The sequence below is a fragment of the Phodopus roborovskii genome, unplaced genomic scaffold (genome assembly GCF_943737965.1).
Source record: "Phodopus roborovskii unplaced genomic scaffold, PHOROB, whole genome shotgun sequence".
In the NCBI taxonomy this organism is placed as follows: domain Eukaryota; kingdom Metazoa; phylum Chordata; class Mammalia; order Rodentia; family Cricetidae; genus Phodopus; species Phodopus roborovskii.
The window spans coordinates 19762489-20050448 of record NW_026126459.1 but is presented as its reverse complement, the minus strand read 5'-3'; the positions used below and the strand labels follow the sequence as shown (position 1 = coordinate 20050448).

Here is a 287960-nt window from a genome sequence, read left to right as displayed (position 1 = left end):
TTTGTGGGAACTGAACCTCAGGTCCTGTTTGCTTGTATACTAGGGACATTAATATGTTCTACTTTGTCTGGGCCTTTAAAAAATAAATCTCTGGTTACTGTAAAATTTTAGACTAATTCAAGTAGAATTATCTGCTCTACTTTGCTGGACTTAACACAATATCAAAATGACCAAATTATGAATTCCTCTTAAAGTTACAACAGTAAAATCAAATTGGTATTGGCATAAAAATAATTGGCACAGCACAAATGGTACCAGAAAGGTGGCCTTTAGAGCCTATGGAGAAGATTAAGGTTACTCAGAAAATACTGGGGAGGGGGGTGCTTAAGGAACATAAACCTAGATCACTATTACCTCATATCTAAAGAGAACTCAACGTGAAGACCTTAACACACATACACACAAAGCACAAGTGAGCGGCCTGTATACTTGAGACATGACTTAAAATCGTGTCTTATTTAGCTAGCTTACATTCATTTATTTAAGACACAGTCTGCATAGCCCAAGCTGGCCTGTAATTCACTGTGTGGACAAGGCTGACCTCAGACTAATGGCAATCCTTTTGCGCCAGCTTCCTGAGTGCTGGGATTAGGGCCATGAGCCACCATACCCAACTTTAGCTCATTTAATAAGTAAGGGACAAGATGTTTAGAAATGATTTACATTGTCAGGCATGGTAGTACACTCAAGAAAATGAGGTTGAAGAAGGGCAGTCTAGACTACATGGAGCATTTGAGCCTGGCCTGGAACGATGTAATAAGAACTTGATGAATTAAAAGAAATATTTGCAAGGCTCTGGGTTCAATATTTTAGCAGAAAGCCTAGGTGGGAGGTTCAAAGAATTCAAGATCAGACATGGAACTAATTCATGTAAAACTGCCCTTCTCAAGGAGTGCAAGCCTATTAATATCTCAACCAGAATTCATTTTTGTCTTTGGACAATAAAAGTTTCTGTCTGTTATCAGTTTGCTACAATTTGCAGGATTATAAAGTAGCTCAAAGACAAAAAGAAAAAAGTTAGAAGTGGGGCACAAAAACAATTTGTAGGATACACGGAATACCCCAACCCAGAAGGACACATACTTCTTTACCAGAGGTTTGCCCAATCACCTTTTTTACCTCTTTCTGACTTCCCTTTTGGTCACACTAAAAGTCCCGCAGATTATTCTTGGTAATAAAATGGCTGTTCTCAGTAGGATTGGCCTGTTCATCAATGTAGATGTGGCTAGGTGTTAAGTGACCATTAAGGCTTCCTTTGCAATCTAGAACAGCAGTATTGTCTGGTAGAACACACCTTAAAAGGTTTATTGTTTCCTAGCTCAAAGTTAGGAAAGGCAAGCTAAGGAACTGAGTGCATTCACCTGCACTGTCTATATGCCTGGGAGAATTCCTTTCTACTTGAATTTGCCTCTGGATGAGGTTCCTCGTCTATGAGGAAGTGCCCTTTGTTAGCCTATACAAGATTAGTACCCTACCTTTGGAACTAGAGCACAGGTTACAGGCCTAGAAGATTGGTTCTAGGCCAGGTTTTTAGGGGGAGGGCTTTGCAGACATTCACTCCTTGACATATCTGTCAAATGACTAGCATCCTCCAGCATGGTCTTCCAGGGCAGGCCAGGGTTACACAATCAGTTTTTCAGATTATACAAAAAAGAAGAGCTTCCTCATGAACCAACACACATGAATACATTGCTTGACAAAATAAAGGGACTTGGTCACAGAGGTTAATAGGTTCAGTGAAGTTTAACTTGGTTTTGTTGAACGGATTCTACTGCACTGTTATAGACTAAAGACAGCTCCAGAAGGAAGAGCTATGGCTTCCTTATATAGACATGAAATGGAGCGTTAAAACCCCATCAGCTTGAAGAAGCTTTTCTCCTTGGGTCATCCCGCCCTTTGGGATTCTGTTTTGTTCAACCTTGGGTTGGCACTTGGCGTACATAATGTTGTTGATTCTGGATTGAAAACAGTCCTGAACACTCACCCTCGGTCTACTGATGCAGCCTGAAATAAGTCTGGGGAATGTCAACGCAAAAGTATGTGGCCAAGTGTCTCCTCTTGGAGGAGATGTGGGTAGTTTAAGGTCCTTGACACAGTCTCTCTCTATGAGACTCTAGGGAAGGAAGGCCTTGCTGGAGATCCCGGTGTTAGCCTGTAGTTTGTGACAGCCTTGGGCAAGCTTCAGGAACAGAAGTCTGTTTGATAAAGAGAAATGACATGGATGGCTAAAGTTGATACACTGTAATAGCTCATAGCTGTCATTTTATCCACCACCATGGGTCTTCTTAAAATAAACTTGCAAGGCTATGTAGTGTTCCACTGAAAGGTCACCCAGGAACTACCAGTGTCCCTCATTTCTATGTCTTCAAGACTTTGCTGTCTATCCCTTCCTTCCTTCCTTCCTTCCTTCCTTCCTTCCTTCCTTCCTTCCTTCCTTCCTTTCTCCTCCTCCTTCTCGAGACAGGCTCTTTGTGTAGCCTGGCTGTCCTGGAATTTGTTCTGCAGACCAGATGGCCTTGAACTCACAGATCCTGCCTCCAACACCCAGAGTGCTAGAACTAAAGGCATGTGTCAGCATGCTCAGCCTTCTTCAAGGCTTTTCTACAAAGTGTATATCTCCATCTCATATCATATAGTAAGGAATGTTCTCTTGATCCAAAATATAGAAGCCACACATACACACACAAAACCTGATGATAGACTCAGAAAACCAAAGAAGCAGAAAAAATACCCAAAGTCAAAATAAAGAGAAGACATAGGCCAGGATGTGCTTTTTACTATGGAATAATATGTCATTTGTCAACATAAACATTCTTTCCTTGGTAGAAATGAAAGTACCTTCTACTCAGTAGAAAAAGAACCTCAAAGCTTATGTATATAAGTAGCCATCTTAGTCTCTCATTCCTTTAAAAATACACAATAAGTTAGAGATAAAACACAACAACATACAAAAAGTGCATTAGGGAAGAAAAAGGAGAAATAGGGTGAAAATGAAAGAAGGGGGATGGGAGCCAGGAGTGGTGCACACCTGTGATCCTAGCACTTGACAGTAGAAGCTGGAAGTTCAGAAGTTCAAGGTCATCCTCCACTGCACAGTGAGCATGAGCATGTGTGCCAACCAGACCTGGAGACTCTGCCTCCAAAAACCAAAAGTAAACATGTTACAACAGTTTTCAGCATAGGTGGACACGCCTGTGAATAGGCCAGGCTCCAGAGTGCCGGCTGGTAATTTTTGACTTAAACTTGACTTGAAGGAAAGCTTAGCCCTTGCCAATGGGCACGAGAGCAGTTGTCCCATTGCTGGAAACGATGGCTCTTCTGAGAGGCTAAGAAGCAGACTTCTGCCTCTGGTGAGGGACAGTTGGAGCATTATAGGTAGATTGGGAAAGCAAAATCAGCCTCCTAAGTCATAGCTTTTGTTCCCAGCAGACAATTCCAGGAGAGACAGTGGAAAGGCACAGTGGCTGCTACCTAGACAAGACCAAAACTGGAAAGGGGGAGGACACAAGGGCCCCATAAATACCCAACCCAGACCCACAGCCCTGGGGACTCCCATGCCGAATGGAGCTGTTTGCTGTATCAGTGAAGCAGTTACTCTTACTGTCTCCACATTTGGCCCCATTGTGTCTCTCCCTGATGTTGGATTCTGTGTCCCATGGACAAGCTCATCAATCCACTGGAGGACCACCAGCATCACCATTACACTTCTTAGGGACTTTCATCTGGACTTGGAGAAGAATCCTACTCAAGATTGGGATACCTGACTGAAAATCTCAAAGGACTCAGAAGTGAAAGTGAAACACCTTTCTGGTTTTCTGAGGATGTCTTTCAAGTGAGCCCCTCTCCAACCACAACTGGCACTTCCTCCACCGGGAGTAGGGAGAGTAAGCTATTGGAATTTGATAGAACCTTGCACTTAATCTCATATGGCTAAACAGGAGCACCTTTCTTGAACGTGTTCAATGCAGATCCAGGGAAATTGCATGGTCACTTCTAACCAAAACTAAACCCCCAAGGAACCAATCCTCTTCTTGAAGGGAAAAGGTAGAAGAGGGCAGATTCTCCACTTGCCATTCTTGGCTGTTCTTTTTTTTTTTTTTTTTTTTTAATCTGCTGGGAAAGATCTTTCCTCTTCCCATGCCTGGACCCCTTTAATTGTCCATCCTATACTTCCATGGGATTGACCCTTCAACTGAGGTTGTGAAAGACTAGCTACTTGTGCCATGTTTCTAAGAACAGCAGCTTCTAAAATTGGATCGTGAGGAAGTCCTTCATGGTCCTGAGGTACACTTCTCTAGCCACCCTCTTGTCTGGTCTGTGTCTACACCTATGTGAAGATAGGGAGTAAAGGGACTCTGAGCAGAAAGGAACAAACTTCAGTCCTTTTAGAGTTAGCTAACTCATTTAGCAGGCAGTATATTCCGCGGAATCGAGTTCAGTGTTTCTCCACTACCTGTTATTTAAAAGCTGTACAAAAAAGGAGTGGGACTATTTCCCAATCATTTTCTGATGCTTCTTTCCCACCTCAGACATTACCCCTTTAGCTGCCCCTGGCCTAGTCACAGGACAGAGATCTCCGGAAGTCAGTGGATGTCACCATGCTAGTGCCCAATAATGCCCTTGCAGACACCCACTACTTGTGCCATGGACTCTTCTAACGGTCCTTGGGACTATGGCTGCTTTCCCTGTCCCCCAATTACAAATCCCTGCTCTACCCATGATGGCTTTGGGCTTTCCTCATTGAGGATTCACGCTGCCTGTGACCAATAGGCTTTTCTAAATCTCGTCTTGCAAGAAATCACATGGCAAAGCAAGTGAGTTTGTGTCAAAAAAGATCTTGACACAAATGGAGTTATAGTGGGAAAAGGGCGACATGGCCCTAACAAAGACTACTACACTACAGGGCTTGAGCCAAGGGTGGGTGTGGACTAGAGAATGGGGCGACACTTCTCTGTCCTTCCCTCTTCCATCTTGTTGCTGAAATTGCCACTCACCTGCCTTCTCAAAACACCGGGAACACAGACCTTCAGGTACCCAAACAAAAAACTTGATTTGTTTTTGTCAGGAAAAAAAAAAAAAAAAAAAAAAAAAAAGGCTGCCTCCAGGGAAGACCCAATGTAATACTACCCTTGGGCTGGGCCAGTTCTACAAAATAGAGGCAATGGTCTGAGATTCCCTGTGTCTGACTTTTCTTCATCATCAAGACCACCTAGAATTGGTCCATAACTGTTAGCCAGATCCTGCTCCTCTGAAGGTTGTCTGTGGTTTGGCTCCCCAGCCTCGGTGATCAGGGGGCCCCCTACCTAACTCTATAACCACATTGCCTGAATCTACTTTCCCAAACCTAGCTTCTCCAAGACCCATATATCCTAACCTGGTTCCCTTACTCCCCAGGACCTTGTCTACCCTCATAGAAGGACCTCAGATAGTTCTGGGGTGTCTTAACCACCTACAGAGGCCACTGAGATGTTTCCCTCTCAGGAGATTGCAGACCTTCCTCCTTTTTTTTTTTTTTTTCCTGTACTTTATTATTTCTTCATGGTAAAACACTCAAATCTCATCTCGGTTTTTAAAAATTCTTCACTCATACATTACACCCTCATTACCATTTCCCCTCCCACTTCCCCTGTCACCCAGATCCACCCTCCCTCTGTCTCCCCCCAGAAAAGAGCAGGCCTCCCAGGCACATCAACCAAACAGAGCATAATAATACGCTACTACAAAACCATGGCTGGATGAGGCAACCTAGTAGGAGGAAAAGGTCCCATAAGAAGGCAAAAGAGTCTGCCACTGTCCAGCTGTCACTGTTAGGAAATCCACAAGAACACCAAGCTACTCAGCCATAACATATGTAGGGGAACCTAGCCCAGACCCCTACAGGCTCCCAGATCACTTCACGCTCTGGTCAGTTGATTCTGTTGGCTGTGTTCTCATGATGTCCCTGTCCCCTTTGGCTCCCCTGATCCTTCCTCCCCCTTCTCCATAGGATTTCCTGAGTTCTGCCCAATGATTGGCTATGGGACACTGTGTCTGCTGACATCAGTTGCTGGATTTAGTCTAGCTGGTCAGACCCATCTCCTATTAGTAGAGATTAAAGTTATCAAAAAGGAATTCAGTAGATTCACTGGGAATCCTGATTAATGTGTATAGGCCTCCCAGCATCTGATCAGCCTCTATGACATGGCCTGGAGGAATGTCAGCTGAGATCAGACCTTGACTTCAGTGAAAAGAGAGGGTAATGGAGAGTTGAGAACTGTGGCTAGTGACTACTGCACAGCCTAGAGCTGAGAATCACAGTCCTAAGATTCCATGGGAGTAATCCACCCTGGAATGTCATTGGGAGAGAAAGTACTTTATCTTTTTTGTATTTATGAGAGTGAAAGTAAAGCAAAGTTCAAACCTCTCAATGACTCTCAGCTGGTGGCCATTTGCCTGGGAGAGGAGGAACCTTATAGTGTCTTTCTCCAGAGACCCAATGAGGCTAACAGCAGACCCCTTAGACAAAGTTGCTACACTGAGCCCTGACATGTTAAATGAGTACCCAGAGCAATTGGGATTGTCCCCCTTTGAAGTAATGCATGGCAGACCTTTTCTTCCAAGGGACTTGTCACGTGATCTGGAAACCAACCAGCTGGTAACATATGTCACCCATCTAGCCAAGTTCATACAGTCCTTTAAGAGCTTAAACAAAGAGGTCTATTTAAATAAGGGCCCCAGAGTCTTTCCCATTCTGTCCTGGGGATGTAGTTCCTGTCGAGACAACCAATGATATGCCTTGTCTAAGTGCCAATAAAGAGGGCCCCAGCTTGTCATTTTATCTACTCATCTAGTCATTAAGGTGGCTAGTGTGGACTCCTGGATCCATCAAACCAGGATCAAGAAGTGGTACTTCACACAGACCCACCTGAAGAGAATCCAGCAAGCATGTCTCCAGAACATGCTCCAGTGAGACAACAGAAGACTCCAGACTGCTCTCCAGGAAATAGCCACCTAAGCCCTAAACAAGCAGCACCCTTTGGCCTCCATACTACCCTTCAGAAGGACATCATTCAACTGCTACTATGTGGGACTTTTCTGGAAATGTCATCCTGTTCTGGGCTATAGCCTTTTTCCTATAAGTGTTCTCTCTGCTACTAAACTCACAATGAAAATCTATATTGAAGACTGGGAAGAAAAATTAGTGACCCCAACCCCTGGGCTAAAGACACCTTCTGTCAACTAGGAAACAGCTCCAACAACAGTATTCTGGCTATAAGCAACTGGCAGATAAGGTCAGTGTGTCAGAATGACCAGACTACAGATGGTCTTGCAGATGGAGCTTCAGGTGCAATGCTGGCTTGAGTTTTTCCACAGTCACCTAAACCAGCCCTAAGAACCTGCCCCATAGAAGTCACCTATCCTGGATAAACACCTCCTAAACACCAGCATCCCTCATCTCAAAGAAGCTAGAGAGCTCAATGCCCCATCTCCAACAGGAATTGGTATTGATCTCTGAGATGTAGGATAGGGGGACGTTTGAACATAGGTAGAAAGAGAAAGTGAGACAGACAGACAGATGGACAGACAGGAAAAGCTTCCTAAAATGGTGACAGCCTCTTTCCAGGAGATATTGTTAGGTGTCCTGGTTGGTTTTGTTGTTGCTGTTTTGTTTTTGTTTTGTTTTTTGTCAATTTGAGCCAAACTAGAGTTGTGTGGGAAGAGGAACCTCGAACCTTGGCTGAGAAAACCTTCATCATACTGCCTGTACCATAGTCCATAGGTTAATGATTGATGTGACAAGTCCCTGCCCACTGTGAGTGTTGCCATCCCCTAACCAGGTGGTCCTGTGATGCCTAAGAAAGCAAACTGAGCAAGCCATAGGGAGAAAGCCAAGGAACAGCACCCCTCCATGGCCTCTGCTTCAGTTCTTGCCTCCAGGACCCTTCCTTGAGTTCACACCCTGAATTCCTTTCCTGGGAACTTCTGATAGGTTAGAAAGGCATGAGGGAAAGATCTACTCTCCATTCAAAGCTTTCAAAGATGCCTTTGGTGGTCAACTAATGTCCTTATGCCTGGATTTTTCCTTAGGGTTTTTTTTTGTTTGTTTGTTTGTTTGTTTTATTTTAAATGGAGTCTATGCCTGCCTGATGGTTAGCATATTCCTGATTACTATGACATGTGTGAACACACTCTATCTGCCTGAGTCTGGTATTGCTGAGCCAGGAGATGACTCCAAGCAGTAAGTGGTCTTACAGTGCCACTAGCCTGCAGTGGCTTCCGATCCCACGCAGATGCCAAGAGAGTTTTCCATGAACTTTCTTACCTGAAACTGGCTTTCTCGTTCCTTAGCTGTGCCAAACGTGCCCTGACCTCAGGTCTTTGACTTGCACTTGCGTCTGAGGCCAGACTCTTCCTATAGTCACTAACACGGCTTATCCATGACAGTTGTCCTGACTGCTGCCCTCAAGCATCTTCTCAAATATCACCTTATCATTAAGTCCATCCTGTAGACAGCAACCCCTCTATCCCAGTCACATCACACTCCCCACATCCCTTACCTGGCTTTATTTTTTCCCTTGACAGCCATTGCTTCCCCCGGAAACACTTCCATTTGTGTATTAGTTGTGTGTGATCTTTCTGTCTCTATTTGGAATACAGCCCCCTGGAAGTCTGGGTTCGCATCCACTTGGACCCCTGCTATATTTCAGTACCAGAGAGGGAGCTGATGAATCTTTGTTGAATGAACAGGTGGTAGTAACTCATGGTAAGTCCCTATTCCTCCCCAAGGTGAAAAAAGCTGACATAGACATTCAGCACTGTGACACCACACTGGTTTCCCTTCACTAACTCTTTTTAAAAATATTGTTTCTTTACAAGCATTTAAAAAAAATTATAGGTTTCTCCTGGCAACAAGTTGAACATTACCAAGGTGTGTTAAGAAATGGCTAGTGGGGCTAGCAAGATGGCTTAGATGGTAAAGGTACTTGTACTAAACCTGATGACCTGAGTAGGATGGATCCCCAGGACCCACATGGTAGAGAATTGACTCCTGCAAGTTGTCTGTCCCCTGACTCCACAAAGTGTGGGCGTGCACACATACACACACACACACACACACACACACACATCCCACATATAAGATGCAATTTTAAATAAATGGTCAATATTTTCGGTTTTATAGTGCCATTTCCTAAAATTAGCACCATTTGCCAGTACTTCTGTATAGCTACACACAACGTGGACTTTGTCTTTGAATGCTGAGCTGATGATAAATGCCAGAGCTGTAAGTTTGGATTCACATATGGACTCTGAAGTCCCACTTGGACTCACATCTTCTTGGCCTGGCAACCTCAGGTCTGTCCCTTAGTATCATGACGCCTTTGTAAAGTTTTGCCTGTGTAAAGCATGAATAATGTTAGCTATTTTCCATGGAATTGCCATGAGGATTGAGTAACATAATCTAGACAGTAGTGACTTGCATTAATTCACACCAGCACACAAGACTGAATCTGTTTTTTCCTATTTGGAAATCCTTCTGAAACAGTCCTTCAGATTCAACTCTAGCAATTCTATTAATCTAGCACTAATAGCCAAGGATATAAATTTTCAATTTCTTTTTATCCATAGGTATTTGTATAGATTTTACAAGATTTCACTACAAGAAATATCCCTGACCATGTGTCTTTGTAAATTGATACATCATAGGTGTGACTAGAAAATACATTGGTCTTTTATTTACAAGGAATAGATACTTGCATCATTATTATCTTCCCACCCAAGCCACGACAAGACTCCTAATTTACATAGCTTTTATTTTTTATATCTTTCATAAAGGTGCACTACTTGGGTCCTTCATTTTACAGCATATTTTTAGGAATTATATAGTTTAGTCATAATTACAAACTGAGTATTCTCTGCATCCCTACTTTTGATAACCAGCAGGCTTCAGATTATTTTATTACACCAGGTAGAAGCAGCCTATTCCAGGCATTCCCTTCACTCCCAAGACCATGCTATTCTTCTTTCCCTTAAAGTGTACCATTAGGGCCACTAAGATAGTCAGTCAGTGAGCACCTGCCCCTGAATCAACAACCTACGATCAATCCCAAGAACCCACGTGGAAGAAGAAAAGAACCAACTTCTGCAAGTTCCTTTGACTTATGCATGTGTGCTCTTGAAAACACACACACACACACACACACACACACACACACACACACACACACACACACAATGAATGGGTTTTAAAAATTACCATTAGTTTAGCTCTGAAAAGCTACTGTGAGTCTGGAAAGTGACTTTTGCTTCATATCTGATGTTTTCTATAAAACTCGTATGATTTTTTTCCCTCTCCAGAAAGTATAACAGAGTACCAGAGGTCCACCTCAGAACCAAAAGGTATTTGCAGGGTTTAAGGGGCAGCCTTGGTTGTAAGGAGCTTTCCATTGGACAAGGGCTCCTCTACATGATTACAGCAAAATCGGAAAGACTGTGGTGTGGTGCACACTGCTGTTTACGGTGTCAGCCTCTCAGTTCTTCCTCCAGTGGCATTGTCATAGCTCATCTTAGATTCAAAGTGCAATAGGGTTCACCCCGATGCCCAGGCTGACTCTGAGGCTGTGGGGAGGTGGAGGCCAGGGGACAGACATCATACCAGTTTCTGTGCCCATCCACTCTGCCGCCACTATAGACGCCAATGTGAAGACGCCAGGCTCCTCCTAGTGGTCACATTCTAACATAGACTGTCAGGGTGATTCCTAGATCTCAATGGCTGTAACCACCAGCTGGGAAACTTTAGAGGCCACAGTGGCCCTCCACAGCATCAGAGCTCTGAGCTTGACAGGTAGGCTGAGGCAGAAAACAGGACAGTTTAGGCAGCTAGCAGATACCAGGGTCAGGGGTCAGTAAGTGGTAGCTGGTCTTCTAGGTTAGTCCTGGACCTCCCCTTCTTTCATGACTGTCCCCTGTACCCCAGCCACTCTCCCACACTGAAATATCTAGACCTGTCATCACCAGCAGCTGCAACTCCTTACTCTCAACTCCATTCATCTCATTCCTTTGTTTGGTGGTGGTGTAAGAGGGTGGTGTGTGTGTGGGGGGGGGTGTTCTGTTTGTCTATTTGCTTGCTTGCTTGCTTGCTTGCTTGTTGACAGTCTCATTACATAGCCTAAGTGGGACTCAAACTGGTAAGGTTTGACTGTTAAAGTTAAAACCCTCCTTTTTATTTAGATAGAATAGAGGAGATGATGAGGGATGTCTATGTGTGTGTGTGTGTGTGTGTGTGTGTGTGTGTGTGTGTGTTTCTCTGTGTGTGTTTCTCTTATTGGTTAATGAATAAAACACTGTTTGGTGAATGAGGCAGGAAGATAGGCAGTATGAGGAGACAAGAATTCTGGAAAGGTAGGCAGAGGAAGACCGCAAGACAGATGCCATGTAGACTGCAAAGGAGTAAGAGGTCCAGACCCTTCTCTGGTAAGATAAGATCACATGGATATACTTAGAGTAATAGAAATGGGTTAATAAGACAGAGCTAGCTAATAAGAAGCCCTAGTCATCAGCCAACAGTTTGATAATTAATTATAGTCTCTGTGTGCTAATTTGGGGCCAAATGGCTGTGGGAAGGTCCAGCAACAGTAAGGTAATTATCCTGTCTCAGCCTCCTGAATGCTGAGCTTATAATCATGTTTCACCTCTTCCAACCAAGCATTCCTTTCTTGATCCCGTCCCCTCTCCCTTCTCCTTGTCCTCCCCTCCATTTCTATACTGTTGCCTTTTCTTTTTATCCCTTCATAGTCCTGGATAAACCTGAGCCTTGCACATGCTAGCAAACTAGCAAACTCCATCACTGAGTTATATTCCAAACCTTCTTTTGACTTTTTTTTAAATTTTGAGACCTGGTCTTGCTAAGTTGCCCAAAATGCACTTGAACTCATTCTGGATCCCAGGTTGGCTCTGAAGTTGTGATCCTCCTGCCTCAACCTTCTGAGTAGCTGAGATACAAGCCTGCAACCCAATCTTGGGTCATGCATTCCATTTCTGACACCCACTCTACACCTGTGCAGTTTGCTCTCTCTGTTCTCCAAATGCCGATCATATTTTTCCCACCATGCTGTGGTTCTCTAGAATTCTGGATGTCTCTCATGTCCATCTTCAATCTGAGGACCACTCAAACCTCTCCTGTACATTATCATTTAGGTCCCCTGCTTCCTTTCATTTCACTGTGCTGATTTAGCACAAGCACCCCAGCCAATTTAGATATCCTTTCCAGTCTGCTGCCTCTAGTTTCTTCTATTCTCTGCTCTGGCAATAGGGGGCTTTAGAAATGCCTCCCTGGAGCTCTTGAAGCCAGCTAGCTGCCAGCTGTGTTCAATCAGTGGTGGATGCTGCAGCAGAGGGTTGGAGGAGGTGAGTGAGGTCCTCTTCTCCCTCCTAGTCAGGCTGCAGTTAGGCAGTGGCTGTCTTTAAAGTTGCAGGTATGAATGGACATTCCATCTCCTATAACTCTCCTGTCTCAGGGTTCTCATGGCCACTTGCCTCTTATCCTTCCAGCCTGGAGTTCTCTTCCCAACCCTGATGGCTTCACCATCCTCACTGTTTCCTTTATCACTGCACACACCTTGGGCAACTGTTCATCAGTCCCTCTTTAGAGTGTCTTCCCTGGATCAAACCCACTCCTTAGCAACACTGTGCCTTCAGCACCAGATCTCCATAGATCTTCAGGGAACTTCAACTTCCTGAGCAGAACCCCAGCTGTACCCCATCACCCACAGACACGAATCCACAGGCTTCACATTCATACCTTCATTCATTCATACTATCCTCTTAAACTGCTATTGAACCTTTTCTCTCTTCTTGAACCCCAAAGCTTCTCACCCATTTTAACTCTCACATATGTGATTTTGTTTCCCTATGTCACTGAGACAGTTGAAGCAATCAGAAGAGAACCCCAGGAACCCACCAGCTGCACCATCATCCACAGAGTTACTCTCCTGTTTCCATAAATTTCCTATTCCCTATGGAAAGTTGTAGAGCCCCAGTACTTGAGCCCCGTTACAACGACATTCGAACAAATGACTGCTCGGCATTTGAGTGCCTCTATATGTGAGCCACTGCTCTGGTTACTTGGGATGCACAAATGAACAAAACAGAAAGGTCCTACCCCATATAGAAATTACACAGATTCCAGCAAGGGTGAGGAAGAGCAAACAGTAAACACAAACAATCAAAAAGTACATTTCCCGTTGTCTCCACACAGGCTCAGCTTCTCCTTGTGGTGTTGCATCGTCTGTCATAAAAATATGTTTGTGATTCTTTTCTCCTTCCCTCCTTATTCAAGGCAGAGATCAATGCAGAGAAAGAACACTCCATGCCTTTCACAAGAAACAGCTAGTGGCTTCTCTTAAACTTTATTAGCTGCCATGTTGTTTCCTTTCCTGTTCATCTGCAGCCATAATCCTAAAAAGAACTGTCCATTTTTTATTTCTTTGGCTGCCCTCCTTCTCTTCGACGTAGCCCACGTCAGCCAGGTTTCACTCCAATCACTCTACTGAAATTGCTTTTGTCACGGTCATAAATGATAGCTCTTGCAGTCAAGCCTTCAATCCTAACCTGACCTGTGATGCTCCCCCTCTTCCATGATGCTTTCCCAGCATCCCACATGCTCTCAGTTTTCACCCCACCTCTCCAGTCACTTCTCACTTACCTTTCTGTTTAACTTATCCCCTTAGATGGTGCCAGCTCAGTCAGAACTTCCTCCTGCTGGCCTTGCTTGTTTATTTGTTTGTTTGTTTTGTTTTGTTTTTTTAAGACAAGGTCTCATGTAGGCTAGCCAGGCTGGCTTCAAACTCACTATGTACCTGATGATGGCTTTGAACCTCTGATCTTCCTGCCCCTCCCCGCCTGGGTGCTGTAATTACAAGGATGTGCCACCACACTGGGCTAGAATCTCTTCTTTATCAACATTCTGGTGATCTCAAATTGTCCCTGGTCTTTGCATAAGAGATATGAGCAGATGGCACCCAGATTTCTCTCTCTCTTGAACTGGAAGTCCCCAAGTGCCAGTTCTACAATTTCCCTTAGCTGACACTTCAAAAACAACCCTCCTCATTCCCTAAACTCGCTACACATCCTCACCACCGCCCACTTAGTTATAACTTAGACAAAACAAAAGCTGGAATTATTCTTGCCTCATTTGCTATTACTTTTTATTTATCTCCCTTTAGTGTCTTTCTTACTCAGTTGTTTCCAGCTTCCTTGGCTCCCTGGGTGTTCTTGAAAATGGAGGCACAACTCCACTATGGAATCTTTACTCCAGTGTGTCCCTTGAACCAGAATGTCTTCCCACAAATGTCCTCTGTCCACTCATTCTCATCTTTAGATCCTTGCACACATTTAGGAACTCACTAGAATTTCAGGATAAAGTATCTCTTCCAAATAGTGACTAAGTCAACACCAGATTGCACCATGAAGATCACCTTCAGTAACATCAACCATTATTTAAACAAAGCATTATTGTTTAGTTAAACATCATTTAAACAAGGCAGGTCTGAACAGTATCCATGTCAAGGATCCCAGTGCCTTGGGCCCATGGGAGTAGCAAAGCCTTCCTTGGGTGAGTCTCAGGGGGGGTGGCAAAGCCCTCCTCTGGTCTGAATGCAAATGCTGACATTGTGTGCAGAAAATGTCCATGTAGCATTCCCTCCCTGGCTGTTTACAGGCTAGCAACTGTTCTCTGTACAGAGACTGCTCCTATGGGCACTAGTGAAGCCTGTCTCCTTGTTCAGCTGTGGTACCGTAACTCCATCTCCCTGATCAACCATGTATACAATAAGCATGCTGAGCTTTCAGAGTGCTTCAGCTTCCCAACCTGAGAATCTAGAACACCCCATATCCCAGCTTCTCTATAAGTATGGCTGCCATTCCTGGCCCTAGTCAGGGATCTGGGAACAAGTTTTGCAACACTCATCTAAAGAGAGCCAAGAGAACCCTGAGATCATTACAGCACCCTCATCCCCCCCCCCCCTCTGTGTTAGGTTACCTTGCTTTCCAAATGACATCCTGGTCATCAGATGGAATTCCAAGGTCATTTAGGAGAGCAGTAAACTTTAAACACGGGCTTCAGCTGTAAAAGGGGAGGACTTGCTGTCATTTGAGAAAGGCATGGTGGTTGGGCTCACAACTAAAAACATAAGAGAAAGGCATGGTGGAATGCTGTCACTTGAGAATTACTGCCTATCTTTATTAATTTTTAGTGTATGTTCTCAAAATATTCTGTGGAACTCCTTTTCCTACATTGGGGTGGGGGAGATGGTTTTCACATTAAATCTAAGCTAGTTCTCATCTCTATTTACTACAGTGTCAGGAAGGAAGATCCATCTCAAATGGCAAATAAGAAGATGACCAGGGGAACTAGCTGACAGCCGCAGGCTCTTTCCCACAAGCCCTGTGCTGCGCCACAGAAAAGAGAATAAGGCAGAATGCAGCTCGCCGCCAAAGAGAAACCAAGTGTTCTGTACCTGGCAATGACTTGGCCTGGGCCTCCCTTTCGGAGAGAGGCCCCGAGGTAGTGGGGTGGAGGCAGAGCTTGGGTCTTAGATTAAAGGAACAGCCAGACCACAGTGTGTATCTGGACCACCAGCATCTGGTGAGGCTTCTGGAGCCATCTTCAGAATCTTTTCTTTCAGAGACTCAGGGAGCCCTCCCCAGACAGCAATGTGTGCTTCAGTCTCCTGAGTGCTGGAGAAGAAAGGGTGTGTGTGCAAGCGTGTATATGTGAAATTCTCCACAAGACTGTGTTTAGGAGCCAGTGTAGGACATGCATATCTGGAATTTTCCACAAAACTGTGTTTAGGAGACAGTGGAGGACATGATGTGTAAAATTAATTCTCTATAAGACTTTGCCTAGGAGTGTAGGTCATGGGTGTGTGAAATTCCCCACAAGACTGTGTCTAGGAGCCAATGTAGGACGTGTGTGTGTGTGTGTGTGTGTGTGTGTGTGTGTGTAAAATTCTCTACAAGACTTTGCCTAGAAGGCAGTGTGGGACATACATGTGTGAAATTCCCCACAAGACTGTGTCTAGGAGCCAGTGTAGGAGTGGGGAACCTGGTTCAGACTTGACTCATTCTGACTAGAAAGCCTTTTTTGCTTTAAAAGCAGCATAAGTTTGGGCACATTTCCTCAGTTTTCTGTCTCAACTTCCTCAACTACAAATACAAAATAAGAGCGGAAGTCTCCGTATTGGGCAAGTGAAAGGAATAAACTGGACCAGCCCGTCCACTCTAAGTTCCTTAGCATAGTGTGTGTCTTTCACACAGTAAGTCCGCAGCAAAATCACCCTATTGCCGTCACAATGACCTCAGGTGGGCAGAGCCCATCCTTGTCTCCTTCAAGCTGATATTCTGCCCATTAGCTTGGAGGAAAGCAATGAAAGAATTAGCTACACAGCAAATACTGAATCACTGTTTAGAACAGAAAGCTAGGGTAAAAGCCCAGATCCCATTGTCCTTAGAGTTCAAAGGCAGTCCAAGTTTTGTACGCTCCTGTCTAGGGGGCCAAGGCAGAGCTGCCCCAGAGAATCTGTGACTAAACCATTGTATGAAAGGCAAGAACACTGCATGTTTTCAAGAAGAGCTACTTTCACACAGGCAACTGCTGGAGACTGACGCCAGCAAGAGTCAAAGCTAGGTTCTCATGGGTGAAGCGTGCCCACAGCAAAGACTCTTGGCAGAGGACAGGCAGCATTACACCATGGCATCAGCTGTTCTGTGAGTGCCGGGAGCAAAAACCCACCAGTGAAAATTGGTGCTGTTTGAAGTTGGCCAGGCGTAAGAAGTGTGGGGAAAGAAGTCTCATGTGTGAGGGCATAGCTGGTTCCCCCAACACCAGGGCCAGATCTAATCTTCTTTCCATAGTAATATATTTATTGCCTGCATGAATTTGCAGATTTTGGGGGCAATAGGAGAGTTACTAGGTGCCTCATGAGTGACCCCTTATCTAAAAGGAGAAATTATGTATATTGTAATTGGTTTGCTATGATGTAAACTCCAGGCCCCAGCACGTCAGTTGTGTTCTGGCAGGCGCTGGATGCTTGAGCAGTTTTATTTTATTGCCTTATTTTATTTTTTTAATTGTTTTTGGCATCTGGCTGGTAGTACTTATCGAGAAGCAGTCTCCTGCCCCCAGTTCCCCTGCTCTGCACCCATTTAGCCTGTTAAACAAGCTTGTTGAGCAATTAGGGCAGGAACATGGAAACCTTACTCACCTTCCTGCAACCTTTATCTAGTTGGACACTTAATTTGTGTACTTCCAGTCCTGACAAGAAAGGTACTCGGTCTTGGCTTTCCAGGAGCATTGGATAAAGATGGCAGTTCATTTATGAGTTCCAGCTTCTTTGTCACATACCTGTAACACCAAAGAGGCTGTCACACTCTTCCTCATCCCTTACCTTTCTTGAATCTTCAGCAAGTAAAGGTGTAAAACCATCAGCTCAAATTAAAAATTTAGTTACAGTTGCAAAAGTCTTTTGAAAAAGATGTTTTTTAATTTAAAATATTTTTATTTTATTTTAAATTTTGTATATATTGGGGAGTATGTGTGTTTGAGCAAAGGTGCTCACAGAGGCCAGAGGCATCAGTCAGACACACCTGGAGCTGGAGTTACAGGCAGCTGTGAGGTCCCCAGACACTGAATTCAGGTCATCAGCAAAAGCAGCAAGAGCTCTGCCAACCCATCTCTCCAGCCCTTAATCTTTACTTGAAAGAACAGTGAACCCATGTAACACATTTCTGATGAAGTGTTGGGACAAATTTTTGTGTACTTCAAAAATGTCTGTTTAACCTCACTGTCTATGGCATCTTCTGATTGGTTTATTAAAGATCTGATTGGCCAACAGATAGACAAGAGAAGATATGTGGGACTTCCAGGCAGACATAAGAACTCTGTAAAAGAAGCTGAGGTGGGAGATTCCTGTCCCCGTGCCTACCACTTGCAGCCATCATGGACTTTAATCCTTCTGAAACTGTAAGTCCCAAATAAATGTTGTCTTCTATAGGTTACCATGATCATGGTAGGGTAGTTTGAATGTAAGTGGCTCCCATAAGGTCATAGGGAGGGGCACAATCAGGAGGCATGCCTTTGTTGGAGTAAGTATGGTCTTATTGGAGGACTCTGAGGTCTCATATATGCTCAAGCCATGTCTAGTGTCTCAGTTCACTTCCTGTTGCCTACAGGATCAAGAAGTAGTAGCTCCTTCTCCCCTCTCAGCTCCTTTCCAGCACCATGTCTTCCTGCATGTTGTCATGTCCCACCATGATAATGACTAAACCTCTTAAACTGTAAGCCACCCAATTAAATATTTTTCTTCATGAGAGTTGCTGTGGTCATAGTTTCTTTTCACAGCAATAGAAACCCTAACTAAGACCCAGTGTTTTATCACAGTGATATCACAGCACCTAACCAACATGGCAGGTACCCTATAAACATCCAAAATGGATTTATAGATCAAATAACTAGACTATAAACTAGAAACTGATTTTTTTTCTTACTTTCTCTAGAATTTGTTTTGGTTTGTATGGTTGTTTGCTGATTTGTCCTCTACCTCTGCCCCTCCTATGTGTTTTGGTTATGGGCATAATCTACCATACTCAACCGGAGCTATGCTTCACAAACATCTGTGTGTGTCTGGTGCAGATCAGGGATCTAATTTTCATCACATTGGCCAAGGAAAAATGAGAACTGTAAAGTCATGGAATGGGCTTTTTTATGTATTTAAATTTATTCCATTCAAAGACCTGTTTGTTCTAAGAATTTTCAACCTTCTATTTTCTCCTTTTATTTCAGTCATTTATTTATTTGTGGTGCTGAGGGCTAACCCACAGCCTGTGCAGGCCCTCTTCTACTGAGTTACACCCTCGGCCCTTCTTTTAATTTTAATTACATTTCTCCATGAAATCTGAATTTTGGGAACCACTGCGGGGATGACTGGAGTATGAGGCTTGTCAGCTGACATTTGCTGAGCTCACTGTGGTCACATTGTGTAGGCCACAGGCAAGCTGGCCACTTTCAGTCAACAGCAATCTGGCTCATCTTGATGAAGACAGCCCCAGGGTGTACAGCATCTCTGCTGCTAACCTTCAGCTAATTAAGTCCACTCCTTCCCAAATCCTAACCACCACATTCTACTTCCATCTTAAAGTATAGGAAAGGCCCAAACAAATCCCCTGTTTTTGAACCCTAGTGTGGGTAGCTACTGGGTAAACCATGTTGAATTCTATGTCATGGAATCATCCCTGAACCATGGAAGTGAGGAGAAGCAAATATTCTCATCTCTCTAGCAAACACACACAGAAGAAAGCCAGGTGTGATGTTTTGGTTAAGCCAGATGGCATCATACTAGTGAGGAAAATCTGTTGACAGAGAATTGTTATAACCAGGTAGGAAAATACAAAATTCTGATCTTATGTTGGACTACTTGCGGTGCCTTCGGTGAATGTATCAGGAGGGCCCCTTGTTGACTCTACCCTTACAGATTACCATTGGATGTCTTAACTTAGTGACCTAACATGATCACTTCAGGCTGGCGAAGCTGGGATGATTCAAGACTCCTCTAAGGAGAGTCATTAGAGGTTAAGCATTGTTAAATTCTGTGCAGAAGGTTCACAACGGGCCGTTAGTGCAAGTGCACTTCAGGGTCAATGTCTCTCATGGAAGCTAAACCCATGGAAGGCAGGTTGATTGGAGCCTTAAACTGACAGCTATCAGATCTTGCCTTGTTCCTGGATGCTGTAAGTAAGATGTCTGCTGGAAGCCCTCTTTGGAAATCCACTAGACCAGTGGTTCTCAGCCTGTGGCTCGCAATGTACACAAGGGTCACACATCAGATATTTACCTTATGATTCGTAAGAGTAGCAAAATTACAGTTCTGAAGTAGCAACAAAATAATTTTATCGTTGGGGGTCACCACAAAATGAGGAGCTGTATTAAAGGGTCATGGCATTAGGAATGGTGAGAACCATTGCACTAGACTCTCATGATAACATTCCTATTAGGTAACTCCTTCCAGCTTCAAAGGTTGGGGAATCATACCACTGATGAAGCCATAACTTCTGCATCAGGAGACCTACTCCAGTCATGACAATTGCTCTAAACAATTGCTAGCAGCTTTAGCAAGCTCCACTCTGGGTAACACACTCTCCAGTGGGCCCCAGACGACCTTGCTTACTCGACAACTTGTCAACAGGCTCTGATGCCCAAAGCTCAGAAGTCAACTGAGTTCTAAAGAGCTACCAAGATCTAAAGGCCCCAACACCCAAAGCTTGCTATGAGGCAGTCAAAGGCTAGGCACAACACAGAATCTGAGACTGTAGAAGGCAGGTGCTGAAGAGAGCATAAAGATTGCCAAATCCTGATTGAAGACTATAAATCTTTGTCCTGAGCACTGCTTTGTCTTAGCAGTAAATCTCTAGCTTTGAACTTTTGGAGCGGGATGGAAGTGCCTATTACAGCCCCAATTGAGATGCCATGTGATTGTCTCCATAGCCAAATTTAATCCCTTTTGCCACCTCAGAAGGACACATTGACCCAGAGAGCAGTCAATTTCCACCTACCTTTTTCTCTTTCAGACTTTAGCAGTTACTACCAGCATAGCTTTCTGTCTCTCCAAGCTGGCCTATTCTGGACATGTTGTATAAATGGTACCATATAGTCTGTGGTCTTTTGACTGTCTCCTTCCACTTAGCATGAGTGAAGCCCACGATGGTTTCAAGGTTCAGCCATAATATAGGGTCAATATTACCTTTCTTTTGTGGACAAATAACATCCCATTGGACGAACATTTAGTGTGTTTCCACTTGGGTGTTGTGAATAGTGCTGCTGTAGACACTCATGTACACAATTTTTGTGAGGGCCTGTGTTTTCATTTCTCTTACAGAGATATGGCACTGTCTAGTCACTGGGGGATTTCATGCTGAGTCACCTGCAAGTGTTTCTAGATTTGCTGCACTCCCGTCAGCAATGTCTGTGCCTGGTGCCCACAGAGGCCAGAAGAGGGCGTAAGAACACCTGGACCAGAGTTACAGATGGTTGTGAGCTGCCATGTGTGTCCTGAGAACTGCACCTCTAGAAGAGCATTCACTGGTTCTTAACTGTTGAGCCATCTCTCAATCCCCTAGGGTTTTCTTTTTGTCTGTCTGTTTGTTTGTTTGCTTGCTTGCTTGCTTTGTTCTTTTGAGACAGGGTCTCTTTAAGTGACCTACTCCTGGCTGGCCTCAAACTCATTCTGTAGACCAGGCTGGCCTCAAACTCGGAGATTCACCTGCTTCTGCCTCTGAGTGCTGGGATTAAAGGCATGTGCTACCATACCCAACTCTCTGGTTTTCTTTTTTGTTTTTTGTTTTTTTAAGACAGAATCTCAGCCTGTTGCCTAGGCTGGGTTGACCTGAAGTTTGCTTTATAGCCCAAGCTAGCCTCAATCTCATAGCAATCCTCTTTGTTTGTACCTTAGTCTTTCAAGTTCTGTGTTTATAGGTGTGAGCTACCACTCCTGGCTTAGTGCAGTTTTTGAATTGTCTTCTCTAATGACTAATAATGATCCCCAATGCCAATTATTTTATCTTCTTTGGAGAAATACTAAATAAAATTCTTTAGATGTTTTATTTTTTATTATATTATATCTTTATGATATTATACAATTATCTTAGGAGATATGTAATTTGCAAGTACTTTCTCCCACTCACTGCTATTCTGATGTCCTCCAAAGCACAAACACTTTTAATCTTGCTTCATCACCCTCTTCTTCATCCTACGACTGACTCGAGGTCATGAGGATTTACTACAGCTTCCTTGTGAGGATTCCAGAGCTCTTGCTCTTACATCTAGTCTCCAGATCTGAGAGATTAGACTTGAATTCCCAGACAGCTTCAGGATCAGAGTGAGGTCACTTAAGTTTTGGTGGGGTGCTGTCTGATTACAGCCTGTTTGCCTTCATCCAGTTGTAATTCAATTTGGAAATTATGAAGGATATAGATGTAGTTGCTGTGGAATATTCTTCCCTATTGAGGTTCTTTAAAACAGTATCTTGATGGGAAATGTCATTCTGTAAATATGTTTCTCTTATTGGTTAATGAATAAAGCACTATTGCCCAATAGGAAAGCAAGATAGGTGGGACTAGTAGAAAAGGAGGAGAGAGGAAGTGGTAGGGAGGAGATCCAAGATGGTGGACTTTTCAGAACGCCGGCCCCTCTCTCTGGTAAGATGAGACCATGTGGAAATACTTAGATTAATAGAAATGGGTTAATAGTTAAGACAGAGCTAGCCGACAAGAAACTAGTAACTGGCCATCAGCATAATATCAAATACAGAGTCTGTGTATATTAGTTGGGGCTGGCATGGTGGTGGGACCAGACCAGCGGGGGAAAACCTTACTCATAACAGTATCTCACCACAGAAATTAGACTATTTTAGCATTTGTGGGGAGAAGTTCATATTATCCCCAAAGTGAACATTTTATAGATTCTTTGTTGGACATCAGTGGGTCTCCTAACTGATCAAAATTCCTTCTAAAAAGTATTTCTCTTCAAAGCAAGTGAGTTTCCCCCCTTTGTAAGCATCTCATGCCATGCAGGCAATACTCTGCCTTCCAGAGAAGAACTTTGCCTAGACTCCAGGACTTAAGTGATGTTTAGCATCTTCTTTCTCTGTGACATTCTGTTTCAGACCCTTGTACACTATTGCTGACACTGCCCTCTCAGCATGAGATGGCTGTTCTTATCGTAAAATCAGAGCTACTGAGATCACCCACCAGAAGACCTCACAGGATAGGACCTTGTGACATTCCTTCATGAGTGGGAAAGGGTCATGACACTCTTATCTGAGATTAGAGCCACCCTTCTCTCCACTCTCCAGAAACATACTGGGTATGATATAAACAGAAATAATCATGTATGAGGGGTAGGGTTATACAGATATACTAGAATACATACTGTGTGGAAGGTTATGTGGAGGGGGAATTCTGTCTCTGCAGCTGCGAGGAAGTAGTCATCCATGCTGGGATGGGATTTTATGATGATGCAACTGTATTGAGACCTCTCACATTTCCTGCAAGAAACACCATCCCTTCCTACCCCCCACTCCCCACCCCTGCCCCCACCCAATCTGTGCTCCTGCAAGTAAGCCCAGTAAAGTCTTTGGCACAACAATCTGAATTTGGAGGAATTTGTTGCTTTGGTCTGAGGTTGGTGCCCAATCTGGGGTGAGTAGACATTTGATCCCATCTTCCCAGGAAAATGCATACCATGCCTGCTCTTCCACTGAGCTCAGTAATTCTAGATGTGTTCTCTGGTATTCCACTCCAATCATGTGGCCTTGAGAGGACCATAGAGGAGCAGTTTGACACTTTCTGCAAAACTCAAGCTTGAGTACTCCTGCACCATTAAACATTTTTTTGGCATGTTGTTGGATTCTTTTCTCTGACCTTTTAAAATCTGGTTTTTTTGTTTTTTGTTTTTTTAAACCTCCTGTGCTGTGCACACTTAGCAGTTCCTTACTATTTGGTAAGATTCTGAGATGACACAACATCTTTTTCCCAGGATTCCTGTAGCACCCTGACAAGCAGGTGTTTTTTCTTTTTGTTGTTTTTGGCAGAACATGGTTCAAAATGACCTTCATATCCTCCCAAGAGATATAACCAGTTAGTAGTTGGAGTAAAAGGATCCTGGCCTCTTCATTATTTCTGTAACATCAATCTTCATTTTAGTTTTTGTAACTGCATCAGAAAGAAAACCAAACCAAACAAAACAAAACTATTTTATGTTTGACCTTTCGTTACAACAATTTTCCTTATTTGTGTTTTCCTTACTGCTTGCTAACCATTTTTCATTATTCTGCAGCCTTTAGTGTTTAATGTTAGTCAACATGTGTTTACAGAGAGTCTCCCGTGTGCAAAGCAGTGTTTTGTAAAACACCCCTGCTAGTCTACACACAAACAGTAACACACACTGCCACCACCCCCTCCCCACCCCCAGCAGCCTTTCTACTGTTTTCCACCTTCTTCTCTCCTCCTTTCCTGTAGGAATGGATAGCTGACTCATGAACACTTCAGATAATTGTTGATTATTGATGTCTCTTCTGAGCTCAGAGTGTTAGAAACCATGCAGCACACTTCTGACCCTAGCTAGTGGGAATGTTGAAACAAAATAAGCAATCTTTAGCAAGTACTGCATGCTGTAAATTAAAAACGGTGAGAGAGATGCTGTATGACAGACCTCCCATGGATGGTTTTATGGGGGGATAGGAAAGGGGGGACAAGAACACTGGAGGAGAGGAAGTGAGAGACAGAGAGCAGGCAGGTGAGGCTCACCTTTTATGAGTAGATGTAGCACATGTACTGTAACGATCTAGTTGATGACATTGTCAGGACCTGAACAGGTCAGAGTACTCATATGTACCCTGACCACCCTACCCTCCCATCCCCCAACCCCAATTCCACATGTAGGGCAATGCCATTCAGGAGGGGTCATCTAAATCTGTCTAGTCATTCTCTCCTGTCTCTAGGTTAAGGCGGTGTCCCTCCATGGGGTATGTGTCCGCAAGGTCCTTTTGTACACCAGGAATACATCCTGATTCCACTGTCTGAGGTCCCTTAGACTGCTCAGTCCTTCTGGCTGAGACCCATATTCAGGGGGGCCTGAGTCAGTCCCATGCTGGATTCCCAGCTATCTAAGTCTGGGAGCCCGTTAGCGCCTCCTTGTTCAGGTCAGTTTTCTCTATGTGTTTCTGCAACCTGGTCTTGTCTTCTCCTTCTGCATCTAGGTATCTCTTATATTTTTGGTTGTAAGCCTAGCCTTTAACAGCTGAGCCATCTCTCTAGCCCAAGCTGAGTTCTCTCTAGAGTGTAAGCAAGGGATACAGTAATGAAACTAAAATGGAGCTGGAAAAATGACTCAGTGGTTAAGAGCACAGGCTGCTCTTCCAGAGGTCCTGAGTTCAATTCCCAGTACCCACATGATGACTCACAACCATCTGTAATGAGATCTAGTGCCTTCTTCTGGCCATGGCTGGTCCGTGTATAAGAAAGGGAAAATTTTACACTTTTATTCCAAACTTCCCAAGGCTGTCTCCTCCATTGGGGGAGGAGACTGGGGAGTGGTCTAGAATGTTATGAAGAGAATGGGTATCTGAGAAGGAAGGGAGCCTGTGAGCTGGAGGGGGGTATGTGTGTGAAAAGGCCCAGGATGCTAGCAGGATGGCTTTGAAATGCATAACGGGCACTTGTGAATAGGGATTCAGGAACCTGGAGGCTAGCTTGGACTTTCATATGCTGATAACTGCCACAGCTGTATGACTACTGGGGAGCCCTATGTCCTTTCTGTTAGAGATAAAAGAAATAACTCCTTTCTGTGAGAGAAAAAAAATCACAAGTTCCTGAGGAATGCTGGCTTTTATCTAACCACCAGAAATCTTCCTACAGTCCAGCTTGAGCCCATTTCTAGACATATGGACTACCCAGGACCTAGATATGTACTGCCTGAGATCTGGCACAGAGGGGGGCTTTTGATGGCCTGACAGGGACATGCTTTGTGTCAGCAGGGTTGGAGCATAAGCTCTGCAGACAAAGACTTTACATGCTATTAAAAGAATCCACAGAATAGAAAAGCTCCTTTTGTTATACTTGATATGGTCATGACTATATGTGACATCTAGAATGGCAGCAGTTGTCATTAGCCACAAGACTAGTTGTCATGCAGACCAAGGATAAAATCCAAATACTGTGGTTTGTGGCTTGAATGAGAATGGCCCCATCAACTCCAGTGTTGGATACTTGGTCCAGTTGGTGGAACTGTCTGGGAAGGATTAAGCGATGTGGCCTCCTTGGAGGAGCTGAGTCATTGGATGTGAGCTATGAGGTTTCAAAAGATGTGCACTGTGCTCTCTGCCTCCTACCTGTAGATCACGATACGAATTCTCAGCTGATCCCGCTGCCATGCTCCTTGCCATGGTGACCATGAACTCTAACCCTCTGGGACTGTGAGTCCCAAATTAGATGCTTTCTTTTATAAGTTGCCTTGGCTATGGTGTTTTGTCACAGCAATAGAATAGTAACTCAGACAAATAGTAAAGATGACAGAGCAGAAGATAAACATGGAATCTCTGATAATGTCATTGGGGCTGCTAAGATAAAGAACCCTACAACCACACTGCCCCTGTCAGTTACTCAAGATGGTACATGTGGCTTGATGGTTCAAAACACAAATGTATTACTATGTATATGTAAATACATATACATCCTTATTAATCTCACTTATTTAAAATTATAGTTCTGTATTTGGATGTGTTGGAGGTCATCTGTGTTCCCATCTAACTCTTCCATTTTTTATGAAGCAGAGCTGAGTCAAGTAAAACAATTTGCTCAAGGTCAAAGTGAGTGGTTTGGTTCTGGAATCCCTGTCTTTGGATTCCATTTTGAGTTCACAATACTGTCTACTCTACTAAGAAACAAAAAATAGTTCAAAAAATGTTCTGGACATTTTGATTGAGGGTGAGTGTCATGGATCTGATCTTTTGGTAAGGAGTGAGCAATTCACTCAATATTTTTTATGGTATAAGGAATACTAGGGAAAAACATTCATGTTAGAGACAGCTCCTTATATTCATAGAAACCTCTTTGGATCTGGTAGAAGAAACATTTCATGTAATTTAAATAAGTACCTATTAAATCCTTCCCCTTAAGAGCCGGGTGTTGGTGGTGCATGCCTTTAATCCCAGCACCTGGGAGGCAGAGGCAGAAGGGTCTACAGAACTAGTGCTAGTTCCAGGACAGGCTCCAAAGCAATACAGAGAAACCCTTCTTGAAAAACAAAAAACAAAACAAAACAAAACAAAAAAAACCCTCCCGTTAAGTATCCACAGGTATCACGGGAGTCAATAGTGGTACTTGAATATTACTAATTTTTTGGCGTTTTTTTTTTTGTTTGTTTTTGTAGTAATTGGTGTTTTGCTTTTGTATAAAATACATATATCAAAAGTGATTCTTTTTGTATAATGTGTTCTAACATTGTTTTCCCTCCCCCAACTCTTCCCAGATTCTCTCCAACTCCCCCCCAACTTCACATCCCTTCTTTTTCTCTCTCCCCTTAGGAAACAAACAGGAAAAGAGCCAGAATGAAAAATTTTAAAAAGGAAAAAAAGCACAAGAAATACACGCATATACAAAACTCATAAAAACACAAAATCAGAAACCATAATGGCAAAGACCATTAAGACAAAAGAAAAAAAAAAAAAGCCAAACAAAACTACATGAAGCAAATTCTACAAAAATCCATTGAGTTTATTTTGTTAAAGTTTATTATTATTATTAACATTAATATTTATTATCATTTTGGTTTTTCAAGAAAGGATTTCTCTGTGTAGCCCTGGCTATCCTGGAACTCACTGGGCTGGCCTCGGACTCACAGAGATCTATCTGCCTGCCCCTGGTTCCTGAGGGTTGGGATTTAAAAGCATGTGCCACCACCGCCCTGCAAAGATTATTTTCAAAATAACTTCTTATGTTTATTTATTCATTGTTTTAATTTTGAGACAGTCTCACCCTATAGTACCCCTGGCTTGCCTCAAACTCTGGACAATTGCCCTTCGTCACCCTCCAGAGCACTTGGGTTGCTGGTATGAGCCACCATTCCACACATAAGAGGAAATTCCATAAAAAGAGAAATTTCTCTCCTTTAAGGAGTTGCTTCTGAGAATAAAACCGTGTAAGCATTTACTTTTTCTGCTTATGACTTTCACACCCCAGAGACTAAGCAGAGACCCGTAGCAGCAGTGATGCTGTTTAAGATAACCTTGTAGGTGGTAGGTGCTTATCCTGCAGCTTAACACTCTACTTTCCCATGGAATCAAAAGTTTTTCCATTTTAAACACCTTAGTAGTTGCTATTGTTCTGCAGGTCTATAAGTCTTAGGCGGCATCTCTGGCTCTTTGTTCAGATACAAAGAATAGCACCTACATTTTCCTATCACTACCCACCATCATAACCACACCACACTGTCTTTCTTCTGTTTACATTGCCAGCCGCCAGTCAGTGGAGGTTAAAATAATCACACATTTAAAAAGCAGCAGTTGAAAAGAAGGCAACAAATGGGCATTTGTATTATTTTGTTGTTTAACATCTTAATTTACACATAAAAAGTAATGACAGTTGTAGACTGCTCTCCTCCGGGAGAACAGCGCCACCATCTGGAATCCTAGGGTTTGCTCAGTGAACAAATTTAGGAGGTTTGAATGGCCTGGCAGGTAGAAAACCTGGGGGTTTGTTTTTGTTTTAATTAGCACTAATTATTTATTTCAAGTTTTGGAGAATGAGTTTATTTAAATTTTTTTTCATTTATGATTTTTTTTTTTGGAAGGGGGTTAGGCTAAAAATAACAGCTGCCCTCTCCCCACAACAGATCTATGAACTTTGACTATTTTAGAAATCAACTGTAATGGTACCAAATACTCACATGATTTCTTTTACAGCTCATATTATTATAAAATATTATACAATTAATATTTTAGTAGGAATTAATTTTGTATTTATTTCCTGACTGTGTTTTCTTCAAAACTACTTGTCTTTCAACTGGATGTGTAATAAGTTTGAAGTTTGGGTTTTTTTTTTTTTCTAGTACAGTGATTAAGTAATGCACATAATGGGAAAAAAAATAAAATCAGTCCCTTGAAACAAAATTTTGCCAAAAAAATTTAAGCACTACAAAAATTTAAGCACATAAAATTATTATCATTATTATTATACTTAAGTTCATTGGATCACCAAAATATGGCACATATAAATGCATACATATGGATTTACTATGGCTCCATACAATAGTAAAATTGCCCATCAGTATGCAAAATTATACAAATCCTAAGCCCTTCTGAAACCAAAAGCATTATATAATATTTGCCAAAATCCTTGTTAGTCCCATGAATGAACAAAACAACTTATTTGAAAAAAAATTTTTAAATGCCATTCAGTGCTGAACAGTTGCTTTTCTTATATTGTATTAGGATGCTTTAATCAATGGCCTTCTTGCCATTGTTTTTCATAATCACTCTGAACACTCCAATGTTCCATTCAGTTGCCAATATCAGTCTCATCTACACTGAGCCATGTGCTTCCTCTCAAGTAGAGCCAAGAACAACTGTTTCCTAGAAAACAAAGAGCCAAGCCTCTCCACTGTGTCAAAGGAAAGAGGCAGATAGGCACCCTTCCCCATCTAGTCCTCTTATTACATTGTTTCAGTCTTCAATCTTCGACTTGAATGTTATCAGATCCACTCGGTAACATTTTCCCCCTCACTATCACTCTTAGTAAACCTCGTGGGCAACCTTAAGCACTTAACAAGGCTCCCTGTTTAACTTGGTTCCTATCTATTCATCCATTTCATTAGAACATAATGAAGTAGGCACAATTGTTTTTCCATTTTACAGACTGATGAACAAAGACACTAAATAGATTTTCTTTAAACCACAGTTATTAATTTATTGTTGTGGTGCTTTTCCTGTGATGTGAACGACAGGTCACTGTGGTCTTTGAAGTTGGGTACTACTTTGCATCATCTTCTAAATAATAACCAGATCAATTGTGTAAGCCACCCCCCCACTAGTTTGGTTTTGCATACTCATGGGTAAATTGCTCTTCCTTTAAAAGTCATCCAGTTTCTTAAAACTACTTATTGAAAATCAACTATGTAATTTACAAACTATTACCTAATTTTTATACTCTATGGCCCAGTTTCAGCATTATCAAAATGTATGTCATGTACATGTTTTGAACTAGCAACTCCACTCATCATTTTTTGGTAATCTTTTCTCTCTTATCATTATCACTCCAATGGTGCTTAACCTGGTGGACCTGATGCTGTTCATTTCATCACTATTTACAAAAACAAAATGCAAAAAAAAAATTAATGGTCACAGGGGACTCCTTATAAGAAATTACAGCTTACAAGAGGATAAACTGTTACACCACTATTAAAAAGAACAAGTTGGACCTATATGTATTCACACTATCTAAGCTCATTATTAAATAAGAAGGGCAAGGTGCTTGAGAGATACTAAAATGTTTCCATTTATGTGAAACCTAAACTATACATGAATACCTACACATAATCAACACTTACTTGTGAGAGCATCTCTGGAGGATGGAGGGGCACAGACCAATTTCAGTGTTTACTCTTGGGCTGTGTAATTGTTTATAGCCTTGTTATCTTATTTGTCAAGTGATAGAACCTAATGACAAGGGAAGGAAGACCACATCCTTGTACAAGACAAGCTTTGACCAGAAACAAATATACGTGAGCTAGTTTCCCTTTCACTGTCATCAAGGAAACTGGCTTTGGTGTAGCAGGTGAGCTAGGTAGCCATGCCAGCTCCCTGCCAAGCCAGAATTTAAAAGTTGTGAGCAGGATGATTTCAAATAAAAGGAGGAAAACATGTCTCTTCAAGGTGGGCCATTGGACAGTGAGGTATCTGCCTGGAGGCAGGGCATGGCAGTTAGGGAACTGGATTCTCAGCCTGAACTGGGGATAATACTATTTCACAGAGTAGTGAATGGTAAGATCTAAATGAATTCGCATCCATCCAGCATATGAACCCCTAATACTTGCTGTTATGCTTCAATTGAACAGGGGAAAAGTAAATTATTTTACAAAAGAATGATAACACAGGAGGCACTCTGAGTTTGAGTTTGAGTTCCAGGACAGCCAGAGCTGTTATACAGAGAAGCCCTTTCTCAAAAAAAAAAAAAAAAAAAAAAAAAGTAAAATAACAACTACAAGGAGAAAGCACAGGACATTACATGATCTAAGGGGGAAACATAAGAAGACTCATCTATAATTCTAAGTACCTTTCTAAACATGACCTCATGTACCAATATCTTCAAGGTAACCCATCAAATACATTAAAAAACCCTTAACTCACACCCTTCTCCCACCACCAAAATTCAAAACAATTAATGAGGATATAATTGATCACACACCTAATGAAAGAAAGGCAAATGACCATGAACACTAGCACACAATTCTTAGGCAAGTGTGGAGGGCAGGGACAGCTCCACAGCCTCAGGGCACTGGCATGGATCTATAGTGCTAAGGGCCATTGCAATTGGGGAATATTTCCTGGAGGATTTGGCAGTGTGTTTTCAAACCTTTAAAATATATATATATATATATGTGTGTGTGTGTGTGTGTGTGTGTGTGCGCGCGCCTTTTGGCCTAGCAATTCCATCAAGATAGCAAATATCTGTTAAGTACAGAATCCAAGAAAGCAATCCCCAGGTGTGTTTTCATGGAAGAGGAAGTAGAAATAAGTGAAACACTAGCGGGAAGTTGAGCAATTTTGGGACATTCAGAGAAGACCTGCCAGGAAAAGTCCTGGTGCAGCTGTTTCATCATACAGAAAGTGACAAAGTTTATTTTAAATGGGAAAAAATCAGGTGGCAAAATACTGTGATTAATATGACTTTGTGCTATTACAATATTTGGTGAGTGTGGGCACAGAAAAAGGACTAAAAGAATAGATAGTAGTGAATGGAAAAAAAAAAAAGAAATAAACAGAGGAAACATTGATTACTCTTAGGTAGGCATGGTGGAGGGGAAGGGTTATTGTAGATATGAGGGAGAACATAGCCTCAGGCAGAGACATCTGTGAGAGTTCCGAGAGGACATGACCAGCAGACTGAGCCGGGCCACGTGAGAAGGGAGAGGCAAGAGGGGAGAGCCAGGAGACCAAGAGGCCAGGTAAAAAGGACCTGCATAGCCATGGATTATATAAGAACGAGCCTCTGGGGGAAGGGCAGTCCAGCCCCTGGACTGGAGAGTTCAGGGCAGAAGTTGGATATGCCAGCCATACCCTGTAACAGGTAGGGACTGAGGGATGCTGGGAGAACCTGGAGGCCAGGTCCTATTTGATATGTTAAATAGGTGCCTCAGTCATGTGTCCTGGGTTTGAGACCTAACAGTAAATGTTTTCTTTAACAGTTTCCTTTAGCACGAGTTCTAGTAGGTCTTAATAATAAAACCCCAGAGTCAGATATTGAGATAAATGCTGAAAGGTCAGAGAAGTAAAGAAGCCAGCCACTAGAGAGACCTCTTACCTCTACTGAATCATCAGACCAAATGGGCTATTCTGTCTCTACAAAACCTGTCTGAGTTCCTGTCTCTTCTCACTTTATAGTCCTCTCTCTGCCCAGCCATATCACTCCTGTCTCCACCTCCCTAGTGCTGGGATTAAAGGCGTGGGATCCCAAGTGCTGGGATCACCTTTTTGTGAGCTGTTTCTTTTAGACAGATTCGATCTAAGAGTGCTGGGAGGAAAGGTGCCTGCCTGGCCTCCATGACTAACTAGTGTGGCTAGCTTTGCACTCTGATCTTCAGGCAAGCTTTATTTGTTAGAGCATAAACAAAACATCACCACAGTTTCCTGGCGATTTTCACTTTGTTTTTAATGAATTTCCACATGTCCCATATTTTACAGTGGTTGTGGAATCCTCTCATAGCTTTAAGAGGTTTCCTTTGAAGAAACGAAGAAAGATGACCAGGGGAGACCAGTGTGGTGTGTCTCCCTCACCTCTGACAGCATTTAGATCTATTGGCTCCTTGAACACATTTGGTGGACAGGAAAGGGAGTGCAGAATGGTTGAGAAAAGCTATTTATATTACAAATGTAAACACTTGATACTCGTGTTTAACCTCTCAAGGCTAATTTAAATATAACTGTCCTGGCTATTTTTCCTTTTCTGCTGAGATGTGGTAGAAAACTGTTTATAATTTCCTTAATCATCAAGGTTTCTTTTGTTTTATTTTGTTTTGTTTTGTTTTATTTTTAAGGCTGCTGACTGGGGCAATGGTATTTTTGAACGCTCCATAAATAGGTGCATGAACTACGCCATATGCGGTAAGGCTCTCGTCTTCACCGGCGTTCCTCCACTAGAAGTCATTTTTTACGCACCTACTCTGTGCCAGGCAGAGAGAAGACTAAATGCCTGAAACACGATCTCTACCCTTACAAGGTTTACTGTCATGTGAAGGGAGGGCGGACAAGTAAGCACACGGCTCAGTTAATGCCAGTGTGCTAAAGTAATGGGTATAAATCATGGGGCATGAAGAAAGCTGTCTGTGCAGCCCGGCACAGGGTTCTGAGGTCATTCAACGTGAGCACTGTTGATACACACTCTACAAGAACAAAGCATTTTGCCCTCCCACCACCCCACGGCTTGTTATCCTGTACGCATTGAAGTAACTTGGATGAGATCAGGAAGTTGGAAACGTGGGATCTAAACCCCAGATCTTCAGTTTTAAAAGCTCCTGTACTTAAACCCACTGCATCTGCATTTAGTTCTCTGCAGTTTTTAGAACAGCCTTTGCTATCCTTATGGACTGGGGGGGTTTGGTTTGCTTTGGTTTTCTTCTTGGTTTTATTTATTTATTTATTTATTTATTTATTTATTTATTTATTTATTTAGTACTGATCCTCATATAATTCTTGGGCTTCCTGTTCATATGAGCACAGGTATGTGTCTGGAAGAGCATGCCCTCTGGGGAGGGAACTGTGTTACAATTTCACAGAACTAAATTTTCTTCAGTGTACATCAAAAGATTTATTTACTCTTAAAAAAAAATAATCTTCAGCCTTTAATCCCAGTGCTTGGGAGGCAGAGGCAGGTAGATATCTGAGTTCAAGGCCAGTTTGGTCTATAGAGCGAGTTCCAGGACTGCCAGAGCTGTTACACAGAGAAACCTCTGTCTCAAAAAACCAAATCATCATCATCATCTTCAGGATTTTAGCAGAACATGGGGGTGCATTAGCTTTTTTTTTTTCTCTTTTTAAAATTTAAATAAGAAACGACCTTATTTTACACATCAATTCCAGTTCCCTCTTTCTCTCTTTCTCCCATTCTCCCATCTTCCCACCCCCCCCCAACCAGCCTCCACATCCCATCCCCCTTCTGCTCCCAGAGAAGGTGAGGCCTTCCATTGGGGGATCATCAAAGTCTGTCATATCATTTGGAGCAGGACCTAGGCCCTCCCCCATGTGTCTAGGCTGAAAGAATATCCCTCTATGTGGAATGGACTCCCAAAGTTCATTCGTATACTAGAGATAAATACTGATCCACTGATCCCAGACAGTCCCAAAGACTGTCCAGTCCTCCTAACTGACACCCATGTTGGGGGGGTCTGGGTCGGTCCCATGCTGGTTTCCCAGCTATCAGTCTGGGGTCCATGAGCTAGGGGTGCATTACTTTAATCTCAGCACTTGGGAGGCAGAGGCAAGAGGATTCAAGGACAGCAAAGACTGTATAGTGAAACTCTTGTCACAAACAAACTTTAGTGTCTTGATTTAGCTTGTTTTCTTGGATGTTCCTGTTATTTTCTAGACTGCCCTCAGGCACCCTGGAAAGATAACTAGTGTGACTGAGATAGGGATGCTTCATAAGCAAGGAACTTCTTATTTAAACCTCAAAGGATAAATAGATGGTTTTTGACCCAAGAGGCATGTAGGAGAGTCCAGAGTTGGGGATGGGTTTATGTGAGGGGATTGGAGATGCGTATAGAAATCATTTGTGAGCAGCAGAATCCTAGGTGCTGGAGATAGCAGTAAAAAGGATAATCCGTGACCCTAAAAGAAACTGTGCAGTCTTGGGACAGTTGACAAATTACAATGGAATGGAAAGCAGGCTCATCCCACATCACCCAGGGGCTTTCAGATTGGGAAAAGTCAGAACCAAAGGTTGTCAAAACAAGGTTCCATTGTTATCTCCAAAGACGAGGGCTGTGCTGATCCCATTCAGCACCCTGTTCAAAACCACATGCTACAGTGTTTGCTGAGTGAATGACTGAACTGTATATCCAGAAAGGCAACTGTTTTGACTAAGAAATGAAACTGCGTAACAGTGATGAGTTAAAAATAAGCCAATGGTAGTCCAGCTAATGAGAAAGCATCATGAAGCAGTCTCTGGAGACAGGATCTATCGATAAACACAATGAATGCTGGCTAAGTCAACAAATGCATACCAAATGGGTAGATTAGCCAGAAAAGCAAAACTGAGGGACTGTAGACACAGTCAGAGATGAAAATCTGGCCAGACAGACATGAGTGGAACAGCTGTTAATGCCCTACTACTGGCTCTGCTAGACTGTAGGTGACAGAACATGGGTGACTGGATGCCTGTGCTTGCTCTTGCTTATTCCCCTTTGATATACTATTGAGTTCCCAGACAGCTCCGGTCTTCTGTGATCCTAAGTCCTGAGGAAAATGGTCCACTGTTTGCAAGCTCATGTTTGGCTGCCACTTACCAGTTCTGGCAGACAGGTTAGTCGACAAGTACTGGTAAGGCAGTGTGCCTGGCAATGGGAAACTACTGAAATACAGCCTCTGCTTTCAAAGACAGTACAGTTAATAGGAGCTGGGGAACCAAATGAGCCTACGTACTAAAATGCAAGGCAGAGTTCGGCAGGCATTGTGGAAACAGCAACAAAATGTTACTGAGCATCGCAAGCCTATAGAGTAAGCCTCCCACACCAGCATGAATAAGGAAAAGGACTTGGGGCTTTGTTTACCATCCTGTTGGTGCTATGTTCACTTCAGGTGCAGACCTCATTGGCCTACAGAGCTGAATGTACCTACAATGCTGCAGTTTCCAGCCATGAGTTAGGTCTTGGGTACTCTGAACCCATGCATGATGGTCTCCTTGTGGTGAGATGCTCAGACTAGCCAATCCACACCCATTGTAGCCACAAGATAACTGAACTGTGTACAGTTGTGACATCAGTTACTGCCAAACATTTAATATTATACAAAATGCAATTCTGAATCACAAGAGAGAAGCTTCAGAGAACATAGACTTCTCCAAAAATGGTTCTAACAAAATTAATCTAGTCACTTGTTGCAATGTACCAATCACCTCCAAGTTATGGTGTAGCTCAAAACAACGTATTTTGCTATCTCTCATAATTTTGTAGATCAAGTTTAAACAGGTTTTAAAAGTAAAATCTCTCTCCAGTTGAAGTTGAAACTTGGAAATTTTAAATTAAGAACTATCTTTTTAAATGATATGCACTAACTACATATTAAAATTCAAGGCAGAGTGCGGCAGACACTGTGGAAACAGCAACAAAATGTCACTGAGCATCGGAAGCCTGTAGAGTAAGCCTCCCACACCAGCTCGAAGCAGGAAGAGGACTTGGGGCTCTGTTTACCATCCTGTCTGGCCTGCTTTTACTTCAGGTGCAGACAGTGATTGAGATGGAATGGTAAACAATGTTTTTGTGGGTTTTGGGGTCATCTGTTCCTCATGATGTTGATGAGGGTCCCTCAGTGGACAGCTTCTAGGCAGAAGCAGGAGAAGAACCCAAGATAGTTCATTCTTGTGTCTGGTGACTTAGCAGGGAAGTCTAGAACCTGGGACTATCCACTAAAGAAAACACATACATGTTGCTTCTCCAACATGGTGGTCACAAGGTCGTAGATTTCTTATGCGGCCACTCAAACCTCCAAGAGACAAGGATGCTGGATAGCAATTGTGACTGTCCCAGAAGCCACACTGCACTGTGTAATCATAGCTCTCCCCCAAGCCAGGGGAACGCAGATGCCATTTTACTAGAAGATGAGTCTAAGGTTAAAATTACCAAAGGGGTGGAACCCATTAAATAAGAGAGGCACAGATACCAAAGGGCAAGGGCTGACTCATCTGTGCTGGATTGTAGGAAGAGACGAAGTAACACTAAGCAGGAATAACTCCAACTCCCATGTCCCTGTTTGCCCATATGTGATGTGGCTGGTGAAATGAATGGAGAAGGTGTTTGTCTTTAGATTTTTTTTTCCCTTAAATAATACATCTACATTGAAATGTATGGTACCACACTTCCTTAAGTGCCCTTGCAGTTTGAAAGCAATATTGTCTGACTTTCAAATAAGAAGTAACTAGGTACCAATGTGACAGACTTAACTATTTTGCAATTTGCATTTCTCAAGCTGATGCATCTACACTTTCTTTGCCTTTGGTATTATCCAGAAAAAGAAGATACATAGACTGTCATTGCAGAGAAAAGAGCTTTATTTATTTATTTATTTATTTATTTATTTATTTATTTATTTATTAGTTTTTAAAGATTGGTTTATTATGTATAGTGTTCTGCCTGCATGTATGCCTGCAGGCCAAAAGAGGGCACCAGATCTCATTATAGATGTTGTGAGCCACCATGTGACTGCTGGTGTGGGAATTGAACTCAGGCCCTTTGGATGTGCAGACAGTACTCTTCACCTCTGAACCACGTCTCTAGACTGAGAAAGAAAGTTTTAAACTTGGGGTCCTGCTTCTTTTTCTCTCTTTACTTTGCTCCCATGGGTCAGAGTGATGGAACTTTAAATTCACCACTGGGCCAGACCCTAATGCACTCTTTTTGGAATAGAGAGGATTGAACTTCTCTAACATGGAATAGATAAGCAAAGAGAAAGGACTGCATTTTATACACCCAAAGGAATGTTGCCATCACAGTCAAGGTAATGCAAAGGATAGCCACTTTAAAAGCATCACTGTTATCATCCCCCTCACTCTCTACAGGCAATGATTCCTGAATATCAGCATGAAGTATCCTTGGCTGAGAATCAACTCAGGTTCGTATGACAGAGAGGGAGGACCATGAGCAATGCGTGAGTCCTGTATGAGGGTTAATTTTGATTGACTTGCCAAGTGCAGTGTGAGCACTGCACACTCATGAGTGTATACTCACCCTGAATGGAGGTAGCACCATTCCATTGGCTGGGTGGTATAGAAATTTTCCAAAAAGGAAAATGGAGAAAGCTCTGTGCAGGTACTCTCTCTCTCTCTCTCTCTCTCTCTCTCTCTGCTTCCTGACCACTGTAGTTGGGTAGCCTCTGCTATGTGCTCCTGTTGATACATTTCTCCTCACCAGAGTCAGTGGCTCCAAGGACTATGGACTGAAACCACTAAACACAAAAGTCCAAATAAGCAATCCCTCCTCGAGTCATTTCTGTCGGATATTTGGTCACAGCATTGAAGAGTGATTAATGCACACATATCTGGACTGGACCTGAGAAGTAGAGGCTGCAAAAATGAGTACTGGACTCAGGCCAGACACTCTCTCTAGACTGAAATTGCTGCCTTCCTTAACAGTTGTATCAAAACATGACTATTCTGTGTCCACATGAGCTTAAAAAGGAACTCAGGAGCTAGTTCACTGGTAGAACGAAGCTTTTAGCATTTGTTAAGTGTTTGATTCTAGCCTCCACCTTCCCAAAAGTGAAGTCAGAATTCCTAGGCACATTCTTTATACCATCTTTGGAATTAGTGTGAGCCACTATTTTTACTGGTGTCTGTGAAGGTTTTTTGTCGTTGTTGTTGTTTTGTTTTTTGGATTTTTTGTTTTTTTTTTTAACGGTGTTTTTAAGGAATCCTAGACAATGTACAAGACTGGAGGGCTACCATAAAGAAGGTGCTTTGGTGGTTCACACCTTCAACTCTGCACTCAGGAGGCAGAGGCAGGTGGATCTTTGTGAATTTGAGGCCAGCCTGATCTATGTAGAGAGCTCCGGGACTAATGGGGAGACTGTCTCAGAAAAGGAAGAAAGAAAGAAAGAAAGAAAGAAAGAAAGAAAGAAAGAAAGAAAGAAAGGAAGGAAGGAAGAAAGAAAGGAGGAAGAGGCACTCTTGCTGCCTCTTAGTAACTGAAGTCATGCACACCACTGGCACCTGTCACTCAAGCTCTACATGGTCCCTCCTGAGATTCAGATCACTGCTTCCTGTCAGGTCAGTGTCTCAAACCACTTCCTGTTGCCTGTGAGTCAAGATGTAGGACTCTGAGGTCTTCTTCAGCCGCCATGTTGCACCATGATAATGGACTAAACCTTTGAAAATGTAAGCCATCCCAATTAAATGTTTTTTCTTTATAAGAGTTGCCATAGTCATGGTGTCAAGTCATAGCAATAAAAACCCTAAGACAATAGCCTCCCACCATTCTCTAAAGAAACAACTTCTCTCCATTTTTAAATACTTTTGCTAAACTTGGTTTATCATATAGAATTCCTCCATCCTGTAATCCGTCTTCTATCATTTCCCCTAAAACACTTGCTGTGATGTGCATACTTGCTGTGATGTGTAGAGGTCGGCAGACAACTTTCAGGAATCTGTTCTCTTCTCCCTGTGGGTCTCAGAGACTGAGCACAGCTCGTCACAGGCTGGTCACAACCACACTTCCCTGCTGCGCCATCTCATGGATGCCCCTACCATACTTCAAGTGTAACATAAACACACCAGACATATTTACAAATACACATATAAATAAACACAGTTTTAAACACACTTAGCACTTCTCTGCTATTCTTTTGCATGAATTGAGATTTTTGAGGAGAGAAAGATGCAACCATGCCTCAACTTCAGGCCATCTACAATGGCTCCTCTGTCCCCTGGATCATACTTTTCATTTGGCATTACACCTCCTTTCTGCTGGTCTCTCTACACATTAAAACTGTGAACTACTCTTAGAGATGAAGCCAAGCCCAGTCTCTTAATGGCCAGTAAGGAGGCATATTATATTCCCAAGATTCAGCACAGTCTCCAACACGTGGCTGGTATCCATAAAATATTTATTGGATTCAAGACAAAGAATTCAAAATGATGTTACAAGCCCATAAAATAAGGATGTCTCAAATGTTTAGAAAACTGCCAAGAGTCTGTTTTCAATAATAATAGCCATTGAAGTTCTTCATAAAACATTAGTGTATCTTTCTAAATAAGCACGGAGAACATAAAGACCATGAGATCAGTTAGATCTACAAGTGTAATCTCAAAACATGGCTCTTGGACAAGTTGGAATATGGTTTTCCCACATCTAAACTCATGCTGAAATTTAATTCCCACTGCAAGACACTAAGAGCAGAGGTCAAGTAGAACATTCAGGAGGGTTGGAATCTTCCTGATGACTGGAGTAGTCTGTTCATGTGACTAACAGAAGGATGGGCTAATGAGTTTCCATGAGAGTGTCTGCTCTACAAGCCAGCTTGGCTTGTTTGCTTGTTTTGAGACAGGGTCTCACTACATAGCCTTGGCTGACCTGGAACTTGCTGTGTAGACTAGAATGGCCTTGAATTCATAGAGATCCTCCTGCCTCTGCCTCCCAGGTGATGAGATCAAGGGTATGTACCATCATGCCCAATAGGATGTTCATTCTTGACAGTCAAATCTGGCTGAGTTAAGAAGTATTTACAGATTAGAAAAGCTCACCTCTGATGTTCTGAGGGAGCTTTTCCAGAGAGAAGTTAAAGGGACAGTTCTTAAATGTGGGTTGTCCTGCTCCATTGGCTGGGGGGAGTGTGGGAATAAAGTTGAATTAAGGAGAGGCGAGGAGCACCACATTTTCTTTCCCTGTCTTAGTCACCATGATTTGAGCTGCTGTGCTCTGCATGACCCCCCCCCCCCAGTGATGGAGTGAAGCCTCTGAACCCAGGACTGGGTCCATCATACTGATGCACTGAGAATTCTGAACCCATGACCCTTCACATGGTGATGGAGTGAGATCTCTGAACCCATGACACGCCCCCACACACACACACAGTGATGGAGTAAGACCTCTGAACCCAGGCCCTCCCCATAGTGATGGAGTGAGACCTCTGCATGACCCCTCACAGTGATGGAATAAAGTCTCTGAGCCCATGACCCACTGCAATGATAGAGTGAGACCTTTGAACCCATGCCCTCCCCATGGTGATGGAGTGAGACCTCTGAACCCATGACACCCCCACCCCTACAGTGATGGAGTGAGATCTCTGAGCCAAGGGCAAAACACATCCCTCTTCCCTTAAGATGTTTTCTTATTTTGTTTTTTGTTTTTGATTGTGTTTGTTTGTTTTGGGTTTTTTTTTGGTCACAGCAATGAAAACATCTGGTTAATACACCATGTAAGACTCTGGCTGAAGGGTCCTGTCAGCAATGAGGCCCTCACCAGATCTGGCTCCTCAACCTTGGGCCAGAGAGCTAAGTAGCAACAAAAAAGACTGAGACTGTCTAGTCAGGTTACGTCTATGAAATGTCAGCATTTTACACGTCTAACCAGACCCTTTCCTCATATGATTTTTTTTTTAAGTGGAGAAGACAGACAACTAAAGGAGAATGAAGGTTAAAAGGAAAGGGTTTCTAAAGGTCTGGGTGGGAAGGGGCACTGAATGTGAGGAGGCATCCAGCAACTGTTTAGAAAAGAATGGTGGAAACACAACACACAAGCTACAGAAATCAGAGTCTGGTATTCCCAGGAACAAACATGTTCTATTGCTTTCTACATTACAACTATCATATCAAACTAATATTAACCACAACCTCTGTCAGAATTAACCACAATCTGCCAGAATTATGGTTCACATGACATTTTTGTTTTCAATGGGACTTGGGGGAAATGAGACATTCTCTGAAATGAAATCCACCCAATAAATAACACAAAATGTGTTGATTTCCTAAGTGATTTGTGCACTGGTGTCTATAGCAGGGCAGGCAGTTCACACCAGAGCTGAGGTGCCCTGGTACTGTGCCTCTGAAGGCTGCATTTGCAGGACAACAAGCCCTCTCACAATGGTGTGACACAGAGCAGGGAGTACACTGATGACTCTCTGTGACTCACAGTGCCCAGCCTCCTGCAGGGTCTGCTAACAATGGTGTCACTTTGTACCAGCTGTGGGCCCCACAGTGCTGAGAAGGGACACCTCATTTCCGTAGATTAGGAAACTGTCTGCAGATGCCAAGTCATCAGCAACCTGGACTGGGTCTACGTGATGGGTAAAGACCCCTTCAGTCAGCCTGTGAAACAATGGCATTGCTTAGACAACAGTCACTCATCAAAGAACATATTTTTGTGGCAATTCCAGTAGAGATTTTCCACTGGCCTGAATATACATTGCAGAAACCCTGGAAATACAAAAATGCCTGAATCATCTTAGCCCTCACATAACATAGTGCCCAGTAGAGGGATAATATATCATACTTACAATTACAAAATGGATTGTGCATTCTTCTAACCATTTGCAGATGAAATTGGAGATGTAGATAAAAATTCATTACGCTGCAGCTTGAGGAAGAGGGAGGCTGCCTGTCTCTGCAGGGCTCGGGGTTAACCCCACCACACTGATGTCAATTCTTGTAAGTGCTAGCCAACTCAGTGGAACAGAAAGTCATTTAAATCAAATGCCTATCTATTTCTCTATGAATTAACTAGTTGCCTGTTGAAAATTCTCAGAAGGGTTCTGATAATATAACACTGGTAGATACAAGTCAGTCAGATCCTCTCTGGTTTTTTTTTTTTTTTTTTTTTTTTTTTTTTTTAAATAAAAAAAGAAGCCCAAACTGCCTAGTGTAACTTATAGCTGGTACTTCAGATAAAATGGACCCAATGGCCTCGGCTGCTTCCTTACACAGAGCAATGAAGACCATTTCACCATTACCCCAGCAATAGAACAGAACTAAACAACTGGTCTGAACAAAGATCACCCACTAGAAAGAAATTAGAGTAGAGCATTATGGTTGACTCACTGTACAGTCAATTCAAGCTCCGTCCTTAGCCCATAAAATAGCAGCTTTTGCCTAGTGCAGATGCCAGGAAAAGGGCCTCTCCCCATCCTTATTCCTCTCTCTCTCCCTCCTTCTCTCCCTCCCTTCCTCCCTCCCTTCTTCCTACCCATCTCTCTGTCTTTTTGAAACAGGGTCCCTCTGTGTCTGTCTAGTTGTCCTAGAACTCTCTCTGTAGACTAGGCTGGCTTTGAACTCACAGAGATCCACTTGCCCCTGCCTGCCAAGTGCTAAATTAAAGATGTATGCCACTACTGTCCAGCTGAAAAGGGCCTTTCTTCCTCATCCTTATCTTCTTCACCAGGAGACTGCTCAGCTTGAACCCCAAAGTAGGAAGAAAACATGCATCACTGTCTGTTTTGGTCTCCCTGTCACTCAGAATAGCTTGACTTTAGGACAAACACATTCTCTACTCCAACATGCAGAAACAGGCATGCGTGAAGGAGACTTGGAACCTGTTACAGTCCTGTGCAGTCCATGATCACATGGGCTTTTCCTGCTTAGTAGCAAGGAGTGAGGATATCCATTTAGCCGGGTTCCATGTTGCAACTGCTAATTGGGTTTATTGGTAATTAAGTTGAGATATTGATTTTCTATCTTCCATTTTGTTACCAACCCAGGAAGGGAAGAAAAGAGTGTTATTTATTGTTCTTTGCAGGAATTGGGTCCATTTAAGATTTAAACGGTTTATTCTATTTCCCTGTAATATCGATGAATTGGTGAACACCCAGCAACCAGCTTTCTGAGAAACGAAGGCCTTAGCTATAGTGCTTACTCACTTCTGCACTGTGAATGTGTCTGCCATAACTGGTTGCACACTGTCCTTGTGAAGACTCCAAAGTGGGTGAGCAAAAGGCACAAAACTATAGCTTGCACCTGTCTTCAAAGAATACTGAATATCTGCAGGTTCCCAAAAATTAATTCCCATTTCATTCTTCTGTAACAAATAACGAAGCCTGAGAATTCATAAAAACTGTACATTTATCTTCCCTGAAGACAGGGGAGACTAACATGGAGCCAGCAGTATCAGATAAGGGTCTTCTTGCCCCTCTCCCCCACCCAGAAAGGGTAAGATAAGACAGGAACACAAACAAGAAAGACCACATTCTTCTCATCCTTACAACACCAATTGTCCTTTCGTGGAGCACAAGGGTCTGGGTCATAGCTCAGTGATAGAGCATTTCCTACCAAGCCCAAGGCCCAGGGTTTGATCCCAAGTGCCATAAACAAATAATGAAAGGCCTTTTCACCATTAACTAGGGGAACAGCCCACAACCAAAATACCTCCTGATTGGCCCATTTTCCATCTCTGCTATACTGGGGAACATTTGAACACATGAATTTTGGTGACTATATTTCAGTTATGCCACATTTGTAAACAAGCTACCATATTATTATCTGTTGAAACTGTCGTATGCACATACTACCCACTCAGCTTCCTGTGGAAGACCCACCCATGTCAGCATCCAGTCCAAAACCACATTACTAGTTGGATGCTCTTTGCCTTCCTTCCCTACAAACGTCCTTCCTGTTGTCTTACTTTTTTCTAAAATTCAGGACTTGGGGCTGACACAGCATCAGGACATTGGCGAGGACTGTTCACAGTATCTGGAGAGATATCGCTCACTAACAATATTGGATAACAGCAGGACGTGGAAAAAGAGCCTCTGCTCAACTCTCCAGCTTTGAGAGAGTGTGGTGTCTCTGGAAGAGTCCACTACCAAGTGAGGCAGAAGTGCTCTTGAGTCCTAGCCCTGACCCATGCCAGCTGTGCTAGCCTGCAGCCTGCAGCTGAGGTGGCCTGTCACTCATCCCCTGCCTCTTCCTGATGAAATCCTGGGAAGGAAGAAAGGAGAGTAACCCACTCAAGCCACACCTTGAAGGCAGGGAATGGCGGCTCTCCAGGCAAACACACTAACAGAGGTTCAGTGAGCAGTCCTTATCTAAGGAATGCTGCCAGCAGGGGGAACTTGATTAATGGGCTAGTGAAAACTGGGCTGCACTGGAATTGTCTCCCTAAACAATGTCATATAGCCCACGTACGTGGGATGTGCCATGAAAGAAACAGCTCTCCCTGTGTAAGCGTTGAGACAGTACCCATCATTAAGAGAGCAAGAAGTAATCAGAACCCTGGAAAAAATCAGCTGGGGATCTATACTGGATGACAATGACCTCCTCCTCTCCCTCCTCTTCTAGACAGGATCTTGCTATGAAGCTCAGGCTAACCTCAGACCAGAAGTCCCACTGCCTTGGCCTTCCTAATGCTGAGACTGTAGTCGTGGACTGCCAAGCCGAGCAGTCGGGTGTTTAGCCTTGAAACCATCAGTAGAACTTGCTACCACTTGAGGCAACTGGGGACAAGTAAGTCTTACTTGGTAACCAGATCCTCTTTACTATCTCGTGCCCTCAGAAGATTAGATGCTTCATCACAGAAGTTTCCCTTATTTTTAAAATGGAAATAATAACAACAATAGTGATATCTACCTTTCACAACCGGAAGAACAAAGCAGAGGAGGCAGGAGAATCCCCTAACATGTAGCTGTATAGCAGATACTAAGCGCAGCTTTTACATTTGACTTCACTGATGTGATGATGTGACTGTGTGATGTGCAAAGCCTCCAGGACCCACTCACTTCATTCCTTAAAATACTCCCAGAGAATTCAGTTATACAAGTGGGTGTTGTTTGGGTTTTCTCTTTTGTATGTTTTGAAACAGTCTCACAATGTAGCCCTGGCTGGCCTTGAACTCACAGAGTTTGTCTGTCTCTACCTCTGGAATACTGGAATCAAAGGCATGTGCTACCACACTTGGTCTAAGCTGTTTGTGCTAACGATCTTGCACACACCCTATCCCCCAAAGTTATTAATGCACTTAGCAGAGTGCCAGTTATAGGCATTTTTCCTTCTCTAAAGAAAGAATCCTAAAAACATACCTCAAAGTTAAATGAATTTTGTTCTCAATGAATGTGGCCAGAACCCAGAATTCCAACACTTGGGACGTTATGACAGGAAGATCAGGAAGGCTACAAGAGAGACCCTACCTCAAGAAGGAATTATTTTTCTTTTACTTGTTATGTATACAGTGTTCTGCCTGCATGTATGCCTGCAGGCCAGAAGAGGGCACTAGATCTCATTACAGATGCTTGTATGCTACCATGTGGTTGCTGGGAATTGAATCCAGGACCTCTGGAAGAACAGCCAGTGTTCTTAACCTCTGAGCTGTCTCTCCAGACCCGAATTTTTTCTAAGCATTTGTTTAGTAGGCATTTATTGAGTGCCACGTGCAAGGCCGTGGGAGTACAGACGTGAACCAAATAGCATCTCTGACTTTTCACATGGAGGTTACAGGTTAGTGGAGAACAGCCTTTAGACAAGAATCACACAAATAAACATGCCACCATAAAGCCTATGTGGTGCCGGGGTGGGTGGTGTGGTGTGGAGTGGGTGAGGAGGGGAAGAGCTTGAGAGAAGGGGTAGTATTAGTGTGTGTTTTGTTTTTTGTTCTGTTTTTGTTTTTAAGGCTCCTAGTTAATTTTGACACAGGGCAGGAGTGGGGGTGTGGCACGAATAATAAAAAACAAGAGACAGATATTGGGGTTCAAGCTCAAGATAAGAACAATAAAGCAGCCAAACACTAATTCTCAGACCTCAGACTGAAAGGGCGATCCCGACTCCACAAATCCTCAGCATGACTGGAAACTAAATACAACATGAGACCCTATTCCTGTCTTATATTCCTCTCTAGTGCTGGGATTAAAGGCGCCCCCCCCCCCACTGCCTGGCCTCTGTGGCTGTGGCTGGCTTTGCATTCTGCTCTTCAGACAAGCTTTATTAGATCATAGACAATGTTAGGGATCACCTATACCTCTTTCTCCTCCATGTGCCGCGTCCTCGCCGTGTCTCTTCCATGCCATTCTTCAAGTGCTGTTCGCATCAGCCTCCCTTCAGTTCTTTCTGCTAACAACTTCATATACCCACGGCCTCCCATCCCATCCATATGCTGGGCACTCTGACTGCCTTGCAAGCTACAGAGTGTCAGCCCCGTGTGTCAGCTTCTACTTGGGTACAGGCATAAACATGACAGGTATTAGGGCAGTGTGGGGCTCTCTGTATCCATATGTCTCTTTCTCCAATTTGCTCTCTCGCCATAGCTCCTGTGGCTTGACAAGTGGTCACCCATCACCTGTTTCCCATGCCAGAGACCTGTGAATGTATCGTGCCCCTCTCTCTCACACTTCTCTGGACTCCACTTTCACAAATACCTTTCTGTCTCTATCCCTAAGGCTACCACCCTCATTTAAGACTTGCAAAATATCAGTGTGTGTTTGTGTGTGCCTCTGCATATGTATGTGCCCATGAACATAGGTGCCCTCCGAGGCCAGAACATGGTATTGGATTCCCTGGAGCTGGAGCTACAGGCTGTCACCAGTTCCCTGACGTAGATGTTGGGAACTGGAACTTGGGTCCTCTACAAGAGAGGTGTTCACTCTTAACCACTACCCATACTAGTTTAAGTTGGTCACTTATCAAATTATGATATCACCCTATAAAATCATGGTGTCCTTGACATTATGCTTGTAAGGAAGTTCCACCCAAGACCAATGCAAGCATATTCTGTAAAATTTCACCAAAATTCAGCATTGTTTCATTGCCACTTTATTATTGTTGTTGGTGGTGTTGTTGGTGTGTGTGTGTGTGTGTGTGTGTGTGTGTGTGTACGTGCGCATGTGTTTGAAACAGGGTCTCATTATGTGTCCCTGGCTGTTCTGGAACTCACTCTGTAGACCAGGCTTGAACACACAGATCTGCCTGTCTTTACCTCCTAAGTGCTGGCATGCATCACCATGCCAGGTAGGTCAAAATTGTCAATTGAATGTTGAAAGGTCTTGCTTTGTCTTGGTGAAGGTGGATGGGATTGGGCTGAAGAGTATGAAGGAGAAGTAGGGAAATGATAACCAAATAGGAATATAACTAACCTCAAAACTTAGCTGTTGGTAACAGAGAGATGGATTTGGGTTTTAGCTACTAATACATGAAATAGGATTTGCACCCTTCTATTCACTGACCTTGTTTTCTCTAACTGTAAGACTGTGGAAAGTCAGCCAGTCCCCTCAGGAGGAGGACAGTGCTTGGGGAAGGGCCTGGATAGCACATTTGTTAGTATCACAGGTTTGATGATCATATAGGGGAAGAACTGTGTTCTCTGAGTTCTTCCCTGGTCCTCTAGTGCCCTCGTGTGGCTTCCCAGGTAGCCTAGAACCCACCATCTTTTGCAGGGTATTTTTGTCATTTCTAGAGCCTCTGTTCCCTCACTGAAATTCTGTCTCTTGCTCTTCTCTTCACCCTCCAATCTGGTGACTGGAGCTAGGTAAACTAATGTAAAAAACTGAGGCATTGCCAGACGTAATGGTGCAAGCATGTGTTTCTAGAGCTCAGGAGGCAGAGGCAGGAGGATCGCCTTGAGCTTGAGGCCACCATGAGCCACATAGTGAGACCCTGTCTCAAACAAACAAATGAAAACCCCAAACTCAAATCATGTCAGAACCCTGGTTAATACAAGTGCTTGACTAGTAGAGTATTTTAGACTTAGTATAAGAGTTGACTAAGGTAGGCAATTTGAACCCAAGGAGGCAGAGGGGATGATTCATTACTCTTATAATTACATGCAGTTAATCCCGCCTTTGATTTCCTGACTCAGTCTCTTCCTATACTAGGTTTAATCACTGTTCACTATGCTGTGACACAGTGGCAAACAAACCACATCACCTTGTCTCAGACATTTTAGATGCTTTTTTCTGCTCCCCACCCTACCCTCCTTCAGGTGCTGATGGCCCCAGCCAAAGTCTGGGGAAGAATTCTCTGGGGAGAATATGTAGCCATCTCTCCATATTTACATTACATTGTATTAGCTATGATAAATAACCTATAAATGATTTAAAATATAATAGAGAGATTGCATGGGTTGCATGTCAAGCATGTGCTATTTTGTAGCAGGGACTTAATTAGCCTGGGATTCTTGACATCCATGAGTGGTCCTTGGGCTGATCCCTTTGCACTCCAAGGAAACACCGTCTCCTTACACTTTCTCCTCCTTCCTCTGAGACCAGAGGATAATCTTCCACCCAAAAATATGAAGAGCTCAAGATCAGAGAAGGGTTTTTTTTGGAAGCTGAGTGGTCATGAAGAGAGTTGATACAAACTTTATTTTAATGCTGTTTTATAGTTTTCTTTTTTGAGACTTGCCCTATTTCCTGGGCTGGCTTCCTGCTCACTCCGATGCCTGGTGATCCTCCTGCCTCTGCCTGCCTTCCCAGGAAGGCTTTGATTGAAGACACAAGGGAGAGTACAACCAGAAACATCTGAAAGAGTCCAGAGCAGGGAGAGAAAGTAGACTAAGCATGACCAGGAGACTGAAAAACCTGAGCCATATGGGGGCAGGGGGACAGCAGAGGGAGAGAAGGGAGTGTGGGCAAAGGAGACCGAGGGGGGGGGCAAGAGAGGGGGCCAAGAAAGAGCACAGTTGAAATGGCAGGGTTATACAGGAATGAGGAGCTGGGGGAAGGGAAGTCCATGCGCTGGAGTAGTTTGGGGTAGGGGGTGGGGTGACATAAGCTGAGGGAAGCCACCGGTACTGAGTGAGCCTGAGTGCTTTGGTGTGCTAACGGGCACCACTGTGAACCATTTGCCTCGGATTTCTTTTGGGCCTGACGATGTATCCACCACCACAGTCAAGAGGAAAAAAAAGTGTTTATATCTTGTTATAACTACATTCACCTCCTCATTCATTCCATACCCCCAAGACCCAGCGATCACTAATTTGGCCTCTTATGAAATTTTGCCCTTTTATAATGTTATATAAAGGGATCATAAGCACATGAGCTTTTGGATAGGCTCTCCCACTCTCAGCTTCCTGTGTGTCTAATTCCCTAGAGATTCACCCAAGTTGTTGAATATATGAACAGATTTTTATTTGTTTGTTTGTTTGTTTATTCTTTGGTTTTTTGAGACAGGGTTTCTCTGTATTGCTTTGGAGGTTGTCCTGGAAATCTCTCCGTAGACTAGGCTGGCCTCGAAATCACAGAGATCCACCTGCCTTTGCCTCCTGAGTGCTGGGATTAAAGGCGTGAGCCACCAACACCTGGCATGAACAGATATTTTAAATTTGTGCTTAATCTATTATTCACTTAAGGATGTCTGGGCATGCTGGCAGATACCTGGGGTCATTGAGCAGGAAAGCAATCGAAATACAAAAGGGCCAAGTGTGGGACTACCGGTCAGCTTGAACAGGATTTCAGCTAACACCCACAGTCCAGTGTCCTCCTTGACAGAAGAGCCTGGCTCTTACTGGTTTGCTAGGGTGTGTTAGCAGGAGCTCATCTCATCTGAAGGACTAGACTCTGCAGGCAGGACTCAGAATGCTGCAAGAACTAGGCTAGAAGAGCAACAAAAACAGCCTTGGAGACCTGAAAAGTAACCTAGGCAACTACCATGGTAACCCATAATGCCACCTACCTCTATAGAAAGCCAAATGCAAACATAATGACTGCCTAGCCTTGTGGCCTAGTGGGTGAAGTTAGAGGGTTTATTTGCATTTCCCCTGGTAACAAGTTGATCCCTTCCCCTCTACTTCAACAAATAAAGGTATTACAGACATTTGAATACAGATTTTTTTTTTCTTTTCTGTTCTCTAGGGTAAATATACATGGGCACAATTGCTGGGTCAAATGGTAACTACATGTTTGGGTTTTAAAGAAAGTGCCAATCTGCTTCCCAGACCAAACCCACTGACACTCCCACCAGCCATGTATTAACGGCCCACACATTTAGCTTTCAGTCTCCTTTTACTTCTTGCCCAGTCAGTACACACTGTCAGGTGTGTAACCCTCAATGTGTGTCATTCATAAGGACTGCTGTTCTAAGACTATGAACAGAGGATTGAACAAAAGGAGACAGTTACTGTTTGGGGTAACAGTGATCATTAACTATATGCTTGCCCTATATTTGTATTTATTGTATTATCTATAACAGCCCTAAAGGTTGGCCCTGTTACCACCTTCAGCACTACAGGTCAGATACCCCAGTCTTTAAAGAGCAGTATCTTGCCCATCATGGCAGCTGTAAGTGACAGAGCTGGGACTTCAGTCTCGGGCAGTTGTGATCCCAGCTACTTGACTATTCTGTCTCCTGTCTCATAATGAACACACAAGTGAACAAAGGAAACTCGTCTGTGCTGTGCAGGCTATGTTATAGCAAGGGCACTCTCTTTCCAAATATCAATATTAACTTTCATTTTTTATCTCTGGGAATTGAGGTATAATGTTTGCAATGTGTGTGTGTGTGAGTGAGTGAATGAGAGAGAGAGAGAGAAGAGAAAGAGATCCAGTAGGTATGTAATGATCTTCCCTCCAAAGTTATGAATAGCTCCAGCTGATGCATTTCAACCCAGGATTAATCTATCACTTGGGGATGATGGCATAGCCTAAACAGTATAGATAAAGAAAAAAGAAGAAATTACCCAGAGTACAACACACTAAGTAGACTATCTTGGCAAACATTTCCTCTAAGAAGAAGAAAAAGAAAATAAATAATGTGATGGTTATGCAAAGGATCAAACACACACATACACACACATAAACACACGTGCACACACACACACACACACACACACACACACACACATATATATATATATATATGAACAAGTGTATAGAAGGAACTGTAATTCAGATTAAGAAAACTTCAGTGCCAATGTTTAAAAATATAAAAAAATTTACCAAGATCTAAAGGGCAAAGAAATAAAAAAAGAGGTAACATGGGAAACAGATGACTTAAGACCACAAATCAGAAACCAAAACAAGCTGGGCGGTGGTGGCACATTCCTTTAGTCCCAGCACTCAGGAGACAGAGGCAGAAGGATCTTTGTGAGTTCGAGGTCAGCCTGGTCTACAAGAGCTAGTTCCAGGACAGGCTCCAACGCTATACAGGGAAACCCTGTGTCCAAAAACAAACAAAAACCCCCCAAACAACAACAATAAAACCAGTAACCAAAACAACACCCAAGATCTATTTGGTGAAGTGGAGGCCAGGAGTGACAGAGAGGGACATCTGTTAAATGTCACACATTCAGACAAGTAGAGAAAGGTTTAACAGGAAAGAGGGCTTGTAAGTTAGACACAATCCTGTGTGAGAATAGCCAGTTTCTCTTAAGGACAGAATCATAACATAAAACTGAAAAAGGGATTAAAAAAGGAAATTTCCTCTTACGATAACTGAAGAACCCATTAAATAGTAAAAATCTATTTGAGTCCCAGAAAGTAACTGATACAGGATAATTAAAACAGATGTGTGACCTGGTGGGATGGGTGATTTGGGGACTCAAAAGGAGTTAGAAGAGTCAGCATGGTAGGGCAAGTCACCTACGTGGCCATGCCAAAGTGATCTAGACTTCTCTACAATGCTCAGTGTCATTGTGAATGGCGGTTCTGGTACCAGCATGGTACCAAGAACTTTACATGGTTCATCCTGCCCCCCACCCATGGGGTCAGTCGACGGGGACCCTGAGGGAGGGAGTGAGAATGAGGGGACAAGAGACATGAGAGATGGAGACAAGACAGTGTTCTGATCAAGTTTGTTTACTGAATATAACCACAGGGTTTAAGTAGTGGAGACATGAGGGAATGGGCCAAAGGGGGGACGTGAGGGATGCAGAATGTCCTTCCAAGCAGAATGCAGCTGTTCTGCTACAAGATAAGCTGCTATACGATAAGCCTGCAACTGGGAGTCTTTCAGGGTCAGGCTGCATCATATGCTTAACAGGAGAACAGTCATAGGGGAATGGAAATTTGCCAGTATGTTAGTATCTAAGAGAGTAGTAGGAAAGATGGCTGTTAAGATGCTAACTTTGCTCTGGGGTTCCCCACGTCATCCCATTGGATTTCATACAAATGATCCATCTTGGTGTTATCAGTAAGAGAACAAGCCAGGCTAAAAGGAGGATGGGCAGAACTGAAATTCAAATTCAGTGGGTCTAATTCTCCAGCTGCCCATGACATGCACTGCTGTGTCAGCATCGAACATGCAACATCTTAGCATGTTTTATCTTAGCATGTCTCATTTCTTGTGTAGCTCAACTGCATCTCCAGTGGGCTGCCCCAGAAGGCCCACACTTGCTAAGGCCGTTCATATTTATGAATGTGCTTATTGAGCTTATCCTCAAACAACGGTGATGGGGGATGTCCTTCTGCAAATATGTTTCTCTTATTGGTTGATGAACAAAACACTGATTGGCCAATAGAGGCAGGAAGATAGGTGGGGCTAGGAGATGAGGAGAATGCTAGGGAGAGAAGAGAGAGGCAGTGAAGGGAAACCATGTAGAGCCTGGGAAGATGGGATGTATCAGGTATTCTCTGGTGAGATAAGGCCATGTAGAAATACACAGATTAGTAATTATGGGTTAATATTTAAGAGAACACTAGCCAGTAAGAACCCTAGCCATTGGCCAACAGTTTAATAATTAATATGCCTCTGTGTGCTTATTTGGGCTGAAAGGCAGCGGGCCTGGCAGGACAGAAACCTCCATCTTCACAGTGGGACTGGCTGAGTACTTTTATTTTTTAATTTTATGTTGTGGTGCTCGCGGGTCATCCCATGATTCTTTCCCCTCCATAAGATACCTCTACTCATAGTGACTTTTAAAAAAGTTCTAAATTTTAAGAATTTGTATGAAATTTTCTCTTAATCTTTGGAACCAGTGATTAATGATAAAAAAAAAATTAAAGGACTTTCTGGAGAGGTGGACTTTCTCGTCATAGTAGTGTCACTGTGCCCACCGGGAAGCAGCCAGCAGCAGGGAGATTTTCACCAGGGAGCCGCCTTTGCAGCTTGTTCCACACGAATGCACTTTTACACTTTGATTTTCCAGGATTTCTCCATCTTTATCACAGTTTTGTTATGGTTCCGCAGTAGAGGACATGCCCTGGTCTTGGGTTTAATTTCCCCATACATAAACCACTACCACTATGTTAAAAGTTTAAAATTCAACGATAATAAAATTCAATGTTTTAGTATAAAATTAGCACAAAATAAGGTTCAGTTTTAGCAAAATCATCCCTGTTAGCCAGAAATCTGAAGTGAAAGGTGATATTAAATATGATTGTTTCTAAATGAAATTTGGGATATGTTTAATATTTTTTACTATTGTTTCTTATGAAGGTTAATTTCGTTTTGTTGTTTTTCAAGACAGGTTTTCTCTGTGTAACACTCCTGGCTGGCTGGAATTTGCTTTGTAGACCAGGCTGGCCTTGAACTCACAGAGATCCACTTGCCTCTGCCTCCTGAGTGCTGGGACTAAAGATGCCACCACTGCTGGGCTTGATGGTTAATTGTCCACTTGACCTGAGCTCAAATTACCTGGGCAGGGAATCTCAACTCAGACTCATCTAGATCTGACTGGCATTTGGACATGCTTATGAGGAATTTTCCTAACGTAGTATATTAAGTGGGAAGACCCATCCTGCAGCATCATTTCATAGGTGGGCCTTGTGGGCGGGGCCTTGAAGTACATGAAGAAGAACCAATTGACCACTGCTATATAGGTCATTCATCCTCTCTGTTCCTGATATAAGTGCGATACGACCAACTCTCTCAGTCCTGAGCTGTGACTTCCTTACTAAAAAAGAACTGAAATAAGCACTTTCTCCCTTAAGGATAACTACAAAACATGAAGGCAGGGTTTGAGCTCCATCATTCATGGAAAAAAAAGTCGCTATAGCCACAGTGCTTGACAGAAACAAGTCCAACCTGATCAGTAAGTCCCAGGTCCTGGGAAAGCTCTATCTCAGTAAACGAGGTGAAGGGCCAGAGAGACAGAGCAGTGAGAAAAGGCACCTGCCTCTCAATAACCTGAGTTCAACTTCTGGGACCAGTGTGGTGGGAGGAGAGATCTGCCTCTGGGAGACTATCCTCTAACCTCCAAATGCAACACACACACACACACACACACACACACACACACACCACACACACACACCACACACACACACACACACACACACACCACAAACACATACACCACACAAACACACACACCACATATATAGAGACACATATACACACCACACACACACACAACATATAGACACACCACATACAGACTGCACACCACATACATACCACATGGACACACACACCACATGCATACACACCACACACACACACCACACATACCACACACACACACACAGACACATCACACACACACACACACCACATACACACACACCACACACACACTTTTGGAGACCTGTAATTTAAGACAAATGAATTTCCTTGAAGAATAAATATTTTCCCTCTTGACAAACATGAGGTCCAATTGGCTAAGTGATTTTCCTTTCTGTTCCTTGCTGAAGTGGTGATCCTGTCTTGAAAGTTAACACAGGAAAGAGGTTCTCCTTAGTTTTCCAACTCCAGATGTTTGATATGGCTCAGAGGCAGCTTTCCAAAATAAACCCACACTCCTCGGGGTTCCCAGCTCTTAAACTGTAGCTCAAAAACAAACAAACAAAATCCACAATGGCACACAGTGATATTGTGAGTTGAATATAAAATAAGGGCATCACAAATATAAAATAGTGCCCAGAATTAGAAGGATATTCCTGTGGCAATTCGGATTTTCCATGGAAAGGCTGTGTCTTTGTTTAATTAAAGTTGGCATGCCCAAACAGGATGATTACCCAACCCTGTCTCCAGTAAGCCGGGAGTAACATTCTGCCACCTACTGACAACCGAGATAAAGTGCAGCTCAGGACACTGCAGTTTTGAAAACCTCAGGCGGCACTTACATGATGTAGACATTTTGCACCTGAACAATTCTTCCTTGGAAGTAGCATCATCAAAAATGTTGTTGTAGTTGAAAAAGATCCTGCTGGCCATAGTGACCCACACTTGTGATCTCAGCACCAGAGAGGCTGAGGCACAGGAATTTAACTGCAGGCTTCAGCTAAGGACCAAATCAATTCAGCAAGATGAACCAGAGACAAAAGGGCAGGAGCATCCAAGTGGAGGAAGCAAGAGAGCCAGTCAGCACTACTGTCTATGGATGAGGGATATGGTTTGCAGGGGCCTCCTCCCAGGAATAGAGAAACCTGTTCTCTAGCTCTGTCTGCCTGTGGTATAGTGAAGGGATGGGACTTTGTTGAGAGCCCTGCTGCAGTCCTAGGGAGCAGAGCTCCACCATCACCACTCGAGCAGCCTAGTGGGGGGGGGGGGGAGCAGGGTCTTGACGTTTAGTATTCTCCATTATCTCTTGCCTATGTACTGTCCCCAACACACAGCAGGTGTAACAAACATCACCTGACTGAAGACATATCAGTGTCGTTTGTGTCTTTCCTGTTTTCTCAGCTTGAGCTCCAAGGAGTACACAGGACTCCCAGCATCTCAAGATCGTGTATGACTCTGTGGTTCTTGAGTTGGTGATTTGTTTGGACTATTGACATGAAGGACTAGTTTATTCCTGAATCTGTCAGCTAGCCTCTGAGAGTTCTAGCTCAGTCGGTTTCATTTATCAATTAAAGTTCTACTATAAGTTAGAGGGTAAACTTGGCACAGTGCTGAAGGTTAACTTTTCAAGAGCCAACATCCAGGGGAAAGTTGGAGAAAAGTCTACACCTAGTTAGATTAAAAAGGGCTGTGAAAGCAGCTGGCTTAGATTGCTTTAAAAGGAGAAGGAGAAGAAGGAGGAGAAGGAGAAGGAGGAGAAGGAGAAGGAGAAGGAGGAGGAGGAGGAGGAGGAGAAGGAGAAGGAGAAGGAGAAGGAGAAGGAGAAGAAGAAGAAGAAGAAGAAGAAGAAGAAGAAGAAGAAGAAGAAGAAGAAGAAGAAATTTCGCTTGGAAAGGCACCTTCCCCCTTTTTTTTTCATCCATAAAAATGGTATTTACATAGTCAAGAAATAGGAGTGTACATGATATTCCCCAGTAATCTCCCATTTACACTGTTAGAGATCCAAAGAAATTACAGCCTGGATGGCCTATGTGTGTGTGCTCTACTTGGGGTCTTCAGGCAAGGTATTCAGAAGTGGAGACTGACAGGTACAGCCACAATAGTTTTTCTGGTGACTTTGTACCCAGCCATCCAATCAAGTGCACTTCACAGTGTGCATGCAAGAAAGCTCCTGCCTCAAAAAGCAAGCAACATGTAGGGGTGTCCTGGCCAGCACTCTGGACCCCAAAGGTCCCTAAGATTAAAATGCTGTTGGTTTGGAGGGATCATGGCCAAGTTTACTTGAGTGAGGGAATTTGAATGGGTCTACAGAGATAGTTTTATACTGGGAGTAGAAAAGTATGAAGAGGAGTAGAAGGAGTAGAGGATGAGGGGTCAGAGAGTTAATCAGAACTAAGGATATATGAAAAAAGCCTATGGGAACTCCCTACTTGGTAAAGCAATTAAAATATAATTTTAAAAAGAGTTTGAGGAGCTGGAGAGATGACTCAATAGTTAAGAGAGATTACTGCTCTTATAGAGGACCAATGTTCCTAGTAACTACGCAGGTTGGCTCACAACTACCCCTACCATCCCCAGAGGATATGATGCCTTTAGCCTCCCCTGGTACCAGAACACATGTGCACATGCATGTGTGTATGTGAATAGTAAAAGAAATAGTTTTTAAAAAGTTTGAATGGAGGCATCCTGCATGGATAATAGTGATCTCAGAAGCCATAGGTTATTAAATGGAAATCTCAGTGCCAGGCATGGAACATCTCCTCTCTATGAATTATTAGTCACGAACAGTCTCAGAGCCCCCCCCCCAACAATACAAGCCATTCTGCCTTTGCTCTTGGTTCCTCACTATAAATAGATGGTATGATGACACCACACACTTTAGTAGCAGGGCATAGAGACCCTACACAGAGATGGCTACGTTTATAATGCTGCACAGTGCTGCACAGGCCCCTGGAGGAAAAAAAGTCATCATTGGTTTAATTTACCAGTGGATCATGTGTGCTACAATGGACCTGCCAGGGAAGACATGCCCTGCTGTGTTACGAGAAGTTTTCCCACCAGCCTGGTCCCACAGTCACATCAGCCCCAAATAACATACAGAGACTCTGTATTAGATATAAAGCTGTTGGCCTGTTACTAGTGTTTCTTACTGGCTAGCTCTGTCTTAAATATTAACCCATTTCTATTACTCTAAGTGTTTCCACATGGTCTTATCTTACCAGAGAGAGGGTCTGGGCCTCTTTTCTCAAGCCCCTATATCTTGACCCTCCTCTACTAACATCTCCCAGAATCCTCTTTGTCTCCTAGTGCTGTCTATTTTGCTTTCCCATTGGCCAACAGAGCTTTATTCACTAACCAATAAGAGAAACATATTTACAGAATGACATCTCCCATCACTGCTGCAATAACAGCATGACTGCTATGGGGATAGCCAACCACATTGTGTTTGGGAATGAAGCCTCTTCCACAGGAAGGAATTCATGCCTGGTGCTGGAAATCTCGTCGAAAGTTCATGGCTGGGGAGGTCATAGGCCATATGATGGAACCCACTATCAAATGAGCCTTCTAAATGTTTATGATTTTGTTTGTTTTTTTTTGAGACAGTGTTTCTCTGTAGCTTTGGAGCCTGTCCCAGAACTCATACTGTAGGCCAGGCTGGCCTTGAACTCACAGATATCCACCTAACTCTGCCTCCCAAGTGCTGGGATTAAAGGTGTGTGCCATCACTGCCTGGTTTTACCTTTATATACATAGATCAGTGTTGCTCACAGCCTTGGACAGAGAAGATTCTTTCTACAGTGGACAAACTGGTCAAACTGCTGAGAATTAGTTACTGTTACATAAACAGAACATCTACAGCATGGAGGTTCGGGAAGCATCCCAAGAGGGCATGGGAAGACGGTAAGAGACAATGACAGGGAGAAGCACTGTGATGATGATGACAGGGTGTGGGGGAAAGAGAGCTGGAAGTGTTCTCTGGACATGACATGGACTTTGTACGTATGAGCTCATAGCATCTGTGGTTATCTGCTCAAGACTGGGCTCTTCAACCTTCTAGTAGGATGGGAGAGGGGCTCACAAGGCACCCCTCAGGAGGACTGGCTGGAGGGCGGTGGTTGAAGGAAAAGGCAGAGGGTCATTCTTCACATTGGGAGATTCAAATAGTGTGTTTTCTGATCAGAATTCCCATAGCTATAACAGAATACCTGACGAAACAGCTTAAGAGGGGAAAGATTTGTTTTGCTCACAGTGTCAGAGGCCTCAAGTAAGGCAGGGGTTTGTGACAGGGAGGGTTTAAAAAAACCAAAGTTTGTCACTTTATAGCAGCGAAGAAGCAGAGAGAGGGGTGGAGAGCAAGGAGAGAAGGAGAGGTCTAAGAGAAAAGATAGACCAAGAAATAATATACATGCCCCTGCTCCCAGCTGTTTCTTTCTCTAGATAGGTCCAACCTCTGAAATCCTTGGGTACCTCTCAAAATAGCACCAACCATCTGGAAGACCAAGCTTCAACACAGAATCTGGAGTGGGGGGTCATCTCCTAAGCAAGCCATAACCAAGGTGTGTGTGTGTGTGTGTGTGTGTGTTTGGAAGATACTGACTGATTGTGGACAGGACACTTGTAACTTAGCCATAATAAAACATACCAGAGAAGAAGAGTTAGGTTATCTTGAACATGTGGAGAGATTTTGTATAGCCCTTGCTAGCCCCACCTTGGGATCCTCCTTCCTTACAGGTGTGTGCCACCATGCTCAGCTAAACATTATTCTTTAACTCCCTCATGAATTCTCTCCTTTTGCAGTTTGTCTTTCATAAAAATTCTCATCCTTAAGAAACATCTAATCTCAATGTATTAGTCCCAGCTACATAAACCACACCCTAAATACGTTTAGCATTCCTTATACCCCAACACACGCTGCAGAGTCAGGTGGGCTGTTGGGCTAGTCTCCCTCTCCTCTCCTCTACAATGTACTCTCAGCAAGGGGGTTTTCAATCCATTTAATTTCACATGATTGACCCCACAACCTCTGCAAATCATATGATTTCTACTTTAAGACAGCTTGATAGGTACCTCCAAGCTTCCTATGAACTGCTCTACATTCGGGCGACTGTCAGTTTCCAGGAAAACCAGAATGCTCCTTCTGTACTCTTCCAGCATAGACCTATCATTTAAGGGTCTTTTGAAGCCTGTACTTTGGTTTTACTGCCCATTCATTAGCCTGACAAATGCTAGTTACCACCTGAAGTGTTTACATTACAGGACTACCATCAGTTTCCATTGAGCATCTCATCATCTTCTGGAAACCCTCTGGGTCCTCCTAATGGGTTTTTCTAGAAAAAGAACACTAGAGTACATCTAGTCCAGTGAAGCTCCAGGTTCTCACTGCAGACTTCCACAACAGTACTGACGGTAGCCTTGGCAATATCCGGCACCATACAGTAGGCGATATGGCTATCACAGGTTTCCAGGATGTACCCCATGCTACAGATTCTTGTGAGAGATTCAGAAGTAGAAATAAAATACTGTCTAGGGCTGGAGAGATGGCTCAGCCATTAAAGGCTAGGCTCACAACCAAAACTATAAGACTGTTTGTTGTTTTTTTGAGACAAGGTTTCATTCTGGAGCTCAGGCTGTTCTAAAAGTCACTACACAGACTGGGCAGGCCTCAAACTCACAGAGATCCACCTGGCTATGCCGCCAGAGTGCTGAGGTTACAGGTGTGCTCCATTACACCTACGGGCCATCTGTTTTGAACATGACTATATGCAGCACCTAGGTCTATGATCTGGCATATAGGAAAGCATAAAAATCAATAGAGACTATGGACTAAGCAAACCGAGCTCTGAGAAATCAAACACAGGAGAGGCTGCATGGAGTGACTCAAATTGGTTTATAATTAAGGGCATCCTTTGATGGGGGTGCACCCCAAAGAGGCTCTGGGCTTGCTCCTGCACTCTCATGGCCACATATCTCTCTACTTCTCAACACTAATCCTTTGAACTTGCCTCTCTCAGACCTTCCAAGCCCTGGTCAAATTCCTCAGGCTGTTATAGCTTCTAATTAACCTAAGAGAATGAGAGAGCAACACAGGTTGAGGTTACTGTGGATGACCCAGTGGGTTGCATTAAATATTGTTCTAGTGCTGTGATAATACACCATGACCAAGGCAATTTATAGACGAGATTGAGTTTATGGTTAAGAGGGGAAGAGTCCATCGTGTCGGGGAAGCAATGGCAGTAAGTGTCAGGCATGGTGGCCACAGCAGGAAGCTGGGAGCTCATGTCTTCAACCTCAAGCAGGAAATTGAGAGAGCAAGCTAGAATTAGGTGAAGGTTTTTACTCTCAAAGCCCCCCCTATGACATATGTCCTACAGCAAGGCCACTCTACTTAAACATCCAAAGCTGGTGACCAAATGATCAGATGCCCAAGACTATGGGAGACACTTCTCACTCAAACCATCACGTGGGTGTACATGTGTAATCCCAGAGCCCAGATGCTCAAGCACCACGATTGTGATGGTTGTATAGCAAGGTGCTTCCTCAAAAACAAGCAAGGAGACGGAAGGCATAATTGCCTTTCCAAGAGTGTGCTTCTAGGGGAGACACTGCAGGAGGCAGAGTGGAGAATCTGGTGCAGAAGAATAGAAGTGAAGGCAGAAGGGCAGGGCATGAAGAAATCAGCTCATTGGAAGCAGGGAATCAAAGTAGAGTAAGAACTGAGGCTGGGTAATAAAGCACATCAAAAGTACAGGCAATCGACAATGGGTTATATGCCAAAAACTGTTTCTTACATGGTTCAGAGTGCAGACTGGTTCAGACAGAATGTGGCTCTGCATTAACAGGAGTAGAGCACTGCCTATCATGGGCCAAGTCCTGTATTTGATTCCCAGCATCACTCAAACACACAAAAATCTCAGAGTATTTATCCTTTAAATATTTTAAAAAAATAATTCATTTTTATCTTATGTGCCTTGGTGTTTCACCTGAATATATGTCAGTATGAGGGTGTTGGATCCCCTGGAGCTGGAGTTACAGAGAGTTGTGAGCTGCCATGTGGATGCTGGGAATCAAGCCTGGGTCCCCTAGAAGAACAGGCAGTGCTCTTAACTGCTGAGCCATCTCTCCAGCCCCTGGAATAGTTTTTATTATATGAAACAAATTATGACCCAATTACTGTATGTCCATCATGTATAGAATGTATATTTTCCCTCTCGTTATGAGGTGACTGTATGTGTATCTACGATCATATAATTACCTAGCAGAAGCATGTCTTTCCTTGTTGGAGAATTTTGGATTGTGCCAATCTCTCGGAAGAACATTAGAATCAATCCATCTAAGTCCTGGGCACAAATCAGCAATCCATAGAGGAATGTTTAGTATTGATGTAAAAGCACACAACACAACTGTCTCCTCAAAGGGAGAAAGAGATAGTGTATTGTGGAGCCAGGTATGAGAGAACAGATTCCAGTTCCTACCCAGTAACACTTAAGTGATGTTTCATGAAATAACAAATGAGGCAAAAATTTGAAATCAAAGAGTTTGTTTTCAAATGTATTAATGAAAATACCAAAAAAAAAAAAAAAAAAAAAAAAAAAAAGAGACAAAGAAAAGAAAGTATCAGGTTGACAGGTTACGGCAAATCGTGGAAGTCTCTGTTAGCAGCCTCAGATGCTACCCAATGACAGTCTTAGCCTTTTGTCTAGGGGAAGCAACGGGTATGTGTACACCTTCAAAAGGAATTTTACTCTATATTCATATTTATGCCACCAAATGTGTGGATCTTCTCCACAACAAGACATTTCCCAATTCTCTGAACCCTAAATTAAATTTGAACCTGGTTTACCTGGAGTTAGCATCAAAGCCTACAAATGGAAGGCTCAGCGTAACACAACTCTCTCTACTTCAGAAGGCAAATGCAAGCTCACACCGTCTATGCTTCTCAACAGCTGGCCACAAAACCATTTCCCATGATGCCATCCTTAGATTTGATAACTCGGTAGAATTGCTCACATAATTCCATGGCCATTTACTTATTTTTTGTGAATAGCAGAAAATGTTCCCTTCGTGCTCATCATGTGGGACATTCCAAAAGCTTTAAGACTTCTTGAAGACAAAAACCAAAATACATTTCATATTGTATCACAATCTTCCCACCAGGGAAGGTTCCTAATGTGTCCTAGTGGAAAGGGGGTAGAAGGGAATTAAAGGCAGATTTGGCTTGGTAATGGGAACACAATGTCACTGGCTTTGAAGATGGGAGACAGACAAGTGACAGGGAAGGTGAAAGACCTCACACCTTCTACTTTCTACAAAGGTAGAAAAGGCAAGAAACTGGATTTCTCCTGGAATTTCCAAAAATGAACATGGCCCTGAATGGACCTTGATTCTAACCAAGCATGTCCTGTGTAGATATCTGATAGAACTGTAAGATCACACACAAGTATTTGTAGGTACTTTTCTATAGCTGTGGTAAAACACCATGACCAAGGTAACTTGTAGAAGAAAGTTTATTTGGGCATACCATTCCAGAGAGAGAAGAGTCCACCACGGACAAGGCAGAGAATCATGGCAGCAGGTGGCAGGTGTGGCAGCTGAACAGCCCAGAGCTCACATCTCTCATCACAGAAGAGAGTGAATGGAGTGTGGATCTTTGAAACCAGTGACACACCTCCTCTAGCAAGGCCACTCTTCCTAAACCTACCCAAATAGTGCCACCAACTGGGGACCACAAAGTCAAAAATCTGAGCCTATGGGAGATGCTCTCATTCAAACCACCACAATATTGAGTTGACAGAAGCTGCTAAGTTTCTATAGTAACATTAGAGAATCCATATGCACTCCTTATACCCAGATTGCTACACTTTTTTTTTTTTTAAAGAGGGGGTTGTGTTGTTGACTTTCCATGTTAATGTTTTCCTCTCAGGAGTTTTTAGCATGCTCATGTATTCATAAATCTCCAAGCAGAATATTTTTATATTATCAAATGCCAAATTGTAACACTGAAAAATGTTATCCTTAAATTAAAGGAGAGAAATCCAGGCAGGTGTCACATGCCTATGAGCCTAGCACTTAAGAAGACTGGGCTAATCATAAGGTCAAGGCCAGTATAGACTGATGTCTTAACAAAAAAGGGAGAAAGGAAGGAAGGAAAGGAAGGAAGGAAGGAAGGAAGGAAGGAAGGAAGGAAGGAAGGAAGGAAGGAAGGAAAGATGAAGCGAGATGACTCAGAGCTTTAGAGCACTGCCTGCTCTTACAGAGTTCAATTCCCAACAACCACATGGTGGCTCACAACCATCTGTAAAGAGGTCTGGTGCCCTCTTCTGGCCTGCAGGGACACATGCAGACAGAACACTGTATACTAAATAAATAAATAAATAAATAAAGCCTTTTTAGAAAATATGAAGGAAGAGACTTGATGGTACTCTAAAGCACTCCAAAGTTACGCCTTTTCGTGTCTTCCTTCTCTATAACATTACTGACATGTCTTACCATTTTATTTATATTTTAGACAGTCTTATGTAGCCAGGTTCTACTGCCTAAGTGCTAAAATTACAGGGGTGTGCCACCATGATCTATGAGTGTCTGTTTTTACTTACTTAAAAACAGTAATTACAACAGCAGCCTTTGCTGATAGATTTAGAACATTTTGCTTTTCCCAGTGTTGTAAAGGATATTACACAAAATTGAAATATTTAGTAAGATGCTAAGTTAATGTTTGTCTGAAACACCTCACTTCTCACTCCTTGTTATTACATGTGCATGTGTACGTGTGTGTGTGTGTGTGTGTGTGTGTGTACCATGGTACAAGTGTGGAGGTCATAGGACAGCCTGCAGAATTCAGTTGTCTCGTTCCTTCATGTGGGTTATCAGGCTTGGTGGCAAGCGCCCTTCTTACTCACTAGCTCATTTATAAGTGCACTCTTCTCTTTCTTAGGTAGTTTGTGTTTCATTGCATGAAGAACTACTTCTTTGCTTTAGTAGTAACTGTTCATTCATTTTCTTCATCTTTGCATGTTTAACTTTCATTTACCAGTATTTTAGAGGCAAATAAAGACAGCAGGCCAAGAAACAATAATATCCCCTTCTCTAGACATGTGAAAAACAAAACAAGTAAGCATCTGAGAATGAGAGTGAAGGGTGAAGGGTCAGGGTAAGAATTCCAGGTGCAGTAATGAATCAGGAACTGAGCAGTAAGTCAGTAATCCCAGAGTTTTTCCGAGGGAGCAGTTACCAGTCTCCATAGCTACCTGGGGTTAATTCCTAGTGTCTCTAGGTGGAAATGCCCTTAGAAAGACGGGAAGTAGGGAGGAAGTCTTTAATTGGGTGGTGAAGACATGCCACTGAACTCAAAACCCTGATTCTATGTCTGCTTGGACTGAACACAACTCTCACAGCCCAAGAATTCCCAAAACGGGACCATGGCAAGTGCTTCCCTGTTTACTGAGCCCACAAGACCACTGTAGACAGACTATCACAGCACATGTTGCATCCCATTGATGACCTAAGAACAAGTAAATCCAGGCAGCGCTCAACACACAGACAGGCTCCCACCCAAGGGCTCAACAGGTAAAAGTGCTTGTAATATAAGCCTGGTGACTGAGTTTGATTCTCTGACCCCATGGAAACGTAGAAGAGGAGAATAAAGTTACCTTCTGACCTCCACATGTGTTGTGGACCATGCCTCCCTCCACATACATCATGCACACACATACATCATATAATACATCATATACAATGATAATAACAAGTAATAACAATAAAACAACTAAGAAAATGGACCAATTTTGGTAGGCATCAAAAACAAAGAAAATAGGCTGGATCTCTATTGATTTGAGACGAAAGACTCAAGAGAAAATGATGGACTCAGTTGTGTTGAAGACACAGAAATGGTTGTATTTGGACTCAGCTCCTGCATTTGCCCAAACACACCAAAATGTGTATCACACCTGAGGGATCAGATTAGAAGGAGCAAAACTAAATTTCTCAATAGGCCAGTTTCACTCCTATTATACTGAAGTTTCTCTCTGCTTTAATCCCCACCTCAAAGAAATAACAACTTGATGTCAGTCCCCTGTTTTCATGCTAGTCTCTGTCCCTGCAAAGAAAATGACTTTCTGGTTTTCTTTTTTTCTTTTTCTTTGTTTTTTGTTTTTTGTTTTTTTTTTTTTTTTTTTTTTTTTTTTTTTTGAAACAGGGTTTGTCTGTGTGTCCCTGGCTGCCTTGGAACTCATTCTGTAGACCAGGCTGGCCTTGAACTCACAGCGATCCACCTGCCTCTGCCTCCCAAACGCTGGGATTAAAGGTGTGTGCCACCACTGCCCAGCTCACTTTCTGTTTCTTGTCTCTGCTTTCTCAATACCTTTTCTGTTTGTAAAGCCAACCTATACAACCTGGTTTCTCAGAACATTTATCCCATCTTATGCAACCAAGTATTGTCCAATTCTAATATTGAGAATAAACCTAAAAAACAACAAATAAAGAAACCTTTTAAACCCTTTAAACTAACTGGACATGGTGGTATATGACTATAACCTCAGCATTCAGGAGGTTGAGGTAGGAGGTAGGAGAACCACTGCGTTCAAGGGTAGCCTGGGCTACACAGTAAAACCCTAGCTTTAAAAAAAAGGAAAACACTTAAAATGTTTTAGAATTCCATAATTTACTCAAATACCATAAAAATACGGCAGGATGAAAAAATTCTAGACTTTACAAAATCTAATCTAAATAGAACCTCTAGAAAGGAAAAAAAAGTATAATAAATTTGAGGTTGTGGTAAAACATGAACAATTAACCAACTATATTGACTTCTGAAACTCCACCAAAATGAAAGCAAAGAGTTAGCAAATTAAGTATCCAAGGCTAAGACAAAAGGAAAGAAGTCAATAAATATCAACAAGTTTTCACAAGTTGGAACTTGGCTCCACACTTGATATGGTGAATTGTAGAAAATGAAAATCCAAGCCTTTGATTGGCAATGAGTGTTGAATAAGAGAAGCTAAAAAGAACTTAGTTATTGCTGTGATTTGAATAAGCAATGTCTCCAGAGGCTCACGTGTTGAAGGTTGGCCTCTGGCTACTAGAGCATTTGGGAGTGGTGGGGGCGTGGCCTGGTTGGAGTCATGGTCTTGTTGGAGGCATGACCTGGCTGGAAGTGGGCCTTTGTGTAGTATTTTGCCCTGTGCTCAGGCTTCCCTCACAGCAGCTCAGAATGAGATATATTTCCTCTACCGTGCTGTTTCTATCTTGCCACAGACCTAAAAGCAACAAAGCCAGTCAACCATGAGCAGAAAACTCCAAAACCAAGAGCCCAAAACGGCTTTTTGTCTTTAAGCTGATTTGCTCAGATATGCTGTCGCAATGGCAAAAAATGACCAACAGTAATTCATGTCATTCAACGACAAGAATTCTAAGAAGAAAAAGCATCAGGTTGTCAGAAGACAAGGGCAGCAGTCAGGGATAAAAAAAAAAAGGAACTTAGCTGGGAGGAAAGTAAATCCCAGAAACATGTTTCTATCAATAAGAGCCAATAGGCACCCCTATTCCTCAAGAAAGAGTAATACGTAAACCCAGATGGTACCAAAACGAAGAGAATCCAAGGAAATTTTAGATTTTAAACATTAAACATCTCTTTCTTTCAGTTCCCCTCCCCTCAGCTTACTTTCCAGCAGGCTGGCAATCAATGCTGTGTATATAAAAAAGAAAGAGAGAAACAGTTTTCCTGTAGCACAGGCTGGTTTTGAGTACACTGTTTAGCGGAGAATAACCTTGAATTCCTAATCATCTGGCCTCCATCTCTCAAGTGCTGGGATTTCAAGCATGCATATTATCCCCATATCATCTCCTCCAGTTCAAAGAGAAACTCAACAGTAAAAATCAGACTATTTACGCAATCTGCTGAACTCAGAAACTACAGAGGCAAAAAGAAGTCTTTGTAATTGTGGAAGGAAAGCTAGGTTCAGATAGCCCAAGATCAATGTTCAAGCGAAATCAGAAAAGCTGGGCCACTGAATGCTAAGCAGCAAGCAGTAGGGACCACACAAATCAAGAATGTATACACACACACCAAAAACACCCTTGAAATAAGCGTCTTATGACCGCTTGATTATCATCTTGAGCCTCTGGACATGAAGTAATTGTCCTGTTGCTTGAGCAGTTCCAGCTGCCAGTCTTCAAAGCAGAGGTGGCCAGAGTCCACACATTCCTAGGTAGCAGCTGGAGTTGTTATAAGCTCTGCCCCCTTTGTGGCCTCCAGACCCCGTTTTGAAAAACATTCAATGCTGCTTGCATCATCATTTCTTTATTTTTATACTTACAAAAAAAAAATAAGTACATGTTAGATTGATCTACAGGAACATTCATGGTGAGAGACTAAGGAACTTCCAGGGACCCTGATCCTTTTGGGAGCAGCAGCAAGTAACACCTTTACAAACCAGGATGGGCTGGTTACTCTGGCCCAAAGCCAGAAGACAGGGAAAGTGACTTACGAGAGTCAGCAGAAAAGGATGGTTGAAAATTAATGGAGCCCTCTGTTCACAGACTTTGCTGAAGAGCTAGCATATGATATACTGTAGAAAGCAGGGATTTGAACTCAAAAGGATGGGGTAGAAAGCAAGGCACAATTATGAACAAATTGTTAAGCATATAGATAAACAATACAGCCACTGGCTGTGTACAATAATAACCCGAGAGACATGAGCATGGTGAAAATAAGTAAAAACCAGAGTGAAGTAATGAGAATCGTTTTATCTCTCCAGGAGTTGAATAAACATGCAATTAAAGCAGACACTAAGACAGCATGCTAAAATTTTAGAAGTGATAAACAAAACACTAGACACAGAGTATAAAACTTCCTCATCAATGTGGGGTGTTGGGATGGAGGCAGGGCAAATACCAAAACTCAGGCCAATGGAATGATGAAGGAATAGAGAAAAGCAAAATTAAATAAATAAATACCACTCATAGGTGGTGAAATTAAGGTAGAGGAAGTAAATCTGTATTTTTCATAGTCAGACACAAATAGAGAACAATTTCAATCAAAATATGTGTTATAGTACTCGATTATAAAAATATATAGCTATTTGGGGGTAAGAGGATAGAACCAGTTAAAGAGAAGACTGGGAAAGAATGACAGAGCCGGGCAATAGCTCAGCAGGCACAGTGCTTGCCTTGCAAGTGTGAAGACATGTAAGTACTGGTTGGGCATGGCAGTCACATGCGAGACAGAGACAAGGAGTGCCACAGCAGGCTGACCAGCCAGATGAGCTGAAAGAGGGAACTCTGGGTTCAGAGAGAAATCCTGCCTCAGTATGTCAGGAAGACAGAAATCAAGAAAGATACCGACCTCGGGCCTACACACACGCCTGTGTGCCCATGCACATACACATGTATGTGGAGAAGAGAGAATAATACACAACCCAATTAAAATGGATTACAGACTTTAAAATCTGAAGTGCTGAAAGGGAAAGCACTTCAAGGTACAGAGACAAGTCACAAAGTTCTCAATAGGACTCTTAAACACAGGGAAATGCCCACAGCTTAACAGTGAGGTTGCATGACGTTAAAAAGCTAAGCAGAAAAAGAATAAGCAGAATGAGCAGGCAACCCACAGAAGGAGAGAAACCTTTGCCTTCTGTACTTCAGACAGGCGTTCATAGCTAGAATACAGGGCCAGCTGGATTGCTCAGCAGGTGAAGGGGCCTGTTGGCAAGTTTGAGGACCCCGCCACCTGAGTTCAATCCCTGGGACCAACGTGTTAGGAGAGAACCAACTCCTGCAGGTTGTCCTGTGACCTCATCCTTTTCCCTCTTCTTTCATTTATTTGAACTTGTTTTGGGGGGGGGGGGCGGAGAGATCCTCAGTGGTTAAGTATGGCGATACATGGTTTGTGATCTACTAAAGGCACTGGGGATCAAAACCCAAAGCTAGCCACAGCCATAGAGCCAGGCAATGGTGGCACACACCTTTACTCCCAGGACTCGGGAGACAGAGGCAGATGGATCTCTGAGTTCAAGACCAGCCAGGGCTACATGAGATTGAATCAGTCTAAAAAGAATAACAGAGCTCACACCTTTAATCCCAGCACTAGGGAGGTGTATAAGGAAGAAGCAAAGGGTCTCATGCCAGATTCGGTTTCCAGCCACAGGGAGAGCATTTGCCTCTGAGGATTCATGGGGCTGGGATCAGCCTTTCAGTCTGAGGTAGAGGTAAGAGCTAGTGGCTGGCTGCTTTGCTCTGATCTTCAGCTTGAACCCTAATATCTGTCTCTGGGTTTATATTGTTCGTGTTACAGTTAAGAGCACACACTGCTCTGTGGAGGACCTGAGTTCAGGTCTCGGTTCCCACATGGCAGCTCACAACCACCTGTACCTCCAGCTCTAGGGGAGCGGATGCCTCTGACCTCCAAAGGCAACTGCGCTCATGTGCATACACCTCTACACTGTTTTATGTGTGGCTAAATGACATGTATTTGGTACCAAGTCTTCAAAGTTTTATGGGTATCTTGTATCTGGAGCCCTCAATGACTAGCCATACTTCAGAGGCTCCAAAGTCACATGCAACTGATGCTTCCAGATCGTGAAGAGGAGTCCTGGAGAAAGTCTGACACCTGTATCACAGGAGAGGCATGTACAAGGGATTTGCTGAAACTTTTTTCTAATAAAGAGAAAGTGTGGTGGTGCACACCTTTAATCCCAGCCCTCGGGAGGCAGAGATAGGCAGATCATTGTGAGTTCGAGGCCAGCCTGGTCTACAGAGTGAGTTCCAGGACAAGCTCCAAAGCTACAGAGAAATCCTGTTTCAGAGAGAGAGAGAGAGAGAGAGAGAGAGAGAGAGAGAGAGAGAGAGAGAGACTGATGTTTAAAGGAATAGATAAGCAATGGCTTATTTGTAAATACTACTACTACCCAATCATCAAAATGAAAGAACCATAGCCATGTGTACAGATATGAGTAAGTATGTTCACTGTGAGCTGCCAATTGTCATATGTACAGCTTTAAAACCTAGGAAACTCTAACCTGTGTCATCCACTCAGTGAGAACTTATCAACAATAAAGCCTAAAAGGAAAATCCTTGTTGAGCAACAGAACAAGAATGAACGTGTGCTTGTAACCTTGCTCCTGGTAATCGGCAGAGCTTCCCTATCCTTCTGTACCTCTATACAGGTTAACAAATTTCCCTCAAGACCATTGCCTGTGGCAGATGAGAGAAGGAAAATGGCAGAGGGACCTCACAGGGTTCACAAGCTTGCTTCCAGCCAGTGCGCCAGGCATGAACAACAGACAGACATCCTTCGATCCTGAAGAGGGGATAGAATTTAGACATACCGAATTACAGATGTGCAAAGTTGTGCTTTTCATTCTCTTTACCTTCCTTCCTTCCTCCCTTCCCTTCCTGTTTCTTCACTTTTTAATATTCATTTAGTTGTTTGCCTGTGTGTGGAGGGAAATCAGGGGACAACTTGCAGGAGTGAGTTCTTTCTTACAATGTCGGTTCTGGGGATTTACATCAGCCTGTCTGGCTTGGCAGCAAGTGCTTTTACCCACTGAGCCACTTTGTCCACATAGGAATTGTGCTTTTCATAACAGAAATTTGAAATTGAGTTTCAAGCTCAGGGCCAGTTATCTAGAAAAACTCAAATCCAAACACTATAAAAAAAAATCTACAAATAATTCCACTGGAAGGTAATTGCTCATTAGCCAATGCCAAGGAGACCCACACCCTTCCCCAAAGACTCAAGCAGCTGCTTATTAACTTGAGAAAGGGAGGGGACCAAGGAGCTGACATGTGTGTGCCATTTTGTAGAAACACTACCTAGCACAACCATTCTGGCCCCAAATAAAAATTTCATGGAGAACAAAGGGGAGGGCCATTTGCTTTGCAGGATTCCTCCCCTCTCACCAGCTTCACTCCTGTTTGCCTTCTGGGCTCAGAAGAGTGCCATCTCAGCCATCGCCCTGCTCATGAGAGGAAAAGTCAGTTTTCCAGTTGCTCAATTATTTATGAGCTCAGCTGCTGTTTGGATATTTTATGTAATATTTTCTAAATAAATATTTTACGAGCAGCCAGAGGCTATTGGTATTTGACTACTTTCAGAAAATTACAGAATAGAATTTAAACTGCACCCTATTTCAAAGACAAAAAGGAGCACACATCCTTGTTGATGGAACATGCACGACACACCCGGGATAATTTAGACATTGTTTAAACAAGCTGCTTATCGAGCCATGGATTCTGAATTTAGATAAATCCCCTTTAATGGAGAGATAAAATGACACCATTTCCCACTCTGCTATTCAACCCTGAGTTAGATTATGGTGAGCTCATGCTTTCAGAGTCTGATGTAGGTCCTGAGTTTTAATCTGCATCTGTGTTTTTGTTGGTTTGTATTTTTAAAAGATTTGTTTATCTTTATTTAGTGTATATAGGTGTTTCGCCTACACGTATGTGAGTGCCCCACATGTATGCAGTGCCTGGGGAGGCCAGAAGAAGGTTCAGATCCCCTGGAATTGGTGGTGTAGATGGTTGTGATCCATGTGGGTACTGGGAATGGAACTGTGGTCCTTTGCTATAACAGCCAGTGCTTTTAACCACTGAGCCATCACCCCAGCCCCTAGTTTACATTGTTTCAAAATCATCAGTGTAATAGTGATTTTTTTTAGCAACAATTAATTGAATATTACTTTCCAAATCCCCACTACATTAGTCCAAACTAAAAGTTTCAATTATTTTCTCGATATGATTGCAGTTTTCTCTCCAAAAAGATGGATATTCCGTAATTAAGCACCTTTGAAAAATATGACCAAAAAGAGGAAGAGAGTGTCAAAGCCTAAAGTCCCCAGCTCTGTGCCTGGGAGAGAGCTGATGTCATGGCATAGACGGGGTACCAGGACAGAGACGAAATAGAGCAAGGGCAGCTGGAACTCGTGCCATGTCTACATGTCCTGATTCTCCTGTTGCTACCCAGGGTTTGAGGTCCCTGTGATGACCTCTGAGTTTCCAAGATGGCCCAAGTTAATCTTCCCTGAACCCTGACCAGAGAGCCCAGGTTCACAGGACTGTGCTATGCATACATCCTGATGTTCCTACTTCTGTTAATTTATTACCATGACCTTTGGCCTAGTGCCTGATGTACACTTAGACACCAGTTTCCATGTTCTGGCTTGTTTCCTTTCTGTAGATCACAGGAAGACCAACTCCAAGACAAACAGTGAGGCCACCGTAAATACGGAATAAAATCACTTTATTTCTAAGATGAGGCCCAAGCTGATCTCAGATTATTGGGCTCAAGAAGTTCTCTTCATAATTTGACATTATCATTAGCATTTTAGCCAAGGGCTTGTTTTTCTGAAACTGCCAAAATTATAGGAAATTAGATGGAGTGGTCCAAAACGAAGTCATACACACAATCTCCAGAGCAGAAGATTGCCACATCTTGATCATAAATCTCTTCACTGAGGATGAGTTGGGGACTCGAATGAAAAAAAATCAAGTGTATGTACCACACCGTTGCTATGCACTTGTAAGTAAACGAAGGCAGAAGAGCTGAACTGGAAACAGCGTTCACTGAATTCTCTTAATTAACTCACTCCAGGGCCTCCCAAGGTATCAGAAGTCTATGTATTTTTATTCCATGAATTCCTTTACCAGTGGCCACAGTATGAAGTCTTGGTGTTTAGTAAGCCTGCATTAATGCATCTATTTATTTGGAAGTCAAGAAGAGGATGACTCTGCCTGGACAGGTTGTAACGGACCCAGCTTAAACTTTTTCTTGCCACTGAACACTTGTTAACAATCTGAAGGAAGTTAGAGCCTCTAGAGGACATTGCTCTGTATTTCACATCCAGCTGCAGGCTTTATTTTATACTTAGCTCCCTGTTGCTACACGTTCGTAACAAGTTAGCCTAGGAAAAGCAGACGTTCCCCACAGGACTCCTAAAGACCTTCAGGGTGGGCCAAAATTCAAAAGGAACTAGATTGAAAAAGTCAGAGGATGTATTGAGGAAAAAAATGGTTAGGTAGGAATAAAAATAATGTTTTGTGAGCCAGCAAGATGGCTCAGCAGTAAACGTATTTGATGCCAAGCCTGAGGAGTTGAGTTCAATCCTCAAGACCTACATAGTGGAAGGAAAGTATCAGCTCTCACAAGTTGTTCTCTGACCTCCACATTCATACTGTGGCACACATGTGTCCAACCCACCCCCAGTCAATGAATAAATGTAATAAAAATATTTTGCCTGGGAAGAGACACATTGAGCAAATGGAAAATAAAATAAGTTGGGGGGGAAATATATGCAGCATTTATCACATGAAAAAGTTGATACATAAAGGGCTCCTAACAACAGGAAATAAATGTTTTGTTAGCTATCCAGAGGGGGAAACAAAGGTTTAAAGTAAAAACCTAAACAAAGGTTTAGAGTAAAAACACCATCCATATACCACATCTCACCCTTGGGGAAGCAACTGTGCCAACAGCTGCCAAAGGAAGACAAAAGAAAGAGGAAGAAATGGCAGGTTTTAGTAAAATTATAGATGAATTGTTTTTGCACTCTGTATGACCACTACCAGAGATGAACCCTTAAGGAACCCACTGGAAAAAGAGAAACATATACAAGGATTCTTCATGATGCTGTTTGGGGTGAAGAAAGAATGAACCCAGCCTGGTGCTCCTCTGTGAAGCATGGAATAAGCCACAGTCGGTGGGTTTCAAACATTCATTCCTTGTTAACACAGGCAGTGGCATCTCACTGCAGCCTGGATGGCCTCCTGCCTGCCTCAGTTTCTCGAACGATAGGATTGCAGGTGCAGAACCAGTTTGCACCTTATTTTCTAGATTTTAAATTTGGAGAAACACAAACCATAAAGGAAAAAAAATCCCTAAAAATGGCGTGAAGCAGCTCAATGGCACTCCAGGTTACCTTCAAGCACATTTGACTGTGGAGTCCCAGTGAGGAAGATCTCACAAAAAATGAGTTGAGGAATGAAGTCGAACCACCCTCAAGCTCTTTCACCAATCTTGCTGTTGGCCATAGTGGGGCTGTGATTCTGAGAGAATCCTATGAGATGAAGCAAGTGAGTGGCTACCGGATAATTTAATAATTTTCCTTCCATCATTTTCACTATTGTTGGCAAATGAGAGTCTTGGCATGGGAAAAAGAGGGGAGAGAAAAAAGTTTATGTACAAATACTGTAACCTTGCATTTGAAATATTAGGATGAATTCGTCATTTATTTTGTCTTTTTCGGTTTGTTTTTGGAACATGGTCTAATGCAGGCCAGGCTATCCTCAAACTTGCTATGTAGCCAAGCATGACATTGCACTTTTGATCCTCTTGCCTCTACCTTCCAAGTGCTGGAATTCTTTGTGTTATTTGTGTGCACGGATATGCCAAGCTTACTGTATCTTCTAAAAAAAAAAAAAAAAAAAAAAAAAAAACTAACAAAACAAAAAAAAAACCAGCTTAAAACAAAAACACTGTCTTCTAAAAAGGCCACCCTTATTTCCTTAATCCTATTCCAGGAGAGCCTCTGAAAACAAAACAACAAAAAACAAAACCCAAAAAACCTCTGAAAACAAAAACAAAAACAAAAACAAAAAAACTCTATGTTTTATATTAAACAGCAGCTGAGTTTAAACAGCAAGATGTTCCAACAGGAAAAGGTGCTTGCTACCAAGCCTGATGATCTGAGTTGAATGGATGGGCCCCTACTGGTGGAAGGAAAGATCGGAATCCTTCAAGTTGTCCTCAGACATCTATTCAAACTTTTAATGGGAATATTTATTGAGTATTTTAACTACCACCACTCCCTACACTAGACATTTTGTAGGCATTATCTGACAGTCTTTGCAACAACACTGGACAACAGATCTGTTACTATCCCGGTTTTACAGGTTAGGAAACAGGACAAGTGAACAGAACTGGTTAAAATCACCCCATCAGAAACAGCACAGGCAGGAACTGAACCCTAGCACTCAGCTGCAGACTGTGGCCACTGTGACAGACTGGAATGAGTGAGCCCTGAAGGGGAGGTGGTCCTTCTTCCAAACACCTGTGCCACTCTGGGCTAGTCACGAATCTGCAGTCTCAGGTTGCTGTCAAGAAAATGTAGGCCTCAAGTTTTTCTATTTTAAATTTTTAACTGATAATGACTTTGAGGGGTGATGATCTACTTCACAGCTTTATTCCGTTTCCAGGCTACCTACAGATTTATCAACTTTGTCTGATGTTTACAGGACCAGATACCTCAGAAGACACCTGGGACCTGGAGGCACCTTGAGTAAGCCTGAAGCTGTTGGCTGGAACACTTTGCCCCAGAGTTGTTACTGGTACTCTTTCTGTTTTGCTAACACACATCTGCTGGGGAGGAGCTAAGCCTGAAAACTGGTAACTCTTGACCCTGTTGTTTTCCACCGTGCTGTGAGTCAGTATATAAGCCCACTCTCCTTCCCCTCAATAGACAAAATTTGGCATTCCAGCATTGCTGCTGAACGAATGGCCTGCTGTCTGATCTCTTATTTCAATCTTTAGGCCTTTGCCCACAGATCATAGCTGGGGCGCTACACCTCAAACCCTGCATTCCTTACACTTTTCTTCCCTGCTGTTTATCCCTAAAAATGTTCTTTCTCAACCCCCTATCTTTCATAATTCATTTTCAGATTTCAATCACAATAAATATTTGGAGGCAGGAGATGGTTCTGCAGGGAAGAGTGCTTTCTGCTCTTTCCCCAGCACCTATGTAAAAGGGGATGTGGCCTCCTGCACGATTGTGACCCCAGCACTGAGAGGCAGAGAGAGGGGCATTGTTAGGGCTGGCTAACTGCCAGCCTAGCTCCAGGTTCTGTGACTTCTCTTGAGACCAAGATGAGAGTGACAACAGAACTGGAGCATGGGTCCACTGCTGGGGCCACATGGCTGAAGGAAACTGATTCTCCCTCCCCAGTAGCAACCAGATGGGATGGAACTTCACAAGGGTGCCCCCTATCTAAGCTGGGGTTTTATCTGGTTTGATTTTGTGCAGGTTTCATGCATGCTGCTATGTGGTCATGTGTTTAATGGCCTTGCCCTGTCCAGAAAACACTATTTGCTGCAGTCAACCACCTCCTCTGGCTGTTACAAGCTTTCTGCCCAGGAAGAGGCTCTAGACAATCCCTGAGCTTTGGCAGGGAGGGTACTGTTGTTATGGACATGACCTTGTCAAGCACATGCTGCCTCAGACCCATGGGACCTCACAAAGCCTTTCCTATATTGGCCAGGCTTGGAATGGCAAAGCTCTCCTCTGGTTCAAGGGTGAATGCTGGCAGTGTGTGCACACTAACATCCAGTTTCCTCCTCCAGGATGTTTACAGCCTGAGACTGCACCCCTACAGACATGCCTACCAAGACTAGCTAAGTCCTCCCCTCTGTGTTGAACATATTAACTCACCAAGGCTTTGGGTAATTGCATAGTTGATGTGTCTCTATCAGAGTATGCATTGCCCACTTCTAGTCAGGTCAAGTCCCACCCATGCTGGAAGCAGGATGCATTAATCACCATCTATTGCAAAAAGAATCTTCTCTGGTGGGGTTGAGGCATGCACCTATCTGTGTGCAGACTGAGAAGCCAATAGGAGTTGGTTTAATACTATGTACATCTAGCTGAATAGTGATTGTAGTAGATTCTCACCTAGGGCATATGAGATAGCCAGCCATAGATTTTTGGCTAGTAATCCAGGCATCATTTCCATCTTGTAAATCCTACCAGAAAGTGGTTGGTTAGCCCCATAACATCCCTGCCATCATTGTACCCATGGGAATACCTTGATAAGATAGTTATTCTGTAGTTTTCAAGATTCATAGTTGGATAAAGCTGTTGATTACTTTTAGTCCCTGGTAGCATTATGAAAGCTAGCCAGTAGAGATGAAACTTCTGCTTGATTCTCCAAATGTGATGACTTAAGTATATGCAGTCTTCAGTAATATGACCATACCATCCATTGATTTCTGGAGGAGAATCATGAAAAAGATGTACTATATGACCTAGCTATACCACTCAAGAGTATATTTGCAATAGACTAATATTTTACTACAGAGAGGTATATGCTGATCCATGTTTATTACTGCTCTATTCACCACAATAGCCAAGAAATGGAATAGCCATTATTCACCATGAATAATGGTGAAAATGTGGTTTATTTCTGCAAAGGAATATTATTCTGCTTTGAAAAATCAAAATTGTGAAACTCACAGGTACAGAGCTGTACAGAGCTGATCATAATCATTCTGAGGTGACCCAGACCCAGGAATGTGACACAGTCTCACACGTGGGTATCAGCTTTGAATCCTTAGGTGCATATGTTTTAATTAGAGTTTCCAGTGTGCTGGCTGGTGTTATGTCAACTTCACACAAGCTAGAATCATCAGAGAGGAAAGAGCCTTAATTGAGAAAAATGCCTCCATAAGACTGGGCAATAGGAAAGCCTGTAGAGCATTTTCTTAATTAGTGATTTATGTGAGAAGGACCAGCCCATTGTGGATCATGCCTTCCCTGGGCTGGTAATCCTGGGTTCTATAAGGAAGCAGGTTGAACAAGCCATGAGAAGCAAATCAGTAAGCAGCACCCTCCATGACCTCTACATCAGCTCCTGCCTCCAGGTTCCTGCCCTGTGTGAGTTCCTGTCCTGATTCCCTTTGATGATGAACAGTAATATGGTAGTGTAAATAGAATAACCCTTTCTTCCCCAAGTTTTCTTTGATCATGCTGTTTCATCACAGCAATAGTAACCCTGACTAAGATACAAAAGAACACCAGGGAGGCTCCACAGGGGAAGGTCTGAGGGAAGGGGCAAAGAACACAAGGGGGGAGAGGCAGGAATAATGGAACAGGAAAGGTTAAATGGGATGGGGGTGGGAAGGCAGAGTAGAGGAGTGAGTGTGGAGAGACACAACTAGCATTTCAGACATTTGAAAAATAGAGTGGAACAAAGCACAGGGGTCCATGCCTTTAATCCCAACTTGGGAGGCAGAGGCAGGTAGATCTGTGAGTTTGAGGACAGCCTGATCTAAATAGTGAGTTCTAGGATAGCCAGGGGTACACAGAGAGACATGTCTCAAAAGGAGAAGAAAGGGAGGGAGGGAGGAAGGAAGGAAGGAAGGAAAGTGAGACATAAAAAGAAAATTAGCTGAATGGAAACCCTCTATATAGAAGTTACACACACACACACACACACACACACACACACACACACACACACACGGTTTAAATGGAATCTCCCTATAATGAGGGGACAATGCCTCTCTTAGATACTATAGACCATCAAGAAAAAACCCCAAGGCCAGGTACAGGATAGCTCTTTCTGAGTTGTTGATCAGAGGGTACCATCACACATTGTTATTTTAATGGGGTTTCTGAGCATGGAGCTGTGTGTGATCAGCAGGGCCTCCCTAGGCCCTCAGCCAGTTTCCACTGAGTTCTTCTGTAGTTGCTGATATTTAAGACCAATCTGAATTATTTAAAATTGCATGAGAAATCTGCAAATGATTTGATCATGTTCAGATCTAACTCCCATCTCACAAGGGAGTTATTTCACAATTCTATCAAAAGTGCAATTAGTTATGTCAGAAGTGATTTGTTTATAGACACATTGCTTATTTCAGATTACAATTCCCTTAGCCTTTTTGTTATTGTTGTTGTTAAAGAATTATTTTATTATGTATACAGTGTTCTTCCTGCATGCCAGAGAGGGCACCAGATCTCATATAGATGGTTGTGAGCTACCATGTGGTGGCAGGTCCTCTGGAAGCCCAGCCAGTGCTCTTAACCTCTGAGCCATCTCTCCAACCCTCCCTTAGCCTTTTGATATTTGCATTCCTCTTCATGTTTCTGACACTGTGGTGGCACTGAGGTTAGATGACTGAGTTGTGGCTGGTTATCACTTTTTTGTTCGGTGACACCCTGCTTCATGTGTGAGAAGAGCTGAATGACTAAAGGTGCCTTCGGTGTCCACCTGAATATTACATTTGGAGGGTGTTAGCTAAACATGTCTTAACAGCCACTGGCATTTGGATGTATGGGTTTTCTCCAGAAACTGCATGGAATTGATGCCAGGTTTGAGCCTTGTCTCCACCTGTAGAAGCTCAACAGAGCCTGCTTCTTTGGCTCCCAGTAATAATCCACCAGGCTTTGTAGTTCACATTGCCATGGTTCCTGGGATTCTTGACCTCATTGTTGTAACCGTGGGTACCTCCTGTCACCTGACCTCTCTGTTGCTGTTGCTGTTCTATTTTCACCATCGTCACCACCAGGCAAGGCACACGATAGCTACATAGTCTCTTATTTTTATCCTGGTGTTAAGAGGCCCAATCCTGTGTGACAATAAAGATGCCAAACTCTTTTACTTAGCTTCTCCTTTCCTCCCTTCTGACCTCTTCACTTACCTACCACCTTCAGGAACAGGGCTCGAGAATGGCTCCCCAGTACTGCAGGCTGTGGATTACTGGGTCTGACACTCTGGTTGGCTTTCTCCTGAGGAGCAGTTTTATGGGTTCCCAGAGACAGCTGCAGCAGACAGGTGCAGCTCTCCACTGGTCCTTTCCTCTGTGCCCACAGCCCTGTGTTCCAGTAGGGTACATGAACAGGAGCCTACATCTCTACGGGATACTCTTAGAGAACAGACTTGTTTTTTTAGGTTTCAGGCCAGCTCCCTTGTCGCAACCCCACATAAGACGGTTCACATTGGGTTCATAAGAAGCTTACACAAGCTGGATGGTGGTGGTGCAAGCCTTTAATCCCAGCAGTCAGGAGGCAGAGGTGGGTGGATCTCTGAGTTCAAGGCCAGCCTGGTCTACAAAGCTACACAGAGAAACTCTGTCTTGAAAAAACAAAAAACAAAACAAAGAAGAAGCAGACACATCAGGACTGGAGATGGCTCAGGGATTAAGGGCACTGGCTGCTTTTCCAGAGGTCCTGAGTTCAATTCCTAGCACCCACATGGTGGCTCACAAAACATCTATACCTATAGTTTCATGGGATCCAATGCCCTCTTCTGATGTGTGATAATCATGCAGACAAAATATCCATTAACATAAAATGTATAAATAAACCTTAAGTAGCATATACATTGCCTCACTGCCATGTACCAACCACCCACCATAGCTTATTCTCTAAACCCCTCTCATGGCTTGGCTGCTTTAAGCTAATCTGGCCAAGGCTTCACATAGCACATAGTCTCCCATGATTCTAGAGATGCCAGTCAAACTCTGTACATAAAGACCCTCTCTGCCTGTAAGCAGTGAAAGAGGCCACTATTGGGAGGGAATCAGGATTCACTAGACTCAGTACAGGTTAAGTGAAATTTATTTGGGGAGAATGCACTTTCACAAGAAGCAGGTGACCGAAGCAAGTTCCAGCTCCAAAGATTCACCCAGGCTGCCCTTTGTGACCAGACTGAAAATAAGAAAGCGAGCTGTGGTTGGGAACCCAGGACCTAGTCCTACCCTCTCCCACGTCCGCTCCTGTGACCAGGTCAGTGCTACAGGTGTGTGTGTGTGGGGGGAAGGGCATATCTCACTACAATTCCCCTTTTCATCTAAAAAAAAAAAAAAAAAAAGAGGATTTAGGCTCAATACAAAACTATATACAAATACAAAGATAGCAAATATCAAGTATGCTCTAGGAGAAGGAAAACGTAAGAACAAACACACTTAAGACCTATCGCCAGTGAGGCAACAAGAGCAAGTGGCAAGAACGATATATCTAGTCCTAGGGTGAAGGCATAACAGAGATTCCAGTCTTGTGCCTAATATTTCTATCTAGGAAGAGAGAACAATAATTGTGACAGTCTAATCTTCAACCTCATCAAAGACCTGAGAAGGAGGGTAACAATACCAGGGTAAGCAGGATGTGCAGGCCAGCAACTTCCAAATGGTGCAGTGAAGACAGAAACAGCAGGCTACCTGGACAGCCACCCATAGCAGTCTCATAGCAGTGTAGGGGCAACCAGCTTTGGCTAAAGCCTAGAGTATCTGACAGACCAACACAGAAGCAGGGAGGTAGAAAGGCTGTCTTACCCTGACTTGGCAAGGTTCAGCAGTCTTCTGTTTGTCTCCTGTAAGCACAGAAGGTCAGCAGGTCCAAAGTCAGCGGTTGAAGTGGGGGCAGTTCTTTGCCCAAGAAGCAATGAACTGAGGAGAGGATGGACTCCAGAAGGAGTGTCGTCAGTGCCCAACATGTACTTGAAAATAGCTCGGTGCTGTCAGGAGCAATTATGTCTCAAGTCAACAGAGTATTAATATTAAAACATTTAAATGCCATATTCTGCAGGTCTATGAAGTGTTTGAAGATCAAAAACAATCTATGTCTGATCAGTCTCATAGGTAAGAAACATGGGTGGTAATAGTCTGTAATTCTCAGAAACATGCAATGGCTGAAGCTTCCCAAAATAATTTAGCAAGGACAATGACTTCAAATAAATGTAACTATATAAATATATATAATTCTCAATAACAGAGATAGAACTGAAATGTCTTTACTAGAGGTAGAATTGTAAAGTGCGATATGACAAAAAAATCCTAAGTTGTATCAATATACAAAATGTATATACATCAAGCTAGTTTTATATTTGTGTGCAAAACATTGTTAACAGAAAGACCCAAGACAGTCAACATATAAGAATCTAACAATTTAAGTTATCTATAGCTAACAGTTGTTAAAGTTAGTTCACTAGAAAATATGTTAATCTATGTATATCCCATTCTAACCTTCCTCATCCATACCCTTAACCTTATCTAAAAGAGATACCCGAGTCTGAGCATCACCTTCCACACCCAACACTAAACATCTAAAAACCAAGCCTATGCAGGTGAACACTATCCCTTAATGCCAACATCAGGGAAAGAGGGCGTTGCTTTCTTAGGATTACTTCCTGCTGAAAAGAGGCGAAGCTAACTCCATGGTATCTTGTAGAAAAAAAAAAATTAGAGCAACAAAAGTCTAGAGAGGACTAGCTGTAACATTGTAGCTAGTCTCCACACCCACAAGAGAAGCTTGACTGAAGTTCTTATGTGAAGCTCTGGCCAGGGTGAAATAAGAAGGTACACTATTTCAGCTAGCTAGTCTGGGATTGTCTAGAGCAGTATAGTCCCAAACCCATTTCAGGGTGATGTTTGTTAGTTCAGAGGCATTAAGTGGAATCAAGTGGAATCGATGAAGTGGGGCCCCATATTTTTTCCAGAGAGTTCAAAGATTGCTGTTAGGAAATCTTTTGTTTGCTGTGGAGGACTTAAACATTAATATCAGCATAGAAAGTTCAACTTCCATAGGTAAACATACAGGGAAAGATAACAATAAGAATGAAATTAAGTATGAGGAAAATTAGAATTTTTAGAGAAGACAGAGTTAAGACAATAGTGGTCCTAGATTTTGTTTTCTTCTGTCTTACGCCAAAATAGCCTTTTGACATGAGACAGAAACTTTGAATTTTATTTTAACAACATGAGTACACATTGCATTGAACTTAGCATTTAGGCCCCGGTCAAACTGAAAAAGGCCTGTTCAGCACCCCATTGGATCTACATGCCCACCCCGCCTCATCCCCTCAGCAATTTTGGTCTCGCCTCCCTAGCTCCAGGTCATGTGCTCTTCTTGATGTATCTCTTACAGTCATTTGGCTTTTTTTTAACATAATGCTAAGCATCTGTATTTTAATAAATTACATTTAACTCATTTATCATAGCACTGACTTGCTTCTGACCCTTTAGTCTCTGTTCTCATTTCTCACTATTTATTCCCTCTCTTACTCTCTCCTTTCTTACCCTCTTGCCTTGGATGAATTATTTGACTTTGAATATTGTGTACCTTATCTTTCTTTGTAATAGTTCCTATTATTATCTTAACATTCATTAAAAAATATAAAAGGATATTGCTATATAGCCCTGGCTGTTCTGGAACTCACTAAGTAGATCAAATGGGCCTCAGAATCCCAGAGATGCTATTTGGGATTTGTCAGCCTCATGCTCTGGTCCCCTCTAGTGGCTGTTTTCGGGAGTGCACTGTCAGCATTGAGTTCTTCACCCTGACCTTGAAAATCATCACTTTCTCCTGGTAACAAATCAACCTCAAGAGCAAAAATGGGAGCCTAGAACTGAATGCACCCTGCTGGTGACTTCTACCCACACACAGGTGGACCAGCTCACCAAAATGTTCAGAGGCAACTATGTAGACATAAGGTAAGATCTGGGGGACTCCCTAGGGACTGAATTAGAGGAAGCAACTTATGTTGCCAGTAGCACAGTCCCTAAAAGATCTAACCTAGCATTCAGACACAAGCAGGGCTGCTAGGGGCCCTTCCTTCTGCACAGGTAATTGTAGACTCACATTTGTCCAGCAGGAGGTGAGTCTGCATCTCATCTGAAACTCTGATGAATGGTAAAAACAGGTAGTGGAGGAAGATACCACCACCTCCACCACTGTCCACCTCCCCCCTTCTTAGCACACCTCTTGAAGACACTCTTACACAGCTTGGAGACACTGTTTCCTTTCCATTACTGTAACAAGGTACCTGGGACATTCACTTACAAAGAGCAAAACTGATTAGCTGACCCATTGCTTTAAGCCTGGGGTGATACAGCATGGCATGGCCGAAGCAAAACACTCTGGACCCTTTAGTCCTCAAGTGGTGGTGACTTCCCAACTGCAAAATTCTTTCATTACTACTCACAACTGCAATTATGTCATTGTTATGAATCATAATGAGAATACCTATGTTTTCTGATGGTTTTAGATGACCCCTGTGAGAGGAGCACTCAACTCCCCAAAAGGGGACCTATAGGTTGAGAAGCACTGGCTGAGAGAGAGACAGAGAAGATTCCACAAGCCCCTTGGAGAATGTCCATAAATGACCCCAGACTTCACCACTTCACAATAGTGCCACACTGGGGACCCAGCTGTTGATGCATAGGTCTTTGGGGGCCTTCTAGTTCCAGTCTACAATACTGATCATGAGCACACTCCCCTACTGTCATCTCTAACATTGTTTCCCCATCTGAAGCATGCTTCCTGAATAATTAACAGAGTTTTAACTGCTCAGAGACACTCCAGTCTTTCTGTTTCAGATGCATTCACTTCTGGAATTTAGAGGGTTGAGCTTATGGATTTGGAAATCCAAGGTTTTGCTGCTGCTGCTGCTAAATCCTTCCCTTTGACAAAGGACAATGAGAATGTTTTCAAGGTGTTTGTTTAGACATTGTCAGGAAACCAATTGGTCACCCATAATCACACATAGGTCAACCACCTTACCTAAAAGTTCAGAGGCAACTACTGGAGCGGGGGGGGGGGGGGGGCACGGACGACAGGTCGATAGTATCCAGGACTCTCCTTCCCTCAAGGATCTAGCCTAGCTGTGTTCTGACACATGCAGCAGGGCTCAGGATCCTTCCTTCTGCCCAAGTAATTACAGACTCAGTAACATCAAACAGGGTAGGTCTGACCCTTGTCGGAAACATGGATGAATGATAACAATGGGTAGCAGAGATTGTCATAATGGTGGCTTGAAGGTGGGCATTCCTTGGCCTTACTAGACTGAATCTATGACCAGTGATCACCCACAGAAGATGGTGTTGTGTGGCCTATGGGTCACATCTGATTTGCCAACAATTCTTCCATAGCCCACAAATGGGGTGATTTCTTAACAATTTTAAGAGGTTTATCTGTGGAATTATCCTCCTGTACCCTGTGAATATATATACTCTTATTGTTAATAAAAAGCTGACAGGCCATAGCCAGGCAGGAAGTACAGGTGAGACAGCCAGACACAGAGGATTCTGGGAGGAGGAAGGGCAGAGTTGCCAAAGAGGCAGGATATATAGAAAATGAGGTAACAAGCCATGGACCATGTGGAGAGACACAGATAAGAAATATGGGTTAGTATTAGTGTATAAGTTAGCCAGTAACAAGCCTGAGTGACTGAGCATTTACAAATAATATTAAGCCTCTGTGTCAGTTATTTGGGAGCAGGTGGTTGGAACAGGAAAACACTGTTTACAGGGTTTATACATAAGTGAAAGGAATAAAACTTCATAACATGGAACTTACATAAAATCAGTTTTTCCTCTAGGTTTGATTAGAATTCATCTTCACTCATGTCTTTATTATGCCTTTAACTACCAGTGTCATATGTACAGAGACCACAGGGCTGTAAAGCCCAAATATTTACTACCTGGCCCTTTTAAGAAAAGCTTTGTTGACTTATCTTCTCAAAGACCCCTGCCTCCTAATTATCACACTTCACTGGAGCCTCACTAGAATGTGTTCACATCGTGATGGTCCTAAATGGAGACTTTGCATGCCATCTGGTAAGCATAGAGGAGAGCCTTCAAAACTGGTTCCAAACCAAGGCAGTGAACTCGAGACTCAGAGAGAATGTAGAGGGAGGGAAAACAGAGTGAAGAAGCATCGACTGGAATCATTGAACTTGCAATAAAGAGCATCAGGAGGAGACCGACCTGGTACACAGTGGTCCATGGCAGAGACAGCAAAGATCAAACAAACAGAGGCATGAAGGCTGAAGGCACAAACATGCTAAGACTTCATGCCTAAGGGACACCTGAGAACTTTCAAGAGTAAGGTGATTTTGCCCCTGACATAATTCCTAACTGGCAACCTGATGTCCTTGGCTTCCCAGTAACATCCTCTCTTCATAACTACAGCTCAGCATCAACAGAGTATGGACTGTAGCAAAGGGATGTCTCTGGGTGGCAAATAATTTAATGTATGTTATTGTGTGAAATCATAGGCAGGAATGGCTCCAGAGACTTACCTTAATTTCCCATTGGATTGACATTAACTGATCTGAGTGGAATAGAGGAAAACACAATAGTTTTCCAAAGAAATCAAGGTTATAAGATTATCTTTATAAAATTGTCAGAAGAGTAGCAATCAAGTTTTACAACATTCTGCAGGCAAATGTGTTTACTGCTGGTGTAAGGTCTGAGAAATGATTGTTTTTAAGAGGGAGTACATTGCAAAGTGAAAATCCTCGTCACCCTAGCACTTGAACCTGACATAATATTCAGAATTCATGCTCAACCCACATGAGGGCGCTGCACTTCTGCCCCCTGGGAAGTTGAAGAAGGAGGTTCATGAATTCCAGGGCATACTAGGCTATATAATTGAGATGCCTTCTCACACAAAATATATCATAAATAAACTATTAGTGACTGAAAAGTCCAAATAAAATTTTGAGTTTGAGACTCCGGAATGTCTTCATCTTACCATTTTTAGGGTGGAGACATTTCTCTAAAAGAATGGTTAACGGCAGCATAGATCTTTGTAATAACATGGATGAGACTTTTAAAGTAAAGTTCATTTTTCTAAGGTAGTTGCATAGCACCAATTTTGAATAAATCTCTACTTTATGAATATGTACACTTCTCCCTAATTACCCTCATATTTCTTATGCTACTTAATCCATCAACTTTCTACTGTAGAAGCTCCTGGATTATCATGGTGTTTCATGTGAAGTTTGTTACAGTTAAGAGTCCGCCTTCACAAGTAGTTGTCCATGAGTTTGGGTTTCTAGCACCAGTAGATGACATTAAAGAAAAATAGCCATAGAAGGACTCTTTTTTTTTTTTTTAAGATTTATTTATTTACCATGTATATAGTGTTCTGCGTGCATGTGTCAGAAGAGGCCACCAGCATTCATTATAGATGTTTGTGAGCAATCATGTGGATGCTGGGAATTGAACTCAGGACCTTTGGAAGAACAACCAGTGCTCTTAATCTCTGAGCCATTTCTCCAGCCCGAGAAGGAAGTCTTAAATGCAAAGTAATCTATGGGCACTTGGGAGGATTTAGAGGGTCTTTATCTGGACTGTTATTTCAGAACAATACAGCACATTTGTGGTGATTTGAATGAGAATGGCCCTCATAGGCTCACAGATTTGAAGACTTGGTCCCCAGTTGGTGGAACTGTTTGGGAAGAATTAGGAGGGGTGCCCTTGTTGAAGGAGATGGTAGACTCGGAGATGGCAAAAGCCTACACCTTTCCCATCAACTCTCAGCTACTGTTCTAGAGCCATGCCTGCTGCCTGCTGCCTGCTGCCATGCTCCTTGCCATGATGGTTGGTCATGGACTCTGACCCTCTGGAACTGTACACCCTAAATTAAGTGCTTTCTATTATAAATTGCCTTGGTCAAGTTATTTTGTCACAGCAATAGAAAAGTAATCAAGACATCTGTGTAAGACCTGTAAAACAGCTCTGGTATCTGGAGAGAAAAGATTGCATTGGGCATAAGAAATTATATGTAGTGGGTACCACTTGCTATGGCAGCTGGATGTACAGAAGTACAAAACTTATCAATGCCTTCTGGAACATTAAACAAATGGCACATTTCTCAAAGTTGTATCGCTGTTCTAATAGACAGCTGTGTCCTGGGATTTAGGTTTACACTGGCCCCAGAGTTCATGGGGTTAACAATATATAGTCACCTAAAGTCCCTGCCCACCTCTACCAGTTCAGCTGAGCTCCCCCCTTTTTTATTTTATTTACTATGTATATCTTTGTCTGCCTGCAGTTCAGAAGAGGGCACCAGATCTCATTACAGATGGCTATGAACTACCATATGGTTGTTGAGGACCTCTGGAAGAGTAGCCAGTGCTCTTAACCACTGGGCCATCTCTCCAGCCTTCAGCTAAGCCTTCTTGCAAAAGATCATCTATTAATGTTCTCCCATAGGAGGGGGCAAAGAAGGTCATGGGACCCTCACCTGACCACTCCTCCCAACCAGTTGTATAAAACTGCATGCCCTGATTGCACTTGGCTTTGGGCTCTTTGGGAGAGACTAGAGACTATTGGCTGGGAAATCTGAGGGAAGGGAGCTGTCTTAGCTAGGGCTTCTATTGCTGTGGCCAAACACCATGACCACAAAGCAAGCTTGGGAGGAAAAGGGTTTATTTGGCTTACACTTCCAGATCATAGTCCATTAAGTCAGGACAGGAACTCAAGCAGGGGTGGAACCTGGAGGCAGGAACTGATGAAGAGGCCATGGAGGGGTGCTGCTTACTGGCTTGCTTCCCATGGCTTGCTCAAGTCTGCTTTCTTATAGAACCCAGGACCACCAGTCCAGGGAAAGCACCACCCATCATGGTCCGCAGCCTCCCGCATTGTTCAATAATTGAGAAAATGACCTACAGTAGGATCTCATGGAGACATTTCCTCAACTGAGGCTCCTTCTCTCTCACGACTCTAGCTTGTGTCAAGCTGGCACACAAAACCATCCAGTAGAACTGACTCTTTGTCAACTTGACACACAAACAAATCACTATTAAGCCACAACCCTTCCTTTCCTATTGACCCACAAGATATCACATTAGAATCATGCATCATTCTAAAAGTCCCACAGTCTTTACAAATTCAAACACATTAAAATTTCGTCTCTTTTAAATAGCCAATATCTTTTAAAAGTTCAAGTCTTTCATCTATGGGATCCTTTTTTTAAAAAACTCAAAATTAAATTAAATACCTTCTTCAAGAGGGAAGAACCAGGGCACAATCTGAACCAAGCGAAACCAAATTCCAACAATATAAATAACTCAGTGTCCAATTATCTGGGATCCACTCACCATCTTCTGGGCTCCTCTAAAGTGCTTTGGCCACTTCTCCAGCTCTGCCCTCTGCAACACACACAGCTTGTCTTCTAGGCTCCAGCTGGCACCACTCCACTGCTGTTCTTGGTAGTCATCCCAGGGTACAGGCATCTCCAAAATGCTGGAGTCCCTTGCTTCAACTGGGCTGCACTTTCACCAATAGCCTCTCATAGGCTCTTTTCACCATGCCGTGCCTCAACTTTAGTTCTGGGTTTTCAACTGCAACTAAGGCTTCACATTTATTTACCAATGGCCTCTCCTGGCCTCTCACAGTGCCAAGCCTCAGCTGTTCTCCATGACCCCTTCGTGCCTTCAAAACCAGCACCACCTGGTGACCCTTAGGCATTACCAAGTCCTGCTGCCAGCACGAGGTACAACCATGGCGGCCTCTGGAACACAGCTTCTCTGTGCTGACTCTCAGGAAGCACTTCCCAGATTTCACCTCAGTGATGCTGGTCTCTTCTTAATCACTGCCAATTTCTTAGCTCTAGATGACCAGCATCAAGTGTCCCAGTTATGTAAAGGTTTCACTTTAGTAGTTCTGGTATCTTGTTCATCACAGCTGATTCTTCAGCCCCAGCTAACCAGAACTACAGGATCTTAATTCAAACACAAGTGGCCCCAATATAGTGTTTGCTTCCCTCTGAAACTTCACAAGCCAGGCCTCCATCTTCTGCCCTGCTCTCAACATTCTTATCTTCCAATCTCCTAAAGAACATTCCTCTGAGCTCTCAATGCTCAGTAGCTCTTCTAACCCAAAGTTCCAAAGTCCTTTCATAGTTCTCCCCCAAAACATGCTTAGGTCTGTTGTAGCAATACCCCACTACGGTTCAACCAGTTTCTGGCTTAGTTAGGGATTCTATTGTTGTGAAGAGACACCGTGATCACCGTTACTCTTACAAAGGGAAACATTTGAGGTGGTGCTTACAGTTTCAGAGGTTTAGTCCTTTGCCATCATGGCAGGTCAAGGAGTTTCCATTTGAAGAATTACAACAGGGAAGGGTCTAGTGAAAGGTTACTGTAGACCAGGAAAGTGGAAAAATATGGAGTACTTTAGGCTTCCCAGAAGGCATTATAAAGGCCCAATTCAATGCCAGAAATGTGTGGTGTGAGTCTATTTCTCTCTCTCTCTCTCTCTCTCTCTCTCTCTCTCTCTCTCTCTCTCTCTCTCTCTGTGTGTGTGTGTGTGTGTGTGTGTGTGTGTCTGTCTGTCTGTCTGTCTGTCTCTCTCTTTCAGTTATAAATGTTTGGCCTTAGCTTGGCTTGTTTCTTGCCAGCTTTTCTTAAATTATCCCATCTACCTTTGGCCTCAGGGCTTTTATCTTTCTCAATATCTGTATGCTTTTCTTCTTTCTCTGTGTCCGGCTATGTGGCTGTCCGGCTGTGTGGCTGTCCGGCCCCTGAAGTTCCCCTCTTCCCTTCTCATTCGCACATCCTCCTTGCCCAGATTTCTTCTCATATTTATCTTCTCTGCCTGCCAGCCCCGCCTTTCTCCTGCCTCACTATTGGCCGTTCAGCTCCTTATTAGACCATCAGGTGTTTTAGACAGGCAAAGAATCACAGCTTCACAGAGTTAAACAAATGCTGCGTAAATAAAAGTCACACACCTTAAAATAATATTCCCCATCATTTCTCATTTTTTTCCTAAACAAAATGAAAAGATTAACTTTAACATAGTTAAGACTGTACATAATAAGAACAACTATCAAGGAAAGATAACATTCACAATGTGCTGAATTCCAATCCATTTGTGTCTGGCAAATTTAAAGAAAATACTCCATCACCTATCCTATCTTAGTAAATACAAACGTTTGTACCTAATTTACTTTCTATCATATATAAGGAGAACTGCAACTATAACTATCTAGTCTTCAACTCCATTAAAGGTACCAGAAAGATAAAATATTATTTCAGTAAACAAAGTGTATTGCAGAAGACTTCAAAAAACAAAACAAATAAACCAAAAAAAAAAAAAAAAAACAAAAACAAAAAACAAAAAACAAAAAAAACAAAAAAACAAAAACCTCTAGAAATGATGGAGACACCTGACTGCCTGGATAGTCACCCAAAGTTCCTTTGCAATGTTGGTGCATCTGAGTCTGTTACCTTTTTGTTGTTTTGTTTCTTTGTGTATCTTTAGAGCCTGTCCTGGAACTCACTTTGTAGACCAGCCTGGCCTCTGCCTCTAGGATTACAGGCGTGTACCACTACTGCCCAGCTCTAGTCTGTTACATCTAATGTGTGAGTCTGAGCCACTGTGCTCACTAGCTATGAGTGGGTAAATCTACAGAAAGCTTCCAGAAGCGGGAAGTGGGAGAGAGAAAAAGAAAGGTGAGGAGACGGGCATGAAGAGGGCAAGGAATGCAGCAAAGAGAAAGATGAAAGCCGCAGAAGGAAAGTCTGGGAGTGATGGAATGTGACATCTTGTGGGGAACTAAGTCCAGGGAGGAAGCTAAGGAAAGCTGCACAGCTTGTCCAGAAGCTATGCAAATGCCTTTGGGCATCGATGGTCACAGCTGTTTCCTGTTTGTGTCTGGTTAGTTATTAATAACTAAGTCTCTAAATCTAGAGCCCTATGCACGCTCCTCTCACCCAAAGACCAGAGACTCACCTGAACCATTGGAGCTCTGGTCCACAGAGGCAGCTAAAGGATCTGTCCCTTTTATCCACATCACCCTGAACCTGCCTATGTGATAAGTAAATTTCATCTTTAGAAATAACCTTACTTATCTAGGTGGTGGTGGAACACTCCTTTAATCCCAACACTTGGAAAGCAGAGACAGGTGGATCTCTGTGAATTTAAGGCCAGCCTGGTTTACAGAGCAAGTTCCAGGACAGGCTCCAAAGCTACAGAGAAACCCTGTCTTGAACACCCCCCCCCCAATAATTCCACTTATCTAGCACAGTTTTAGATAATTTAAAACATTAAGGTGCGGTTCCACACCTTAACCTTTACCCTATTTTTAGGTTGTTTGTTGACACATACTTAAAAGCACCGTTTCTGGATCACATGGCTAGATTATGCTCACCTTTTAAAAAGAATGTTAAACTTGGGACTTACAGGTGAAGTGGTCTGCTAGAAGCTGCCGCCATGAGAGTCAGTGAGGAGGAGAGAGGCAGAGAAAGTTTAAAAAACAAAAAATGTTCTACTCTAAAGAAAGCAGCAGAGAAAGAGCTGCGAAACTCACAGGGGAAATGAAAGGACTCCTGACAAGGGTAGAGCAAAGGCCAGACACACAGGGAAGGAGGAAGGATGCAGTTTCAACCTTGCTACTTGCTGGCAGAGGGAAAGACAGCAGCTACTTTCAAAAAGTAAGCCCTTGGGACAAGCCCACAAGCAATGGGTAAGTCAGCCTCAATGTTGTTCACTGATAGAACTCTGAAACTCCAGGAGTGTAGCTATGGTTCATCATCCCTTAATGATAAGATCCCCAAGGAAATTTGGAAGAGAAGGACATAACCTCATCACAGCAAAGGCTATGTTGGCAATTTCCATAACCAATGTTATTCTAAATGGTGAAATCCCGAGAGGATTGTCTTCAAACTCTAGAACAAGGAAAGTGTGTCTAATCTCTCCACTCTTTTTTAGTATTCTACTCAAAGTCTTAGCTAGAGCAATAAAACAAGAGAAAGAAATAAAAGGGGTGGAAATAGAAAGAGGAGTAACACTATCCCTATTTACAGAATACAGGATCCTATGCTTGAAAGTCTAAAGACTAAGCCAGAATACTCTGGGACCTAATAAACATTTTCAGCATTATAGTACATTATAACATCACAATTCATAAATATAGTATTTCTGTATATCAATAATGAATTTGTCAAAAAAATCTGTGGTGGGAAATCATATTCATAACAGCATTAATTAATTAATTAATTAATTAATTAATTAATTAATTACCTAGAACTCACTGTCACCAAGAAGGTGAAAGAATTCAACAATGGAATCTTGAAGTCACTAAAGAAAGAAATTGAAGAAAGCATTAGAAGATGGAATGATCTCCCATGCTCTGGGGTTGGCAAAATTAATATGGGGGTGTGTGGCTATAGTACTGAAAGCAATCTACAGATTCAACACAATCTCCATCAAAATTCCAATGACATTTTTTTTCACAGAGGTAGAGAAGAAAATTCTAAAATTCACACTGAAGCAAAAGAAGATCCCCAAGATTCAAGGCGATTCTTGGCAAAAACAATAATGATGAAAGCATTGCAAGACCTGTTCTCAAACTGTATTGCAGAGCCATAGTGTCAGCACAAAAATCATACAAACATTGTAACAGACCTAGAAATAACCCATACAGCTACACCCCAGTTGTGTGTGTGTGCCCTCAATATTGACACTGGGTGTCTTTCTCAATCCCTTTCCACCTTGATTTTGACACAGTCTCCCACTGAACTTGGAACTCACTGATTCAGCTAGGCTGGCTACCAACAAGCCCCAGGGCCCCCCTTCTCTGCCTCCCCAGTGTTGGACTTTTTAAATGAATGTTGGAGATCCAAACTAAGGTGGAGGATGGTCCAGAACTCACAGAGAGATCTGCCTGCTTCTGCCTTGAGTGCTGAGATTAAAGGTGTGTGCCACAAAACTGGCCTTACAGCCACCAGTTTTTACTAAGGTGTCAGAAACATTTACTGAAGAAAAGATAGCTTCTTCAACAAAATGGTGGGGAAACTGGATTCCCACACATACAAGACTAAAAGTAGATCTGTACTTCAAACCTTAGACATAATAATCACAACTCAATGCTTCTGTGTCGCCACTGTTTAACTTAGCACAGATATTTCCAATGTTCATCCATGCCATGGCATGTGTCACTACTTCATTCCCTCTTACATTTGAGCAACATTGTTTCATCTAAACATATCACAATTTGTTTATCCATTATGATGGCTATTCTTGGTTGTCAACTTGACTACATCTGGAATCAGCTAAAACAGCTGGGCACACCTGTGACTGACTTTTTTCTTAGGTAAAACATTTTAAGTGGGAAGAGCCACTTGTATTCTGGATCTTTAAGGTGGGAGTACCTACCTTTAATCTGGTCATACCTTCTGCTGGCAGCTTATTATAAAAGACATGGAAGAAGGAAGCTTGCTTTCTTTGCCAGCTTGCTCTTGCCCTCACTAGTAAGTCCATTCTTTCCATTGCATTAAAGCCTACTTTTTTTCTGGATTTCAGCATATACTGAAGACCTGTTAAATATCCAGCCTTGTAGACTAAACAACTAGACCTTCAGTTGGTTGTTAGACAGCCATTGTTGGATTAGCTGAACCACAGCCTGTAAGCCATTCTAATAAATCCCATACACACACACACACACAGACACACACACACACACAGACACACATGTTTTGTTCTTCTAGATCAGTGGCTCTCAACTGTCCTAATGTTGTGATCCTTTAATACAGGATGTTGTGAAGCCCCTCAACCATAAAATTATTTTTGTTGCTATTTCATAACTGTAATTTTGCTGCTGTTATGAATCATAATGTAAATATCTGATATGCAAATTTCCTGATATGTGACCCATGGAGAGTCATGACCCACTGGTTGAGAACCACTCTCTAGAGATTCTTGACTAATACATCCATCCCCCTGTTGATGGAGTTTGAATGTCTAATTAATAGTGTACTGTCTTTTGAAAAGTCTGTCCTTTCTTCATTGAATTGACTTTGTCAATTCTCAATTTTGTCAAAACTCAATTCGCAGCATTTGTGTTGGTCTCTCTCATCTCTTTGTCCTTTCTCCATGTATTAGTGTGTCAGTTTGAGTAAGAATGGTCCCCATAGGCTCATATATTTGAATGCTTAGTCATCATGGAGTGGCACTACTTGAGAAGTGTTAGGAGGTGTGGCCTCGTTGGAGAAAGTGTATCACTTGAGGGTGGCCTTTAAAAGCCTAAGTCAGGTCTAGTGTCTCTCTCTTGCTGCTGTCTGTGTTTCAGTGAGAACAGCAAGATCAGAGACTCAGGTCAAAGGGGAGAATAAGGATTAAAATAGCAAACAATGAAGAACAGGTATTTATAAGAGGGCTTGTCATTGGTTCTGAGATAACTGAGTTAGCTTATATGAGGGGCAAGGCCCTGGGCCAGCGACAGTACCCCCTCCTCCAGTCCTTGATGAGCATACATAATACTCTACGGTCTTTCATGTATTCCTGTTTCTAATGAAGCTAATTGCAACAGACTAAATTGTCAATAAAGATGATACCTACTAAGAATCCCCCGTCTACTTCAAGTGAGAGACCCTAGACAATCTCATATACAATAAGTACAGCTACTTCTTCATTGATGTGAGAACAGAAATTAGTGTAGTTGACAGCACTTGAGATACCTCCAAGTTTAAGGTTAGCAACACCAGCCAATAGTTAATAGTTGATAGTCAAGGTCAGCACCTAATCAAGTCCAAGTCAGAGATATAGGGGGCTTCAGCCAACCCTAACTGGGTGGGCAACACATAAATAGTGCATGATCATCTCCTTGCTTAGGCCAGAAGAATATACACAGAGGGTATGGTCTTTCCATTGGCTTTGCCCATGATAGCCAAGAGAACTAACCAGTCTCAAAGCAATTACCTTAACTTTTGTCCAGCTTATACCATAGCCCTATAAAAACCTTAGACAATGAAGAGCAACTGCTCCTGTCATTGCTAATCTCGATTGTTAATATTACTACATCTAGAATCAACTGAAACCCAACTATCTGGGCATATCTGTGAGGGATGTTCTTGATTGGATCACTTGAGGTAGGAGGACCCACCCTAAATTGGGTCACACCTTCTGGTGGCAGCTCACACAAAAAGACATGGAAGAAGGAAGCTTTTTCTGTTTGCCAGCTTACTTTTGCTCTTACTGGCAAGTTCATCTGTCCTTCTGCTGAGGCATTACTTTGCTGGAATTAGAACATAATTCTTTGGGATTCCAAAAATGACTGAAGACCAGCTGAGACAACCAGCCTAGTGGACTGAACAACTACTGCATTATTGGACTTTCCATCAGAAAACAGTCATTTTTGGAATAGCCAGACCTCAACCGGTAAGCCACAGTAATAAAACCCCTTCTGTCATGCCCAAAGGACTGTCCTACTACAGAAATATTTGCATAACCATGTTTATTGCTGTTTTGTTCATAATAGCTAGGAAATAGAATGATCTCAGATGTCTATCAAGTGATGAGTGGACAAGGGAAATGTGGTATATGATATGGTCGTGACATGCATGAATTCCCAATGGCTGTGGTTGCTTGCATAGTTCCCACACTAGACTGAGCCCTGGACAGCTAAAGGCAGTGGTGTACTACCTGAGAAGAGGAAGTCATTGTTTTTGGTGATGGAACTGCTAGTGAGATACCCATGTTCCAGTAGATAGCATTAAACCCATGCCCATGCAAATGGCTCTGACTAAACCCAGTGGGTCACAAAGTAAAAAGTAAAAACAAAACAAGCCAGGTAGTGGTGTTGAACACCTTTAATCCCAGCACTCAGGAGGCAGACAGGTAGTGGTGTTGAACACCTTTAATCCCAGCACTCAGGAGGCAGAGGCAAGTGGATCTCTGTTAGTTCAATTCGAGCCTTGTCTATAGAGAGAGTTGCAGGCAGGCTCCAAAGCTACAGAGAAATCCTGTCTCTCTCTCTATATATATCACACACACACACACACACACACACACACACACACACACACACACACACAGAGAGAGAGAGAGAGAGAGAGAGAGAGAGAGAGAGAGAGAGAGAGAGAGAGAGAGGCAAACAAATATTCCTGTTGTTCCTGTGAGGCTGTGGACCAGGCGTTGTGTCCAGATGCCATGACCAGGAGTGACTTAAACCATTTACATTTTCATAAGCTGTGGAAATAAAGGACTTGGAGACATGACTTGATATTGTTTCTGTTGCAGTTCTTTCCCAAGTAGATTTGTAGAAAAAATGTACTCTGGATCACCTGACATGTCTGAGGTGTCAATCAGCACAGGCATCTCTCCAGTAACAGGGATGCTCTTCCTTAAGTGGGGCTTCCTCAGATGACTTTCCTTGGAGTTCAATTTCTATTGTTAAAATATCTTGGTTCTCAGATTTTACTCACAAGCTGACTTGTTTCCATACAATGTAAGTTGGTGATGAGTGTCTGTACTAGAGGCATGGCAGACTGCATGTACAAATGTCTGATTTTGGTCAGGACATTCTGTCCTGGAAGAGGTTTGTTTGAAGGCTATTTTGAGAATAAAGTGACTGTAGGATATGAAGTCTTTGAGATCTCAACATTAACTGGACAGAGGGACAGAGTAGAACATTGACATGAAGGTAGATGGCTCTGAAGAGGGTTAGGTGACTTGTCTACAAAGCCCTGAGATGTAAGCACAGGGGAGAGAGCTTTTTTTTTTTTTTTTTTTTTTTTTTTTTACTGCATCTAGACCCACACTTGAATAGCTGTTATTGTGCCCAGACTCTGAACCCCTCCCCCACAACCATCAAGAGACCAGATCCGATGCAAGAGCAAAGAGTCTTTTTAATTTACGAGTTAACTGGGGTCCTCCATACATTCAACATAGTGGGTGGAGTAGGAGGGACCCTGAATAGCAGAGGGGCAGGGCATATATTGGGGCAGAGCAAGGGAAATATCTGGGGAGTCCACTAGTTGCATAGCAACAGTCTCAGGATTAGTGCACCTACGGACTTGGGCAACCTGTTCTGAGTTGATTGGTTATCTGCAGAAAGTTTGCTATGCCTAGAGGCCATCCCAGGGCAGTTGCTATGCCCTACATTCCACTATTATCAGTAAAGCACAACCAGAGCCTGCCAGCTAACTTTTGATTGGCTCCTTGCCACATGGAGGGTATCTGGCAGTTCCTTTCTAGTGATTAGGGCAAAGTGGGGGGCTCAGCACATGCTGCTGAGTCAGGGGCCTACATCTTGCTGGGTCTTTTCTGTAGCCTGTTATGTCTGCCAAAACAGGGTCTGAGTGAGGGTCTGTGAACTTTATGAGCAGAAGCTTAAGTTAGGCAACCTAGGACAACACTGACCTGCAGAGAATAGAGTTCTGGGAAGGACCCTGTACTTCCAGGGACACATGAGAATGGGAGGCAATGTTTAACACGAACCACAATGATGAACTAGTTATCTAGGTGAATGACTATGCAAACCTTGCATGTGGACTGGGTGATCATGGTAGTTTCATTGAGGTGTAGTCAAGTTTCTCTTGCATAGCTGGAGAATATATCCCCTGGAGTGTGGAAAATATGATTAAGATTTGTTTAGCTGAGAAAGAAATCAACTACAGTTCTGGAAGACATTGCCTTGGAGCTCAGAAGTATCTGCCTGCAGCCAAGATTTCATTCTGATGGCAAATGCATTGTCCATAGTTCAGGAGTTGGTCAATAACAGTGGGCTTTGGTGGTTACATTCTCAGGGCAATCAAGGCACTTAACATAGCAAACTGGCCTTGTTTGCCTTTGAAGATGTCTTTGTCCCACTATTTGACAATCTTTACCATTACATCATGGATTAATAGACACATCACCAAGTTATCATTGGCCTCTATCAGAGTGTAGGACATCAAAGAGATTACAGCTTCCTAGAAGGTGAAGCATTTTGGATGAAAGGAAACACAGGTAAAATGATATGGGTTTGATCTTTGCTGTCAGCATCCCTGGCCATAGTATTCACTTGGTTGTGTTAAAAAAAAAAAAAAAGCTGTTGCCAGGAGAGACCGGCACGGATTTTGGGTGCTAGGACTGCAGGACTGGGGGTGTAATCCCTATGGCAATTTATTGCATGATTCAAAGTTCACAGCTATGGCATCATGTAGTTTTTTTTTTTTTTTTTTTTACTCTTTTGGCTTTTTGAGGGGCCCGCCACCCAGCTCCCAAATAAATCACACATGGAGTTTTATTGTTATTTATGAATGTCCAGCCTTAGCTTGGCTTATTTCTAGCCAGTTTTTCTTAAATTATCCCATCTACCTTTTGCCTCTGGGCTTTTTCCTTTTGTTACTTCTGTATATCTTACTTTCACTCTTACTCTGGTGGCTGGCAATGTGGCTGGCCCCTATAGTCCTCTCCTTGTTCTCTTGCTCCTTGATCCTCTCCTCCCAGGTTTTTCTATTTATTCTCTCTGCCTGCCAGCCCCACCTACCCTTGCTCCTGCCTCACTACTGGCAGTTCAGCTCTTTATTAGACCAATCAGGTGTTTTAGACAGGCAAAATAACACAGCCTCACAGAGTTAAACAAATGTAACATAAAAGAATGTAACAAATCTTTGCATCATTAAACAAATATTCCATAGCATAAGCAAATGTAACACATCTTAAAATATTCCACAAGTTTCACACAGTGTATAGTCATTTATATATATTTATTTACCAGTGGCCAGGGTGGGAGCTAAGAGGGCTTGCTTTATTGAGCTATAACACAGCATGCTAATGGGATACACCACTGAACCCAACTGCATTTAGCTATGTTGATCAGTGTAAGGCACTGTATTTGGTGGTTCATCTTTCTTGAGTGGAATATTAGTTTTAATAAAGTTATATTATTTTGTGAAAATTCCTATAAAATAACATTTCCTTTAGCATTTCTGTCTCATTCCTTATATGGACATTGCATATTTGACCACGTTTTGTTCTATGAGTCTTAACTGTATGATTTTGAATTTGTAATTTTTACTTATGTTAACATGCCATAGAGATTAAATTTAAAACTGACTCTGTTAGGAAAAATGTGAGGTTATCTGTTCAAAACTGTAAAGGGGTTAAGTGACAGGTCCTAAGATTATCCTTTTTTTCACTTATTCTAAGGTCTTTATACTATGATTTCTTCTTTTAATGTGAATTTTATTTTTTATTTTGTATTGTAAAAGACAACTGTGGTGACATCTTGTTTGTGATCTAATAATCTTGCCTGAAGATCAGAATGCAAAGCTAGCCACAGTCATAGAGGTCAGGCAGTGGTGGTACACACCTTTAATCCCAGCACTTGGGGGCAAGAAGCAGATGGATCTCTGTGAGTTCAAGGCCACCCTGGGCTACATGAGAGTGAATAGTCTACAAGAGAACAGAGCTCACATAAAGGTGACCTCAGCATTTGGGATCCCATGCCTTTAATCCCAGTATTTGAGAAAAATATAAGGCAGGAGGACACAAGAGCTGGGGGGATTCTAAGGCTTGGTGGAGAGCAATGCAGTCTGGAGATGCAATCTGAGGTTCGGAGGATTGCTTTTTCAGTCTGAGCATTACAGAGGTGATATCTCTCTAGTGCCTGGCTCCTTTGCTTTTCTGATCTTCAGTTTGAACTCCAATATCTGTCACTGGGTTTTTATTATTTGTGCTACAGGCAAGTTAATAGCAATTACTTCTGGTAAAACTGTCAAGACCTATACATTGCCTACCCTTCATTTTCAAAGATACCCCTATGGGTTTCTGTTATACTATGAAAAGCAAGTTGCCTGGAAAGTGCAACACATCAATTGTGCATTTTTGATGAAGGTATTTTTATGTGCAGATTTGTAGTTTTTAGCAAATTTCTTTGGAGGGGCTACAGATATGGCTCAGGCCAATTATTAGCAGTTCTCTTCCAGAGAGCCCGGGTTTGGGTCCCAGCACCCACATGGTGGCTCATAATCACCTGCAACTCCAGCCACAGGGTATCTGACACCTTCTCTTGGTCTCTATGGGCATGACAAGAATGGGGTGCAAAGACATACCTAAAGGCACAACACACACATACATAAAACAAAACAAAAAACACCACTAAATTTGGGGCTGGAGAGATGGCTCAGTGGTTAGGAGCATGGGCTGCTCTTCCAGGGGTCCTGAGTTCAATTCCCAGCAACCACATGGTGGCTCACAACCATCTGTAATGAGATCTGGCTCCTTCTTCTGGCCTGCAGGCAAACATTGTATACATAATAAATAAATCTTAAAACAAACAAACAAACTAAATTTGTGTGTGTGTATACATATCACTGTGTGAGTAGAGGTATGTGTCCCACAGTGTACATGTGGAGATTGTCAGAGGACAATGTTGGGTGCTGACTCTTGCCTTCTAGTCTACAGGTAGGGTCTGTTGTTATTGAGAGTAGGCTGGTTGACATGCATGTATCTGAAGGCTCTCCTGTTGGAACTTCTCATTTCACTGTGGGAGCACCAGAATTACAGACACCTGCCCAGCTTTACATGGGTCCTAGGGATTCAAACTTGGGGGTTCTCATTCTTGTGTGGCAAGCACTTTACTTGAAGAGCCACCTCCCTAACCCTTATTTGTTTTTAAAGATTTGTTTATTGGTTATGTATACAGTGTTCTGCCTGCATGCCAGAAGAGGGCATTATAGATAGTTGTGAGCCACCGTGTCGTTGCTGGGAATTAAACTCAGGTCCTCTGAAAAAGAAGTCAGTGCTCTTAAAACCTCTAAGCCATCTTTTCCAGTTCCTTTTTTTTTTCTTTTTTTTTAAATGTTACAATCAAATCTAAAATATTAACAAGTATGCCAAACTACATTTACTTTATTTGTCCATTTTATAGTTCATCCTTTATTTAAAACGCTGACTCTCTTTATTATAAAGAGCTGAAACAAAACAATACATTTGTATCATGCAAATACAGTAAATAGAATATTATGTATAGAAATAGTCTCTCTTCTCAGGAGCAAAAGACACAGGAAATCCTTTTCAAGTATATTTCGTGGATGGGAGGTGGATAGGGAGAAAAGTGGTCAAAAGATAGTTTTGGTCAGGGAGAAGGAATCGTTTTTGGTACTGTTACACACGATGGTTATAGCATAGGTTTTTAATGTTCTTATGACATCTGTACAAACAATAAAGTTGAACCAAGAGAGCTGGGGTTTGAGGATAGATTGGATTGCATAATGAGATTCTAACTCAATAAATTCATAAAGTACAGACAAAAGAATATTGTACTGTACATCTTCACAAGGATCTATTCTACCGCTAAGATGCTCTAGGGTGAATTCCGGAGCTAAACCATCTGTTGGATGGTTAACAGTGCCTTTGACGTGATTTGGTCAAATTACCTTTCCAACAGGCTTTCGGATTCTCTTAATCACCAGTCTTAACTGTCTTCACTACAGGGGAAAGGTCCTTCAGAAGGGTTTTGTTTCATCAGAACAAAGTATTTCAACACCCCTAGAACATTTGCTCCCTCAAACACCGCTGTACAGCAACACCATCAAATCCCCAAACCTAAGAAGATAACGCATTGCAAAGCTGCAGACTTTGAGCAAGACAAGGCTGCCATTCATGCATTCTTGAAGCAGTTATTTACCCCGTTCCTTGTAGGTGCTCGGCTCTGTCAAGAGCTTGGTGAGACACCATATCAATCTTCAGTGTGACGTGACAGGCATTGAGCAGCCAAGCGCACAGGATGAAGGTACCAGGGAAGCGACAAAGATCAGAAAGACCAGGGGACGTGGCAGCCAGCAATCTGGGAGAAAGCGGGCTCGAAGAGGGGAGGGAACAGTTCGGGCCGGGGTGACCGGGCGACAGCAGCTCGCGAGGACAGCAAGAGTACGAAAACAGGCAAGAGCGAGGGGCAGGGGATGGAAGAGCCAGTGACGGACGACAAGCCTGTAAAAAGATCCGAGGCGAGACAAAGGATCCGAGGAAGCTCCAGGGCAGGACATCGCCGAGCGACTGAAAGCCACCACCCTAAAGCGGAGGCGCTTAGAGCCAGTCATGCTCGTCTAGCCTGGGTGACGCCTGCTTGGGGACGTGGGAGGGGTGGCCTGGACAGACCGGCCGCCGCGCACGTGCGCAGCAGGTGCGCCCAGCAGCTGCCGCAAACCGCACCCGTGCCAACAACGCACGAACTCTTCTCAGCGCCAACGGCCGCAAACAGCACTGCAGGCTGTTAAAATCATCTTTATTGTCCCCGCGGATCCGGCCAGCAAGGAAGCCCGCCTGAAAGAAAGAACGGCTGAGAAGATTTAAGGGGGGCGCATGCGCGGTAGCGCTCCGAGCGCCAGGAGGGGCGGGGCGAGTAGAATGTTTCCCAGAAGCCTCGGCCACTCGCAGCTGCCGGAGCTCCCGCGCGGCGTGCCCCGCCCACCACGTCCGTGCGTCCCTCGCCTTCGTAGTTCCGGGCGCCCCCTGGAGGTCCGGTGGAGCAGTGCGGCGCCCGCGAACAGCTAGCGTGCGGCAGGTCCCGCCGCCCGCCCGCCCGCCCGCGTCGTCACCACAGCGCGCCGACCTGTGGCGGCGCGGCTGAGCCCCGCGGAGGGAGGGAAGGAGGGGGGAGAAGGGGGGGGAGGCCGCTCGACACGGCGGGGGAGGGGAGCGGCGGTGGCGCAAGCGGCGCGGAGCGGCGCTGCCCGGGTCCACTGCTTCGTGGCTTGTGTGCTCCGGACCGGGCCGGCCGAGCCCGCGGGCCCCGCGCGCTTCCGAGCGGACGGAGGAGTCCATGGTGCGGAACTTAGCGGCGGACTGACGGGAGACCTGGCCTCCTGCGCTGGCTGCGCCTGGACCTCGGCCTGAGGTAAACACGGGCCGGCCCCGGGGAGGGGACAGACAGACGGACGGGGCCGGGTCGCAGCGCGGCGCAGCGCGGCGGGCGGGCGGGCGGGCGGGCGGCAAAGTTTGGGGCTCGCGCGCTGCTCGGGCGGCGTCTTGCGCTGCGTGCGAGCAAAGTTGGAGCCGCGGCCCCGGGCGGCCGCGCGGGGTGGAGGTCCCCGTGTGTGCACCGGGCCCTGGCGCGGGGCGCTGCGGGGCGGCGCGGGCTGCGGGGCCTCGGCGGAGGCAGGAAGGGGCTCCAGGCCAGGGCTGTAGCCGCTCCCCCACCCCCCAGTGGAAACGTGTCGGCCGGGCTTCCGGGCGCTCCCAGGCTGGCCGCTTTACCCTGGAGTTCGCGTTGGTCGCTGAACCTCCCAGCCCGCTAGTGAAACCAAACTTCACGACGCTGTGTGACCTCTCCAGCGCCTGAATGAGGAAGAGCGGGCGCCTAGGCTCGCCCGGCCTTTCACTCAGATGCCCTCAGCTGCCGCCTCCCCCACCCCCCACCCCTCGTTTTTTTAAACCTGCTGCCTGGGCTGCGGATGGGCTAACCGGCCAGGAGATCGAAACTAAAGTGATTGCTCACCCTGATGTAGACTTAGGGATTTTGTGCCATTTAGAAGATGGTTTAGGAATACGTGGTCACCGTCCTGCTTTCCGCACGTGTCTTCGAAAATAGATTTGAAAGACACCTGGTTGTGATTGACAAAAACATTCCCAGATTGAACTGGCGAATTAAAATGCTCGTGCATCAATATGGATAATAACGTATTGCATTAGTGTATACTTAGCCATCTTCTTGTGTGATCTGTAAACAATGCCTAATGTAAGTTTTACACGTTAGTTGTACTGTGTAAACATATCATCTTATAATTGTCTGAGCAGTCTTTTTCATTCATTTGGGATTGCATTTTGACTACCATCCTTATACTAGCAGTGAACTAAGATAATGTAGGCAAAACTGAAGTTTTTAGTATGCTTTGGCTGATGGAAGCTAATACTGAATTTCCCCCAGTTTGGGCAGTTTTCTCTGAATTTTGGGAAAAGCATATTGATACGTGTATTTTCTCCTTCAAAGAAAAGATAACTCGACTTTTGAAGAATTTCAACGTGTAATCCCGTCTCTCTAGACCATGCCCTTTTCTTTCCTGCTTTGGCATTTGGCTTAACCATTCTTCTTCTTCTTCTTCTTCTTCTTCTTCTTCTTCTTCTTCTTCTACTACTACTACTACTACTACTACTACTACTACTACTACTACTATTACTATTATTATTATTTTTTTTTTTCGAGACAAAATTTCTCTGTGTAACAGTTTGGCTGCCCTGGAACTCACTCTGTAGATCAGGGTGGCCTCAAACTCACAGAGATCCACCTGTCTTCTGCCTCCCAATTGCTGGGATTAAAGGCATGCGCCACCACCATTAGGCTCATTCTCCTGTTTTGCTTTTATTTAAAACTGGAAGGAAAAAGTTGGTAGGCTTTTTGTTACTGTTGTTTCACCGAATGAGGATAAACGAAATTTTGAGACTATTTTTGGATTTTTTTTTTGTATACTAGCCTATCAAAGATAATATGAACTGATTTGCCTTTTGTTTATGCAGTCAAGTTTTCAAAAATTAGTGGTTTTCACTGTAGCTTCATTTTATCTATAGTTTTTTGTTGGTGCTTGTAAATAATCATTTTGTTTCATTTTAATGGACTTTGTCTTTTAACTCGAAGTACATTTTAAGTTTTCAGTAGGGTAAAACTTTAATGTTACCCTTCTGTAATGATACTCATGGTGAAAAGACTTCATTATGACAAAGGAAAAAAATACAAAAGAAGAAAATATAAAATTATAATGTCACTTAAAAATGTGTTATAGAAGAAATGTTAAGAATTTTTTTCCTGGAATTCCTTCATGTGGTTGTGGGCTTCCTATCAGTGATTCAGTTTTCTCATTATCCTTGGAGCACCAGTTAGTTCACAGGAAGTTTTCATGAAGACTTGTTTTATTACCCAGGGGAGTAAGGTGAAGCACACCTAACATTGCTGCTTTTGATTCATCACAGTATCGTTAGTAATGAAGTGTAATGGTAACTACCAATCAGCCTAGGGTAGTGCACTTCTTAGATGCTTTTTAGGCACTTTTTTTTAGGCCCTATTTAGGGTAATGTGTGTTCAAGTAATAAAAGCTAGTTATGAAATCATGTGCACTGTCTACCCCAGCATCTGCTCTTGTTTTTCAGTGATACAAATCACATCTTGCCTTCAGGTAAAGGTTCAAATAGTTCATGCAGGCCTTGAACTTTTGATCTTTCTGCCTCTTCCTCCCAAATGCTGGGATTACAGTTTTACTAGCTTTAAACCCTAGATCAGCTTTTAAAAACATTATTATTATTATTTTTTTTTTTTTTTTTGTGTGTGTGTGTGTCCATGGAGGCCAGAAGGTGTGGGATCTTCTGAAGCCATAAATCACCCAATGTGGGTATTGGGAATTGAATTTTGGTCCTCTGGTTCTCTTAACTGTTGAGCCATCTTTCTAGTCCCCAAACCCAAATTCTTAATAATCTCTTCCTCACCTTAAACTTTATTTTGAATCTGAGCAGTGGTGACTGTTTGTAGTAAGCCCTAGAGCTGGGAGTTAAAACAGCCAGTGTTGAAGCTGTTCTCTTGACATTAGTATGTGTGCTGTGTTATGTATTCCCTCTCTCCAGCACAATGGTAATAAGTAAACTGAAAAAATATATTCAGGATGACTTGAATTTTATTCCTAAGAATTATGTTTAAATTGTGTCTTCTTTTTCTTTTAAGTTATGGCACAATAAAACTTCAGCATAAGAATTTAAGAACATCATCACTTCTTGCTTGGAAAATAACTTCCTAAAAGGACACCAACACCACTTATCGTTGTTAACCCAGGGTCTTTAACACTCAGCAGCCAGCATGAGCCTTTTGTATTAGATTGTGTTACTTATACTTACCTTCTCAAATGCCTTTCCTTCCTAGTTCTAGTAAAATCAGTATTTCTCACTATGGCCTTTTACATAACTAAAGTTCCTTGAGTCTCTTGTCTGACCTCATCTTGTTACCTTTCCTCCAACAACATTTCTCCAATGCTACCAAGTGTTCTTTGATTCTTGCATATGAAACAGCATCCCATTCCATTGTATGTCACACCCCCCATGGTGTTTTATTGCTTTATAACAGACTATTGTTAATTTCCTAACAAGATCTTTGTGTTTTTCAGTATAATGCAGCCTCTATGAGAACAGATTGTCTTAATCTTTCTCATATTTACGTATACTGTCTGTGTGCACACATGTACACATACAACCCATCAATGGAGTTCAGAGGACAGTTTGAAGTGGGTTCTCTTTAATCTTGGACCTTAGAGATCAAACTCAAATCCACCTGACTTTACATCAAATGCCTTTGCCTGCTGAGTCATCTCACTGGCCCAGGATTTGTCAGTTTGTCACTGTTTTACTCCTAAAAATTTGAACAGTGCCCAGCATTGTAGTAGGTAAACGATATTTAGTGGATTCAGATGCTTTCTGTTGTAACTGTTAAAGCTAGTATTATGATTTTTTTTAAGGTATAGTAAGTCTCACTCTTGAATAATTTGCTAACTTATTTACATTCTTGAATTTAGATCATGTTCTGATAGAGTCTACATTTTTGTTGTTATTTTTTATGTGTGCACACATGAATCTGTCTTTGAGTGTCTGTTCACATGGGTGCCTGCATAGGCCAGAACTCCTGTTACAGGTGTTTGTAAGCCTCTTGACATAGGTTCTGGGATCCAAACTCTGGTCCTCATCATTGAGCAGCAAGTGCTATTTATTTATTTATTTATTTATTTATTTATTTATTAATTAACTGAGCTCTCTCTAGCCCAAGAGTCCTTTTAAAAAGAATTGTGGCAGTTTGTGACCTTGAATCTGTCATGTGCCAATATAGAAACCCTTGGATATTTGCTAAAAGCAAAGTGGTGTATCTGTTTTTTTTGTTTTAAAAAAAATGTTCCTTTAGAAGCTGTGTTGGCTATATTTTTAGTAGTATAGTAGGCTAGGTAGAACTGTGATTCTAGTGATGTGTCTTGAAAGGAAGGAGAGGCAGCAGTAGTGGAAATGGAAAGATAAATCTGGAGACTTTTAGCAGTAGTCTGGGAACTCATACCCTGAATACATAATTGAAACAGTAGATATGGGTGAAATTGCCCAGTGGAGGGAATATAACTAGGAAGAAAAGAGAAATGTCCTAGAATGGAAACACAGTGGCCTTAATTAACAAAGTTTGCTGGAAGAATGTGAGCTCCCAAAGAACACTGAAGGTCAGAGAAGCAGGAGCTGAGTGTGTTGTTACAGAAGCCACAGAGAGTGTCTCAAGGGGCTTGTAGTCAGTAGGGTCAGATGTGGATGGGAGATAGATAAGAATCACATTTTTTGTTGGGTATAAACTCAAAACTCAATGGTTCGTTGAGAAGTTCATTTTCCAATTGGTGTTTTTGTAATTGCTGGACTAGTTCTAACAGTGCTAAAATCAATTTAAGAAATTATTTACCCACAGTATAGAAGACACCTAATGTTAGTCGAGTAATTATTGTTAGCCAGTCTGCTGTAGATATTTTGCCTTTTAGTTGTAGATATTACATAAATTCCATTCAATAGCTTTGTAATATTAGATATATTCGTCTATTTTACAGAAGTTACTTTTGAGTCTATAAAGACATTAAATGTATTAGAGTATCTGCTTCATATCTTTATGTAGGACCATCTAATACTGGCTTATAGTTATTACCAGATTTTCTTCCCACCTGTAGATCATTGCTGTCCAGTTGGCATTTCTGTGATGTAAATACTATCATTGCGTACTATAGTAGCTGATAGCAACAAGAAATCTGGCCAATGTAATTGGGGAATTGGAGGATATGGTTACCTTACTGAACCATGGTGGTTTTTTTTTTTTGGTTGGAGGTCATTGAGAATAGGGCTGGTGATTTAGTTCAGTGGTAGAGCACTTGCTTATCTTTAGTGCCAGGAAAAAAAAAAAAATAGGTTCATTCTAAAGCAGTGACTCAACTTTCCTAATGCTGTGACCTTTTAATACAGTTCCTCTTGTTGTGGTGACCCCAACCATAAAATTACTTTCATTGCTACTTCATAACTGAAATTTTGCTACTGTTATGAATTGTAATATACATACCTGATACTTGACCCTGTGAAAGGGTCCTTCTACCTCCCAAAGGGGTTGTGACCCACAGGTTGAGAAACACTGTTCAAAAGCACTGTTTTGATTACATACGACTTTTAGATGCTGTAAGTTTTGTAGGTTACTTAAAAACAGCAAACTTTTGGGACTAGAGAGATGGCTCACTATCTGCTCACTGGCTGCTCTTCCAGAGGACCTAGGTTCAATTCCCAGCACCCACATGGCAGCTCACAACTGTCTGTAACCCCAGTTCCAGGGGATCCTACACCTTAACACCAAATAAAGTATTTGAAAAATTGTAAATGTTCAGAAGAGTTCTAAGCCTAGTTTAACTATTTTATTGCTCCGAAGCACTTGAGATTCAGTTGCACATGTATTCTATTAATCATCTCAAGTGAATATAAGATCAAGGACTTGCTGTTATTATTTGGTGGGTTTTTTTTTTTTTTTTTGAGACAGGGTCTTGCTATGTAGCTCTGGCTATCCTGGAGCTCACTCTGTAGACCAGGCTGGCCTCCAACTCACAGAGATCTACCTGCCTCTGCCTCCTGAGTGCTGGGATTAAAAGGTACCCAGTTCTGTTATATAAGTATAATTTAATTATCAAGGTCAAATAACCTTGCTATATTACCACCACTTAACCTCAGACCCCATTCAGTTTTGCCTATTTTCTTATTTATTTTGTAACAAAGGGATTGTGTTCAGCGTTCTGGTTTGCATTTCATTCTAATGTCTCTCTAGACTTTTTTTCTTTGCTTTTTCAAGACAGGGTTTCTGAATATAGCCCCAGCTGTCCTGGAACTCACTCAGCCTGTAGTCAGGGTGACTCCAACTCACAGATCCACCTGCCTCTGCCTCTGAGTGCTGGGATTAAAGGTGTTTATCACTTCCAGGCCTCTTTAGACTCTTAACCTAGAAAAACCTTCAATTCTTTGGTAACTAATAGATATTTTGTAAGAGAATGTTCTGAGTTTGAAGGTTCATTTGTTACAACTTGATACTTAGTTATCTGCAGTTGTCTAGATTAGGTCAGTGAAAGTCCTTCAGTGCAGTTCTGTTAGCCTTTCTTTTCAGATGCTTTTGGGGTGGGTGGGTGTGAGTGAAATACGAAGAGAAGAAAGAAGTTGGGGATCTTGCATACCAGGAACTGGCTCCTCAAATCTTTTTTTTTTTTTTTTTTCCCAATCCAACAGTGAGGTTGGACTTTCATTGTTCTTTATTTTCTTTGTTGTTTATGTTCTGAACTTTAAGCTGTGAGCAAACAAAATGGACTTAAAACATGGGAAAGCATGTTTGCATTGTTTAACATCAGAGGGAAGACTCCTCAGAAATCCTTGAAACAGCCTCTGCCTCCCCTACAGGGTTTCTCTGTGTAGCCCTGTAGACCAGACTGGCCTTGAACTAGGAGATTTGCCTGCCTCTGCCTTCCAAATGCCGAGATTAAAGGCCTATACCACCACCACCACCTAATAGTTCTTAATGTAGTTCACTTGCTCAGCCAACAATTCTGAGAATCATTCAGTTTACTGTGTTTGTAAAGCAGGCACTTTTAATACTTAAGACATCTCCTTATCCCTTAAGGCAGAGGTTCTTAACCTGTGGATCACAGTCCTTTGGGAGTTGTACATTAGATATACTGCATATTAGATATTTACATTACTAATCATAACAGTAGCCAAGTTAGAATTATGAAGTAGCAATGAAACAATTTTGTGATTGGGGTCAATAAAAAATGAGGAACTGTATTAGAAGGCCTTAGGAAGGTTGAGAACCATTGCCTTAATGCAGTGTTTTAATGATTAGTGTTGGTGCTATTTTTATGTTTGCAATGTACCTCTTTAAAGAGGATCTTTGCCTGATATAACAGTAGGCATACACCATCAAACAGACCTTTGCTGATTTGTTGATTTATTTGTGACTGTTGGGTCTAGAATAGAGAGCATGATCCATACCTTTGAAGAGCTTAGTCTTATTTATTTCCCCCCTCTGGTTTTTCAAGACAGGGTTTCTCTGCATAGCCTTGGCTGTCCTGGAACTTGCTCTGTAGACCATGCTGGCCTCAAACTCACAGAGATTTGCCTGCCTCCCGAGTGCTAGGATGAAAGGTGTCCTCCACCATTACCATCACCACTACCACCACCATACATAAGTAATATGAATGAGCATAAAACAGTAATTGTCTTTATTGGTTCAAAACTGGTAACAGAGGGCAGAAACTTCAGATGGCTGAGCTCTTAAGAGTACTAGCTGCTTTTTCAGAGGACCTGAGTTCAGCTCCCAGCATCCACATGGTGTCTCACAACTGTCTGTAACTCCAGTTCTAGGGGTGCTGCCTTTTAGTCTTTTCAGGCACCAGACACATGAGTGATACACAGATTTACATAGTGCAGAACTCCCATACCCATTAAAAAATAATCTTAAAACAACCACAGAAGTAATAAAATTAAAATGATCGGGGAAGCCAATATAATTAAGCCTTAAAGGAAGTTTAAAAATGTATTTCATATTAACATAGCTACTCCAGCCTTCATGATTACATTTTGGCATATTTTTCCATTATTTTGTGGAAAAAGACACTTATACTTCCTATGTCTTTGCACATAAAGTGAGTTTCTTAGGAAGGTAGGTATATAATTCAATTCTCTTTCTGTCTCTGCCTATCTGTTGCTACAAGTGTGTGTGTATGTGTGCATGCATATGGCCTATATATGCCACAGTTGCATATAGAGGTTAGAGGACCATCTCAGATTTGATTATTTCCTTTACTCTTGTTTGAGAGATGGAAGAATGGGGAGATGAGAGGAGAAGGAACACAATGATGACATCTTTCCAGGGGATGTGCTTAGAAAAGAAGAACACTAGGGAAATTGTTGAGCTAATATATATCTTGAGAGGGAGAAGTTTCTTTTTAGGATGATAAAAATGTTCTTAAACTTGATAGGGGATACATTTCCTTTTATTTTATATATTTATTGTTGGGCTTGAACATATTTTTATTTAAGGTTGCATTTAAAACATTAAGCTTTATTGTGGTATGTCCGTCTTGTCTTTTCACTCATACCTCTTCCTTATTACTCTCCCCATGCCTTTCTTTTTCAGTTGGTTTTCTTTCTACTAGATTTTCCTTTTTTCTTACTTCATCTATTCCATTACCTTATTTTCTGCTTCTTTGAGGTCTCTTCTTTCCATTTCTTGATTCCCTTTCTAGTTTGATGACCAGTGAACACACATATGTGCACACACACTTAAATTTATGGTAGAAAACATGCTATTTGTCTAAGAATTTATATCACTTAAGTAATGATTTTTCAATTGCATCCATTTTCTTTCAAATGTCACTTCATTTTTCTTAATGATTGGTTGCATAAAATTCCATTGTATGTATGCACTATATTTTTTCAGTTGTCTTGTTGATGGATATCAATGCTTGTTCCATTCTTCACTAATATGGATAGTGTGGCTGTAAACATGGATCACTAAGTATCTCTTTGACGTGTTGACTTAGGAGTCCTTGGGATGTATACATGGGACATGTGGAAGTGGTAGCTCTGCTCTTTTCAACAATTTTTTTTGTTTGTTTGGTGGGTGTTCTATTTTTGATGACCTTCCATATAGAATTCCATAGTGGCTATACATGTTTACATTTATGGCATCAATAAATAATGAGCTCTGTTTTTTCTAAATCTTGGCTAGTGTTTCCTGAATGACATTTTCTTGATTGCCAAGGATGGTAAACACTTTTTCTCAAGCATTTGTTGGTCATTTGTGTTTTGTTTGTTTTGAGAACTGTCTATTTAGCTCATTAGACTGTTATGTTACATAATCGGATGATTTGGGTGTTTTGGTGTTATATCCTGAATATAATCTTCCTTGTAGTTGTTGTGGATCCCCACCCCCTCCCCATTCTGGAGACATTCTTTTCACTTCAGTGATTATTTCCTTTGCTGTGCAGACACTTTCTTGTGATCCTGTTTATCACATTTGGGGATTATTTCAGGTGCTATTGAAGGTCTTTCAGAACAATCCTTGCCCATGTGTCTTGGAGTATTTTGCTTATGTTTTCATAGTGATTCCCTACCTGGGTGTCAAGACCCCTTGGCGTTGTCGAATGACCCTTTCACAGGGGTCACATATTAGGTAATCCTGCATATCAGATATTCACATTACAATTCACAACAGTAGCAAACTTACAGTTATGAAATAGCAACAAAAATAATTTTATGGTTAGGGTCACTACAACATGAAGAATTGCATTAAAAGGTCACAGCATTAGGAAGGTTGAGAGCCACTGCTCTAGCACTTTGAAATTTCACATTAGATCCATTTTAAGTCTTTGGTCCATTTTGAGATGACTTGTACAGGATAAAAGATGGATGTAAGGGGAAGTCAAGGTTTTTTTTTTTTTTTTTTTTTTCCATTTCACTTTTTGAAAAGGTTATCTTTTCTACATAGCAAGACTCCAGTCTTAAAAATATAAAAAGAAAAAAAAAATGATATTTTTGTTTGGTCGGGGGAGGGGGGTGGATTTCTGAACTTTAAAGAACTATTTGTTTAGGGTTTTCTTTGATACACCTTTAAGGAACTTGAATTAATATATGGGTTATTGCTTTGACATAAATTTGTAGAATGTTGACTGAATTATCCTGTCATTCATAAGGAATTCATTCAGCTTTCACTTTGCTCCCCTGTTCCCTTTGATATTAACACATTTTATTGATATACCTTGTGATGTTAATAAGCCATGTCAGTTTTTACTGAAGGCTGTTGAAGTCATAACAACAGAAAGTCTGACCAGTTAAAAATTTCAGTTGAGAATCTACTTCACAGTTTGTAATATTGATAGGTTACATTTGGTAGAGAATCTCAATATTTCTTGATTGCTAAAAACTTTATGATCTGTGTTGTACTTTTCAAAAAATCAAATACTAGGTTTTTGTTTTTTGTTTTTTTTCTAAGACAGGATTATCTAGGTTGGTCTTGAACTTGTTGTTTAACTGAGGATGACCTGGAACTTAGATCTTCATACCTTCACCTCCCAAATGCAAAGATAATAGGCATGTACTACTATTACTCTCTTTCCCTCTTTTCTCCAGTTTTAGTTGGTATTGAACTGGTGGCCCTCCCACTTCAGCCTCCCAGTGCTAGGATTATAGACATGTTTTATTGTACTTGGCTTTTTTTTTTTTTTTTTTTTTTTTTTTTTTAATGAATGCTTTTCCTACATTAAAGAAGACACTGCAAACTCTTCTTTCCCATTTTCTTCCCTCTTTGCTCTCTCCCCATGCTAGGCAAGTACTCTACCTCCTAACTGCATCCTAGCACAGTAGCTAGTATTTTACTGCTGTTGGTTTAGTTTTTCCTGTTGTGTTTTGAGGGATGAAAATAATTGTGGCATGCTGGAATTTGGTGGAACAGGATTGTTTTGATTCAGTTATTGTATCTTCAAGTTGTTTTTGTTCTAAAAGGGTTTGGAAATCAACGAAACAAAACTAAGGGAATGGAACAAGAGACAGAATTAACTATTAACATTGTATTAATGTAATGTACTTATGCACAATAGTAGTTTAATATAGGTACTTAAATGCTATAGAAGCTGTTATTCTGAATTGGGAGTGTTGATTAGTTTGTTTTCTCCTACTATAATGAAATATCTTAGCTCGATACTTAACTAACAGATTTACAACTCAACATGTGCAGAGGCTTGGTACCAACATCTGCTCTGCTCTGTTAGTTATTTGTTTCATGTTCAAAGGAGATGTCTTCTTGACAAGGTACTAAAGGAGGTCAGTGAGATAGTTTATCACTTGTTAGAAAGTAGTAGCTAAAAGTAATATGAAAATCTTACACAGAAATCCAGATCATAGACACTTGAATGAAATCTTTTTTTAGAAGAGTATACTGAGTGGAAATATTTAGTGTCTATATGTGCCTGGTACTAAGGTATTAATACAGTTTTTTTAAAGTTTATGTAGTATGTAATAGAATTGATATTGTATCTCATATGAGTATAATTATGAAATGCTTGTGTAATTAGGAGTATAATTATCAAGTGCTTATGTAAGGAGTGTAAAATACTATCTTAGGGACATGCTTATTTAATGAACATAATACAATGCATTTATTTTGGGATAACTAGGAAGAGGAGTTTAAGGAATTCACATAGTAAACACTGCTAGAATAAAGAAATGGAAGTGTTATTTATAATGGAAAATGACTTTCTAGAGTTAGTCATTATAGCAATGTGTATCAATATGTAAGGGATTGCTACAAAGAAGATAATCATGTGTCAAGAAACCTTTCAAAAAATAAGTGTTTCAAAAGAGACTAGTTCTAGAGTTAAAACTCAAAGATTTTTATCCTTTGTTTAAAAAAGGATAAAGTACAATAAATTCAGAAACAGCATTTTGAAACTTTTCTTTTTCTCCTTTATTGTAGATGAAGAGTCTGTTCTCATTCCTTATAATAATCAGTTTATTTGATCATTTGTTTTCATTAATTTTAATCTTGAACTCTCGAGGTTTTCATAGTTTGGATATGTGTGTCTCCTTCAAATTTCTTGCTGAGTCTTTAGTTCCTGGGTTAGGCCATGTGTGCTCTGCCCTCTGGGATGAGATTAGTCTCTTACTAAAGGGCTGGAGGGGTGACCAGCATGTCCATTTTGCCCATCTGTCCATTATGCTATGTGAAGCCACTATAATAAGTCACCGTCTTAGAAGCAGGAACTGATCTTTTACTAAATACAAACCTGTCAGTACATCACTATGAGAAATAAGTTTCAATTATTTATGGGGAATACAATGTTAAGTATTTTGCAGCATACATAAAATAAGATAGATTTATTTTCTTTGCCCTGTGTAGTTACCAGTTTTCCTTTTTTTTTTTTCTTCTTTTTAAAAAGATTGGTGGATTAGGGAGAATTACCATTTAGTTGATCACTGTCCTGTTTGGGTTAGAAGAGAAAAATTTAACAACACAAATCACCAAATCTTCTATTTTTTAAAAAGATTTATTTATTATTATGTACACAGTGTTCTGTCTGCATGTATGCTTGCACACCAGAGCAAGGCACCAGATCTCATTATAGATGGTGTGAGCCACCATATGGTTGCTAAAAATTGAACTCAGGACCTCTGGAAGTGCAGCCAATGCTCTTCTGAACCATCTCTCTAGCCCCAAATCTTCTATTTCTTTACTGCTACCTACAGTATTTGGTTACAAAATAAATCTGAAATATCTTAGTGGTCTTTTGTTTTTTTGTCTCTAATAGACATAAGGTTTAATGTGCTGAATGTAAATTCTTTTCTATATATACAGTGTTTCTCTTTGGGTGACACAACAAGCATTATGGAATTAGTGATTAAAAATAAAATTTAAGGGCTTTAGGTTTGCTTTTGCAATTTAAGTTAGTGATTGGAAAAAAAATGAAATCACAGCATTTTCAGGAAAAATTATGTAACTGGAAATCATGTTATGTGAGAAAAGCCAGATTTAGGCAGGCATCACATGTTTTCACTCAGGGATTTAGAAAAGGTGAGGGGAGATATAAAACTAGAAGGGACCATTAGTGAAAAGGGTAGAATTAGTGGGACCATATTGGGGCAGAATGGAAGGGATGAATAGGATCATGATCATGCTATAAAAAAATATCTATATCTATATATCTATATCTATATATGTGTGTGTGTTTACATATATTTCATATGTACATATATGAAAATGCTACAATGAAACTCATTGTTTTGTGCACTTAATATATGCTGAGAAAAATAAAGGAACTTCAATGCCTATATTACTAAGTAATAGTTTGAAAAGGATGTAAGTTTTTATTTTAACTAGATAATATTCTAGTAAAGGCAGAACTATGGGAACAGTTAAAAAGATCAGTAATTATCAGGGATTTGGAATAGGAGGGAGTAAATAGGCAGAACACAAATGAATTTTAGGGCAATGAACCTGTTGGACACCACAGCTGTAAAAGGTTAATAGATGTCTTAAATTTGTCAAAACCTATAGGTTGTACAGCACCAAGAGTGTACGATAGTGAAAGCTACTACCTACGTATTGAGTGATAATATTTAATCAAGTAAGGTTCATTATTGTAACAAATACACTACTCTGGTGTGGGATGTTGATAGGGGAATTTGTATGTGGTTACAGATGCCATTGGGTTTTTTGTATGAATTTTCTGTGAACCTATTTTCTCTATTTTGTTGTTTTTTGAATAGTGTTTAAGTTCTACATATAACTTCAGTTTACCAGATAATTCTATTTTAAGTTGGTCTCTTTCTATCGGCTTGGGTTATTATGTCTATGTTATGGAATTTATTGTTTAACCCTTGCTAATTAATAGTTATATTAAACTTCTTATGTTAGTTAATTGCTTTTCCTGTTTTTGTGACAAAATACCTAATAAGAAACAATTGAAGAAAGGATTTATTTTGTCTTAGAAATCAAGGGGATAAATACCAACTTGGTGGGAGAAAGTTAAGTGGCAGGAACAGGATGCTGGCTGGTCATATTGATCAGAATGTCCAGTCTGACTGGGAAGCAGAGATCATTGCATCCTAGTGGTTAGCTGGCTTTCTCATTTTTATGTAATCTAGGTCATGCAGCATTCACATTTATTTATTTAAGGTGATCTTACCTTTTTAACCTAGTTTAGATATTCCTGTCAGACATATCTAGATATTTGTTTACAAGGTGATTCTAGATGCTGTCAATGAGAAAATAACTCTCTACGCAGTTGTCAGTTGAGGTCTGCACATGAACCGTGACAACCCCCCTCATAATAATGGATGAATAAGCCACATACTGATTTGGCTTGTTTTTTTATGTGTAAAGTGGTTTCTTTCAAGGAACTGTTAATTGATGTGCTTGGGATATAGCAAACATAAGCATTCTCTTATGGTTATGGTTTATTCTCTAGGAAATATCTTCACAAGGAGAGATGAAGAAGAAATCTATATATAATCAGAATGTGAGTGATCAGGAGTGTGAAGATATGGAAGGTAACTTTTTTTATAAAGCCTGTGTTGAAAGTCAATGTCATTAGAATTTAAAATTAAGATTTCTAAAGTTTTACTGTTGTTTTTATAGTCTTAAGAATTGCACACTTTTCCTTCTCATGTCTTCATTGATTGAGCATTTTTAATTGAACTAAAATGGGTTTTTGTTTGTTTTTTTTCTTATTTTTTGCTCTTCACTGGTTTAGGAGTTTCTGGATTGGGTGCGTGCGTGCGTGCGTGCGTGCGTGCGTGCGTGCGTGCGTGCGTGTGAGTGAGAGAGAGAGAGAGACAGGGTCTCTAATTGGCCTGGGACTTTCCAAGTTGGTTGGCCAACAAATCTCTGTCTCCTTAGCACAGAATTGGCAAGCACATTACTGGCTGAGCCATCTGACCAGTCTTTTTAAAGTTTTAATAGTCTCAAAGTTTTAATAGCTTCAATAGTATCCTATAAAGTGAAAATCTTTTTTGTTTGTTTATGTGTATGGGTATTTTACCTGCATTGTATTTTTGTTACTATGTGTCTAATATTATTTTTGTTTGATAAGTTTAATCTGAAATTCTAAATGCCCAGTTCAGGTTTTCTTTCCCCTTCCTTCCTTCCTTCCTTCCTTCCTTCCTTCCTTCCTTCCTTCCTTCCTTAAAGTTATAAAATTGTTGGCCAATGGCTAGAGCTCCTTATTGGCTAGCTCTGTCTTGACAATTAATCCATAATTACTAATATATGTAGTTCTTCATGGTCTTATCTTACCGAGAACGCTAGACTCGTGTCCTCTCCTCCTGAAATCACATCTTGAGTCTCCTATATTCCCAGAATCCTCCATGTCTCCTAGTCCTACCTATTTTACTTTCCTATTGGCTAATAGTGCTTTATTCATTAACCAATAAGAGAAACATATTTACAGAATGACATCTCCCATTATCTCCTCTTTTCTGTCTAAAATAAAAAGGGTTTTAACTTAACATAATAAAATATATAACAAAATAGTTATCAAATAAGAACTATAGTTAACAGTATTTAGTCCATTAACATTTAGCAGGATTTAAAGAAAATATTCCATCATCTTTCCTATCTTTGTGAGTCTAATGTCTTATATATAACTTATGTTTAATCCTAACTAAGGAAAACTATAACCATAACTACCTGTCTTCAACTCCATCAAAGGCCACAGAAGGATAGTATATAAACTCTAAAAATGAGAAACATCTTGCTACCTGGACAGACATGCAAAGTTCTTCTGTAAATTGGCACATCCATCTTTGGCCCATAGGCCACAGTGTATGTGACAGATTTCTCAGCAAAGCAGGAAACTTTAAACTGTCCACTTGTATTGGCAGTTTATCAGTCACTTTTCTCTGTGTCCTGCAGAATGTCTGGCAGACTCTTCCATGAAGCAGGAACCCTGTAGCGCTGACCATCTTGTTTTAGCAGTCACTTTTCTGTGGGTCCTGCATGTCCAGTTTATACTGCATAAAGTTAAATAGTCCAGACAAGAGCAGTATCTTGCCCAAATGGCTAGTCTTGTCATATTGAAAGCAAACTTCGTAATGCGTTTCCTTCGATGTCCATCTTCCTTTCTGATGTAGGTGGTGTTGCCAGGAGCAGTTGTGCCTCACTATAAAGAAAAATCCTAAACCATTTTAAATGCCATATTCTGTAGGTCTTTGAAAGGTTTGAAGAATGCCTATTCATCTCAAATGCATTTCTGTATATCTAGAAATCCTAACTAACTTAACTCTTAAGTTTTGACTATTACAGGTAAAACCTAACTAGAGTTTTGACTATTACAGGTAACTATCTAAAATCTGTATTAAATTACACATTACATTTTTAAATGAGCTATACAAACACAATACCTAAACAAGAGGGAAAATATACACATATCACAAAATTGACCTTAAATGTTGGTGTTATTTAACTTAAATAAAGAATATGTTTGCCATTTATCTAAGGTCTAATTGCAAAGTAGGAGGGTGGCCCTTGGAGGATACAGGCAATCATATTGCTTATAAGCATAAGCCATTGGTTTTGGAGTTTTTGCAAACATTTTAAAATTTTCCTTACAGGTGAAGAAAACAGAAATAATGCTGGTACCTCTGGTCTATTGTACAATGAAGTGGACAGATGTCCAATATGTCTTAGTTGCCTGTTAGGAAAGGAAGTTGGTTTTCCAGAAAGTTGTAATCATGTCTTCTGTCTGACCTGTATTCTTAAGTGGGCAGAGGTAAGTCTGAGAATAAACATAGGTAATAAATTACTGCATTTAATTTCCTATTACAGTTTTATTTCACTTAAAGAAGTTGTCTTTCGTAAATTACTTCTTCTTAAAGTATTTTCCTACTACTTTAGGAAAATTTCCCTGTTTGTTCAAATTCCATCTGCATATATTTCCTTCTAATTGTGTTTTACTCAGCCTTTTCATTCTTTTATGACTAAAGAATTTTAATTTATACTTTGAAGAGCAGGCCAAACAGCTTTCTGACTCTTTTAGGTTATTACCTGCTTGTTACTAATAACATCTCTGTCTGCTTTTTGTTTTATGTTTTTCAGAGAATTTTCACACAGATTTATTTGCTTTCTCTATGTTAACCTATGGAATAACAAGAATAGATGTTATTGTGGTCATGTTATGTTCACTCTGAAGTTTAGGGATCTTGCATGTCATAGTCTGGTAATTTGGCCCAGATCTCACAGCTTGGATGGTGGTGTCAATTTAGAAATATAGTTTAAGTTATTATTTTTAATTTATTGTAGCTAATTTCAGAGTCTGAATTACAGATTTTACTTTTGATTCTTTATAAAATAATTAAGCAACAAGATATTTTGGGCTTTAACTATATTGAATCAATTTGGGACAAATAAATTGAAGAGTGTAGTAATCTTAAGCCCTGTTGTTATAAATTGTAAAAGTAAAAAGTTCACTGTTTTTATATCTTGTTTTCTGATTCATTATTTTGTGAGTTATGTAAAAATTAGTAAAGAAATTAATAAAAATTAGGTATATCTCAATTTTTTTTTTATTTTTTGTGCTTGGATGTTCTTTAATGCCATTGGAAGACTGATTTAATGTATGAGAATGCTGTCTTTGTAGTTAACCTCTGCAAGAGGTTCATTATACTAGTTGGATTAGTCTTTGACAAGAAGAGACTAAGGGTAGGTGAAAATGTATTTTGAAAAAAACTAATGCGTTTAGGGAGAATATTGTTGTTAAATGTCCATATGTAATTGTAGTACTGATTATTGAAATAATGCCTTTTATCTACCACTCAACTACAGTTGTAAATTTTATTGAATTTAGTGCATCTGTGATATATATGTGTTTGACTGGGTGGGAGTTGAGAAACCCTTTTATTGCATGAGTTGACCTGAAGGTTTTAGTCTTTTTTCTGATTGTGTCCAGTGACTACATAATTATGAACTTCAAAATAATATGTTTTTCTTTAAGACAATTAGAATACGTAGACATGGTTCTTCTTCCTTCCTTTACCACCTCAAGTGCATCTTGCAACATGAGCTTTATCGTGATGTACATGTTACAGGTTTCTCTGTGGTATCTATTGAGACAGTGTAATGGCTAGGTTGTAGACTACACATATTTAAGGGCACTAAACAGTGCTAAACTTTACTATATTTTAACTCATATTTTAAATTTGAAAATACTTGGCAATATATATGAAAGTCAACACCTTTTTTTTACATACAGTATATTCCTTGCTTTTTGTTACTTTGTAAAAAATGTGCGTGTGCTTGTGTGTGTGTGTGTGTGTGTGTGTGTGTGTGTGTGTGTGTGTGTGTGTGTGTGTGTGTCTACAAAAGAGGATGTCTAAGCCCTTGGAGTTGGAGGTACAGTTAATTGTAAGCTGCCAAGATGGGTGCTGGATACCAAACTTGAGACCAAACTTGAGTCCTCTCCAAGACTCTTCTATAAGAGAGCAGTACATGTTCCTAACTGCTTAGCCATCTTTTCAGAACTAATATTCTTTGGAAAATAAACAATTTATTGAAGTGCTTTTCAAAAGCAAGTTATGTGTGTGGTGTGTGTGCTATATTGTACTGCTGTCTTTTTTTTTTTTTTTTCCAAGACAGATTTCTGTGTAGCTTTGGAAACTGTCCTGGAACTAGCTCTGTAGACCAGGCTGAATTTGTACTGCTGTCTTAAGTTGTGATTACAGGTTTAACAGAGTGCATAACCTTGGAAGGAGAGAAGAGAGAACAATCTATGTCAATTGTCCCTAGTGGAGATACCAGCCATCAGTAAGCCATTAAATTGACTAGTAACAATAGGACAATCATATTAAAATACTTACTATTCATTATAAATCATGAATAAATTTGTGTTTACAGAGTTACTTAGGCTTCTAATTTTGCTGTGATAACAGATGGTTTTAAAGTATGTAAATGCTTTGGCAAACAATCAGATTTTAATTTCTTCTTTTTTTCATTATCATCATTAAAGACCTCATTTTTTTCAATCTCTTGTTTAAAGAAGTATGCAGTTTGTTTCAGATTGAGTACTAGAAATAAATGCTATGTTTAGAGACCCTTTGCAGTTTACATTTTACATTCTTTCATCTAATTCACTATTTTTATGTTTATTTTATGTACAAAGTAAGGGCTCTGGACTCTAGCAGTAATTTGTTCACTATTTTAATGTTTATTTTATGTACAGAGTAAGAGCTCTGGACTCTAGCAGTAATTTGCAGACAATCAAGAATAGCCTAAAGTTATAATAATTTTTAAGAATCTATAGTTGAAAATTTTACTAATGTCCATGTCTAGGAGAGGCATAGATATCAAAGTGGAATTGTGGTACTTGGAACTCTGTTTGATAAGAAAAAGCATAGAATTCAGTCTGGTTCATTTCTGTAGATTTTTGTGTCTTTCAGAGATTTAGCTCTGCTGAAGTTTGTAGTCGAGGTTCGCTGAAGTATGATTAAGATAGGATATCAAGCACACCGTCACCTTTCCACCTTATTTTAAGCATCGAGGAAATTCTTTAATAAGAAACTAGTAGTTATAAAAGTTTTTGAATGTATTTTAGTCTAGTATTTTTATTTTGTACATATTCCTGAAAAGTTTCATATTCCTAAAGTACCTATTCCTCAAATAAAAGTTAGTTTAAAATTATCCATACTCTAAAGTCTCATTTCTATGGCTAAACAAACAAACAAGACTGCAGTGGTAAAGAAATTGACTGTTTGTGGTCTCTAGGTTAAGTCATAGAATTTACTTTACTTAGGAAAAGAGTTTTAGCTTAGACCAGTGCTGAGGGCCCTAGAACCTAATGGCCTACCATAGGTACACTAGAACAGATTGAACCTCTTATAATTGTTTAGTTAAGAGATTCGTTAGATGGCAAGCCTCTTAGCTTAAAAGTATTTCCAGGGAACGTAGAGTTCTGAAAAGCCCATATGGTGTTTACATGTGCAATTTCAGTACTGTGAAGCCGAGTCAGGAGGATTGTCACAAGTTAAGAGAGTAGGCAGCTTGTGATACATGGCAAATATCAGTCCAGCTAGGGCTGTACACCAATACTTTGTCGTAAATCAGAGAGGGCAAGTGGAGGAAAGAGAAATATAATATTTAACAAAAATGTAATTGGCAGCAATACCCTATTGACAGTTTTAGTAAACCGTCGCTATTGGAGCTAATAATCTTGAAATGTAGAAAAGACCTTTGTACTGATAAGTATGCTAAAGCCAGTGTGTTAAAGTTTGCCCTTCCACTTAAAAGATTTCTTTTTCTTACGCACTCTCCCTTTTCACCTGGAGATAACTCAGCAATTATGAGTATTGGCCATTGTTTCAGAGGACCTGATTCAATTCCCAGCACCCATATGGTGTCTCACAGTAGTCTGTAACTCCAGTTCCAGGGGATTTTACACTATTTTCTGACCTTTGTGGCTATTCTACTCTCACATGGAGCACATAGATACTCTCATGCACATGGGCATGTACACACACAAACAAACACACATACAATTATTTTTTTCAATAGAGCTTTGAGCACACACAAATTCAAATTATCTGAGTTTGCACATTTAAAATACAAGGTGGAGGCTAGAAAAGTCCGATGCATCAGTGCAAGTAGTGACAGCCAATTATATTAATGATTTTCTACAGACAAGATGATCTCATCTGTATGTACTAAATATGAAAATGGGCTTTGACTCTGGGGTTGGATATTTAGAGAGTTATAGCTTGAAAAGTTAGAAGTATTACATGTTTAAATGGCTAAGTAGTTTAATAGTTCATATGTATGTATTTTTGGTGCTGAGGATTGAACTGAGAACTCAGTGTTGAGCATGCTAAGCACATGTTCTACACTAAGCTAGATGTGTTGCATTACAAGGATGTGTGGTAGTTGTGTGTGTGACTAGTATAGTATTGATAACTACTGAGGTGGTTCTTGTTTTTTATCTTATGTATTTTTAAGCATCATTTAAAAAATGTAATTAGTTTCCCTACATAAGGAAATTGTTGAACTTAACTCAGCCCTCTATTCCTATGGAATGCTGACAGCTTTAGTGTGAGAATGAAAGGTTAATGAAATCAAACTGGAAAGTTAGCAAAGGCAGTCTTGTGAGACTAGAAATGAAGATGCTCTCAAGGTGACATTGAACTCTTGAAGGGCAGTGTTGAGCCAAGACAGGTACAAGTGTGCTTTTAGATGGATTGAACAGCAAAGGCCAAGATCTGAGAGCAGTTGACACTTGCTGCCTACAGAATGTAAGAATGTGTTGAGAGTCTTCATCTAATATTCTTCCCACCAGTCAGGTAAATTAATGTTTACATTTTTTATAGGCTAGTTGCAAATGTCAAAATACTTACAATGATTTATACAGGCAATTTACTGAATTTTGTGTTTGTATACTAGGAAAAGATCCTTAATCATTAGATGTCAGATGCGGTTAGATAAAGTATAATACTGTCCTAGTGTTAAAAGTGTGTCTTGGTAAATGTGCAAACATTCCTTTTGAGTGGGTCTACTGAATGTATTCTTACTGTTAATTTTATCACTGACAACCAAATATTTTTGTAGACATGCTTCTGAAAGCTGGTGTAAATAAAGAACCACATGTATGTTGGGCAGTGGTGGCTCATGCCTTTAGTCCCTGCACTCAGGAGGCAGAGGCAGGCAGATCTCTGAGTTTGAAACCAGCCTGGTCTATAGAGTGAGTTCCAGGACAGCTGGGATTGTTATACAGAGAAACCCTATCTCAGAAAACCAAAACCAATCTCCCCACTCCCCCCCTCAAAAACCCAAAGAAATAACTAACCAAATGTGCATTGGCAAAGGCTGTTTTGAATGAATGTTTAGATGAGCCATGGCTAGTTGTGTTGAAACTATCATTGAGGAAGGGATAATGGTCAACAATTCTAAAATAAAAACACCAACCTCTAATGGTATGCATCCTTAAATCATCTGATTTTGAACTGTAATTTTGTACATAATATGCTTTATTTCTTAATGGCAGAGGTAGGTGTTGTAGATGCCCGTGAACAGGAAAACAAACCTACCTGTAAACATAGGTGTTGAGACTTAGTCTTTAAACACTTCCTTTAACACTTGCTTCTCTCTCTCTAGGAGGGGCTATCTATAGGCAGCCTATGTGATTGAGGATAGAGCAGCATCAGGAAGCAAGAAATATTAGGAACCAAGAATGCTGAATTCCCAAATAAGGAAGGTTTCCTGTTCTTACATTTAAATATGGGTTTGTCTGAGCTGGGAATTTACAACGCTTCAGAATACTAGGGTATGTTTTACTGAAATCATTAGGAAAGATAATTTTTTCTCTCAAAATTGCCTCCTTATGTAATAGTACAGAGCATTTGTTGTAAGATATATGCTCTGTTTTTAATATACATTACACTGTAAAACAGTGAGCAAGTTCTATTAACTTTTTAATTGTATCATAAAGTTGGATGGTATTCTTACATACTTTGATTATGGAACTAATTAGATACTTTAAAATTACTTAAAGTCATACTAAATAGGTGAATAATGGTATTTTTGTTATATCAAAATGGTGAACTTAAATTTTGCATATAAAAGTTTAATAGTCTTTTAACATTAAATTCATTTAAATTATTAATTTTTGTCTATAATAGCTTTAAATAGGAGCTTTTAAAACTTTGAAGCTAAAAAAGTTCAGTTAGTATTTTTATCTAAACAAACTACTTTGAAAACTATACTATGAAGACCAAAGTGTCTTGGGATTTTATCACTATCTACTAAGTATAAGAATGAGAATCCCCTGGGAATGCCTTAAAGTAGCCAATCTAAACCATATAAAAACAAAACAAACCCTGATGTAAAATCTTTCTGTTTTTTAAGTTATGTAATTATCGCATGAAGTGTGATTTGCTTTTATCTGTAAAGGATACATTAAGGAAAAATAACAGTCCTTAATTTTTTAAACATGCTTTGACTTTTTCCATTGACTTTGTAATTATTTAGGTATACTATGGAGAATAGATAACTAAATTTCTGTTTTCTTCCTGAAATGTTCTTCTACATTTAAGAGTCATATGGTGGCGTTGTTTCTTAGCCCTAGCAAAGGCATTTTTATCTACCTTTCTGGGCTTATTTCTTTACTTTAACTTTTCCTACCTGGAAATGATAATGCAATTTTAAGATTCTAGTGTTAATTAAATCCTTTTTTAGGAAAGTTAAGTATGTCCAGATTATAACACGTAATAGTTGTTTCTTATCACTGCTTTTTTTTCCATTTTCCTTTGTTGTATGTTCTTGTTATAGCAGTGGAGATCCTTATTCAAACCAGTCTAGTCAGATCCAGAACAGTTAGTCATAGTGGAAAAAAGAATGGAGGTCATGCTCAGAACCTCCATATTTGAAATAGGTCAAAGCAGAGTGGCTCAGGTTAAAACCTTGCTACTTTAAAAATTGTAAAGGAAAGAGTGGTGGTTAGCTGATGTTGAGAGGAAGTTTACTAAGAAAAACAATGAGACTTTATAATTTTAGCCACTGACTGATTTGATACATAAATTTCTTTGGGTCATATTATAGGGAGACCAACAGAATAAATCATTGAAGGATCCATGTTTCTCATTTTTACATGTATCCCATTGCAGATTTTCCTTTTGTTAGTTATCCTAGGTTTTTGTTAGTGTAGTTAAACTGATCTTATGTAGGAATTAGGGTATACTACACATTTCTCTAAGCTTTGCTAACAGTTGATTACCATAGAAGGCTTAAAAGCTTTACTCCCATTTTCAAAAGTAGGTACTTGAAGCACGAAGAATGTAGATAACAGGGCCCAAGTTTGGACAAAGGAGAAAGTATGAAAGAACATAAGTACCAAGCTTCTATTCATTTTAGTTTTCTAATCTTATATTTCACTTAAATGAAATAAATATTTTCATTTATTAACTGTTGAGTCTTTCATAATTACCTTTAAAATACAAATAAAAATATTTGAAAACTTTGAAAAATGGAAAGCACTGGCCAGATTGTACTTTGTATAGTTTCAATATAAATGTTAAGAATATAACTTCTAAAGCTGTTTGTTGGTGGCGCACACCTTTAATTCCAGCACTAGAGAGGCAGAGGCAGGTGGATCTCAGTGAGTTCAAGGCCAACCTGGTCTTTAGAGCTAGTTCCAAGACAGGTTCCAAAGCATTACAGAGAAACAAAACAAAAAAACAAACAAAAAGAATGTAACCTCTAAAAATGTCATAGTAATGCTGACTGACAGGCAGATACATTGTTAGGACATCTGGTTCATTTAATTAAGATTGTATTTGAAATGCTTTGTTAGTAATATGTAGAGTACTTTGTTGCTACTTTTAAAACTCATTTTTGGTAGCAAATTAAAAGCATCCTAAATCCTGAGAATTTGGAAGTGACTTAAGGTGTCTTGTCAGAACTGATTTATTGTAGTAAAGCCACATTTTTGTAGCAATAGAAAATTCACATTTTACTAAACTGGTAGAAAGTAACTCAGTTCATATTTTAGCTGCTTTTTAATAACTTCATGAGTTTTGTGGAAATGTGTTATTATATGATCGGGGCCACACATCTCTGTTCTACTTGTACTCATGTAAGTGTATCTAGATATGGACAATCACAACATTTCCCAGTAAGGAATAATATAAAGTGAATTAGCTAAATTCCACAACTATCTTTGATCGTTTATATGATTGCATTAAATTGCTGTGATCCTTTTTTACTTGTATTAGTAATGTCATTAGACTATAGTTTTTCCTTCCATCCTAGTACAAAACAGTCCATCTTAAATTACTTTCATAATATAAATAACATTCTCCTATTGATTTTTAATAAGGATCAGGAGAAACAAATAGGCCGAATAGATGTTCATTCAGGGAGAAATAACTTACAACATAGACAGATGAACACCAGCAGGTTCCTGGTCCCAAGGATGCCTCTGGATGTACTGCTGCAGGCAAGAGAGCGCTTAGAACCCCGTCCTCAGACTTAGTTCTCCCAGGTAATGTCAGTCCCCAGTGTGCGTGGTCTTGCCACAAGTGCTGACAAAGTGAATATCTCACTACATTCTCCTATATACATTTAATAATAGAATTATAGTTGATACATACAAATTTTTGAAAGCACAGTAATATATATAAAAATTAGGTTGATTCCTAATCTAAAATAATTTAAAGACAAATTTCCTTACAAAATAACACATAATTAGAAGAAGACTAGAAACCTAATTAAAAGTTAGGTAAAGAGTATGGATAGATTTTTTTTTTTTTTTAAACAAAACTTTTGGATATGCCCTTAAAAATAAAATATACTCAATTTATATGTGTTACAAAAAAACAAACTAAAGTTTGTGACATATGATGCTGTTAAGAATAATTTCCGTGAACTAATGTATGATCATTAATTTAGAAAAAAATGCAATTATCATATGAATTGTAATATTAAGAAGATTTGTGTATATTGGGTAGCTGCAAAATACATAAGTACTTCTGGAGGGATTATTTAGGGCCAAGGAGACTGGGGGAATGCTTCGTTCTTCCATATTTTAATCATGTTCTCATTGCTAACACAACTATGTCATCAAAATAATTTGGCAGACATGTTAAATCATAGGCTATTAATATGAATGGCTTCTTTAAGGCATTGTTTTTATAGGTGACTTAGAATTACACAAGCATAGCATAATAGCCAGCTTTATATGGCAGGGTTGTAGGTTTGAAGTTCTCCCTTGATTTTACCAGTAGTTTTCACATCCTATTGGAGTCTTAGTGGTATTCACTTCTCATATTCACTTTACTCCAGTTAGTGTCATTCAGTAAACATTTGAATGAGTGAAGCCGACTCTAAGTGCTTGTGGTTTTGCTGTGCGGTACAGTCTTGAGTATTTCCTCTCCATTTTGAAATTGGAAATATATATTTCTATGATAGTGGAAAATTGTAACTATTTAGTGTAGTTTGTGACATATTTGTAAATATATAATTTCTAATTGTCAGATATTGGCTTCTTGTCCAATTGACCGGAAACCTTTTCAGGCTGTGTTTGAACTCAGTGTATTTGAAGATTGTGATAAGGTAAGCTTAGATTTCATTTTGAGTTTATGAGTGTCATAAACTTCAAGTTAACTGGAGTTACTCTGTATTGATAGATTTCTAGTTAATGTGTTTTTAAAAATGGTTCACCTTTAAGTAATGTGTGTCATCATCTCTCTTTAGCATGGCAAGCTCATAGCTTTCAACACTTCTAACTAAAATACTGGACCTTTTTTCCTTTGCCTTCTAGAGGGACATACCACAGTGGTTACCTTGTATTTTATAGATGTGATAGATTAGATGCTTTAAAAGAATTTTTGTATTTAATTATAGAATACTACATTTCCAAAATATCAGCATGATTGTTCCTGTATTTCAAAACAGTTTTTAGCTGGGCAGAACTTGAATATGTTATTTCATCAAAATAAAAATGTTTTAATTAGAGTATTGGATTCAAAGATAAACTTTCCTAACATTTAAGCTTAGCTTCAAATATCTAAAAACCATTTTATGAAAAAAATAATTTGGAGACTAGCTAAGTAGAACTGAATATAAATTGACATCTTTGTTCTTTACAGTATTAGTCATTATACTTACATTTTTTTTTAGTTTTTTCAAATTAAAATGTAATTAGGTATTTTGACTCTTTTCTCCTTCCAATTCCTCCTAGGTACTCCTCATACCTTGCTAGCTCTCAAATTTACGGTCTCTAGACTCTTTTTCTTTATTTGTTGTTTCATAGATATGTTTGTATGTATGTATATGTATATATATCCCTCAATATAGAAATACAGTGTACTCAGTCTGTATAATTTATATGGTTTCAGGGCTGAGCACTTGGTATCAGAAATCCAACTGGGGGACTGTTTCCTGGGGAAGACTTATTTCTTCTGCTCTCAGCATCCCTTACTTAAGTGGCTGTAGTTCTTTGTCTAGGGTTTAAGCCCTGTGAGATTTCCCACCTCCGTGTTAGTATGTATATCTGTTGGTGCCATCCTTGTTTGGGTCTTGCTTAGGCAGCTATGTTGATGAGTCTTCATGGATGTAGCTTCTCTGACTTCTCTAGGACTCAGTCTCACAGTAGACATCCTATTCCTCTGGCTCTTACAAATGATTAATATTTCTAATGTTGATTTTTGGCTTGTTAAATAGAAGAAAAAAATAGAAACATTCCTGAGGAAGATAGGACAGGACAGTGGTGAGTAAGTAAGATATATGAGAAACATAATAAATATATGAAAATCAATGAGAATAGCTTAAGAAAAACCACAGACAATGCATGTGATCCCTCTAAGGAAAAAACTGTTTGCTGTCTATGATAGCTTGGTTACTGGAGGGAAGGGGGGGGAAAAAACAACTATTTTGGCATTACTTTTCAGTATAGGTATTTTTTAACTTGTTTTGATGTATTTTTATTCATAAGTCTTGATATATAGTACAAACAGTATTGCAATGCAAATAAAACATGTTAAACTGTGGGGAGCATAGAAGAAGCATAAGTACTTGAGTTCCATGCCTATATTTAAGAAATAATAGGAATGGTGGTATGTGCTGTGATCCATGCCATGGGTCTCATTGGCCAGCAACATAGCTTACTTTTCAACTAGTTTGAGGCCTATTAAAAACCTGCCTGAGGGAAAATACCTGAAGCTTTCCTCTGACCTCCACAAGCATGCTCGTACTTGGAAATAAACATATATACAAAACAGAAGGATCTGCTTGTTACAATTGCTTATCTCTTTACCAAATATGCAGAGTATCATGTATATCTTGGAGAAAAGTGTTAATATAATCAAAGTCAAAATAGATTCTGTGGAAGACAAACTATTTTCTAACCATTTTAGTAATGATGTTGCTAAAGATATTTGTATGCTGCCCAGACTGGTCTTGAATTCTTGATTTGTCTTCTTGATTTCCCCAAGTGCTGGGATTAGTTGTGTGCACCAGTGAGATAGTTTTGTTTCTTTAATTTTGTAATTATAAGGGAGAATTGAAAAGCTATTAGTGTTGGTATACTTCTCTAATAGTTTTGCTTTTCTTATAGATTCAAGTAAAAAGACAGTTGAGAGAAATAAAAGACAAAGAAAATGAAAGGTTTTTAAAGAAACAACTCTCTTATCATGAAAGTTCCAAAAGCGATAAAAGGTTAGTGATTGACTTTACAAGTGGGATTCAGTATGACCATAAGTAATAACTTGAGCAGCTTCATACAGATGTATAGTATATTGTGATGAGATTTACCTTCATTTCTGTTATCCCTTTCCACTCCTGCTTAGTAAAGGATTGCAGCAATATTTGCATATATAAGGCTCCAGTTAAAGTCGTTAGAGTAGAAAATGTTAAATGAGTAGGAAGTGGCACTCATGGTTTTTTTTTTTTTTTTTTTGCTGCTAGATGTTTCCAATTGCTTCTTTAAAAAAGTAATAACCTCTATTCTGCATGGCTCAGTAGCCAGTCATGATAGTCAATAAGATTATTATTTTAATACTAATATAATACAACTCAGTGTATATTAAAATACAGTCCTGCTTATTAATATTTGATCTGAGTTTATGAGAATAACCATTTATTGGCTTCAAGGATTATTAATAAAATTTATGCATAATAGACTTACTGTGATGGATAGTGAATTAAAAATAAATGAACAAGCTGGTTGGTAGTGGCACCTTGCCCTTAATCCCAGCACTCGGGAGGCAGAGGCAGGTGGATCTCTGTGAGTTCAAGACCAACTTGATCTACAAATCTACATATAGAAACTCCATCTTGAAAAACAAAAAAAGAAAACCAAAAATCCTTTTAAACTTTTATTTGTATCTACAGAAAAGGAAACAGCATCCGAGAAGATCTGTTGTGTGAAAGATTTTATGACATGAAGGTTTTGCATAGTAAGTAATCCTGCTAAGTGTTCTTTTGTGTTGTAACTTAGTGTTTGTGCCAGATCTCTTTATCTCTTTGTCTGTCTCTCTCCCTTTACCTCCCCCCCCCCCATTATTTCCCTGTCTCCCTCTTTCCTCCCTCTCCTCAAGACAGGGTTTCTCTGTGTAGCTCTGGCTTTCCTGGAATTCACTTTGTAGACCAGGCTGGCCTTGATCTCACAGAGAATTGCTTGTCTTTGCCTCCTGATTGTTGGGATTAAAGGTGTGCTCTAACACTGCCCAGTCCCAGATTTTGAAAATAGTTGATAATGTAACTTCTTAGATCTTTCCCACAATTACTTTACTTTACATGTAAGGTCATTAATGCTGTTCCCTATACTTTTTGTTCTTTTTGTTTAGGTGGAAGGGAGAAGGAAGGAAAGGAAGTGTGTGTCAAGAAAAAAAAAAATAAAGTTTCCTGATGACTTGGTGTTTAGTAGCCTATATTGTAGTCTTATTCCACATATCCAGAGGAAGTGGTATAATGTCTATGGATCTTAAACATTTGGGTCTTTGGAGTTTTGGCATAGATTGGCTAAGCATCACCTTACCAATATTTTGTCTTATTGAGGTGAAGATTAAATTTGGTTGTGTTTGCCATTTATAGTAAATTCAGCTTACAAAAGAAAGAAAAAAATGGCTTTCAGGCATTTCCCTTTTTCTTTTTGGGGGTGGTATGTATATGGTCTGTGCATGTGTGCATGCATGCATCTGTGCGCATGTGCCTATAAGTGTATGTGTCCTTGCATTTGGAAACTAGAGGTTGATGTTGGGTGTCCTCTTTAATCAGTCTCAACATTAGTTTTTAAGATAGGGTCTTTCACTACCCTGCAGCTACATCATCAGTTCTGTTAGACTGGCTGGCTTTTAACCCCTTGGGATTACAGGTGTCTACTCCTATAGTCATTCGTTATGTGGGTTCTAGGAATCCAAAGTCAGGTCCCTATGTAGCACCAGCTTCCTAGCCCCTTTCAGGCCTTTCTAAGGATATGCTATGTTACAAGTAGATTTTCCTTTCCGGCCTGGACCCACCGCAGCGCCAGCCCCATTTAACACACAGAGACTCTATATTAGGTATAATGCTATGACCAGTTACTAGTTTCTTATCAGCTAGCTCTGTCTTAATTATTAACCCATTTCTATTAATCTAAGTACTTCCATGTGGTCTTAATCTTACTGGGGAGAGGAGGCTGGCGGTTCTGCTTTCTCCAGTCTCTCCATGTTGACTCCTCCCTACTATTCCTCGAATCCTCCTCGTCTCCTAGTCCCGCCTATCTTGCTTTCCTATTGGCCAACAGTGCTTTATTCATTAACCAGTATGAGAAGCATATTTACAGAATGACATCTTCCATCTATGCTATCTCTGTTTAATTACTAATTTAATTACTAATTACTAAGACTTTGAATGCCCACTTATCATTAAGCTTTAATCTCAGAGTCTTTATTATCTTAGTTTACGTTGTACAAAAGGATGTTCTTCTAGACTCTTTCCCTGAAGTGCTTGAGGTTGAACCCAGGAAAATAGGGCAAGAACTTTTTCCCACTAGTCCCACAGAAGAATGTTTTTGTAAAATGTCTTTGGGATTGGTGTTTACTGAAATGTGTTTGGTAGGTACTGAATTAAAGATAAGCCAGGATTCTAGTTTAGCATAGCAGAGGGAATACTTGTTTAAGCCACACAGAGAACTAGAGGGAGGAAGCACGAAAGAGATGACCTTGACAATAGAAGTATGAAAGTGATTTTTGGATCCATTTTTATTTTATGTGTATTATGTGTTTTGGCTGGTGCCCTTGAAGTTCAGTCAGAAGAGGGCCCTGGATACCCTGGACCTAGAATTTTAGATGGTTGTGAGCTGCCATGTGGGTACTGAGAACAAAACCTGGTTCCTCTACAGTTAGTGCTTTTAACCACTGATCCATCTCTCTAGCTTCAATTAGAGAAATTAACCAGTGTTGAATCCTTTAATGAGAATGTCATTGGAGCTCTCAGTACATAGAAGTGGTAGAAAACAAACAGTTCTTTGCACAGAGCAGTTTGTCTGATGCTGGCTTCCCAAGGGAGGCTTCCAAGAGATAGCAATATATATATATATATATATTAAGTAGTGAATGAATTAGAACAATTTAGCACCTTCAGGGCATAAAAGATACAGTGTAACTATAGTACAGCAATTCTGCATCGAGTTTAACAGAATAGTTATTTATAAACTGCAGCTGGATACCTACTAAGCATTTTTACTGTTGGCTTTTTAATGACTTTAAAAATCATTGGCTCACCTGGACAGTGGTGGAGCATACCTTTAATCCTAGCACTTGGGAGTCAGAAACAGGCTAATCTCTATGAGTTAGAGACCAGCCTGTTCTAAGATAGTTCCAGGCTGGCCAACAACAACAACAAAAAAATGTCATTAAAGGTTTGGTGGAGCACACCTTTAACCCCAGCATTCAGAAGGCAGAGGCAGATGGATCTCTTGAGTGGAGGCTGGCCTAGTCTCCAGAACCAATTCCAAAATGGCCAGGATTACATACAGAGCAGTAAGTTCCTGAACCTTAGCCAGCTCCCTTAGCCCCCATATCCATATTACATTTGTTATGCCTGCAGTGTGTATGGCATGTTGGTGAAGGCTTAATGGTAATGAAAAAGGGAATGAGTGTACTATTAAGTGGAAAATATGCTTTAACCAGCACTATTAACAGAAGAAAACCAAGGACATATGGTCTTCAGTAATAGGAAAGAGGTCTCCTACTTTGTCCATGTGCTTAGATTTGTTTTGGTCTGTGTGTGTGTGTGTGTGTGTGTGTGTGTGTGTGTGTGTGTGTGTGTGTGAGTGCGCGCGCGCGTTTATGAGAGATGGGGGGTGATCCATAAACCCTTTTTGAAGCAAGCAAAGCGGAGACCGTAGTTGCCATTTGCAGTGTAGATATTGTCTAGAAACTTTTAGGAAATAACCATTAATTGTATCAGCAACAGTTTGTGGTGAGCCATAAATATATTGTTAGTCTTCATGGACTGGGGAGATAATGCAGTGGGTCAGAGTACTTGCTGTGGAAATGTGGAAACCTGAGTTTGGGTCCCTAGCAATTCATATGAGATCTTGGCAGGGCAGCATGCTTGTATCCTGGTTTTGTGGGGTGGAGATAGGTAGCTCCTAGGAAGTGAAGTCACTGGCCACCAGAAAGGTTGGGCTTCAGGTTCAGTGAGACCCAGTCAGTCTCAAGGGAGTGTCTCTGCATGCAAATGCACACACTGGAGCACACAAGCAAGCATGTGTGCACAAGAGACTTATTGGTGAATGAAAGCTAGGTCTACTAAGTTATACAGATGTTGATAAGAAGTTATCTTTCTGGGGAGTTTATCCATTGTAAGGGGCTGAAGAAGTGATGTAGGAGTTAATGACAGCCACAACTTGCTGTAATTTAGCTATGGGGAATCCAACGCTTCTGGACTCTGGGCACCAGTACTTAAATGTACATATTCATAAACAGACACACACTATCCACATGTGTTTAAAATTAATAAAACATCTTTAAACAAAAAGAATATATGTTTTACACTACTTGATTTGAAATTACACAAATAATTTCTAGATGAGACATAGCAAAAAAGAAAAATAAGGTAGCAGCATTGCTGTAGCAGACACTTTATATTTACTAAGATTTGAAGAAGAATGGGGTACTTGATCTCTGAAGTGTCAGTGGCCAAAGATTTCATTTTCCCTAGGCAGCTCCCACTTGAGATTATCTTGAAACAGTCATAAGTAATACATAGCTGGATAAGAAACCCTAAATATGTTAATTGCACTTAAAGCTTAAGCCTTATATGTGACATTTTTTATGAGTTAAACTTTTGCATAAGGTGGTAGAAAATATTGATTAGAATCATACCTGTAAGGCTCTGTGCATGACAGTTCTGTTTATTGTAACCTAATGTACTTTCCCTTTATCTGTGGTTTAGTAAGATAAAATGCAATTAACATTTGGGAAGCTATTTTTTGGGAAGCTTTTTTTTAAAAGCAAAGAAATACAACACTCCTAGGCACTTTGGCATTCTTAATCAATGTGAAAGGTGTAGAGACTTAATAAATAAAATTTGAGCCAAGTAACCAGATTCTATTCTATTTTATTTGCTTGTTTTATAGGAAACTGTTCAAACAATAAAATGGTTGAAAAGAAAATTACTACAGTAAAGACAAATAAGGTTTGTTGAAATAAAGAATATTTTTCTTAGATAATAACATTTATAGTTATTTAATGCTTAAAGTGCATACCAATACTTTGAAGTATTTTTGTTTCTGGCTTCATTAACACCTTTTTATATTTTTAGGTTCGAAGATCAAATCAGTGTACAGATCCTTGTATTGGGAATTCTGTGTTCAGTTTGTTTTCATGTGGCAGCTACAGTGCAGGATCTCGAACCTATAGAGCTTCCTGGTTAGTATTCCCTGCCTTTAGCTTATGGTCATAATTAATTTTTGGAAGACATTTCCATTAGGTTCAATAAAAGTGTTGAGAACTAATTTTGTTCCTGTTTGAGAACAAACTAACTAGTTCCAGCAAAGAGAAAACTTGTTATTTTGTGATTTAGTCTGTCAGGTGATATTTTGTTTATGCTGTAACAAATAAAGCTTCCATGAAGATCAGAGTATACAGAGTTAGCCACACTAGTTAGGCAGTGATGGCACACACCTTTAATCCCAGGACTTGGGAGACAGAGGCAGATGGTTCTCAGTGAGTTCAAGGCCACCCTGGGCTATAAGAGAGTGAATCAGTCAAAAAGAGAGACAGAGCTCACACAAAGGTGATCTCAGCACTTGGGATCCCACACCTTTAATCCCAGCACTAGGGAGGTGGAGACAGGAGTGATATGGCTAGGCAGAGAGGGGAATATAAGGCAGTAGGAGACAGGAGCTCAGTGCAGTCTGTGGACAGGATCGCCCTTTTGGTCTGAGCATTGGTTAGAGGTAAGAACGCTAGTGGCTGGCCACTGTGTTTCTCTGACCCTTCAGCCTTCATCCCAATAGCTGACCCCAAATTTTTATTATTAAGACCAATTAGAATTCATGCTGCAAGTCTGTGTTCTACAATGTCTGCCCATGTTAGTGAGTTTTGTTTTATTAATAATTTGCTGAGTATAATTTTGGTATATGCTGGAGAAACAATGTATTTGTGAAATTTAAAAGTAGTGCCTATTAAAACAGGCCTATTTTAGAGCTGATTCTGTCCTCTCTGGATATATAGAAATTTATAGGTATATATTTGTTCAATTTTGATATTGTGGTATTAAAATCACACAGACTTAACTAAACCAGAATTGTGTTATTTTAGAGCTTGGCAGAATACTCAAGAAATAGTTACTTACATCTGAATCCCTTTGTGAAAGTTGAGCTAAATCTGTTTTTGGATAAGACAGCCTCATCACTTTTTATTTTCTTATTTTATGCTAAAATAGGACATGATGGTTCTGAGTAAGAATTTCTCACCAGTTGGAGTTAATGTCTGAATAGAAAGTTGTCTTAATACCTCTGAGATCAAGTACGAAAGATAGAGCTCTGCTGTAGTCTGGCAGTACAGCAGGTCATGTTGGGCTACTTACAACATCCTACCACTTCATATGGGATCCCGAGCATTCTTTGTAGTATGCATTTAAATACAGTTTTATTTTAGTGTAAAATCGTCTACTTATTTTAGGGATATGCTTATTTTATGATGCTGAATGTGAACACTATTGCTTTTTCATAACTCAGGTTTTACTCTATACTTGCTAATTGTTGGAATTCTAATGAAACTTTACATTTATTTTTTTTAGTACAGAATCTGTAGATGTCAGTGAAATCAGTTCATTGATTAGGCAAAAACGACAGGAATTGGAGTTGTCATGGTTTCCAAATACATTACCTGGAATTGGAAGGTAAAAATTGTTCACTAAAATTTATATGCTAGTATAAACACAAAAATATCATTCAATTCTTAAGTATAAGTTCCATATTCCATATTCGGTAGGTACCTTCTTAAGGGGTTTCTTATACAAGTATAATTTAGTATAAATTAAAAGTATATAAAATAAAAAGTATGAATTAAACTTTGTTTATTAATGCCTAATAAAGATGATCTGTGTATCTGCTGAAGCATTGTTTCTGTGTTTCCATTTTCAAATATACTCTTCTAAATAATGATTTGGTCAGGTGCCTGCTCTGCCCTGACCTTCAGGATTTACTATAATCTCGTCCCTTTCTTAATGATCCCAAAGCTGCTGTAGTGGCAAATGGCACTGATTCAAGCTCCTCTATACATTGAGGGGTTCCTGCACGTTAAGATTTTATTTTTCACTTTGATAGAGTTCTGTGTCCAGAAATGAGGGAAATATAGAAGTAAAATTATGAAGTCCAGATACTTACATTTTGAACCATTTCCTTAAAGTTAAACAAAATCCTGGGGACTCTTCCTTTTTTTTTTTTTTTTTTTTTTTTTTTTTTTGGTTTTGTTTTTCTAGACAAGGTTTCTCTGTATTGCTTTGGAGCCTGTCTTGGAACTCACTCTGTAGACCAGGCTGGCCTTGAACTCACAGACATCCGCCTGCCTCTGCCTCCTGAGTGCTGGGATTAAAGGTGTGCACCACCAACGCCCAACTATCCTGGGAACTCTTAACTAGTCCACATCATTCCTGAGAACTTTGAAAAGACATCACTCTCACTTTAAGAATTTTTAAACAAACCTGGGTGGTAATGGTGCAGGCATTTTATCCCAGTACTTGGGAGGTAGAGGCAGGCTGGTCTACAGAGTGAGTTCCAGAACAGGCTCCAAAGCTATAGAGAAACCCTGTCTCAAGAGGAAAAAGAATTTTAAAACGTAAATGTAGCATAAAAATCCCTTCACTATAGATGACTTGAGGGAGGAAGAGCAGTTCAGAAGAGTGGGAAGAAGCTTATGGAAAAGACAGAAATGTTCCTTTTTTACGTATGAATATCCATCCATGTTGGCTAAGACATTGATTATATAATTAAAGGCACTTACATTTTATGTTATAGTAGCACAAGAGAATAAAAGGTAAAATAGTTTTTTAAAGACTGAATATTTTGAAGATTTATTATTGTGTGTGTGTATATATACATATTTGAGAGAGAGAGAGAGTCCATCTGTCCATGTGCTTTTGGAGGTCAAGGGAGGGGGTCAGATCTCCTGGAACTGGAGTCACAGGCAATTTGTGAGCCATGCAGCGTGTGCATGCTGGGGACTGAACTAGAGTCTTCTGAAAGAGAAGTGCTCTTAACCGTTAAGCCATTGCTCCACACCCCAAACAACTCCTTGATAATATGTTCGATTATTTAAAAGAGCAACAACTGTATTGTAAATTACCTTCATCTTATTTGCTTTTAGCATAAAAATATGCCTTTAAAAATTGGAATTTTTTTTGTTTTCCTTTGCAAATTGTGGCTATGGTTGGGTAGTAAATAATGTTGAGAGTATATGTTCAGTTATTTGGGCAAAAGCATACGCATTGCATTTTAATATTGCTAATCTAATTTGGAGAATGCAGTAGTTTTTAATTCCTAGCTCAGTTTTAGATCATGTAACTAAAGAATTATTTGCTTAAATTTTCAGAGTTGGTTTTGTACCATGGAGTGTTGAGACAGAAGTCATTCCTTTGATTACCTCTGTGTTGCCAAGGACTATTTTCTCAGCAAGTACCACGTCATTAGACAATTTTGGTAAAGTTTGTAAATTTTTTGTTTGAAAAATAATTATTAACTCCTTTTACCTTCACAAACATGTGAGTGTTGATAATGAGGAATAAATAAATAAATAAATTAGAGTAATTCTTGGTTATTTCTGTAAATATTTAGGCAGTGTCTGACTTTAAAATCATTACACCTAGAATGCATGTGCACAATGGATTATCATGTAGCCCTTTAAAAGGAAGGAATCCCATCTATTGTAATGGGTGAACCCGGAGGGCATTTCGCTGAGTGATATAATCAGGCACAAAATGACAATAAATGTAATTATAGTCTTGTGGAATTGAAATTACCATGGCAGTTACCATGTAGTGGAGTGGGTTATGGTTGAGACTGAGATTGGGAAGTTATTGGTCAAAGGATACAAAATTTGAGTAAGGAATAAGGACAATGGATCTAGTGTATAAACCGTTATTATAGTTATTAATATCATGTTTGGAAATGCTGAGTGATTGTGTGAAGTATCTACACATACTGATAACTATGGGAATGGTGTGTTAATGTTAATTAGCTAGATTTTATCATTTCACAGCATGTATTTATCATGTACATGGCAAATACATACAGCTGCATGAATTAATTTAATTTTCTAATTAGAAAATCTGTTCTACATTTTTAAGACATGGAGAAAGTGTGTTCATTTAGGGTTCTACTATCTAAATCATGGCTCTTTAGAAATAACATCTGTGAATTCATTATAAACAGTTTGATTCACAAACATTGTTTTATTGTATTACAGGACTTGTTTTTCTGAAACTAACTATAGTCAAATTATGTTTTGAAACACATTAAAATATCCTTTTATTTTTCAACATTGTCAGGTACTTATCATAAGGGATATGCATTAGCACATACCCAAGGAGGAGGAGAAAAAAAGCAAACTTCTGGCACATCAAATACCAGAGGATCTAGACGAAAACCTGCAACAACTGTTCCTACAAGGAGGTCCACACGAAACACAAGAGCTGAGACAGTCAGTCAGCCCCAGAAGTCCCCAGTGTCAAATAATTCTGAGTGTGATGCTCCAGGCAATAGTAACTCCTCTGTAAGTATTTCCCCTCCAGCTGAATCAGAAAAGCAAACAAGACAGGCTCCAAAACGGAAGGCTGTAAGGAGAGGAAGAAAACCACCTTCATTGAAAAAGAAACTTAGGAAATCGGTACCACCCCCTGAAAAAACAGTATCTAGTGATTCAGTAGAGGAAGAAATGGCAGACTCTGACACACCACCCATGTTGGAAAAAGAACAACTGTCAGGTATAGAAAGCAGTAGCATTTCTTCTGTTCAAACAGATGGAGAAAACCATTTGGTTAATTGCTTGAAAAGTTGCAGTGAACCATCAGAAGAAAATGAACAAACCAAGAAGCATGCAATAGATGAAGAAGTAGAATTTTTATATTCTGAACCTTGCACTCAGGATCCTCCTATGTTTGTTGGAGAGGATACCAGTATAGAGACCAAGGAGTTAGGTGTGGACCATGGAATTTCTACAGATCCTTCTGTAAAGGGAAGTGACCCATTGGGAAATGAAGACCAGGCATCTGGAAGTGCAAAGATAGGGGTACAGGCACTTGTGTGTGCCGAGTGTCCCCCTGATGATTTTCTTCCATGTCCAACTTCTGACATTGAAGGACCTCAGCCAGTATCCAGTCCCCTGGGTGAAGGATCTGAAAATACAGGGTCAATGGTCAATGATGAAACAATAGAGGAGGGTCTCACAGTAGAAAGTACTGATGGGAAAGATTCTTCAGTAAACATAGAAGCATTTGTAGAGAGCCCCAAATTGGAATCTTGTGAGGGTGAAATCACACACACACTGGACAGAGACTGTGTTGCCAGCTCAGACACTGAAATGCCTGAGCATGTTCAAACTGAAAATACAGAAACAATTTCAACACATGACACTTCAGACAATGAAAGTTCAGGTGCTATTCAAGATTGTGAAGATAATTTATTAAAGCATAATCTTGACAACACCCAACTGGACGAATCTTCAGAAGAAAAGACAGAGTCTCCGATTGAGCATTCCTTATCTAAAGAGTTAGCTGGCACACAGACCGAACAGAGTGAGAAACACTTTAGTGAAGATAACAATGAAACAGTACCTATGGAGTGTGACTCATTTTGTAGTGACCAGAATGAATCTGAAATGGAATCATCTGTAAACACTGATTCTAAACAGTCGAGTGAAAATCCTGTGACACACAGTTCTGAAAACAAGCTCTCTTCTGATCATCCTACAGTTGAGAAGTTTGAAACTGTAGCTCAACCAGCTGAAAGCTTAGTGGACAAAGCCCCAAAGCCTCGTACTCGAAGATCTAGATTTCATTCTCCATCTACAACTTGGTCTCCTAATAAAGACACTGCACAAGATAAGAGGCGGGCTCAGTCTCCATCTCCTAAGAGAGAGATTGCAATAGAAAGCAAAAATTCTCAGTCACCATCTCCCAAGAGAGAGTCTTTCAGAGGACGGAGAAAATCTCGTTCTCTCTCACCAAAAAAAGATGTGACCAGAGAAAGGAGGCCGTCTCGGTCTCCAAAGAGAGAGAACACTAGGGAAGCCAAAAGATCTGAGTCCATATCCCCCAGAAGAGATGCTCCTAGAGAGAACCAGAGATCTCAATCCAGAGTGAAAGATTCTTCCTCAAGAGAACAGTCTAGGTCCCGGAGCAGAGAAAAAGATAGTGAGAGAGATGGACAGAGGAGAGACCGAGACAGAGAGAGGAGATCCAGAAGGTGGTCAAGGTCCAGGTCTCGCTCTCGATCACCATCAAGATTGAGAACAAAAAGTAAGAGTTCATCATTTGGTAGAAATGAAAGAGATAGTTACTCTCCTCGGTGGAAGGAAAGGTGGACAAATGATGGTTGGAGGTGTCCTCGAGGAAATGATCGGTACCGAAGAAATGATTCAGAGAAACAAAATGAAAATACAAGAAAAGAAAAAAATGACATTATCGCAGACACTAATGATCCAAATTCCACAGAAAAGCATAGAAATGACTGTCCCACTTGGGTAACGGAAAAAATAAACTCTGGACCAGATCCAAGGACCAGAAATCCTGAAAAGTTAAAAGATTCCTACTGGGAAGAAAATAGAAATGAAAATTCAGGGAATTCTTGGAATAAAAACTTTGGCTCAGGCTGGATCTCCAACCGTGGGCGAGGTGGCCGAGGGAAAGGTACTTACAGAGGTAATTTTACCTACACTGACCAGAGTGAGAACAGGTGGCAAAGCCGTACACCCCTTTCTGGGAGTGAATCCTTCAAGTCTGTGGAGCAGCAGCCCTCCAAGCGGAAAAGTGAACAAGACCTCTCTTTTGGCACGCCTGCAGACAGGTCAGGATGGACATCTGCCTCCAGTTGGGCGGTAAGAAAGACTCTGCCAGCAGATGTACAGAACTATTACTCTCGGCGTGGTCGGAACTCTTCAGGTCCACAGTCTGGGTGGATGAGACAAGAGGAGGAAGCACCTGAGCAGGGTAACACTTTCTACTTGTTCTTAATGTTTTACTTGAACAAGGAGATTATGTCACTTTTAATTATATAAATACATAATAAATCAACTGTTTTTGGTTTTTTGTTTGTTTTGTTTTTTAAAGACAGGATTTTACTCTGTAGCCTTGGCTGGCCTGAAACTGGCTTTATAACAGACCAGGCTGTTTTTAAACTCACAGAGATCCACCTGCCTCTGCTTCCTGAGTGCTGCAGTTGAAGCCATGTGCCGCCATACTTGGCTAAATCAGTATTTCTTTAGCACACAATTTCACCAATGGCTGAAATATTTTATGCGTTGTTTGCTGCATTAGAGGAGATTGGAATGTTACTATGCATAATTTAAACTTGTATTTTATTTATTTCCAAAAAATAATACAAAAAGCTATTAGTATTCAGTTGATACAACTTATGTAATTTTTGTAATCTTTTTTAAAGTAGTTGTTTGAATTAGTAATTCTTAATATTATTTATTTATTTATTTATTTTTTAAAATAGTATCTTATGTACCCCGGCTAGAATTTCCTAAGTAGAACAGGGTGGCCCCAAAATTCAGAGAGCTGAGTGCCAGCATTATAAAGTGTGAGTCCCCACTCCTAGCTGTCTTTACTAGTTTTGATATATGTTTTGTAATAGTAATTGTGAGCATCTTCTTTTGTTATAAAGTGGTTGCATATTACTTAGAAATGACAGGATTAAGTAAGTAGATTTTGTTTTTGTTGTACCAAACCTATTGCTATTTGTTTCTGTGTTTATGATGAATATAACATTGTTTTTTACAAAGCCTTTTTTCTTTTGACAGACTGTAACTTAAAAGACCAAACAAACCAAATTGATGGTTCTCAGCTACCTGTAAATATGATGCAGCAACACATGAACGTACTTCAACCCCCAATGAACCCGCAGCATCAGCCTATGAGTGTCTTCCCGTACCCAGTGGGTGTTCATGCCCCTTTGATGAATATGCAGCGTAACCCATTCACCATGCACCCTCAGCTGCCTATGCATCTCCACACAGGGGTGCCTCTCATGCAAGTAGCTGCCCCTGCCAGTGTACCTCAGGGACCGCCACCACCACCCCCTCCCCCACCATCCCAGCAGGTCAGCTACGTCTCTTCACAACCAGATGGGAAACAAGTGCAGGTATGTTCTTAGTAGCTTGAGTTAAATTATATTCAAACATATAACAAATAAGACAAGAAATGGTTTCCTGGCATTTAGGAACAGTGCTATATTTGGCTATACTTTTAATTGATTTCTAAATTATTCATCATAATTCCTTTTCATTGTCCTTTGTTAATTCCCATTCCTATCCCCAGACAGGAAAATTGGCCAGGAACATACATTATCAAGTGCAAGCTATATACATGCCATTATTTGTAACCAAACAGTTTGTTGTTGTTTGGCTTGGTCAAATTAGTGAATTCAAGTTAGAGTCAGGTTTGAGTTCACTTTTTAAAAAATTCTGTAAAATTTTAAAGACTTGGGAGCAGGGTGGTTGGAATCTAGTAACAGTTGTCGTAAGGCTTGTGCTCTCTTGCTTGGGTAAACCTTGGGCAAAGACATTATCCATTACCATTTGTTTTGAATTTACTGCACTAAGAAGAGATGAATCCCTATGGGAGACCAAAAATGCAGATATTTTGCAAACATTGTGGTGCTTGTCATTTTTCCTGTACTTATTTTTTCATTGTTGTATGTATGTGTAAGTGTAGGCATAATGCCTGCCACAGTGGACTTGTGGATGTCAGAGAATCTTGTGGGTTCCAGGGATTGAACCTTCAGGCTTGTGTGGCAAGCACTTTGACTCACTGAGTCGAGTCATCTTGCCATCCACACATAGATAATTTAAAAGGCATTGAACTCATTTAAATAAAAGTTCTGTTTAAGAATGTATTCACTTTTCTTCAGCTGGTCCTTTATGTATACATTTCCTAAAATAAATACTTCTCTCAAGAATAAGGTTGAATCACTCTATCATTTTTGTTTATTTCTTTGAGACAGGGTTTCTCTATCGTCCTAGCTGTCCTGGAACTCATTCTGTGCTGCGATTGGGTTTGTGTGTGTGTGTGTGGGGGGGGGTTTGCCACCATATCCAGCTACTTTGTGTTTTTTAATATCGTTCCTGATGTGAGATAGATACTTCTTTTGAGTACAGTACTCCATTGACAGATGTTACTCTTTAAAACAGGGCCTTCCCAGTGCTTGTCATGTAAGTAATAACATGACTACACAAGTCTTACCTGCTGCAGCAGCAGCCCCAGGAAACACAGGATCAGTTCAGGGACCAACTTCTGGTAATACTTCATCATCAAGTCACGTCCAAGCCTCTAATGCTGCTGTAAAATTGGCAGAAAGCAAAGTAAGTGTTCCAGTGGAAGCCAGCGCAGATAGCTCGAAGACAGACAAGGCAAGTTCAAGGTTGAGAGCAACCTACACAATTCTGTATATAATAAAAGATGAACAAATAACAGCTTTGATTTTATGAGAGATGGAGGGGACTTGCTATTGGGAATTTAAAATTCTGCTATTACCTGAAGGATTCTGTATAGATGATGTTGATGCTTGGTGAGTTAGTAGCAATATTGCATAATCATTTTTAGAGATGTTTGATATATGTTACTAAATATTCATTTATGCCATACATTTGTTAAGTTATTCACAATGTCAAAATACTGTTTTTAGTTTCATAGATTTCTAGAGTTTTTGAGAGTAAGACTGGAAGGTAAAAATAATTACACATTTTTTTTTTCTCATCAGAAATTGCAAATTCAAGAAAAAGCAGCACAGGAAGTAAAATTGGCTATTAAGCCGTTTTACCAAAATAAAGACATCACCAAGGAAGAGTACAAAGAGATCGTACGGAAAGCAGTGGACAAAGTAAGTGTAGCTGCAGCATGGCGTATTTTAACCACCGCTGCTATAATAAAGACTACTCCAGTCTAGTAGAAGAATGCTAGATGCTGTTCTCATCTGTTCCTTTACCTTTGAGTAAGGTGTACACATGAAAACAAGATGCAATTTTTTGGGTTTTCAGAGTATTATCCATTTGGCATTGAGCATGAAAACATTTCCCCCCTTTCTTTTAGGTTTGTCATAGTAAGAGTGGAGAAGTCAATTCTACTAAAGTGGCAAATCTGGTTAAAGCCTATGTAGACAAGTACAAATATTCTCGGAAGGGGAGCCAGAAGAAAGCTTTGGAAGAACCTGTGTCCACCGAAAAAAACATAGGCTGACAGGCATGGGCAGCGCTGTTCAGGACACTATCAAGATGTCTGCAAAGTGCAATTCAACATGTACCCTTACTGAAAAATCAGACACAACTGTGATCGAAATCTGGTTTTGATAAAATTATTTTTTTTTATTGTAGGATATAATGTTTTGTTCTACATATAGCTGTGCACTGCAACTTCTATATCTAATCCCCACCCCCAATAAAACAAATTCAAGGGAAAATCAAGGGTGTAATGGAATGCGTGTTTTTAATCAGGAATGTGTTCTGATGTGGATACTGGAAGATGGACAGCTTCTTAAGTGGGAAAGTGCTGGTGTGGGAAGACATCTCTATCTATATGTATAATACATTTATTCTGTCAGGCTGAAGAGTAAAGTATGGCCTTTATGATCTTCTAACTAACTGTATAAATTTAAACATCTATTGCCACTAATATTTCAGATATTAATAGAACAAATCAATTACAGGTCCCTGATAAGTACATATCTGAGTAATTGCTTAGAAAGAAAGCAGATCACCATGAGTAAGACTTAGCTTCACATTTGTAGGTGCTCTTCGCCTACTGTCAGCAGATCAAGGGCACACTGTATGTGTTGACACTGTGAGTTGTGCTTTTGTGCTCCTCTCTCCCCACCTAGAAAAAAGCAATAGCAGTTTCATTTGCTAGATTATAACTCTGCCAGATCAAAACTTTGTTGAGTTTAGACGAGCAATTGGGGAGAAAGCTAGCTTTTTAAAAATTATGTTCTTTCGTTATACCTTCTGTCTCTCAGTGATGGCAAATTATTCGTGCCAACTGGAAAATTGCTACTAGGTAGCGACCTTTTTTGGGGACTAAGAATACATGACCTACTCTATTGGCTTCAGGTTGTTGGTGAACTGTACAATTGTGATGAAGTTCTTCTCACGCTGCACAAATTCTCTAGTGCCTACAATGAAGGGAGTGCTAATTTAAGTCAGCGATTGGTAGTTATGCTGCAGAATTCTGGGTCTTTTAACTGGTGTCTGACAGAAGGTGAGAGAAATTAAGTAATGATGTTATCTCTTAGGTTATCAGGGACTAGAGTTTCTTTTTCAGCATTAAAATATGTTAACGTTTATGAAAGGTGAGTTGAGAGAGCCCTGGCAACTGTTCTTTTCATTGGCATCCAGAAAAATAAATTCTGTGATAACTTTGATTCTAGATACAGTTTTCAGGATATTAAATAGTTGAACAGATGTTCAGTGGTGATGGATCATGTGGAGCACACACTCTGTGAGGACTCTCACTCCTTTACTCACAGGAGGTGCTCTGTGAGGTGAGTTTTGATAGGCAGAATAATTCAGAGATTTCAACTCCACAGTGATTGCACTAGTCAGTAATAAGTTTTGTTAGGTTATGATTACAGTCCTAAAATATTTCCGTACAATTTTTTTATCTTTATTTCTGTGTTTCTGGGCCTTTATGATACAATATTTTACGGGCATTTTTAATTAGCTTGTGTTTAGATTTTGATGGCAGTAGTTTGGAGATAGTTTCAAGTACCAGTGGCACACCTTCATTTCAGTTCAGCGTCCCACGGACAGTGGTGTGAGATTGTGGTCCTCCACTGACATTTTGTTAGACTGCTGTTTCTGTGCTAACTAATGATGCATCATGCTCTCTCTCTGCATTGTTTTCACTGACACCTGGGAAGTAAATGGCGTTTTAAAGTTGGTTTTATATAACTTACCTTTAAAGTTTAAAAGAAGAAAGTAGGTGATAGCGTGAAGTGTTTCGGTTTTATGTCTTTGGGAGAACTCCACTATTCTTGAAATTAACAGGTCTGTGTTCCATATCTGGCAGGGCACTGGTAAGAGCAGTTCAGAATAGTTAGTGATTGTTAACTATCCTAATGTATTCTAACTGAATTAAAATATGAACTTTTAAATAATGAGTTAGAATATGCATGCTTTGTGTTTCTCTTAACACAATCTCTTTAGCATTGCTTTTACATCCCTGGCTTTTTTTTTTTTTTTCCCCCCCCACATTGATTTTGCATGTGTATGAACTTACTAGTTTGGGAAGTTTCAGGGTTCTCTTGCTCATGACTCAGTATTGACTTGACTTTGGAACCTTGGGTCCTTTAACTTGCTAGTCACATTGATCCATGTTTCTGGCTGTAGAAATGCCCAGTAGTAGTTACTCATTATTTTAACATTCCAGAAGTTTTGTATCTGTTTGTGCTGTTCTGGTAACAACCACCACATCATCTCCATTATCTTCCTTTAAATGACCATAAGTGTGCACTGCTGACTGTTCCGCGCAATGAAGTGTGGCCCCAGAAGCATAGACTTTGCAGTATGAGTTGCAGTGCTGTGTGCTGAAACAGCTTTTGAAAGCCAGATTGTGCTCTGTAATATACCCTAATAAATTCTTTTGCTAAACAAAGTAGTGTCTTTAAAATTTTATTAAGTTTTCTGAGAAAATGATGACTTTTATATCATTTAAACCATTTCCAAATGTGTTTGGATTTCTTGGATTTTTACCAAAGTAATGAGCATCATGATTACATTAATATCCAGGCAATAAAAAAAGGTCAGAGTTAGCTATAAGCATATATTTTCATAGTAGTTTTCTTAATTATATAATCACTTTTAGGAAATTTAAAACATTTAATAATTTCTAATGATAGAAGAGACTGGGAAACAAAAGGAAAAATATCTGTAATTTTACCAAAGTTAACGTCTTTCAAGGCTGGCTACAATGGACATTGCTATGTTATAACCTATTTTCAATTCATGTATTGAGAATATTCCATTTTAATAAAAATTAATTTGACAGCATGACTTTTGGTGACTATATAGTATTCTATTACACAGTTGTACTCTTAAAACAGTCCCTTACTATTGGATGTTTGTTTGATGTTTTGTTTTTTGAGACAGGGTCTTAACATTTAGTCCTGGCTAGCCTTGAACTCAATTACGTAGACCAGGCTGGCTTCACACTTGCTGAGGTTCTGCCTCTGATCCCGGGTGCTGCAATTAATGGTGTGACACCCTGCCCAGCTTATATTGTTTTTTATCAATATGAATAAATAAATTAGTGGAGTATGCAGCTTAACTAACTTAAAGATGTTTTTATCAAGGTGTAGCACATGTAGATTTGACTCCAAGATTTGGGAGGCAGGAGGAGGATGATCAGGAACTCGAGACCTGAGTTTGAGGTTAGCCTCAGTTACAAGACACTCTCAAAAACAAAAACCAACAACAAAAATCCCCCAAAATGTTAATAGGAAAATGTCGTTATACATACATCTGTACACCTAAATCTTTGCATGGTTATTCATGAATAATTTCTTGGAGAATTGGTTATTCAGTCAGTTTTGCTAAAGAATCAAAAATCTGTAATTTTTGAAAATTCAGTTAATAGCATTGTGTAAAACTTGTTTACTTAAAGTGATTGTATTTCTGTAGAGAGCCACCAGAATAAAAAAAAAAAATGATTTTTCCATTGTCAAACTAGTTTTATAAGGCAAAGTGCAATTCTTGTCTTCCCTGGTGTGAGCATTGCTCTGAATTGCTCTGTGTCTACCACCTCGCAGGGCAAAGATACATCCTTTAGTCAGTGAGCGTATACACTGTATTCTTGGTAAAGCAGAGTAGGTCGTGTACAGTGTCTGTTTCTAACTGTCCAGTGGGCACCCTTCCTGACCACTATACCTTCTGTTTTTGTGTACTCAGGTGCATTGACTTTCAGGATATTCATATTTTAAATGTGAACAATTCATTTTCTGTGATGAGTTTAATTCATTTGAACCTACAGAGTCTATGTTTATACACCCTTTTCTTTATGTGCACCATATGCATGCCTGGTACTCATGGAGACCAGAAGAGGTCATCAGATCCTGCAACTGGAGTTACAGATGGTGATGAGCTGGTGGGTCCTGGGAACCCAACTCAGGCCCTCTGAAGACAGCCAGTGCTCCTAACTGCTGAGCTGTCTCCCCAGCCCTGACTCATCATCACATACTCACCTCCCATGTGTCGGAATTTCCTTGCTGCTTCATATGTTGTTAAATTTGATCTTGGCACATTCTAAGATTAACAACATATTTACTGACTTTTACTATATCAGCCTCCAGCATTTAATTTATAAAGCAAATTTTAGTATTTTTAAGACAATTGGGGTATATAAGGATGAGCCATTATCTAATTTTGTGGTTACTTAGTGCTAGCCCCAAGATTAAGATTTGTAGACATTGAAATGTGAGCTTGGCTGAGAATTAAGTATTAGGATAGGAACAAAAAGACAAGCTGAGAGGAAGTGAATGTGGCAGAGGACACAGTTCTGTACATGTGAGTGAGGGAGTGTGCCTGTCCTGGCTAAGTGCACCTTTCACTCTAGTCCAGGGCTTTGAACATAGGTGCTACATCCTGGCCTTTAAAAATTTTTTTTAATAATACTTTTGGAGATGTGAAACATTCAATCTTGAAGCCATTGGTTACTTACTGTTTCTTTAAAAACTGCCATTTCCTTAAGTTTATATGGGGTACTGGAGGGATGGCTCCAGCAGTTAAGGTGTGTGCTCTTAACTGCTCTTTTTTTAGGTCCCAGCACCCACGCCATGCCTGTAGCTCACGACTGGGTACTAGTATTTATGCACATACCACCACCCAAAAAAATAATTTAAAAGTAAGTATTTAAAAAGAAATTTTATATGACTATGAGTCAAAACTAGCAAACTCCCTCTGAAATCAATAGTATCTGAATTTGTTCCAAATGGACCCTATTACTGTGGGCTACCTTACTGACCAGGTAGCAGAAAAATCTACATTTTATCAAAGAGAAAGGGCGACAGAACTACAGAAACTTCTCAGTGGCTAAAGTGTCCTTTGTAATCTGTTTCCAGATTCCAAAAGCCACCTTCCTCTTGACTTCTACATTTACTGTAGTGGGAATGAAAAGTATTATCAAGATATACTCTCCCCTCCCAAAGTACAAGCTATATTGCTTGGAGAGGCCTGGGAGGAAGGACTGGAGACGTTCAGGAGAGCTGCGGACCCCCCACCCCCCACTTGACCTTCAGCTCTTTCCCTTGAGTGCCTGTGACTTGTGGGTGGACCTGGCAGCTGGTGGTTGTGACTTTTAAACCGGTTTGTGGCTGAGAAACCTGTTAGTGAGCAAGTCATAAGCAGTTTGTGTTTATTTTTGTCTTAATGGTTATTAGAGAAGATAATGTAATGAAGGAGAGTGGGTAGTCTTGACTTCGAAATGCAGAACTTGGAGTTTCACCTGGGCTGTCAGCTCCCAGCCCAGTTGTCTCTGAGCTGCTTAACTGTTTTTATAGTTGCTGTTATGATTGAGTGCTGGGTCTTGACATTTCCTTGGGAAATTCCAGCCTGTTTAATTACCACTGGCTTTCTCATCCCTTGCACAAACATAAAAATGTAATTTACCCAGTGGTTTGTAGTCTAGGTACACATTTAGTAATACTTAAAGATCTTTTTTTCAGGAATGCAGTTCTTAGGCCCATCCCAGACCAGTCTGCTCGTGGGGTGGGATGCTAAAACTTCCCCCAGACCATATCCAGGGTACAGCCAAGGAGCAAAACAGTGAGGAACTGGATTAGGTCCTCTGCAGATGCACTAACAGTAGCCTGTGTCAGAAGCAGCCTGTTTCCAGAAGCAACAATACACCTGATAGTTGGATCACACACAATTTGCCTGCAAGTTCTAATCTCATTAATATTTGGGCTTAGAACGCCCCCCCCCAGCTTAAAAAAAATGATAGCAGACTTTTTGCAGGGTATTTATTTGAAAAGTTGGTGCAAGTGAACTGTTGTATAGACCCCTGTTAGGGTGTGTATACTAACTGAAATCTTTTCCTTCTAAAGTCATTGCAGTGTTGCTTTTTAAATTATACCCAGAATATATTTTTTTCTTAGACGTAGATGCATGCATCTCAGGAGGACCTGGAGCTTGATTTGTAGCTGAGGATGGCCTTGGATTTCTGATTGTCCTGTCTTCACCTCTTGAGTGTAGCCTTTGCCCTGACAACCCAGTGCTCCAAGATCCTTAACAACCACAGTATATACTCCTCATCAATGGTGCATGTCTTGGAGTGCTTACTGCCTCTGTGCTGACAAGTTTACTTGTAGTCTTCATCTCCCTAAGATCCCTGAGGAGGTTCCACTTAATAATGTCATAGGAGTTACTAACAGCCAGACCCCACAGCCTCAAAGCACAGTTGTCAAGTGATTTAGCCAGTGAAATTGCTGTAGGTTGTGAACCTGGCAATACTCCCTCAACCGACTGTATGATCATGTTTTTGTTCTCCCCAGAGCAAGTGGAAAGCCCATCACTAGTACACAGGCTGCTGTAGAAGTCATTTAGACTTACTGAGTCCTGGGACACCAATGCCTGTCTGCCCTCCTTTTCTTTTAATGAAACAGGATCTATATGTAGTCTTGGTTGTCCTGGAATTTACTCTGTAGACCAGGTTAGCCTTGAACTTGAGATTTGGTTGCCTCTGTCTCCTAAATCCTGGGATTAAAGATGTACGACAGTATATCTGACTCCAATGCCTTTACAAGCTTCTCAATGTAACTTTTAACTATGAAATGGGTCTGCTCAGGAGGGAATAAGGACTGTTCTGCCATTAGTTAGTTATTGTAACACCCTAGAGGCCAATTTGGATTCTCACTTTTAAATTATCAGAAACTGCCCCATTGCAGTAATTTATTAGACAGTAACCACAAATCCATTCCCAAGTAACTACCTAAAGGCACTAGGAGATAGTGTTCATAGAATCCTTTATAATAGGCAGACTTATTAGTGTGTATTTGGCTCTCTATATATTACTGCTTCAGCAGTGAGTCAAACTACTGTCTCAAAAATTAACCAAGAATATGTAAATTGAAGTGATTGCCTTAGTGTAATTCTGATGGGTTAGTGGAGCCCAGGTAGAGATGGGATCTGAAGCCTTGGGGGACTGTCTGTATGTGAGTAGTACTTGAATTAAGAGTTGCTGTAAAATAGTAACATTGTATTCCATTTTTTTTTGTGTGTGTGTGTCTAAGTTCATTTGAAATATTGATTGTAGCTGTAAACTCATAGTTACTGTTTATTTTTTGTGTGTGTGTTTATGTGTGTGTAAAATCTTGGGTGTTAGTCTTGAGAATCTAATTAAGATCTTCATGCTTGTGTTACATTTTCAGACTGACTGAGCTATTCCACCCTCTTTTAAGTACGGTTGTATTACCAAAGACAATGAGTCCACTAAACTCACACACAAAACACTGTCTCATAGCATGTTTTTTTTTTTTTTCAAAGCAACACAAGGAGTGAGTTATGGAAATCAATGCTAGAGAAAGTTCATTGGCTGTAATGGTTTCAACCAGTGATAATGTTCCCTGTTTGTGGCCATGGAAGAAAGCTAATTGTTCAGACAAGAGTTGTTCAGTATGAGAGTGATAAACTAACATCAGCCAGATATAAATACTGCCTTTTCTTTTAGTGTATTGTAAGACTGAACCAAGAACAAAGTGTGAGGTGCCCTTTGTGGCTGATCTGGAAGCCCCACTCACTTCTGAGCAGCTGCTCCTTTGGGGAAGAGCCTCACATATTCTTTATGCTGTAAGATCAGACAGAAGTCACTTATCCAAAACACTCATTTCAAAAATCAGTTTTATTGTCATTTTATGCTTTAAAAAACATACATGGCATGGCTATAAAGTAATGAGACAAGTTTTCATGTGTGGCTTGGTTTATTCAGTCTCATTAATATATAGTCATATCCTGTCTCAAGTCGGAAGAAAAATATGCCTTCACTATATGATCATCATTTTGTTACTTAAAATTTATTAAGTGCCAACAGAGCACTAGGCACATATATAACACAGAATTGTACAGTCTCTATGTTGTTGACTATTATTTACATAGATTTCTCAAAGATAACATTAAAGCTTGTATTTACAGAACTTTAGACAAAAATAACAATACTGGAAGTCAGCAAGTTTCTGTCTAGCAAGGAGCACCTTTTCATGACTGCGAGGGTTATGCAGAACCTAGAATGCAAGAGCAATTCAGTTCCACCCCTCACCAAGTCCATGTTATTCCATCAGTCAGATAAAGCTGTAAGAGGGGATCCTAAGAGGGAAGCTATAAATTGGTTTCCTTAGGTCAAATACATTTAGAAAGTTCTGCTAAAGACACATTTATGCATTTTAACACAAAGTCTGCAACTACAGGATGCAATCCAGTGAGGTGACAGGATGACAACTATGGAAGTCATTTTCTTAAACCTGTCCTCTGCTAGGAAACGTTAACCACCATGGTAATTTCCTGCTTTGAAAAGATAACGGTACCTTGAAAACAAGCAAACAGATGTTACAAAAAAATATTGTATAAAAACTCAAATTTTTAGATAAACACAGTGAATAGAAAATTCGCCAACTATCTGCTCTCGGTAACTTGTAAGTCTGGTGATATCTGAGGAACACGCCAAGGTATCTGGACTCAGAGTGTCTGCTGGGCAGCCCCAGTCTACGGAGAAGTCAAATGCCACCATCCTGAGAAGTTTTAGGTGTCATACATTTCTTACAGATAGAGCTGAGTGCACAGAGAGGGATCCATCTCCCTTTGGGGAGAAATTATTTTTGGTACTAATAAGTAAATCAAGATATTTAAAATCTATATCTAAAGCTCATCCCAAAGAATCTGCCGATTCAAGTTAAACTGAGCCAACAGTCACAGAATGCTAAATAAAAGCTTTGTCAGATGTGTGACACTCAGTGAGTAAGGCATGCTGAACTTGAACTGCACTGGCTCTCTATCAGGTGCTCTCTGGGCTTGCTGTTCATTATATCGTAAACAAGAAATTGGTCTCCTTCCTACCTTGACCGTGGTGTCTGTTGTGTGATGCACCTTTCTGTTCTCTACAGTATCATCACAAAAGATTATAAAGTAAGGAGGTGACCGTTGGACCTTGCCTTCAGCTAGACTTAGGATACTGTACATTTTAGAATGTCTTAAGCATACTCAGAAATAAAGGACTCAAGAAAATGTTCAGTCTTTTATTTAAAAACTATAAACAGTCACCAAAGTAAATAAAGCCATTCTATAACATAAACTGTCAGGTCTATATTTTATACTGCACATCCTAAGGACACAGCAGAAATGGTGGTTGGGAAGCCTTCCACATTTTTGGATGCTAATAGAACAGGCAATAGGCAGTTATAAGTGGATACATTTCACGCTTGGGGAAAAAGACAATTTAAGGAAGTGAGCAGTTTCTGAGCAGGAATGTGGTACAGTATTAAGAATGGAAGAATAATACAATAAAATTCCACACTATATTAAGATAGAAAAAGTAGTGAAGAAAATATCATACCTGCACATAATGCATATATAACACAGGAGAAAACCTGTATAAAATTCCATGTATTTAAACCAATTTACAAATACAAAAATTCTGTACAAGCTCTGAGCTTGCACATGACAAATGCTTACAGTGGATACATGTTAGGGGAAACAAACAAACAAACAAAAAAAAAAAACAAAACAAAAAACCCTTCAAATAGTTTGTCTTCTACAAAAATGACATGAGATATATTATTCCATACTCTTTCAGCCAGCAAAATGAGTTCTACAAGGTGTATAATACAAAAACCCCAAAAGGGGAAAAAAATCCAAGAAAACTGAAAAAGAAAAAAAAAGAAAAAAAAAAAAATCACAGTTCCACAAAACTGTTTTGACTTTACAGCATCAGTACCTTTGCAGAAGTATTTACACAAATTTAAAGAACATTCATCCACTGCGTAGAATATATCACAATTACTTACAGTTGACAGGAAAGTCTAGAAAACGTCAGAGCCTACCAATAATGCTTCTAGGACACCACAGATGTATTTCCAGTGGCTGCAGTGGTATGAAGGGTGTTCATTCTATTCACAAATATTTACAACATCTATTCAGACTGGTAAATTTTTATGATAATAAATAAGTGAAAATATATTGGCTCAAGTAAGAAAACCAAGCTACTGACTCTAACAAAAACACACAATCCACAGCTAGATATCGGTGGCCCCTCTGAAGCTGGGGGTAGGTGTGCTCAAACTTTGTCTTTATTCAAACCAGCTTAAATGGTTTTGTAAATATAAAAATGTGCTCCTTTTTGGATATAGATAAAAATATTTAATGCTTCTATTTCATCTGCTCACGTAGGTTTTACACTATTCCATGTATATTCCAATGTGGATGGTACTGAATTCTGATCACACCAGTCTCCACCAGGATTGGCCAGACTCCAGACATCCTGCAGATAAGCTGGTCGACAATCCCACAGTAGTTTGTTGTTTTTTTTTTTCCTTTTTAGATTTTTTTTTTTTTAAACAGAAAAGAAAGGGATTCGTTCAGAGATCAGAATATGAACTTCCTCTCGGCATCATGGGATGACACAAAATAATTCATTCTATGGTCTCTGTTCCATTAAGACTTGGTGCTTTCTTCAGTAACAGTATGTGAAATGTATCTGACTTTGAGTCCCCGCTGTGTAAGTGGTATAGGATTCATTACAGCATTTCCGAGTCTTTTTCTTGTTCTTTACTCTGAACGGTAAAATTAAGTTCATAAAGGCATTTGGCAAGGGTGGAGGAAGCTTCCATGTTACTAATGGCTAGCACTGATAAGTTGTTTTCATGTCTTTTTAACAATCTAGGAAAAAACAAAAAAACAGATTTGTCAGTCTCCAGGATATTGGTTAAGATTCCTTGTCACAGATTCTATAACTAAAATAGAAACATCATACAGTCCCATATTCAGCTAGTGTTAGTGCAGCTTTATAGAAAGAGGAGCAGCAGGCTGACCATCAGTTAATGCAATTTACTAGGGGTGGGGGTAGGGGTGAGGTAGGGGGTGGGAGGGGTGGAGCAGCTGGAATGAGTCTGACTGCAGGAGGTGGGACAGGGTTCTGTGCCACAGGCGATACTCCACTGTGGTGTCTGTGGGTTACCACTTTCCAATAGCTCAGCATTCTGCTTTGTGTGTGACTTACTTCAAATGTTTATTTAACAAAATTTTATTTTTCTACAAAATAAGATTGTGCTCAGGGCTCTGCATATGCTTTACCACTAGATCCAGGTATGCCCTGAGCCTTCTATTAGTATTACTTTTTTTTTTTGGGGGGGGGGGGAGAAGGGTTTCTTTTTGTAATTTTGGAGGCTGTCCTGAAACTCTGTAGACCAGGCCGGCCTCAAACTCTGTCTCCTGAGTCCTGGGATTAAAAGCGTGTACCAACACTGGACAGCTTTCTCTTCTATTATTTATATCTTAAGGTTAAAAATTAATATGATAAATCTAACTCATTTCTATTTTTATTTCCCCTGAATTTCCAATTTCTTATGTTGGCCGAAGTTGTGTTAATAGATTTTTAAGATACAAATTATTTTCTAGGAAAATCAAACAATTGAACAAAGCTTACATCCTACCAAAAACAGCACCAAGAGATAAAAGAAATCTCTTGAGAAACAAAACAGAAAGGCTTGTGTTTTAGACATGGACATTACTGGAGATGGGGAGGAGAATTAATCAGTGTGGAAAACAATCTCATTTCTAGAATGCAAGCCCTTATGTTAACTGTCTTTAAACCTGCCCATCTACAACAGGTGAGAATCAGAGGAATTTTCCATGTAGAGAAAAACAAAACCAAAAAACCCTCTTATTGAGGGTTTGCTAATACACTAGCTAGTTCACTGGAGATTATCTACAGACAACAGCTGTCAGTGAGAAGCCAAGAGCAAGAACTTTCCACTCTTACATTCTTTCTTTACTGTATTTTGAGATGGTCTTGCAAGGAGGCCCATACTGACCTCCAGCCCATGGCCCCTTCTGTTCCAGGTGTCCACATCATGTCTGGTTTACATATTTTATTCTTAAAATATAAAGGAAACCCTAAAGTACTCTTAACACTTGAGGAAAGAATAATGACACCAAAGTGGGGCGGGGGAGGAGGACATGACAACTAAAAAATACCAGCATTGACATTCTTGGACACAAACCTCAACAAATAGGATGTCACCAAACAGCCACTGGAAACAAACCAAGCTCTTAAAGACTAAGAGGAAAAACCCTCCAGGTTTGAGGATCATTAAGTAAAAAAAGACTTCCTGAAGAGATTGGAAGGTGGTTAAAAAAAAAAAAAAAAAAAAAAGTAAAATAAAATGAAAAGAAACTCGTCATTATGAATCCACACCCAGTATATCCACTCACTGAAAACCAGACCTAGGGAACCCAGAGTAGCATGTACTGGCACAAACAGACACAAAAGAGCAGCTGAAGTAACATGTGCATCTACAGCTAGCTGAGAAGATGCATAGGCTCAGTAGGAAACAACTGAGATCCACAAGTAATCTATTAGCAATGAAAACAATAAACTTGGGATGGATGAGACTCAACTGTGAGATACAAAACTATTCCAAGAAAATACAAGGGAACACCCTCGGCTATGGGAGTGGGCAATGCTTTTTAGGACAAAATCCCAAAGGAACAGGAAACTAACTCAAAGACAGACCAACATTTCTGCCCAGCAAAGGAAACAGTGATCAGGTTGGTAAGAGAACATGTTACCAATAGAACACACATCTGACAGAGGTGACAGTTGGGACATCGAAGGGACATCAAAATCTCAACAGCAAAACACAAACAACCCCACTAAAGAATGGGTAGTTTGCTTAAATACACATTTCTTCAAAGACATAAAAATGGCTGAGAGCTATATGGTCCAGCATCACCAGTCACCACAGAACTGCAAAAGGGCACCACAATACTGCCTCCAATAACAATGGCTATTTTATTATCAAAACAAAAGCCATGCACACTGCTGGTGGGACTATAAATCATTCCCATGCCAAGGATGCCAGTAGATACATCAAAAAACTAAATGCAGAGGCTCCACAGGCCCCAGTAATGGTTCTCAGTAAACAGAAAAGGCAACTGCTCTACTCTAGATGTCAAACAGTGTCCTAGAGGCTATTCTGTGGAGGACTAAGCTCTGGGAAAACAGTTTATGACTTCATCTATTGATTATCCACTAATGCACTAACATTGATGAGGTCATTGGGGATGTGTGTGCGAAGGCTGGTTGGTGGATCCTGAGCTAGAGGAAGTAGGAAAATGGGATGAGCAGTCTCCTATCACATGCGGCCACTCAGAAGATGCTCACTACTGTTCTTTACATTTATTTTTTTACGTGCATCGGTGTCTTACCTGCATATGTGTCTGTGTGAAGGTGTCAGATCCCCAAAAATGGAGTTACACACAATTGTGAGCTGTCATGGGTGCTGGAAATTGAACCCAGGTCCTTTGAAAGAGCAGTCAGTGCTCTTAAACTGCCGAATCATCTCTCTAGTCCCACTCACAGTTCCAAAGGCAATCTTTCTTTCCTTCCCATCCTTCCTCCCTCCAAGGTCTCATTATGTAGCCCTGGCACTAGATTGCAACTTGCTCAGTATATTTGCACTAATGAAAAGCTAACAAATTGAAATCACTCTGCCATATTTATTACAGCACCATTCATAAGAGCAAGATCTGGAAACATCTGAAGTGTCCATCAACTAATGAACAAACAAGACAACATGGTACACACTTAGATGAAATGTTAATCAGCCATTAAAACAAACATGTCCTGCCAGTGTGTTAGAGTTCACTGCCACTCACTATGCTGCATGGCAGCAGCTAGGCACAGAAATACAAGGACTATATGAGTTCATGCATGGAAAGGCCAAAGGTTCAAACTGAGTAGATGGTACTTAACCTTGTCTAAGGAAGGCAGAGGAGGAAACCTGGAGAAAGGTTGACTAGTGAGAACTAAGGCACTGTTTGGAGCCAAAGGCTCTAGTGTGCTACAGAATGGAATGTAAGATGACTATGGTAGACAACAAAGAGCTAGAAGAAAGGAACCCGAATGTTTTTACCACAAAAACAAAAACAAAAATAAAAGGACGAAGACAGGCTTTGCACATTATACTCTGTGTGTGTGTGTAAGCATCATAGAATATTCCATGAATATGTACAATTGTTTTGATAATAGTTAAAACAACCTATAAGATATCAACTCACTAAACTTAGGAAGCCAGAAATACATTTGAACTTCTGAGTGAAAAATAGGCAACATGCAAAGAAATGTGACCTAGAATGCCACTGGATCCTAACAGCACAGCCAGGGAGGACAATGTAGAAAAAACATTTTCCAAATCAAAATTTTATATCCAGACTAAAGAACATAGAGTAGGGTAGAATAACACAGGCATATTCATTCTTTCTTTCTTTTTTTTTTTTTTCAAAACAGGGTTTCTCTGTGTAACAGCCCTGGATGGACTCACTCCGTAAACCAGGCCGGCCTTGAACTCACAGAGATCACCCTGCCTCTTCCTCCCAAGTGCTAGGATTAAAGCAATGTGCCATCACCACAAGCGTATTCTTAAGAAACATTAGCAAAATACAAGAATACTCTGCTTAAATTTATGAAAGCTACCAAGGTAGAGGATAGAAGGAAGTGTGGGATTGCTAAGGGCAACGGACCTTTTTGAGATTTTATTTAGTAATTTTTATTTATTCTTTTGATAAATCTGTTCAGATTTATAGCTTACTTTTTGAATGGGTTATTTGTTTTACTGACTTTTTTATTTTTTAGTTCTTTATATATTCTGGATGTATAGCTGAAAGATTTTTTCCTACTTCTGTGTGCTTCTTCTTTACTCAATTAGTTGTTTCTTCAGCTGTGAAGAAGTTCTTTTGGTTTTATGAGGACCCACCTGTCACTTGGCCTTAATTCCTGAGCAGATGGGGTCCTATCCAAAAAGGCCTTTTCTACACCTGCATCTTGTAGATTACTGTCTATTCTTTCTTCTAGCACTTCCAGTGTTTCAAGGTTCAGTCTCTGGCCTATGTGGAGTTAGTTTTCTGCAAGGTGATAGATATAGGCTTAATTCATCCTTCTGTGGGTAGGTGTCTATTTTCCCCAGCACTACTTTAAAGATGCTTCCTTTTCTTCAGTATGTATTTTTGGTGTATTTGTCAAATATTAGATGTCTATCTGAAGTTATGTGTATTCATGTTCGGGTCTTTTATTTTGCTCCCTCGGTCTACATGTATGCCAGTAACATATATGGTTATGGTTTTATTATTATGCCTGTAATATATCCTGAAATCTGGAATTGTAATTCCTCTAGCATTATCCTGTTCATTCAGGTTTCCTTTGGGTATCCATGGTATTTTGTGATTCCACATGAATTTTAGGAAAGTTTTTTTTTTTTTTTTTTTTTTTTTTCTGTTTCTGTGAAGAATGACATGGGGATTTTGATTGGACTTGAACATCTGAACTGATCTAAACTTAAAGTCTCCTCATGGGAGCCTAACTTCCATAGCACTGGAAGGTACTACATAAGGTTCCAAGGGTGGGCTGAAATGTCTGTGAACCACAATAAGGGCCAGCAAGGCAAGATATTCCTAAGGGTTCAAAAGTGGCACATACCATGGCAATAACCAACAGCTATCTAATTGGACTTAAAGCATACTCAATAGGAGGAAATCATGCCTGTTGCTATAAACATCAGCAACTACCTGGGGACACTGGAGTCATAAATCTTAGAAGAAAACTCATTACTATAAGTCTACTAAACCAGTGCAATTTCTCATTGCATTCTATGTACTTATCATATACCCATAGAAACAGTAGCTCTAGCTCAGGGTACTGAAGAGGAGCAGAAAGACTTTTAGAGATAAAGAAACAGGAAGTCTGCTGTGAGACTGCATCTCCAAGAAATGACAGGGAAGCCATATCCATGGAGTCCAACAATGTGGCTGCCTAAACAAGACCTGAACAAGGATGACACCAATGGACAGTCTAGTGTGCTCTATCCACAGACAAAGAACTACAGACAGCTATGGACTGCTTGTTGAGAGAGGGAAATAGTCCTCCCTAAGGATGAGTCCCCTTCATTGGTTATCTAGTACCAAGTCATCAGCCCTGAAATCATGCATATACAAGTAACATAACTCTGTGTGTGTGTGTTTTGTGTTGTGTGTATGTGTATGTATGTAACAATAGCAATTACAGAAATTGAGGTCAGGAAATGTCAGAGGAACTGGGCAGGGAAAGACATGTAGGAGTTGGAAGAAGGAAATGGAAAGATAGAAATGATATAGTTATATTTTAATTTCAAAAAATTCTCGCTTATAATAATTTAAAAAGATGATATAGTACAATTATCTTCTTTTGTAATTCCACAATTTTTATGCTTTAAAAATCAACGTTCGATAATATAATACCTAAAGCAATTAGATTGAATATAGATGGAAAGCATTTGTAGGAATGGGCCTCTTAATAGGCACACTGACAGCTTCTAGGTTGCTCAGTTAAGGATGTGGGAGGAGTAGAAGGAAGATGGGTTGAGGGGGGGAGACCTTACAGAGCAGTACAACTTATAATAGTCACAAAATTAGTTATGAATCAGTAATGAAATAACTTTAGGGTTGGGGTCACCACCACATGAGGAACTGTATTAAAGGGTCACAGCTTTATTAAGGTTGAGAACCACTGCTTTAAAAGGATATTGATTCTCTCAAGGATAAAGAGTCATTCCTACTTTAAAAATGTATCCACAGATTATGTTCTTACTTAAGTCCACTACAAAGTAATTATAAAACATCAAAAGTATTACAGTGACTCCTAAAATTCATAGTTTTGATAGGCTCATTAAAAATGCTGCCACGGCTGGAGATGTGGCTTATCGATTAGGAGCACAAACTGTTCTTCCCAAGGACCCAAGTTCAAGTCTCAGCACCCACCTGGTGGCTCACAACTGTCTGTAACTCCTGTTCCAGGGGACCAGACACCCTCACACAGACATACATCCAGGTAAACAACAATGCTCATAAAACAGAAAAACAACCACAACATCTGTACTTCTCAGGAGTGGGAGAAGGCTGAATTGTTACCAAAACAAACAAACAAACAAACAAACAAACAAAAAAAAACAAAAACCTGCCAACTTTCAAATGAAATTGAATTAATTCCACATGATGCAAATAGTTAATTATATCTTTCCTCCAATAACCACTCAGGTTTCTCCAGATTTTTTTGCTTCTTCTGTAAATGCTATGGCAGGAGGAAAATTGACAATAAAACAAGTTAAAGGTTTGTTTTCTATTGTTTCAACTTTATTTTTGGCTTTGGAAAGACAATGATGGCCTGGCCTTACCATAAGCTTTGGGACACATACATAAATTAATCAAAAAAACAGCAAGAAAGTGATAGGTAATGTCATTAATTCACACATAAAATACAACAAGTCTGCTTTGGTTACAGAAATAGATTACTCACCTGCGCCCACACTCTGAGTATTTACCAATATTTTTTAATATTAAGGCAGCTGTTAGTCGGATGTGTTTAGTTATTGGTCCCTCTTTTTCATCCTTAAAAAGAATGGAGAACATAAAAAAGAATGAAGATCTAAATCACACAGGGCCAGACCTTACAGACAAGGGTTTTAAGATGCACTTACTGTGAAGTCCCGGAAGACAAGGTTCCTGGAACCTCTCCTAAGAGCCATGAGTGCAGCACTGGGGTGACTTGCAATGGCCTTCTGTGCTCTAGGAGCTGAGCCTGCGCCCCCTACAGTTGGTTGCCTAAATTGATCAGACAGACAATGTTAACTGCATTGACAGACAATGTATCCAGTTTCTGCCTGTCCACACAAGCACCTCTCTGTTTTAGGGCCTATCCCTTTCTTTTTGATAGGGTCTTACTACATGGTTCAACCTGGCCTTGACCATCCATCTCCCTGCCTGGAGGCATTACAGGGAAGCAGCAATCCACACTGCTCAGTCTATCAGTTTCAAAGCAAACAACACACATCCATCTCCAAAGTTACTATGCTGGTTAAGGAGGGAATAACTGTAACTTAGCACAGCACTAAGTTGTAGAGTTATCTTCCTGGAAAGGACTATGCAGCTATCTGCTAGGGAGAAAACAGAAAGCTGTTTCATGTATTGGAACTTGTAAAATGGACAGTAGTCACACTGCTTTCATACTAGGTTACTTTCAACCAGTCCTTGCAACAGAAAGGAGTTGCAAATAAATTTCCACTCTTCTCATAAAGACCCAGGAAGGAAGGCCTGCAGAGAACTACGGTATACACTCCTAGTTAAAGCACTGTCAGTTTCTTTGGCCAAGCAGACCAGCTGTATGCCCGCAGAGCTGGGAGGCAACAGTGGAAAAGACTGGTGGATGCAGTCTAACAAACTGTTTCTTCTGAAACTTGGAAACTAAGAGATATTATTTCTCATTTTTTAAACATAAACTTTGAATATTAAAAATATGGAGGGGCTGGAGAGATGGCTCAGTGGTTAAAGACTACTTGTTCTTTATGCTCTACAGTAAGTAACTAATTATCTTTACTTGGTAGAGGATCTTTGATTTGCCACTTGTCCTGGTTCATCTTGTTTTAATCCTGCAAGCAGAGCATCCTTTGAACAGTGCTTATCCTAAGGAGAAGAGAAAAGGTGTATATATCATAATCTCTAATGTGACCACAGAAGTTATTAAGCAAATGGCATCAACAAAGTATACCTGTAAGTGGGTAATGAAAGAAAACCTCTGCCGCTGAAAAGGCTCACAGCCTTCCCAAAGACACTGCCCTGGATAGACATCTTTCCCTCCATGTTCAGTAGCTGCATGGTAGAAAACCTGTGAGGGTGTCTGAAACCACCTAGAAAAGAAAAGGCAAACATATCTGATACTCAAGATAAAAATTTTAAATCTTGTTGATATAATAGATAAAAAATTCCTAAGAAATCTTGTCTACAGCTTTTTTAAAGTAAGATTTTATTTTTGATCATGTGTAGCTTGTGTTTGTGCATGCACTTATGTGCACGTGGTACCTGGAGTGTCCAGCAGAGGGCATTGGATTCTATTTTTGACATTTATGTCACTGTGTCTATGTGTGAATACATCAGAAAGTATTTTTAAAGACTGATTTATTTTTCTGTGTATATAGACATGTATATAATGTATCATCTGTGTGTATGGTGGCCCCAGAGGTAAGAAGAGGGTGCTGGGAAGAGAACCCAGGTCCTATGCAAAATGAGTAAATATTTTTAAATGCTGAGCTATCTTTCTAGCCCAATTTTTAATGTGTATTATATATCCAGTATCTCAAATGAATGTCAGTTCATGAAATGTCAGATGTTTAAAAATAGATTTAATAAAGAATGTAATTACTGAAGTATAAAAGACAATCTTAAAAAGTCACAGATTACAAATTTTTTCCTATTCATATTCACCTATATAAATACCAGTGGAACTTATTATGAAACTTAAAATCAGGATATCAATTTTAAGTACTCAAAATAGCATTTCACTCACATGGAAACAAATACAACTGGCATACTATATAAACTATAACAGTCTCAAGGAAAATTTTTTACTACGTTCAAATTTCATTGAGATTCTATTATGTTACTAATTAAAAATAATTTATGTGCTGTATGATGATGTCTGGTCAATGACAGATGACATGTCTGCATACATGACTTATAAAAGTATGATAGACTATCTAATTTTTTCTTTATCTTGTGTAGCAGACCCTGTATATAGGCTTCTGTAAATACAGGCTCCATGGTGACTATCCAATGAAGGATCACCTAAGTCCCTGGGTCTCAGAATGTACCTTGGTTAAGGGATGTGGTTTACACATACCCTAAATGTAAATATACTAGTGACTTATAGGAAGGACTGTAGTCTTAAGCATTTTGCAGAACATAACCAACTACATGATATATGAAGTTGGCAAGTTGCTAATGGTGGGGGGGAAAAGATGGTGAATTTTTAAAAATTTTTTGAGATTGTGTCTCACAATATAGTTCATGTTGGTCCAAATGGTGATTTTCATGCCTCTACCATTTGAGTGAGGGAGTACAAATGCCACATTTATCTAGACAGTCTTTCTATCAAAGTTAGCTGCTACAATATATACAATTGTGTGTAAATGACTGTAAGATAACACAAACTTGTGTTTGTCATTCTACCCATCACTGTACCTGGAACTTCTCCCAAGCCCATTTCCCTTTCCCTCCTCCCAGGTCTCTTTCCTGTTTCCAATCTACCTATTCTGTCCATATGAGTCATATACCGGCTGTGGTAGTTCAGGATGAAGTTCTAAGGTTTCTAGTTCTAATGTAGCCAGTTTCTATGATTATATGGGTGTGAAAACCAGTGAAGGGTTACAAACTAATATGATAAAATATCTGAATTAAAAATTTCAAATATAATACTGGAGGGAGAGCTGGGCATGGTGGCACGTACCTGTAATCTCAACACTGGGAAGGCTGAAGTTCAAGGCCAAACTAGGCTACCTAGCAAGTTGCTGCTTCACCATGCCCTCCACCCTCCCAAATGGAGAGCTGAACTAAAGAGTACAAGCAATCATACATGGACATTACAGATTATAGTTTCTTCAGGGTGAGAAGAATCAGTGCCAGGGTGCAGTGCCATTACTGCTTGCTACCATATCCAGAATTCTCCTCACTACTTCCCTTCTAATAATCTAGCTCACTACCCCAAATCATAAAAGTACACTCATTAGATGAATCCGAAAATGAAAAGTCAAAAAAAAAACAATTTGCATAACCCAGTTCCCAGGAGCTTTAACACCATGGTGCATTCCCTCTGGCTTTCTTTCTCTCTGTACTCTGTCTTTTGAGAACACGGGAACTGCTGTTGATTGGATGTTGTTATGATCAACAAACATGTGAATGCGTTCCTTTTGACAAGTCTTAAAAGGTAACTGCACCGGGAAAAAATTCTCTGAAAAATTTCACTTACTGGAAATCTAATTTTAATGTTATTTGTAAAACTGCCCAATGCTAGCCGGCCATAAATAGATGAGAGTAACAATCACTATGGTCATTATGTTTGGTGGTAAGAGTAGTAACAGAGTCCTCTTGCATTCTTACCTGCCCATTTTGCTAACTTTTTGTCTGTTTGAGACAATATTGGCTCACAGTGTAAGTCTGGCTGGCCTTGAACTCTCCCAAATACTGGGATTAAATACACATGCCACCACCCAGCCTGTTACTAACTCTTAATTCTGACATCGTTTCAGGAATCCAAATGAGATGTCACTAAGATATTGCCTCCATTACCAGGTGATTCGTCAGTCATCACTCAGCACTGGCCCAAAGTCAACTCTGGTTAACCTGACAACATGTCAATCCTTCTCTTCTGAATAGTGTGACTTAGTGAACACAGATAACAATGTTCTGGTGTTACCTTTCTCTCCAAATAAGACAGTCACTGAAGGAACATCAGGGTTAGTGCTTCCTCTCCACTTCCCTATCTCTTGGATCTCAGCTACTGTCTCCAGGCAGAACTCACTGAGTTCTGTTACTACCTTTCTGTACCTTCTATCTTTCCCTTTCTACTTATACAATGTTTAAGAATATAGAAGCTAGGGCCAGAGGGTAAAAAGCCCTTGCCATCATGCCTGAGCCCCTAGTTCGATTCCTAGGACCCACATGGTGGAAGGAGGGTACCAGACTCCCACAAGTTGTTCCCTTGTAGCATGACACATTCAATAGCTCCCCCAACCGCTGCTACTCTCAGTAGATAGGAAACAAGATAGGATACCAAAATTTAGCAAAGCAATACAAAATTTAACATTCCACCATTTTTACAGCATTAGCTATATCTGCTGTTTTTCCTCTTAGTTACCGTCAACTGTCACAGGTACACATGGAATTCAATGAAAATAATACAGTGTAAAACACCTCATCCTCTGCTCATTGTCTAAGCAGCAGAGAGATGCTCAGGGCAAGCTTCTAGAGGAGCTCAGTTTACCCTAAATTCTTTTGTTTTACACCACAATAGGCTTTGATTAACATAAGGGTAAATTTCCTAATCCTAGATGCTCCAAGTAGCCATTTAGGGATAATATTTAACTCTACAAAAGAAACAAAGTAAAACAAATAAATACAACATCTGAACAACACAAAGAAATGAACAAACAAAAAGAAAGCATTTAAAAACTACCTAAACCAAAACAGCCCAGACCATCAAAAGTGCTGATTGATACAGGCCAGCCCAATCTTGTGGGCAGGTTTAAGGCACCAACACAAACATTTTCCCCATTTCTCAAGTTCACCCTTTAAAAGCCTGCAGTCTATTTAAGAGTCCCCCCAACCTCTCTCCAATAAGCACATTATCATATTTTAACAAACTCATCACATTCAAAAGAACAACTTAAAAAGAAACCCTACAAATTTTGCATACATCAAAAGGCTGAAAACAATGGTTGAGTTTAGAGCCATTTAGAGTTGTCTTGGTCAAGTTATGGCAGTCTCTTTTCTCTTAATGGTGTTAAAGTACTCCGTGTCTTAATAGCTTTTCTGCTGGAAAAAAAAATTCCTCCACTTTATTTGTATGAAATATACATGTGATATAGTTTGTTGGAAAAAACACATAAGCATAAGAAAAAAATAGAAAAACAAAAAGTATATACAAAAAAGAAAAATACACATATGCATAAATGTAAAAAAATTATGAGCACACATAAAAACCTAAACTAAATTATTGCTGTAAAACAAACTTTTACCTCAACATTTGGTATCAATTTGTTTTACCTATTATTTTATATTTTATGTTACTTTATAATTAAGTGAGATTGCTTAACTGGCTAAGAACTAGGGGACCGGTCTGACAGTGGTGGTGCATGCCTTTAATCCTAGCACTAAGGTAACAGAGGGAGGTGGATCTCTGTGAGTTCAAGGCCAGTCTGGTCTACAGAGAGAGTTCCAGGACAGCAAGGGCTACATAGAGAAACCCTGTCTCAAAAACCCCAAAAGTACCAGGGGATATCAATCACTTTTGGTAGAAGATTATATCCAATGTGAGAGTTTAGGAGTAGAGGGAGATTAACAAGTCTAATTTCACTATTAAAATTCCTTACTCGGAAGCTGGAGAATTGGCTCATTGGTTAAGAGGACATGCTGCTATTACAGATAAGAGTTCAATTCTCGGCACCCACAACAAATGGCTTACAATTGCCTAGCTCCAGCCCTAGGAGAAATAGATGTTTCTGGCCTTGGCAGACACTTGCACTAACATGCCTAGGCCTACACATATTCATATACACTAATACATAGTTATTTTTAGTTACAAAATTCAAGGCAGATCTCTGCAAGTGATATATAAAGTTCAGGTCAGTCAAGGATATGTAATGAAACCCTGTCTCAACAAACAAGCAAACATGGAAACAAACAAACATTTAGAGACATTAAGATATGCTTTAAAATGTCCACCTATCATTAAATATTAATGATATTGAAAAAATAGTCCAGATCTGAGAAAGTGCCACTGGAAGAAGGTGTGTAAAGTGCAGGTGTTACTGATTCTCATCAAAATACAGAACTGCACAGAATTTAAGGGGTAAGTCTGTGTGCATGTTCTTTTAAAAACAAAACAACAACAAAAAAAAACCCCACATTTTTTTTTTTTTTTTTTTTTTTTTTTTACTTTCAAGATTTTATTCGGTGACATCATTTTGCTTTTCCCTTTTCCCCCTCCAAACTTCCCTCACCCCCCCTCCTTGCTTTCCTTCAAATTCATGGTCCCCTTTTATTAGTAGTTGTTATATGTGTACATGTATATGGATGCTGTGATAAAATACCATGACCAAGGCAACTTGGAGGAAAGGGTTTATTTCAGCTTACACTTCCAGGTGACTTCCATCACTGATGGAAGTCAAGGCAGGAACTCAGACAAGCAGGAACCTAGAGGTAGGGGCTCAAGCAGAGGCCTTGAAGGGTGCTGCTTATCGGCTAGCTTCTAATAACTTGCTTTCTCATAGAACCCAGGACCACCAGCCCAAGGATGGTACCGTCTACAATCACTAATTAAAAAAATACACTATAGGCTTGTCTCAGTCTAATCATTTGGAGACATTTTCTTAATTGAGGTTACCTCTTGTGTCCAGTAGACATGAAACTAGACAGCACAACTGACCCCTAGTCAACCTGACACATAAACACATCAGTGTTAAGCCACCTTTCCTTTTGCATTCAGCCCTAATATCTCACACTAAAAATATAAATAACTTTAATAGTCCCAGTCTTTATAAATTCAATCACATTAAATTCAGTCCCATTAACACATCCGGTGTCTTTTAAAAAAAGTTCAAAATATGCTTTTAAAGTTTAAAATCTCTCAACTATGGGTTTGGAGAGAGAGAGGAGAGAAAGAGAGAGAGAGAGAAAGAGAGAGAGAGAGAGAGAGAGAGAGAGAGAGAGAGAGAGAGAGAGAGAGAGAACCTGGGGACAGAAACCATCAGGCCAAAGCAAACCCTAACTCCTAACTAAATAATGGAATGTCCCATGCCTAGGATCCCCTCATAATCTGGGCTCCTCCACAGCGCTAGGGTCACCTCTCCAGCTCTGCCCTCTGCAGCACACAAAGCTTGTCTTCTAGGCTGGCTCCACTCTGGCTCCTCTTCTCACTGCTGCTGTTCTTGGTGGTCATCCCAAGGTACTGACATCTCCAAAATGCTGGGGTCTTCTGCTGCAATTGGGCTGCACTTTCACCAATAGGCTTTCTTCATGATGCCAAGCCTCAGCTTCTCTGCATGACCCCTCTAGTCCTGGGCTTTAACTGCCACTGAAGCTGAATGGTCTCTTCAGGCCTCTCAGTGCCAAGCCTCAGCTGCTCTCTATGGCTCCTTCGTGCCTTCAAAACCAAGTACCACCTGGATGACTCTTACACATTACCAAGTCCTTCTGTCAGCAAGAGGTACAACCTTAGCTGCCTCTGGAACACAGCTTCTGTGGGCTTACCCTGAGGAAACACTTCCAAGACTTCACCTCAGGGATGCTGGTTTCTTCTTAGTCACTGCTAATTTCTCAGCTCCAGGTAACCAGCATCAACAGTCTCAGTAAAACAAAAGTTTTACCTTAGCAGTCAGGTTCTTGTTAACCACAGATGATTCTTCACCAGACAGTTCAGATCCTTCTTCATACACATGGCTGGTAGAGTCTTTACTTTCCTCTCTAGACCTCCACTGTCTGCATCCTTCTCAACATTCTTATCTTCCAGGCTCCCACAGAATAGCTCACTGAGCACTCAACACTCAATGGCTTTTCTAGCCCCAGTTCAAAAGCTCTTTCACAATCCTCCCCAAAACAACATGGTTGGGTCTGTCACACCTATGACCCCGCTATACTGGTACCAACTTGTCATAGTTAGGTATTCTATCGAGTGATAAAACACTATGACCAAGGCAACTTGGTAAGGAAAGGGTGTATTTCAGCTTATACCTCTAGGGGACAGTCCATCACTGAGGAAAGTTAAATGAAGCCCTATCAAACACAGATGTGTGTGTGTGTGTGTGTGTGTGTGTGTGTATGTGTGTGTGTGTGTGTGTGTGTGTGTGTGTGTGGTGTATGTGTGTATTCCTAAAGATAATCAGCTCAGTCCATACATTTTTTTCTTGTATGCCTGTTTTCAGGGCTGACCATTGGAAAACCAATTGGTGTGCTCTTCCCCGAGGAAAACTGTTTTTACTCAGCATTCTTTACTTGCCTGTAGTTCTCAGTGTAGGGTTGGGGCCCCTGGGGTTTTCCCCTTGTCCACATTGGTATGTCTATTGGTGTCATCCATGTTCAGCTCATGTTTAGGCAGTCATGTTAAGGTTTTATAAGATGTAGCTCCTGACATTACAAAGAAAGACAATCCCACAGTGAACTCTGGATCCTTCTGCTTTTACTATCTTTCCACCTTATTCTTCAATGTTCTCTGAGCCTTAGCTGCAGGGAGCTGTATGCATATTCTTAATGGGATAAATGAAGCATCTAAATGAATCTGAGTAAAATTCTAGCATGAATACTCACTTGGTTTCCCAGAAAGATCTGGCCCTATGCACATCACAGTGTTCTTGGGAAGTTCCTCACAGCAGGGAGCGCCTCCTATCTAAATGTTGCTCAGTACACACAGGCACTAAACACATTCACACCCCTACTTTATGCAAAAAAAAAAAAAAAAAAAAAGGCTTTCAAATGTTATTTTCCAGAATCACATAGTTAAGTACCAGAGCTGGGATTTCAAGCTAGGTATATATATGGAACACTAGACACTGATTTTTCTAGGTATAAACTAAGGCAAACTTTTATTTTCAAGCTGGCAAAAATTCTGAAAATGAACTAGGTTTATGAGATTACTAGTGGTTGATAATTCTCTATATTCTATGCATAATTTCCCAAGGAACAAATACTAATAAAGTATAGGCTAGATTCCCAACCTAGGAATATTTGTAACATTTTTAAATATTTGACACTAATTAATTTTATGTTATATGAACCTTTTGATATTTGGTAACAGATTTAAGTAACTGGGCTCTTTGGAACTCAATGTTGAAAAAACAGAGCTTTGTTCAAAACCAACCAGCCAGCCAATACACATTACTACCTGTGATAGTAAAGCATTTTCCTAGTGATTTTTTTTTTTTTTTTTTTTCTTTTCCTTAGAGCAGCATTTGATGACTAACAAGATCATGAGTCATGCCAAGCCAGGACAGCTCAGAGCTGCTGGGTTCAAATCAAGCTAGTAATTCCTCATGCCACTCAGTCAGGAAGAGTGAAGGAAAGCCATGTGGGTGGCAGGCACTATGCTGGATCAACAGAGTGTCAGGGAGCCAAGCAGCACAACATGAGTAAAGACAGACAAAGATACTTTCAAATTATTTTTGCTTTTATTCCCACACTGACCTGCAATTTAAGTTGTTGACCAGTTTAATCATAAGTTAAATCAAACTAAACTTGCAACTTATCTAGAATTAAACAATACTTGCTGCAGGTACTGTATTGTGAATTAAAACTTCTATTCTGATTATTTTACTGCCTAAAATATTTTCAAATTATCAATGTGGCAATTTTATCAGTGTATGTTTCTATATAAGCTTCCACCACTACTAAGCAAATATTTAAAATTTTTCTATATTTTTAAGTTTACTACATTGCTTCTGAAATGCACATAACTAGAGAAAATTAGTATTTTCTAGGAATTCTGAATATCAAAATCTTAATGAGAATAGACAAGCTAGTTAAGTTATGTCTCAGCATTTGATCTTTTGCAGACTAGTAATGAAGTTGGTGTCTGTTGGAATGGCAATCACATAGCTCAGCCTCACCTCAGCAATTTCTAGGTGCTCAGAAAATACTCAATTTTCCACCAAGAAGTCAAAGTCAAAGTTTCTGGTTCATAAGCAAAAAAGCTTTAAATCAAAATGTTTAACTAGAATAAATGTAGGTACCTTGGCATTCTTGGTCTGAGCGTTCATGATGGAATTCTCAACATGACCACATTGTAGATTACGCTTCTCTCAGAGGTAAACACTTTCAAGCTTTGGCAGTGAGTGGCTCTAGAACAACACGGTCACCACACTGTAGAGAACTGACCTTCAGACGTCTTTTATGGCTTCAGAAGCCTCATCCAAACTGTTAACTAAACTCACTAGGCATAACACAAGATAGGACTCTTATGGTCAAACTTTCTTTAAAAACACAGTTTTACACATTTCATTTATATGCTAACAGTCAACTCTGTGCTTAACAGCAATATACAAACAAGGGTAATGGGCAAGATTATGTGAAAAGGTACCAACGGGCATCATTTCCAACTGTACAATAATGAAGCTGAATAAGGGGATGGGAGATGCTTCTGTGGAAGAGCATTTGCCTAACAAGTAAAACAGAGGGAGGGGGGAGAGCAGGAGAAACACACCCCCCACACACCCCACAAGGGGGTGGGGGAAAGGGGTGGTGAGGGTAGGGACAGCACAGAGAAGCCAAATATTGAATACTTTCTATGTTCATCAGAAAACTGAAGACACAGAGCAAATGGCCATCCTAAAAGTTAGTGAACACATGAACAGGAGGATCAGACACATTGCTGGAGCCAGTGACCTATGGTGGCACTAAACAATAACTGACACACCCTTACACACCCACACCCAGCCACCCACACAAGAGGTGTTTAAAAATAGAATTGCTAGGGAAACAAAGAAATTCAAGCCAGGAAATTTATAGACATAACAAATATTAAATACCACCCAACTCCTAGTAGATAAAGTAGGTAGGGCTGCATGATAAAATCTGTTCCTTTGGGTTTTTTTTTTTTTTTTTAAATTTATTTTATATGCACATCTGTCTGTGTGAGGGTGTTAGATACCCTACAACTGGAGTTACAGACAGTTGTGAACTGAGCCAGTGCTCTTAGCAACTGAACCATATCTCTAGCCCCCGCCCCCCACTTTTTGGTTCTTATTAGCTGAGATCTGTTTGACTTATAACCAAAACTTAAAAACTTGCCAAATGAAACAAACACACATGTGGCACACACACTGAATTCTCCATAAAAGTGGATACACCTAACAAAGTATCAAAAAATTAACAGGCAAAAATGGATGGGCACTATAAGCAGATATAGTCAATAGCATACACAGCTGGGCCCTTTAACATTCTACTAGTAAGTGACCCATAGAACAGGCAAAACAGGCAGAAGACCAGTAAAGAAAAAAACTGAGCCAGCCAGCAGTGCCAATAATTTGGACTTAATTAACATGTATAGAATATTTCATTCAGTGATAGTCTTACCAATCTCCCATGAGACAACCATATGTTATAACACATTTAGTACCATAATAAAACTCTCTAATAAATGAAAAAGAACAGAAACACACAGATATACTGTCAGATTACATGCAGGTACCTATATGTGTATGTCAACATCACAGAACCTAGTCACTTGAGGTATGGACCCCCAAGCATGTCTGTGGGGGACCAACTTAATTTCCATTAACAGAGGTGGGATGACCTGCCCACTGTGCTTTGAACCCTGGACTATATAGGAAAGAAAAAACTAACTGAGTCCAGACACACTGGCTGTTCTCTGCTTCCTCGATAGCTGTGGATACGTGAGCAGCTGCTACAGCTCAGCTGCTTGGACTTCACTGCCATGAGGAACTGTGCCCTCCAGTCCTGAGCCAGGGGAAACCCCCTCCCTTAAGTTGCTTCTGCCAACAAACTGCATCACAGCAATAGGAGGAGAAATTAAGACGACCTATAAACAACAAAGTAAGAGCTGCTAAAAACAAAATATTTGGAGATTAAATGATCTTCTTTGGTACTCTGAACTAAATGAAAATACAACTTCAAAATTTAAGAAATAAAGTAAAAGTAACTTAAAGACAAAATGAACATTTTTACCAATAAGACCTAAAATCAGTAAGTTAAGCATCTATTAAGAAACTAGAAAAAGCAAATAGAAGAAAATAAATTAAAAAACAAATCATAGCACACATAGATGAAATTGAATAAAGGAAGTCAACAGGAAGGGAATGACAAATAGAAAGGTTTTTTTAATCTGTAGTCTGTACTTTTTGTACTTATTTGAAAAGCTCAATAAAGTTCATAAGACTCTAACTAGCAACAAGAAAAAAAAAAAAAAAAAAGATATAAATCGCCAATACTAGAAATGAAGAAGAACAAAGATGGGCCAATGAGATTGCTCAGGGGGTGAAGGCTTTTGCTGCCAAGACTGAAAACCTGAATTCAAACCCACACGATGGAGAGAGCCAACTTTTGTTAAGTTGCCTTTTCACCTTCATACTGATTTTGTAGAATGTGTGCACACACACAAATAAATAAAGAATTCAACACAGGGTATTATACTTCTATATTCACAAATTACAAATAGTTATCTTTGAAAAATTTTGTCACAACACAAGGAGAAACAGGAGGCCTGCATAGGCCTATAATTAATAGGGAAATTGAATTAATAACCTGCAAAGCAAAAAGAATCAGGACAGTATGGTTTCATTATTGGATTCTACTTAACATTTAACAAAGGAATACCCCCATGATCTACAATAATTTCTGTCACGGCAAGACGTGCCCACCAATGCAACAGTGGCATGGATATCATAGTGATAACCAACCACTTTCTGCTTGAGTTTAAGTCCTGCTTCACAAGATGAAACCTATACTGGTACCATTGTTGGCCAAGACCTGTGGCTAGATAGGTTATAGGCTCTAGAAGTGAAACTACTACTATTGGACATAGTAATAACTATTGCTATACTTCCACCAGTACTAGAAAATGGTCTTTTCAGAGCACTTCAAGTGAAATTCATTTGTTTTGAGGTATGTATCCTCAAGATTCCCAAGTACTTTTGTACTTGTAGTTTTTACTATAGAAACCCTACACTAAGAAAACACTTGATAAGTATTTGTAGACTCAGACTGAACTTATTTAATGAGGATTTTAAAAACGATAGCCTGAAAAAAAGTGACAAGCTTTAAGAAGCATCACTGAATCTATCTTATTCAGAACAAAGAGTAGCATGATATTAAGCTACAAAGTATGGATCATATTAATTGTTGTTGTTGTTCATACATTCTAAGAACTTCATCTAAAGCAGTTACTCTTAAACTTCTTTTATTCCCCTAAGGACTGAGCCCAAGGCCTAAAATGTTTGACCATGGAGTTAAATCCCCAATCCTACTCTTAAAATTCTTAAAAAGTCAACAAACAAGAGGCAGGTGGATCTCTGTGAGTTCGAGACCAGCCTGGTCTACAAGAGCTAGTCCCAAGTCCCATCTCTACCACAGCAGAAAGAGGCAAATACAGATGGCTAGTTTCAATGGATAAAAGAACAAAATAAGATAAAAAACAAAACAAAACAAACAAACAAACAAAAAAAAAACAAAAAAAAAAATCAGACAATCTAAAGAGTTTCTCTGGGATTTTACATTATGAGCAAGTATACATACACACAGAAGTAGAAACCATACTTAGCCTAACATGGTGAATCTGTATTTTATTCTTTTTTTTTTTTTATTGAAAAGACAAAATAAAAACCAAAACTACCCGTCTTTTAGAGGCACTAAACTGATATCATGTACCACTGCTGTGTTGAGATTTAAGTTTGGTAAGCACTGGCTTCACATGCTATTAATAATCCCCAGGCTATGGAGATAAGATAGCTCATGATCATATCAAAATCCTTCCCATAAAATTAACAGCACACAATTATCTCTAGTAAATAAAAGAGCTAATATAATTTGTATAAGCTATATAAATGAAATTTCTGTTCTCTAAGAAATGAAAACAACTTTGCCTATTCAAGTAAGTACCTAAGTCTTAGAGGTCTCAAGTTACTCAAGGCAAAGGGTCTTGCTTGGCTAAGCTCTGTGGATGGAGAAAAACATTCAATTTTAGCCAACATCTTAGTCTAAGAATGCTTTAACTACAGAAGCTTTGTTCCAGCTCTTCCTTAGCACATGCAAAGCCCTATGTTCCACACCCAGCACCAATAAAGAACAAAGTGAGCTCAGACCTAGGGCTGGAAGATGGCACAGTGTGCAAAGTGCTTGATGCATAAATGCAAGGAGACTACAACATCAGCACTCAGAAGAGTTCACATGTGGACCTGAGGGGCTCTTTGGCCAGTCAGCTTAATCGGTATGTGAGTTTCTGGTTCACAGCTAGGGACTATGCATGCATTGTGTATGTGTAATCCTAATTTAGACTCCTAGCAATAGCAGATATGTAGAACAGCAAATGTTTTGTAACTAGACGTCTATGCAACACTAAAGCCATAGTGGTCCTTTCACAAAGAAGAGAAGTATGATGCAGTGACATTAAAGAATTTGCCCATGACAGAGATCAAGTTAAAAATGATGGCTGACTCTCATTGTTCTCACCTGAAATGCTCTTGCACTGTCCATCCAACTATATCAATGTTACCTCACAGTGTCCAAAAGTGAAACTCACCAAAGGTCATGAATATTAAGTAAATGAACCCACATGTGCATGTACACATACACAGAAACAAAGTAAGTTCTGTCTATTTGCTGTTCATATTATTACTAAATTATGAAATGGCATGACTTCAAAAACAATTTTCAAAATTAAAGACAAAATTCATTTTCTAAGTGATATTACTTCTAAACTTTCCCAGCAATTTAATGTCTGTCATTGTTCCTTAAAAAAAAAAAAAAAAAAAAAACATAATCAGCAGGCAGTGGTGGTGCACACCTTTAGTCCCAGAATTTGGGAGGGAGAGGCAGGAGGATCTCTGTGAGTTTAAGACCAGCCTGGTCTACAAGAGTGAGTTCCAGGACAGGACAGCCTCCAAAGCCATAAAGAAACCCTGTCTCGAAAAACCAAACCAACCAAACAAAACAAAACAAAAAACAAATGTGAGATAGATTTTACAATGAAGCACAGGCCGGCCTCAAACCCATGGCAATCCTATTGCTTCAGTCTCCCAAGTGCAGGGATTACAAGCACTAACAACTAAACACTTCAGTCTATAATGTCATCTTCTTTATTTTTATTATTATTATTATTTTTTTTTTTGAAAGAGACAGAGTTTCATTATACAGCTTTGGTTGGAACCTGCTATACAGACCAGACCATGTTTCTGCTTTCTGAGTGCTGAGAATAAAATTTGTACCACTACGCCTTGCTTAAAATCAGGTTATCAACTGGTTAAAAATTAATGCTTAGAGACATTCCTTTCTAGCATTAAACAGTACAGTTCTTCCAACCACTGATACAGATTTTTTTTAGCTGAAGCATGTCACTTGTTCCATGTAAGTTTAACTCACAACATAAAAGACTTTTCATTAAGTTACTGGTTTCAGAAAGACATTTCATAAACGCTATACGACAAAAATTTAAATGTGAAAGCACTCTAAAACAAAGAACACTTGTATATGACAAATAAAACAGCCATTTACTTTTTACAAGACTGCCATAGACACATGAAGTTCTGCCCAGGTTTTCTCACTGGATCTGCATGCTGACTCGATGCACTGAGTGGAGAAGGCTGAGAACTGTTAGGCTGGCCCTGCACTTGTACAGCTGGTGTCGGTGGCACAGGAGCGTTCTGTAGAAAAGCACAAATACAGTTTGGGATATGACACGGGAAAACATCCTTTTAGTTCATTAATAACAGTTATACATTTGTAATATAATTTATACTTTATAATTTTAACTTAATTATTATACTTAAAGGGCGATTTTTATAAAGGTCAACACGCCTTTAATTCCAGTTCTCAGGAGTCAAAGGAAGGTGGAGCTCTGTAAGTTCGAAACCACCCTGGGCTACAGATCTAGCTCCAGGACAGCTAGAGCTGTTACACAGAGAAATACTGCCTCAAAGCAAACAAACAAACAAATAAACAAACAAAAGCCAGAAAAACAAAAACAAGAGGAAAAATAAAAGATGATTTTTATTAAAAAATAATTAAGAAGTATGCTTCTTTTAAAAAATATGGAACCACAGAATCAAGATTATACATTGTATTATCTACTGACATCTGGGGGGGGGGGCGGCTTGGCTCCAGAATCCTTATGGATATCAACATCTATGTGCATTTACGTAAATAGCAAAGTACTTGCATATAAATGTGCATGACTTCCTATACAGTTTAGTCATTTCTAGATTGTATACAGTAATTCAAACAATATAAATACATAAATACAGACAGCTGCTGCACTGTATTGTCCTGGGTATAACAAGACAAAAGCACAGGTTAGGAAAGAACAATTTTTCTCCCTGATAATTTGGATTAAAGTTAATTAAAATTCATGATGTGAACTGATACATGCCCTTCAAGAATAGCTGTAAATTATTGCTTTTAGATTTCATCAGTGATGGAACATGGATCAAAGCAAACTTCAGATCTGAGGTAGTAATGATGAACATACCCATGAAGGAGAATATCTGAAATACTAAGTAATTTGCAGTAAAGTAGCTACTAACTTAATCTTTGAGGATATTCTGTTACGGTGTGTCCTGGTGCAGTTCTGGGAATCCAACCCAGGCCTTACTTTCCCCACGCTAGGCAAGTGCACTACGTACAACCATAACTCTTAGCTATGTTGCTCAAGCTGGCTGTCCTTCAACTTACCATGTAGATCAGGATGGCTTAGAGCACAATCTTTCTGGCACTACCTCTCAAGATGATGAATCAGAGACACATGCTACCATGCCTGGCATGGTAACAGCTTTGGTGGTTAACAATGGCATAAAATGGACATACAGTCTTCTAAACAGAACCTTTTGTCATATTCTATCTTATGTCTTTGTCACTAAGAAACACTAATACAGTATCTTTTAAAAATTTTAGGTTGTACATTTTCTTCAAATACCTTAAAAGAAAACATTAAATTTCTTATAGAAACACTAGCATATCATTTTAAAGAATTGGCAAATTCTTTAAAGGATGGCAAATACTAAAAGTGTTGGGTCCCTAAGATAAAAAACACAATTCTTTTTTCTAAGCCAGAACAAAAACATATGAGGCTATAATGGTGCAAAATACAAAAGAAATAAAATGTTGAAAACTTAGCAGAAATGAAAAGTAGTAAGATTTGAGTGCTGGGGCTGAGGCTGTAGCTCAGATAGCAGCAGTGCTTGCCTAGTGTGTAGTCCTAGGATGTATCTCTCACACAGGAAGCCAGGTTGGTAGTTTTGCTACCCTGTAATACTGGGGAGCTAATCCAGTAGTCTTCCCCAAGCTACCATCGAGATTACATTACTGTAATCCTATGTAATCCTAGCACTTGGGAGTATAGGCATGTGATCAGAGATTCAAGGTCATCTACAGCTATGAGTTCTAGGCCAGCATGGGATACAAAAGAACTTATCCTTAAAGACAGGGGTGGGGGGGGGGAAGAGGGGGGTACACAAGCAAACAAAAACAGCAAGGAAACAGAAATGTTTTGTTCTAAACTCAGGAAGGAGGAAGTCTACTCTGGGAATGCAACTCAAGTTGCTTCTGCGATTAGTTTGCATCTCTGAAATGAAAGAGTGAGAAAAATCAAAGTATGAGCATCATGAATGCCTCGGACACCATGGAGAGGGGCTTTCCAGCTCCACAGATCAGTACCCAATTGTTCAATGTGCTTTTTAAGGAATTTCACAATTGTTCAACATGCTCTTTAAGGAATTTCACCTATTCTATGTACGTGTGCAAGGCAGAGGGCAATGTGGGGAAGTCATCTCTTTTACCACCATGGGTTTCAGAGATGGTTTTATGTGCTGAGCCATCTTACCAGCCCTCCACTCCCAGTATGTCCTTTTTCAACAGCTGGTGTGACCTAGGTAAGCTTGTCACCTTCATTGATTCTTGAATGTTTAATTTTTTTAAGTAAAGCTAATACAATCTGATTCATGAGCTAGAACTACACATGGACCACCTAGATTCTCATTCCATAATAAAGAAATCCAGAAAGAAAACAGGATTTGAGTTCAGAGGGTAAGATGAACCTAAGGCTGTCAGTGGGTTAATAATACTCCACATACAGATCAGCTACCTACCAACTGATGGGAAGAACACAAATTGTGTATGTGAAGTGCCATACATATGCCCAAACTGTTTCTTTAAAACAACAGCACTACACAGAAAATTATGAATTCAATACTTATTAATTCAATAAAAGGACCAGTATAAATCTCAAGAGTAAGAAATTACAATAAACTAGAATTTTCTGAACACCAACATGACAAGTAGAAAATTCTCTTCTATGACCCTTTTGTACCATGCAGAGTCACGAAACATATTGTACAAACATGTATATAAAAGATGTATGCTTAATATGTAAGACACATAAAAAGAAAACATTTTGTGTTTAAGTTTGGTTCCTATCCTTGGAATAATCTCATTATGGTCTTAAAATATTTCAAAATTAAAGATGTGTAAAATGTTTGGTCAAAAGCACTTTGGATAGGGGCTCCAGTTTCTACTAAACTTTTTACTCTTACTAAGTATAAATATATATTGGCCCATATAAGTGCATGTAGAAATAAAAATAAAAAGTTAAGTTCCCTGGTAGTCTTTCTCAGCTATTACAATATGCGACTATAATACAAATTTCAGTAATAGATTACAGAATTGAAATGATTTCCTATGATAACACTCAATGTGCACTCTTAGGGATTCCCCTTTTAATGGGCTGACGCAATTCCTCAAGCTCCTTTTCAAAGAGAGGAACAAATGGCGTGTGGTGGATCAGATCTGTAAACTGTAAACTCAGGAACTTAGGGCAAAAAGGTTGAGAGTTCGAGGCCAGAATGGGCTACATAGTAAGATACTGCTTCAGAAACCAAACCAAACTACATATATCAAGTTTCCAGAAGCTGGGCATGATGGGCACAACTTTTAATCCCACTAGGAGGGAAAAGCGGGCAAATTACCTATGAGTTTAAAGCCAGCCTAGCCTACATAGTTGACTTCAAGAACAGTCAGAGATACATAGTGAGACCCTGTCTCAAAAAATAAAAGCAAAACAAACAAACAAAAAACCAAACAACCAAAATATAAGTTATCATATCATAGGATTATTAACAGATGTAGAATGTTTAATACATGTTTTGCATGATGCTGAAAAAGAAAAACTTTCATTTACTTGTAAGTCTTTTAGTCATTTTTACTTGCAAATATGTTAATATGGGATTTGTTTGTTTTGCTTCTAACAGACATCAATTCATGGAAAATGCAGAAGGTAAGTCATATGGAAATGGTACCTCATAAGCTGCATTCGGAACTTGCAAATATAATGGATTGTAAATGAGCAGCTATAAATAAAGAAATCTGCCTTGAAGCAGGTACAATTTTTAAAAAATTCCTACATAATTCCAGTTAAATATCATTTAAATTTAAAATCTAGTTTTATATCATTTACTTTCAAATATTCTTTTTTTTTTTTTGTCAATATAGAAATTAATACAGCTGACTAACAGGAGAAATGAAATCAGTAAGAAAAAAGGGATATGATAAAGACAGTAGGAAGGATTATCTATAGTACTTCTTCAGTCTCTCAGCCCTGAGCACTCTAAAAGTCTACTTTTAGACATCCCTACAGCCTTTGAAATAGTAGGAATGATGTGTCCACCTGAATAACGAGCGGATTTTAAAACCCCCTCCCTTATGTGCTGATGCCACATTGTGGCATAAGTGTTATGACACAATCACTTTCTGATTAGACTTGAGGCCTGTTCCACAGGAAGTGAATTAAGGTCTTGCACTGTAAATTTGGTCAGAATACAATAGCTATCTATCTAGGTGAAAGGCCTTACAAGGCGACCCCCTGCTATTACTGCCTTGCTAAATATACACTGGAATGTTGAACATAAGTAGACATATAGCAAGTTAAATTTATGTTTTTATTATAAGAAACTATAGTTTCATCTTTATTTTATGCCTGGTTGGACATGTTAAGCTGCCATATAAATATTCATGTTTATAACCATAGATTAGTGCTACTCTCAACTGTGGTCAGAGAAGGATTTTTGTGTAGTTAGCAGAAGTTCATGCAAAGATTCCTAACTGGTCAAAGTGCTGAGAATAAGTGATGATTGAGTGCTGAGACCTAAAAGGCCATCTGTATACACCTTCTGCCCGCTCCTACATGTCTCTAGGGCTCAAGAGAACACTGTAGAACACAAGAACTGGAGGTTGAGGAGGAGAGCAGTGTAATGCCATCCTCTGGACCTACCGTGGTCATTGCACTGAAGAACTCACACGCACAGGTACCAAATACAAAATCAAGCCAGTCAACATTTCACCATGGCCTGGGGAATGGCTCTTGAGGCCCTGTCCCTTGCTGAGGAGCTATTGGCAATTGATGGCTGCTTGGAGAGTCATTTTTCCTTGGAGATGTGGCAGCTGGAATGGGTTGCTCATACTCTGGATGGTTCTATGCCCATGTGCATGTGGGTAGTATTTATTAATTAGATTTAGTAGGTCCAAGGAAGTAGGTAAGAGATGAGAGGGGGTAGATATGATCAAAATACACTGTATACATGTATAAAATCATCAAAGAATAAAAATTTTAAAAATGATCTATCTTGGACCCTTGGTAAGTTACCAATTCAAATAGTAAACAAAATGGCATTAAACCAAGCCCTAAAAATGAAACCTGGAGAATGGATAAGGAGATTAAAGGATTTGGGTGATGTGGGAGTGGTTCTTCAAGAGTAAGCAGGCTCTTAAGATGGTCCAACAACCATCTTCACCACAGGCCTTGGGTTGTAAAGTCTGTCCCACATAGCTAGCCTGTACAAGTCCTTCATCTTATTTATGGAGCTGAAGTAAACCTGAACCATAATGGGATGCCTAAGAGCACCAGGCACTATGTTAAATATCACACAAAGAAACTTTATCTTTCCTTGCAGCCAATTATCAATCTTGGAGATAAGGGATGTAGCTTTGGGGCTGTACGTACTAAGGATCAAACCCAGGTACTTTGATAGGCAAAACAAGCCATTCTACCTCTAAGTTATAGTCTCAGCTCAGAACATTTTTTTATGGACTGTGTTCTCATAGGAAATTAGTACTTGAGTACATAATTTTTCAGATAAGCAACAAAATGCATTTTAATGGCCTGAACCATATGTATAAACTAATATGCTAAGAGTTTTACTATCTGTGCCCTAAACTGATCATTTACTAACATTAACATACATAATAGTTAATAATTAAAATGTGAGAGAAAAGACAAACTTCTAGAGTTGTAGTGAGAAAATATTTAGACCAAGAGAGCAAAGCTCAAGCGCTGGCTTCAGTCCTGGTGCCACCTCTTGGGCAATGATCCTGGATGAGTCTTCACTTCCACTACAGTGTTAACAGTTTCTATGTTAATAGGATTCCTGAAGATCCATGAGAAAATGCTTTGGTGTATTGTCCTTAGTGAGGTCCTAACACCAGCTAACATCACTGTTCTGCTTTACTGTGATGTCCTCGGTGAAGTCCTAACACCAGCTAATTTCACTATTCTTGGTTACTGAGCTATCCTTTTTGAATAGCATAATGAACATCACAATGGGAGATTAAGAACACACAAAATGAGGGTAAACTCTATTAACATTAGAGTTCTTCTGTAATTTAGTTTGGTTCACTATCATTTTATTTAGAGTTCTTACAGATTCCAAGAGGAAAAATCAATCAGGCATATATAATCAGGATGAACTGAGAAGTTCACATATAGTAAAACTTTAAAAAATTTAACACTACATTAGTTAAGTGAAAAATCCCAACATGTGGAGTTATGACTTAGAATTTTCTAATAATCATTGGACATTGCTGTCAGGTACATAGCATCCACCATGGAAGGTGAAACTGCATATACAAAACTGGAAAAAAAACAAACAAACAAACAAAAAAAAACCTTACCTTGAATGCTAGAGTGAAGAACTGAAAACAGTTTAATAAACAAAGAGCAGGGAAGTTTGAGTAGACATGAGCTGACACCGTAACTACTAAGTTGAGACATGATTCATTTAATTTTTACAGACTGCATTTCAATGAAACAAACAAGACAGAAGGACTCACCTGTGGGACCACACTCTGTATGAAGGTTGGTGGATGCTGTTGCTTTTGCTGAACAGCACTTTCTATTGCTACTTTAGCTACAGTGCTTGGATCCGCTCCTGCCGGTACAGCAACCATTGTTGCACTGCAGCCAGCATTGTTGGGGTCACTGATTGTAACAATCCTAACTCCTACTTTATTTGGAATTCCTGGGACTGCTTCCCTATCATTATCCTCTGCTGGCCTCTTTACAGTTTTGCATTCAGCTGTGCCATTTGTAGACCGAACATCAGATGATAGGGCAGAATGGGACACTCTAGATCCTGAGTGGGGAACTGCTAGGATTTGATGCCCCTGTATAACAGGGGTTGTAGAATGTGGTGAGACAACTACACTTGGGCGTTGCTGAGGCACATCTGAATTCAAACTTGAAGCTAGAGGTCCGTTAGGCAAGTCAGTACCACTGAATTGCTGTGTTACCACACTTGAAGCTTCCTGCATGCTGCTTGTGGATGGTGACCCACCCAAAGTTAAGACAGGTCCATTAGAAGCTCTTTCTAATTCATCACCTTTGGCAGGATCTTGCGGAGTAGCATCTGAAGTCCCTTGTGGTTCTACTGGAGATATCTCACCATTTCCTACATGATTAGAAGTTTTGTGATTTGGAATGTTTTTGCTTAAATGAGAACCATCTCCTTTATCAAAATCACAGATCCCATTAACGAGGGTTTTTTTCAAATCACTTTTGATATCCTGCATGTCCATTTGTTCTGAGTTCTGTTTTCCAGATGCTCCATTCTCACCTAATTCCAAGGATGGACCATTACTGATTAGTGAGCACTGATTAGTCTCACTTTGAATTTTCCCTGAGTTTGAAGGAGGTAGACTCGAGTCACTGTACTTTCTCCCATTTAAAAGACTTCCCACCTGTATTTCACTTTCACTTGTATCCCCATTGCTGGTGTTTATGGTTCCTCGTCGGCAGGACGGATTCTCCATGACTTCAATTTTCCGTTCATGAACATGTAAACCTGTTGCTTCCTTTGCTTCCTCCTCCTTTTGGCAAATTATCTTATCGCCTTTGAATGGTGGGGTAGCAGTGGTACATGGTGATTGTCCAGCTGGAAGCGTTTGCACCTGAAGTCCGGCTCCTGCCTGTGCTCCACTCATGTTAATTCCTGCTGGAGCAATGAGTTGAGCTGCATTTCCCTGACTCACAGTCGCAGTTGCAAAACTGGTATTTGGCACAACTGTTATGGTTACCTGGTTGCCAGAAGTCCCTTGGAAAATGGTTGCTGGGCTATTTGAGATCAGTGGACCCGGCAATATTTGTAAGTTCGAAATGGGCACGGTTTGTACTCCCCCTGTTGGTGGCATAGCACTTTGGACCAACTGAACATTTTGCTGTCCAACCAATAGCTGCTGAGCCGGAGTTTGCCCCTGAACTCCAAAACCAGCAGCTTGGTTATTGGCCACCTGATAGACCACCTGAGGGCTAGGAGCTCGTGCATTGTTAGGGGGAGGGATCTGTGGTGCTGGGAGGATAAGCTTACCTCCTGGGGTTGAAGGACCCCGCTTTGGAAGCAGCAGCTGTTTTATCAAACTAGACTCATTGGAAGCAGGCTGGGCAACGCCTGCATTTGTTTGCTGAGGCTGAACTTGCATCTGTACTTGTTGGGGCTGTTGAACTTGTACCTGTACTTGCTGTGTGGGAGGTGCTGGTGAATGCTGCTGCTGTTGCTGCCTCTTCACAGATAGCATTTGACTGACAGTAGGAGGTGGTCCCTGCGACTGAATGGTGGAAGAAGATGACATGGCAGTAGGTACTTGGTTATTAGTAGCTGGGACAGGTGATGGTGAAGAAGATGGAGTTATGTTTGGTTGCCCAGTTAGTTGAACTGTCTGACCAGCTGGGAGAGCTGCCGGATTAGCAAGAACAATTTGGTGAATGGCTGGTGCATAAGTTTGACCTTGCTGAGCAGGTTGGCTTACAATCACTACACTTTGCTGGGTTGGCTGCTGTGGTTGTTGAATAGGCTGCTGTACCACTGTTGATGAAACTTGCTGAGAAGGAAGCGGTTTGGGTGCAATGTTCTGGAATCCGACTCTGGAGGGCTGTGGACTGGGAACACCAGCTATGGTGACCACTTGTCCTGTAGCTACCTGGAAATTCTGTACTGAAGTTGCTGACACAATATTGGATGCAGAAGTTGTTACATACTGGGGAGGTGCTATGATAACAGTGTCTTGTGGCTGGCTACCAGCTGCTGTCTGTTGAGATGAAGTGTGCATAGGTTGTGGTGATGTGGTGATTAACTGTTGACCCTGTGAAACTGTAGACGTACATGCTGGTATGTTCTGTACTCTTCCAAATAGATGACTCTGTGGAACAGTTTGTTGAATTACTGTAAGAGGAGTGCCCGAAGGTATCTGTCCCGGTACCACTGTGTGTAATGAAGATGGTTGTGGGATCACAGATGGATGGTGAAGCAATGTCTGAGAATTCACAACTGTAACAGGTTGTGGACCTGTACTATGATTCTGAACCACAGAAGTCTGTGCAGATCCTCCCCCAAGAGCAACACTCACAGGAACTGCTGTCTGGGGCAGAGAATTCTGGATTACTGTTGCTTTAACGACTTCACAAGGAATTGGAGCTTTATTCTGAATGACAGTCACTGGAGCATTTTGTTGCTGGTGGGTATGAACTGAAGGATTTGGTGGAATTCTAGAAACAGTCTGTGCCACAGTATGAACACCTTGTACTGGAAAAGACATTTGTGTTGCAGTCAAATTTGAAGATTGATTGGTAACAGGAGTCCTCTGAAAATGATTTCCTACAGCTTGTGATCCATGAGGGATTCCTATATATATGGGAAAGAATGAAAGATACAAGTGAAATGATTGCAAGACATCAATTGTCTTATTATCTTATTTAATACAAGAGGAAGGATGTAAAGAAATTAATGCCCAAAAGATAGGAAACATTAGAGTATGATACCACCCATGAGAAACACTGTAAAAAGCACAGGGAAAGGTCATCACTTAATATACGCAATACACATTTACATTCTAGCAATCCTTAAAACATATAAAATTGGGGATACCGTCATTTATCTGTAATCCCAGCTTTCAAGAGGATCCCAAGTTTGAGGCCAGCATAATTTGTATAGCAAGACCTGACTGTGAACATAATAAATATTAAAATGAAAGTTAATACCTGCAGGTGAAGGAGTTGGAGACACATCAGCAACAGAATCAACACGGACAACAGGAGTGGCAACTGGCTGTTGCTGATAGTACATCTGTATGGGGAGTGGTATAGCCCTCCGTTTCACTCCGATTACATGGATATGTGCCTGCCCACTGTTATTGGAATCCTCCACTCTCTTCACTGTATGATTTGGAAAAACTGTTCTGTAAAATAACACATACTAATTATGAAAAACAGCACAAGAACACAACACTGGCCCCAAGTAATGCTCAGAGCATTGCCATTGCTACTAATCTATTAACGAATATGCATCACAATGTCATAGTCTGAAAAAGAGGAATGCAAAGATATGTACAAGATTAATTAATTCTCTAATTAAAGAACCACTACTTGTTAACAATGTTGAGTTTTAAGCAATTTCAACTAGTTTTAAAAAAACACACATATGCTTATAAATTTAGCAAAGCACAGTCTCATCTTTGGTTAAATGCATGTCAACAACAAATTAGGATTCAAGACAAGAATAATGTCTTCAACATGCCAAAGTAGGTAGAAGAAAGAGGGGAACTTGATTTCCTACTTTTCTTTCTTTGACAAACATTACCCTACCTCAACACAGTGACTTTCAATACTTGAGCCTCCACTGAACTAAATCCAATGTGTGTGGGAAGTTCAAGCAGTAAAGATGCAAAAGTAAGCTGCCTTGTGGTGTTTTCTCTAGTATGCAAAAGCAACTGACATGAATGAATCTTATTCTGAAAAGCTGTGCACTTTACCTCAGACACCTGTAAAACCCAGTTGATGTTAGGATGCCACCACGAGCTAATTTACTACAAGTTGAGAGGTACTCAGAATACATTTCTGCTCGAGAGACTGAACAATCTGGATTTACTTCAAAATGAGCATTTAGCCTACAAAAAGAGAGAGAAATTAAGACATTATATTTCATAGGAAACCCCATGTTTAGCTATATTACAGGATAAAATGTTATACTAATAATTAATTTAACTAACCAAATTTCATCACCTATTATGTCAGTAGTAAAAATATACATTAGGTTTTAGACAGATTTAATGAAAAAGACAAACTGTGTATCGTGCTTACTAAAGGATTATAAACAAAAGCTACAGTTACATCTCAGCCACAGGAAGGATGGTCTGTTAGCAACAGTTCTCTAAGAAGCATTGTCACCCAGTCGTTATCTGCTGGTGTACCTATCTTGCAGTAACTCCTAATCAAAGGCATCATACTGTGCACTGAGGTCAAGGAAATAGTGGAAAACTGAACTATTTTTTTCCTCTGCTCTTGGATCAAATTCCTTCAGCCAAGACTCACCAAAGCTTTCAACTGTGCCATCAAACGATCACATACTACACACACTGCCACTCTCATCTCAAAACACTTCCCTTTGTTACTTCATAACAAACTAACATACTTCTTTTTAGAAAAACATCCATCTGCAAGTCAGCATTAGAAATCTAGTTAGCTTTGTAAAGTCTCTTTCTAGAACTTAGTAGTAAAACAGGTCAACCCGTTTTTCATACTATTTTATCAAATAGTAACAATGGTAAATAATTTTCTTTCCTCCTTGTCACAGTGGCAGGAATATAATAGGGATGTGAAGAAGACTGTGTGTGTGTGTGTGTGTGTGTGTGTGTGTGTGCGCGCACGCGCACACACACACACACACACACTCACACACACACACACACTCACTCCTACACTTTAATGAAGTGCTGGCTTGTGCTCTTTCCAACTTTCATAATCCTCTGTGGTCTCAGAGTTCAAGAGTACATAGAAAACATCATTTACTGTACACTGCATAAGGCTAACAGATCCAGCTGGCATTAGAAGAGTCCAAAGATAAAGGGTTAACGTGTAACAATCTAGAGAGAAGGTAAAAAAGAGCAAATGGAGATACTTGAAGCCAAACCCTAGTGAGAGAAAAGCACAGGGGTCTGCGAGCTCTCAGAGTAACAAGGTACAATAACACCAATTGCAGCAGTGACAGGAGCCTGGGCTGAACATAGGATTGGAGGATGGGAGAAAGGGTGCTTTCGAATGGTCACATAAAAAATGTCTGCAGAGCTCCCACCAGAGCCTCACCAGCCCTGCAAATGCTTTGCTCACTGTAGCTGAGGTTTGATGACACGACCTTCTCAAGGAAAAAGTGCTGTTAAATTGTTTATCACAAGGTAGACACACTAGCTAGTCTATTGTGTGATTAATTATCCCTACTAATCATGGAAAGGAAAGCTGGACTACCTTTGAATAAGAAGTTTTGCTTTAAACTAGGTGTGCTGGTGTCTGCACTTGAGAGGCTATGTTCAAGGACAGCCTAGGCTACAAAGCAAGGACCTGCCTCAAACACAAAAACAAAACCAAACAAAGAGGATATTTAGCAACAAAACCTGGTTCTACTTTTCCAACACTAGTCCAATTTAATTTTAACAAAATAATTTGACAAGAACAGACTTTGCAAGCTGACAAACATTATTTTCTACAAAGTAAAAGATAATGTTTTATCACAAATATTATTCCAGAGGTGGAATTTAAAGAAATTCCAGCTAGGCTGTTTTAGTTTAGAAGTTCTTAATGAATTCTTTTCTTTCAAATCATGCCAAAGTATAGGCAGACTGACTTATTTATATACCTCAGATCTATTCTTACTACGAACTGCTGGGTAACTAATGAATCCATTTGTTTTTCTGATGGTTTATTCTTCCCAATGATTTTAAAGCCATAACAGAAACAAGCCACTTACCACTGACAAGCAAACTTTTCACTATCTATTTCCACTATTCCTGGAGGTGGAGCAGCATGCTGTGTTACAACTGTTCTGGAAGCTGAAGGAAGAGAGAGAGAGAAAAAAAAAGAGCTATATTATTTACAAAATGTAGTCACTATATGCTACATTCATGGGCACTGAACCAGTTCTTATTTGTAAAGAATGTCTTCTACAAAGGCATGGAAACATGTGAAAATAAACAAATTAGAGAAAAAAAGCAAAGTCATCATGTATTATATTAGGTACTATTTTAGAGTCTTCCTATTTTGTTTAGCCTCATCATAATTCAACAACAATAAAATTGATAATTTAGCTATTAAAAACATAAATTATTTTTCCATCTTATGAAACTGATTGAATACATATTTATTATTTTCTCCAGTTCTTTGATATATGTAGGTACAGGTAAGAAAAGCCACAAAGTGATTAAAACAGAACCTGGCCTGAGGACAGTAGTGGACTTTTGTGGGAGTGAGCGCAGCTCATTGGTAGTGTGCTTGCTTAACCTAGGTACAAAGCTGTGCATTTAATCTCAGCACAGTAGTCAATAAATAAACAAGTGAACAAACGGAAAGGCTAGATCATCAGCTCAATAAGCATCTGTCAGTTCAGTTGCAAAATCCATTGGAAGTGAGAAATTCATTTTTAAATTTAAAAAATTAGTATTAATTCTATAGAATTTCTAGGATAAAATGGAACAAAAAGCAGGAGGATTACCAATTCAAGGCTAGTCTGGGATCAAGAACAGACCTATCTCAAAATAAAAAGCACAGGGATTTTGCTTTTTATAAGTAATAAAAACTTAGCTTTGTTGGTTAGGATTCGAGTGTGAGCTGCACATTGCAGGCCTATACTTTAGCCCTAGCCCCCAAAGCAGCACCCCCTACCTCAGCTTTATCAGCTTGGTTTTGTGGCAGACATTCTCAAGTATAATGAGGGAAATCTGTACCACCAAGATTTTTACAAGAACAGAATAAAAATGTATGATATATAGCACACCACACTGAAACACAGTAATGGTCAATATTCAATACTACTTCAATTTCCTTAGCCCAGTGGTCTAGACCAATAGCACCAGCACCTCACAGGAACTTGTTAGAATGAAAGTTCTTAGGTCCCACCTGACTAGAAAATTCAACTCTGTGCTGTATGTATGCCTTTAGACGATTCTGCCATATTCTCAAGTCTGTGAACCATGATGCGAAGTAGCAAGCATGATTACAACAGTCTTGTAAATACCTTTAAAAAATGAAACCCATCTTTAGATGAAGCAACAAGTCAAGCATTTTGTAATTCTTTGATTTTAACAGAAAAGAAGAAGGGGGAGGGAGGGAAAACAAAAGTAGCTGAGAGCTCTACTTGTTAGATGAACAATAAAAATAAGTTTAATACGTTTTGGATGATTGTTAAAAATTCAAAGAATTACAAGTTCTGTCCTTACTGATATGACCTAATTTGTCAACTAATATCTGAAGTGCCAACTCAGTGATCTCTTGGGTAGCCCTGGCTAATCTCCATGGGTCACAAAACAAAATCAAGTCTTGAATGGGAAAGGGATGAGGAGAGAGGGTTGATGAAATTAGAGGAGAAAAAAGGACTAATCAGAACACATGCATGCAGGAAATTGTCATCAATTTAATGAAAGAAAGAAAAATAGGATTAATGCTGATTCCCGTTCCATTCTAGCAATAAATAGTATGTACTCACACATATACTACATCAGTGGCTTCTGTTACAAGCACTTTATACTTAATGATTATTTAGAAAACAAGCCTGTATTTACTCTTGTCTGATGTAGTACTTATTACTAAAACTTGTAATTATAAAACAAACTTTTAAAATGAGTTTTAAAAAGACACAAAACTTTTATTGAGTATCTTAAGGTTAGGGAACTTGGCTAGGTGATGGAAGGAGACTCCAAGCATGAACGAGGGACAGTAGGCTATGATTTATAAGGCTACCGGGGAGAGGACAGAGTAAAGGAGGGCTTTATATGGAGTCTGCCATTATGAAAACTTTTCTTTTTGTCAAGGATGTTAGACCTGAACTCGGGATGTGCTGTGACACTGACCCATACTCTTAGTTCATACACATTTGAAAACATGGATTATGGCATTGAAATTCTAGTAACTATAAAGAATATAGTACTATATTTAAAAGTTTAATATTCATCAAGAAAATATACTCCTTGCAACCACTTAAATTACGATGAAATTAGGATGCTTAAGTTTCATGATGATGAAGGTCAAAGTTTCAAGATAATTGTTCCATGAGAACAATATTAAACTGTAAGAGGAAAATGTGTCAAACTACAAATAACAACCAACTGAATGCTCTCAAGTTCAAAGTTAACTCCTTTAGGTCTCTAGAGGACACCTTTCCATCTCTGTTAATGAATTACTACCCAAGTGGATAGCCCCCAGTTTCTTAACGCTTAACTGTATTCACTAGATACATGAGAACCAAAGCCTAGATCAGGGGCTGGGTTCATCTGTTGAGGTCAAAAGAGATACTAAGATTAAAGGTCATTCATAAGGCAAAATAGTACTTGTCATTAAAGTGACCTTGAATATAATATTACTCACTGTGATTTAACAAGTTTGCTATTCATTTTAGACACTACCTTTCCATGGCCTTATCTAATGTCACTGCTAGTCTGTCCCTGGAAGATAAAAAGATATTCGTTTCACCCTCATAAGTGGCAACATTATCTGTTTCTTTTGATAAACTATTACATACTGACTAAAGCTTTCTCAATTATACATAACGGGCCTATTTATTTAGAGAAAAGGTCTTACTAAGTAGCCCATGCTGGCCTTGAATTTGAGAGCTTCTTGGTCTCTGCCTCCCTAGTACTGGGTGATAGGTAAGACAACAAGCCTGGATATTTGCTTGTGGCTTAATATTTTCTCCTACATTCATACTTCCCTTTTTTGCCTTTAACATACATTTGTTCAGTTCTGGCAGATAAGTTTAATGCATATACAATATAACACTGCCAGATATTTAAGGAGAATACAATGAAATATGTGACATGTATTACATACTTTATTTACATAAACAGAATACATACTTTTAATACTCTGAAAGAGAATGGAGAGAGGAAACATGACTGAGTACCAAAGAGACCATGATATTTAGGAAGACAGCTTAATGAACACATGACAGCATTAAGAATAATAGTTGGTTTTCTGTTTGTACATTTGTTTGTTTAGGGGAGCAGGGTCTCACTACGTAGTTTTGGCTGATATGAAAGTCCCTTAGTAGACCAGGCGGTCCCTGAACTCATCTGCTTGCCCATGCCCAGCCCTATAAAAGAATTTTTGTTTGGGAGTCATGAGGGAGGGTGAAAAGGGCTGAACTGATTTGTATAGGAAAGGAGGAAACAAGAACAAGAAACTGACCATAACAACAAGAATGGAGAAGGCTGCTATCTAGAACAGACACAGAAGTTGGCAGCTCCTTCTGACAGAGCAGTTGTGCTAGTAAGTTTCTAAGCAAAGAAATAAGAAATAGAGAAAGTTGTTCTGCAGAGCCTGCACATTAACTAGCCATAAAGATAACCAACTTCATTCAAAGAATGGAAGAAAGAAGAAGTTACCTTGGAGACAAAAGATGGTGGAGAAAGTGAAAGATGGATTGCTTTGTCAAATGAAGATAATTAACAACAGCAAACCCCAAACAAACAAACAAACAAACAAAAAACCCAAAACCACTGAATGTGCTAAAATAAAAAAAATGGTGACTCAGAATAAGCTAGGAGAATTATAAAAAACAAAGGGAAAGACAGTTATTAGGTCTGCCCTATAATTAAACATTTTGAAATTAAATAGAACTGAGCCACAGAACACCGTGAAGAATGCCACACATAGGCATATATGCTTCTGTGTATGTGCACGTATGTTACAAACATGTCAATTCCTGAGCTCTGTCTGATTCTATTTAAGGGGGGGGACATGAAGGACTGGAGAAACAGCTAGGCATGAGTTGCTCTTCTGGAGGACTCAGGTTCAATTCCCAGCACCCACATGGTGGCTTATAATCATCTACATCTCTAGTCTAAGGGGATCTGACATCCTGTTCTGGCTTCTGCAAGTACTGCACTCACATGGTACACATACATGCATGCATGCAAAACACTCATACACATAGAAAAACGCACCTCCCCCCAAATGTTAGGGGTACCAAATACAATATACCTGGATTACTCAAGGGAGCTAGAAAGTAATACACGATATGCTCAGGTATATACAGATTCCAGGAGGAAAATCACAAAGAATAAGCACCAATTGCTTATAAATCCCTCATATTTCTTTAACTGGTCTGAATTTGATTCCTCTATTTTATCTAGTCCTCCCTCTGTGTTCACCTTGATCTTGTTATATCTGAAGTGTAGGCTAGCTATGAAATAGGAAGTAATACAAGTCTTCTTTAGCCAACTGTTCTGTAAAACATTACTTCTTTGTACTGCACATTTGAATTTACCCTTAGCATTAAATTTTACACACCTATAGCATATTGAAAAAAGAACTGAAAACACTAACCTGGGCCAGATGCTACATGGGTCTGGGTTTGAACCTGCTCTATAGCTTGTGGCCTAATTTCTGATAAAACTTGATGACTGGAACTTGGATGTTCAACAAGTTTCACTGCAGCTAGTGCATCAGGGCCAAACATCTGAATGTCCATAGAAACCAGACAAACTAGCATATCTAAAATTAAAGAAGAGGTATTAGTTAATAACATCATAAAGCAATACCAGTCTATGAATCATGGTACATAAGATTTATGTGTGACTATTTAGAAAATTTAGTATCTCTGAGGTAGAGATGAGACATCTTTATTTTTAAAATGTTTCCAATGTGATTCTGATACGTATTCACATTTGGGGATCATTGATTTGGAAAGTGAACTTTTAATTTCTCAATAACAACATCTTTAAGCTAAATTTTAGTTACCTTTGATCTAAGTGTTCATCCATATGAAAGGCAGAACACTAGCACAGTCTGCTTCAGCAGGTGTATCTAGACCAGCAAGACTATAGGGGTGAGCTTTCAGCCCTTTAAGGCAGTACTACTGTGAGAACAAGAAGGAAGCTGGTCTCATTCTGCTTTAGTCACTTAAAAACCGTCACTGATGTTTGCAGAGGAAAGTTCCAAAGGAGTTGGGCACAGCGGTGCTGTTAGCTTAGATCTGAACTATCAAGAGGAACACTGAGTGCTGACAGCTACAAAATCATGTTTTGTTTGTTAGATAACAGATTTTCCTTATCATCTAAAAGGGTAATGTAAAGCTGTATGTCTGAGGGAGTAATAACTCTTCAACATTACATAATAAATCCTCAACACCAAAGTTTCCACATAGTATCACATTGGTTTTCCTCAATATTGAAAATACTTGTGCAAAGAAGTAGCTCAGCTGGTAGAGTGTTTGTATGGTATGCACAAAGCCCTAGGTCTGATTCAAACAAACAGGTGGTGGCTCACACCTGTAATGCCAGTACTTGGGAGACAGCTCTGAGGCCAGTTTGGGCTATTAAGACCCTGTCTCAAAAGGTAAACAAATAAATTAAAACTAAATGTATTGATTCTGTCTTACCTATGCTCTTTTCTACTTTTGCAATTTTTGTGCAGGCGATGTCTCCCATTTCAGTGAGCATGTAGAGCACCTCTAGTGTTGAGGTTACAAGCAGCACATCAGGCAAGGTGAGGTGACAAATTATCTCTCTATATGAGTCTTGATCCACATATTCACAAATCAAAACACCGTTATCCTCTGCTTTGCAAAGATTTCCCAAAATTTCCATGCCTGCAAAAACACATACGGTTTTGGTTTTGAAATAGATGATAGAGTTTGTTCATATGAAATAATTAAAATATTGAGTTCTCACCCCTCATCTTTAAAAATCTATCCCTTGACATTAGGCATTTTGTAACAGTATGAAACATCAGATGAGTGGTTTTGAAATCAACAGGGTCCAATAAAAGCTGGAAGAAAGAAAGAACAGCATCATTGAGCTATACTTCTTCCCAGATTGGGCATTTTAAATTTTATAATAAAAATGAACAAGACGATGTTGTATGACTTTTATCACTAAACCCGTAGTATCGTTTCAAATGTCGTCCCCCCCCCCCCCATGACACTTCTAAACCACCTTTCAACTACAAATATAACCATTTAAAATCTGGCAAATATAGGCAGATACAGAATGTAACATTTTAAATTTTTACAGTAAATGTGGATAAAAACAAAAGCCATGTTAAGGAAATACCACATGCTTACCTCAGCTGCAATATTTCCTAACGTGTCAAGGCCTAATTGCCTTAATGAAATAAAATGACTATGTGCAGAGAGTAATAGGAAACGAAGACAGGTGCGATTAGCTGCCAAGAGCTTAACGTTGCCTTCCTCAAACGAAAGGTTCCGCAAGATCACTGCAATCTGAAGTACCCGCTGGCCTTCAATATCATTAATGCCCAGCTTTCGGGGTGGATGAAACAAAGATTCCCAAAGCCATTCTCCTGATGTATCTTCTGCAACAGAAAATACAAGTTTTCCTGAGACTGCTGGTTCACTTATTTATTATTTTAAAGTATGTAATAGACTGACTTGTGCTGACTAACTTACCATGAGCCTTGTTTCTGTCAGAAATGAGGTCACGTACTTCGTTGTCATCAACAATGTCTTTCCAAAACTGTAATGAGAAATGCTGATGATTTGAAACAAATATTATATTACTTTGATGAATCGTATATAATACAAAACTATATTTCTATATTCTTTTTTTCTCAGTTCCTGTGGATATTGTTATAACCCATGGACTCACGTCTTTGACAATAATCACTTGCTTCTCACATAGCTTAACATAAATTTTTTTTAGACCAAGTGTTCCTAATCTGAATCCACAGCACCTTGTAAGGTATCTGGGATTTGGATGGGAAAGAAAAATGACACCTTAATATTCATTACATTAAGTGAAATCAGGAATTTCTTTAGTGGTTTCTTTGCCTGTGGGTATTATATAACAAAGCACAGTGAGATTAGGGCACCTGTAATTTATTACCCCACAGGAATCATGCATATTTTCAGATTTGTCTTACAACTATGCAAACTGTGGTTTATGCACAACTTCACTCATCAATTGTATATTATCCCAGCATCCATCTTTATAGGGACTTCCCATACGTAGTGTACACTGGTGGGGCAGATGTGTAAGTTGCTTTCCAGTGTTTCCAAACTGTCTTTGAACCTTAAGTAGAAAGATATGAGTCAAAACCCACAAAGTGGTAAGACTGTCTTTCAGGTGAAGAACTAATGCCCTTAGATTGTTCCATCTTACAAAACTCCAGTTTGTCAATGCCTGTGACCGGAACTTAAGTGTAAGAATGGGAGTGGTTCATGTTCTATTCCAACATCCTGAGATGAACACATAGAGATAACTGGGTTTTTAGAAACAAAGGTTTCCAGGCTGCACTGAGGGCCTACTGCACAGACGAAGTCATATGGTATTTGGTACCATCAGAAAACAACTAAGTTATTAAAGAAATATAATGTCCAATAACCAATGAAAAACAGAGCCACAGCAAGCACAGTAAATAATGAAGACACACCAGATATGGAAGTGAAAATGATCATGGATAGTCGGTCCAATGAAATAAAAGACTGAACAATTTGTCAAAGAAATGGGAACTAAAAGAAAAAAAAAAATTCTAAACTACAAGCTTAATAATTCAAGGGATGGATTTAACCACTAACAATAGTCAAAAGTGAAAACAGCAAGTTTGAATTATAAAGAAACAAAAAGATAAAAAAGGACCATGAGAAATGGTACCTCAGCAGGAGGGAAGTAAGAACAAGGTAGGCTGGGTGATAAGGGAAGAACATTTTCTAAATAAACTAAAGTCCTAAGCTGCAGAACTAAGAAGTGTAGGAACATAAAACTCATTTAAGAAAAAAAAAAAAAAAAAAAGAGAGAGAGAGAGAGAGACAAAGAAGAGAGAAACCATCAATAGATAAAAAAGGACAGAGAACTTTAAAATGACAGCAGTTTGTGGGACCCAGAAGACTTAAAAAGTAGAAAAGTCATGGAACAATATATTTTAGGGGAAATGTTCTGATGGGACTTATGGCCAGGTAAGTAATGGAGAAATTGGTACTGGTATTAACCAACCTCCCATAAATCAACATACATGGCAAGTATTTTGGGGACTGGAGAGCAGGTGGTGTAAGACTATGACTACTGAAATAGAGTTCAAAATAGTGGCCCACTGGCCACCCACAATTCTATTTGTACTTTCTGGGATAAGGCATACAAATTAGAAGCTCGAGAGATAGTGATTACTAAGATGAACAGATTGTCTAGGGCTTACGTCAAACCAAGGCATACAGCATGAGAGCCCATCTCTAGCAATGAAGAAGTCATGTAGAAGAGGACATCCACAAATCTAGAGATGGGTACCCACTTGAGTATACCAATGAATACAAAGCTGTACATCCAATATGGTAAAATTCCACACAACAGGCAAAAATATGGAGACAATACTAAAGAGGTACAATAGAAAGTTCAGAGAACAGAGAAGCTACACAAACCTAGCTAATTCAACAGAATGCCTACGGATACCAGACCTTGGGTAAGATCAATCTATACACACTATAGTAGGAGGCTTCAGAGCCCCTGAATCTCCATGTATTCCAGACTTGGTCCCTACAGAAGGTGGAACTAGGAGGCTGCAGATTTTTGTGGGATTAGGACTAGTAAGAGGTCTTAAATCACTGTGGGCATGCTCCAAAGGGGAACTGTGATACCCTGGCTCCTCTGAGCTGCTCATCCTTAGTTTCTGGCCATGAGGGAGCAAATTTACTCCACCATATAGTCTTGTACAGATGTGTTAAATTACCACAGATGTCACTGGGATGTCTAAAACTGTAAACTCAAATGATCCTCAAATAACCTTATGAGGTTATTATCCCTAGGGCCTCACATATACTAGGCACTCTACCACAGCTGCCTCTGAAGTAGAAATACTGTTGTAAACTGACTTTAAAAAGCAATAAATAAATACCAAAACCTTGAGCAACAAAGCTAAAACCAATACAATTACAGAGATAAACCAGCCAATAGTTAAGTCTTCGAGAAGAAAGTTATTATTCTCTAAATGACACGAAAATGTAGAATTCATGATGTAATAAGCACTAATATCTGTAGTTGAAAAAAAATTTATGAGACACAAGAAACTAGGAAACCTGATTCATTATCAAGACCAAAACAAAAACAAAACCCACCACCAACCAAACAAGTTTCAGTAAGACTAGTTCTCAAGTAAGAAAGATTAAAGAATAGACAAGGGTTTAAAATACCTATATTAACAGATATGCTCAAGGCCTTAAAAGAAAAAATGAGCACAATAGATAAGGACAAAAATGGGTAATAAAAATAGAATCAAATGAAAACTTTAAAACTGAGCTGGAGAAATGCCTCACTGGTTAAGAGCACTGACTGATCTTCCAGATGACCCAGGTTAAGTTTAAGCACCCATATAGTGGCTCACAACCATAATAACTCTGGTCCCTGGGGATCTGTGCCCTCTTCATAGGCACTACACACACGGTGCACACAGATAACATTCAAGCAAACACTCATATCATAAATCTCAATTTAAAAAATTTAAACTTAAAATTTTAATTACAAGATGGTCTCCTCTAGAGAAGATAAAACTTTGACAAAAATATCATCTATAATGAAGTACAGAGGTGATAAAAGGTTTGAAAACCAGAATAGAACATTAGATGTATGAAATATTATTGCTTAATATATGCATAAAAGTAGCCCAATAAAATTTGATGGGAATTAAAATACCTTGATAGTTGTCAAAAACTTCCCAAATTTCACATAAAGTATCAAACCATAGATTCTCAAAGCTAAATGAGCACAAGGGAAGACATGTAATGAAAAATACAAGACACACCCCAACTAGATTTAAAAAAAAAATAATATAAAAAAAAAATCTCAAAGGCAGTTAGAAAGAAATTACAACTAGAAGAACACTAACAAAGCTGACCAACTTCTCAAGAATAACATAAGCAATGAAGTATCATCTTCAAGGGACTGAGACAAGACCCCAAAGGCTATATACTGTCATCACACACAAATTTCTTAAGTGTGGAGGCACAACCAAAACTCCATTATATCATTATCATCATAAATTATACATAGTTGAAATATGGTGATTTAAACACAGAAATTGCGTTCTGTGAAGAGGAAGAAACCCAGATCCATCCACAAGCCATCAAAAAGAAACACTGAATTTGAGGAAGGAAAAACTTGTGGTACAACAATATCAACCGTAAGAAAGCTGTTGCAGCCAAACTAACATGAGACAAAGTTGAATTCAAGGCAAGAGATTATCAGCAGATATGCTAGAAAGTATTTCATAATGGCACTAAGAATTCATCACAAAAACATACGATTGTAAGTACAAGTGTGATTAGTAACAGAAGTTAGAATACATGAAGCATAAATTGACAGAACTGTAAATGAATATAAACATTTATATCATAGTTTGCTATTTCATTGCTTCATTTCGCAGTGAATCACAGAAAAACAGTTAACAGTAGATACCATGTCCAACATGGCAGCATAAAAAAATCCTTTAAGGCTCACAGGAACCACTAAAGAATACATACTGTATACTGGAATATATATATATACAATCTTTATAAATGTAAAAGGCCTGAATCATAAAGAACATATCCTTCAATACAACACAATGACTGGAAATTAGTATGGCTGTGATGATAAAACACATTAGGAAAAATCTATTTTGTAGACATTAAAAGTATTCTTCTTTGATACTTAAGAATCAAAAGTCACCAGGAAAATCAGAAACTATCTTGAACTAAATAATAATGAAAAGTAAACATAAAAAGTGTAGAGAGATATGATAAAGCAGTTTGTGGCATACAGTGCATAGTATATGAAGATATTAAATAGAAACACTTAAACAGTTAATCTAAAAAAGAACAAGTTAACTTATTCATAGTGTGTTAATAACAATGTACATAACAGTGGAATTGCATTAGGATCCCTGCATTATCCAAGACGTGGTAAAAACATCTACTAAATGGGTTAACATGCAAATTGCTCTACTATAAACAATGAGATAACAGAAAAAGTGTACATAACTTCAAATTATTAGTAAATAAATATTTGGACAAAAGTACTTGGAGCTGAATGTGGTGCCTTCCTGTAATCCTATCACTAACAAGGTGATTGCAGCAATGTACTGGGGAGGCTGAGACAAGATTTTGAGTTTTATGCTAGTGTGGGATACACTGTAAGAACCTGCTATAAAACACACACACACACACACACACACACACACACACACACACACACACACACACTCCTAGGGGTTAAGAACCAAATTAAACCAAAACAAGCTAGAAATTCAAGAAGCTACCAGGAATCAGGTAAATGGAAAAATAAAAGTTACTTGGTTTCTGGGAACCAAGAAAATTCCCTTCTAAATAAGCCAGACTATCAAAAGGGAAATGAGGAAATATTTTACAAATGAATTGGTTGTACTGAAAACAGGACATCACAAATACTTAAACTGTACTGAAATTGCACTCCACTGTTTTAAATATATTATAATGAATACATTAGACAACCAATTGAACCTTAACTTTTTAGAAAGGTGCAACATACTAAAGCCAAGGAAAACAGCCTTAAGAAGGATGTATGAACAGTGGAAAATAAATGAAAAGCAACAGTAGGCTTCATCAAATCTCCAAATCATTTATGTCTTTGTTTGCACATGATTAGGAATTATTTTGTGTAACTTAAGATTTCAGCATCAACTTTTCTGAATTAAAGAAATTATCCAATTCTATAAACAATGGGTATGGTGTTTTGGGGGATATGATAAGAATATGAGATGGGATATTTGTTTAGTTGTGAACAAGGAATTAGGAATGTAACTGTATGATGGTAGGAAATTTACAGGCCGAATATTCTCAGTATCCCTGAGATTTGGGTTATAAAGTATTTTACCCTGAATCAGTTGTTCACCACTGGCTTGCTTTTCGGCTTCCATAGGCTTGTTTTCTACTACCTGAGTCAATGGGCACTAACACAGTGATTTCAGAACAGTATTTTGCCTTTAAATGTCTTGCAAATACAATATAACATAAGTAAATGTAATAAAGAAATAAATGAAACAAGACTGAAATAAAATATAAGGGACTAACTGTGAGTCAGTAATACTTGGCCCACATGTTTTACTAGGGTTACCAGGTTTGAATAAGAATGGCCCTTATAGGCTCATATATTTGAATGTTTAGTTAAAAGGCAGTAGCACTATTAGAAAGGATTAGGGGATTAGAAGGTGTGGGTCTTATTGGGGGAAGTGTGTCACTAGGGGTGGATGTTGAGGTTTTAAAAGCTCATGCCAAGTGCAGAGTCTCTCTTTGCCTATAGATCAGGATGTAGTTCTCAGCTACTGCTCCAGAGTCATGAATAACAAAAGAAAAAATGAGTAGTATAAGCACCATGTGTGCATGTAGTGCCCAAGGAAGTCAAAAGAGGACTATGAATTCCCTGGAACTAGAATTATGGATGGTTATGAGCCATAATATGAATGCTGGGAATCAAATCCAGATCTTCTACAATAAGAAGTACTTTTAACTGCAGAACCATCTCTGCAGATGAGAAATTCAGTGAAACACCAAACTCTAAATAGACCAACCAACAAGACAGGGTCCAGAAATAGACCCATATATATCCAATCATCAAATTCATTTAAAAAAAAAAAAGTGAAATCACAAAGAAATGAGGAAAACTGTATCAAATACAAGAAAATGAACCAATTCTTATCTTACATACAAATGCTATAAACTGCATACGTAAATGTGAAAGTTCATATAGAAAAATGTATTTGTGACATAAAAGCAGGCAGAATTTTCTAAGCACACTCACACACAGAGAGAGAGAGCCCGTGAAAGAGAGAGAGGGAGGGAGAGGGAGGGAGGGAGGAAGGGAGGGAGGGAGAGGGAGGGAGGGAAGGGAAGAGAGAGAGTTAACTTAAAGCAAGAATTGTGTGAGCTGGCCTACACTAAGATTAAGTCACCACATACAGCTGACAGTGGAGGCTCACACACAACTCTCAATACTGGAGAGGATGAGAGGTCAGCCTTTTTTATACAGTAAGTTCTAGTTAGTCTTGGTTAGTAGACCCTGTCTGACCAACTGACAGACGAACAGACCAACCAGTCAGATAAATAAACCTTTCCACCAAGAAACACCTTTAAAGAAAGAAAACAACAGAGAAGATATTTTCAAAACACGTATTTTAAAAAGAACTTTACCAGGAAATATACAAACCTCTAAAAATCAGTAATGCTAATACTCTCAATGTAAACATGGACAAAATAAGGGTACTACCCCAAGCAAGCTATCAAAACAGTTAAGGTATTTTAGTTTTTACCAGTCATCAGGGGGAAAATGGAAATTAAAACCCAGACAGAATGACACCATATATTCACTGGAATGATTAAAAATCAGAGACAACAATATGAAACTCTGGCAACAATGAACAACAGAAACCCTGATTTATTGATGTTGAAAATCATACAAGTTTTCTGATAACAACAGAAAACATAGCTTTTGTAATCTAGCAATTCTATTTGCAGGTGTATCACTCAATACATGGACAAAATAAAATTTTCTAAAACTCCAAAATTCTTGGAGTTTAAAACTTTAAATAAAACTTTAAAAGAGTTTCCACTCAATCACAGCCTCTAAACAGGTATTTAAACAATCCTGTCAAAGACAAAGTAGTAGGACGCAGTATAAAATGCCAGCAACCACTGACTAGTTGGTGTGGCTTCGCGCACCCCATGTGTGAGCATTTCAGTTTGTGAATTACCTTAACAAAGTCTCTATCAGTCTTCTCTCTCCATTCTTCTCCAAAGACAGTAGAGAATGATCCTAAAGCTAAAAGAATAGTACAAATGCAATCAATTAACCCTTCATTCTTAATATTATGTAGCTTTGAAAAATAAGAAAACTGTATTTCAATATATTGTGCTAAAATCATTTCATATTAAATCACACTATAGACACTAGCTGACTGTAGTTAACAACAATCTTTTAAATAGAGCTTCAAACATTTTTGTCTCTACACAAAAACACAAAACTCTAACCTGGAGATATCTTACTGGTATAGCACAGAATGAGGCCCTGAGTTTTATCCCTAGCAACACAAAACAAAATGCATTATTTTTTAGTGGCTAAAGAGATGTCTTCACTTCAAGACTACATATTAGTCCTCCAGATGACCCAAATTTGTTTCTGGGCACCCCTGGAGGATGGTTCACAACCACCTACCACTCCAGGCCAGGGAATCTGACTTTCCCTTCTGGCTTCTGTGGACACTAGTCTTGTTTGCATATGTACCATATATATACCATGTACACACACACACACTTAAATATAAATCTTTAAAAACATGACCAAATTTTTTAAAACTTATATACAGTGAAGAAAAACGGTATCCCAATACAAGCTTCCTTTTGTAGGGAAGAAAACATAATAAAGAGCTAAGCAGAAGCTGCTGCTATGAAGTACGAGGCTGTCAATACTGAAAATTCCCATACTGATTTCAGAAACGACTATATGATTCATACCTTAAAGACATAAAACATAGAACAAGACATCTGCTGTAAACAATGTCAATAAAAAATCCCTATAATTGCATTAAATGAATAATAAATGAATACTACAATACTGTGTGTGTGTGTGTGTGTGTGTGTGTGTGTGTGTGTGTGTTTTCCAAACTGTGTCATTCTCACCTTCCACTTTGTGGAAGGGCCTCACAGTAATGCACAGCAGTGAGCCTCAGGTTGTTCTGTCCCTCCCACCCCATCTTGCCACAGGAGAACTGGTTGCAGATACTGTCACACACAAGCTTTATGTGGATTCTTGGTTCAGGCCCCAAGTTTGGCAAGTACTTTGCTCACTAAGCCATTTCTTATGCCCTAAAGCCACTGGGGTTGTTAGTGCTTGTTTTTATCTTAACTTTTGGAGACAGGATCTCACTCTGCAGTCATGGCTGGACTTAAGCTGAAAGATCCACCTGCCTCTGCCTCCTCCTCAGGAGTGCCAACACACATAGATAAAAGCACCGTCTTAGCCATTAAGATGATACTGTTTGTTAAAATTAATATTCTAGATCACAGAACTACAAGTACAATATGCTTACAGAATGTGAGAAGACACACTCAACATGAGAATGCCATCAAAACTGACCAAATTATGCTATGTATGCTATGTACTATAAGTCATTATTTACACATATTCTATTCAATGGCCAGATAGTAACCCTTCAATAAATTATTTTGATGTGAAAACAAATGTTCTTTACAACATTTTGGCTTTAAAGTTTCAAAAAAGGGATAACAATTTCAATTCCATTCTATGTTAAGTGCTGAGTTGTATTTGAAAGAACAAAATAAAATATGACCAAAAGAAAAAAAAGAAAGAAAATGAGATGGAAATCTACCAAATTTAGATATTTAAAGTTACAACAAAAACAGAAATAACAATCTTTTTTCCTCCCTCATATAACTAAAATAGTTCAAATAGAGGAAGATTTTTATGTATGTACACACTATTTTTAATTTTCTCCATGTGAATTAAGTCTATGGCAAATTCCTAACAGTCTTAGCTAGATAATCCCAAATACAATAGTTTGTAAAGTTTGCAACTCGATACAAAGCAAAATACAATAAAATGAATTCATTTGCGAATAACTGGCTACTTAAAGGTAAAAATAAAAAGTACAAATCTCTAAAACACTATAGAAAATTCTCTCACAATCTATATACACACAGCAAATGTGCCTTACTGACAGTTTTCTTTTTAGAAACTATGAGAAAGCTTGAATGCTTCCCTAGCACTGCATCTGAAGTTTGCTAAAACTTACTGTCATCAAACACCCCAGCATTAGCAAGTAGTAAGGTGATGATTTTGGGGTCTTTCTCAAGCTGCATGGCGTGCTTGCTTTCATTTGACAGGAGAGTGCACACGTTAATAGCGAAGTCCACCTCATTTGGGAGTCCAGATAACAGTGAAAGCACCAGTTTATTATAATCATTTGGCGAGTTAAAATCCATAGATAACCCATAACTTTGACGTAGATAATCTAATAATAGAAAAAAAATAAAGAAAACCTGTAAGTTGACCATGGACGAGATACCCGTGGTTATTCCCTTCTGAACATACAGTAGACCCACCCTTCCTCTCTTTCTTCAACACAGACTATATGCTTATTAAAACTGTCCAATTTTCTTGACTTTTCAGGCCTATTGTTTAAAATTAACTTTTAAATATTAAAATGTAAAAGTACACTTACCTTCTTGGACACTACTGACAAAGCCATAGTAAATCATTATTTCAATGGATCTACTGTGACAACAGTAAAGCAAGTTTTTAGTATTAGAATCCTAAAAATCTTTAAAACTGCACACAGCTGTCTAACCACAACCATAGATACAACAATTCTGCTCCTTTGTGCCATCGCTATTGTGCCAATGTTCTTGTTTTATGTCTCTTGGTTTTGCTTTATTTTGAAATATCAGATAGGTGGAATTACATAACACACTGGCACTTTTATTTATTTTCTTTCATTTAACAAAATACTTGAGATCCATATTGACAAGTGAATCTGACATGTGAGTTGGTAATCCACTTTTTTCTAGACATAGTTCATCATGCCCCAAAGTTAGATAATTTCTGCTGTTTTCTAATTTGGGACACTCACCTACAAATATAGCTGCTATATACATTCCTGTGAAGGACTTTGTGGGGGACCAACCCATTTTTCTCAGCTAAATATCTAGAAGTAGCAGTGCTGGGTCATACACAAATTGAATGCTTAACTTACTAAGAAACTGCAAAACCATTATTCACATTTTGCACTCTCATCTGCAGTGCACCAGAATTCCTTTTGCTCACATCCTTAACCGAATTTATTGGTATTAATTTATCTTACATAAGAATCATGTATTCATTTTTTTAATTTTTACACACACACACACACACACACACACAATTCTCAGTCAGTGAGTGGCTTGTGTTCTTTTTCTGTTTCCCCAGCTGTCCTTAAACTCAGAGATCTGCCTGTCTCTGTCTCCCGAATGCTGGGAACTAAAGGTATGCATTACCACTACTGCCTAGCTGGCTTGTGTTCTTACTGTTTCAAAGAGAAGTCTTCTGATGAAACTTAATTTGTAAATTTTTACTTTTATGTTTCATGTTTTTATGACTTAAGAAACAATTTCCTTAAAAAAACAATAATATGATTTTCTGTGTGAGAAATGATTTTAAAACATCTACTTAACAAAACTTTGAGATAGGCCCACAGTGAAACAGAGAGTACACAACCATAGTATATCTGGGGCCCTGACAGCCATGACCTGAGTGAGACAAATACCCTAAGACAAGTTTTCAAATAAAACTGTTGTCACTAGTTTAATAAAGTAAGCATGGGAAAAGTCCTGATCAAACATTTCCCAATACTTCAGAACTAGATTTTTAAAACTGTAAAAATAATAACAACAAACCAACTCTAAAACTAAAACTCTAAAAGGAACACTCTATAAAATATAAGTAAAAACCTACTGCTACATACCGAACAGAAAATATAATTTCTGAAGGGGTGGGTTTGAGATGTGGTCTTAATGTGCTACCACCAAATGGCTCTGAACTAACCTTTCTCTTGCTTGAAGCTCCCAAATGCTAGGATTATGTTTTCTACCACAGGTCACTCAACATCAGCATCTATCAGATACCTTTTTAATTCTAAATTATTCTCAGAACATCACTAATAATGGTGAGGTGTGTTACAGATGACTAAAACACTGATTCTTTGAAATTTTTAACATTGAACAATAACACATGGCAGACTGGCTCAGATGGTCAGTGCTTATGGCACAAACAGCAGGACCTGATTTCAAGTCCAGGGCATCAAAACAAAACAGCCATGGTGTCATTTGACTGTAATCCTAGCACTATGAAGGCAAAGACATGAAGATCCATGGAACCTGCTGGCCAACTACTCTTGCTCACTATTAGCTCAGGTTCAGTCAGAAATCCTGTCTCAAAAAAATTAAGGTGGAAAGTGACTAAGGAAAACACCCAGTGCAAACCTCTGGCCTACACGCACACACAAGCTTATTTTTTATGACTTTGATGAATGAAATTTCCCAAATACCTTAAAAAGTAGACAATCTAGGGATACAGGAGCAGATTTTGATGTTTCTATAATGCAGAGTAACTAATGAGAAGTAAAGTTAATTTTGTAGGTGCCGTCACTCAAACCTCCTGAAAGGAAATAAACTGGGAACTCACACTCAAATTGCCTGATACACTTCCTCAAGTTGATATAATCTTGGAATTACTTTGTTACTGAAGAATAACAATCTATACATTCTTATCAATTAACTTTGCTAAGCATACATCAAACAAATAGGAAGTATTCTTTTAATCATACTGTTTGGTAAAGATTCCTAAAGAGAATGTATGACAAAATACAGGACATTAGATCCAGATGGGGTTAGCAAGATGGCAGTAAATAAAGGCTCTTATTGCAAAGCCTGAGGACTTGAGTTTTGATGACTGGATTGCACATGATGGCGAGAATAGCGAATCTCAATTATTATCTAACACCCACACCTGCCACAACAAACCCCTTTCAAAGATGGACAGAGACAAAATGAGTGTTGCACACCCATAACCCCAATCACCTGGAACCTTGGGGACAGAAGGCCTATCTCAGTTCGTGTGTTTCAAACTGGCCTGAACAACTACTAGAATGTAGTCTCATTAATAAAGCAATACCCCCACAGATCTTATGATCTTCTTTTCCCTTGCCCAGCAAGATAAGTTATTTCAGAATGAGATTGGCAATTTATTTTTAAGAATCTTGATTTAAAGTTTACTGAAGTGCATCACTGTTAACAAATTAAATTTGAGGCAACCAATTCTTTGTTTTCAATTTAGAGAAAAGAGAGGACTCCTCCTAGAAGGTTGTTTTTATGTCTCTTGCAGGGTTTCTGTGGGATATTCTTTCTAATAATGTTGGCATGACTATAATTGCAGTCCAAATGTCTGTTTGATTAGGGAACATTTAATCAACAATCAATGTAACACTGACTAGCTCTAAAACAGTAGAGTTCTATTAATTTTAATGAGTTGTCTTCTGTAAATTTCCACACTAAGGTTAGAAAAAAGCTGGGCATGCAGTTATTGAACACTTGTCTAACACGCACAAAGCCCTGCCTGAGTTTTCTCCTTAGCAAACTCCACCCACATAAACCTTAAAAATCTATGCATAATTCAAATGAAAATATTGTTATCAGTAGTAATCCAAATGCTCAAAATGGAAACTTCTCAACATTGTCTACTTCTCAACATTGTCTACAATTAAAGACACTAGGAAAAAGAGTCAATAATCTCTGGAAATTCAGACACCTGTTCCTGAATGTATGATAGTCATGTGTACAGGTTTACATGTGGCAGGTGGAGGCCTGAGGCTGATGTTAAAAATCACCCTCCATCATTCTTCTACCTTAGTCACCCAGAAAGAGTCTTTCAATCAAACCCAGAGCTTGTCTACACTGCTAGAGAGCCCATCTCTGTCTTCTGAGGCTGGAATTACAGGTGTGCTGCCATGCATTTATGTGCATTTCTGGGGATGGAAATTCTGCCTTCATAGTTTGGTAAGCACTTTAACTACTGAGTCACCTTCCTACTCTAATTTTACTTTTAAGATAAGGCCTTGTTATGTAGCTCAGACAGGCTTCCAACTCAGGGTCATCCTGACTTGGCCTGCTGAAGTTCTGGTGTGTGCAACCACATCTGGGATTGATTATGGATAATAGCAAAGGGATCCAGGCCTTCCTCTATGCTGAGCAAATACTCTGTCCTTTATACTTTATTTAGGCCCTTAAGCCCAAATAAAATTTTTGAAATAATATTAATTAATTACAAGGTAATTCCATTTTGGAATGTATTTTTCAAACACACACACACACACCAAAATAAAAACATAATGTCATTTACTCAACTTTTCTATTAACAACTTAAAAAGAATCATCAGTGAAGGAATTTCATGTTAATGATAATGATGATCACTGGTATAATATTATCATGAAGTTGTAACATCTTTCAATAAAAATAAAAGCACCTAAAATTCCTGTATGTTGTTCTGAAACACTGATTCTTTTCAGTGTGGATTAGGTATTTCACAATCTGAAGAGAAAGCTCTTAGTCCTCCCGCTCTAAGAATCCCTTGTGCACATTTTGTCAAATATGATACATCTAAGACAGAACTGTCCAGATTTCCATTACAATAAAGCAGATACTGTTGTGAAATATTCCTTTACACTGTGTGATAGCCAAGCAAAAGAAAGCTCTGGGAAGAAGAAAGGCAGTCGCCAGCCAATGTGGAATAAGCAGGATGGGAATAATGGATATGAGGTAACAAGTACATGGAAGAACACAGATTAAAGAATATGGAAGCTGGGCATTGGTGGTACACGCCTCAGCCCTCGGGAGGCAGAGGCAGGTGGATGGATCTTTGTGAGTTCTAGGCCAGCCTGGCCTACAGAGCTACTTCCAGGACAGTTCCAAAGCAATACAGAGAAACCCAGTCTCGAAAACTCAAACAAAAACAAACAAAAAAGAATATGGGTTAATTTACATTATAAGAGCTAGTTAGAAACAAGCCTAAGCTAAGGAGCTTTCATAATTAATAAGAAGTATTTGTGTGGTTATTTGGGAGCTGACAGGCAGGACAGAGAAAAGACTGGTTACAAGATACATTATAGGTGTACAAGCCTTCCATTTATATGTTAACTTAGCTAGTTCTGCTTCAGGCTTCTGTGCACATCTAGCTCCACCAATTTCAGCACAGGCTTCCAAAGACGGCAAACAAAACTTCACTCCTTTCTTAAAGCTAAAATGTTTTAAGTAAAACAAAGCTAATCCATGTTAATTAGACAGATTTAGGGAATATAATTTGACCAAGCAGATAGCAGGGTGTGGTGACACACTGCTATAAGCTAACACCTGGGAGAGTGAGGGAAGAGGATCATAACTTTTGTCAATCATGACTGCACAGCAAAACCCTATCTCAAAAACAAAGCAACAAAAGAGACTGTCTTAGTAACCTATGATCAAACACTATGACCGAAAGCAATCTAGAGGAAAGGGGTGTATTTCAGCTTACAGCTTGCAGTTCATCATGCAGCAATTATCAGGGCAGGAAGCTAAAGATCCTTACAGCAAATTTAAAGGTTTGCTTTGCATTCACTGCTCCTTCCGCTGGGTTATTTAAACAGGCACGTGACAAAGCCTCTTCCTACAGAAGTCCCAGATGTTAAGAAGAGACTCTACTTCTTCAGTTATTACTCATTGGGGAAGAAATAGCGGCAAATCCACATAAACAAAACTTAGGAAATAGGTATAAAAACAACAATGTTCAAGTGTAACAATGAGCAATGGGCTACCAATTAGAGATTGGCACTGGTACCAACCAATGGCTGATGTAGTAAATGCATAAAACTGCATTTTTGTAAAGAACACAATCTGGCTAAGTATCTCTTGCTTTGTGTAGGGTAAATGCTAGATACTGACCCACATGTCCCCAGCTCATTTTCCCAGAAGTGAAAACTAGAACCTCCATCAGCTCTATTTCAATCTTTTTATCAAATTTTCAAGATAATTATTTCCTAATCCAGTTCACCTCTTTTAGCTGTAAGATTTATTTATAATGACAACACCTGAATAAAAAAAAAATCCTTTAATATCCTATTAAGTTATAGGATATCAGAATATTCTTTATTTATTTTTTTATTTAATTTATTATTTACACGTCGATCCTTCTTCCTCCCTCCCTCCCTCTCTCCCTCCCTCCCTCCCTCCCTCCCCAGAATATTCTTGACATCAGTGTATACTACAGCAATTGTAGGAAATGCAAAAACTCATAGAAAGGTTCCTGGTTTCCCTAAAACCTGATACTTCTCTCCACTCCTCTAAGCCCAGCTTATCTTAACTCAGTTTACATTTGGCTTCTCTCATCTTTTGTTGTTGCTGTAGTTTTGTTGTTTGTTTTCTGAGACAGGGTTTCTATGTAGCCCTAGCTGTCCTTTAAGTCAGAGATCTACCTGCTTCTGCTTCCACCACCTGGTGAGCTTCTCTAATTAATTAAAATTAGGTCTAATTAAAGACCTTTCTCTTCTCATTTTAGTGGCTACTCAGGATAAACTAATGATCAGCTAATAAGGAAAACTGTTTACAATCAATATGAAATTGTACTCGAAAATACTCTGAAACTTCCCTCTATAATCTATGAAGCAAAGGGCTCTAACACCAAGTAAAGCACACTGTGAAAGTTCCAACTCTTTAATGCCTTAAGCATGTGCAAAGTATGGACTAACTCATGGGATGATCTCTAGTTCTCAATTCAAACCTATGCCAAGTAATTTCAAGTGATATTTACCTGACACACTGTGTTGCTGGTAATTGTAGGAAGATGGGATTGCACCAATAGGAAGCTGTGGCTTTGGATTGCCTGGTGGTAACTCATCATCATCTTCCCCAAAATGATGAACTTTCTCGTACTTTTCTAGATAACTGAAAGAGAAAAAGAACAGAGCAAAATATGTTTAAATATGTCTATGTATTATATTTTAAACCTCTACCACAGATTTCTTTTGTGGACACCTAAGAATCTAAGTACCATTCACAATCATTGTGGTGACCTCAGCTCATCAGGGACACTGCTAAAACCACCATACAACTTAAAATAGTTTTTTCTCTTTACAGAATAGGTCCTATAATTCCATACATAAAGCTATTTTAGCAACAGACAACCATCTGGCGGTAAATAACAGTACTCTTTATGTATGTTTTTATCAAGTTGTAGTAATCCTGACAGCTGCTCTCAGATTGTAAGGTATTATAAGTATGGCCACTGTGACCAATAACTTTAAAACAGGTTGGCTGGAGGACTAATGTGCTGGCTAGTTGTCAACTTGACACAAGCTAAAGTCATCCAAGATGAGGGAACATCAATTAAGAAAATGCCTCCATAAGATGAGGCTGTAGTAGTGACATAAGATGAGGCTGTAGTAGTGATTGATGAGCAAGGAGTCAGCACATTGTGAGTAGAGTCACTACTGAGCAGGTGTCCCCGGGTTCTATTAGAAAGCAGGCTGACCAAGCCATGAGGAGCAAGCCATTAAACAGCACCCCTCCATGGCCTCTTATCAGCTATTGTCCCCAGGTCTCTGCCCTGTTTGAGTTCCTGCCCTTACTTTCTTCACTGATGAACAGTGATGAGGAAGTATAGGCCAAATAAATCCTTTCTCTCACTCTCCCCCCCCCCCCCACGCAGGACTTCCCAAGAAAGGAAAAATAAGCCAGAGTAACTGAGACAAGCTCTAGGAGTTGACAGACATCTTAAGCCTCAGATCCACCGCTTCTGACAAAAAAGGTAATTGAGCTGACTTTTAATGAGCAGTTCTGAAGTCTCGGTAAATACTGGAACTAATGAAGCTGTGCTGAGTACTAAATGGTATAATGTGCTGTATGTATTGTAAAAGGCTGTTAGGTAACCACTGAGAAACAAGGATAAAAGGTAGATTCATATGGTAACAGTGAAGTTTTTATTGTAGTAGCAATAGCGATACTCATACCAAGAAGGCTTGGGAGAGTTCGAATGGCCAAATGAAAGAAATTCAACACTGTTGTTCTATATGGAGATAACTCTATTGAGTTCTATTTTCTGCAATGATATAATGGGTTGCTTTTAATAACTAAACTGATTTATTTTACAAATTAATGTTTTTATCTGGGGTTGAGTCATCAGTTTCAACTCACTTTTGTTTACCAACTTTTCAGGGGGAAATGATGTAATTAGAAAGGTATCTTAGGTACTTTGATCTGGCCTATATTCTTGACTCAAAGTTAAGTTTTTCTTAGTTATTTTTTTAAAAGCTAAATAGTCATTGTAAATACAAATGAAGATTCCTTGACCTTGAAATCTACCACAGGCTCAATGAATATTCCAATATATTTCTGTGATAATTTTATTTATCAGCATATAATAGCAACACACAATTTATCCAATTAATAGTAATTCAGCTCTCAAGTGACACATATGGGCTATTTTGTTTTACAGTTGCCATCACCAAACATGCTATAGCTATGTATGTATGCATGTACCATCTATTTTATTTCTTTATTTGTAGTGATTCACAACAACATACATGATGGATAAATATGTATTCAAGCAACACACACATAACATAAAATAAATTTTTAAAAATTAACTACATGGGAAATCATCATCAATATTTCATTTTCCCCTTCTAGGTCTCTCTGAAAGTTAGGGGATGGTGCCTTCAGGGTCAACCTGTGTGAGCTAGGAAGATGCTCTGCCATTGAGACACATCCCTGTCATAACTCCTGACATCTGACAACAGTCAAATGTTCTGAAAAGTTACAAGCTATCAGTTAACATCTGAAAAAGAAAAGCTTCTTCCCATTTAATCCTTCTGAAACTGTACAAACGGGTAGAAGCAATACACAATGAAGTGTGAACCCTTAACAAAACAGTGACATATTATTTCATATTGTTTCTCTTTGATATTATCTCAATCTGAATGAAAAAAATTAAAATGACTTCAAAAACAATACTAATCTACTGCCTGGAGACATAAAGGAATTAAATTATTTCCTTCTACTCCTCCCAAGTTCTCCATGTAAGCTCAACTGGATCAAGAAACTTTCTACCTTGGAAACAACATCTTTACTGCTGCAGATACGGCACAGAAACTAAGACACAAGCACAAGTAAAACATTTTCAATTTGATCCTGGGGATGGATGTCTCAAGCAAGTAGTTTTTGGTCTAAAAGAATACAGAATGACTGAGAATGTAGTATAAATGATCATAAATCAAGCCAATTCTTGATGTCAACAAAGTTACTGTACAAATAAGAATATGCATAGTGTGGTGAAAAAAAGATATGCCTGGGCTGCTGAGGAAGGCAGACTTACATCTGACAAGATTTAAGATACTAATCTGACTGCAAGCCAAATGCAAACTGAGGTAAACTAGCTGGGAAAAGACCTGCAGGGTAAATGAATGGCCTGGTTAGTGTCAGAACACCATTCTGTTGTCTCACTTTACTCAGCTCCTCATTTAACTTAGACTATAACTTTCAGTGAGAATATTATGACAGAATATAACCCAGCACGCCTTCTTCCACTTGTGTGTTGTAATATCCTGTAAATGTTAGCATGTGTCAGGAAATACATCATGAATAAGTAAAAGTGATTTTAGTTCTAAGAGTGGACAACAGGAATCTTTTATGTCTAGAAAGTTTAAAGGTCACGACCTTCAGGCTATTAAGAAGAAACAGACCAAAATGAAACAAAGATAGGTTCTCCTGGAATGTTTGAAACAGAGCAAACATGCAGACCCATCATCAGTATTATTAGAATTTCACCTTGTTCCTCCTGTCTTGCCTGTGTCAGCTGATTAATAATTACCTTGTTTAGTTCTAGTTTCACTTTCTTTGATACTCATTTCTAGTTTTGTTGTACTACCTGTTATGGCTTCAATAAGAATAGACCCCATAGGCTCTTATATTTGAAAGGTAATTCACCAGGGAGTGGCACTATTTGAAAAGATTAGAAGGATTAGGAGGTGTGGCCCAGTTGGAAGAAGTGTGTCATTGAGACTGAGCTTTGAGGCCCAAGCCAGGCCCAGTAGTAGAGAAGTCTGTCTCTGCCTACAAATTAAGATGTAGCACTCTAGTGCCTGCCTACATGCACCATGTTCCCTGGATGATGATCATGGACTAATTCTGAAACTGTAAGTAAGTCCCCATTGAATGCGTTCTCTTCTAAGAGTTGCCTTGGTCATACGTCTCTTCATAGCAATAGAACAGTGACTAAGATACACTGTTGCTATGGAATAAACTTTTTGTACACTGTGAAGATGTGTCATTCTGATTGGTTCAATAAAAAGCTGAACCACCAATAGCTAGGCAGGATGTCTAGGCACAGAGGACACTGGGAGGAAGAAAGGGAAGCAGCAGGGACACAGCAAGCAGGATGGGCACTACAGGGATGAGGTAATAAAGCCATGAGGCAGAAAGTAAATGTATAGAAATGGGTTAATTTAAGTTATAAGAGAGTAAAAAACAAACTTAAGCTATTGGCTGAGCTTTCATAATTAATAAGAAGTGTCTGTGTCATTATTGGGGAGCTGACAGTCCTGATGAAAAATTGTTATACCCTATAATTTTTGATATTCTTCTGATACCTATTTATTAGTTATCAATGACAAGATAGATAATTTTTTAACAACTATATGCAAAGTATTTTCCTGTTATGGAAGGAGTTCTATAGTCATCATTGATACATGATTTCAATAGTTGTTCCCCTAACAAATCTTCCAGGAAATATTATAATAGTCTTTATATGTTTTATTTTAATTTGCATTTGGTGTTATGGCTGCATGTATGTCTGCATGGGAGTTGTCAGATCTTGGAGTTACAGACAGGTGAGAGCTGCCATGTGGGTGCTAGGAATTAAACCAGGGCCCGCTGTAAGAGCAGTCAGTGCTCATAACCACTGAGACATCGCTCCAGCTCCTAATATGTTTTTGTTTTGTTTTGTTTTGTTTTTAAAGTTGATACTATGGATTACATTTGTGGTCAGCCTCACTGGAGATCTTATCTCTCAAACTTAAGAAGTCCTTATTGAGCCACAAATATGAAGGAAAAACCAATAATGCTCTGAAAGCCAAGAATTACAACCCAGACTACTATATCCAACAAAACTACATCTCACAAGTGAAAGAGAGAAAAGTTTCCACAATAAAAACTAGGTTAAAAAGAATGTAGGGCCTGTATGCCAGCTCTACAGAAGACAACCAAATAAATCCTTTATATTGGAAACAAAGGTAAATGCATATACGAAGCAGGAAAGAATTAATGATGCTAAAGCTAACAAGGAATAGGAAAACAAAAAAAGAACACTATGACAGAACGAATATATCTTTTTGAAGCTAATGTAATAACTTCCACTTACAGAAACCCACCCAACACAACTTGTTAATGGTCTTGACTTCACAATCCAGTAATAAAGACTAAGGAATCAGAATTATAAGCAATTGTTTATACATTTAAATGAGCAGAGAAGTCAAATAATGATGTACCTCTAAAGGCCTTGGGAAAACAACAAGCCAAATACAAAACCAATAGAAGGGGGTGGGGGGGGAAAGGACAGGGTAGAAATTAATGAAATACAATGAAAAAAATTAAAAGAGTTAATGAAGTGTTGGTACATTGAAAAGAAAAATAAGATCAACAAACAAACCATTTGCTAAATTTCACAAAACAAAGACTGATAATAATGTTAGAAATGTAGATAAAGATATTATAGTAGCTGATGGAAGCAGAAGCAGACACTCACAGCTAAACACTGAGCTGAACTCTTGGAATCCAGTTGCAGACAGGGAGGAATAATGAGCAAAGCAGTCAAGACCAGGATGGAGAAACCCATAGAAACTGCTGACCTAAACATGGGGAGCTCATAGACTCCAGTCTGATACCCGGGAAACCAGCGTAGGACTGATCCAGATCCTCTGAATGTGGTGTCAGTTAGGAGACTGGGCGGTCTATGGGGCCTCTGGCAGTGGATCAATATTTATTCCTAGTATATGAATGGACTTTGGGAGCTCATTCCACATAGAGGGATACTCCCTCAGCCTAGACATATGGGAGTAGTCCTGGGCCCTGCTCCAAATAATACGACAGACTTTGAAGACTCCCCGTGAAAGGCCTTACCCTCCCTGGAGAGCAGAAAGGGGATAGGATGGGGGCTGGTGGGGGGAAACAGGAGAAGACTACGGGTGCAGGAACTGGGATTTATATGCAAAACAAGCTTGTTTCTAATTTAAATTTTAAAAAATTATATATAAAAAGATATTATATATCCAATATTACATACCCTAAAGGTTCATATTTTTAAAAAAGCTAGAAAATTTTTAAATGGTTCTAGACTCATATGGCCCATTAAAGTTAAACCAAGAAACAAACGTTTAAAATAGACCTATAACAAGCAATAATTTTGAAGCAGTAAGACATAAAAATTAAAAAGCCATGTCCAGATGAATTTACTGCTGAATTCTATCAGGCCTTTAAAAAAGAATACCAATTGTTCCTAAAACCAGTCCATAAAACATAAAAAAAAAAAAAAAAGAAAAGAAAAGGAAAAAAGAAAAACTAGAACAGAATGTTACAAACTATTTTTGAAGTTAGCTTTCCCAAAATACCAAAACAAGATAAAAACATACATAGACCAAACTCTTTGATGAATATATAAACTATGATGAAAGTAAATACAAAATTTCTCAATAAAAGCTTGAAAATCTAAGTCAAGAACATATAAAAGATAGTGTGTCATGATCAAGTTGGCTTCATTACAAAAATGTTTCAACACACATAAATCAATAAACATAATACAGTCATATAAAATGACTCAAAGACAGGAATGACAAGATCATCTCAATAGACCCAGGAAAGGATTTTTGACAAAATCCAACATGCCTTCTTGACAAAAACCAGGAAAAAGAGTAGGTCTAGAAGGAGCATATTTCAATATCCTAATGGTCATAAACTAGAATCCTAAAGCCAATATCATGCTAACAGGGAAATGCTAACAGGCATTTCTACTAAAACCAGAAACAAGATAAAGAGTCCCTTTTCCCACTTGTATTCAATATAGTAATTACAGATCAAAAAGACAAAAGCAAGAAATAAAAGGGAAACCAATAGGAAATGAATTCAAACTACTAGCAAGCTGACTGGATACAAAATTAGTCAAGAGAATTCAAGTAGCCTTTCTACATACCAAATAGTTACATTTGCTTAGAAAAATCAGAATTAATCTTCCAACTCCATAAGTAAGTAAAAGTAAACAAATCCAAAATAAGGTTTGGAACAAACTTTAGCAAGGAAGTAAAGGATCTATACAATGAAACTTCAAAACACTGTAAGACCACCTGGTCTGGTATGCATCCCATAAGCCGTAAACTATTTAACAAAAACCATAACCCCGGGTATTCAAAATCCTCTATCTAGCTGCTGGTCATAGCAGTCTAAGAGATTTCCAAAACATTATAGACAATTGCTGTTGTAAGCTGACAAGAGAAAAAAGTAATCAATAGTCCTATCCAGCTAGAGGTATGTATGCAAACCGCAATGAGGACTGATAAGACATCCTTTTATCCTGGGGGTAACAAGCAGCAGCTGTCTAACTGAACTTAAAAGGAATCTCATGCATGGTACTGTAAACCTAGCCAGCTAAGAATGACTGGAGAGGTCAGAGACCCTAGGAGTTTCCTAAATCAATATAGCTCCTAAGTACATTCCAAATACTTGTTCTTTTTATCCACAGGTAAAGGCAGTGCTCACCCTCATCAAAGAAGCTTCTTTTTGCAGTGCACAATGGAACTATAAAGCTCTATAACTGGTCAAAATGCAAATAATAAGTGACCACATGTGCCCAGCATCAATCTGTACCTACATAATGACTATATCAGTTGACCTGCAGATATGGATGAAGGGTTTACTTGACTTACATATGATGAATCATAGTCTAAGGAGAAAAGACAAGACTGTAACTCAAGCAAGGTAGGAACCTGGAGGCAGAAGCTGATACAAAAGACATGAAGGGGTGCTGCTTATGGGCTTGCTCCTTATGGCTTGCTCCACTAACTTGCTTATAGAACCCAGGACCACCAGCCCAGGTATGGCCACATCTTGGTCTCTCCTCCATCATTAACTAATTAAGAAAATGCCCTACAAGCTTGCCTGACTACAGTCAGATTTTATGAAATATTTTTCTCAACTGAGGCTCTCTTCTCTCAAATGACTGTAGCAAGCGTCAAGTTGACATAAAACTAGCCAGCCAGGACAGGGGCTAACTAAAAATAATTGGGCATGGTGGCACATGCCTTTAATCCAAGCACCTGGGAAGCAGGGTCAGGAGGATCCTAGGTGGGATTTTGGTTGACACTGGTGTGGAAAGTGCATGAAATATAACTCTACAGTAAAATGCACCCTTCATAAGTATGATTAATTTCTCAATTATTACAAAAGATAAATTTTGCTTAGATTTCTTAAAAACAAACAGAAGGACTTTTTTAAAAAAATCTAATAATACATTTAAAACACAAGGGGAAAGGAAACAGTGGTAAGAAATCACAAGACAGTACAGTTTTGACTGAAATGCTAAGAATGGCACTTGTTGTAATAGACTTCTGGAACACTGAAGGAGATGAGGTAAATATCAAACTGAATTATTCCAGTCACACATAGTGACTAGGGAGGCAGGATATTATGAATCCTTTTCAAAGTCAGTTCCATCACATATGTAAATTAATTTATTACTTAACGCTTTTGCTTTCTGACCTCAGACAGTGAAAGTGAATCTCGCAATCAAATGAGGAAACCCATCTCAAGAAACTGATCTGGTTTAACTGAAGGGCACAAGACAACACATACAGAGATGCACACAACAGCCACAATAACAATACAAAATGCACTCGAGCAGGATAACAACAGCTTCTATAACTGTATTCTTTTTAATGAACTTATTTATTCCTTTCAAATCTGCTTTAGGTCTTAAAATAAAATAAAATGTTTTTCTAAGTAATTTCGAACAAATAATAAATAAACTATAAAAACATAATGACACTAATCAATACAATCTAAAGTATCCTCCTATGCAAGTAAGATGTAATAAACTAGCTACAAAATATGTGATCAGCAAACTCTACGTAGAAAACAATAAACTCACCTTTGGACTTTCCTAACATGTAGCTACTTTTTAACAAAACTCTCACTTGCTTTTCTCTTGTTCTGGTGTGGAAACTGCTACAACTATTCCATTTATTTAATCCTACTTTGTTACACTGATCTCTCTTTAAAACTCATCCTATTAGGACACTTTCCAGAATCTATGCACCAAATCTGAGGTGAAAAGTAACAAGGTTGCTCTAAAGCATACTGTAGAAATCACTCAGTAAACAAATATTTTAATTTTTTTCAAGTAAGTTATTGTGGAGAGAAAAGAATGGCAGTTGGGTTATAATATTCATAATGTGCACTACAGAGTGAGCAATAAAGCAAACAAATTGGGATTTGTGATTGTCTGCCGCCTCTGAGAATCCCAATAGACACAGGCTTTACGAAAGATGGTTCATGGGGTAAACAAGTATGCTCAGACCACTTGACAGACAACTGCTGATTCACAGTGTTAGTATCAGGGACAAATAACACTCTTCAAGATTACTGTTTTAGTTGCAACAGCTTGTCAAGAGACCAAATCTTTCAGAGGTTGTTTGTCCTCCCTAAAAGGAGGGGATGAGGTGATGGTGGGTCAAGCAGCAGTTTCTTCTCATAAGAAACTTCCCCAGAAACTCAGCTGTTAAAAGCCTGTTAATCTAAAACTATTTATAATAGCACTCTATATAGTACCTAATGATATAAACATTTTAAATCTTATGGGATTCTTTCATTACCCAGTCATTTTTTTTTTTTTTTTTTTTTTTTAAATTTTGTTCAGCACCCGTGCCTCTTTAGGGCAGACAAAATCTCTGGACAAAATCCTTTGCTGGAAGGTGCAGACTATAATTGTAAAAAGGTAAAAGGAACTATACTGAACCCTATGTATCCCTTCCTTCCCCCTCTATCTCTGTCGATACCTGGCGTACCTTTGTAGAAGAATGTGCAGCTTTGCAAAGCAGTCTGAAAGCTACTGACTTAAGAATTAGACATGTGGGGTGTGAGAGATGACACTGTGGATAAAGCACATACTGCTCTTACAGACCCTGAGCAGGGTTCCAAGCATCCATGCCAGGTGGCTCACAAGCTTATGTGGGCACTGCACTGAAATGCACACATCATTAAAAAACAAATAAACAAAAACAAACCAAAGTAAAGTCTTTACAATTTTTTTTTAAAAGAATAATCATTTAAAGCTGATTCTTGACAATCTTAGTAGATAACAGACAGAACAAGTTAGAGTTGAAGGCACCATCATGAGGAACTAAGGAAACAGCTACCCTCATTCACTGACTTCTAGTGGGGTAATGCCATTACAGTCTGAAGTGCAGGTCCGTTTATTTCTCACAGTGACTAAGGCAACCCTAATTCTTTCATGATTCATAAGGCAATCCCAGGGATGCAAAACATAGTGCATAGCAAACAACTGTAGCATCTCAAGTGCTAATATTTTGCCAAGTGGAAACATTTAATGAATTCAGTAAAATAAGAAGCAAAAATAACTTGATATTTCCAATAAATTCAGAAGTTCCCAATTAGTATTTGATTCACCAAAATTCTTTCTAAACAAAGGAAATGGAAAGTCAAGAGTAGAGAGACCCTGCCACCATTGGAAATAAATGTTCAAGCAAAAGCAAATCATATCATTTAGAAACTGACTATGTATTCTCTCATGTGAAGATTAACAAAATGTGGCTACCTGGAGATGTATCTTGCCCAATCCACTTATCAAACAAACAAAGCAACAAAACCAAAGACAGAAAACCAAACAATAAATAAACAAAAACGAAGACCACAAAGGAAACAATATATTCTCTAGGAGAAGTTTAAAATATTTTTAGCATTAGGAAGAATATAATTGTGATTCTAGAATTTACTGCAAGGTAAAAATGGACACTGGAGATTGGAATGGCTTCTTTTGGGTTTTTCATTCATTCATTCATTCATTCATTCATTCATTCATTCATTCATATTTTTCGAGGCAGGGTTTCTCTGTGTTAACACTTCTGGCTGTCTTGGAACTCACTTTGTAGACCAGGCTGGCCTCAAACTCACAGAGATCCTCCTGCCCCTGCTTCCTGAGTGCTGGGATTAAAGACATGTGCCACCACCACCTGGCTGGGAATGGCATTCCTAAGAGAACCTTCATGTTAATTTCCAAGCAAGCTGTAAGTAATGTTACCAAATAAAGCTGACTGAGAAATTAACCACTATCCACCATAACCAAAAGAAATGGCTCTGACTTTACAATGATAATTAGATTTTTATGTGTAATTCTTGAGTCAGAAGAACAAACATTTACCACATGCTACTCTAAATGAGATTATCTTATTCAACTGAAAGTGTACTTAAATATTTAAACAGACATTGAGTATATTAAAAAAATATCCTTAACTGCAGATTACGTGGCTACAAAGCAGTAAAAAATTAAATGCACAGCTGGAAAGAGGGCTGAACAATTAAGGGCTCTTGCTACTCTTCCAGAGGACTGGAGTTTGGTTCCCAACAATAACAAAGAGTAGTTAACCACTGAGAACTCCAGTTCTAAAACATCTTATATACTCTCTCCTAGCTTCTGTGGGCATACACACACACAAACACACACACACACACACACACACACACACACACACACACACATTCTTTCTCTCTCTCTCTCTTATGGTATCACTAGCAAGCACATCACAAACACACATGACAAATAAAAATAGTCTAAATCTTGGGGCTAGAGACATGGCTAAGTGATTAAGGGTACAGTTCTTAGCACCCATGTGGCAAGTCCAGTGGATTCAGCACCTTCTTCTGGCCTCTACAAGCACCAAGCACAGATGCAGCACACATTAAGTATATGCAGTCAAAACTCACACACACAAGAACATTTTTAAAGTTTTAAAAAGTAGACTTCAAGACAGAGAAACCCTGTCTCAAAAAACGAAAATAAGTAAATAAATAAAAATAAATTCAAATGGTTTCCTTATAAGAAGCTATGAACTATATTTATATAATACCTATAAAATCATAGGACTATACTTTGCCAGAAAACAATAAATTCCAATACCATCATATTGGTGAATCAATACATAATTATCTTCAAAACTGAAAATCACATAAAAACAGACCATCATATATATGCATGTACCATTCCACTACTGTTGTACACTTCAGGCTTCTGAAAGAAGGTAATGAAAGGCCATACTTTGCAGAAAGTAAAGATTGTGATCTAGTAAGCAAGTTTGGTGGTTACTTGAAATATGGCTGAAAAAGCCTTGGAAGATTTTTTTTAAATAAGCTCAGGGTCTAAAAGGATTATTTTTATCAAGAGATGGTAAAACAGGTTATTTAGTTCCATCTTATTGGGCAAAGCTAAAAATACATAACTACGCAGTTAAGAAGATTTTCCCAAACTAGTGAAATGAGTCAGTGGGTAAAAGTGCTTGTCACCAAGACACACAACAACCTGATACCTGGAAACCACATAGTAGAAAGGACTAACTCCTTCAAGTTGTCCTCTCACATGGCATTGTGGTGGATATATGCAAGTCTACACACACACACACACACACACACACACACACACACACAGAGTAAATAATTGCAAAAAACAAAAATACAAAACAAAACACTTAAGGCATGGAGAACAGTGATATTGCACCATAAGGTGAGAAGACAGAGACATAGCATTCAGGGATATATTTAACATGAAACGTTGTGGAGAAAGTGTTTGAAGCCTGGTAGTGTGACTAACAACCCAGAAAACTGAACGATAAGCAAACAAACAAAAGCAGCTATGGCTCCGATCAAGACCCTGAAAAATCTCACATTGATGGGTAAAGTGAACAAAGAGCCATGCAGGACTGGGATACAGGTGATGGGAGATGTCATTCTATAAATATGTTTCTCATACTGGTTAATGAACAAAGCACTGTTGGCCAATAGGAAAGCAAGATAGGCAGGACTAGGAGACAAGGAAGAAGTAATAGGGAGGAGGTCCAAGATGGAGAACAGAGAGAGAAGAACACCATCCCTCTCTCCTGTAAGATAAGACCACGTGGAAGTACTCAGATTAATAGAAATGGGTTAATATTTAAGACAAAGCTAGCCAATAAGAAACTAGTAACTGGCCAACAGAATTATATCAAATACAGAGTCTCTGTGTGTTATTTGGGGCTGGCGCAGTAGTGGGCCCTGGCTGGCAGAGGAAAAACTTACTCATAACATAATGGCACCCAACGTGGGATGAAAAACTTCCACTTAAAACTAAACAACAGCTTAAAAAATGGTTTTAGAAACAAAAGAACAGAGACAAGCAAGGCTTCTTGGTAGCAGCATTTTTCTCAGTTGGGCTCTGCTTTGCTAGAAACAAGCAGAGATTTGCGCAGCTCATTTAAGGGAGGTTTCCTGACTCAGCATAAGCGGCAAAAAACCAAGGCTTTTGAAGAGCTCTGCTAACAACTGAATAGGGTGTATGAGAGCTAGCAATGACAGTGACCACATCTCCAAGCCCGCAGCATGCTGCTGAATGCAGCATAGACCAAGGCAGTGAGCACAGCTCTCAGTTCTGGCGGTAAACGTACCCGCCACCATCTTGGATAGACCGCGGCTAAAACAGGTATGGCATTCATTTTAGCAGTGCTGTTGTTTACCAGACAAAGACTCATGGCCAGAAAAAAGATAAAGATTTACAGTAAAGACAGAGGCACATTAATAAAAACCGCTAAAGGTTTACAGTGTGTTTTAAAATACACATAGGCTTCGGAGAGAAAGAGAAACAGGATAAAATGGTTTAAAAAGAATAATAAAAGAGAGTAGCTGGGTTTGGTGGCACATGCCTTTAATATCAGCACTCTGGAGACAGAGGCAAGCAGATCTCTGTGATTTCAAAGTAAACCTGGTATACAGAGTTAATTCCAGGAAAGATAAAAGTTACACAGAGAAACCATGTCTCATAAAATGAAAAAATAGAAGTAGAAGAAATAGAGTAGTAAAAAAAACCATGTAAAGATGGAAAGCACAGAGAGAATCTGGATACTGTATGGTATTATATTGTCTGTGTATCATTTGATTGCTGAGGAAATAACGACTGTTAAAAGAAATGCTGCTGGATTAATTCAATTTATATATTTTAAAAATGCTTTAACTCCAAAATTAAAGTCTACGAATAGGTTACTGCGGAAAAGGATTTTTTTTTTTTTTTTTTTTTTTTTTTTTTGTTTCCACAGAAAATGAAAAGCTGTGGATTCCTTCCAGACTAACATGGTTTGATCAAGCAAGATCCCCTGAAACAGTGTTCCAGGTGATCTAACATTCAAAACAGTTGGTACAAGACAGCCTTGCAGACTACAGCCAAGATTTCTGTGTCTTCTTAGGATTCCCCAAGACAGCATCCCCTACCAGCAGGAAGCAGTTTGGAAAGAACAACACTCAAATTCCTAAATACTGTTTATAAAGGTTTGTTTTCATTTAAATGGGCTTGGTTATAAATGGTTAATGACCACAACCAATTTTTTAAAGGTAAAAAGGGGATTATGGTATAGATATAAATACTTTGTTTTGGAATAGATTTTCATTTATTGATACAATTTAAGGTCAATTTTGTGATATGTATATTTATCCTCTTGTTTAGGTATTATGTTTATATAGCTCATTTAAAAATGTAATGTACAATGTAGTACAAATTATAGATAGTTACCTATGATCGTCAAAACTTTAGGTTTTACCTATGATAGTCAAAACTTGTAATGTTAGGTTTTCTAGATATATAGAGATGTATTTGAGATGAATAGGAATTCTTCAAACCTTTCAAAGACCTACAGAATATGACATTTAAAATGGTTTAGGGTTTTTCTTGACAGTGACACATAACTGCTCCTGGCAATCCCGCCTGCATCAGAAAGGAAGATGGACCTCGAAGAAACTCACTGTGGAGTTTACTTCCAATATGACAAGACTAACCATTTGGGCAAGATACTGCTCTTGTCCAGACTGACTTTATGCTGTATACAATGGACATGCAGGACCCACAGAAAAGTGAATGCTGATTCAAGATGGACATTTGCTACAGGATTCCTGCTTCATGGAAGAGTCTGCCAGACATTCTGCAGGACACAGAGAAAAATGACTGACAAACTGCCAATACAGATAGAAAGTTTCCTGCTTTGCTGAGGAGTCTGCCAGATACACTATGGCCTAGGGGCTGAAGATGGAACATTACAGAAGAACTTCGGGTGACTGACCAGACAGTGAGTTGTTTCTGTCATTTCTAGAGTTTATATATTATCCTTCTTTGGTCTTTGATGGAGTTGAAGACAAATAGTTATGGTTATAGCTTTCCTTAGTTAAGATTAAAGATAAGTTACATATAAGACTTTAGACTCACAAAGATATGATAGTGTTTTCTTTAAATCTTGCTAAATGTTAATGAACTAAATATTGTTAATTGTAATTCTTATTTGATAACAGTTGTGTGATATATTTTGCTATGCTAAGGTTAAAACCCTTCCTTTTATTTTAGACAGATGAGAGGAGATGATGGGAGATGTCCTTCTGTAAATATGTTTCTCATATTGGTTAATGAACAAAGCACTGTTGGCCAATAGGAAAGCAAGATAGGAGGGACTAGGAGACAAGGAGGAGAGAGGAAGCAGTAGTGAGGAGATCCAAGATGGAGGACAGAGAGAGAAGAACGCCATCTCCTCTCTCCAGTAAGATAAGACCACGTGGAAGTACTCAGATTAATAGAAATGGGTTAATATTTAAGACAGAGCTAGGGCTGGAGAAATGGCTCAGAGGTTAAGAGCACTGGCTGCTCTTCCAGAGGTCCTGAGTTCAATTCCCAGCAACCACATGGTGGCTCACAACCATCTATAATGAGATCTAGGGCCTCTTCCGGCATGCAGGAAGAACACTGTATACATAATAAAAAAAAAAAAAAAAGACAGAGCTAGCCGATAAGAAACTAGTAACTGGCCAACAGAATTATATCAAATACAGTGTCTCTGTGTGTTATTTGGGGCTGGCGCAGTAGTGGGCCCAGGCTGGCAGGGGAAAACCTTACTCATAACATACAGGTCTGTGCTAGAGTGTGTATAGGCCCTACAGTCAGTCCCCAATACTAATGGGGAAAAAAAGGAAGAAGAGGCTGCAAACTTGACACTAATTTTGTGTTATCTGGGAGACTGAGAAAACTTCTATCCTAAAGCTCAATTAATATGATTCCAGATCACTAATACACCTAAGTTCTTCTTACAAGCAAACAATCCAGAGATGGCTCAGCGGTTAAGATCACTTCTTGTTCTTCCAAAGGTCCTGAGTTTAATTCCCAGCAACCACATGGTGGCTCACAACCATCTGTAATGAGATCTGGTGGCCTCCTCTGGCGTGCAGGCATGCACCCAGGCAGAACACTGTACACATTATAAATAAATCTTTTTTAAAAAAAAGAAAAGAAAAAGACATTAAATCCAACACCTAAAGAACTTTCAAATACAATCAGAGAAAAAAGACAAACTAGAATATAACAGAAACAAAAAAGAGTAAAAACTTATTGAGGTGCTTTGGTTTCTGGCTTCTCAAACAGAACTCAATTCTCAGGCAATGTTAAGAAAAAGAAGCCAATTCCAGTTAGTCACACATAAGAGTAGCAAGCAAAACACAATGAAAACAACTAGTAAAGATATTCAGAAAACAAACAAAAAAACAAGGCTTCTTCTTAAAGGAGCAATACAGGAAATACATCAAGGATGGACTAGAAACTATAGAAGCCAGAAGGGAGGAAAAACTACATTTTCACTGTCTGAAAAATTCAACTCAAGATTTAAAACTCAACATGAAAATGATACCAAAATTTACAAAGGTTTAGTCATTGCTTGATGGACCCAGCATACATGATGGCAGAGAGGCAGGAAGGTGAGAAGCTGAAACCAAGCTTGGGCCAGACAGCAAGTCTCAGGTCGACATGGGCTTGCTAGCAAGACCCTGACTCATAAAATATAATAAACCAAAACAAAAATTTAATCAGCAATGCTGAACTCAAAGGCATACTTAATACCTGAAGAGGGTGAGTATCTAGAATATATCAGAAATGAAAACATAAACACCAAATAAAAAAGATCTGCTCAAAACAATAAATAAAAGAAATGGAATGTTTTCTTTTTGGTTTTTGTTTTTTGAGAGATAAAGTCTCATGTACCCCAGGTTGGCCTTGAACTATTTTCCCTCCTAAAACAATTCTAAACGCCTGATCCTCCTGCCTCTATTTTATAAGTGTTGAGATATGCTCAAGGTTTATAAAGATGGCTGTCAAAAGTACTTGCCTACACACACGCTTTTTCAAGAACCATGTATGTGTATTTCAGGATTCAGGTACAGACAATAAAAACAAGAAGACACTTGTGACATATAAGGTGGATAAACCAGAGTAAGAGACATGTGGAATATTCCTTTACATTGTGTGAATATGTCACTTTGATCGGTTTAATAATAAAAAGCTAAATCGCCAGTAGTAGGCAATTATTTTCAGGGTGGAGAGAATGTTGGGGAGAAAAAGGGCAGAATCTGGGGGGCTAGGAGATAGACTTGGAAGCAGCAGCATGGAAAATACAGATGAGGTAAACAAGCCTCAGGGCAGCACATAGATTAATAGAAATGGGTTAATTTAAGTTATAAGAGCTAGCTAAAAATAAGCCTAAGCAATTGTCTGGACTATCATAATTAATAAGGAATCTCCATGTGGCGGATTGGGAGCTGGCAATCCCAAAGAAGAAAAACAAAATATTATATTTAAACCCAAATATATTACTAGTTGTATTAAATATAAATAGACTAAACTCTAGTTACAAGACAAAGATTCTCCAACTTCATATGACATATGAAATGTATATAACTAGCTAATTATATGCTACTTATCCAGGGGATTAAATTGAATAACCAAATGTAAGCTGATAAAGTTATGTTAGTAGGAGGACTCAAGACCATGACGGGGGAAACCCACAGAATCAGCTGACCTAAACTAGTGAGATCACTGACTCAGGTCTGATAAATGAAGAACCTGCTTAAGACCAAAATAGACTCCTTAATACAAGCAGTGGATCCAAGATCAAACGCTAATACACAAATTGACTTAGTGGAGCCCATTCTATATGTTCAGGATAGGCACAGCGGGGTGGGGGGTGGAGAGGTGGTTTGGTCCTGCCTCAATGAGATAATGGAGTAGACTTAGTACACTTCCTAAGGGAGGCCTTACCTACTCTGAAGAGGAGATGGGAAGTGGAGTGGGGGAGAAGTGGGGGAAGTAGGAGGAGAGGAGGTGGGGAACTGGGATTGGAATGTAAAAAATAAATTAATAAAATAAAAAAGTTTACGTTTTTAAAAAAAGTTATGTTAGTAGGAAACAAAACAGTAGCATAAAGTATAATGTCACACATAAATTAAATGTTACAATGGTATTGTTCAATTTACCAACCAAAAAGACCAATTGTCCTAGAAGACACAGCTCTTTCACCTAGTAAGAGCTTCAAAACATGAAACAAAACCTGACAGAACTAGATGAAATAAGATAACATTTTACCAATGTCTATACAACTAACAAAGCTGAACTACACACATGCTGTAAACATGGGCTCAGAGCTTATTGCAGAATGTATTATTTTCTTCCCAGACAATAGCTACATACTTCAAACCTTTTAAATCACAAGCACTATGTTCTCCAACCACAATACAAGTTGGTTAGACAGCAATGATAAAAAGAATAGGAAATTTCTACATGTTTGGAAAATAAGGAATATACATTTAAATAAGCCTAAGAACAAATAAGACATAGTACAAAGTAAATAAAACACATTCAACTTAATAAGAAAAAATAAGATTCAAATTTTGTGAGTACCAACTAGAAGCAGTACTTAACAAATATGTAGTTTGAAAATCAAGGATATGCTGAGGAGATGGCTAAGTTTGTAAAAATGTCTGGCACGTAAACAAGAGGACATTAGTTCACAGCTAAGCATTCATGCACAAGCTGGGCAAGTGGGCAGGCATCAGAAACCACAGTGGTGGAGGGGTAGCAGGTAGTGAACAGAGACCTAGAGTTTATTAGGAGGAAGACTAGATGAATCAATGAACTCCACAGTCAGTAAGAGTGAGCAAAGGAAATAGCTAATGTCTTCCTCTGGCTTCTACATGCCCACACAGGTGTACCGACACAATACATTCACAAACACACAAAATAATATTCATACAGATATTATACAAATATGTACACATATACAAAAAGACTACACAGGAAAGTGAAAAGGCAAAAATAAAAGGAATAAATGAAATACAAAGAAGGAAGATGAACACAGTTCAAAGTGTTTGAGTAAATGTCCAACAAAACTGGCTACCTTCTGGTGAGACCAATGGATAGACAGAATACTAAGAACCAATATTAATATTGAAAAGGACACATCACTCATTGATTCTGTAGTCACTGTTGTCTGACCAGCACTATATCTTTTTAAAAAATCTGTAATTATAACCCTTCCCATGAGGAAGATCGTGTACATTACATGGCTTCTTCGCTGGTAACTCCATAGATACTTATTTGAAGAATAGCTTAAGAGTTCACCATAGCTTCCACTTAGTAAAACCTAAGGAAAGACATTTTAGATAGGGAAAAAGCCAAATTATCTGTAACATACCAGTAAAGAAACCACAGACAAAATGTGAGGACTTTTTGTACACATACACTGAAACAACACAAAATTAAGTGTCTAGGTATAACCCTGTGAAGCTACCTTCACAAAGAAAATCATAAAACACACCTAGAAAGTAACAAGTTCAGACTTTCATGGGTTAAAAACTTCTATTCTTTTTCCTTAAACTTATTTCAAGTTAAAAAAAAAAAAAGTTCAGCAGGTTTAAACTGTTAAAGAACACAAGAAGCTGAATGCATCCCATATAAAATAGTTAAACAGAGCAATTAGTCACAAAATGTCAAGGCAGGAAAAGCACAGAAGCAATGACTCGAAGCCACCTCTACAGCAATGCTCATGCTGCACTGTTCCATAGTAAGCACAGTGGTTGGCACACAGTGTGGGTGTTATCTACTTAAACCAACTGAGTCTTTCCCAGTCATCAATTTCTCCAGTCTATATTTCTGCCACCCAAGTTTGCATTCTATTGATATGCTCAAGCAAGGACAAGAAAGAACAGTTTTGAGAACTTCATAGTAAGTATTTGCTGAGGACACAAATCAAGTACTGAATGAACTCATGTTCTGGATTTAAAGATCTCTAATCTGCTGAGAATGCAGCTCAGTTGATGGAGTACTTGCTGGTTGAGCACGCACAAAGCAAAGGGTTCAATCCTCAGCATCACATACTGGGCGTAGTGGCACATACCTATAACCCCAGCACTTGAGACATGGAGGAAGAAAGATCAGAGGTTAAAGGCCAGTTCAGCTATATAGTGAATTGAAACCCAGTCTAAGACACAACCTTTGATTTGTCTATTGTCTCCTGATAAGTCTGAATTTTGACTTCTGAGGAATGAATTTCAAATTTATAACATTTTAATTTGCCTCAAATTAGACAATGTAGGGATAGCTAAATTTAACCTCTTCACAAACAACAAAGGACACATTCACTTGAAAGTTTGGTATTTTATTCTTCATTGAAAACTAAAACTATATAGAAGAAATCCATAAATATTTCTATAGACAAAATATTTTCAGAAAAAACCATTGCCTACAATAAAATGTATAATTAGAAAAAAATGTAATGACAGTGGTTTTAAAAATTATTATGAAAGTTCACATTATTAAATATATTTTGAGCTTTGGTTGCCTATTGACAGCTTTATGCTTTCAGATCAACAAAGGCCAAGCTAAATAATAAAATATTCATGAGTATATTTAGTTGTTTTATTATAGAGGAATTTCTTTGAATTGAGGTATAGATTAATGATAGAACACTAGCCTAGAGTGTACATACATGCCTTGGATTCAATCCCCAAAATCACTTTTAAAAAAGCAAACAAATAGAAACGGTACATTTGCCTACAGCCACAGAAAGGTATGAATGAGTCAGATCACAGAACAAGTAGGATGACACTATCCACCCTAAGGAATGTCAGAGCTGGAGAGGAAGCACTGAACATTATTAAGAATGGTAACTTCCCTGGTCTTTATTAGAGGTTCCCTTTAAAATTTCTTCCTAGGAATCACCAAGGCTGTTTGGACAGGCCTGGCCTAGCTTTCCCCCCCATGAATGAGGGCTGAAAGACCTTTCCCCTATGCTAGAGTGCCATGAGAAGATAACTCATAGCCAAGTAGCCCTCCACCATCACTCTGAGGAAACTCCACTCAAGCTGCAAAGACACTGCAGCAGCTGGGGTTACCTCAGGAGACTTCACTCAAGTCAGGAGAACCAGGCAACACAAGCCTCAGTGAACTCTGGATGACCCCGTACCCCTTGAGACTATTCTTAGGACAAATGTGAGGGGGAGCATCTCCCCAGTGCATCAGCTAACAGCTCACAATTGGTGCAATGTGAGACCCATGACTGGTTTATAAGCAAAGCTTGTGCATACAGAAGGTTTTCAGCAGGGAGGGAGCTAGAGGAGCCAGGAACTAGAGGAACCATACACATGGCAAGGCTGACTAGTAAAATTACAGCATTGGCACTGTGTTTCAGTCCCTTTCTAGCAATATAATAAGCTGGTTATTTCTCTGTGTTGTTGAGTTTGTCTGAGATGCTCCCTCTCCCACCATGTTGAAATGTTAGGCTCAATAAACTTCCTGAATGGTCTTATGTTGCCTACTTGTCTTTTTTAGAGTGGATTGAAGTGGTAGCATGAAGAGATAAAACTCTGGGTTTACAGGCCTAGGCAGAAGCAACATCTAGAAGGCAGTTGGAAAGTCAGTTCCAAGACTATTGCCTGCAGGACACCTAAAGCCCCCTCAGCTGGTTCAGAAATAGAGTTCCATAAAGCTTTTAGGACCAGAGTCTGTACAAGGAACTAGAGAATGACAGGTGGCAGGATAATAAGCTAAGAAAGGCCATTGGCTACAATGAGCCACTAGGAAAACTCCCAGACGGCTAAGTAAAAAGAAGTAGCAAGGGTCCCAACATCCGAAGCTCAAGGCTACCTAATCTAGCTGCCATATGTAAAGGTGTGAGCTTTGAAGACTCAAAGCTTGGTCTGACCTGCACAGCTAGAGCTCTCTAAAAAGCTCGGAGTGATGAGCCCAGGCCTCCTCCATGCTTATAAAACCCAGACTGTCATATTCAGAACTCTGAGATTAGTTTCTTGCCTATTTGCAGCTTCCCGCTGAACAGAGCAAAGAATTCTCAACCAGACACAAAAACAGCCCATAAAGCTTTTGCATACGTAGCCATTTCCCAAAATGGAAGGAAGAGTAACACTTAGGGGTAGGAGAAGGCCAAAGAAGAAAGTTAACATTGAGTCACATTGTGAAAAACTGTTCTACTTTCAATTCTTATTTAAAGAAGGGAGGGAGAGATGGAGGGAGGCAGGGAGGAAGGAGGAAGAGAAGGAAGGAAGGAAGGAGGGGGAAGGGAAAGAAAGAAGGAAGGAAGGGAGGAAGGATGGGAGGGACAAATGAACCCAGTTTTATGAATGTTTCTTTAGCACCACTATATAACTCCAAACCACATGGTTAATGGACTCATTATTCCCTTTTTATTACCCTGTTTTTTTAAAGGTGTTCTTCTCTGGTGGGCATTATTATCAGTGTATTATTTATGTCTTAAATGATATTTAAGGATTAAGACATCTATCATAAAGAAGAATGCAAAAGAAAGCATACAGATGATTTATAAAGCAGTAACTGAATTTTCCTAATAATAAACCCTTCTACTTTTTACTGGGCACATGCCACCAAAATGAAAACTAAATGTAATTCTCACTAAATTCTGTATATTGAAGATCTGAACAGAATGTTCAGGGACAGCTGTCAGGAACCCTGCTTGGACCTTATCTTTTCCATTTTTCTCTCTAATACCCAGAGCAAAACTGATAGTCACACTACAACAGCTAATCTAGGTTTTTTTTTTGGCAGCCTTGGCAATGGAGATTACCCATAGCATAGTCATGAGATAAGGAGCACAGACACTGAGCACCGTATTCCTGAAGTAGATTCAGAGTCTGTCACACAAAGACCTTAACTATAAAATATGGAATGTGAAACAAAGTCACAATGATTTGTGAATGATTGAAACTTGCAAACAATGAACTGGAGCACTCAAATACCCAGGCTGGGTCACCATCAGTTCTTCAAGTAAAGGGTATAGTTGCTGGCAGCTTGAGAAGAAAAAAAAAAAGGTTGGGGTGTGTGTGTGTGTGTGTGTGCGCACGCACGCGCGCGTGTGTGCATGTGCGTGCGTGCATGCACGTATAAATAAATACATATATTTCACTGAAATTTTATTGTTATGGATTTAAAGGTTGTATATTATAGTACAAAGACATTTAAATCATACTCATTTTAAAAATTCATATCTACTTAATTAAATTTGTACATTTTCATTATTTCCATGTTTTATATTCCTGATTCACTAAACTGCTTTCTAAAAAAATTATTCAATGAAGTAGAAAAAACATCTTTGGAAACAGTACCAAAACTGGTCACTCAGATTAAAACAGTTAACACTGATAGTAAAATGATTACAGTAACAGAGATAAACAAATATGTTGAAATAAACAAATCTGTGTGATTTATTAAACAGCAAAAATGAAAAATGCAAAGCAGAAATAAAGTATAATCATGTTCACACATGAGTGCTACTGTATGGTACTGTAGTAAGTACTAACCCTTGAACAGCCCCCAGTACCGACATGAGGTACTGCAACAAGCACTACCACACTGCCCCAGTACCCGCTGTCTGAAATTGTAGTAAGTACTAACACTTGAACAGCCTCCAACACCCACTGTGAGGTACTGCAATATGTATAATCACTTAAACGCTGATACAAGGATACTTGAGTCTTAGGCTTTCCCAAAGCAGGGAAGTCTTTGAAAAGTCACATCAATTTTAACAGCATCCCACCCCTTAATCCTTTATATATGGAAATTAGCACATTTTATTTCAAAGCTAAGAAACAAAGATAAAAGATTTCAAGTTAAGCCTCTCACAAAGAAGTACAATTTATTCAATTGCCAAAATACTTATGAACTATTAATAAGCCTCTTAACAAATACAATGGTTGGAATGAAAGTAGAAGCTGCTATTGGCAACAACCCACCTATCAAATGACAGAGTGTTTCAGAGTATCAGTTAGCAATAACTGAACTGGAAGTACAATTTGTGTAAATACTTCACTAAACTATTGATGAACAGAGCATAAATCAATTCAGCAAACATTGGCAACTATACACGAAAGCAAGATTCAACAAACTTCTATCCCATTTATTGCTAAAACTCTCAGCTACTGAATAAGCTGACAAGAGTTTGATCATAGCATTATACCTAAGTACACCAAGAACACCAAGGACACACAAATCCAACCCCACAATCCCTAGGGTTAAATGAAAAAAAAAAAAAATGTATCTCTTTTCTTTCCATTAATGTAAAACCCACACATCAGAGTTATCCTTCTTTAAGGGTACAACTCAACAGCATTCATTTGGAGTACCATTTTTACTAACCATTGTCTCTATCTTACTATTTCTTCATGGTAAAATCGGAACTTCATCTACACTAAGCAATAACTCCAACCCCTGATCTGTTACACCCTTAAGATTTTTTTCCTGCTGTTACTGCTGGATATAGATTGTATCCAAGCCTCTTTTTATTCTTTTTTTTGGGGGGGGGGGATTTAGCTTCTTTTACTTAGCATATGAGGTTTGTATATATTGTTTATGACAGAATAATATCCTATTGTATTTATATAGCACATTCTGCTTACTCATTCTTAAGCTGATGAGCATGTGAGCTATTCCTGCCTTTTGGCTACTGTTGAACAGACTGCTTAATATCAATTTGCAATTCTTTTGAGTACTATATAAAAACAGAATTAGTGGATCACATGACAATTTTGTTTTGGAAAACAGCTAAAGAGTGTTTTTAAAATTATCTATCACTGCTGAAAAAAATAGAAAATGTAACAAATAATTAGTAAAAACATATCAGTATTGTTTTAATAAGACTTATAGAAACAAAAAGTGCTATCTCCTTTTAAAAAAGACTTATGGCATTCTGCAGTCTTGTCAATTTATATATCAAAATATACATTTCAAAACTTAAAGACTGTGTATTCTCAAGAACTGATCTGTACTGCTCTTCCCATGCACTTTCCCCCATGACTCCTAAGAACAGGCAAGATTTGTTCCTTTACCAAAACCACCAAATGTACACTTTCAATACTGATGAACTAGGAGTAGAAAATCTACATCTAGTATAGGAAAAATAAGGACATTTATAGGCATGAATTATATTTATAAAAATTATAACTTTAAGGATTTTATACTATTCCTTTAAAGAGCTATATAGCATTTGGCATAAAAAGTAGTTTTAACAAAAAGCTTTTCTTTTTTCTATTTTTGTTCCATACAGTAGATCTATTATTTTATTGGATCTTTGTATTAGGGTATTTAAAAATAATAAAATATAAGGGCTAAGTACCAGTAAATCATGTTAGTCCCTCCACCCACTATCCCAAGGGCCATGTGTTTAAGCCATGTAAATCACAGTCAATGTTCTGTCAAGTCACATAAATTAGCATTTAAGAATAAATTTTCCCCTCACACCAAGGAAAGAGAAAAAGACTCCTTTGCCTCTTTAAAAAAAAAAAAAATAAAGAAAGAAAGAAAGGAAGGAAGGAAGGAAGAAAGGAAGAAAACACTCCAGTGATTCTTTTCACTTAGCATGGGAAAAGAAGATGACAGTGGAAATGGTGGCGCTAGGAGTCAATGTTGTCAATGTTTAAACATTTACTATGAGGTCTATAACCTTTGAAGAAATATAAACTTGAAGATTAAAAACTTGTTTTTCCTTTGTTCAAAACTAAGTTAAGTGCCAGAAGCAGGACTCAAACCTGTCTAATTTTACAGCTTTTTCTTTCTTCTACATTTTTCTACAGTTTACTGTCTTCATCTTATTTTCCATCATCTCTATTCCTAATGGAAACATTTCATAAATAAACTTTCCCATTTGCTCATATTAATATCTCAATAGTAGGCTTCAAATATTCATAGATTCATTTATAAGTTATCTTTCTTGCTTATTATATCATATCATTTAGTGTCTTCAGACTAGATACAAGTTCTCACTGACTCAGCATGCTGACTAAGCAAGCAGTGAGTAACTAACTAACTGCCTTGCGCTACTGGAAAGTGACCACTGTCGCCTGTTGAGTGTGAGCCTCTCTAGCCACACACCAATGTCATGGCTACACACTTTTACAACTTCTTGATTTTCCTTTATCATTATATTCACCTCCAGATTCACACATGTGTGCATTCATTTAATGTGTTAATATTGTACAGATATATGGTACTGATAGGTGTCTTCATTTACTGTTTGATAACTCAACTTCATACATGTTAATTTAGTAACAAGCCTAAGCTATTGGCTGAGCATTTATAATTAATAGTAAGTCTCTGTGTAAGTATTTAGGAACTGTCTGGTGGGACAGAAAAGTCTGCCTACAAATGGTGCCTGATGTGGTGTACCAACATCCACATAAGACCTGAGAAGGCTTTTAAAAATGTTCTAAACACACACACACACACACACACACACACACACACACGAGCCAAACATGACTTCCTAGTCTTATGCCTCTTAAGCTGGCTGCAGTACATAAATGCATCTCTCAGCCACTGCCTGTGGGCTTGAGCCACTAGCATACCATGAACTAAGTGGAATGGCAGGTTCCTGCAGTCTCATGAGCAGGCCAGGCGTGGTACAGAGAGGTGTCTCTGGATTGTTGCCTGTGGGATAAAGACAGCCCCAACTGTCACTTGGTAGCACCATTCACTAAGCTGAGCAGTGATGTCGATTGACTTAACAATTTAAGATTCATCTCATTCAATCAAAAAACAATACAGATGCTCAGTAAAGACAGACCAAGATGACAAAACCTCTATGGATTACTGTTTGTTTAAAAATATACATAGGTTTGGGAGAGAAAAGAAAAAGGTATATAAAGTCATAGATTAAAAAATAGTTTTAAAATAGAGAAGTGGTGGTGGCACACACCTTTAGTCCCAGCACTCAGGAGGCAGTGACAGGTGAGTTTGAGGCCAGCCTGGTCTACAGAACAAGTTCCAGGACAGGTTCCAAAACTACACAGAGAAATCCTGTCTCAAAAACAAATCAAATTAAAAAAAAAAAAAATTTAAAAAGGTACTTAAAAAGGAATACAGTCATAAAAAATATAATAAGCCACATTAAGATGGGAAATACACAAAGTCTGGATCCTGTATGTTATTGTTTTATTTTTTGACTACTGATGAAGGAGCCATAGCTGCTAAGAAACAATGGATTATGAAAGCTGCTAGATTAAACCAACCTAAATATTTCAAAATATTATGACTTCAAAATGGAAGTCAAAAGGTGTGTTACTTTGGGAGAGAGGTGACGCTTTTATTTCCATGTGAAAATGAGAGGCCATGGATTCATTCCAGGTTGCTATGGATCAGGTTTGGTCAGGAAAACCCCCTAAAAATCCTGGTGACATACATAATGAAATAAACCTTAAAAAAAACTTAAAAAAACCAAAACATATCTTATCTGCCAAAATCTAATTTTTAAAAAAATGTAGTGATATTTTGTTTGTAATCTAACAAATAAAGCTTGCCTGAAGATCAGAGTGCAGAGCTGAGCCATATTAGTTAGTCATACACCTAAACCACTAGTAAGCCATAGAAGACAGGCACTGGTGGCCACCACTTTAATCCCAGAACTCTGGAAACACAGGTAGATGGATCTCTGAAAAGTTCAAAGCCATCCTGGGCTACCTGAGAGTAAATCAGTCTGGAACAGAGCTCACACCTTTGATCCCAGCACTTGGGATGGCACGACTTTAATCCCAGCACTCTAGAGGGTGTAAAGAGCAGTGCAGTTTGGGATTCAATCAGAGGACACAATCGACCCTTCAGTCTGAGTATTGGTAGAACTGAGAACTCTCTAGTGGCTGGCCACTTTGCTTCTCTGGTATTCAGTTTTAACCCCAATATCTGTCCCTGAGTTTTTATTATTTGTGCTACCAAAAAAAAAAAAAAAAAAAAAAAAAAAAATCAACTTTGATGTGACAGACTTTGATGATCCTCCATGAGAGGCTTCGCCCTCAGTGAGGGGGAGTAGATGGTGGGTGGAATAGGGAGTTAATGGAGGGAATGAGAGGACGGGAGGGAGAGGGAACTGGGACTGGTATGTAAAATAAGATTGTTTTTAATTTAAAAATCATCTTTGACTAACTTGTGTACAACACATAGTCTATACTTGTATCAATACAAACATGTATATTACTTTTAAACATTTATGTATTTTTCAGGGCAAGGGGGCCAGACATCAATAAAAACAGATGGCCAAGATGATCCAATATCATATAGCACCTCTAGTACAGTTTCCTAAGAATTCTGCATCCATAACAGCTTCAAGGCTGCTGGCTGAGATGGTCTAGCCTCAGAGACTACAGCAATTATCCTGATTTTCTAGAGGGTCTCCAAAAGATACAACGGCCCACAGACAACAGAAATCAGCCTAGAAAAATCAACTCCCGCATTCCCAAAAGATGGTTTAGGGATTTTTGTTATCATTTGGGGGGCGGGGGATTGGTCCAAGTTGCTATTGATCTTAGTCAGGAAAAAAGCCAAACAAGAGTTAAATTCAAAGATTTCTTTCTGAAGGAAAAATGGTGAATATGATATAGGAAGCTAGAAAAAAAAAGGGGTATATAATTTAATCTACTTCAATCCAAAAAACAACTATTAATCTCAAAATATTTTATATTGAATTCTATTTATTGTTACAAATTTAAAGCTATTTTTGCTATACTATATGTGTTTTTATACCTTTAAGGTATTGTGCTTATGCAACGCATTTAAAATGCAATACATAATTTAAAAATAAAGGGTAGTAGTGAGTCATCTATAATAATCAAACTTATAGTCAGATATATTTAGATAGATGGTCTTCAAACTCTTCAAAGGATATGGCATTTGTAGTACTTAATAACCTAAGGCTTTCCATGAAAGTGAAACATGTCTGCTCCTGACATTACCAATCTACTTCAAAACAGTTATGATATGCATCAGAAAAGCTTCATATGGAGTTTGCTTTATGGAAAAAGTGCAAAGAAATTGCCCTTACATCAATTGCTGACAGTATACTATCCAAACTGGACCAGCAGAACCCAAAAGAAAGCAACCGCCAAACTTTACCAAGACAAGGTAAAACAGTCCTTCAAAATTCCCTGTTTCACAAAAATGTCAGATATACTTGGCCTCTATAACAAAGTTAAATGCCCCAACGTTACACTAGAAGTTTAGGTGACTGTACAGGCAGCCAGATGTCCCTGTCATTAGGCAACATTACATCCTTCAGGAGGCTTTGATGGACCTAAAGACTAAATAATTAGACATAAACTTCTCCTTATTTATGATAAAAGGTAAATTGGGTATAAAACTCACAAATTAGGTATAGACTCACAAAGACAGGTAAATATTTCCTCTAAACTAATCGTAACTATAGTTCTTACTTGCTACCTGTTTTTGTCGTATATAATTTTACTATGTTAAAGTTAAAACTTTTCTTTTTAATTAAAAAAAAAGGGAAATGCTACGGAATAATCTTTGTACACACAGTAAATATATATCATTCTCACTGGTTAATAAAGAGCTGACTGACCTATAGCAGAGTTTTCTTGTCCTGAAGCTGCTCTCGAATAAACACACTGAGTCTTATATTAGTTAAAAAATGCTCAACCAATATCTCATGCTTATTACTAACTAGTTCTTACATTTTAAGTTAACCATATACTTTATTTATGCTCTGCCACGTGGAAGTACCTTTATAAGCATGGCACCTTCAACTCCTGCTCCCTCTGCATCTGGGTGGCAACTCCAGATGCCACCCTTCTTCCTCTTAGCATTCTCCTAGTCTGTTCAGCCATTGAGCTGTCATCTTCTTTATTAAACCAATCACAGTGACATATTCATACAGTGTAAAGGAATATTCCATAGCACTAGGCAGAAAGAGATTGAGCAGGAGAGCCAGTCTATGAGGACGCTGTGAAGAAGGACAGAATCTAAGATACAGAGGAAGCAAGACATGTACAAAATGAGGTAACAAGCCACGAGTCACTTGGCAACAAGTAAAGGAATGGAAATGGGTAAATTTATAATGTAAGAGCTAGTTAGTAACAAGCCTAAGCTATTGGCTGAACATTTATAATTAATAATTAGTCTCTGTGTGGATATTTGGGAATTGGCTGGTGGAAAAGTCCCCTACATAAAGGCTTACCTTTACTGAGAAAACATTGACCTCTGATGTTCCTTTCTTATAAATTTACAAATATATTTTTACATAATATGTATACCAGATAGGTACCTGTGCTATAACAGATAGGTACCTGTCCTATAACAAGTCCTTCTACAGAAGTAGCATGAATTAAGCATTAATGCATTAGAGATACACAAAAGATGTACTGAAATACTGAAAAAAAAAATGTATAATTAAAGTAAAAATATGAAAACAGGACAAAAGTATCTTTAACATTACAATTCTGTCAATCAGATTTTTTGTTATCCTACACTCACAACTTAATCTAAAATCAGTACACTGTAGTAAGTCCAGGGTTACCTATTAATAGGTACTTGAGACTCTATATGTGTATATACACATGTGCATGTATGTATGTGAATATGCAAGCATCTATATGATGAGATAAAAAGGTAGAATATTGAGTCTACTTTTAAAAAGCAACTACTAGCATTATGCTAGCCTGCCCTTGTCACCTGCCAGAATGCACTTAGACAGTACCCTGGTCAGCCCAGGATTCCATGATTGTATAGACTATACACAGGTGCAAAGGAACCCATCAAAAGAAAGACCCCTGCCCACTTATGCTCTCTTTCCCGTTGTTTCCCTGTGGCACACACGACTATTCCTGTCTCCCTCACCACTCACTCCCCTTTTTAATAAAACTTCTCACTTAAGCTCTTTCTGCCTGGCATGTTTGTCCCACGCCTCATCACCCTCAAACACCATGGAATCCGCCTAGGTCCCCCACTCAAGGTCCCCTCAAGCTTTCTCATAACACTAGTTGTAGGTATTTTATATTTGGACTTTTATATTGATACAAATGAGATTAATCTGATAAAACATACTGTACATGTGGTTTTAATCTAGTTCAAGGTATTGTACCTATGCAGCTCATTTATCAATGTAATGAAAATACTAGTTATTGAAAGTTATTATTACCAACTATATAATAAGGAAATGTAGGTGAGTAATTGGTCACCTATTACACTCAAACTTGAATCACATTAGGTATGTTTTCAAAGACAGAGATATATTTTAGAAAGACAGGCTGTCTTCAAAGACTTCAGAGATCTATATGGCATTTAAAATGTTTTAACTCCCAGCACTTGGGAGGCAGACAGATCTCTACAGAGCAAGTTCCAGGGCAAGCTCCAAAGCAATACAGAGAAACCCTGTCTTGAGAAAAAAAAAAAAAAAATGTTTTGATAACATAAGTATTTTTTATAACAATGAGACATGTCTGCTCCTGGCAGCACTGATATAATTGAGAAGATGTTGGGCATTGAAGAAACTCACATGGAGTTTACTTTCTTTGTGGCAAAGGTAAGCCACTAGACAAGAAAGTGCCCTTGCCTCGCCTGCTGACAGCATGCTGTTCAAAATGGACCAACAGGACACAAAAGATAGTGACTGTAAAACCTTGCCAAGACAAGGCAGGACAGCCCTTCATAAAAGATTGTCAGAGATGCTAGGCCTATAGCTGGAAGATGGATGCTCCACTATTGTAGAGAAACCTTGGCTGACTGTCTAGGCGGTCATCTGTTTTCGCCATTTCTCACACTTTTTGGAAGTTGCTTGCTCACACTTCCTGTTTACTTAGTTAATATTATTTCCTTCTTGGGTCTCTGAGGGAGTTGAAGACTAGACAGTAGTTACAGTTTTCATTGTTTACCAGACTCAGATAAGAAACTCACTAAAGATGTGTAAAGTGTAAATGGTTTAACAGACATTAAAAGATATTTTGATAATGCAAAGTAGAATAGAAAATAAATTAGGTACAAGACTTCAAACTCACCAATTAAGGATAATGAAGTAGTTTCTCTGAATTATCAAATGCAAATGGACTAGACATTGTTGATGAACTTGTTGTATATAGTTTTTCTTATGTTAGTTGTAGCCTTTTTCTTTGTGTATTAAACAAAAAGGGGAATTGTAGTGATATTTATGATATATTAAAGCTTGACTGAGGATTCGGAAAAGCCAAGTCAGCCTCAAACTATAGAGATCAGGCAGTGGTGACACCCAACTTTTATCCCAGCAGCCAGAAGCTAAGAGGGAGTTGGTACACACTTTACTTCTAGGACTCAGGATTAAGAGAGAGATCCAAGAGTTCAAGGCCACCCAGATATACACAAGAGTGAAACTTTTTAAAAGAGAATTATAGCTCACACCTTTAATCCCAACATTAGGGAAGTGTATAAGACAGAAGTAAGGTCTCAGAGAGGCATTCATTCTTCAGCCACCCTGAGGTTATGATCTGAGGCTTGGTGAGAGCTTGTGGAGACAGGATCAGCCTTTTCAGTCTGAGGTAGAGGTAAGAAGCTTGTTCCCAGCTGCTTTGCTTTTCACAAAGCTTTTCATATCAGTCTCTGGGCCTATTATTTATTCATGTTACAGCTATATCTATCTGTGGCATATGAATTATATAATTCATAAGTACTCCCCAAAGGTTCATGTGCTAAAGGCTTGGTATGCAGTCTGTGGCATCATGAGGAGGTAATTGAAACTTTAACATATCAGCCTTAGTGGAAAGTCTTATACTGTATATACCTTTCTTCTTGTGATAATATGATGTCTATGTAATGAAGGAAAGGGAGGTGAACATGAAACATCATTGTGACGTAACATTAGGATACTGGGTAAGGGTTACTTGAATACAAGCACAGCAATGGCAGGACAGTTAATCTGATAAATGGACAAGTTTACTAAGTGACTACCAGGTATGCACTCTACACGCTATGAATGAAGCAAGACAAAGAAATTAATTCCTGTCTCAAGTGAGAAATGTACAAAACAACATAAGATTCATCATGCTACTGAGAATGACCTACAATTTAAAACATACATGGCATATTTTCTGGATTTTCCATTTTTATCATGTGAGATCATGATTATCGTTAGGTAACAAACTGAATAATGGGAAATCATGAAGAAGGCAGTCCTGAACCTTTAAAAGGTAGAGAAGCTGATGGTTCCTATGTTGGAAATTGTCATTTAAGAAACAGACTTTCACTTGTATTTTAATTGTCTTCTGTCTGATAAAGACACTGGTTATTAACATAACTCCTTAGTTTTGTTATAGTCTTTCAGTTTTCTTTTTTTAATACCAAATCATCAAGATTTAACATACTGTTTCAACTACAGAATTAATATCAAAATAATGAGCTAAAATAAGGGAAATATACTCAAGACTATACTTTCCTACTGTAGAAAAAATAGAAGCTTCATATTTAACAAGTTTTAGGAGCAGCCATTCCAGCACTGAAACAGTAGAGTGCTGTTTTGAAATTACACTCTTTTAAGAGTATGCTATTTTGTTCCAAGTTTTTACAATAGACAAACTTCTAATGTAGCTATCAGTTTCCTTATCTATTAAATGAATGTTAAAAATGTTTTATTAAGAGTTGTAAAATAGCTGATGGGATGAGTCAGTGGATAAAGGCACTTGCCAACAAGCCTGAAGACCTAAGTTTGATTCTCAATACCCAATGGGGAGGTGGAGAACCAACTCTCACAGGTTATACTTCGACCTCCACATGAGTCCCCATCTCTGAAAATAAGAAAACATAATCTTACATTTTTTAATTAGAAAAAGAATTTAAAAACAAACACTTCCAAAGCAACCATTTTCTTTTTCTTTTCCTCTCCTCTCTTTCCTCAGCTCACCTTCTCTCTCTTCCTGCCTTCACCTTGAAGGGCTAGCATTACAGGCATGTACTGCCAATCCTGGGTTATGAGCTATGGGGCATTGAACCCAAGACCTGGTGCTGATTGGCAAGTACTCTACCAGATGAGCCATATCCCTAGAAGCAAACTGACATATCTCATCAAGTTACAATCTAATTTACACTGTTAGGTCTAAAGATAATGTTCTAAAGAACAATCTATTTTAAACTATAATATATTACAATCAAAATTTTTAGTATTGACAATATTTGATAGTATAAAGTCCTTTTTTTTTTAATTTTTCTTGTGTTAAGACACTGATACAGAGCACTAACAAGGAAAACACTCAGATGCCCCATAGATTTCCAGATTGCAAATGATCAGTGCTTTAGATGGTATTTGGTGATACATGTTAACAATAGTGAAGAGAATTATGTTCTCTGAATCAATAATATCCCCGACTAGGAATCTAGAAGGAAAAAAAATCATGAAATAAAAACTTACAGATTTATACCAAAATTCATGATATTAAAGCACATGGTGATTTATATGCTTGACAGCAAAAAATAGCATAAATTATTAAATTAGTTTAAAAGGTAGTTAAAGATAGGGGAAATGTTCTTGAATGTGTAAGAAAAATCCAAATAATTCCTACTTTAAAACATGCACTTTGGAAAATGTCTAGGGGATGGAGAACATACCACATACATTAGTATTATTATTTCTGAATTAGGGCGTCTCGTGTAATTTGTATTTACTTCAGATCTTCCCAGGTTCTCTATAACTAACACATATCAGCTCTATTATGAAAAAAAAATTACTCCCAAAGGGTTAAATCCATATAAGACAAAATATTATCTGAGATTCAATGCTGAAGTATGAATTATGTAAATATTCATTTATCAAAACTTTAAAATAATTCAAATGAAAATGTATTACATAGAATCCTGAAAAGATTAATTTTTCTCACCTCAATAAATAACTATACTGAGCAATAAACTACATATACTATATATAACTTCAGAGTAATTACTATCAATCTGATCCTACAGGGTATTATTATTACCATCCCTCCAGTCACCCAACAAACATATGCTACTAAGTAGCCCTCGTAGACACCCAATTTATACAATCCTTTTTAAAAAAAGTTTTCACACAGAATGAGTTCTCTACTCGGAATGATGGGATAAAATGAGGATGGGGAATTAACAACACACTTGGCCATCCATCAGTCCTCACCCTATGTATAAATCATCCTCTTTAATGGAGGAAAAGTCTGAAGTTTTAATTACTGCTATTAACAGAATTACTTAAAACTTTGTTCAGTATAAAACCTCACTACGACAAATTAATATGTAAACTAACACTTCGTATACAATTAATCCACTGAAATGAATAAGATAGCTAAACACTGGAACTGAAAGAACATTTGGGATCAGACTCAAGAGTTTAGTAGACTATAACTTGGAAAAAAATACTGTAACTCACAGACAGAAATACTTTAATAATAATATGCTACTTGTATATTAAGAAGCAAGGTTTGGAAGATATAGATAATAGCATTGTAATGTTAACTTTTGACAGGAATCAAACCATTATGGATATATCAGTCAGAGCATTAATAGTCATTATACTATATTACAAAACAACTCCTCAAATAGAGTAATAAAACTAGGTACATGCACTTATATCTTATTAATCCCACAAGTCAAGTCCCTTTTTAGAGAACAGCTTCAAACACTGGTGAGCATATGAATCCCCTGGATGACCAGTCTGCTGAGCCCTAACTCCAGACACCACATCTGAAATCTACATTTTTAACAAACTCCAAGAAAATGCTAAAATGTTAATGCTGCTGGCAGAGGCAATTTTTAAAAGGCTGCTGAAGAATCAAGAACCACAGAGGAGCTACACTGGGGGGGGGAGGGGTAAATTAGGTTAGAAATAAATTGCTAATTTATATATTCAAGTATCTGTAAACAAATCCTCTTGTCTACTAAAATATTAATTAATAGTTGGAAGAAAATTCAGAGAAAGATGGTAGCACTACATTTTTGCCAATTTATTGCCTAACAATATTGGCTAGAAGATTACTTTTAAGTTTGTCTGCCAGAAGCCATTAAAGTGGTTACCCAAATGAGAAAAGGATCCTGAGTAAGCTACATCCTCAGCCTCCTATTATTTTCTGTTCTTTTTTTCTATTACTTCTGGCTTGGATCTTCAAGAAAAAAACTAGAGACTAGCTATAGAGTCACACCCCCAGCAACCTACTCATTTCAGACAAGTTACCAACTGAAGTTTTTACCACTTCCCAAACAGTGCTGATAGTCAAGGACCAAGTATCTAACACCACAGCCAATGGTGGGCATTTTGTACTCAAACCAAAAGGAAAAACTCTGACACAGGATACTTCTATACAGTTACACACTCTGCTGCTGGGCCTACAGGAACATACCATATGACTGGCTTGAAATAAATGTAATTATCATTACAGGTACTAAATGCTGAAGTCAAGATTTTTGGATCCTGAAAAGGTGAAAGACCAGCACCATCTGCTGGTTACTGGAGCCTCCTCTAAAATGTACTACAGAGATGCCATTGCTATCACTGCTAGTTCTCAGAATTGAACTCAGTAACACTGCAGAACAGGTAACATGGGGTATGCAGAGGGAGTCACACAGCATACAACGCTTTTCATCTATAGGGAGAATGAATGTAGGGATTCTAGTTGTGTGCCCTTTTATAGGCTGCACTCTCATGCAGAGAACGGATTAGAAAGCAGCAGCAATAGCCTGATCCCAGCACTAAAAATCAAAGTGAGGGATGTCTTACTGTCCTAACTAACAGCCACAGGTGGGCAAACTGCCCACTAGAGGTAGGCTCAAATACAGGTAAGCTCTGTGTATGGGTATTTCTTACTCTATAAATGTATGGCCACCCAGAATTAAGAGATGAGGAAGGCAAACACACACACAAAAAAAATATGCACACATGAATACACAAGAAATAATGAAATGATGAAGCAGTATAAGGAAATATTTTTTTGTAAATCCTAACAGCCTTACAGAAACAAAAGAAAAATTAGAAACATGAAGAATGAGTAGTAGTAGTTAAGACTGGAAGAGAAAGAAACAAAAGAAAGAAAAATGGAAGTGGCTATAAATGCATATACGCCACACATACATGTGTGTATATTTATGAAGTCATAAAAATAACTTATGATTGGAATCACAGAATGGATTTAAGACTGAATCCACAAATGTTTTAAGGTTAATTCAAGGCCAGCCTGGAATATAAGAGATCCCTCTCCAAACCAACCAGCAACAAATAAAGGGCTGAAGAGATGGCTACAGAGGTAAAGTGCTTATTGCCTAGGAATAAGTATCTGAGGTCAGACCTCCTGGATCCACATGAAAACTTAGAGAAGACACGTGTACCTATGACCAAGCTGTTAAGGGTGGAGACAGGATGATCCTGGCAAAACTGTCAGCTCCAGATTCAGTGAGAGGCCCTGTCTTAAAAGATAATGTAGAAAAGCAATTGCAGAATATATCCAGATACCAATCTCTATCCTCCACATATGAAAATGCACTGGCAGGCAAGCATTTGTGAATATACAAGTGTATTCATGAATATAACACACAAAAAGAGACAAGAGACGGGAAAAGAGAGAAAGCAAATTAAGGCAATATGGAAAAAGTTACATATGCTGATATGTACTCAACAACAATTTTATAAACAAAGAAAGGGATGGATTACACACTAGAATTAAAAATGTATAATACAATTCCACAGAAGTCAAATATGAAATTAGAAGTTGAAATAGCTTAAAGTACCAAGAAAAAAATAGTCCATACATAAACATAATAGAGTAAAATTTAAGCCTTTTAATGACAATAAAATGTAAAAGCTCCAAACAAGAGACAGAAGAAAGAGCACCCACAAAAAACAAGCTCAAATTACTGTCAGCTAGATCAAGGGTAATACCAGAGCAGCAAGAGGACATAATATCTTGAAGTATTACAGTGGAAAAACATGCTTATAACTTTAAATCATAGCAAACACATTAAATGTGAGTTGTACATACTAGCAATATGGTTATCTTAAAAGTTCACCACATAAAGATCCTCTTCCAAAGGACTGAAAAATGTGTATGATATTGAAAAATAAAGAAAATGTGCTGTTTGTGTTTAATCAGAACTTCTAAAAAAACTGGCCACGTAAAAGGCCACAAGAGACAGTTAGTGATAACTAGTAATCCCAGAACCTGGACTACTTTGAAATCCTCATCTTTTGAAGAGGACCACATTCTTCCAGGAACCTAGAACAAAAATTCATTATATAAAGAATTCAAAAACAAAACAAACAACTCATCCAAAAAACGGGCTTGGGATCTTAACAGAATTCTCAAAGGAAGAAATTTTAAAGTGTCTAAGAAATAACAACAACAAAAAGCAGCAGCTCACTGTCCTTAGTAATCAGGGAAGTGCAAATCAAAACAACTCTGAGATCTGACCTTACTCTAGCAGTATGGCCAAGATCAAGAAAACAACTGACAACACACACTGGAGGGGACATGGCAAAAGAGAGCCCTCACACTGTTGGTGGGATTGCAAACTTGTGTACCCACTCTGGAAATCAGTGTGAAAACCTTCAATGGCTAGAAATAAATCTACTATATGATCCAGCTGTACCTACCACTCCTTGGCGTATATCCAAGGGACTCATTCCACAGATACTTGCTCACCCATACTCACTGCCACTCTATTCACAATGTCTTGGAAATGGAAACAATCTAAATGTCATTCTTTCAATTGATGAATGGATAATGAAAATGTGGTACATATATATACTATAGAATACTGCAGCTATAAAGAAAAATAAAATCATAAAATTTGTAGGTAAACTGATGAACTAGAAAAGACATACTGAGTGAGGTAATCCAGTCCCAGAAAGACAAATGTCATATGTTCTCTATTATCTGCTATTCCAAGCTATATATTTTTAGATAATCACAGAAACCAGATAAGTTACAAAGGGACTATAGGGACAAACAACAGAGGAGGTAAATGGGGAATACTTGGATGGGATGAATTAATTACAAGTGGGGGGGCACCCAAAAACAGAAAGAGGAGGATAAAATGACAGGAGACTGAAAATGTCAAAAGGAACCATTTTATCTACACACACAGACACACACACACACACACACACACACACACTCACTCACTCACTCACTCACTCACTTTAAATGAATAATTTCTACCTGAGCTGACAAGGCTTTCCCCATAGACTACATACAAAAACAACAGACATTAGAAGGCCTCAGCTGTTGGTTAAGGTTGTCCAAGAGACTTCCAAAACATTATAGGCCACTGCTGTTGCCCTTTGTAATCCTGGAGAAGTTGAGGTTAAGTAACCTATTGCTGAAGATATTAATGTACTTTGGACACAGGATCCTGGTGGATCCAATCTGGATCTGAACTGTAAGCCTCCTTCCTGTGGTCTAGCTTTCACGGTACCAGAGATACCATGCAAACTTCCAAGGGAGGGAAGCAACCAATAGTTCTGCCCAGTATAATGTCTATGTATGACATAATATCCCTAAGTGTGCAAATGATGGCATATATATTGTAAAGTATTAGCCCCTGAATAGACTCAAGGCCACTGAACAAGAGGGAACTCACACTTGGTACTGGAAACCTGGCAATAGCCAGGCTAGTGAGGTCACTGATCTTGGAGGAGAACCTACAACCAAACACCTCTTTATGACACCAGCATAATTCCTAGGGCATTTAAATATGTATAAACTTAGACCCAAAGATGAGTGTAGCACTTGTCCTCCATCAAAGAAACATCTCTGCAGCAGACAGAGACCATTACAGAAAACGGCAACTAACCAAAATGCAGACAACAATGGGTCATGGGATGCCCAGTCCCAAAGGATGTGCCTACAACAAAATTCCTGCCCCTCAGGGATTTAAACATAGAGGGAAAAGGGGCAGAAAGAGTACAAGAAAGTTCAGGGAGATTGCTGTGAGATTGTGTCTCTTAGAAATGTCAGAGAAGCTATACCCATGAAGTCTCAACAACATGGCTGCCTGAACAAGGATGACACCAATAGACATGCTAACACGAAGACGGAAATCTCATAGAGCCAACTCTAGACAAAATACTACACAACTATGGAGTTCTGAAAACAGCAGAAATAGTCTTCCCCAAGAAATAGCAGACTAAATGGCTATCCAATATCAAGTAGTCAGGCCTGAAATCATAAGCATACAAGAAACATTACATAGACTATGTTGGTTGTATTTCTAAATTTAGAAATACTTAACAACAATTAAAGAAAAAAACGATCATGAATTTGAGAGCAAGGTAGGGGGAGAGGGACATTGGAGGGGTTAGAGAGAAGGAAGGAGAAGGGGGAAATGGCCTAATTATATTTTAATCTGAAAAAAATAAGTAACTTTTTAAAGGTGTTTAACTGTTTTATAAATTTAAGTGTCTTAGGTGCAATTTAATATAAAAATTATGTCATTATACATTTACAAATCAACTCCTGCACTCAAGACTCAGGGATTATTCTGGAAAGGATGGAAACATAAAAGACAGAAGAACAGAGTTTGCTGTGACACTGTTTCTGCAAGAAATGTCAGAAGCCATATTCAAAAAGTCTCATCAACGTGACTGCCCAAATGTGAGCTGGCCACAAGGATAACAACAGACATGCTAACAGGAGGTCTCAACCCTATACAAAGAACTACAGGCAACTAAGGAATGCTGAGAATGAGAGAAACAGTCTTCCCCAGGGAAGAGAACACCAGTAGGTTATTCAATAACAAATTGTCAGCCCTGAAAACACACACACACACACACACACACACACACACACACACACACACACACACACACACACACCAATGGAAAAAAAAGAAGAAGAAGAAAAAGAAGAAGCCATGGATTTAAAAGCAAGCAAAGGAAGGGGTAGATGGCACGGTTTTGAGGAAGAAAGGAGAAAATGATGTAATCGCATAATAATCTGAAAAAAGAAATCTTAAAAATTATGATACTAGCATTTTATGTCTGCCTATATAAATATGGGATCTATAAAATTAATGGATATATTCTATGAGATAGTTATACTATTACTTTAAAGCTAGAGATAAGCTGTCCTTAAGCCATGTTTTAATGTTTGTAATAGCAGTGACCCATGTGTCCTACTTCAGAAGGGCATCAGATGGAAGTAGTTAGGATTTAATGACATAGCCTCCATGATCATTCTTCCACATTAAAGCCTTCTAGTACAGACCCAATTATTTATTCTATTCTCAGAAAAGGAACTTGTGCTATATCATGAGACAATGTACACTCTGGTTTATTTAGATTCCTGAGGGATAACTTTACACATCTTGCTAAAGACAGTTCTTCATGAGGAATTACTCAATGGCAACTTGGCTTTTGTAATCTTTACAGTCATTTAAAGGGAATATTGGGAAAACATAAGAGAGCAAGCATAGTAGGGTAATACTATAGGGCAAGAAGGACCAGAGAAGAAAGGGGCAATAGAAGCAACCACCATTTCATTGGTTTAGAAATTTAGAGTGAACTGAATCATGTTTGTAATTAACATTCATGTGACAAAAGCAGGATGATTTTGCATTGAAGTGTTGAACCCTAATCCTACCCACTGGAGATCAAGGTTCCTAAATACTTTAAGAGACACTTCTCAAGTCACCCTGATGTGACAAGCACAGTAACAAGATGCTCGAGCTTTGTACTCCTGCTTTCATCAATCAACCAGTAACAATCTGCCAGTGAAACTCTGACCAATCATGCTTTCCATGCACTCCCGAACTGGAAAAGCTATGGGCTTTTCCATGCATCTCAGTAGGCTAAGCATTTTGTCAAGATTATCCCAGTTGTGTTCATTTTTACCTACCAAGTGTGTCTGCTGACAAAGCATATCCTAGGCACAGTAATCCTGAGAGGGGATTAATTCTGAGGGCTGGTAAGGCCAGGAATGAGAAGAGATGAGATAATGTCTACTCATGCGTGGAGGGTCTCAAGGCACATTGTGAGCACACTCTTTCAAGAGAGAGTGTACAAAAGAATCATGTTTAACTCATATAACATGTCCAAATGCCAACAGATCACAAAACACTGTTTTCTACAGTCCACCCATTTTACAGTCTGAAGACTGACTGGAGGATCTCTATGAAGACAACCAACCTTGTCAGCCATCACAAATGGTGCAGTGAAGGAGGAAATGCTATTTCAGGACAAGTTTAAACATCTTTTTCTTGTAATGATTCAATGAAAACAATGGATTGAGTTTTTCTGCATTCAAATGTAGCTTGTTGAGGAGTACAGAGAATATAATTACCCCCACTAGTATCTATACATGCTTGTTACCATGACAGTCCACAGACCTGAAAATCCAGATGCTAGAGTACCTTATATAACAATGCACATTATTTTCATGCAACCTAAGCACACCCTCCATACACTTTAACTCATCTTTACACTATTTAGCAGATGAATCCTATATAAACTCTTTATTATTATACTATATTGTGGTGTGTTCAAGGATACCCAAGGTTAAAAAAACATTTAAACAACAACAACAAACAAACAAACAAAACTGTTGGGTGGTAGTAACGTTTATTATTATATTGTATTGTGGTGTATTCAATTTGGGTATTCAAGAATACCCAAAGTTAAAAAAAAAATTAAAAACAACAAAACATAAAACTATTGGGTGATAGTAATGTTTATTATTATAGTGTGTTCAAGAACACCCAAGGTTAAAAAAACATATTTAAAAAACAACAAAAACAAAACAAAACTGTTGAGCAGTAGTGACACATGTCTTTAATCCCAGAATTTAGGAGTGAGGTGGATCTCTTTGAGTTCGAGGCCAGCCTGGTCTACAGAGCCAGTTCCAGGACAGAATCCAAAGCTACAGAGATACGTCTTGAACAAAACCCCGCCCCCCCCCCCCCACACACACACACAAATAAGCCCTCCAGACACATCCGCAGACCAGCCTGATGGAGTCAATTCTTCTATGAAAGTTCAGTCTTCCCAGGTGAGCCAAGTTTGTGTAAAGTTGACAAAACTGACCACCACAGCCTCCATAACTTTTTCCTAGCATACAATAGGCACACATCTTGCTGTCTAGTCACTCCTAATCCAGCATATACCTGGATTGTTCCTTCTTTTCTGTCTGCATTCAAATATCACCCTGTGTTAAGACTTTATCTATTTAAAGATGTAACTCTAGAATCCAAAAACTACTTGCCTTTCTGTGTTTTGTTTTCCACTTTCTCCTGCTTAATTTTGTTGTTTTTACTTTGATCATTACACTAATTCCAAAGAGTATTCTCCATTTTCATCACTGATTCATGTTCAGTGGGCAGAACAATACCCAATCTGTAACAGAAACTATAAACTGGCTCTTTGTCTCCTCAACTAAAACCTTAGTTTCTGTACAGTAAGACTTGTGCTTTTTCTATTAACCATTCATTCTGTGACTAAATAAAGAGCTACATGGCAGCTATAAGTTTAGTCCCTGGAAGCAGACCATCCACTGCTTTATATTTTTGTGCTATTTTGAAAACTCCAAGCTCTTCTAAACCTTAGTTCCCTACTACAAGATAATGCACATTGATCTTGTAGAATAGTGTTAAGAATTAAAATAATGCAGACAAACATATTACTACCATCCAGGCAAACAGCAAGTGTTAGATATCACAGCGATGGCAAGGGACACAAGTGTTAGATATTACAGTGATGGCAAGAAACACTCGCTCTAACTCACAAATTGCTTGCACCAAAGTTATCACATCATTTCTAGTATCCATTTCTTCTGAGAGTAGCTATTTTCAGGAAAATCCTGGCTCTGCATATGCTGGCTTAATAGTCAGCATTGCTATATGTCAACTCTTATCTACATAAAATTATATTTTCATGCTGTTAACTTATAAACTGAAACAAGGAGAGATTAAAATATGTAGTTTTACTTAAATCTTTTTGAAGTCTAGGAGTGTAGCTGAATTTAGGTGGGGTTCAAGCTCTATCCCCACCTGAACTAGTCATGACAGGACTCCCACTTGAAGAGGTGCTCAGGAGGAAGCAGAGAAAGACTAAGTGTTACAGTCATTCTTGGCTATGAGGAGTTCAAGTCTAGTCTGACTACATGAGACCCTGACCCACCCTCTTAAGGAGAGAAAACAAAAGCCGTACTTATCACATATGTTAAGTTATATTCTTTGTTAAGACTGAGTCTTGGTTTCTATTGAATAAAACCTCATAAGAAAGGTTTATCTTAGAGCCAGACCTCTAAATAAAATGTTATATTTCTAATTCTGTTTTATATTGTTTTAAATTCTTTCAGACTATACCAAATTAGACCTGCCAATTTTTGAGAGTGCCACCATGAGGACTTACATATGAGTCTCCAAGAAACTGGCAAGTCATAGGATAATCTTACAGAGCTAAGCTACTATGTATCAGGAAGTAACTCTGGAGGCTTTAACTACATAAATACTTTTACTTGTAAAATGTCTTCCACCTAAGACTTATGTAGAAAAACAAAACAGGACTGGTATCAAGCTGAACATCAACCCTACCTTGACAACGGTACTTGAAGGCACTGTGGCATTCATCTGTAACCCCAGTGCTTGGGAGGCATGAGGGCCCAGAGTTCCGGTCAATTTTTAAAGAGCTTTCTTCAGTGATCTAGAAAATAGGATAGGTCCTATCTTGTAGAGTAACTGTGGAACTCCATTAAGATAAACAGAAGTCAACTGTTCTGCAGCACACCAATTCTACTGAAAAGGATGCAGTAAAATATTTGAAACCTACTGAAGTCATAAGCCCACAACTACACAACCATCTATCTTCATGTTGTACTACTCCTTTCAAATCAATTTTTATAAAATTATAATCATGTGTGCTTGGTAACAAATGCCATGCATGTGTGGGTATATGTGTGTGCGAATAGTTTGAGTATATGAGTGTGTAAATGCAGGTATACACATTTAGCACGTGCACAATTCAGAAGACAACCTGAGGTGTGGCTTTTCTACCTGGAGACCAGTTCTGCTGCCCCCTCCTTATGTTTATCCTGTTGTACTTCCAATTTCCCTAGGGCACCGGGATTATGGACACCCAGGGATTTTCCCTGGGTGCTGGGATCTCAACTCAGGACCTCATATCTGTAGCCACACAATGAGCCATCTCCCCACACCCTAGAATACCATCATAAAAGCCAGACAGCACCAGGTTAAGCACTAGTCCAACTTCAGTGTGACCTTGTACAATGTTTGTAAATGCCTTTGTCCTGTTTCTGAACTTACAACATCATAGTAAGTTTATGTCAACGTGGGATATGAAGGAGAATACATTCATGTAAACCACTCAGGATAAAGCTTTACACGAGGTAAACTGAATGTGTTAGGTAAAATACAAAGCTCAATTGTGATGTCTTAAGAAAACTTCCTTACAAAATTGACTTTTTAAAATAAACCTCCCCACATCCCTTTGTTTTGCTATACTATAATACCTAGTTATTTTATCAACTATCTGTTTAAGTTTTTCTAACAAAACATTTTAAATAACTGATTATATAGTAATACTTTCCTTGTGCTGAAGGCTCCCTTATCCCCATATGTATTAAACATACAATCCTTTAAGCAGAAGAAAGCAAAAGGGCAATACTAAAGTGACCTTTAGTATGGCCACCAAACCAATACTTATGTCTCACAGATGTCTCAATCCATGACATCATCTTAACACCAATATAAAGGCCATGTTTCTGTATCAAAGAAACCTCCTGCAATCTCCTTCTAGCATTTCTTTAAAAAAAAAAAAAAAAAGAATGGATTGATTAGTGAAAAGCAGGCAGTTCTGAACTATCCCCATCACTCAATAGTAAGAATATAAGCAATTAACTTCATGCAGGCATACCAGGAAAAACAGCTTACTTCTATCACACAGCCAGGGCGAAGCAGTCTTCTTAAAGTTAATTCTACAACTAAGGCTGATGGTGCTATGAACTAGAAGATTTGATAGACACACTCAGCTACAACTATCTACATATTTCTTACTTCCATCTTTAGGATACTGAACTTCCAGGCTCTATAAGCTATTCTACTAAGGCTGCTATAAAACATTAAATGTGTATACAATATTTAATATCCATTCCAATACAGCCCTTTAAACTTTTTAAGACTTGGTAAATTCCTACAACTTTGGTTATAATGAATTGATCAAGAGATTACCAAGTGTTTATTCTAAGAGATAAAGAGAACCAGATCCCACATGCACACATACTTAGGGCATGCCACAGGGTTTATAAGGAGGATAAAGAAGTATCTGAGCAGCTCTCAGGACAGCAACACTTTTGAATGACCAAATTAGGTCTAATGATGAGGGTCAAATATACAAAGTAAAAAGTAACAATTAATTCTGTGATACTGAACCAAACAGATGTACTCAAATACATAATTGATCTATAACTGATGGGATAAATTTACTCTTCTCATCTATGAGGTAGATACCTACAGTAAAACCCTTAAAATTCAAAATTATCCTTGACTTTTAGAATATAAATGTCATACGATGATTTAAACTGCCCTGGTTTGTACATCAAGTATGGCAATAACTAACAAATTAAGAGCAATGGGATTTGCTTTGTTTTGTTTTTTCCATACTAGATATTAAAAACCTTGTGCATGCCAGGCAAGTAAGTATCTACCAAATGAGTTATATTCCCAGCCCTGGAGACTTTTTTTTAAATTTTTTTATTTTTATTTTATGTGGGTTTTTTTGGTTCATTTGTTTGTTTTTTGCCTATAAGAAGAGAGCCTCAGATTACCTGAAACTGGAATTACAAGTCTCTATGTGGGTTCTGAGAACTGAACCCAGATCTTCTGGAAAAGCAATCAGTGCTCTTAATCACTGGACCATCTCCTTGAAGACGATTTAGTGGGTAGACAGAATAGGAAAGCTTTCTCCAAAGTCAGTGTTTAATACTGTATATGATTTTTATTTACACATTAAATTCCCAGTACAGTAACAATTCAAATATAGTTTGTAAATTTGGGATATATTAATGTAATATGCATCAGATCCTCACTTTAAAGACAGTATCAGCCAGGCAGTAATAGTACATGCCTTTAATCCCAGCACTTGGGAAGCAGATCTCTAAGTTCAAGGGCAGCCTGACCTACAGAGAGAGTCCCAAGACAGCCAGGGCTACACAGAGAAACCCTGCCTCAAGTGCCCCTACAAAAAAGAAGATAATAATGAAATGACTACAGATTTGTGTATCTGCACATAAGAATGTAGGTAGGTGTACCTTCACATGTAGTATGTTTAAGCCAGAGGTTGATTGTCAGGTATCTACCTCTATTACTCTTATTTTTTTATTTCTCACTAATTCTAGAGCTCATCACTTTTTGCTAGACAGACTAGTCAATAACCCCTTGAGATCTGCCTGTCTCCACAACTTCTTGAGCCCCACAGTTATAGATTTACAGGCCATACTAACACATCTGGCTTTCACACAGGCTCTGAAGATCCAAACCCAGATCCTCATGCTGGCAGAGCAAGTACTTTTATCCTCTGAGCCAGCTCCCCAGCCCCAGCTTAAAAGTATATCCAAATTCCAGGAGATAAAAATATATACACAACAGCCGGGAGGTGGTGGCATGTGCCTTTAGTCCCAGCACTTGGGAGGCAGAGGCAGGCGGAGCTCTGTGAGTTCAAGGCCAGCCTGGTCTACAGAGTGAGTTCCAGAACAGGCTCCAAAGCCATACAAAGAAACCCTGTCTCAAAAAACAAACACACACACACACACACACACACACACACACACACACACACACACACCACGAAATTTGACTTCTTAACCTAGTAACCTACTATTGCTCATATTTGTGAATATTTTCGTACGTCATAAGATTATTACATTAGAATTGTATCAAAAATACACAGTAGGAGATATCTCAGTGATGAAATGATCAGCATAACAAGGCAAAGTCAGAATGAGGGCAAGGAAAAACCTGCTAGCTCCCTATCTTAAGCTACATTGGCCAAATCAATTAGAAAAAAAAGGAAATAATTAAAACATGAAAAGTTGAAAAGTAAAATATGTATTTCTATAAGACATGCTAGTAGAAAATCCTAGAAAGAATACTATCAATGATAAAACTAAGCCACTAAAACTTGTTGTTGGGATATTTGTTCACACTGACACTCTTGAGACTACCAATAGTTTACTTTGAATCAGAGGGTAGAGTTGGCGACTAGCTGACCAGAATTAGCCATGGAGGTTTTGGAGAAACATAGGAAGTAGTAGGAAAAGGTTTAGAAAGATTTGTGGCCTTTTTGGATGGAAGAAAAGAGGTCACTGGTTGCTTGTCTGCTGCTTCTCTGCTCAATCAGGTTTTTAACCCATGTCTGACCCCAAAGTTTTATTTAACTGAATAATACAATTAAACATCTCAGAAACTGGCACACACACACACACAACAACAACAAAAGTGTCACCTAAAAGAGCAATGACCATTTAAGAAATCATACAGAAAACCGTATCACACAAAAGATGTCTGTAAGAATGGACTTTTCAGGACCTAGAACGAATACCCTTAAAATTAACATGGAAGAGCAAACACAAAGAAACATCAAAGAAAACCATTAACATACAAGCCACTGAGCAACAGGAACAGCACCACAGCTGAAGTACTGTGATCTTTCAGACTGGTGAAGTGTGAAGAGTTTAACAACACATGGCAGAGCTGGAGGAAGAAGATACTTTCCTGAACTGCTAGTAAGATCTTTTAAATGTTCCCTACTCCTAAGAGAATCTGGCAATATTTACCAAAACTATATACCAACTTATTCTTCCCTCTGCTGCCTCACTACAATCATTGACTCTGAAGACAACTCCACAAGAGCTGGGTAGTAGGTTTGGAAAAAGATTGCATGGGCAGAAGACCACTCATCTGGCATCAGCCTGAGCATCACTCTGTCAGGTCCTTATCTAGCAGGCTAGCACAGAGACACAAGGGAACACAATGCAGGTGTTAGAGAAGAGAAAAGGCAGCTCTATGCATGTGTGAGTCATTTTCAAGGTAAGTGGGAAAAGGGCAAAATACATTTAAAAGAGAATTAAAACTGCATGTATGTCCTTATTTTTTCAAGAACAAAGATAACCTGAAAATAAGGAAACTAATTATAAATAAAGCTTGAGAATAATGTGGAAGATGTATGAAGCCCTCAAGTATGTATGTCTCTTAACCCTTGATTTCAGAATTTTACTAAAATTGAACAGCGAAGATGGGAAACAAGCACAAAAATAAGTAAGAGGGGAAACAGGAGTTGTGTAATAGTTCAAACAAGTAGTAAACACCTAGAAAAAGTTTCAATCATTGTAACTTTTTTTTAAATGAAATAGGATTCTCAATTTGTTGTCAGGTCAGTCCACATTAAAAGGCTTAAATGATCCAAAGTGCTCATCCTCCTGTTAACTAGGACTATAAGCATGTACCATCACACCCAGTATCATTGTGTATGTTTTGACCTAGTACTTCAATAACATACCTTGAATAAAAGCAAATACATTATTTATATTAAAAAAAAAGGCAATAGTTCTACCTGATAGGTTTGTTTTTGTGGTATAAAGGGTATAGTAGGAGATAATTATATGGTAGTAAATGAGTCCCCACTGCAGGTAGAGAAATATATAGAATGTAAGAAAGCAAGAAGAAACTTATGTGACCATGACTGGAACTGTCAGGATATATGTCATCACATATACGTATATATGTATATATGTTTATATGAGTATGTATGTGTCTGTCTGTATATATGTTTCCCCTGAAAGGGCCTGGAAGAAAAAAAAAATCTAATAGTTATGAACACACACATCACACAGTTTCTATACACTTCTAAGGGGAAAAAGGCTGATTCTAGAGCTTAGAAACAAAACTGAGTTGAACCTAGTTGATGATATTTTGTCAGAAAGTAAAGTTAAAAAATTAGGTGGACACATGAAAAAAGCCTAGGAACCAGCTTGAAATGGTTCTCACTGGCTAAATCGAAGCAGCACATGTCCCTTGTATGAAATAAAAAAATCTCAAAGATAAATAAAATTAAACTACTTCCATACCCACTGACTTATTTAATCACCAGCTTATAGATGCAGATGGGGATGACTGAATCAGAAAGTGAGTATATACATGTATCTTAGCAGTAATTCAAAGCAGAACCACCAATAGACATTAAACTTACTAAGTTTAGAAGTGTGATAGTTAGCAAGGTGCTTCCATGGTGTCAAAATATGTCCCACAGGTTCCTTCATTACAAAAGGCAAAATACAGTACAGAAACCAGGACACCTTAACCAAAATTAACTTCAGCAATAAAGGCTTAAAGTGACATCTAATGCCTCCTGACCAATATGCCTAACCTAAATCTGATTCGGAACTCAGACAAGCCAACTGTAGAGCACATTCAGCCTATACTTTGGTTGTAGTTATTTGGGGTTATTTACTTATTTAAAGCAGGGTCTCACAATACTCCCTGGGCTGACCTGAAATGTAATAGTCTATGTAGCCTAGGCACATCTTGAAATTGTACAGCAGGGTTAACTTACAACCACGTACCAATATGCCCAGCTTTGATAGCACTATTTAAAATGGTACTATTCTAAAAAAAAAAAAAAAAAAAAAAAAAAAAAAAAAAAAGAACAGCTAAAACTGGAAAAAAGTAGTAAATACAACACATGATCATGGATACCAAGGGACAATTGTAAAATCTGAGTTAAAGTCTGTATATTTTACAATTGAACCTACATTAAATTTTCTGTTAAAGCTATGCTAAATAGTTTTGTTTTCATGTGTGTGCATGAGTATACATGTAACACATGGATGAACATGCATGCCAAGGAACAGATTGAAGTTTCCTCAGGAATACCATCCACCTGCTGTGAAACACTGGCCTGCTGTTCACCAATTAAGCTGGCAGCCAGTTGGTCCTCCCGTCTCTGCCTCTCCAGCACTGGTATTCCAAGCATGTAGCTACCACACCTTGCATTTCTACATGGGTTCTGGGGACTGAACTCAGTCCTTGTGCTTGAAAGGAAAATGCTTTACTGGATGAACCATCTGTTCTTTAAGACAAGCTCTCACTCAGTAGATTAAGCTGTTTAAGGATTCACTGTGTAGTTCACACTGGCCTCAAACCCTAGCAATCCTTTTGCCTAGCTTCCTAAATGCTGAGATTACAAGAATGAACTACCAGCCCCAGGTAAGAAGACTTATTCTTAGTTAGCATAAGACTAAAACACACAGGCACTACTCCTGTAAAGATATCAAATGATTAAACAGAACCTAGTACAATGTACTATGTCTACATGCACCATCAGATATAAAAAAGAAATTATAAAACAAATACAACTGATAATCAATCTAGATAAAGTGTGAGTAAGAATTTACCAGGATGGTGGAGCATGGCTTTCAATCCCAGCTCTTGGGAGGCAGAGGCAGGCAGAGCTCTGTGAGTTTGAGGCCAGCCTGGTACACAAAGTGAGTTCCAGGATAGCCTAAGCTGTTATGTAGAGAAACTCTGCCTCAAAAATCAAACAAACTAAACAACAATAACAACAACAAAGAATTTACATTATTGTGGCAAAGTTTTTTTTAATTTTAAAAACAAAACATGGCAAAAACAGAAATCTGGAATGTTCACTATGTTTCAACCAGGTTACCGTAAAATCATACTTTTTTGGTTTAACCAGTATTTAGCAACATGGGTTTACATGGAAGGGAAGTCAGCAATGTGATTCTCTAAAGATATAAACTAAAAAGATTATACCAAACCCTACAAGTACTCTTGACCAGTCACCCATTATTAAAGAACACACTTGGAAACACAGGCTGCCAAGGTACTAACTTCAATTAAGATAACCTCAGTGATTAAGAGCACTTGCTGTTCTTCTAGAAGACTCGAGTCGCACTTCCAGCACCCATGGTGGGCAGCTCTAGGGGATCAGAACCCTTTGACCTCTGGGGGCATAACCTAAAGCATGTGGAAAACCAACTTAACTCAAGAACAATCATGGAAAGCAGCCTCAACTCTGGGGTGACTATGGACAAACTAAGTTCAGCCCTCCCTCTAGAGTAGTAGGAGTCAGGACCCCAGATCTATGTTCCCTGATATTTACTTTTTTATCTATTTATTATGTGTTGCTAGAGAGAACCCAGGGCCTTGTGTGTGCATTTTAACAGAATGTTCCTACTGACCTTATGTATGATTTTATTAACATTGTACTCATTTAATGACTGGATAAGAAGAGACAAAATAAAATTTGACTGAAAAGACTTTGCCATAAAAGATATGATAGGATAAGCAGTATCTTTGTAAAGAACTGATCACTAGACCCATAAAGCAAACATTAAATATAATGCTAAGAACTCAAAGACCAGAAATACTAACATCTGCCATCCTTTACAGTAAGACAACAACAGATTATGACAATGTCATTCAAATTCTACTTCATAAGAAAACTTTGCAGTTTAACCCTCCCTACATGATAATGAAATTTACTGATAAACAGAATTTAAATATACCTTGAACCCAGAATGTACACAAAATACTTAACAACTGTACTGAGAATTATGGATAATGTTCTGTAAAATGCAAAGCAGGTCTATTACCAAGGAAGGAAATGGGAAGGCAAAAGGGACGAAGTGTGCTCTCAACACATGAAACATGGTTCCTAACTGGCAATTATGGCTGGCATACAATACTGGGGGTTGAGTCTGGGGAATATTATTCAGTGGTACAGTGCCTGCCTAGCAGGTGCAAAAGCCTAGTTCAATCCCCAATATGAACAAAAATGGAAGAGAGGCAAGGAGGGAAGGAAGAGGAAGAAGGAAACATAACCAGACTACTTAAAAGTAACCCATAAGCCTCTAAAAGAAAAGTCTCAGGAATATAAAGAATTTTTTGATTGTTGTTTTTTTTTCTAGGATTAAATAATTGTTTCTAAAATTTGAAATAAATGTTACATGCAAGCAAAGCTTTGAAAAATTAAAATACCAGGGCTGGGGAGATGGCCCAATAAGTAATGTGCTTGGTGTGGAAATATGAGGACATGAATTTAGATCCCTAGACTCCTATATAAAGCAGGGTATAGTGGCTGGAGAGATGGCCTAATCGTTAAGAGCACTGGCTCTTACCAGAGGACCAGGATTCCTTTCCTGGCATCTAGATGGTGCTTACAACCATGTGTAACTCCAATTCTAGAGGATCCAATATCATCTTCTGGCCTTTGTGGGAGTCAGACACACATGTCAGTGATATATAGACAAACACGCAGGCAAAACACTCATACACATTACAAAACAAAACAGAAAGAAAGCAGGATGTGGTGTATAACTCCAGTGCTTAAGGGAGTGGAGACTGGGAATCCATAAATCTCAAGGGCCAGTCAGCCAACCTGAATGTATGAGCTCCAAGTTCAAAGATAGAGCCTATTGTCAAAAAAGAATATAGATATCTATATAGGATGGCATCCAAAGTCAACCTGTTTCCAATACTCGTGCACATTCACCACATGCATGCACACATACACAAATAAGTACATGTGTATGCAATACATACATGGAAACATGGAAATACTGCATTAAACAAAGCATCACATTAGTACAGCTCTGTTTAGTTTTGATGCTTGGTGATGAGGTAGTTTCTTGACTCCTCCCCCACCCCATAGGTAGTATTGTTATTCTCACAGTAATTTACATATGAACTCCCCAAGAGGAATTGGGATAGAAAAGAATCCTCGATAAGATAACAAATTTAGTAAAACCAATGGTTTCTCATTTGGAAAGAATAATGTGAAGTCCAAACAGGAAAAGAACAACAAATACATGTTAAGAAAATTCTCCAGTCAGGAAAAAAAAAAAAAAAAAGCTGATGGGAACCTTGTTTTTGATTTTTTTTAAAATCCAAGTTACATAACTACAGTTAGGATGAGTTAGGATTCAGTGGCTCACTCACACCACCTCCCTAGTCAAACAGTGCTCTCTGTACCTTCTCTGAAACTCAAAGACAAAAGTGCAGGGTGTGTCCAGACTCTGCTTGGTGACAGGTGCTGCTTCAGCAGGTGCCCAGAGCAGATGCCACTCAGAGGCTTTGTTCTGGATGTGACCCTGGCCAGTGTGTTGGTGCCAAGTCAGTTTCTCAGCAACTGAATTGATTCACTGGTACTTAGATCAACTGTTCTCAAACTTGGGCCAATAACAACCACCAGGGGCATGCTTTTTAAAACTATAGTTTCAGCATACTAAACACTAAACCCAAAGGTCAGTCTTACCACAAAGAGAACTAGGTACCATATGATACTTCAGACAGCAAAGCACCATTTATGAAGCATGCCTACATATTAAAGCTTCGTGTTATCAACCTTTCGATCCAGCAGTTTTCAGAACAGGATGGAAGAACTAGATAACTGACTTCAGGAAGAAGTAAGTCATCAACCAAGTCCAGAAGGCAGGACAATTATCTCATTACTTAATAAATAATGGCATACAGGGGAAAAGAAAGGGAACTAACCGTTAAGAGGTAGAGTCCTGCACATACTGATCCCGTGTTCACAGATCTACAGTTCTGTCACTGAACACAGTAATTATTCCTAGACATCAACAAGAGTTTTCAGGCCCAACAACAGTGCATCACAATATACTTAGTCAAAAGATCATGCATTTTGTAAAGCTAATTACCTCAATGTACAACATAATGTATTTGCAAAAACTATATAAGCCCAATGATACATTAAGTTTTCTAACAACAACAACAAAAAACCATAGTTGACCTTGTTTCTTAAAAAGGATAATGACCACAATAATATATAATCTAAAGGCTAATAAATCCAATCACACATGGACATGAAATATAACTGAGGATATTTAGTAACTGTGAATAATGGAGAATTATATATGACAATGACCTGTAAAACATAAAGGGATTAAGGTGTGCTTTAAAAATCAAAACTCATTTCCAAACTGGCAATTACAGCAGACACTTAAGCCTGAAAGGAAAACTCACACTTAACCCTTTTATTTATTTGTTTGTTTGTTTGTTTTGGGGGAGGAATGTTCACTTTATTGAAAACTTTAACTACTCTTCAGATGGACATCACAAACATCTTCAGTCAAGGCTCTTGTGTGGCCTACACAAAAACTGAGCTTTCAGCATGGAGCACCCAACTCTTTATTACAGGATACCAAAAAGTGTTATTTCCTATATGAACACACTAATAGATGGATCTTCCAGAGGTACCCAGAAGTCATCATCCTCAATATATTATTGTATGATTCTGGCCAAATGAAACTGTCAGGTTTGTTTTTGCTCATTTATGGATAAGTGCACGGACAATGTTGCATATATTTATTTTAATTTCAAAAGCAAGTATTTTTTATTTTTATCAAAAGTGCACACACTGTGCTAATGAGGTGGCTAAAGAGGTGAAAGCGCTTGAAACAAAGCCTGATGACCTGAGTTTGATCCTGAGGACCCACATCGTGGGAAAATAAAACTCTTAAAAGTTTGTCCTCTGACCTTTACACATTTCTGTGACACACAAATGCACAATGAACAAATAAATAGAATTTTAAATATAATTTCAAGTCAAAAACTAACTAGTGACAACTTAAATCCAAACATCTCCCTTCTAAGTTCAATGAAGTCTGGCCCTTAAAACTGTATCTACTGCTAACAGCTTTTCCCTAATATCAAAACTCAGAATATGACCTCAGTTTTCAAAGTCACAGAACTGAAGAAAAACACAAACTTAGCAGAACTAGCATCACATTCAACACAATCAGTATTCTATAAACAATACCTAATACAATTCTCCAGAGAAATGTTATACAAAATTTTTAAGCTCAAATTTTCAATACAAGTATCATGTTTTTTCTTAAAAGGCAGTCTCTAATTAGAATAAACCAGAATTGACTTGCAGGGACAGCTAGCCCAAATAAGAAACTAAATAGAAAGACCCAAAAATTAAAGCTATTATAAACTCTTTCCTCAGAAGACCATGCAAATAAATGTGTCTGGGACTCAGGGTTTTTATGTTTTGTTTTGTGCACTATTTGTTTTATGTGTAGGTGGGTGTGGACATACCATAGCACACGAGGACAACTTGTGGAACCTGGTTCTTTCCTTCCACCATGCAGGTCTCAGGATGGAACCAGGGTTGGTGGCAAATACCTGACCCACTAAGACATCTTATTGAACCCCAAACTTAATCTTTTGCCATGGGGCCCAGACACAGCTCAGGCAGAACAGTTGCCTTGAAGGAGGCCCTGAGTCCCATTCCTAACACTACCAGAAACATAAAGATAAAACACCTTTTTTTTCTTTTTTGAATTTGGCCTCTACCACATTATCACATTTGAGCTGTAGTTCAAACAGTAGAAAAACTACTGTTTTCATTCTCTCCTACACTGGTATCTTCCTCTCATTTAAGACTAAGGCCACTACTTATCTTCCAGGCTCAAGTTTTCTTCTAACATTAAAACTGCAACATATTTTTACTCAGCATCAAGTCTGAATATCCCCCTGCAAGAACTACTATTTAACCAGAATTACTAATATAATTTTGCACAACCATTTATAAAGATATGCAAATATCTTAAAATGTAGGCCAGGAGAAGTGGCACCTGTGATTGTAGCACTGAAAGGCAGAGGCAGGATAACTGTGAGCTCAAGGCCAGCCTGAGCCAGAGTAAAGTTCTCCCCAAATGTTTTTAAGTTAAATATATAGAAACTACATGAATGTGTAATACAGAAATAGTCCACATTTTACATACTTTTTTCCTTCCTAATCTCATTTTTTCTTGTTTAGAATTCCCAAACTGTGCTCCAGAAAATTTACTAAGTTTTCCTCAAACATGACATTTCATACTATAGCACTACAGTGGTACTTGGAGCAAGGACAGAGGTTAAGAGTGTGGTTCCTAACATGCTGCTGGAGAATCACACACCGAAATACAACCTCCAAGTTGTATGATAAAGTAGCCAACTTTACATTTGTGACTCAAAATCATTTGACCTTTTCTAAGAAACACATACTACATTTCAGGAACACTGGTCTTTTATAGTGCACAAATACAAAGTTTCTGCTTAGACTATGAGTATCAAAGAATATTGGGATGGAAGTGGAGGCAGAGAAAGGGAATACACTGGCTTCACCCTATCAGGCCACATGTCCCCTCTCAACTCTGACAAACCCATTTTATCATGAATCTCTAGTATTGTGCTTGGGAAAAGCACAATAAATAGCCTTTACAAAAGAAAAAACTTCCAAAAATTGTTTGCCTTAATTTATACATTAGGTGTCTGAATGTTGATGAATTAAAATGTCTTTCCTTGTGCCCCTTTGAGTTTACAGGTGACCCACTCTGGTGTCTCCTGCAAAGTCCCCATGAAATCACCTGTTCGTCAGAGGTATTCTTATGAAATGCTGCTGTTAGAACTAAGATACTTTCCTTCACAGCTGAGGCCTAAGATTTCAATGGCAAAGGCCTGTGTGTATTTTAGTGTGATTTTATTCACTTACTGAATAATATTGAATACTTCCACTTCACTTCAAGAGATTCATAAAAGGCTTCCTCACTGACCTACATGGTAGACACTAGCTGATGACCCTAAATGCATTCATGTCATTTAACTGATAAAAGTTAATTGCTAGGAACACAACTACTCATGCAACTAAGGGTCTTTTACCCAGCAAGAGGAAAAAAATAAATAACAGAATTCACAATATGACTCCACGGTACTACTGTGAAGACAAGTCTACCCAAGCTCCCAACTATCTCCAAAGCATGTGCATACAACAAGAAGCAACACTGCTCGTTCAAACACAAGAAAAACAGAAACACAGAGTTTTCTACAATAAAATTTCAATGTCTAAGACAGTTCATCTCCTTTCTGAAATTTCCAAGTTTTATAAAGAACACATCAAGGTAAGCTATAGCTGCACTATAATTATAGCTGCATTTTAGGTATCTATAAAAAAAAATTCTCAGATTAATGTTTACTTAAACCTTATAGCAAAACTTCAAATCCTTCTTTCCTCCCCTCCCCCAAGACAGGGTTTCTCTGTGTAGTCCCAGCTGTCTTGCAATTCACACTGTAGACCAGGCTGACCTCAAACTCAGAGATCTGTCTACCTCTGCCTCCTGAGTGCTGGGACTAAAGGCACCACACCTAGCTAAAACTTCAAATTCTTAATCCAAGTAAGAATAGCAAATTGTTCCTAAATCTTAGGACCAAAATGGACAAAAAGTAAAATAAAATTCATCAAGTAAATAAGCATTATTCTGTTCATAGATATACTTGGGCACAGAATTAGCCATGTGCACCTTTCAATTACACTATATTAAGCTCATTTGTGAATAACATACTGAAACCACAGTAGCATGAATTTCACCAAGCACATATAACAAATGCAACTTTTTGACATTTGAGTTTCTTCATATACAAACTATATATATCATTTCTTACATACACAGACAAGTCTAACAACAACTATTTGTGGAACACACTGAGATGAACATGCCAAGAAAGGTGCTAAATAAAAAAAGAGATTTCAAGCATTTAAGACCTGGTTAAGATGTAATTTTAAATATAATAAATATAACACTTCTATGCACTTTTAGCAGACACATTTTTTTAAAAAATTAGGTATTAGTGTTAAATAATCAACTGCACATTAAATTTTAGACTGAGAATTTTTTAGTAGATAATCCAAAATTGAATGAATGTGTTGAATGAATTGATAGATTTAACCTAACTTTTGGCAGACTACAACGTCTCTATACTTAATGATGATATTTGTAGCAAAAAGAACATAGAGCTGTTAGAACGCGTGCAAAACTAACATAGTTGGCTCTTACTTGTCTGTAATAGTATGTAGCTATATCAAATTAACTATACAACTACAGGGGAATGTAGGCAAGTATGAAACTTGTAAAGAGAACTAACAATAGCAGTAACAGTCTCACAGTATCTCCAAAGAAAAAGCTCCAATTAAATATTATGTAGACTATCACTCTAAGTATTAAGTTCTTATTTCTCACTCTTACTAAATCAACAGCTTGGGAAGCTTTTTTATTTACCCTTTTATTTATATGCATTCTGATACACACACACACACACACACACACACACACACACACACAGAGAGAGAGAGAGAGAGAGAGAGAGACACGCCTGATTATTTTCTAGAATTCCTATGGATCTCAGTTAACTGCCAAATTCTGTGAACTCTGGAGTCAATCTCTCCAACTTGTGACTTGGAGAGAATATTGCAAAGCCAAAAACAAAAGAAACCCACCAAAATACATGGCATGACCTTCCTTCTCAGAAACCATGGTACTAAATCTGATACAGCTGAGTTAACTTATCCAGCCACTCACTTCATTACCATTTCTGACTGAGAAGAAACTATTATGATTAACTAAGAGAATTACTATTGGCATCTGGTCTGGCAATTCAATTTTTTTAGAGGAAAGTGTATAACCCAACATAATACATTTATCCTCTCACTGTACAATACATCACTAGGGAAAATTCTATCAAGGTTGGTAGCACCCAATCTTTGATCATCCTATTTCTTTGCAAGTCATGCAAATATTCACTTGGTTTTATTTTCCAAAACAAATGCTTTAACTTTTTCTCAGTAGCCTAGTTACAACCTACAAAAGCAAACCTGAAAAGTGACATATGGAGGGACACAAGTTTAGCCAAGGACATAGTTTAAAGAAGCTTCTAATAAGAATATAAAGCCCAAGTTGACCTAAGAACAATGTAAAATACTTAAAACAACTTTGAAAGTATCCTATTAAAGACTACCTGTAAGTACATTACTGTATGGTAATTCCAAAAATAGAAAAGACAGCAAGAAACAAAATTCTTATAATTAAACTTTGTAAAAGAAGTACAGGTATTTCATTAATTATGGTGTTTGTTAATATGAATGCAAATTTTACAGAAAAATACATATCTCACCAGCCACATATATACCATTCAGAACTGAACACAGAAATTTAATCTATAAACTTAAAAAATACTAGGCATAACTTTAAAGTATACAGTTTAAATATACAAAATGCTACAATATTTCAAATTGATTAGCACAAAGCCCTACCTTGTATTTGCATGATTCTCACAGATCCTCTTACAATCCAAACCAGAAATAATCAAATGACTATCACTATAAGTATTAAACTCTTATTTCTCATTCTATTACTAAATCAACAGCTTGGGAAGCTTATTTACCCTTTTATTTAAAAGGTGCTGTGACATAGACATACACACACACACACACACACACACACACACACACACACACACAAACAACCTGGTATTTTCTAGAGTTCCTATGGAACTAGTAACTGCCAAGAACTGTGAACTCTTCAGCATCAAGTCTGAAGTCAATCTAAGGCAGCCAATAGGAAGTACACCTGTGCAATTACCCTGTTTCCAATGTCAGAATCCTGAGTGCTATACAGAAACTAGTGCATTTGGAGCAATACAAGACTCAAATTAAACAGAAGCTACATTACAAAAATAAAATAAAGGCTATCTTGTAATATCACTATTACCGATACTTATTAGAACTATTAAGATTATTATTTTAATTTTAAATAACTAAGAACACTGAGGAGTCAAATATAAATAAAAGTTGACTCCAAAACAAAGCACAAAATGAAAGGATCTATTTAAAAAATCTAGGAGAAAAAAAAAAAATACTAAAAGTCACAAAATACCTTATCTAGACTAAATCATATACCAATTCATTAAGAAATTTACTTCTTTGAGTAAGCAGTCAAAATGCAAGGAAAATGGAAGAAAATACCAATCATAGTCCCTGGTTTCACAACATCCCCATTTTCCTAAAGATAATGAGTATTTTCAAGTTTCTCAGAAATTCAATAACAAAAAGTAATCCTGATCAACCAAGGCATCTACATTGTATTATTTATGTAAAAATATTCCATTGAAAACTCACTGAATACTTTCCTTTAAAAAAAAAAAAATCCAAAAACCAGAATTGTAGAGGGTTAAGGAGTTTTTCCAAAGAAGAAAAAAAAATCTTCCCACAAGTTACAAAGTTTCATTAAGTATCTTAAGTCTTTTACTAAGCATTGTCTTTTCTAGCCCTCAGTGACTATCAAGCAGTCAATAACAATGTCACAAAAGAATGTTTACAAGATAGGACATGGGTTGTCACCTGTAATGCCTTTGTATGGAAAATGTAAATGGCCATGTTTTAACGTGAGAAAAACTTCAGCCTCCTATCATCTCCCTTTATTGACAGTCAATGCTTCTCAGACTGAAATTACCAAGGGATTGGAAATTGTTCAGAGCATAAATTTTGTTGTTTAATCGCCCCTAAGTCCCTCGTTTCCAAATACTGTGGAAAAGTCACCACTACTCACCGCAAGTAATACTGTTTTAAAGCAAAGGCAGCGTTAGAACAACTTCTGGGAAAGTTGAACTCTTCAACAATTTCTCCCCACTGATTCTTCTCAGAAACCTGTTAAAAACACAGGCACACTTGTCTGAAAGTGCCAAATCCAAGAAAAACCTCCCTAACTTGGGAGCTAAATTCCCATTCTGCAGAGAGCTGCAGATACCTAAGGCATCAGTGGGTGTCTGGGGTCTGTCCACAAGAGTTACTCAGCCAGGGTCGCCTGAATCGCTGGGTTTTCACCAGAGAGCCCTGTATTTAGCAGCACTTGTTTTGTTTGGGGGGGGTGGAGGTTGGTGGGTTTGTTTTGTTTTTGAAGCCCGGACAATAACCAATCGCAAGTCCCTCTGTCGCCCCCTTTTAAATCTGAACGCGGTCCGTTTACACTAAAGAAGAAGAAAAAAAAGTTCAAAAGGATCAATACTGCTCCGGACAGCGACGTCCGCGAGCTCTGGGGGGGCCGGGGCCGGGGCCCGACTCCGATCCCTCTCCCAGATCTCTCCATCTCCATAGGCCCTTCTTTGAGGCCTACAGCTTCTGCCTAGCCTTGAAGCCTAAGATGGCTATTTGCAGACAGGTCCTGCTTTCTTTTGTTAGCTGGAGAAAGCCAGGGCGAGCCGGCCGAGCCTGTGCCCCCGGCCGCCGGGATCATTTCGCAGCCGATTATCGATGTTAAACCTGCCCGCGCTAATTTTGAGTTGCACGAAAACTGCTCAGAGTCTGTGTGTCTCTGTGTCTCCGCCTGTGCTAGAGCGGCAGCGGCGGCGGCGGCGGCGGCGCTGACTCGCGAGCGGGCGGGCGAGCGGGCACGGGGCGAGCGCGGGGCTCGGCGGGCGGACACCCCTGCTCGCCCGCGCTCCCCCACCGCGCCGCTCAGACCCCGCGGGGGGCTGGCCGGACACCGGGCCGGGCCGCTTCCCCCGGCCGCCGAGCCCCCGGGCCGCCCGCCCAGCCCGCCCAGCCCCGCGCCCCGCCGCGCGCACGCGAGCGAGCGAGCCACCAGGCCGAAAAACAGCCCCTGCCGCCGCCGGGCCGCCTCCGTGCCACCGCCGGCTGCGAGCGCCGAGAACGCCGTGTGCCCCGCCGGTCGCCCCCCCCCTCCCCGGCCCCCGGGGCGCCCGCTCCCGGGCCGGAGCAGACTTTTCGGAGCAGGCCAGCGAGAGGGAAATACAAATTAAAACTTCCACTCACCTTCGCGAATCCGCCTAAAGTAGTGACTCTGGTGTAGAGCCCGTGAAGATCCAGCTCCTTCCCACCCACCGCAGGGATCTTCTTGAACGGCGACCTGCGGGCGACAGAAAGCCCCGCACTTGTCACCGGGACCCCCCGCGCCCGCCGCGGGGCCCCGTTCGCCCCGGCTCGCCCCGGCGCTCGCCCCCCCGGGTCCTGCTCTCACCCTCTGCTGTGGTGGAACTGCCGCAGCTCGTCCAGGAAAGCCAGTCCCTTCCTCCGCTCGTCCGGAGGCGCCTTCCCCGTCGAGTTTGCCATTATTTTGCCAAAAGGAAGGGCTTCCGAAAAGCCAGATCGCGCTTCAGACGCGGCCCCCGCTCCCCGCGCTCCCTACCAGCGCCCGGAGCCCATTCCTCGGCCGCCGGTGGCGGGGCTCAGTCATGGGCCGGCGGTGGCGGCGGCGGCGGCGGCGGCGGCGGCGGCGCAGGGAGGGAGGAGGGAGGGGGAGGAGGCGAGGAGGAGGGGAAGGAGGGAGCAGGAGGCCAGGGGGAGCGCAGGGCCGGAGGGAGGGGAATTTCTAAAAAAGTTTAAAGAAACGGGAGCGAAACTAGAGGGGCGAGGCGACGGGCGGCCGGCCGGGCGCGGAGCCGCGGGGCGAGCACGGCCCCCACCCTGCCTCGCCGCCTCCCGCGGGCCCGGCTCTGGCCGCCTCTCAGCGCCGCCGGCCCTGGCGGCTCGGCCCGGGGACGCGATTCAACATGGTGCTGCGGCCGGGGGGCGCACGAGGCGGCCGGGGGCCGGGCGAGCGGAGGCGAGGGGCCCGGGCGGCCGCAGGCCTGGGAGTTTCGGCGGCGGCGGCGGCGGAGGCAGCGCGGCGGGGCCGGGGCAGGCGGGGCCGCGTGGGGAGGGGGAGGTCTGTGTGGTGGCTTGTGGAGAGCGGGGTGACAGCGTGGATCCGGGCCGCGGCTCCGCGGGGCCCTCGCACACATTCACGCGCGGCGGCGGCGGTGACGGCGGTGGCCACGGCGGCCCGGGCGTCCCCGGGCACAGGCTCCGGCGGCAGCCGAGCCGCTGCGCGCCGCCCGCCGGCCTGCCTGCCTGGCCGCCAGCCTCGCTCTCAGCCGCCGCCGCCACGGCCGGGCCGCTCGCACGACAGCGCCGCACAGCGCCCCCCGAGGGCCGGCCGCGGCACTGCGTCTGGCTCCACACGGTCGCGGCAGCTCCTCGCGGGGAACAATAGACTCCGGCTCGCCCGGCTTAGGGTTCATCTGCAATGTGCAGCACATTTCACACGCACACAAAGCGGGCGGAAAGGGGGGCGGGGGCGGCGCGGGGAAACGGCCACTACCGGTTCTTCCAGGGTTAGGGATGGAGGCGATGTGCGCGTCCCCGGCGGCCGGGGCTGTGGCAGAGAGGCCTCCCGCCGCACCGAGGGCCAGCGGCTTGCCCGGCGCAGCCCTCGCCTCCCGGGGAAAGTCCTCTCGCAGAAATGCTTAGGGCAGGAGGGATCGGCCTCTCGGCTTTATGCTACCAGACTGGGGCCCGAAGAGCACATATTTTCTTTTTCTTTTTTTTTTCCAAGGTGTCACCATAAACTCACTTTGACAAACTGTAGAGCACACATGGTGTGAACTGCCTGCCCTACTTTTGTGGAGATGAGAGTAAAGGCTCTGAATTCGTCTCGCCCTTCGGTCGGTTTCGTGCACCGAACCGGAGTTGATGCCAACAGTCGCCGCGCCGGTTAAGAAACCACCTCTGGAACTTTGAGGATAACGTTTATATTTGGCACTAATATCTTAAAATATTTGGCGAAACGTTTCCCCCTCTCCATTTTCCGTCCTTAAATGTATAGAGAGGGAATTCATTATTTTCTCTCAACACCACCCAAATTTGCACTGACGAGGATGTTGGAGCCCTCCCTCGTCTACAGATGTCGAGCATCATGTTTCCTCAGTGTGTTAGCATTCCCATTTTAGAGACAGCCACTACTGGCAAAGTCACCAGCCCAAGGTCACAGGATAGTAAGAGGGTGCACGGGTTTATTTCGGGTAGTCTTTCCAATAGCACATGGATTGGGTGGCGGCAAAGGAAAAAGAAATTATGTAATACAGTGGAGCACGCTTCCGGCACTCACTCTAGGAAACGGATTTATTTCCCCAGTAAAGTTTATGTCTTAAACGGGGTCGGAATAAGGTGTGGCTAGGAAATTCCTGACACCCGAGGACCAGTGAGTGTCTCGCAAGCCTGTGAGGGGCGGAGACCCTGCCCGTGGAGGAGGAGAAGCCGGCCGGGCCGGAGAGGCGAGGCACGGGTGGGACGGGCGGCGGGCGAGCGTGAGCCAGCGGCCCCTTCCCCCGCCGCCTCAAGGGCAGTGGCGACCGCGGCGGGCAAGCGGGCGGCCGAGCGGGCTGTGCGGGTTCCCTGCGTGCGGCACTTGCGCACGGCCCCTTGCGTAACCGTCAGCGCCGGGGATTCCCTAGAGGGGGGTCACTCGCTTCAACCATTACACACAGCCGTGCTCCGCAGCGCCTCACAAAATGGCGGCGCCCATGGAGCCGGCGGCGGCCGCTCCCCGGCCCCATTTTGTGCGAGCCGAGAGATCTGTCAACATGGAATACCTCCGCCGAGGGTGCAGCCGACTGGCAAGCCCGCGGGAGGGGAACGGAGCCCGTGGGGACCCACGTTCCACGGTGTCGACGACGCGCCCTCCGACCCCCGGCGCTCCGTCCTCTCCATCTTCTCCAAGGGAAGCCTCCGAGGCCGCGGGGGTAACGGTGGCGAAGGCGGACGCGGCCCGCGGCCGGCTGCTCCGGGGACTCGCGATGGGGGTGACTGACAGCGGGCCGGGATCCGGACGGACGAGGACCGGGTGGCCGCTCGATGGTGTCGCCAGGTGTGAGCCGGGGGTCGCGGTGCCCCGGCTCCGTGAGCGCGGTGTAGCAGCGGCGGCCCAGGCGACCGGGCCGGCGGTGCCACAGCGTGGCCGTGGGGACGAAGGCGGGGGCCCTGACATTTAAGCCGTCGGAGCGGCAACCTGGGGACTGTATGTTGTTAATGGCTCTAGGTGGACTTCGGAACGTCCTTCTATCTCACCCTGCTGCGAGCAGGCCTGCTTGGCTTTCATTTCCAAGTCCAGGGGCAGAATGGAGAGATGACATATTTGCACTCTACCAGTGAGGTTGTCACTTCGAAGCCACCGAGTGCTATCAGTGTGTGTGTGTGTGTGTGTGTGTGTGTGTGTGTGTGTGTGTGTGTCCACACACGTACCTAGTAGCAGTTTTGCTTTTCAGAGCAGGGTATCCAAGGCTAAGTAAGGGCTTGGAAGGAATCTAACCTTTTAAAGCTTCTTTCCAGAAATTTTAGGCTCATTCTCTGTATAAGAGGTGTAATTTTCAAAATGGAGTCCTAAGTGTACTGATGGGTAGAATTTAAATTCTTACACTTTGGCTATACTCTGATCAAAGTGAAAACAAACAAAAGTTGGTATTATCAGGCCACTCAGTAGTTCAATGTTCTTGCGTTTAGAGGGGAAAAAATGTGAGATAAAAATTAGCCAACAGTTATTTGATTGAAAAGGAAGACTTAAGAGATTTGTCTGATAAATATACTTTCTACCACTTGAGTTTATATGTCATCTTCCAATTGCATCAGTGATTGTGCGTGCATGTTTCTGTTGTGTGTTGACATGTGTATGTTTGTGCCTTCATATTTCCTTCTGAGTACAGAACAGCAGCCTTTTGCAGAAGTTCCACACCCTGTACCTGCCCCACCCTGTCATTGCTGCTGTCCTGTGGAACACCAAGATAGCTCCTGGTCCTGTCTGTTTCTCCTGATGTCCTTTATATTTACTAAGTTTAGTTACTTACTACTCATCAGTCTATATCTCTTGCAAGGATGCCATATCTTAGCACCCAGCCTTTGCAACCAGAGAATATTCTTATACTTTTGTATTAAAGTAACCCCACTGAATAGTACCATATTTCTTATTAGCATAATACATTTCCAATAGTGGGCAGCATAGAGCAGGTGGAGCCTAGATAAGACATGTTAGAGGCGTGCTGACAGTTTTACAATAGCTATTCTCTAACTAATTTGATGTAAAGTACAATATAGCTCAGAGTTTTCAAGCATTAATGAAAAGCATTCCCATTAAAATTACAGCAAGAGTGAACATTGTCCAAACCTTTGTATAGTTTACTGTTCTGGTGAGAAATGTGACAAAGACTTTATCCTAGGGGGGAAAAAAAATGCAGAGTGTTGTTCTTAATAGTGACTGCAGATCCTAGGCAGAGGTTCCTGTCATGTGAATCTTTGTCTCATACCATTGGTTTTGTTTGCTTCATCAAGAATTACGATAAAAATTCCCCTTTCAATGCTACTTCAAAAACCATACCCAATTTCAAATCAGGCATGACAGGTATGTGATTTCAAGGGGTGAAATGACTTAAGTGGGGAATTGGCATGTCAACTCAATTTTGGGTTTTCAATTTTTCTAAGGTCTATAGAAATAACAGTTTGTGCAGTTAAATTGTTTCTTTGAAGATGGCGTTGAGAAGGTACTGTCCGTGAGATGTGAGAAGGCTTTGGGGGCTTGCTTCTCTTGCTGGAATCTGCTGCAATTTTACCTGCATACCACCTTGTCTCATTTGATAATTTGATTACAACTTCAGGTAATAGATGTCCTTTCCCTTCTGGTGGTGAGACTTGGCAGAGTTAATGACAGCAGCGAGGTGAGGAAAAGGTTTCTTCTGCAGAGAAGGACGTTTTAATGTAGGTAGAACTCTTGACTCCAGCTGACGGGGTTCCAGATGGTGTGACACAGAAGGGTCTATCTGGTCAGCTTTGGGAGACTTTTATTCCTTTTTACTAGATATTAAAAGTTAGTCTTTATACAAAAACGGTGTGGTTTTATTTCAAACTAAAGGTCATTTTCAGTTTGAAAACTTTAAAAGATGTAATTAAAATATTAAATTGTAGGCAGTTATACCCTAGAGGTAGTGTTGCCATGGGCTTTGACAGAAAGCATTGGCCTCGGATATTTCGTTCACTTCTCTAATCCTCAATTTTCTTCAATGGTTACAGGTTTAATGTGATACATTTATATGTTCTTAACTATTTCTTTTTGGATCACTGAAACTACTTATACAGCTTAGCATTTTAATGCTTTATATTTTTAATAGCATCTATGTTTGGGAAGGCATAAATACTACCATGCAGCTCTTTAATTTTGCAAGTATAAATTACAGGCTCTCTAAGTAAATAACTACTAAATGTCTGACTTGGTGAAGAGGGGAAGGAGGACTTGACCCTCTAGGAGATCGTGTTCTGGTGCTGGGTGCCCTAAACTGCCAGCTGTAGAGGGCTGAGATGAAATATTTAGACCTTGGGATTCTTAATTTTTAGTAGTCAATAGAATCTTTAACGTAGAATTAACATTCAAAATTCGTTTTCAGGCAGGCCTGTAGCTGTCAGCTCTAATCTCAGCCTAGGATACTGAGACAAGGGTTGTGAGTTCCAAGACAGCCAAAGCTACTTTGTGAGGCCCTGTACAGAGAAGACAAACCAGAATTATTTTTAGGGACAATTAAATATGATTCTATATAAAATAGCATCATGGCATCTTGTCAGCATTGAGATCACAGTTGGGGTTAGTATTTACTCAAAATGTTGTGATATTCATACTAAGTACTTCAATTGTATTCTTTGAAAACTCAGATCCATGAGAATCTAATGATTAACTTTAAGGGGCTGGTAGGGGAATGTTCTATGAATGTTTTACACACACACACACACACACCCTACTGAGCACTGTTTTACTGAATTTTTATTTTCTGTTTCAGTTTTTTGGTACATTGACTCCTCTCTATATTGCACTTTGCTATTAATTTAAAAAATTAAATCCAAAGACATACTAATTTTGTACTTAATGTAGACTTCATTCTTGACTAGCTGTAAAGCTTATGGTGTACGCAGTTGCATTGGCAAACAATAAAACAGGATTAAGCTGAAATGAAAAACTAGTAAGTCCCCTAAAGCTCTAGTTTTTGTCACTACATGAGTCAGAGTGGTGTTGACTTTTAATAATCGACTCTATTTAACTCTTCGGTTTCCCTGAGACCTTGATGACCTGGTCATCTGCAGCATCACAAGGGAAAGTCTGTGAAGTCCCCTGTAAACAAAAGTGCAGATTTCAGAGTATTGCAAGATTTTTTACATCAAGCTCCCTCTTTTGATTAATACTGGAAACAGTAACTGTTAGCATGGGTGATTATTGCTGTGTTGGTCTGTTTTTAACGTTATTCTCTTGAACCCATTACAAGACACTTCTTAGGGTGCTAGGGTTCTCAAGAGGTTGAATGGTGGCCCCCTTCCTATGGAAAATAAAAAGGAGCTTCCCTTTCTGTGGAGAATTGGGACTTGACTCTCTTCCCAGTGAACTGACTGCCCGTGTAACACTGCCACTTGTTAATCTTGGTGGCCTTTCTGCTCCATTAAAACTAATAGTAACGCCATAACTACACCACTGGGTTGGTACTATTGCACAAGGCCCCTTCCTTCCCTATCTGTTTTCTGTGTGGATTTCTAAAGACTTGAGATAGCAGTGTCTTCCCAGCTAGCTTAGAGATTCAATTGTAATCTGTGTGTAAGTTGGAGGTGTCCATGAGCCTTGTGAAAAAAGACATAGTCTTTTTCATTTTCCTAGGGAGAAGGGCTCGCCCCATGGATGTGGGCATTTTAGAGGGCACTGCAGTGGCACAGACTTCAAGCTACTTGCTAAAGACAAGGACACAGGAAACTTAGTCACTTAAAAAGCCCCTTTCTGTTTTGAGTGGTATTGGGGGGGCACAAACATTTTGAAGCTTTAGCTAAGGATAGCCACTTAGTTTACAATTTGAAATAATTACAATTAGCAGAGGTATGTTTGTAGAGAATACATGCCATAGATTCTTGAAGGTTTATTATTTTGGTTTTCCCTCTGAAAAATGTATGTATATAGGGTAGCACTTATTAAAAGTTCATTTCACATATCATTCCTTGATTAACTGGGAATATCTAAAAGTACATATGAATGTAGTAGCATGAGTAGTGTATATTGTATTCATGGATAATGAATGTGTGGGTGACATTCAACAAAATGATTCCAGTGGTGTGGCCAGGTCACATTGCTTTTATTGTTGTGCTGCTGCTGTTTGCTTCGGTGTCTGGGGATTGTGCTGGAGCATTAACCCAGATTTGCTTTTGTAGAGTTTATTTGAGGAGTATTTTTATCCCTCATCAAGTTTTTGTACTTTGTCTGTGGCCCAATGTATAGTTGAAACCTTTTTTTGACAAGCTCTCATGTTATACAGCTCAGGCTGGCCTTGAACTGTCTATTATCTCTCTCATCTCTCTCAGTTGTTGAATTACAGGAGTGCACTGGCACAGCTGGTCATAATTGGCACTGAAACTGTATCGATAGTAATTCAAAAAGGGTTTTGTTTTTTTCAAGCACTGTGTGTGTGTGTGTGTGTGTGTGTGTGTTACATGTTTACAAAGCTTTTTGATGTATGTAATTTGGTATTTTGTTTTCTGTGGTGCTGGAACATGATCTTAGCTTCCTCCCTGAAGTACTCTGCTAGTAGTCTATATCCTAGCAGGTTTTGTTTGTTTGTTTATGTTTGGTTGGTTCGTTTAGTTTTTGTGACAAGCTTTCTCTGTAGCCCAAGCTGATATGAAACTTTTGATCTTCCTGCTTCATCTACCCAGGTGCTGGACTTACAGGTGTGCACCACCATGCCTTTTAAAACATGCTCAAGTTCAAATGTGAGTAAACTTGATGTGCCCTTTGGGGTTATTTAGATCCTTATATGAATAATTCTTGATGCGTAGAAGCAACAACTCCATGTATTCATGGGTAGTAGAGTAGTTAGCATCTACCATATCTTCTATATAACATTAAGATTTGTTCCTTTGATGCCAGGTGGTGGTGGCACATGCCTTTAATCTCAGCACTCAGGAGCCAGAGGCAGGCAGATTTCTGAGTTTGAGGCCAGCCTGGTCTACAGAGCAAGTTCCAGGACAGCCAGGACTACATAGAGAAACCCTGTCTCAACCAGGGGGAGAAAAAAAAGATTTCCTCTTTGGTCCATTTCTGCTGAAGAAGGAAAGGGGTCTATTGAAAATAAACATGCACTTTCTCCCAGTTCTAATGCCTAGGCTTACACATTTGACTTAACTTATACTTTGAGCTTATTCATGAAATGTAAGCGTATTTCTGTATGGCTCATGGTTTCCAAACCAATGCTTTTTCTACTAAATGTTCCTTCTGTCTTGCTAAGAAAATCCAGTTCCTAGAATCAGATTGGCTGCTAAGTAAATATGCACAAATGATATATTTATCTAAAACATAATTTAAAAGGTTTAAGCAGAATCATTGATCCATGAAAGTGACAGAAAATAAAATAAAAATGGAATTATGGGAGAGTAGACTAAAAGGTCTTTAAGAAAATATTGAATAATTTAAAAATTATTAGCTATACAGTGTGGGACTTCTTCAATAATACTTTATCTTAGAATCTGCCTAGACATTGTTTATTAAGGCTTTCTTTTCTATTGTGCCAGGAAAAACCATTTGAGTCCAGACTACAACTTGCATAACATTTTCATACTATTACTGTCATATCTGTAGGTTAATATTTTTAGCCTCACTGTACCATGTACAATTATAACTGCTGGATGTCCTATCAAAAGACAACAACCCACATACCTTAAGGTCTTAACTTTAGTCCAGTACAAGTTGGCAAAAAAAAAAAAAAAATGGTTTTTTGTTTGTTTGTTTGTGGTAATTAGGGGCCTAAGCCCTTGCCAGTGTGAACATGCCTCTTTCCTTGGCTGGATTTGTTGAAGTCTGTAGGATCGTAGAGCAACAACCATTCAATCACTAAGGATCCAGCAGATCCAGAGACAAAGTCTTATTAACCTTTTTGTTGCCTTGCTCATGTTTTTTTCTAACCTTGCCATGATAGTGTATTCCCTCACATGATGAGAAGGTTATTTTCCCCAATCCGTGGTGCTTCCCAGCCCCTCCACCCCAAAGGAAGACACAAGGGCCAAATGTGTATGGCTACAGTGAGCATGGGCTCAGCAAATGAGATAGATAGCTTTTTTTAAAGTTCTACTGCTGTATCTTAAAAGACTGGAGCTGCAGTTCTTACAGGAGATCAAAGTGTCAGCCTAGCAGAACTGGCCCAATTCACATAAGCAGGGACAAGAATTCAGAAACATCAGATGCTAAGAGTAAGGCGGGTCCTTTAGTATTTTGGTGTTTTCCTATAAACATTATATTCAGAAGCCAGTGCCATATTCTGAGGGCCAAAAGGTTTTACTTGCAGCTGTCCATCCAAGCATGACACCCACTATTCAGGAAAAGCACTGTTATGGTAAGGGAATATTTATTGTTTTGTGGTACTAGATAGCAGGTCCAGCAATTACAGGATTATTAATTTAACATGAGATTCTGTAGCCAGTAATATAAGCAACATTAATGTATAGGTCCTTTATTTTTAATAAAGTAAATTTTATTTAGCCTCGTTGACACTTTAGCAACAAGCCCAGAATGTTTGGAAGGGCAAGGGTAGTGCTGTGGTCTCAATGTTTGTGTGTTCCTCCATTCCCCCCCCACCATAAATTCATAAGCTGATAACCTAGAGGTGATGGTATTGGGAGGCACATGGGGATCTCTTCAGAAAACTAGGTTACATGAGCAGAGCTCTTGTGAATTGGTGCCCTTCTAGGAGAGTCCCTGGGATGATTCCTCCCTTCCCTCATGAGTTACACAGCAAAAAGACTGCCGCCTGGAAAATTGGTTCTCGGTGGACACCAGTCTACCACTGTTCTGATCTTGGACTGTAAGCCTTGTAGTCTATGATATGTTGTCATAGCAGCTCCAAAAGTCTAAGATAGGTGTCAGGAAGTAGCCCTCAGTGTTTGCTCACTGCCTTGTACAGGTTTTTCTAGTGCTGATCATTTACCAGTCTCCACTGATGAAAGGGATTGGCCATCTTGCTTTCTCTTGTGCAGTGGCAGATCTCAAGAATGGATTAATTTTTCAAGAAGAAAGTGACTAGGTTCTTTGCAGAAAGGTTTTCAGAGTCATAGGTCTGCCTCAAAAGTTCTATAGCCTTTGGGCTTTTTCAGAAGTACAGTCAGCCTCAAAGTATAGCACTAAATTGTAATTGGTATTAATATTAAAAACCAAGAGACAGATATTGGGGTTAAAGATGAAGATCAGAGAAGCAAAACGTCCAGCCACTGAAGAGTTCTCACCTCTACTGATGCTTAGACCAAAAGGGTGACCCTTTCCTCAGATTGCATCTCCAGACTGCACTGCTCTCCACCAAGCCTCATACTACACTGCTCCTGTCTCCTCCCATCTTATATTCCTCTCTAGTTCTGGGATTAAAGGCATGGGATCCCAAGTGCTGAGATCACCTTTGTGTGAATTCTGTTTCTCTTTTAGGCTAGATCAATTTCATGTAGCCCAAGGTGGCCTTGAACTCACAGATATCCATCTGCCTCTTTTTCCTAGAGCTGGGATTAAAGATGTGCACCACCACTGCCTGGCCTCTGGCTTTGGGTAGCTTTATACTCTGATCTTCAGGCAAGCTTTATTTGTTAGAACTTAAACAAAATACCAACACATCAAAGCATGCAAAGCAGAGGTTAGACTACACTTACTATGAACTGCCAAGTATGGTGGAGGCAAAGTCAGACAGGTTACAATGGTAACTGATTCTTAATGAACTTACTGACATTGGTCTAGAAATTTATTTGGTCGTGTATAAAACACCGGGTAGGCTCTTCTATCCCAGGAGGTCCAGAATTAGGTCTGCCAGCCCTCTGGTGAGTCTAGTGCTGAATGTCAGTGAGTGTTCCAAATTGCCAACAAGTTTCTTAAAGATGAGATGACATCACAGATACAGGCAGGATGTTTAAATGCCTGAGGAACAGTCCTGAAAACTTGGAAAGCCTCT

General features: G+C 39.7%; 2 protein-coding genes across 3 annotated transcripts; one reads left to right on the top strand and one right to left on the bottom strand.

Annotated features, from left to right (window-relative positions):
* Positions 1–117808: 117808 nt before the first annotated feature.
* Scaf11 (SR-related CTD associated factor 11) lies at positions 117809–149560 on the top strand. 2 transcript variants are annotated; one of them, XM_051189742.1, is made up of 14 exons: positions 117809–117886; positions 119948–120105; positions 129345–129422; positions 131425–131525; positions 132201–132265; positions 136435–136493; positions 136620–136726; positions 138102–138203; positions 139895–140001; positions 140850–143507; positions 144323–144663; positions 145712–145882; positions 146281–146400; positions 146610–149560. In XM_051189742.1, exons 1-14 carry the CDS (start codon positions 117826–117828, stop codon positions 146754–146756), a joined length of 4275 nt encoding a protein of 1424 aa, XP_051045699.1. In that variant the 5' UTR covers positions 117809–117825; the 3' UTR covers positions 146757–149560. The 2 variants fall into 2 exon arrangements, with proteins under 2 accessions (XP_051045699.1, XP_051045698.1); XM_051189741.1 differs by having other exon boundaries at positions 145712–145930.
* A 6216-nt stretch (positions 149561–155776) lies between these two features.
* Positions 155777–277423, bottom strand: Arid2 (AT-rich interaction domain 2). Its single transcript, XM_051189740.1, has 21 exons — positions 277175–277423; positions 276970–277063; positions 275747–275844; positions 214707–214840; positions 208128–208346; positions 206070–206137; positions 198772–198838; positions 198427–198677; positions 198035–198131; positions 197743–197952; positions 196689–196856; positions 192121–192202; positions 190133–190267; positions 189363–189559; positions 186164–189006; positions 179564–179712; positions 165345–165483; positions 165174–165259; positions 164278–164401; positions 164097–164188; positions 155777–157429 (listed from the first exon to the last, which is right to left on the bottom strand). The coding sequence occupies exons 1-21, from the start codon at positions 277264–277266 to the stop codon at positions 157288–157290; spliced, it is 5487 nt and encodes a 1828-aa protein (XP_051045697.1). The 5' UTR covers positions 277267–277423; the 3' UTR covers positions 155777–157287.
* Between the last annotated feature and the right edge of the window lie 10537 nt (positions 277424–287960).

Coding starts and splice junctions, on each gene's coding strand:
- Scaf11 (XM_051189741.1), top strand. CDS start 117,826: ATGAAGAAGAAATCTATATATAATCAGAATGTGAGTGATCAGGAGTGT. Junction 117,887..119,947: donor GGAGTGTGAAGATATGGAAG/GTAACTTTTTTT, acceptor TTTTCCTTACAG/GTGAAGAAAACAGAAATAAT. Junction 129,423..131,424: donor TATTTGAAGATTGTGATAAG/GTAAGCTTAGAT, acceptor CTTTTCTTATAG/ATTCAAGTAAAAAGACAGTT.
- Arid2 (XM_051189740.1), bottom strand. CDS start 277,266: ATGGCAAACTCGACGGGGAAGGCGCCTCCGGACGAGCGGAGGAAGGGA. Junction 206,138..208,127: donor TGCTGGGGTGTTTGATGACA/GTAAGTTTTAGC, acceptor CTATTCTTTTAG/CTTTAGGATCATTCTCTACT. Junction 192,203..196,688: donor CCATGTAGCATCTGGCCCAG/GTTAGTGTTTTC, acceptor CTCTTCCTTCAG/CTTCCAGAACAGTTGTAACA.